This window comes from Ornithorhynchus anatinus, chromosome 3, assembly GCF_004115215.2.
Source record: "Ornithorhynchus anatinus isolate Pmale09 chromosome 3, mOrnAna1.pri.v4, whole genome shotgun sequence".
Taxonomy (NCBI): Eukaryota; Metazoa; Chordata; class Mammalia; order Monotremata; family Ornithorhynchidae; genus Ornithorhynchus; species Ornithorhynchus anatinus.
Window position 1 is genome coordinate 103,231,068 of NC_041730.1, and position 273,941 is coordinate 103,505,008.

A 273,941-nucleotide genomic window follows, 5' to 3' on the forward strand; every position below is an offset into this window, starting at 1 on the left:
TTTAATTCTTTGACCACTGCCTCTCTACTAATCCTTGATTCATATTAATGTCTTTCTCTCCCTGACCCTATGGGCAGGGAACGTGTCGACTAATTCTGTTGTACTGTGCTCTCCCAAGAGCTCAGTACAGGGCTCTGCACGTAGTAAGTGCTCAGTATGTACGATTGATTGATCGAACCCTCTGATAGTACAGCCTGAGGCAAGTGCCTCAGTTGCCTACTATCTGAAGTGGGGTCTGGGCCCAAGATTCTCAGGGTCTGCCCATTTGATAGCACAGCCTCCCTCCACTGTGGCACCATGGAGGGGTGAAGCTCTGAAGCACTGCCATCCACAGGTGCAGAGGAAAAGCAGAAACCATTCCTCTCCAAGTTTTAGAACATGGAAATGTGGCCGTTTTTAACCAGTTACTGATTGGATTAATGAAGGACTCAAAGATCATTTTTACCAAGAACTGCTGATCTTGCAGATTTTACTGTCGATATTTGTGATTGCAGAGAAGCAGTGTGGCTCAGTGGAAAGAGCACGGGCTTAGGAGTCAGGGGACATGGGTTCTAATCCCACCTCCGCCACCAGTCAGCTGTGTGACTTTGGGCCAGTCACTTAACTTCTCGGTGCCTCCGTTACCTCATCTGTAAAATGGGGATGAAGACTGTGAGCCTCACATGGGACAACCTGATTACCCTGTATCTACCCCAGCGTTTAGAACAGTGTTCAGCACATAGTAAGCGCTTAACAAATACCAACATTATAATTATTATTACAATTCTGAAGTTGAATATAACTTGTTTTCATTGTGTCTCAGATTATCTTCCTGAATTACAATTCTGTTCCTCCCCACTTTCACTGCCAGACAGTTGTGAGGCAAGCAGCAGGCTTTCGTTATCTTGCTTTGATCCCAGCACTCATTAGAGTGCTGTGAACACTGTAAATGCTTAATAAGTAGCAGTAATAATTAAGCAAGCAACTATTACATACCTAAAGAACAGTCATTTTTGCTTCAAATGAATGTCAGGACCTTGGCTTCAGTGACACTCTCCTCTCCTAGTTCTCCTTTCTCTGATACTAGCTCCTCTTCTGCCTCCCAACCACTAACTTGCGAGGATACCTCCAAGTTGAGTTTTATTCTCCATCCACACCCACTCCCCTAGAGAACTCATTCTCTCCCATAGCTTCAAGTACTATCTCTCTGCAGATAATTCTCCCCCTCTAGACTGTAGGCTCTTTGTAGGCAGGAAACATGTCTACCAACTCCCAAGTAATCTCTCAGGTGCTTAGTACCTCTACCAATCTATCTTTGCACACATTAAATGCTCAATAAATACCACTGATTGATGGATGATTCTTAAATCCACACCTCTCCAGCCCTGACTTCTCCCCTTCCCTGCAGTCTCGTATTTCCTCAAGCCTTCAGGACATTGCTATGTGAATGTCCTGCTGATTGTCTTGTCTTATGTTGTCAAGTCGTCTCTGACTCATAGCGATGCCATGGGTACCTCATACTTAACATGTCCAAAAAAGAACTCCTCATCTTTCCACCCAAATCTTGTCATCTCTCTGACTTTCCTATCACTGTAGACAGCACCACCATCCTCCCTGTCTCAGAAGCTCATAACCTTGGTATTATCCTGGACTCATCTCTGCTCTTTAACCCACACATTTAGTCTGTCATGAGATACTGTCGCTTCAACTTTATAATATCACTAGAATCCACCCTCTCCTCTCCATCCAAATGTCATTATTCTCATCTAACTACTTATTTCCCTTCTTGACTACTGCATCAGCCTCTTTGCTGACCTCCCTGCCTCCTGTATCTCCCCTCTCCAGTCTATATTTCACTCTGCTGTCCATAATATTTTTCTGGAAAACTGTTCAGGCTGTATCTTCCCCATTCCTCAAATCCTCTGTTGCCCATTTGCCTCTGTATCAAACAGAAACTCATTATCGTAGGCTAAGGCACTCAATCAGCTCTCTGCCTCCTACCTAAACTCACTGATCTCCTACTACAACCCAAACTGCACATTCTGCTTCTCTACCACCAACCTACTACTCCATCTTCATCTTGTCTAATCTGCCACCATCCCTTTGCCCATGTTCTCTCTTAGTTCCTTCCTTCCTAATCTTCCTTAAATCACATCTTTTCCAAGAGGCCTTCCCAGACTATGCCCTTTGTGTCCCCTTTCCAAACTCCCCTCTGCAATGACTATGAACTTGTCTGTGTCCCCCTTAATCGCTGTGATACTAACCTCAGCCCCACGGCACTTATATACATAACCTTAGTCTACTCTTTCCCCAACCTCTAATTTATTTTGATCCCTTTCTCCTTTGAGATTGTAAAGTCCTTGTGGACAGAGATCATGACTACCAAGTCTATTTTATTGTACTTTTCCAAGTGCTTAGAATAGTGTTCCGCACACAGTAAGTGCCATTGATTGATTAATTGATCAGTACCTCCTCCCTATTCCCAATTCCCTTCTAACCCTTTGCTTCTTTTCATCCCACAAATTCATTCTCATTTGATTTCCTGCTCAATGCTTCCAAGTGGAAAATTAACAAAAGCAGTGTGTTTTAATGGATAGAGCACAGGCCTGGGAGTCAGGAGGACCTACATTCTAATCCTGGCTCTACCAATAATTGCATGCTGGGTGTGTCCTTGAGCAAGTCACTTAACTTCTTTGCACCTCAGTTTCTTTAACTGTTAAATGGGGATACCTGTTCTCCCTCCTACTTAGACTGGGAACCCCATGTGGAACAGGGATTGTGACTGACCTAATTCTCATATCTAACCCAGCACTTTGAAAATGTTGGACATATAGTAAGTGCTTAACAAATACCATAAAAAATCAGAAAAATATGTATTACTAAGATGGGAAAAGTTTTGGCACAGCCTCTCATCTCATAGCTCTCCCTGCTTTCATTGTGCTTATTTTCAAGCACATATTTTAATATTTCAAGTGACACTTTGGCAGATATGAAATGTGAAAAATTACATGCAATAATCCTCTTGACCAGCATGAGGGGATGTCTTCATGTAATTGAAATCCACAGTGTTATCATTTCAGCTGGTACAATTATGGAATAGAGAGGGACTAGTGCTTGAAATGGTTGAAAAAAATCTCTTAGAGAATAAGTGAGAAATAATGAAAACATTATGAAGGTTACCAATCTTTGCTTTCCTAAGAGAACTGTAACCAATCTATAAAAATACTTTCCTTTGTGTTAAAATTGGATCAATCTGGCACCAATAAACAAATTAATTAATACTGAATAACATATACACTCAATCAATCAACCAACCAATCAGTGGTTTTTATTGAGTGCCTACTCTGTGTGGAACACAGCATTAAGTGCTTGGGAGAGTGCAGACACCAAAATTGGCAGACCCCAATCCCTGCCCACCAGTCTAGATGCTGAATAATATTACTAAGAATATACAGTCTAAAAAATATTAAATTCTCTTGAATCTATATAAAGATCAGGTACTTTGAGAATCTTTATAGTGTAAAGAAAATATGATTTAAAGTTGTGGCAATTTAGAGATTCCTGAATTTAGGGGGACGTAGCTAACGTTTGTACCAGGTTGCAACAACATGAGGGCATATGAGCTAGAAGACACCTTTTGTTGATCAGCTTCAATTTGTACTTGTTAATAATGTAAAATAAGCTAGGGTGGCTTCCTTTTATTCTGAGCCAAGGTGCACACTAACTTGCTTCACTAATGTAAACCATTTAGAATTTTAACATCAAAATGATCTTCGTGAATCTCTTCAATTATGTTAGTTTTGAGGGCTTGATTTTTCTGCAGCTGGGGAATTCTTTGTAGAACACAAGTACCACCCCTGGGTGGTCATTAAAAACAATGCTTGCAGTCTCCACAGGGCTATTTGCCCTATGATTGCTTTCAGCATGGAGTCTCTCATTAATCTACTGTCCAAACTATTTTTAAAAATGAGCAGCCCTCCTCAGCATCCTGTGTGGTTGGAATTCCTTGATTTATTAGAGGAATAGAATGTACAGACCAGACACATCATATTCTGAAGCTTGTTGCTGATCATGAAATTCAAGGATACTCATCTTGTGAAAGTTGTATAAAGGGCAGATAGGGATGACTGAAAGGTTTTTTGTTTATTTGTTTGTGGTGCTATACTAGTAGTTGTTCTTACAGTGATAGTAGTATCCCCTATCTGTAATTTACTTTAACGTCTGTCTCTCCATCTAAACTGTAAACTCCTTTTATTCACTCAATCATATTTACTGAGCACTTACTGTGTGTAAAGCACTGTACTAAGCACTTGGGAGAGTAGAGTACAACAATGAGCAGAAACATTCCTGGTCATGACTAGCTCACGGTCCTTATGAGCAGGGATCATGTCCACCGACTCTATTATGTTGTACTCCCCCAAGCACTTCCTACAGTGCTCTGCACACAGTAAGCATTCAATAAATACCATTGACTGACAAAAACAGTAATAGAGCATCATTTATTGAGTGCCCGATTGAGAGTTTGTACAGTTGACTGTACAAGGCACTTAGGAGGTACAGACTAATAATGTGACATTCTCTGCTCACAAGGAGTCTTTTAATAGAGGAGGCAAAAATAAAAATAGTTACAACTGTCGAAATAAATAGAGAAAATATTCATACGTAAGAAGGAGGATTTAAATAAGTTAATAAATGATAGAGATGGCTGAAAGGATGATATGATTGAGGGTGGCTGGAAAATTAATTGGGGAAAGTTAACCTTAGGTGGGATTTTAGGAAAGATCTGAATGTGGAGCAAACTAATTTATGATAGGAGAAGGGAGGGAGTTCAAAGACAGGGGAATAGCGTGAGCAAGGGGACAGAGGAGGGAAGGTTGGGAGTGAGGAAGGGCTAGAAAGTTGGCTTGGGAGGAATGAAGACAGCACGTTGGGGAAAGAGGATGAAAAGAGGTAAGATGGGGCCAGGTGGTGGAGAGCCTTGAAGCTGATGGTGAGGAGTTTTTGTTTGAAGCCAATAGTCAGAGGAGGCCAGTGGAGAGTTTTGAAGACAGGAGAGGTGTTGACTGAGCGTGTGTCACTAGACTGTGCCAGGAGACCACAAAACAGGAGGAAAAGGGAAAACAGGATTGGGAAATTGGGTCAAGGGCTTAAAAACATAAAAAGAAGAAGCTGCTAAGGATGAAGATAATCAGAACAATATATTCCACAGGTGCAGAGATGAGGCAGAAACAACCTTCTGTAGTTTTAGAGCACTGGAAGTATTGTGGCAGTTTTTCCCAGGAGCTGATTTGTCTGCTGGTAAATTGGTGGTAGTATGCAAAAGATCACATTCTCCAACAACCATTTTACTGACAGATTTTCTTATTGATATTTTTGATCAGTGAATTCTAACTCATTTTCATTGTGGCTCAGATTATATTCCTGTAATACAAATCTGCTCTCCTCTACTTTGATTGTGAACTCCTAATGGGGCAAAGATCAGGCCTTAATTGATTAATTTGTGTAATACTAATGATGTAAATGCCAGAGAGTAAAATGGTGAGAAACGAGCACCGGTCGTCTTGCATTTTTTTCTCTTCTAAATTAGCAACGATAGAGGTAACAATGAAGAGGCTAAATGGAGTGAATGAATTTCTAGTAATTGAAGGAAAATCACCCCCAGGATGATTATTTTGAGGAAAGAAGCCTCTCTTTATTATTATTTTTTTAAATGATGCCCATTTGAAGTCCTTCTCTCTGTAACCTTTTCAATGAGGAGAACTGTTTCCTCTTTCAGGGCTGCATGAGGTATGCAAGACATTTCTTGTTCTTTCTGAGAAACTTTCAGCAGTTTTGAGCCAGGCTTCCTTCCTTGGTCATGATGGGGGGATTTGTGTTTTCCTAGTAAATCTGGTCCTTGACTTTTCTAGTGACAATATCACCAGGAAACTCTCCACCGGCTTCCTGTGACTATTGGCATCAAACAAAAACTCCTCACCATCAAGGTTCTCCACCACCTGGCCCCATTTTACCTCTTTACTCTTTTCACCCTCTTTCCCCAACTTGCTGTCTTCATTCCTCCCAAGCCAAGTTTCTAGCTCTACCTCACTCCCAACCTTCCCTCCTCTGTCCCCTTGCTCACGCTATTCCCCTGGCTTTGAACTCCCTCCCTTCTGTGTGCTGGAAATCTGGGGGTTCTCTGTGCTGGAAAAATAGAGAAGGGAGGATAAAACCGGTCCCTGTGTTCCAGGAAGTTTCCTGGCTCCTGATACCAATCCATGGTATTTATAGGGTGCTTACAATGTGGAGAGCACTGTACTATGTGTTTGGGTGAGTATAATACAACGGAATTAGTGGACACATTCCCTGCCCATAACGAGCTTACGGCCTAGAGGGGGAGACCGAGATGGAGATAAAGAAATGAATAATGAGCGGGAGACGCCAGTCCAAGTAGGCTTAATCCTCCCGCAAGAAAATCAGTGTGGTTTAGCAGAACGAGCCAGGGCTTGGGAGTCAGAGGTCATGAGTTCTAATCCTAGTTCTACCACTTGTCAGCCGTGTGACTTTGGACAAGTCACTTAACTTCCCTGTGCCTCAGTTCCCTCCTCTGTAAAATGGGGATTAAGACTGGGACCCCCTTGTATCCACCCAACGCTTAGAACAGTGACACGCGAATTGGTGAAGCGTTCCCTATTTCTTGCCTGCTTGCTGGTGGTGATGTCCATCTCCCCCCTTCTAGACTGTGAGCCCGTTGTGGGGCTTGGATTGTCTCTGCTGCCGAATGGTACTTCCCAAGCGCTTAGTACAGCACTCTGCGCACACTAAGCGCTCAAGAAATACGATTAAGTGCATGAGTGAATGAATGCCCGGTGTGTGGTAAGCCCTTAACACATGCCATCGATGTGAAGTAACTTCTCCATGGCATGGAGTGACTTCTCGATGGCAGAGGCCTGGGGCACCAGCAAGTAGGGCTCATCGGAGAAAATAGCCCCTCGGAGGGGCTGCCAAGGCCCGGCTGCCGCTGACTCTCTGACAGCGGGGCCCTCCCCGCCCGGGGTGGCGGCGGCATGAGGAGGTCGCCTAAAATTAGCTGGAAGGCTCAGAGCAAGTAGGGAGTCCCAACACATGCCCCCAAAGAGGCACTGGCGACCGATTGGGGACGGGGACGGGGGGACTCTGGGTGCCACCCGGCCGAGGCCCCCTGCCCAGGTAAGGCCCCCGTCCCGAGGGGGAGGGGTGGGGCGGGGGTTCGTTTGGGAGCTCGGTTTGGGGTGGGACAGAGCGTGGGCGGCAGGGTTTGGCACCCAGTGGGGCTGTCCCCCGGCCTGGGCCTGCCCCCCGGCCTGGGCCTGCCCCCCGGCCTGGGCCTGCCCCCCGGCCTGGGCCTGCCCCCCGCCCCGGGCCTGCCCCCCGCCCCGGGCCTGCCCCCAGCCCCGTTCTCCTCCCGGCGAGCTCGACCTTGGGGGCCGCCGGACCCCTGGAGAAGTTGGGGATGGAGGGGTGCTCAGCCCGGTGGGACAGTTTAGGATTTGGGAGGGGGGCGCGGCGGGAGCGCGCAGGAGGGAACGCGCAGGAGGGAGCGCGCAGCAAGGACCGGCCAGCGCCGGAGGGCGCCGACTGATGGAGAGGGGAGGGCAGGAGAAATAATAACAACCATGATGCCATTTGGTAAGCGCTTACTATGTGCGAAGCACTGTTCTAAGCGCCGAAGAAGGCGAGGCTGGGCGACACCATCATCATTATTAATAAAGCGCCGTCGAGTCGTTTCCGATTCATAGCGACCCCGTGGATAGACTTTCTCCAGAACGTGCTGTCCCCTGCCATAATGATAATAATAACGAGGGTGGCATTTGGTAAGCGCTTACTATGTGTCAAGCACTGTTCTAAGCACTGGGGGAGATACAAGGTTATCAAGTTGTCCCATATGGGGCTCATAGTCTTCATCCCCGTTTTACAGATGAGGTCACTGAGGCCCAGTGAAGTGACTTGCCCAAAGTCACACAGCTGACAAGTGGCGCAGTCGGGATTAGAACCCATGACCTCCGACTCCCAAGCCTTACCACTGAGCCGATAATTCGACAGGGAGACTGTGAGCCCGTTGTTGGGCAGGGATGGTCTCTCTCTGTTGCCGAATTGTGCATTCCAAGCACTTCGTCCAGTGCTCGGCACAGAGTAAGCGCTCAATAAATTAAATCAATTAAATTCATTCAATAAATACGAATGGATGGATGGATGGATGAATGAACCAGCTCCGTAAAGCCGGGACCCCTGGCTGAGGGTGGGGTGGAGGTCGTCGGGCAGGACCAGCGGGCAGGCCACCGATCTTCCCTGCCCCTTGGGAAGGAGTGTCCTGGTGGTATCCGATGGTACCTTTCATTCTTACATTCATTCATTCCATAGTATTTATTGAGCACTTACTATGTGCAGAGCACTGGACTAAGCGCTCGGAATGTCCAACTCGGGACCTGATCCGGAGCCCCAGGTTGGCAAAGCCCTGCAGACGAGGGCCCGAGGAGGAGGATCCGACTCGATACCTCTAATTCAAGAAGGCAGCGTCGTCCCGGGGAAAGAACACTGGGTTCTAATCCTGCCTCGGCCACATGGCTCTTCCGTGACCTTGGCTAAGCCTCCTCTGGGACGCGGCTTCCTCATCTCTAAAATGGGGGTTGATTCCTCTTCCTCCCGATTCAGAGTGGGAGCCCCATGAGGGACAGGGACTTGGTCCAACCTGATCATTTTGTATTTACCCCACGGTTTAATATGGGGCCTGGCACGGAGAAACAGCGTTCCTTCTCAATGGAAAGAACACGGGTTTAGGAGTCCGAGTCATGGGTTCTAATCCCGACTCCACCGTCTGTCAGCTGGGCAAGTCACTTCACTTCTCTGTGCCTCAGTTACCTCATCTGTAAAATGGGGATTAAGACTGTGAGCCTCATGTAGGACAACCTGACTACCCTGTATCTACCCCAGCGCTTAGAACAGTGCTTGGCACATAGTAGGCGCTTAACAAATACCAACATTATTATTATGAAGCACTTCACAAGTACAGTCAATCAATCGATCAAATCACAGGGGAAGGAAACAGAAGGGAGAAAGTAGATTTGAGGTTTCTATTCCTTAACCCCTTTTTCAAAGCATTTTTGAATAAGTAGAGGGGTAGAGGGCATAGCGGTGTGACAGTACTAGACCAGAGGTTAGGAGTTTAGGGTTTGAATCCAGGTTCTGAGTTATTGAAACATTGTCATGGGCACAGAAACACATAATCCTGGCACCACTTCCCAGTTTCCTGGGCCCTTTCTCCGCCCAGTCCTCACTTTCCTACCAGGTTCTCGGTGTTTCTGCCCATTTTTCTTCAGAATCCAAAGCAAAGACTTCGGTGTTAGAGGGACGTTGAGTCTAAAAGTAATATCAGGAGGAAGAGAGGGAGAGCAGGTTGTGGAGGATTGGCTAGAAGAACGGCAAAGAGCCCAACAGTCACAAACCACAAAGCGGCAGAGTACCTCCTGTTGTACCCGAGATGGAAAAGGCAGGTGGCTAGACATCTCTCTTCACAGCTACATTCATATATCCTGGTCTGAACACGAGCTTGGCATCATCTTACAGAGCTCCTTGGCCATCTCAGAGGTGCCGACGATGTCCATGCTGGCGGCGATGACGGGAATCCCTGAGTAGTTTTTAGAGTTCCAGAACACAAAGGAAATCCTGTGGGATCCACCTCACTGCCAGACTTCAGGGTGCTGTCCTTGGGTCTCAACAAGACATCCCTGAAGTCGAGTTTCACATTGTTGTCCATGTGGGACATGGTGGGAAATTCTGGGTGATGTAGTCCCTGTGGAAAGATGGGGAAGGGGAAGGAGATGGTTGAAAAAAAAGCAGGTCAGAGTGGAGGATCTAGTCTGATCCCAAAGACCCTCATTTTTCTGACACCTTGGGGCCGAGGCAGGTCTATTCTCTTTCTCCAATGAGGTCACAGGCCAGCCATGCCAGAGGTCCTGGTGGTCTGTGCTTGGCTCCAAGAGATGCTCTCTCTCCTCCCTGTGCACTCTACCATTTTGGCTTGCCAAAGACCTGGGGCCCAGCCAAATTGTCACTCCTCAGCTGGCAAGAACTATGTGGCACTGCCAGACTTAACGCTTCAGCCTGCCCTGATAAGCCAGTGTGCTTGTGACAAGATTGCAACCTCCTTGGGGCCAGGGATCATGACTACTAATTCTAGTGCTATCCAGCACGCTCCCTTCTCTCCTCTAATACCTACCTATTCACAGTGCTTCCATCTTGTCTCTCTCACCGCTGACCCCTCGCCCAAATCCTGCTCTGGCCTTCATCTCTCTCATTCACTCATTCCTTCAGTCAAATTTATTGAGCACTTACTGTCTGCTGAGCATTGTACTAAGCACTTGGGAGAGTACAATGCAACAGTAAACAGACACATTCCCTGCCCACAGTGAGCTTAAAGTCTTTTCCCTTCATATCTGACAGACCCTCACTCTCCCCACCTTCAAAGCCTTATTAAAAGCCCATCTCCTCTAAGAGACCTTCCCTGACTAAGCCCTCATTTCCCCTACTCCCTCTCCTTTCTGTATTGTTTCTTATATTATACTCTCCCAAGTGTACAATCAACTTATCAATCAACAACTGGTTGAAAGTAAGACTTGTAGGTCCACCTCTTAATGCTCCACCCCTTAATAGCCCATCCCTCACTTCAGTAAGCTAAAATTCATCCACACTGCTCAGAGAGGTAAGTCACCTTTCTTCATTGTTTCAAAAAGAGTTGTGTATATGTCCATCGGGGGGATGTGATGTGGTGATTTAGTTGAATTCTGTGGCCAGAGCACTTTGTATTCTTTTCATCCTCTTTGTAATGTTTCTCTTGGGTTGCAGTTCAGTGCCAGCGACCTTTGTTCACAAAGTAGACTCATTCATTCATTCATTCAGTCAGTCAGTCAGTCAGTCAGTCAGTTGTAATTATTGAGCGCTTACTGTGTGCAGAGCACGCTACTAAGCACTTGGGTAATACAATTCAGCAAGAAATAGAGACAATCCCTGCCCACAGTGAGGTCACACTCAGTTTTAGAAGTGGGGCAGTTTGATTTGTAGGACTTCAACCCGAAACCCCATTTTCTGGTGGTCATGTAGAAGGACTGAACCAGTAAGATACTGGCAAATGGCAAGGAAGGAGGAGGGCATTTGACTTTTTTTATGCATCCAAATCCCTTGCCCTGTTTAATGAAAGATAGGAGATAAGCAAGAATAAATAGGCTGAGAGATGAGAAATGAGGCAACCATTGTGAAAAGAGTCATTGGAGTAGCACATTAATTTTAGGTATCGAAGAGCAATTCAGAGGTCAATATATACTGCAAACATACAAACCCAGGAAATCATCAAACCTCTTTCAGAAAAGTCTTCCCATAAAAAATCAATTCTTCTCATTGATTAAAAAAAAGTGGGATTTTTGTTTTTGCTTGACTGAATCCCTCAATTTTTTCTATCTTGTCTTGGGTGAGAAAAGCCTTAGATCTTTTCAGTTATACCCGTACTTTGCCCTGTGTTTGTCAGATGATGTAATGGCATGATGAAGTTCTTTGCTGAAGATGAGCCAAGAACTTGCAACAAAGCTTTCGCTATCTAATAATAATGTTGGTATTTGTTAAGCGCTTACAATGTACCGAGCACTGTTCTAAGCGCTGGGGTAGATACAGGGTAATTAGGTTGTCCCACGTGAGGCTCACAGTTAATTCCCATTTTACAGATGAGGTAACTGAGGCACAGAGAAGTGAAGTGACTTGCCCACAGTCACACAGCTGACAAGTGGCAGAGCTGGGATTCGAACTCATGACCTCTGACTCCCAAGCCCGGGCTCTTTCCACTGAGCCAACCTGCTTCTGGGTTGATCAGAAATGAGGAAGCCTTTCTTGCTATAAACAGTTGAACCTTTCATCTAGGTTAAGCCCAAACCCTTCTCTCACATTTCCTATTTTAGCCATGAACTAGGAAAACAAATGATTTGAAAGAAAGGAGATACATAGAGCCTTAATTTGCCAATGTCACTCATTCTATAGTTGCAAAATGGATAGAACCCTGGGTTGAGCAGATTTCAGTCTTAGTTTTAGCTCTGCCATTATTTAATTAACATGTTTGTATTGGGGAGATTAATTTTTTTCACTGAAAACATTGTTTTGACACTAGCTCTACATAGCGTAAGCGATCACTGAGTATTATGCAATAGTAAGAGATAAAACAAAAAACATGGACATATACAGCATCTTTCCCATTCAGAAGAAACCCTAATACATGTGCCTGAAGGAGAATAGTCACCTCAGCCCAGTTTAGTTGATGACATTTTCAAGATGTCCAATAAGGGATAATTCTGGTCTATAATTATTTAAGTGATTTGGAAGAGATTAATGAGCACACAGCTACAGAACTGAACAGCTATACCTCCTCAAGTTAGGAATAGCTTCACCCCAAGAACCCTAAAAAGGGAAGACTACTCCCCCAAGGAAAACCTCAAAACATAGTTACATGAGGCTTTTCTGCTCAACACTTACACTCCCACCTGACCTCTTTTTTGTGCTATTTGTTAAGCACTTTCTATGTGCCAGGCATTGTACTAAGCATTGGGGTAGATACAAGATAATCAGGTTGGGCTCAACCCACGTTCTGCATGGGGCTCAAAGTCTTAATTCCCATTTTACAGGTAAGGTAACTGAGTCACAGAGACGTTAATGACTTGCCCAGGTTCACACAGTAGATGAGTGGCAGATTCAGGATTAGAACTCAGGTCCTTCTGACTCCCAGGCCTATTCTTTATCCATTAGCCTCACTGCTTCTCTATCATTCTCTTCTAAGGTAATAATAATAATGATAAATGTGGTACTTGTTAACCTCTTATGATGTAACAAGCTCTGGATTAAGCGCTGAGGTTGATACAAAATATTCAGGTCTAACACAGCCCCTTTTCTACATGGGGCTCAAAATAGGAAGTGGGAGAACAGATATTTAATCCTCATTTTATAGATGAAGAAACTGAGGCACAGAAAAATTAAGTAATTTGCACAAGGTCATACAGCAGGCACATTGGTGGAGCCGGGATTAGAACCCATATCCTCTGACTCCCTTACCCATGCTTTTTCTATTAGGCCATGCTTATTATCCTAGCAGATTCCAGCTCTCTTTTCTCAGACAAGGATGACCAAGGAGCAACAGTTATCCCCCCCAGAGACTAATCTTGTCCTCTCAGAACAGCTTAGAGCCATCAAGTTCCTTTCCTTCTCTCTACTTGTTTTGTTACCTTGCCAACTCTCCTTTCTCCACCTTTAAACCCCACAATTTTCTAGGCAGGATATGTGGAGTGGCCATTTCTGCCACCACTGCTAGGCCTTAATTCTGGCATTTGTTAAGCACTTACTATGTGTCAAGCACTGTTCTGTGCTCTGGGGTACATACAAGTTAATCAGGCCTTCCTTGAAATGTTCTCTTTATTGCCTTCCTTAGCAGGAGACAGTCATCCCAAGGTAAAGTGGAGATTGTGAGGTGCTCATGATCCTATATTGGTCAACAGTCCAATCTTCGACAAAACCAGCCTTTGACAAGCCTGCCTAGATTCAAACCACAGCGTGGCTCAGTGGAAAGAGCCTGGGTTTGGGAGTCAGAGGTCATGGGTTCGAATCCCAGCTCTGCCACTTGTCAGCTGGGTGACTATGGGCAAGTCACTTAACTTCTCTGTGCCTCAGTTACCTCATCTGTAAAATGGGGATTAAGACTGTGAGCCTCATGTGGGAAAACCTAATTACCCTGTATCTACCCGAACAGTGCTCTGCACAAAGTAAGCACTTAACAAATACCAACATAATTAATTCTGAATCGATCAATGGTATTTATTGAGTGTTTACTTTGTACAGAGGAGTGGACTAAGCTCTTGGGAGAGTATGATACAACAGAATTTAGCAGACACATTCCCTGCCCATAACAAACTTACAGTCTAGAGGGGGAGACAAACATTAAATGAATAAATAATGTATAATATATTATTTAAAGATATGTGCATATGTGCTGTGAAGTTGGGGGTGGGGCACATATCAAGTATCCAATACAACAGAATTAGCAGACGTGTTCCCGACCCATAACAAGTTTACAGACTAGAGGGGGAGACAGACATTTACATGAATAAATCAGTTATGTAGAACATATAATTTAAAGCTATGTTCACAAGTTCTATATGGTTGGGGGTGGGGTGAACATCGAAATGTCCAAAGGTCACGTATCCAAGTTCATAGACTACACAGAAGGGAGAGTGAGCCGGGGAAAAGAGATCGTAATCGGGGAAGGCCTCTTGGAGATGTGACCTTAGTAATGCTTTGAAAGTGGAGAGAGTCACAGTCTGGCATATATGGAGGGGAAAGGAGTTCCAGGCTAGGGGGAGAATGTGGGAATGGGGTTAGCAGTGAGATAGATGAGATCAGGGCACGGTGAATAAGTTGGTGCTAAAGGAGTGGGGTGTGCAATCTGGGCTGTAGTAGGGGATTAGTGAGGTGAGGTAGGATGGGGCAAGATGAACGAGTGCTTTAAAGCTAATGGTAAGAAGTTTCTCTCTGATGCAAAGATGGATGGGCAGCCATTGGAGGTTCTTGAGGAGTGGGCCGACATACGGCCTAGTGAATATAGCATGGGCCTGGGAGTCAGAAGGTCATGGGTTCTAATGTCGGCTCTGTCACTTTGCTGCGTGACCTTGCGCCGGTCACTTTATTTCTCTGGGCCTCAGTTGTCTCATCTGTAAAATGGGGATTGAGACTGTGAGCCCCACTTGGGACAGGGACACTTCCTTCTAGGGTGCATTTGAAAGGAAGCCACAACTTCTGAAGAATTGTTTTACACATTTTTGCCGGGCTCTGGAGAGCAAGATGGGGACCAGGGGATCTGTAACATATCCAACAGTGAACATGGATGAACAATAAGACTTAACTCCAGTATCATCCACGCCATCGCCCCCAACCTTTGAAGGGCTGTTACTCATCATAGCAAATAGTGACTAAACTACAGGGCACCTCATTAAAGCCACATTAAGGCTCCATTGAGTCGAGGGCAGAGAAGCCTAGTGAACTCTTAAGGCCAATGTTAGCCCTCTCTCACCCACACCAGTCTCACCCGCACCAGAGGGCGTGAGAATCTGCTTCTAGGTGCGTGTTCCCTTGTCTCAATCTCTGGGTCTGTGTTCAGTTCAACAACAACTATGATAGAGCTCACAGGAGAAGGGCAGTAAGAGGTAAGAGGAAAAGAGATTATTATCATTCACATAATTTCTTGTCCAAAAACAAATACCTAAAGGATCAACATATATTGGAATATAATTGTCTAATCTTCAATAGTCTATTGATAAATTCACAGTATTTATTAAGCACTTATTGTGTGCAGAGCACTGTACTAAGCACTTGGAAGAGTAAAATAGAGTTAGAAGATATAATCCTTGCTTCAGATGCTTACAACCTGGTGGGGCCAAACGTACATAAAATAATTGTATTTAGAAGAAGAGAAAGGAAAAGTGGATATGTAGAACGTAAGTGCCAAAATACTATTATTACTACTAATAATAATAAAAATAACTGTGGCATTTGCCAAGCACTGTACTAAGCGCTGGGGTAGATGTAAGATGAGCATGGGCCTGGGAGTCTAATACCATCTCCACCACTTGTCTACTGTGTGACCTTGGACAAGTCACTTAATTTCTCTGGGCCTCAGTTACCTCAGCTGTAAAATTTGCAGATGAGATAACTGAGACCCAGAGAAATAAAGTGACTTGCCCAAGGTCACAGAGCAGTCAAGTGGCAGAGCCAGGATTAGAACCCAGTTCCCCTGATTCCCAAACCTGTGCTCTTTCCACCAGGCCACACTACTTTGGTGTGTTGTAGAGTATGTAAGTCGATATGTACAGAATTGTTGTGGTGGCTGTGAGTGCACAGGTGTGCAGTTGAAGTAGTTGTGCTGAAGTAGCAGTTGGGGGGAATATGAACCGGAAAAAAGAAAGCTGAATTAGGAAGATCCCCGGGAGGTGATATGATTTCAAAACGGCTTTAAAGATAGTCGCGTCTGTGGTCTGGGGAGTGTTCTGGGCATGAGGAAATATGCGAGCTGGGGTTCAGGGGTGGAAAGAATGAGAACAAGACACAGTGAGTAAGCTTATCTTGAGAGGAGTGAAAAATGCAAGCGGGGCACATAATGGGAGAAAAGAGTGGATAAGTAAGATGGAGAGATCTAATAAAGTTTCTTTAAGGTAATGGTTAGGAAATTCTGCTTGATGTAGAGAAGAATGGATAAGTCCCGATTGTTTTTGAGGAGTGGGGAGACGTGGGCAGAGCAGTGTTTTAGAAAAATGATTCAGGCTATGACGTGAAGTGTGAACTGGAGACAGGAGAGACTAGAAGCAGAGAAACCCGTGAGAAGTCATTTGACTGAGATATGACAAGGGTGTGGGCAAAGCTGTTGGCCTTTGGATGAAGAGGAAGTGGTGGATCTGGGAAATGTTGTAGAGGAAAAGCTAATAGGATGGAGCAGCAGATTGATTGTGAAAGTTGAAAGAGAGTAAGGAGTCAGGGATGATGCAAAGGTTATGAGCTTTAGAGCCTGGGAGGGGAAGCAGCGTGGCATAGTGGGTAAACCACAGGCCTAGGAGTCAGAAGGTCATAAGTTCTAATGCTGGCTCTGACACTTGTCTGCTGTGTGGCCTTGGGCAAGTCACTTAACTTCTCTGCACCTCAGTTACCTCATCTGTAAAATGGAGATTAAGACTCTCAGCCCCATGAGGGACAGGGACTATGTCAAACATGATTTGCTTGCATCTACCACAGCACTTAGTACAGTGCCTAGCACATAGTAAGTACTTTACAAATACCACAATTATTATTATTATTATTAATGTCAACTGGGTTAGAAAAACTGAGGAGAGGAGAGAATTTGGGAGTGAAGATGAGGCGTTCAGTGTTGGACATAATGAGTTTAAGGTGTTGGTGGAACATCCACAGTAGAAATATGCTGGATGCAGGATGAAATGAGAGATTGCAGAAAGAGAGGTCATGGAAAAGCAAGATAGATTGAAAGTCACCCTCATAGAAGTGAGATTTGAAACTGGGGGGGTCACCCTCCCTTCTCTATCAACCTTGTACTTTACTCACCCCTCTCTCAGCCCCACAGCACTTGTGTGGCTATCTGAAATTTATTTTTTCATATTAATGTCAATGTCCCCCTCTAGACTGTAAGCTCACTGTGGGCAGGGAATGCATCTACAAACTCTGTTGTCTTGTACTCTCCCAAGTCAGTCAGTCAATCATATTTATTGAGCAGTTACTATGTGCAGAGCACATAGCAAGTGCTTGAGAGAGTACAGTATAACAATATAGCAGGCATTCCCTGCCCACAATGAGTTTACAGTCTAGAGAGGGGGACACACAAAATAAATGAAATTACAGATATGTGCATATATCCTCTCTCAGTATCACATCTGGAGAGTTTCCAGTACTCTACCAGTCTCGGCTATGGGAGGAAGAGACAAACAGAGACATATCCATTCCATTCCTAGTTTGGGCAGTGGCTAGCGAGTGGAAGGCAATCTGCTACATGTCAAAACTCACCTGTGCTGGGCAGCAGCGGCATGGGAAAGAGTCGAGGGCAGGGACTCAAGTTTACTGCGCGGAAGGAGATAATGGTAAACAACTTCTGTGTTTTTACAAAGAACTTTATGGATATACTACAAGAACGATTGCAGATGAAGGTGGGGTGTTCTGGAAGAGATGTGTCCATGAAGTCACTATGGGTCGGAAATGACACGACAGTATAAGACAAGACAAGACTTAAATTACAGATATATACATAAATTACTGCCAAGTGCTTAGTACAGTGTGCTCTGCACACAGTAACACTCAGTAAGTATAATTGATTAATTGATGAGGGCTAAGAACATAACCTTGAGGGTCAACTACAATTGGAGGATAGAGAGCCAGGAAAATAGAAAAAAGAGAGATTAGAAAGGTAGCAGGAGGGCCAGGAGAAAATTGTGTCAAGAAAAAAAACAAGGTTAGACAGTATTTCCAGGAGAAAGGAATGGTCCACGGTGTAAATGGCAGCCAGGAGGTAGAGAGGATTAGGATAGAGTAGAGCCTATTCGATTTATCAAGGATGAGGTCATTGTTGACCTTGGCTAATGAGTCCATCCGAGTGGCAGCAACAGCAACTTGGATTCTAGAGAATCAACAAGGGAGTTAGCGGAGAGGAAGTAGAGGCAGTGGCTGTAATCATTCATTTGAGGAGTATGGACAGGAATAAGAGCAGGGGGATGGTGTGATATCTGGAGCATGCAGTGAGATCCAGACAAGACTTTTTGGTATAGGAGAGATATGAGGATGTGTGAAAGCGGAGGTAAAAGACCCATCGGAGAGTGAGTAATTAAAGATGGTGGTCAGGGAGGAAAGGAGAGTCAAAAAATGTGTTTGAAGGTGAGAGAGGTTGGGATCAGAGGCACAGGTAGAGGAGGTAGACTTTGAAAGCAGGCACATGATGGTTGGGAATGGTCAGAGTGGATGTAAAGGTGGGAGTAAGTTGGGAAAGGATGGGAGGGATTTTGGGGCCTTCAAGCTACAATCTTGGTCAACAGATTAATTCTTGACAAAACCAGCTTTTGACACGCTAGCCTGTAAGTGCTAGTAAGAGCTTAACAAATAGTATTATTATTGTTATTGTTATTAAAGAGGATCTAGAACCAAAAACAATCAACATCCGAGGCACTTGCCTTATGAGTAGTTTCCCCTTCTACTATTGAAATACACAGCCTCTTCTGACAAGACTACTTTTTATCCCTTTAGAGAAGTAGCATGGCCTAGTGGAAAGAGCCCGGGCTCGGGAGTCAGAGGTCATGGGTTCTAATCCTGGTTCTGCCACTTCTCAGCTATGTGACTTTGGGAAAGACAGTTAACTTTTCTGTGCCTTTACCTCATCTGTAAAGTGGGGATTAAGACTGTGAGCCCCAGGTGGGACAATCTGATTGTCTTGTGTCTACCTTAGCGCTTAGAACATTGCTTGGCACATAGTAAGTGCTTAGTAAATACCATCATCATCATCGTCATTATTATTATTATCACATTTTGTCTGAGATATTTTCCACATATCTCCACCTCTTGGAGTTCCTGATATAAAGAGAGCTCATATCAGAGAGTGCACGGGCAACACTGTGATTTGTTACTACTCGACTTATTTGGATAAAGTTGGTATGTTTGATCCTTGGGTTGTCAGATCAGATTATATTTTAGTACCTTTGGCTATGTTTAGCCCCCTGGCATTAGGTGAGTTGGGAGTTATGTATTTAGGGACCAGATGGCTCGGGGGTCTGGTAATGGGATATGCAACATTTTACTCCTAGGTCATTGGTTTAAATCTGGATTGGCTTAAATCTGGGCTGCTGTTGGCTAATTGGTGGTCTATATGAAATGGAATAGTGGCTTATTCTTGTCTGTAATCGACAAGACCCCAAGTTACAAAAGCTCATCACTCTTCATTCTAATTGGCATCCTTGTTATCAGCTTCATTAAGGAGGCCAAGGGCTGAATCGCTCTGGAAACCTGAACTCTATATCTGAATCATTAGTCTTTGGGGTCCATTCAGCCTTTGGCCCTTGTGTAGAGTCTACAAGTCAGTGGGCCATACCATCGCAGTCTCTGCCTGGTCTCACGCCACAAGGTGGGGAGCCAACTGAGCCATGACATGCCCCTATCCCTAACTTTCCAATCAGATTAGAAGATGGCCTACTTAGGCATCTTTCCAGAGATGGTGCTGTTGTTATTCTACCTGGTCATCAAATTATTAAGCTGATGATGGTGATATTGAGAAGCAGCCTGGCTCAGTGGAAAGAGCCCAGGCTTGGGAGTCAGAGGTCATGGGTTTGAATCCTAGCTCTGCCATTTGTCAGCTGTGTGACTTTGCACAAGTCACTTCACTTCTCTGCGCCTCAGTTACCTCATCTGGAAAATGGGGATTAACTGTGAGCCTCACGTGAGACAACCTGATGACCCTGTATCTACCCCAGCGCTTAGAACAGTGCTCTGTACACAGCAAGCACACAGTAAGCGCTTAACAAATACCAACATTATTATTAAGCTCTTTGTACTAAGATCTGAGGTAGATACAAGATAATAGGGTTGGACATATTCCCTGTCCCTCTCAGGGCTCACAATCTTATCCTCATTTTAGAGAAGAGAAAACTGAGGCCCAAAGAGGTTGAGTGACTTGCTAAAGCCAAGCTGCCAAAGATCACTGTAATCTACACCTTAGTGAGTGTTTTGTTCCCTTTGGTGTCACAGTGGAACTGGCTTTATCTAAAGTTCCAGGGCGTCCAGTAATCAGTCAATCAAATTTATTGAGTGCTTACCGTTTGCAGAGCACTGTACTAAGAGCTTGGGAGAATACAATATAACAGATTTGGGAGACCTATTCCCTGCTCACAAAGAACTCACAGTTGCATCTCAATGTTCCAGACACAAAATCTATTTTGGATTACTATAAAACTGCTTGGCTTCCTGAACTTGCTTTAGTGACTTCAAATTACTGACAGGGGTTAAGTCCTTTTCCTAAATTCAGACATAGCAAGAAACTATTGTATCAAGCCCTCAATTAAAGTGCATAGTATAGTATAATATAGTATATACTATATGTAGTGTAAAATACAGTTTATAGTATATATTATAATATAAACTATGCATAGTCCCATAGCACTTATGTATATATCTATAATATATTTATATTAATATCTGTCTCTCCGCTAGACTGTAAGGTCATTGTGGGCAGGGATTGTATCTGTTATATAGTTGGGTTGTACCTCCCACATGCTTAGTACATGCTCTGCACATAGTAAGCGCTCAATAAAAATGATTGATTGATATTCTGAGGACAGAAATTCCTTGATGTTTTATGTGCCTCACAAGAAAGTTTATACCGAAAGATATAAATTAACTCCTGAGTTATAAAGGACAGGGAAAACACCTTCATTCAATCACTACTGTAAGCTGAATTGTACTTTCCAAGCGCTTAGAACAGTGCTCTGCACACAATAGGCGCTTAGTAAATATGATTGAATTGATATTTTGAAGACTAGAAAGGCCTTGATGTTTTATGTGTCTCACAAGAAAGTTTATACCCAAAGATACCGATTAACGCCTGAGTTAAAATGGACAGGGAAATCGCCTTCATTCAATCACTACTGTAGGTTATTTTGCTTTAGACATTAAAGAGACCACCATTAAATATGGACTCTGGGTGTGCTTTTTAATAGACTTTAGGTTGTTAACTCAAGAGTCGAAAGTGACTGTGGGGCTGCGGGGGGGGTTAATGGTATTTGTTAATCGCTTACTATGTGCCAGGCACTGTACTAAGCACTGGGGGAGATATAAACTAATCAGGTTGGACACAGTCCATGTCCCATTTGAGGCTCACAGTATTAATCCCCATTTTACCGAAGAGGTAACTGAGGCACAGAGAAGTGCAGTGACTTGTCCAAGGTCTCAGAGCAGACAAGTAGCAGAGCCAGATTTAGAACCCAAGTCCTTCTGATTCCCAGATCTGTGCTGTATTCACTAGACCACCCTGGCTGGATATTTATTTTCCAAAGTTCTGAATGAATTTTTTTAAAAATTTTCTTCTCCCTCTCCCGATCCTCTTGATATCCTAAAGAGGGAATAGCCACTTACATCACAGAATGTCATTCATTCATTCATTCATTCATTCGTATTTATTGAGCACTTACTGTGTGCAGAGCACTGTATTAAGCGCTTGGAAAGTACAGTAGAGCAATAAAGAGAGACAATCCCTGCCCACAATGGGCTTTCAATCTAGAGGGGGGAGACAGACATCAAAACAAGTAAACAGGCTTCAATATAAATAAATAAAATTATACATATATACATAAGTGCTGTGGGGATATACAAGAGCTTTCCCTGCCAAAGTCAGTTCAGTTCTTTCTCATCTCTTTCTGTCCCATCATGAATGGACTAAATCTTACCTAATTGTGACTGAATATCCATGCACTGATTATTTTCTAATTTGAAATAGGGAAGAAAAAGAAGAAAAAAGAAGAAGAAAAAAATAGAAATACTTGCTGACTGGACTCTTTCAGCTTGCTCAATAAATATGCATGTAGTCATCATTTAGGTAAACATAGAGATGTGATTTTTGCAAATATCTCTTTTCTGTTAATACAAAAATAGGATTTTTCAACCCACCGTTTAGATAAAATGAAAAAAAAAGCACTCCCTTTAAATATGGGTCACTATTGGAGTCTGTTTCTTACTTCAGAAAAAAATGCTTAGTTTATTCACAATATCCCATAATGTCTGGGCCTTAAGAAATTTAACCTTTTAAGTAAGGACATGTAGGAATTATACAAGCTGTCCTGTCTTACCTGGTGAGGTTAACTACAAAGGACTCGCAAATATTATTTTCTAGTTTAGTAATCACACATTTGCTATGGTAATTGCCTAGAGAGGAAGACTCTTCAATACAGTAACTATCCCAGCTAAGTGTAAAATGCTACATGGATTTATAAAGCACTTTGTCATAAAGCTCTTTACAAACTTTGGGAGCAACTTGCTTTATTTTTTTTAGTTGTGAAAAAAGAACAAAGGTGGTTTTTCTGAATTCACCCTGTAAAAATGGTAACGAGGAAAGAGATGACGTCTCAGTCTAGTGACCCAACCACTAAACAAAAGAGAAGAACATAACTTAGCGGACTTAGTTAAGGAAACAAAATTTTCAAGGCTTTGATAAACTGTGTTTTCATGCCAACTCCCTTGACTTTCTTTGTGAGATTCTTCTCTGTTCCCCAATTCCCTCAAGCAAAGATCATAAAGACACACTTTATGGGAGTGAGTACTTTCAGTGGTCTGGGAATTTACAGGAGGAGAGAAGAGGGACCAAATCTTATTAGTATTGCCACACCAACTCTTTTAAAATGGCTTCTATGACCAGTCATAAACATTGATTCATTTAGCTCCAAGCTTTTTGAACAATTCAAAGTACAGAACTTGGAGCTCTTTGTAGCTCTTTGCATTGTACTCTTCCACTGCTTAGTACAGTGCTCTGCACACAGAGGCCAATAAATACCTTTGATTGATTGGAAAGCTCCTGTGGGCAGGGACCATCTATCCCTACTATTTTGTATTGTACTATCCCAACCGCTTAGTACAGTGGTCTGCCCACAGGCAAGGCTCAATAAATATCACTGATAGACTGATTGATTGAATAAGGAACTACGTCAATACAGAGCATGACTACTTTACTGCCCTTACACACCTTGCCACCACAACAAGGAGGCCGTCTGCTTTTCTCCAGAATGCTTTTGGAGTTTTAGTCCAATTTAGTTACAAAAGTGAAAAAAAAGAATCATTTGATATTTTTAAATTTAGGACATTGACTTTAAGAACTGGGGCTCCTTGAAAACAGATCGTAATAGGTTCTGTGAAAATAGAATGTTAAGCCGAAGATCAGATATACAGTTTCGAGTCCCATAGGAAATAATGTAAAGTGCATTAATACACTCCAAGATCCAAAAATCCATCACATCAATATTGACCAAGTCAACATTTGCTATATGTGTATGGAAATATCTGTGATTTTGATCCTGATCATCATTAATACTTAAACTCGATTCAGATGTCAACATTTGCTATATGTGTATGGAAATATCTGTGATTTTGATCCTGATCATCATTAATACTTAAACTCGATTCAGATGTGCATTGCACAATATTTTAACCTTTACTATTTACAAGAATTGTTATCATCTTCATGAATAAGTGTTTAGTACTAGGTTGATTTTCTCTCCACTTATTTCTGCCTGATGAAATATTGCCTTTGAATTCCTTCTAAGCTCCTCAAGGGCAGGAATTGTGTCTTACAATTTTATTGTACTCTCCCAAACATTTAGTACAGTGTTCTGTACAGAGTGAGTGATCAGTAAATATTACTGATGGATTGGTAGTATGATTTTTCCTGCCAGTTATTTCTGCCTAGTAGAATATTATCTTGGATTTCCATGGCTCCATTTTGGATCTATGCCTTTAACAGCAATCCCTAAACATTGGAATACACATAGAAGATTGAAATGATATCAATCAATGACATTTATTGAACGCTTATTGTGCGTAGAGCACTGTACTAAGTGCTTGGGCGAATACTGTAGAATGATAAAGAAGGATAATGAACAGCACACACTCATATAGAATCATTGGCAATTGCCACACACAAAATTACTATGTAATAGTCTACAAAGGAAGAGATAATTTTATGATTATATTGTTTGGAAACAGTCTCTGAGAAAACAACAACTGCCTGTTGAAACCAGTAACAACAACAATTTAATACCTCTCTAATTAGATCTGTAGTTTTTGTAAAACCAATTGCTACGGGAAAAACATTTTTTTGTTATCTTGGATCTTATTAGCTCAAGTGAGGAAGTTGAATAGGAAGTTGCTATTCATAGTTTGCTAAAATTTCTGATTTAATTAACTGAGGAATTTACTGCCTAATTGTGATTTGCGTAGTTAATGCTAGTGTGATTACTGGTTTGGAGTACAAAAACAGTTCTGACTTTTTCAGCCTCCTGATATGTCCACACGTTCTAAAAATAGAAACTGAGTGGAATCACCCAGTGCCTGGCATACTGGGATTGACTCACCACACAATGTTATGAATAGAAATTATTCAAACAGATATTATCTTACTAGTGCTTTGCAAATAGCTATTGACACATCTTCAGTGCTTCATGGAGGAAATGAAAACAAAGGAACAAAGATCTTAAAAGAGCTGAAGATATATGGAGTAAAATAAAATCAAACCTCCCTAATCATAATTAAATCTCCTATGCTTCAAATTTCCCAGCTCTGGTAATGATCACAGTAAAACCCCAGATTTAAGGAAGAAAGGATCCTTCAATTATCAATCCTAACCCCCACTTCCACCTCCTCTCCCCAGGTTTGCAAGGCATTTTTGAAAGAAGGATACTTTTCACTGCGACAGCTAACAGCAGTTACTTAGGGCAGGTTGGGGGAAAAGTGTGCTGCTCACTAGGACTAGCTGCTTTTCTATTTATTGCTATTGGCTTTAGAGCCATCACCCAATTTTCTTGTCCATTGTCTTGTAGATAAAGCACTACCCTAGGAGTTAGAGCATCTAGATTCTAATCCTGACTCTGTCACTTACTTGGTGTGTAACCTAGGGTAAATCCCTTAACTTCTCTGTGTCTGTTTCCTCATCTGTAAAATAGAAATTAACTGTCTTTTCTCCCTCCTATTTAGACTGTGAGCCCATGTGGGACAGGAACTGTGTCCAAACAGTTTATCATGTGTGTATCCCAGCATTTTTTTTTAATGTAAATGCTAAGTGCTGGGATAGATACAAATAAATCAGATAAGATACAGTCCATGTCCCACATGGGTTCTCAGCCTTAATTCCCATTTTACAAATGAGGTAACTGAGACACAGAGAAGTTAAGTAACTTGCCCAAGGTCACAAAGCAGATAAATGGTGGAGCGGATTTAGAACCCAGTTCCTTCTGACTTCCAGGCCTGTGCTCTTTCCATTAAGCCATGCTGCTTCCCAATACAGTGCTTGACACATAGTACGCATTTAACAAATAACACAGTTATTATTATGTTCTTTATTCATGGTAGATTTAAAGGGCATGAAAGTTTATAGGCAGGAAATGCAGGCTTTATCATTTTTAGAGTTAACCTAAAAGATAACCTAAAAAATACCATAGCTCTTCCAAGGTTTGGGTGCTTTGACTTAGCCAAATTTAAATTTCCTCTATTGATTTTCAAAGAAACAGGAATTTTAATATATACACAAGTGTTAAGGATGATGAAATAAATAATTTCAGGACCATCTAGTTGCTTTATGGTGTTTATGATGTGTTTTATTTTAAGACCCAAAGCTTTTTTAGTTCACCTTCATCCCCATATTCTACTTCTGATTCTTAAATTCAGGAGGTTACAGGACCTACCCCAATTAAGCCCTCATTTCCCCTACTCTTTCTCCCTCTGCATTGCCTGTGCACTTGAATCTGAACGCTTCAAGTGCTTGCTATTCACCCCATCCTCAGCCCCACACCATGTATGTATATATCTGTATTTTATTTTAATGTCTGTCTTCCCCTCTAGAATGAAAGCTCCTTGTGGGCAGGGAACGCATCTACCAACTCTGTTGTATTGTGCTCTCCCACCACTTAGTATAGTGCTCTGTGAGCCAGTTGTGGGCAGGAATTGTCTTGATTTGTTCCCAAGTGCTCAGTACAGTGCTCGGCACATAGTAAGCTCTCAATAAATACGATTGAATAAAGGAATGAATGCTCTGCACACAGTAAGTGCTCAAAAAATATCACTGATTGATTTTGCTATGTCAGAAAGGCAAATTGCAGTCTCTTGGTGTTCTTCCCAGAAATCACATGGGGATCCCTTTAAGTCATTTTAGATATGAGAAATGGATTTTGAGAAGGGTTATTAACATATATTCCCATATTTAATCAAGCACTGATAGTATAAACATATGAAGCTTGTATGCAACATGAAGACGCAGACTCAGTGTTGTCCTAGCCACAAATCTTGGTGTGGGTATCTCTTCCTTTTCTTATCAGTTCTTCTTTAGAATAAGTTCTTCTTGTAATATTGCAACTAGCCAAACAGTAGTCAGTGATAGACCTGTTTTCTTAGTCATTTCTCCTCTCCCCCATGCTTTTGTAGATCCGGCTGCTTAATACGTGGGTGTTCTTTACCTCCGTTTGCAACTTTGAAATAGCAATCTGTTCCAAATGACTGCGCCCTGGATCTGCAATGGAATCCTGTAAATATCCCTCATTACTTTCTCACAGTAGTATCAGATTGCTTTAATGTTCCTTTAGCTGTGGGACATGCAAGTTAAGGAGTGAGACTTATTCTGTCAGTGCTGCAGATAGAGAAAGGAATGACATTGCTGCCATCAATCAATTTTTTTTATTGAGTGCATACTATGTGCAGAGTACTGTACTAAGCGCCTGGGAGAGTACAAAGCAACAGAATTAGCAGACACATTCCCTGCCCATAACAAGCTTGCTGTGTTAACTCTAAATTTATCTGCATCTACTTGACATAGTACTGTTTTTAAGTTTTCTGCTGCTGTTTTTCAGTTTTCTTTCTTTCGGTTTTCCAAGCAAGTACTTGCAGGGCCATTTGAATCAGAAGGGAATCAGAATCTTGAGATTCTTTTGATCAATTTCTAAAAAAAGTGTGACTCTCTTATAAAACCACTGGTCAGTAGCCCATTAGAGAAGCAGTCTGTGATTTGGAATTTTCTCTTTTCAACTGGTTCAATATCAAGCAGTGTTCCATTAGAATATCAGGGCAACTAAAATCCTTCAACTGGTTTTGTTCACGGCAAAATACCTAACGTGTGCAATAGGTTAACCAGATGTCATTCATGTTTGGAAGGAGATTTGGGACAGACATTTTTGCTTTGCATTAGAGGAAGTGTGTGGGGGTTTCTGAACACCACCCACTTCGAAGTGCTATGAATAGGTCTAAGAAACTACACCCCCGCTAGACTAAACTTCAGTGGAATAAGTCCTTAGTAAATACTTTCACTACTACTACAAGAGAAAATCTTCTTTCTTCCTCTCAGCAATTACCCCATCTTCCAAGCCTTGACTCTTGGTGGTGCTCTGAAGAATAATGCAATACTGAAAGTGATGCTGTACTTGCAAAAAAAAAAAAGACTAATACTGTTTAGTTATGGACCCTGAGCAATAGAGTTCCCTAAGATTAAAAATTCCAGGCTTCTATTTAAAAACGCATCAGGGAACAATAATAATAACAATAATAATAATAATGATATTTGTTAAGCGCTTACTATGTGCCAAGCACTGTTCTGAGCAGTGGGGTGGATACAAGGTAATCAGGTTGTCCCATGTGGGGCTCACAGTCTTAATTCCTATTTTACAGATGAGGTAACTGAGGCCCAGAGAAGTGAAGTGACTTGCCCAAAGTCACACAGCTGATAAGTAGCAGAGCCAGGATTAGAACCCATGACCTCTGACTCCCAAGCCCGTGCTCTTTCTAAGAAGCCATGCTGCTTCTCGTAAGCCAAGCTGAGAATGTACCAACTCTGTTGCATTGTACTCTCCCAGATGCTAAGTACCGTACTCAGTACACAGTATGTGCTCAATCAGTACCACTGATTGATTGTGCAAGTCAGGATTTTAGAATGTTCATATTTCCAGATCTTTGGAAAAAAATAATAAATCCAGAAAACTCATTTTATTTTAATACCATATTAACTCCCAGTGTTAACATTCTGTTGAAGGCTTCCAGAAGCCTGGATCTTTCAGTTTCCCAGACAGTTCTGTGGATCATCCCCAAATAAATAAACCTTCTGTAGCTGAATGGCTGATTTGAAAAACACCTGAAAAGCATTTCCAAGATCAGATTCATTCTGTGTTCAACATCTCTGCAGGTTGACTCTCTTACCTTCCTGGGGCACTTTTAAATAGGAATCTGGAATTTTTAACTAAGAAACTGGATTGCCCAAGGTCTGAAACTAAACAGCATTCATCAGCTTTTTGGAGGGGAGTACAGTATCACTTTAAGTATCACATCATTCTTCAGAGCCACCACCAATACTTGAGGCTTGAACAATTGGATAATTGCAGAGAGGCTGAAGGGAGAAGATTTTCCTTTATAGTGGTAATAATAGTATTTATTAAAGGCTTCTGTGGGCACTGAACTAAGTACTGGGAAAGAATATACAGGTGGGAATTAGGCACAGTTCTTGTCCCTTGTGTGGCTCACAATCTGAAAATAAAAAGGGGGAGAGGGAACTGAAGATGGACACATATTCACTCTGCTCTCAACTCACTTCTTGAAACCAATAATGACTCTTCATGAGGGACTTCATAAGGAGCATGAAAACCCAGGAGGTGGCTCAAGTCATATTTTTCTCTTCCATTTTTGCCCCATCATCTGTGGGACCAGAATTCCAACATCAGATATATTCTGAATTAGCACTCACTGAAAAATATATATTTTTTTAAAGATCACAGTATTCCAGTGTCCAGGAGTAGAAAGCATTGAGCTAATTCCAGCTAATTTTCAGTACTGCTCTTTATACCTGTGAGACAGATAGGTTTGGAGGCAATAGTATTATGTTTAGATCTAAGGTGTGAAAAGAGACCGGTGGGAAATAGGGAGTCTTCAGTTTGTCAAGAAAGCTGTAGAAAGAACATTTTTCCATAGAAAAATTTTGCTTTTGATTAGAATTTGAGCAGGTGAGAAGCCAACCCATGTGGTAAGCACCATACAGACAGGACAACTTTCCTCGAACCACATGCTGCTAGCTTCATTTCTAAATCCACTCTTGGAATCATGGCATTAGCATGACTGGCTGATGATAGGTAATATTTCCAGGTTTCTCTGGCCCAGCTCTGGTCTACGTAACACTGGGAAGCTAGCAACTTTGTTCCCACAATGATGATGTTCTACAATTTGCCAGAAACCCAAGTAACTGTTTGTCATAAAGATGATTTTTTTTCCTCTATTCAGTAGGTATTTCAGTCTTGCATATAAATGCAGAAAACAATTATCCCACGGAAAAACAATTTTGACTAGTCTGCCATACCACAGAAGAGACAAAGGTAGGGTTTGTGTGTTTTTTTATGAGTATGGATTAGGTTTTTTTTAGACATTACATGTAATGAGTCCTCATATAAAAATATTTTTGCTGTGGCCATATCCTAAACATGGAGGTAATGCAACTAAAAGACCTATAGGCTATTTAACTATCGTTCCCACTCTGAGTGCATGTAAATATTGTTCTTTACCTCACTGATACGTTTGATATATTTGAAAAGTGCTTAATAGGTGTCAAACACTGTTCTAAGCAATGGGGTAGATTCAAGTTAATCAGGTCAGGCAGTCTTTGTCCCACATGGGGCTCCCATCTAAGTAGAGGGGAGAACAGGCATTGAATTCCCATTTTACACAAGAGGAAAGAGAGGCACAGAGATATTAAGTGACTTCCCCAAGGTCACACAACAGGCAAATGGCAGAGCCAGGATTAGAACCCAGGTGCTCTGACTCCCAGGACCATCCTCTTTCTACTTGGCCACGCTGCTGTTTTAATATGAAGGACACATTACCTGTAAGTCTATATAAATAACCTAACCCATATTAATCCCTTTAGACTGTAAGCTCCTTGTGGGCAGGGAACATGCCTACCAACTCCATTATATTGTATGCTCCCAAGAACTTAGTACAGTGCTCTGCAAACAGTAAGTGCTCAATAAATATGGTTGACTGATTGATTGACATACACCTGTCACTGCTTTTAAATCTATCTCTTGGGCTTCCAAATTTTTCAAAACTCTGCTCAGAGATTAATTTATTGGTATCACATTGTCTTATTTACTCTATCTTCCCAAAGTCCACCAAACAATCAGTCAATTGGTAGTCCTTATTGAATGCCTAACTCTGTGTACACTACTGTTTGGGAGAGTACAGTAGAATTAGTATACATGCTTAGAACAGTGCTTTGCACATAGTAAGCGGTTAACACATGCCATTATTATTATTATCGCCCTCAAGGACTCAAAGTCTAGTGAAGGAGACAGGGTCTAATAAAAATTACATAGAAGAGGAAGTAATAGAATATATGGAATATGTAAGTGTTATGGAAAAAATATTGGAGCCATGATGCGAGAAGCAGCATCACCTGGTGGAGAGACCACAGGCCTGGGAGTCAGAAGGACCTGGGTTCTAATTCTAGCCCTTACACTTGTCTTCTGTACGACCCTGGGCAAATCATGTCACTTCTCTATGCCTCAGTTATCTTTTATGTAAAATGGGGATTAAGACCGGGATCCCCAAGTGGCCCAGGGACTGAATCCCAAGCGATTATGGTGTATCTACCCCAGTAGAGTACAGTGCCTGGCACATAGTAAGTGCTTAACAAATACCATAAAAAAAATAATAATGTCCTTTTTTTTATGGCCTCCAAAGCACATTCATCAAATTAGGTCAGTGTCTGGATGACTGGCTTAAAAACTCTTCATGATGCTTATCGCTTGTAGAGTTGGAAGAGTTTCCCAGGGGATCAGAAGTGTATTTTGACGTGAGATTCCAGTTCCCTCATCATATCCTTAAGCAAGGCCACATAGAATGGATTGACGAGGACTAGACCTACCACACAGCCCTGATATATTTTAATGGTGGTGAAGAAAGACTGACCTTTAAATATGAACTTCTAAGAGCAAAGATGAGAAAAATTACACTGAAACACTATATTCCATTCTCTAAGAATCACGTTTAGCAAGACATATTTTTAGAAATTTTAAAATTAATTTTATCTACTATGCCCCTTCACTTTGACAAAGTAGATTTTGATCAGATGATGGTTTGCTTATGGATTCTCATTGCTAGGGAATGTGACAGGAGATACCTATCTTTATTTTCGAAGTGGTATATTTGAATTTAAGATTTCAATGGGCATGAATGGGAATTGGGTTAAATTCTTAGAGATTCATTCATCGCCAGCATTTATTGAGTGCTTACTTTTTATTAAGCACTGGGGGACTTGCACTGGAAGTAAATGACGTGACCCTGCTCTCAAGGAACCTCAGTGCATTACTTTGAAAATGTAACAAATAATATAGTGGTTTTGATATTGAAACAGGTTCTGTGTGTGACTTAGTAGAAAGAGCCTGGGCTTAGGAGTTAGAGGTTGTGGGTTCTAATCCTGGCTCTGCCACTTATCAGCTGTGTGACCTTGGGCAAGTGACTTTACTTCTCTGTGTCTCAGTTACCTCATTTGGAAAATGGGGATTAAAACTGTGAGCCCCACGTGGGACAACCTGATTACCTTTGCATCTACCTCAGCGTTTAGAACAGTGCTTAGCGCATAGTAAGCGCTCAACAAATACCATCATCATCATCATTCTAAAGGGGCTTGTTCATAGTGCTTTCTAGTTTTCTTTGTTGTTTTTTCTCCCCCCTTTGGGAAGATTTCTGATAGGGATCTTTCGTTATGAAGTCATGTTTGCATCTGTCTTGTAAAATTTGCACACCCCATATGTAATAAGGAGAGGCTTATGAACATTTGTAATGACATTGCAAAATTATGGTTTCCTTGGTCTTTTCAGTGTGCATTGTCTGTTTTAAAAAGCGTTAAGACCCTGGACAGAATAGGAAACAGCATGTCTTAGTGAACGAAGCATGGGCCTGGAAACCAGAGGACCTGAGTTCTATTCCCTCTTCTGCCACATGCCTGCTGTGTGACCCTAGGCAAATCACTTAAATTCTCAGTGCCTCAATTTCCTCAAAGTGGGGATTGAATATCTGTACCCCCTCCTATTTGACTGTGAGCCTCATTGGTACAGAGACTGTATCCAGCCTGATTAACTCGTATCTACCCCAGCACTTAGAACAGTACTTGACACATAGAAAGTGCTTAACAAATACCACTTTTAAAAAAAAGAATTAGCAGGGGAAAAAGGGCTAAATCCAGACATTTCTTTTTGAAACAGACAGTGCTCATTACTCAGAAAAAAATTAAGCATGTCAGTGAGTTTTTAGGTTCATCCCAAAGGTGAATCAGCAAACCTACCTGAGGATCTAGCTAAAGGTGAAATTCTATAGGTAGCAAAAGAGACTGGTTGCCTATAGGTGCTGTTCCTGCAGTGGAATCCCTTCGCTCAGTATTCTCCTGTCCAATCAGGTGGAATGTTTCCCAGGCACATGGTTTATACAGCTCAAAATAACTCGGGACCTGGGAACTGATAAATGCTCTAGCTCCGGTGGTGACAGGTTGTCCAGCTTCTCACAGCCATCTTCGCCGAAACGAAGGTTAACTCCTCACACCCAATGGACTGCTACTTTATCCCCAAGGAAGAGAAGAATCTCCACATTTCCTGTCTCCGTTCATCTTAAACTTCTCCTGGATAACTGTCATCGTTGAGAAGAACCAGAGTTGGACATCCCCAACTGGGTCAATTAAAAAAGTAAGGTAATGTCTGATCTTTCATTCACAAGTGTGTTTTGATAACTGCACCAAGGCGAACTAACTCTGTGAGAAAGAGTATTGAAGAATGCTACTTCAAGTTGATAAGACAGTCATGGAGGATGACTAACTTTCTAAATATGTGGCAATGTCTGATGTGTTACATAAAGTAGCAAGAAAGAGAAACAGAATGTTCTGCAGAGTAATAAAACTTGGAGGGGGTTGATGACACTATCAAAAGCTACTCCCTATTTGGGTCCTACAGCAGAATCAGCAGAAGGAAGCCGTGCCCTGTAATCTTTAGAGTTGGGATTTTTCTGATGCTCATTTTCCTGTGGGTCTGAGCAGATAGTGGATTGAACCTATAGCGTATGATTCCAGAGTAATGTATATTTCTTTCTTAAAGAAAAGCAAACCCAAGACAATATGACCCATAGAGATTTTCATTTTAATTTTTTTTAACATGTAAAAGGATACAGCTTGCTATATTTAGTGTTGGGAGATCTGCTCTCTGGATTAATGTACACAACAGCTGCAGAAACAGTCCTGCTCAAAGGGCACTGCTCTTTCTCTCCCTCTTTCTCTCTCTCTGCCTTTCCATCTCCATCAGAACGACGTTTGACTGTCAGTAGCAAGTGTTTGGCCCAATACATTGCAATATTAAGCAGTAATTAGAGGCACATCTAGAATTATATTTTTAAAGAGCAGCTAAACCTTTAAGAAGGGAGAACAGATGAATGCCAGTTATCCCAGGAATAGGGAATATTACACTAGTATTAAAGGAATTCAATACTTTCTTGACAGATTTTTTTTTTGTTTGGTTCTTTTTGTTTACAGATCCTATGTTCTTGAGTTAAAAACTTCATCAAAGTCCAATCACTAGTAAAGGATCCTGTTTTACAAACTTCAACACTACTGTGTAATAATTTTTTTAATAATTGTTTTTTGCTCCTCTTCTGCCTCAGACAAATACAAATTACAAAATACAGTTAATGATATTTAATATTTGTAAATTATCTGTAATACAAATTACAAAATACAGTTAATGGTATTTAATATTTGCAAATTATCTGTAAAATGGGGATTAAGACTGTGAGCCTCATGTGGGACAACCTGATTACCTTGTCTCTACCCCAGCTCTTAGAACAGTGCTCTGCACATAGTAAGCGCTTAACAAATACTAACAGTATTATATTTGTCTAACAGAATTAAAATGTAGTGATTTCATAGCTCTGCAAAAAAATATATATTTTACAGGAAATTGAAAATTTCCTAAATTACAGTAGTTCTGGAACAATTTTTTCAGATGTGACTGTGCTGTACAGTAATAGACCATGACATGAACAGTTGGGCGCTAGCTGAATTTTGGAGGTTTGCCCTTTTGCTTTTGCTTGCAGAAGTCTGACTAACACAATTTGGAACTCAAGATGTTGTTTGAAATCTCTAGACCTTCTTGTTAGCATTGACTATTTAGAAAAGGCGGGAGCGGGGGAGGGTGAGAGGAGGGAGGTCTTGATTGCCAAAGGCCTAGAGTGCCTATCAATGACTCTGTCACGATAGGGAATAAAACAGTACATTAAGAGGAACTGGATTCTCATTCATTACCTGGCGAAGATAAAATAATTGTTTCCACAACCCTAACCAATAGATGGAAAGAGCCATGGGTAGTGAGCTATTAGATGTAAGTTGGGTCCCCAGTGCAAGTGATTTTTGCAGATTTAGCAGTTTTGAAAGAGCTTAAATGGTTTCTAAGTTAGGTGCTGACTAGTCCAGTGGTGTTCTTAAAGGCAACATCTAGTATAAGAGGCAAAACGGGATAAGGATATGTTGAGATTAGATTTGAAGGTGACGGACACTCAAGATGTTTGACCAGTTACCACCATGATTATCGAAAGCATATTTTGAGTACATACAGTATATAGACAGCACTGTACTAAATTCCTGAGAATAGTAAAAGCTGTAAAAGAAAAAAAAAGATGCAGTCCCTGCCCTCAAGGATCTTACTCCTGAGGAGTTAATATCAGAAACCAGCAATTTTGATAATACTGCCCTCAGAGAAATACCAACTGTCTATACTAATTGGGATTGAGGGTCATTTTCATAATGGAAAATTGAACCAAGTAACCATGGTTTGCCAAGTACTGTCCTGGGGGACCCATGGCCATAATAATAACAGTGATATGTGTTAAGCACTGAGTAATAAGTGCTGAAGTGGACATAAGATAATCAGGTTAGACCTAGTCCTGGTCCCAATTTCGATCACAATCTAAGAAGGAGGAAGAACAGACATTTTAGTTTCCATTTTATAGATGAGGAAACTGAGAGACAGAAAAGCTCAGAAGCAGTGTGGCATAGTGGAAAGAGCATGGGCTTGGGAGTCAGAGGACACGGGTTCTAATCCCAGCTCCGCCACTTGTCTGCTGTGTGACCTTGGGCAAGCCATTTAACGTCTCTATGCCTCAGTTACCTCCTCTGTAAAATGGGGATTAAGACTCTGAGCCCCACGTGGGACAACCTGATTACCTTGTATCTATTCCAGTGCTTAGAACAGGGCTTGGCACATAGTAAGTACTTAACAAATGCCATAATAATAATAATAATTATTATTATTATTAATTATAGAAGCTCAGTGACTTGCTTAAGGTCACCTAGCAGGCCAATCCTCTGACTCCCAGCTCTTTACTCTTTTCACTAGGCCACACTGACACCTAAGAGAACAGTCAAGAAGCAGATCATTTCCTCACAGGGGCACCCGCCTGCATTGAATAGATGGAGACTCACCTATGGCCATCCTAATTATTAGTCAGAGAATGCCTCATAGTTATATTTAAGGAGGGCTTTGATTAGTGGGGAGGGGTGTGGTAGGCTGAACAGGGCCACATCCGTGCTTCTGCTTGGTCCTGTTAATTGGCGTTCTACTGACTGGTAAGTGGACTGAGATGCCAAAGGCATCTTAATCTTAAAGTCAACAATGATCTTCAAGTGCTGATTATATGGTCTAAATATAATGGAACATAATAATATGTAACGCACTACAAATTATACAGGGTATATAAATATGCATGCCATTAAAATAGGTTTGGTTTTTTTTAAAAGAGGGACGTATGCTTTATACTGTAGCAATGTTGGTGTGTAAGGAATATTGTCTAAGAAAAGAAAATAAGTACTGAGCAAATCCCAACTTTCAAGAAGCGTGTTGGAGACCAGCATACAGGGAATTTCCAGACAAAAACCCAACTGAGTAGAAAGTCTAGGACCCAGCATTGCCTAGTGGAAAGAGCATGTGACTGGGAATCAAGAGATCTGAATTCTAATCCCTGCTCTGCCACTGGTCTGCTGTGCCTCAGTTTCCTCATCTATATAATCAAGATATGATACCAGCTCTCCCTACCACTTAGATTGTGAACATCATGTGAGCAGGGACTGTGTTGTCTGATCTGTTTTCTTATATCCACCTCAGAGCTTAGCAAATTACTTGGCACATTGTAAGTGCTAACCAAATTTCTCCCCTTCTCCCCAAGAAAGACACCCCGCTTACAACCTCCAGATGTCAAGGGGTAATCAAGCTCAACAATTATCAGTGAGAAATTCTAAGTCAACATTTACCGTCAGAGTCACCTTGTCGTCCGGTGAACATGAGGACTCAAAACATTGAACACGGAGCTCCATGTTCAAGTTAATCAAATTAATCAATCAATCGATCAGTTATATTTACTGAGCTCTTGCTATGTGCAGAGCACCATACTAAGTGTTTGGGAAAGTACGGTAGAGTTGGTAGACATGATCCCTGCCCTCAAGGAGTTTACAACCTAGGGTGGGAAACGGACATTAAAATCAACTGCAGGTAGGAGAAGCAACAAAGTATGACATAAGTACTTAAGTGCCATGGGGATAGATGAGTATCAGAAAGTTTAGGGGTATGGATTTAAGTATACAGTTGATGCAGGAGGGAGGGAGAATAGGGTGGGGAGATGAGAGGTTAGTGAGGGAGGACCATGTTCAGAAAGGAAAACAAACAAGTCTTTGGTTGGTTGCTTGCTCGTATGCAGTTCGTTTCCTCCAATCAATCAGTGGTATTTGTTGAGCACTTAATGAGATCAGCAGCGTGGCTGAGTGGAAAGAGCACGGGCGTGGGAGTCTGAGGTCATGGGTTCGAATCCCAGCTCTGCCACTTGTCAACTTTGTGACTGTGGGTAAGTCACTTAACTTCTCTGGGCCTCAGTTACCTCATCTGTAAAATGGGGATTAAGACTGTGAGCCTCATGTGGGACAATCTGATTACCCTGTAATCTACCCCAGCACTTAGAGCAGCGCTCTGCACATAGTAAGCGCTTAACAAATACCAATATTATTATTATTATATCATTGTATGAAGCCCTTGGAAGAGTATAATACCATGGAGTTGGCAAACACAGTCACTGCCCTCAAGGCCCTTACAATATAGTGAGGAAGAAAACCTTTTCTCTATCCTCAAACCCAGGACTGGCTTTAGAGATTTGGGCACACTGAGGCAGGAAAGAATTTGCTACCCCTCCCATTATTTACCATATTTACTGCGAACATTGGCACCATTACAGATGACATGATGCTGCACTGCATGTGCACATGACAACATCTGTGGCATCATGTTATACTGCATGCAAATTCAGCAGAGTGTAATGATATCATATGCCCCGCTCTTATTCCAGAATTATTGTGTTCCCTGCCCGGGTTCACACAGGTCCTCCTTCCTATAGGTAAGATGACAAGCCCCAACAAGTCGCCTGCCCCCTGCCATGCTGCACCTTGAAGCAATTGCCTCATGTTCTGAAGCCAGTTTTCCTAAAAGCCCATAGAGTAGTTTGAGAATTTAATTATTCATTCATTCAATAGTATTTATTGAGCGCTTACTATGTGCAGAGCACTGTACTAAGCACTTGGAATGTACAATTCAGCAACAGATAGAGATAATCCCTGCCCACTGACGGGCTTACAGTCTCATTTTATTATCTGGAAAAGGACAGAAAGTAGCCATTTCACAAAGTACAGATCCATAACATCTGCTATATCTGTGATTCAAATTCAGTCATTCATTCAATCGTATTTATTGAGCACTTATTGTGTGCAGAGTACTGCGCCAAGTTCTTGGGACAGTAAAATATAACAATAAACAGACACATTCCCTGCCCGCAAGGTTTAGAAGAGGTTAGTGGGTGTTCCCTAAGCTTATTCTTCTTTCCAGTTTTGTGAATTCTGTTATCCATGAAGTTGAATGTTCTTTCAAGAACATTAGAAGCAGCATGGCCTAGTGGATAGAACATGGGCCCGGGAGTCAGAAGGATATGGGTTCTAATCCAGGGCTCTGCCACTTGTCCACTGTGTGACCTTGGGCAAGTCATTTCACTACTCTGTGCCTCAGTTACCTCATCTGTAAAATGGGGATTGAGACTGTGATCCCCATATGGGATAAGGACTGCATCCAACCCGATTTGCTTATATCCATCCCAATGCTTAGTACAGTGCCAGGCACAAAGTAAGTGCTTAATAAATACCACAATTATTATTATCATTATGAGGTTTTTTTAGGCACCAGTTATAGTTTTAATCGGCCCTGTTTCCCCATTTCTTATCACAGAGCCCTTTCTCATGTTCTGATCATCCTGCACATGATCGACTTTCTTACTTGTTCCCCATCGCCCAGTCTCCTTCTGCTCCAAATCATTTATTTGGATTAAAATGCACTAAAAATGTCTTCACTAAGATGCCTTCACCAGCACAAATGGGTACTGAATAAATTGAGCCATTACCGAGTGCCATTTTTCCGGCTTCAACAATGTCACTCCATTTTGGCAAGTTATCCAATGCTTTGCCTTAGAGAAGCAGCTTGGCTCAGTGGAAAGAGCAGGGGCTTGGGAGGCAGAGGTCATGGGTTCGAATCCCAGCTCTGCCACTTGTCAGCTGTGTGACTGTGGGCAAGTCACTAACTTCTCTGGGCCTCAGTTACCTCATCTGTAAAATGGGGATGAAGACTGTGAGCCTCAAGTGGAACAATCTGATTACCCTGTATACCCCAGCTCTTAGAACAGTGGTCTGCACATAGTAAGCACTTAACAAATACCAACATCATTATTATTATTTTTAGTATTATTATTGCCTTTACCCTCTCAAAGCACTCCATCAAAGAGAGAGAGAGAGAGTTTTCTCCTGCCCCACTTAATCTCCATCCTTTACCCTAGCTAAAACTGAATTTAGGTGCATGTGGGGCCCTCGACCTGTTAGCTGACTCAAGGCTGTCAATTCCAGGATGGGAGGGTTTTAAGAGTCAGACTGTCTCGCTGATGTGCTAGTTCTTCTCCTTAAACTTCTTCCTTCTAGGCCACGCCAATGAACTGCAGATTCCGAGGACTGATTTATTCTATTAGCGTGTCTTTCTTACCTTGTTTTTCTTTTACAATTTTAAGGTTTTGGGGAGCTTTGACAATGATTATGCCTAGTGTTCAGTCTGGATTCCAAAATAGGTGCTGCAGAGCTTTGGTTCCTGTGAATAATAAATTATTATGCCCAATAAATTCCTCTTGCTTAATGGACAGATCTTTAAAAAATGTATGTTGGAAATAGAGTAGGATTAGAAATCTCGATAGCATCATACTTTTTTTACTAGGTAAATGGAGGAAGTTTATCTGAAGTACACTATACGGAGTGACCTAGAGAGGCAGAGTGGCCTGTTTGAAAGGAACAGAGGCCTTGGACTCAAGGGACCTGGGTTTTAAATCCAGATCTGCCACTTGCCTGCCATGTGACCTTAGGCAAGTCACTTACCTTCTCTGAGCCTCACTTTTCTTATTGGTAAAATGGAGATGAAATAGCTATCAACCAGTTGTATTTGTTGAGCACTTACTATGTGCAGAGCACTTTACTAGGCGATTGGGAGAGTTCAGTACAACAGAATTAGTAGACATGTTGCCTGCCCATAACAAACTTTCAGTCTAGATAGGGAGCGACTGTGAGCCCCATGTGGAAGAGGAACTGTGTCTGGACTGATTACCTTGTATGTCCACAGTGCTTGGCACACAGTAAGTGCTTAACAAATACCTCAATCTGTATTACCATGGCCCATCAGACTTTCAATGTGCCTCTGAACTCTGCAGAGGGCCAGGACCATCTCTTATTGGCTGGGGCTCATTTCCTCAAATACTGGCATCCAAAACCAACCAGACCCCTGGGATCCTTCAAGATTAGCAAACTACGATCTCATACCACCAACCCACAACCCTGGATCACCTTCACACTATGCTTCCTCCGCTGCTGTGCCCGAGAGGCAGAGCGCCGCTGGAGGAAATCCAAACACCTGGCTGACCTCATCCATCTCAGATACAATCTCACCTGTTTGAATTTTGCCTTCTCCTCTGCCCAACAAAAATACTTCTCCATCTTTATTGACTCTCATACCTATTGTCCACACCAGCTGTTCCCAATGTTTAATTACCTCCTCAAACCTCCTGTCCCCTGCCTCACCCCCAATCTCTTTCCTTTAATGACCTGGCCACATATTTTATTGATATAATTGAAACCATCAGATGTGATCTCCTAAAATCTCCTCTACTCCTCTCCAGTCCTTCCCTCCTCGTGTACCCTCTTGGACTCTCCTAATTTTCCCAGCAGTATTTCAAGAGGTAATATCTCTCCTCCTCTCAAAATGTATTCTCTCCACCTGCAGCATTAGCCCATCCCTTCATACCTTATCAAAACACTTGCCCCCTCCCTTCATCCTTTCCTGGCTGCCATTTCCAACCGATCACGGCTTCTTATAGAAGATTAGAACTTCGATTCTAATCCCAGGTCTGCTGTGTGACCTTGGGCAAGTCACTTAATTTCTCTGTGCCTCAATTACCTCATCTATAAAATGGAGATTTAAAACCTGTACTCCTTCCTCTTAGATTGCAAGCCCTGTGTGTCCCACAGAGGGCAGGGAGTGTATCTTCCATGATTATTTTATAGCTTCCCCAGTGCTCAGAACACTGTTTGACACATAGTAAGCACTTAACAAATACCACATATAAAAGAAAACCTATTTTCATATATACCCTATTCTAAAAAATCCCTCCGTTGACCCCTTGGCTCCCTCCAGTTGTAGCCCGATCTCCCTCCAACCATTCCTCTCCAAACTCCTTGAGTAAGTTGTCTGCACCTGATGCCTCCACTTCCTGACCTCCAATTCTCTCCTTGATCCCCTTCACCCTGGTTTCTGCCCCCTTCACTCTATGGAAATGGCCCTTGCTAAAATCACCAATTACTTTCTTGCCAAATCTGACAGCCTCTACTCCAACCTAATCCTACTCAACATCTCAGCTGCCTTCGACATTATACGACTTCCCCCTTCTTGAAACATTATCCAACCTTTGGTATCACTGACACTGGTTCTTCTATCTCTGAACGCTAATTCTAATTCCCATTTTCAGGCTCCTTCTCTGCTTCCCACCCTCCAGCAGTGGAGGTTCCTCCGGGTTTAGTTCTGGGTCCCCTTCTGTTCTCCATTTACTCCTACTCCCTTGGAGAACTCGATCACTGTATTAATACGATGCAAATCATTCCCATCTCTCCAGCCCTGAGCTTTCTCCTTCTCTGCAATCTGGCATTTCCTCCTAACTTCAGGTCATCATTATCTGGATGTCCCACCAACCTTTCAAACTAACCATGTCCAAAATGAAACAGACTGTGAGCCCTGTGTGGGACAGGGACTATGTCTGACCTGGTTAACTTATATCTACCCAAACACTTAACGCATAGTAAGTGATTAACAAATACCATAAAAAACTCTGTCCTCTCCAAGCCCTTCCCATCACTGTAGACAACACCACTATCCGCCCTGTCCCACAAGCCCTTAACTTTGCATTATCCTCAACTCACCTCTCATTCTTGTCTGTCCGTCTCCCCCGATTAGACTGTAAGCCCGTCAAACGGCAGGGACTGTCTCTATCTGTTGCCGACTTGTTCATCCCAAGCGCTTAGTACAGTGCTCTGCACATAGTAAGCGCTCAATAAATACTATTGAATGAATGAATGAATTCAACCCACATATTTAGTCTGTCACTCCATCCAAACTGCTACTGTGCTGATCCAAGCATTTTATCATATCCCACTTTAAAAAATAACAATAATAATAATAATAATGTTGGTATTTGTTAAGTGCTTCCTATGTGCAGAACACTGTTCTAAGCGCTGGGGTAGATACAGGGTAATCAGGATGTCCCACGTGAGGCTCACAGTTAATCCCCATTTTACAGATGAGGTAACTGAGGCACAGAGAAGTTAAGTAAGTTGCCCACAGTCACACACCTGACAAGTGGCAGAGCCATGATTCGAACCCATGACCTAGTTATGTTATTTGCTAAGTGCTTACTACGTGCCAAGCACTCTTCTAAGGGCTAGGGTAGATACAAGGTAATCAGGTCATCCCAAATGGGGTTCACTGTCTTAGTCCCCATTTTACAGATGAGTTAACTGATGCATAGAGAAGTTAAGTGGCTTGTACAAAGTCACACAGCTGCCAAGTGGCAGAGCCGACCTTAGATCCCACAACCGCTGACTCCCAAGCCTGTGATCTTTCCACTAAGCCACACCGCTTCTCTACTTCATCACTTCACCGCTTCTCTACTCCACTGCTTTTACAGCTTCATTAGCCTCCTCATTAACCTCTCCCTGGTCTAGTCCTTAATTCATTCTGCTGCCCCATCATTTTCCTTAAAAAAAAAAACAGTTCAAGAACCTCCACATCAAACAGAAACTCCTTACCATCGATTTAAAAACTTAAATCAGCTTGGCCTCTCCTGCCTTACCTCACTAATCTCCTACTACAGCCCAGCCCACACACTTTACACCTTTAGCCCCAGCTTGCTCACTGGGCCTCAATCTCATGTAACTCACCACTGACTCCTTTCCCATGTCCTCACTCTGACCTGGAACTCCCTCCTCCTCCATCTGTGACAGACCACCACTCTCCCCATCGTCAAAACCTTATTAAAATGATATCTCCTCCAAGACACCTTTAATTACAACCTCTTTTTCTCTAAAACCTCTTTTTCTTTATGGTATTTGTTAAATGCTATGTGCCAGGCACTATATAATAATAATAACTGTGTAATTTGTTAAGTGCTTACTATGTTCCAGGGACTGTATTAAATGCTGCGGCGAATACAAGCAAGTCAGGTTGAACACAGTCCTGTCCCTCATGGGGCTCACAGTCTTCATCCCCATTTTATAGATAAGGAAACTGAGGCATGGGGAAGTAAAGTGACTTGCCGAAGGCCACATAGCAGACAAGTGGCAGAGATGGGATTAGAACACATGACCTCCTGACTCTCAGGCCCATGCTCTATCCATTATGCCATGTGCTTCTATATTAAACACTAGGGTAGATACAAGCTGATCCGGTTTGACATAGTCCATGTCCCACATGGGGGTCATGGTATTAATCCCTATTTTACAGATGAGGAAACTGAGGCACAGAGAAGTGACTTCTTGCCCAAGGTCATACAGCAAATAAGTGTCAGAGCTGGGATTAGAATCAGATCCTTCTGACTCCCAAGCCCATGCTCTGTCCTCTCCCTTTGTGTTGCCTATGCACTTAGATATGTACCCTTTAACCACTAGATGTTCACTCTACCCTCAGCACATATGCACATATCTGTAATTTATTTATTTATAGTAATGTCTGTCTCCCCCTCTAGACTGTAAATTCTCTGTGGGCTGGTAACATGTCTGCCAACTCTGTTGTAGTGTATTCTCCCAAGTGCTCAGTACAGTGTTCTGCATCCAGTAAGTGTTCAATAAATACTATACATCTATTAACCTCTCTTCATTTGAACAGTGGCGGTCAAGACCAATTTCCCCAGTTGTGTCTTTCTTAAAGGGTGTTCTACTAATAATAGAATATATAACAGAATGTTATATATTTTAAATATATGCATCTGTTATATATTCTATTGTATTTATAACAGAATGTGTCTGTTCTACTATTATATTATACTCTCCCAACCGCTGAGAAACAGCATGGCTTAGTGGAAAGAGCACGGGCTTGAGAGTCAGAGGACATGGGTTCTAATCCCAGCTCCGCCGCTTGTCTGCTGCGTGATCTTAGGCAAGCCGCTTAACTTCTCTGTGCCTCAGTTACCTCATCTTTAAAATCCATAAAACTGTGAGCCCCAAGTGGGACAACCTGATTATCTTGTATCTACCTCAGCACTTGGGACAGTGCTTGGCACATCGTAAGCATTTAACAAATACCATAATCATGAGTAGTAGTAGTACAGTGCAGAGTACTGACTGACTGACTAGTAATAGATGAAAACTGGTTGAAATGCTGACTCCAGGAATTGCAAATTCCAGCAATATTGTTATTAAACTGCCCTTTTCATCCTACCATTCTTTCAAGAAAGTGAGAGAAAGATCCATCTTTCCCTGACCACAGGTTCATTTTATAATGCCTCCAACCAAAACTGGCATCACATGACCTTTCAGGGTAATTTATCAAGTTTTAGTGCTTGGGTTTGGGCCTGCTGAATATAGAATATTTCCATGATAGAGGTCGAAGCCCTTGGAGAAATACAGCTTTAATCCATCATTCTTTTCTTGCAACACCATTCTATCAGGCTGATGGATCATGACTAAAATGAAAAAATAAAAATAAAACAGCTAATAATCCAAAGAAGACATCTATTGGGTTATAGCCGATATATTCTCCTCTAGTCTGTCTTCTAGAATCAAGTTCTTAATGGTTTAGCATCAACATAGGCGCATAATCCTTTCGTTCAATCCCACATCACACTGTATCCAGACAATTGGCTTCGTTGGAAGAACATTCCTTAATTCTATCTTCTGGTTACTGCCTGTGTCCACTGTCGAAAACATGTCATCTGCCTGACCTAACTGTAGTCCCTTCCCTGTCTCCTGACTACTACCTCCTAATGTGAGACTGAGCTGTCTAGCAGCTCTGGGAATTTTATAGTTTTAAAAAGGAAAAATAAAAGTCCCCAGTCTCTATCCCAACCAAGGGCCTATTTCATTGGTCTTAAAAAAAAAGTTATCTGGTCTGAGATCTTGTCAGATCCCATTTATTTTCATCCTGACCCATTTCCCTTCAAGTTTTGGGGTTTTTTAATAGTATTTGTTAAGTGCTTACTGTGTCTCAAACAACATTCAAGGCACTGGGTTAGATAAAAATTAATCGGGTTGAACACAATCCCTCACACATGGGGTTCACAGTCTAAGTAGAAGAGAGAACAAGTATTGAATACCTTTTATACATATGAGGAAACTGAGGTACTGAGAAGTTATGTGTCTTTCTAAAATCAGACATTAGGCAAGTGGCGGAGCTGGGATTAGGACCCAGGTTCTCTGACTCCCGGCCCCGTGCTCTTTCCTCTAGACAATCTGGAACATTTAAGAAAAAAAGAGACCTTATACAAATCTATTGAATAATTTATAAACTTACCCTAAGGCACCTTTTCTTCTGTCCCCCACCATCAGCTTGAGGAAATTTCACAGTAGTCCACCAGACTCTTTTTGACTGGGGTTTAGATTAAGATACAAAATATGCAGGAGGTTCATCCGTACAGTAGTACTTTTTTGTCAAAATTCAGCTGAGTGGGGCAGAAAAGCATTAGGTTGAGCTTGTGGAAAGGGTGTATTTTTTTTTTCCACTGGAGCTGCATTCCAGTGTATACCTGGGAGTTCTTCTGGTTGTTAGCAGCTGCTGTGAATGTGGGTGGTCCTGTTCTTCCTCCCGGAATTCTGAACTGAGGCCATTCAAATTGGCAATGGGAGAGGAGATACAGTGTGGAGATAGGGGGTCGTTAAATGTTGATGGTCAATTGGACATGCTGACACCAGGTTCCCATGGCAGGATGGGGAACTAAAATAAGGTATGTATATGGCACCAAAAGTGACTCCAAAATTGATAATGCTGTGTAATTCCTTCTGACACGTTCTCAGCACTTAACCTGAGTTTAGCACTGCAAGCTCAGCAGAACGAAAGGACTTTTCCAACACAATACTTACTTTAAAAGTTATATATGTCCTTTATAGACAAGGTTAAAGGGTTGAGTCAAACAATCAATGCTATTCACTGAGTACTTACTGTGAGCAGAACACTATACGAAGCTCTTGGGAGAGTACAGTCCAATAGAGTCAGTAGACATGTTCTCTGCCTACAGTCTAGAGGGGAGAAAGACATTAAAATAAATTACAGATATGTACATAAGTGCTCTGGGGCTAAGAGTGGGGTGGATATCAAGTGCTTAAGAGATACAGATCCAAGTGCATAGGTGATGCAGAAGAGAGAGGGAGAAGGGGAAATGAGGGCTCTCAGGAAAGGTGTTCTGAAGGAGATGTAATTTTAATGAAACTTTGAAGGTGGGGAGAGTTGTGGTTTGTCATACATGAAGCTGGAGGAAGTTCCAGACCAGAGGAAGGAAAAGGGCAAGGGATCAGTGGCAAGGTACAGCGAGATGGTTGTGATACAGGAGCAGAGGGTTGGATTGTGCTGCAGTGGGAGACCATCAAGGTAAAGTGTTACCTTGCAGTGTGGCCTAATGGTTACAGCACAGGCCTGGGAGTCAGAAGGACCTGGATTCTAATCCTAGCTCTGCCACTTGTCTGCTGTGTGACTTTAGGCAAGTTGCTTCACTTCTCTGTGCTTCAGTTCCCTCATCTGTAAAATGGGGATTAAGACTCTGAACCCCTCTTGGGACAGGGACTATGTCTAGTTTGATTAGCTTGTACCTACCCCAGAGCTTAGTAGGGTACCTGGAACATAGTAAACGTTTAACAAATAACACAATTATGAATATTAATAATTATTAATAATAATATTAATAATAAAGTAGGAAGAGGCAAACTGATTGAATGCTTTAAAGCCAATGATAAGAAGTTTCTGTTGCACATGAAGGTGTGTGGGCAACCACAGGAGGTCCCTAAAGAGGGGGGAGATGTGAATTGAATGGTGTTATGGAAAAATGATCCAGGGAACAGGGTAAAGTAAAGACTAGAATGGGGAGAGACAGGAGGCAGATAGGTCGATGAGAAGGCTGATGCAGTAGTCAAGATGGGACATAATGACTGCTTGGATCTGCACAGTAACAGTTTGATTGGAGAGGAAAGGGCAGATTTTAGCAATGTTGTGGAGGTAAGACTGCTAGGATTTAGTGACAGATTGAATATGTAGGTTGAATGAAAAAGACGAGTCGAGGATAATGCCAAGTTTACTGGGCTTATGAGACAGGAAGGATGGTAGTATTGTCTGAAGTGATGGGAAAGACAGAGGGAGGACAAGATTTTGGTGGGAAGGTGAGGAATTCTGTTTTAGACATGTTTTGTTGTGGTTTTGGCAGGAAATCAAAGTAGAGATGCCCTGAGGACAGGAGGAAGTATGAGACTTAGAGAAGGAGAAAAGTCAGGGTGGAAGAAGTCGATGTGAGAATCATCTGTGTAAAGATGGTAATTGAAGCCATAGGAGTGAATGAGTTCTCCAAAGGAGTTGGTATAGATGAAGAAAAGAAGGGGACCCAGAACGGAGTCTTGAGGGACTCCCACAGTTAGAGAGTCGGAGGCAGAGGAGGAGCCTGTGAAAGTGACCGACAATGGCGATGACAATTCCTTAGCCTATGCCTCCAAAATAAAATACAAATTTCTTGAGAACTGCTTATTTTATCATCTCTAAATTAATCCAGGAAAGAAATATGGTTGAACGTAATTCACCATGTGTGATGGAAACAGCAAAAGTTTATCTGCTTTGTGAGAGTGACTATAAATTATCTGGTTTAGATAGCTGAGTGAACAGAGTGCAGTCTCATAATGCTATGCTGTTTCTTAAACAGCAGAAACAGCAGCTTCTTGGTACTGCTTGTACCAAGCAGTGTGGCTCAGTGGAAAGAGCACAGGCTTGGGATTAAGAGGTTATGGGTTCTAATTCTGACTCTGCCACTTGTCAGCTGTGCGACTTTGGGCAAGTCACTTAACTTCTCTGTGCCTCAGTTACCTCATCTGAAAAATGGGCATTAAGACTGTGAGCCCCACGTGAGACAAAATGATTACCTTGTATCCCCCCAGCGCTTAGAACAGTTCTTGGCACATAGTAAGCACTTAACAAATACATTATTATCCCGGCTCTGCCACTTGTCAGCTCAGTGACTTTGGGCAAGTCACTTAACTTCTCTGTGGCTCAGCTACCTCATCTGTAAAATGGGGATTAAGACTCTGAGCCTCATGTGGGACAACCTGATTACCTTGTACCACCTCCCCCAGTGCTTAGAACAGTGCTTGGCACATAGTAAGGGCTTAACAAATGCCATTATTATTATTATTGTTATTATTAAGCACTTAGAATGTTCCAAGTACTGTGTTAAGAACAGACAGTCACAAGACAATCACATCAGGTATATCTCATCCCACACAGGGCTCAAGAACAAATCAATCATATTTATTGAACACAGTGTGTGCAGAGTACTGAGGTAAGCACATGGGAAAGTACAGTATAACAGAGTTGGTAGACACATTCCCTGCCCACGAGTTTACAGTCTAGAGAATGAGATAGGTATTAATATAAATAAATAAATTGCATATATGAACATAAGTACTGTGGGGTTGAGGGTTGGGTGAATTTAGGGTGCAAATCCAAGTGCACGGATGAATTAGAAGGGAGGGGGGAAGAGGAAATGAGGGCCTAGACGGTGAAGGTCTGCTGGAGGAGATACGCTTTAAAAAAGGATTTGAAGGAAGGGAGAGTTATTTTATGTTGGCTATGAAGGGGAAGGGAGTTCCAGGCAAGAGATAGGAGGTGGGCGCAGGATCCAAGATAGATTAGATCAAGGTACAGTGAATAGGTTGACATTAGAGGGGCAAAGAGTGTAGGCTGGGTTGTAATAGGAAATCAGAGAGGTAAGGTAGAAGGGGCAAAATGATTGAGTACCTTAAATCCATTGGTAAGGAGTTTCTGTTTGATGTAGAGGGGAATAGGCAACAACTAGAGGTTCTTCAGAGCAAGAAAACTTGGACTGAATGTTTTGTAGAAAAATGATCCATGCAGCAGAGTGAAATATGGACTGGAGGTGGTAGAGACAGGAGGCAGGGAAGTAATCAAAATGGAATAGGGTAAATCCTTCAGTTAACGTGGTAGCAGTTTGGATGGAGAGGAAAGGTTGGATTTTAGCGATGTTGTGAAGGTTGAACTGACAAGATTTGGTGACAGATTGAGTATGTAGGTTGAAAGAGAGAGATGAGTTGAGGATAATGCCAAGGTTATGGGCTTACAAGACAGGGAGGATGGGAAAGATGTGGGAGGACAGTGTTTGGGTGCGAAGATAAGTAGCTTTGTTTCAGATGTGTTAAGTTTGAGGTGTTGGCAGAAAATCCAAGTAAAGATGGCAGAAAATCCAAGTAAAGATGTGCTGAAGGCAGGAGGAAATATGAGATTCTAGAGAAGGAGAAAGAGCAGGGTTGGAGAAAGATTTGGGAATCATCCACATAGAAATGGTAGTTTGAGCCCGGAGCAAATGAGTTCTCCAAGGGAGTGGGTGTAGATAGAGAATAGAAGGGGCCCAGAACTGAGACTTGAGGGACCCGACTCTGCCACTTGTCATCTGTGTGACTGTGGGCAAGTCACTTATCTTCTCTGTGCCTCAGTTATCTCATCTGTTAAATGGGGATTAAGTGTGAGCCTCACGTGGGACAACCTGATTACCCTGTATCTACCCCAATGCTCAGAACAGTGCTCTGCACATAGTTAGCACTTAACAAATACCAAGGTTATTATTATTGTTAAGGTGTGGGAGACAAAGGAGAAGCCTGGGAAAAAGACTGAATGAGCAGCCAGAGAGGAAGGAGAAGAACAAGGAGAGGACAGTGTTAATGAAGATTAAAATTTTGTTGGACAGTACCCAGTTTTTCTTGTTCTGGTTGAAAAGATTTCAAAATAAAACAAAATCTATTAAACTGGTTATCAAAAAGAAAATAAAAAATGAAGTTACATATAATGCTTGATCCCCACATACAGGAAAAAGAAAGCATAACCGTTTGGTTTTTTTTTTTTTTACATTTTCCATGACAGAGATTTGTTGAAATAAGATTTTTAGAGAGAAGTCAAATTGATACCTGTCTCTTTCTATGTACCTCACAAGAGACACAGAAGCAGAGGCACAGAGGTAGAGAAGAAGTGTGGCCTAACGAAAAGAGCACGGAGGTGGGAGTCAGGGGACCTGGGTCCCAGCTCCACTTGTCTACTATGCAACCTTGGGCAACTCATTTAACTTCTCTGTGCCTCCATTCCCTCATCTGTAAAATGGAGATATAGACTGTGAGCCCTGTGTGGGACAGGGACTGTGTCCAACCCTATTATCTTTTATCTATTCCAGTGCTTACTACAGTGTTTGGTACCTAGTAAGTGTTTAACAAACATCACTAAAAAAACACCACAAACATTATAAGAATTACCAGATCAGGTCCATAGAAGATACTTCATATATATATCTATACATATATACACTGTGGTCTAGAGGAAAATGCATTTAGACTGTGAGCCCATCTTTGGGCAGGGATTGTCTCTATCTGTTGCTGAATTGTACGTTCCAAGCACTTAGTACAGTGGTCTGCACATAGTAAGCACTCAATAAATACTGTTGAATGCATGAATAAGATTGGGAGATAGGAGAAAGACTCTATACCCAGTGCTGTCAATTATCTGTTGTATGACCTTAAGCAAGTTACTGAACATGTCTTTTCTACTTTGAGGGGATGTTGTAAGGACATGTGGAAGTAATATGGAAGCACTTTGTAAAAGAAAAGCACTGAACAAATAGACTGTAAGCACCCCTAAGGTAGGGATTATTCATTCATTCAATTTTTTTTAAGTACTTACTATGTGCAGACCACTGTACTAAGTGCTTGGAAAATATAATACAGCAATAAAGAGTGATAATTCCAGCCCACAACGAGCTCACAGTCTCGAGTCTAACAACTCTATTGTATTGTACTCTTCCAAGCGCGTAGTACAGTGTTCTACAGCTAGTATGTGCTCAATAAATTCCACTGATTGATTGATGAAGACATCTCTGTTCTAATGTCACCTATGCCTGGGATTTATTCTGTCTTTATCTTTTTTTAATAACTATTTTAACCAGATATGTGTTTTCCATGAGTCTGCCTAGTCATTTTTTATCTACCTATCCTTTACCTTCATGTTTTTCAAAATATATATCTACTGAGCTACCTAATTACCAGGCCCTCCTTGTCCTACCAAGTTACCAAAGAACAGAGACACAGAGGTACAGGTACCTGAGCAACAACAGAATTACCATGACTTTACTAAAAGTGTGTTTGACACTATATCCACACAGGTAGTGATAAGCATAATCAACCATTGATTGATTCATTGACTGGTTTGTTACTACTGGTAGTTATGCAGGCAGAAGAATTTGGATCAATTTATGGGTAAAAATAAACTCCTTATAAGGTGCTAAATAGATTAATGAATGAAGCATTCATAATGGGTTGTTAGAAGGAAAACTTAAAGATATTAGGAAGTATATCCCTATCACTGAGAATGTACATCAAAGATGTCAAGAATGGACGTCAAAGAATGGACCAGTAGAGGATTGCTCATGTTCTTATGAAGGTGTTATAATTTTGGCTTTTCCACTAGCTGTGAGATCTTGAATAAATCATTTTCTTTCTTCAGAAACATTCAGGGCACATTACCCCCTTCCTCAAAAATCTCCAGTGGTTATCTATCCACCTCCATATCAAACAAAAACTCCTCACTATTGGCTTTAAAGCTCTCCATCACCTTGCCCCCTCCTACCTGACCTCCCTTCTCTCTTTCTACATCCCAGCCCGCACACTCCACTCCTCTGGTGCTAAACTTCTCACTGTGCCTCGACCTCTTCTGTCTCGCTGCCGATCCCTAGACCACGTCCTACCTCTGGCCCTCCCTCCTCATATCCACCAAACAATCACTCTTCCCCCTTCAAAGCCCTACTGAAGGCCCACTTTCTCCAAGAGGCCTTCCCAGACTAAGCCCCTCTTTTCCTCAGCTCCCCCTCCTTTCTGCATCACAACAACTTGCTCCCTTTACTCTTTCCCCATCTCTCCATCCCATGGCAATTATGTATGTAAGTATATATCTATAATTCTACTTATTTATATTGATGCCTATTTACTTGTATATTTGTATATTTACTATTTACTTGTCTGTCTCCCCCCCTTTAGACTTTAGACCCTCACTGTGGGCAAGGATTGTCTCTTTTTATTGCTCTATTGCACTTCCCAAGCACTTAGTACAGTGCTTTGCACACAGTAAGCACTCAATAAATACGATTGAATGAATGAATGAATTTATTCTTTGTGCCTCAGTTTTCTCTATTATAAAAAGTAGACTGTGACAATTCACCTGAGGAATACTTTGGGGAGATGAATAATTAAGGGTCATTCAACCCTTAAAATCATCATATGTGTTATACATTGGACATGGCTGACTTAAAACCAGAAGTTGCTTTCACAACCTCATGCCAAAGCTTTGTGAAAGAGCATGATTCTAAAGGAGTCTCAGAAAGACAAAAATTCCCAGCCTCCTTGCACGGCCTGAGTTTTATTAACGAATGCATGTTTTGGCAAGACTATGTTCTGCAATTTATCTTTTCTACCCTTCCCTGGGGTCACTTCAGCACCAAAACGTTTAATAATTTTCCTATCTGTAGCAGTGGTGAATATCAGCAGAGACTCAGATAGCACCTTAGGAATTTGGCTGTTGGCCTAAAAAATACAGATTGGGAAGAAACTGGGACAGAGAGAGCTGGGACAGAGAGGTTTCCAGGAAAGAGAGAGAAAAAGAATGAGCACTGAAACTTTCGTCTAAATGTAAACCCCATATTTATTATAAAAAAGACCAAATGGAAATTGTTTTCATCACATTTTAAGGAACCAAGAGAGAAAAAACATAAGAGAAATTGGGGCAAAAAAACTTTATGTAGTCATGGCTAGGATTTGCCATTCTGTTTACATTCATTATATTATTAGTAATAGTACTTCTTAATGTAGCCCAGTTATAATTAGTAGCATCAGTGAAAACAACAGTGTTAATTAAGTATCCACAGCGTGCTAGGCATACTATAAATCATTTAGAGAGAGGCACTGTTTGTGCATTCAGGGCTTCATGTTCTAATGCTGAAAAGGTGGTTGTGTATATAATAAGTAGCTAAAGTCACAAAAATTTTCTGTTTCGCTTTTTTGCCTACTCTTGTTATCATAGTTTGGAAAGTGAAGTCATCCCATGGTGTGGCTCTACTGAAAAACATTTATTTGTAATTTATTACTCATATGAGAGTACTTTATATATGTGAATAAATGAATCCCTCAGATCCCTGAAACCTTTCCATAAATCATTCAGTTGTATTTACTGAGTGCTTGCTGTGTGCAGGGCATTGTATTAAGTGCTTGTGAGAGTGTGACGCAACGATATAACAGACACATTCTCTGCCCACAATGAGCTTACAGTCTAGAAGAGGAGACAGACATTAATATAAATATATAAATTATAGATATGTCCAAAAGTGCTGTGGGGCTGGTTGAGGGCAGGGGTGAATAAAGGGAGCAAGTCAGGGTGTCACCCTTGCACTTGGGTTTTCACCCTTTATTCACCCTTCCCTCAGCCCCATTGGCACTTAAGTACATATTTATTCATTTATATCAATGTCTCTCCCACCTGCTGTGAGTTTATTACATGCAGAGAACATGTGTATGTATTCTGTTATATTGCTATAATGCACTCTCCAAAGCTCTTAGTACAGTCTTTGCAAGGGTGACACAAAAGGGAGTAGGAAAAGAGGAAATGAGAGCTTAATCAGGGAAGGCCTCTTGGAAGAGATAAGCCTTCAAAAAGGCTTGGCAGGTGGGGAGAGTAAATGTCTTTCAGGTATGAAAAAGGAGGGTGTTCCAGGCCAGAGGCAGGACATAGGTGAGAGGTCAGTGGTGAGATAGATGAGATTGAGGTACATTGAATAAATTGGCATTAGAGGAGTGAAGTTTGCAGGTTGGGTTGTAGTAGGAAAGTCGCGAAGTGAGGTGGGGGGGGGGGGGCAAGGTTATTGAGGCCTTCAAAACCAATGGTAAGGAATTTCTGTTTGATGCAGCGATGGATGGGCAACCACAGAAGGTTCTTGAGGAGTAGGAAAACATGTACTGAATGTTTTCATAGAAAAATGATCCAGGCAGCAGACAGAAATATGGACTGGAGTGGGGAGAGATAGGAGGCAGGGAGGTCAGAGAGGTGGCTGATACAGTAATCAAGGTGAGATAGGATTAGTGCTTGGATTAAAACAGTAGCAATTTGGATGGAGAGGAAAAGACAAATTTTAGCAAAGTTGTTAAGGTTTAACCAAGAGGATTTAGTGATAGATTGAATATTTGGGTTGAATAAGAGAGAGAAGTCAAGGATAATGCCAAGTTTATTGGCTTGTGAGACAGGAAGGGTGGTGGTGCCATCTACAATGATGGGAAAACGAGGGAGAGGACAGAGTTTGGTTGGGAAGATAAGGAGTTCATTCATTCATTCATTCAATCATATTTATTGAGCACTTACTGTGTGCAGAGCACTGTACTAAGTGCTTGGAATGTACAATTCGGCAACAGATAGAGACACTCCCTGCCCAATGATGGGCTCACAGTCTAAAAGGGGGAGACACACAACAAAACGAAACAAGCAGTCAGGCATCAATACCATCAAGATAAATAGAATCATAGCTCTATATACATCATTAATAAAATAAATAGAGTAATAAATAATATATACACATATGCACAACTGCTGTGGGAAGGAGAAGGAGGTAGAGCAGAGGGAAGGAGTAGGGGGAATGGGGAGGGGAGGAGGTGCAGAGGGAAAGGAAGGGCTCAGTCTAGAAAGGCCTCCTGGAGGAGGTGAGCTCTCAGTAGGGCTTTGAAGAGAGTTGGTTTGGCGGATGTGAGGAGGGAGAGCATTCCAGATCAGTGGTAGGACATGGGCCAGGGGTCGACGGCAGGACAGGCAAGAAGGAGGGACCGTGAGGAGGTGAGCGGCAGAGGAGCAGAGTGTACGGGGTGGGCTGTAGAACAAGAGAAGGGAGGTGAGGTAGGAGGGGATCAGGTGATGGAGAGCTTTGAAGCCAAGCGTGAGGGGCTTTTGCTTCATGCGAAGGTTGATAGGCAACCAATGGAGGTTTTTGAGGAGGGGAGTGATATGCCCAGAGCGTTTTTGTAGGAAGATGATCCAGGCAGCGGAATGAAGAATAGACTGGAGTGGGGAGAGACAGGAGGATGGGAGATCCAAAAGGAGGCTGACACAATAATCCAGTCAGGATATTATGAGAGCTTGTACCAGCACAACCATTTGGATGCAGAGGAAAGGGCGGACCTTGGCGATAATGTGAAGGTGAGACCGGCAGGTGTTGGTGACAGATTGGATGCATGGGGTGAATGAGAGAGCTGAGTCAAGGACGATACCAAGGTTGCAGGCCGGTGAGACGGGAAGGATGGTCGTGCTGTCCACAGTGACAGGGAAGTAGGGGAGAAGACAGCGTTTGAGAGGGAAGATAAGGAGCTCAGTTTTAGACATGTTGAATTTTAGGGGATGTGCAGACACCCAGTTGGAGACATCCTAGAGGCAGGAGGAGATACAAGCCTGAAGGGAGGGGGAGAGAACAGGAGAGGAGATGTAGATTTGGGTGTCATCTGCGTAGAGATGATAGTTGAAGCCGTGGGAGTGAATGAGTTCACCAAGGGAGTGAGTATAGATGGAGACCAGAAGAGGGCCAAGAACTGACTCTTGAGGAACCCCTACAGTTAGTGGATGGGAGGAGGAGCCCGTGAAGGAGACCGAGAATGAACAGCCAGAGAGATAAGATGAGAACCAGGAGAGGACAGAGTCCATGAAGCCAAGGTTGGTTAAAGTGTGGAGAAGGGGATGGTCGACAGTGTCAAAGGCAGCTGAGAGGTCGAGGAGGATTAGGACAGAGTAGGAGCCATTGGATTTGGCAAGAAGGAGGTCATTGGTGACCTTTGAGAGGGCAGTTTCGGTAGAGTGGAGTGGCCGGAAGCCAGATTGGAGGAGGTCCAGGATAGTTAGGAAGCAGCGTGGCGCAGTGGAAAGAGCACGGGCTTTGGAGTCAGGGCTCATGAGTTCGAATCCCAGCTCTGCCACTTGTCAGCTGTGTGACTGTGGGCAAGTCACTTAACTTCTCTGTGCCTCAGTTCCCTCATCTGTAAAATGGGGATTAAGACTGTGAGCCCCACGTGGGACAACCTGATTCCCCTGTGTCTACCCCAGCGCTTAGAACAGTGCTCTGCACATAGTAAGCGCTTAACAAATGCCAACATTATTATTATTATTAGTTGGAGTTGAAGAATTCAAGGCAACGAATGTAAACGACTCATTCTGGGAGTTCTGTTTTGGACATGTTAAGCTTGAGGTTACAGGAGGACATCCAAGTAGAGATGTCTTGAAGGCAGGAGGAAATGTGAAACTGAAGAGAGAGAGAGAGGGGGAGAGAGAGAGAGCAGGACTGGAGATGGAGATTTGGGAATTTTCTGCATAAAGGTGATAGTTGAAGCCATGGGAGTGAACAAGTTCTCCAAGGGAGTGAATATATATGGAGAATAGAAGGGGACCCAGAACTGAACTTTAAGGGACACCCAGCATTAGGGGGTGGGAGATAGAGGAGAAGCTCATGAGAGAGACCAAGAATGAGTGGCTAGAGAAAACCAGGGGAGGGCAGTGTCAGGGAAGCCAAGATTGGATAATGTTTCCAGGAGAAGGGGGTGCTCGACAGTGTCAAAGGCAGTTAAGAGGTTGAAGAGGTTTAGGATGGAGTAGAGGCCATTGGATTTGGCAAGAAGGAGATCATTTGTGACCTTTGAGAGGACGCTTTCTGTGAAGCGAAGGGGACAGAAGCCAGACTGGAGGGGGTAAAGGAGAGAATTGGAAGAGAGGAACTTGAGGCAGTGGGTATAAGCAACTTAAGGAGTTTGGAAAGGAATGGTAGAAGGGTGATGGGGTGATAACTGGAGGGAGCCGTGGGGTCAAGGGAGGGTTTTTTTTTTAGGATAGGGGAGTCATGAGTGTGTTTGAAAACAGTGGGGAAGAACCCATTGGAGAGTGCATAGTTGAAGTTGTCAGTCAGTGAGGGAAGAAGGGAGGGGGTAAGTGTTTTAATAAGGTGTGAAAGGATGGGATCATGTGTGCAGGTGGAGGGGGTGGATTTTGATTAAAAAAGTAGATCTCTTGAGACATTGCTGGGAAGGAAAGAGAGTTGAAGGGGCAGGAGGAGGTAGGTACCGGAGAGGAGAAAGGGAGAGTTTAGGAAGATTGCACCTGATAGTTTCAATTTCCTCAGTAAAGTAGGGAGCCTGGTCATTAGAGGCAAGGGATGGAGGAGATGGGGAGACAGGGGGTTTGAGAAGGGAGTTAAGTGTTGATTGATTGATGAGGAAACTGAAGTAAAGAGGTTTACCCATGATTATATAACAGTGGTAACATCTGGAAGCATAATCTCCTACAGTAAAGGGCTTCCCTGAGAAAAGAAAGAAAAGTGTCACATTGTTAGTAACCAAATTAGTTTTTTTTCTATCTTGAATGTTTATCAGTGCATTTTCTGTCAGAGGTGATTCTGTTCATTGACAAAGGATATTTTATTCTGTTGGTGTGTGTGCATGTGTTGTCTGTCTACTTGTTTTTGTTTTCTTTTATTGTCTGTCTCCCCCTTCTAGACTGTGAGCCCATTGTTGGGTAGGGATTGTCTCTGTTTGTTGCTGAATTGTGCTTTCCAAGCATTTAGTACAGTGCTCTGCACACAGTAAGCACTCAATAAATACAATTGAACGAGTGAATGAATGTGTAGTTGTTTTGTTTTTTCTCCAATGGTATTTGTTAAGCTGTTGCTATGAGCCAGGCACTGTACTGTGCTGGGGTAGATACAGGCTACTCAGGTAGGACACATTCCATGTCCCCCTTGGGGCTCACATTCTTAATCCCCATTTTACAGAAGAGGTAACTGCAGCACAGAGAAGTGAGGTGACTTGCCCAAGGTCACACAGCAGACAAGCGGTGGATCCAGAATTAGAACCCAGGTCCTCTGACTCCCAGACCCATGCTCTCTCCAATAGATCACACTGCTTGTCATATATAGTAGAAATTGCATTACTACTACCAGACTGTGATGGTCATAGTCTGTATTTAAGTCCTCCCTCTAGCTCACATTTTCATATTTTGAGAATAATCTCAGAGTCTGTGGAGTAAATGATGTATTACTAGTAGCTTACTTAGGGTCATATCTTGTTCTAAGTTTCCTGTTTTTAAGAAAAAGCAATAACAAATTGACCATTCCTGAGGAATGATCCTGTTCTTTGATTTTGTTGACAGCATGCAAGAAGACAGCATAGAAGCTTCCACTTCTATATCTCAGCTCCTCCGGGAAAGCTATTTGGCTGAAACCCGACATCGAGGAAACAGCGAGAGGAGCCGGGCAGAGCCGTCGGCCCACCCTTTCCATTTTGGCAGCGCTTCTGAAGCTGCTGAGGGAGGAAGAGGAGGAGGAAGAGGAGGAGGGGGGGGAGGGGGACAGGATGACCTTCCAGATCTCTCTGCCTTCCTGAGTCAAGAAGAATTAAATGAAAGTGTTAATCTAGCAAGGCGGGCTATCAATCAGGATCCCCTGGATAACAGAGTGGAGGAGACCCAGTCCCGTGTGTGTCGTCCTTCTGAGCAGGTGAAAAACTCTCCAAAATTGGGTTCGAACAGGCAAGTGGCCCAAACTATCCCAACTCGCTGTCAGGAGCTCTCGCGGGCTCCGGCCGACTCTAAAGACAACACCAAGGAGCCGAAGAAGTCTCAGTACGGTTCCGAAGCTCAGTCCAAAAAGGTCTTCTTGAACAAGGCCGCAGATTTCATTGAGGAACTGTCTTCCCTTTTCAAAGCCCACAGCTCCAAAAGAATCAGACCCCGAGCCTGCAAAAACCACAAGAGCAAATTGGAATCTCAAAACCGAGTGGCACAGGAAGCCAGTTCTGGAGTCTCCGATTTGTCAGAAAGGCGAGAGAGATCTTCAGTCCCCATCCCCATCCCCCGAGACACCCGAGATAATGAAGTGAATCACGCCCTTGAGCAACAGGAGGCCGAGCGGCTGGAAATCCAACGAGCTGCCAATGAAGTCGCCAGTGGGGAGGTCACCCCGGGATCGTCGCCTTCTTCTTTGTATTATGAGGAGCCCTTGGGACAGCCGCCTCGTTTTACTCAGAAATTAAGGAGCCGAGAAGTTCCCGAGGGAACCCGAGTGCAACTGGATTGCATAGTAGTAGGGATTCCTCCGCCTCAAGTCAGGTAAACCTATCCCACCAACTACCTTTGTAATTCTCTCAAGATCAGCAAGTTCATTGCCTTGATAAAAAACATTTCCTACTCCTGTTGGTTTGTTATCAAACCATTAGTAGCAGGGATCAGTGGATCCCTTTGAGAAAAGCAGGTGCAGGAGAGAGCCAACTGAATCGGCTCACTATTAAGCATGTTAACGGAGAGGGTCGATTTTAGAGGAGAACAGTGAAGTTGATACTCTGTATGAGATGATGTTTTCTGAAGAATACTAATTCTCAGGTTAAAAGCTTGATGTTTGACTATGTGAGGTCTATCGTCTGTGGTTATGAACTTGTTTTGAATCTGATTTAAAAGACACCAGTGCCTAAATCCCTCCTTGGGAGTAAATTAAGCCTCATGGAGTGCACATCATCTTATTTAGGCCAGTGGGGCTTATTTAGTTTATTTACTGCTGCACACAATGCATTAGTTCTTTTATTGCCACAGAGGCTGTTTTAACATCCTAGAATCCATAACAGAGGAGTTTTGGCTTTGTGTTGGGACACAGTTTATGTGGATAGAGTTTATGAAAACCACACAGGATTTTTTTTTAATCACAAAAGTTCTGAGCATTTGGGATTCAATTGATGTAAGGATACCATGAGCCATGAAGAAGACATCCTATAGACTTATTGAAGCAGTGTTTAAACTGAGATCCAGGGCTTTGATACCAAATGCCAGGCTAGTTGGAGGATAAGACTTCTGGAAAAGATGAGTTGTTCTCATGCCTGTGGGTACTTATGTAGTTTTTTTTTTAAAAAAATGGTATTTGTTAAACGCTTACTATGTGTCAGGCACTGTACTAAGCACTGGGATAAATACAAGCTAATCAGTTTGGACACAGTCCATATTCCACATGGGGCTCCCAGTCTTAATCCCCATTTTATAGATAAGGTAACAAACATAGAGAATTTAAGTGACTTACCCCAGGTCACACAGGAGAAGAGACAAGTGGCAGAGCAGGGATTAGAAACCAGGTCCTTCTAACTTCCAAGTCCAAGCTGTAGCCACTAGGCAATGTTGCTTTAAAGACAACTTCTAAAAATTGAGGAAATTCCTGAACAATGAAACCTTAGGAGTCAGGCCTGGGCTGAGCCATCTGGATACTGGAAAATCCTGCTGGGCCAATACCCATGTGGAACTGATCCACGGCGCCATCGGCCATCATGAGCAACTGTAGATGGCAGGAGCTGTCAGCTAAAGGCCATAAATGAGTAGCACCTGGAAGTTGAGAGATTTCTACTCCTCAGATCTCCCTCCCCACCCACTCTCAAATTTTCCTGCTGAGACACTTGAAGTTTTCCCAGTAATGCTATTTATTGAGTATCAGTTGCATTTACTGAGTTTACTGTATATAGAGCATTGTACTAAGTGTTCAGAAGAGTACACTATGAAAGAGTAGATCAACCCTGCCCACAAAGAGCCTAAAGATCAGAGGGGGAGACAGACAGTAAAATAAATTACTGATAGACATGTCCGTAAGTACTGAGGGCTAAGGGAGGGGTGAAAGCTTTTAGTATTCTAGACTTTAAGTTCATTGTGGGCAGTGAATGTGTCTTTATCATTATATTGTACTCTTCCAAGCGCTTAGTACAATTCTCTGCACACAGTAAGCACTCAATAAATATGATTGAATGAATGAATGGACAGTGGAGTTAATGAACTTGCTATTGACCAATTCTGATTCTTTGTTCTCTCTTACTGCTGTTATCCCAGTTGTTACTCAAGATGGATGTAGCACAATATAAAATCAGAGCCCTCTACGAGTTGCCATAATTTTAATTCAGTCTCCTACCGTTGTGCAGGTGCAAAAAATTTACCAGCCCACAAACATTTTTTCCCAGTAGTCCTTCCCCTATTATACCTCTTTATAGTGGGGAAAGTAAGAAAATCATTACTTTTTGGACAGACCTTCCATAAATCATCACTGACTCCTGTCACCTGTGGGTTTAATGGCTTGGTGAAAAGAGAACGGGCTTGGGAGTCAGAGGTTGTGGGTTTTAATCCCAGTTCTGCCATTTGTCTGCTGTGTGGCCTAGGGCAAGCCACTTAACTTCTCTGTGCCTGTTACCTCATCTGTAAAATGGGAATTAAGACTGTGAGCCCCACGTGGGACAACGGGATTACCTTGTACCTACCCAGAGGCTTAGAACAGTGTTTGACACATAGTAAGCAATTAACAAATACCATTCTTCTTGTTATTATTATTATATTTCCTGAGTGCTCCTATGTGCCAAGCCCTGTGGTAAACTCTAGGGAAGATATAGGATAATCAGGTAATAATAATGATAATACCTGAGGTATTTGTTACTATGTGCCAGGCACGTACTAAGTGCTGGGGTTAATACAAGATAATTGGGTTGGACACTGTCCTTGTCCCACATAAGGCTCACAGTCTTAATCCCCATTTTCAGATGATGTAACCGAGGCCCAGAGAAACAAAGTGACTTGCCCAAGGTCACAAAGCAGACAGGTGAGACGCAGCGTTAAGAGCCCGGGCTTGAGAGTCAGAGGTCATGTGTTCTAATCCCAGCTCCGCCGTTTGTCAGCTGTGTGACTTTAGGCAAGTCACTTAACTTTTCTGTGCCTCAGTTACCTCATCTGTAAAATAGGGGTTAAAACTGAGCCCCACGTGGGACAACCTGATCACCTTGTATTCCCCCAGCGCTTAGGACAGTGCTTTTCATATAGTAAGCGCTTAACAAATACCACCATTATTATTATTAGGTGGCGGAGCTGGAATTAGAACCCAGGTCCTTCTGACTCCCAGGCCCATGCTGCTTCTCCAGGTTAGACACCATTCCTGTCCCACAAGGAGTTCACAATCTAAGAGGGAGGGAGAGCAGGTATTTAAACCCCATTTTACAGATGAGGAAATTGGGGCCCAGAGAGGTTTAGTGACTTTCCTGGGATCACCTAGCCTGTGCTCTTCCACTTAGCCACACTGCTACCCCACAGTTATATCATAACATTATGGCTATTACCTCTTCACGTGTACCGTCTGATTCCTGGAAAGTCCACCAAATATGTCCTTAAAATTGATCTTTGTCAAAAGATCAGGGAAAATTTTATTTTGTTAATTTGAAAATGATTAATAATGACTAATAATAGTAATAATATTCTCTTCCTTTTAGACTGTGAGCCCATTGTTGGGTAGGGATTGTCTCTATCTGTTGCCGAATTGTACTTTCCAAGGACATAATACAGTGCTGTGCATACTGTAAGCACTCAATAAATATGATTGACTGACTGACTGAATGAATGAATAATAAGAATGGTATTCATTAAGTGCTTATTCTGCGCCAAGCACTGTTCTAATCACTGGGGTAGATACAGAGTAATCAGGTTGTCCCACGTGGGGGTCACACTTTTAATCCCATTTTACAGATGAGGTAACTGAAGCACAGAGAAGTTAAGTGACTTGCTCAAGGTCACACAGAAGAGAAGTGGCAGAACTGGGATTAGAACCCACATCCTCTGACTCCCAAGCCCGTGCTCTTTCCACTAAACCACACTGCTTCTCATAATAATAATTATGAGAAATAATATGTGAGAATGTATGAGAAATAATATTATAAGTAATATATGAGAAATGTAAATAATAATAAATAAAAATGTATCCAGGGGGAGTGGCACGGAATACAGAGTTAATTCATTTTACTCCCAGTGTAATTTTTAGGTGGAAGGCAGGATAGTAAAAAAAAGTTGGGGGTGATTTTGAACATACTGCAAGTCTGGTTCACTGTCATATTCAGGAAATAAATGCTGTGGAAATTAATCGGTCACATTTCACAATGTGAAATAGTTGGGTAATTGAGTCTATCCTTTTGGGAATTTTCCAATTAATCAATCTTATTTATTGAGTGCTTACTGTGTGCAGAGCACTGTTAGAAAACACTTGGGAGAGTACAGTATAACAGAATTGGTAGACATGTTCTCTGCCCCCAACAATCTTACAGTCTAGAAGACTTGATTTTCCAAGTGAAATTAATTTACTTAACCATTCTTATTGCAGTACTTTGCATACATAAAAAAACCTGTCTTATCAAAAAGAAAAGGTCTTTTCCTGCTAATGAATCCCATGTAGAAATGGATTTAAAACCCCTTAACAAAGGATTTGGGATTTCTGCTGGATTGTGTTTGGGGTTTGGTGAAAGCATACGAATCTTGGCTTTGTATTTTTTGGGATCACGGCGAATAAGTCCTTGAAAAGCAGAGAGTTTTGTGAGTATCCCATGATAGAAATTAGAGGAACGAGGAAAGGAATTTACAGGAAGTTGCTCTGATCCTCCTTCCGTATCTAAACTGCAGTGATTATCCAAGAATGTGCATCTGGGTGTCTTGGAAAGGTATTTATTCTCCCACTACTTCTGAAGCAATGTAAATAAGCTTTTACCAGATACTGGCTCTCTCAGCTGTAAAATTCTGCTGGTGGTGCTGCCTGCTAGTTCTTGCTGAAAGTAGTGCTGCTCAAGAAAGAGGGGGCTGGCATCATTACATCAGTGTTTCTTACACCCGACAGTTGAAATGGTCATTTAATTAATCAAGGAGTTCTGTCCACTAGGTTGTACCTCCAGTACCCTGAAAGTTCTACCCTGAAGTTTCTTCAATAAGGCTCTTTTGTTTTTCTCAAGAACTTTTAGCTCTCATTTTATAGTCGGGAGTTGAAACCCACATTCATTCATTCATTCATTCAATAGTATTTATTGAGTGCTTACTATGTGCAGAGCACTGTACTAAGAGCTTGGAATGTAAAATTCAGCAACAGATATAGACTATCCCTGCCCAATGACAGGCTCACAGTCTAATCGGGGGAGACAGACAGCAGAGCAAAACAGAACAAAACAAGAACAAGACAACATTATCACAATAAATAAAATCAAGGGCATGTACACCTCATTAACAAAATAAATAGGGTAATAAATAATATATACAAATGAGCACAGTGCTGAGGGGAGGAGAAGGGGGAAGGGGTAGGAGCAGAGGGCAGGGTGGGGAGGGGAGGGGGAGCAGAGGGAAAGGGGGCTCAGCTGAAGGGAGGGGAAGGGAGAAGGGGGAGGAACAGAAGGTGGAGGAGGAGCAGAGGGAAAAAGGGGGGACTCAGTGTGGGAAGGCCTCTTGGAGGAGGTGAGCTCTCAGTAGGGCTTTGAAGAGGGGAAGAGAGTTAGTTTGGCAGAGGTGAGGAGGGAGGGCATTCCAGGACAGTGGTAGGGCATGGGCCAGGGGTCGACGGTGGGAGAGGCGTGAACGGGGGAAAGTGAGGAGGTGAGCAGCAGAGGAGTGGAAAATACGGGGTGGGCAATAGAAAGAGAGAAGGGAGGTGAGGTAGAAGGGGGCAAGCTGAGAACAGGGTAAATAGTTTACTATCATTGTTATCATTATTTTAGTGAACATTATCATCATTTTTTGATTCTTTGGTCAATTTTTCCTGAACAACGGTTCTTACATCACTAGTGATCTCCATACACATTTGTCTCTCTGTGTAACATCCAGACTCGATGTGTATAAAAGAGGCATTCATTCATTCATTCAATCGTATTTATTGAGTGCTTACTATGTGCAGAGCACTGTACTAAGTGCTTGGAATGTACAATGGGGCAACAGATAGAGACAATCCCTGCCCAATTACGGGCTCACAGTCTAAACGGGGGAAACAGACAGCAAAGCAAAACAGAACAAAATAAAACAAGTAGTCTGGCATAGATATAATGTGATTTCTCAGCTGACTCCCAAAATGGTCACATTTGCATGTGGCCACTGTATTTTTGAAGTTAATTTTCCAGTAGAAAAACCCTGTCTGTTGGAGCCAAACCCCCATTTGCCAAATCTGTCATTTAATGGGGATTAAATAGTGCAGATAAAATTAACATTCTTGGAGACACTGACCACTAGACCTGCCTCCATGTCATGTCTGTGGCTTTCCTACTTTTCAAAGCCTGCCTCTGTGATGGAGCCCATCTATACTCAAAGACAGAGTCAGATGAGTTGTCCTCTAATTCAGAGGTCAGGAATGTCTCTATTTGTTGCTGAATTGTACTTCCCAGGCACTTAGTATGGTGCTCTGCACACAATAAGCGCTCAATAAATACGATTGAATGAATGAGTACCCTGCTGGTCTATATGTGCATATCCAGTAAACAGGCTAATCATAGCTTGCTTTCCCCTGGCAATTTTGGGCTGAATAGCAATACAATTCCTCAATCACTTTGGGGTTTCTGAGCATTCCCTGAACTCTTTGAATCCTGAGGTCATTGAAAAACATTGATCAGTAGTATCAGTGACCCCAGGACATCCTGGGATCTGTGTAGCCCCTATGTTGGGAAGGTGACAGGTTATATTTAGTCCAACTGGTTGAGGACAGCTTCATTAACAGAGCCCAGGGGTGGATCTTGAACCAGCAAAGGCATTCTCCAGCCAGTCAGGGTCCAGGCATAGAGGAAAGGGGCAAAACACAGAGCCAAGCCTGGTAAGAGAAACAGGGGAAGAAACACAGGGTCTTAGGTCACTGGTAGTAGTATTTAATTCATGCCTACTGTTTGCAAAACACTGCAGGAAAAAATACATCGAGAAGAAACAGGTCCACAAGGACAGAAATCCCAGCCTAGTCAGGAAGTGTATGTAAGGATGCAAAATTTACAGTGTTCTTTAGCTATCCCATAGCGGAACTATGGGAAGAAATTACTTTCAAATATTTGATTGTAAGTCTAGTTGATATGATGGGAAAGTTAGGTGGAGGGAGGAGAGGATTTGTGAGGGAAGATGAATTTTAGACATTTTTCTTGAGTTGCTTGTGGAACTTCCAGGTAGGGATGTCCTAGAGGCAGGAGAAAATGTAAGATTACAGAGAAGGAGAGATATCAGAACTGGTAAAGTAGTGGGGTAAGAAGAAGCATAAAGGTGATAGTTGAAGCTATAGGAGCAAATGAGCTCATAAAAGGAGCGAGTTTAGATTGAGAAGAGAAGAGAATACAGAATAGACCTTGAGGGACACCCCCCAGAGTTCAGGAATGGGGGTTAGGGGAACAGTGCTGGAGGAAGGGTCAGCAAAGGATACGATCAAAGGTTGGCCAGAAAGAGAGGTAAGAAGAGATCCGGGAAAGAACTGTGTTGGAAAAACCAACGTTGGATAGTGTTTCCGCAATGTCAAAAGCAGCCAAGATGTCAAGAAGGTTTAGAAAAAATAGAGTTCATTTAATTTGGCAAGAAGTAGGTCATCGGAGGCTTTGTAGAGTACCAACAGCCTCAGAGAAGTGAAAATTAGATTGAAGATGTCCAAAGACGGAGTTGGAAGAGAGGAAATGGAAGCAGCTTATATCTATAACCTATTGGAGGATTTTGGACGGGAATAGGTGTCAGAAGATGGGGGCGATAGTTGACACATGTAGTGGAGTGCAGATTGAATGAATGAATGAATGAATGAATAAGGATTTTTTAGGATAGAGGAGATGTGGCAGAGTGGCATACTGCTTGACTTTGGTCAAGTAACTTAAATTCTCTGTACCTCAGTTTCACTGTCTGTAAAATGGGGATTTAACACACTGTTCTCCTTCGTACGTGGACTCGGAGACCCACGTGGGACAGGGACAGGGTCCTATCTGATTATCTTGTATTCACCAGAGCACTTAGTACAATGCTTGGGACATAGTAAGTGTTTAATAAATACCATATTTATCAATGCTATTATTATTATTATTATTAGGAACCATCAGTGAATCTTAAGATGGCAGTCAGGGAGGGAAGGGAGTGGGAGCAGTTTTTTTAGAGGGTGAAAAGGGCTGGGGTCAAAGGCACAGGTAGAGGGGTTAGATTTGAAATGTTGCTAGTGATCACCTTTTGAGAAACATCGAGAAGGATGAGAGAGTGGATGTGTGGGTGGGAAGAAGCTGGGAAGGAGTGGGAGACATTTTGGGAGCCCTCACGCTGTTTCAATTTTGTTGCACCAAGTAGTTAGCAAAGTCATCAAGGGCTAGAGAAGAAGGAGATGATGGTCCTGGAGGTTTCAGGAGGGAGATGAGAGACTGGATTAGGGGCAGTGGGTGTGGCGGTCATGATATTTCCCCCAAGTTCTAAACAGAGAGAAGTAGCAGCCAGACAGCAGGCTAAAGTTATACAATTAAAGTGGACTGTGTGAGTGAACTGTAAGAATGCACAGCAGGCCCCTCTGCCTATTTCTCCCTCATCTTAGTTGGGGAATTTGGAAAAGTAGCAGCCCTGACAGGGATTTTGCTAGGTGATTGAAAGGTCATTTTTCTTATCATTTGGAAGTGCCCTCATTTTTTCCAAACTGATTGACTCATTTCTGCTGAGTTAATTTTACTCATGAATCACATCTGGCACAAGCTGCCATCCAGAAAGCGCCATGAGGATTTGAAGTTCTAAAACCAGGCAGCTTGTCATAGCATTTCTATGAACGCATTCCCTGTCAGACACTCAGTCAGATGTTTTTATTACCTTATCCTCAGAGGTTTTACCCTCCAGCTAGGTCATTTATAACAAAGTACCCAGATGATGTGTTCATTTGGAGTAGGTCATGAAAGCATTTTTATTGGTTTTACCACCACAGGGTGTATGCTCTTTGTGTTGGTTGTCTGCTTGACCCACATGGAAGCTATTGCAGACATCCATGGGACCAAAAAAAAATATAGGTGACAGAGGAGATTGGCATCCTATGTAACTTGGAGTCAAAACCTTTTTTTAATATGGACATTTCCACTCTGGCAAATGAGTTGGTTCCTTGGAAAGGAAAATAATAATAATAATAATGTTGGTATTTGTTAAGCGCTTACTATGTGCAGAGTACTGTTGTAAGTGCTGATGTAGATACGGGGTAATCAGGTTGTCTCACAAGAGGCTCACAGTTAACCCCCATTTTACAGATGAGGTAACTGAGGCACAGAGAAGTGAAGTGACTCACCCACAGTCACACAGCTGTCAAGTGACAGAGCTGGGATTCGAACCCATGACCTCTAGCTCCCAAGCCCGACCTCTTCCCATTGAGCCACTCTGCTTGGAAATCCAGCATAGCTTATGTTACTTTTTTAGACTACAAATAAGTTGTGAGTTCATGTTGTATGGTTAGCATCCTGACTGACTGATCTTCCTTTACTTATGCTTCTCTTTCTTCACAAATACATATCAACCTCAGCTATGTTTGTTCTCCACTCCCAGTGCCATACCATAATGCACTTCATAATAGCATATGGAAATAATACTGCCCTCATCTTCCTTTTTAAACGAAGTTTACATCCTTAAATTTTGAAATCATCATTTCATTACCAGAAGGTGGTTGGGGTTTTTTTATGGGTTTTTTTTAAATTTCACCTCTTTAAGGAAAAGGAAAACCAACTAGGAAGGGAATTCACATTAGTTAATAATAATAATGTTGGTATTTGTTAAGCGCTTACTATGTGCAGAGCACTGTTCTAAGCGCTGGGGTAGACACAAGGGAATCAGGTTGTCCCACGTGGGGCTCACAGTCTTCATCCCCATTTTACAGATGAGGTAACTGAGGCACAGAGAAGTTAAGTGACTTGCCCACAGTCACACAGCTGACAAGTGGCCGAGCCGGGATTCGAACCCATGACCTCTGACTCCAAAGCCCGTGCTCTTTCCACTGAACCACGCCCTTGGGAACATTTACTATATGTAGAAAAATAATGCTTTTAGGGATTTTAGTAACTTTAGTAGGGCTAGTGATATAGCCCCCGTAACGCCATACAGTATTTTTTAAAATCAGTATCACCTGGGTGAGAAAGCTTTCTCTGTGATCCCAGTCCTCCAAAAACAACAAAATGCAAGTTGCCAAGGACAGCATTAAGTAAACACAGTTTTAATACCTTCCCAGCATTTAATAAGAGTCTGGATTCTCATATAATGACCCGGGAATGCCCTTCTCCCTTGGATTTACATTAGAATTCTATTTTTAAATGGGGAAACTGAGACATTGGGCAGTGAGTTTTCTGAGATCAGAGAGCTAGGTAGAGCAGCAAATCCCAGGCTCTATATGACTCTCATACCACAATCAAATGGATAGAGCTAGAGCCTGGGAGTCAGCAGGACCTGGGTTCTAATGTTGGCTCTGCCACTTGCCTGCTGTAGGACCTTGGGCAAGTCACTTCACTTTTCTGTGCCTCAGTGCCCTCTTCTGTAAAATGAGGATTAGGATTGCAAGAACTTTGTGGGACAGGGACTCTGTCCAACCCGATGACCTTGTATCTGCCCCAGCACTTAGTTCAGTGTCTGGAACACATTAACTGCTTAACAAATACCATTATTATTAGTAGTAGTAATAATAATAATTGTTAATATTTCAAAAGCATGTACAGTGTGCAAAGGACTCTATTACAAGTAAGTTAATTGAGAAATGGCCACAAGGGGAGATGAAGAAAACAATAAGCCTATCATTCCAACAATGAATACAGTTAAAAGTTCAATTACACCACTAGTAAAATAAGCAAATTAAGCACTATTTAGTAGGGGCAGTTCTCAACTGCAGACACACAGTAAACTGCCACAACCTAACCAGCATTCTAAAAGGTGAGAAGATTGGCTGCACTCCAGTTGATGTCACCAGGTGAGTAATGGATATGTTATGTATTGCTCTTGGGAAGACTCTGAAGAGCAAGCAGAATGACTGTTCTAGAAATTTCCAGAAATAATAACTGTGGTATTCATTAAGCTCTTACTATATGCCAGGCACTGTTCGATGAGCTGAGGTTGATGCAAGATAATCTAGTTAGACGCAACCCCTGTTCCACATAGGGCTCACAGCCTTGATCCCCATTTTACAAAAGAGGGAACTGAGCCTCAGAGAAGTTAAGTGACTTGCCCAAGGTCACACAGCAGACAAGTGGGGGAGCCGAGGTTAGAACCCAGATCCTTCTGACTCCCAGGTATCTCCACCAATGTCTATGTTTGGGGCTTAGCTCAATGCCTTGGATTACAACCCCGGCAGTTTAACTATGAAAAGTTTGAAAAATGTAGAAATAATAGGAGTGAATGGTTCCTCTAAACTAAACCAAAGAATATTGGTAACATGCAGAGTTTTTGTTGTGGTTGGTTTGTTTCTTGCCTTAAAACACACTTCACTTTAAGAATGCTAGGTTGGAGCAGGGTAGAAAGTCCATGGACTAATTTTCTGGTGGGTGGTTGCATATGTTTTGCTTCTGTTGTATTTTCCTAAATGTTTAGGGCAGTGCATTGCACTTAGTAATTATTCAGGGATTCTTTTTGCTAAAACTCCTTGAAATGTCTGGGTCTGAACCATCTTGAGGGCCCCCCTCATTTATGCTCCACCAGACTCCCAAATCTCCAAACCCAACTCTTAGCAAAAATCAAAGACTACTGCCCTCAGCTCAAACAAGGGGCAGGGAGAAGGTGCAGCTGGTGATGATTGCTATTGGGGACCCAACACTTCTATCATGAAGCCAGAGGATGGGCTGACACACGCTGGGGGATGGCACGCAGGGGACAAGGACTCCATGTAAATGACAGCACCGCCCCACTTCTTCTGATATCGCTCATGTATAGTGACCATTTGGGGAAAGTGTAGTTTGGGCATCGTCTTCGTAATGTCTCAAGTGGCCATAATTTTAGTAGGGTTAGAAGGTTCGTGATGGGAGTAAACTTGTCTTTACTGCGTGTTTGGGACCACAGCAACAAACCCTGTGTTAATCTGACCTTGGATACGTGGGGAACGTATTGGGCTAGTGGCTCATGGCTTGCTAATATCTGCTGTGCGTATATGATTCACCAGTGCTTGTTAGGATGAGCAGATCGGGCCAGTTGCAAGAAACATAGCTAAAGGAGAACTTTCTACTGAAAACTTAAGTTAGGGGGATATCATGACTGCCTGTTCTCAATATGATCTGTGAGACTTTGTGATGGGCTTGTTACTTTTCCTCAACATTTAGTGGGTTTTCATTTACTAGGTAAAAAATTAAGATTTTATATATATATATATGTATATTTATATATGGAGAGAGAGAGATGCCCTTCAAGTTCAAAAAACACAACACTGATGGTGAAATTTACCTCTGAGTGCATTATGTGTGACTGTAAACGCATTACTCCCACAGTGCCAGCCACAGTGAATGCACATTAAAGCATACTGTTTCTATTAATTTTATATATTCCTGTACCTAATTGTGAATACTGTGATCAAAAAGCCCAAACTGCAAGTAAAAATGAAGGTGTTTGTATACCTTCAACACAAGGGTGAAAGGCCAGTATTCATAAGCATTGAAAGAGATGGATCCAATTGTGACCTGAATATTCTAATCATTTTTCTTTTGGCAAGCCTGGCTTCTTCCCACCTGACTTTTGTGGAAAAGAAATGACTTTCATGGCTAGGGACTGGAGCAATCAGAGTGAATAACAACATGTGTCCTTGGTAGTGTACTGGGGTTGAGGGGATTTATAGTTCATACATTCGACTCACTATTGGGCATGTGCATGGAAACTATTGGAAAGGAGCACGTTTCCAATTTACAATTGTATTTACAATTTTCAGTTGTTTAGGCAGCCTGCCACCATTCATCTTCCTTACCTATCTTATCATCCAGCATAGCTGTGTTGAGGTGATCACTGGTTTAATTAATTAATTCCTGACCTTAATTGTTTCATCAGCCGTAACTGATCTTGGTCCCTACTTCACCTGCCTCTCCCAGAGAGACTGATCCCCAATGAAAAATTCAGGCTTTGGCCTGCTGGAATTTCTAAAGATTTACCAGCACAACAAGGGCGATGCGGCAAGAGACACTGCCTCTTTAGTGGCCCCAGAGGGGTTCTGGAGGCTTAGGTAGCCAAGTCAGTGCTCCAGCAGGAGCAATGGCAGCAAGGGCTCACTGGGGAAAGTCAGTAGACATTTCCTTTTTCTTCTCCTGAACTCAATTAATTCATCAATCTTTCAGTCAGCCGCTTTTATTGAGGGCTTTTATTGTGTAGCATGCTGTACTAGGTACTTGAAGAGTTCAATAGAATCAGGATATTTGATCTCGAGGGCTTTACAGTCTAGTATGGAGGATAGAGGCCAAAGTAATTTACCGATTAAAAAGAAGAAGTAAAAAGGACTATGTACAAGAGTAGTAAGCTCATCTCCTAATAATAATAATAATAAGCACTTACTATGTGCCAATAACTTTTCTAAGCTCTGGGGTAGATATAGGATAATCAGGTTGTCCCATGTGGGGCTCACACTTTTAATCCCCATTTGATACATGAGGTAACTGAGGTCCAGAGAAGTGAAGTGACTTGCCCAAGGTCACACAGCAGACAAGTGGCAGAGGAGGGATTAGAACCCACATTCTCTGATTCCCAAGTCCATGCTCTTAGACTACAAACTCACTACAGGCAGGGAACATGACTGCTAATTCTTTTTTATTGTACTTTCCCAAATGTTTAGAACAGTGCTCTACACATAGTAAGTCTTCCATAAATACCATTGATTGATTAAGTATTAAGGCATATAAGATATGTACGTAAGTGCTTCATTTCTTGTTTGAAAAAAGTCTTGTCTGAATTCTAGGCTGAACTTCTCTAATTGCATTTTATCTTCACGGTGCCATAATCATTTCACTTTTTACTTTGGGATTTAATTATGGAAAATTGAGTATTTCTCCAAGAGCTACAAATAAATGTCTAATAATAGAGGGGAAACTTTGAATTTTAGCTTCTAGTGTTTATTAAGCCACTACCAGATTTTCTATCAATCATTTTTTTCCCCACAGAGTTTTTTTCACCCTTTGCAATCACTTTGCATACTGTTTCTATTAATTTTACATAGTACTGTACCTAATTGTGAATGTAGTAATCAAAAATCCCAAACTGCAAGTAAAACGAAGGAGTTTGGATACCTATAACACAAGTATGAAAGGCCAGTATTCATAAGCATTGAAAGAGATGGATCCAATTGTGACCTGAATATTCTAACCATTTTTCTTTTGGAAAGCCTGGTCTCTTCCCACCTTACTTTTGAGGAAAAGAAAGGACTTTCATGACTAGGGACTGGAGCAGTCAGAGTGAATAACAACACGTATACTTGGTAGTGTACTGGGATAGAGGGGATTTTAGTTCATACATTTGACTCACTACTGGGCATGTGCATGGGAACTATTGGAAAGGAGCACATTTCCAAGTCAGGACATACCTCCTGAGGTCCAGAGAGGACTGGCCATGAAAATCGTGAGCCATCCTCTATTCACCTGAGAACAGCTGGCACCTGAAGTACTAAGCAGCTACCCAGCCTGGGTGGCTGGTTTACAGATCAGATTGAGTTGAGGCCCTTAATCCAGGCCCAGTCAGTGCAGAGTTCACCCGATTCACACACACACACACACACACACAAAATCCATTCATTTTTCTAGTTTGCCAGGTCTAACATATTTCTTGAGGGAAAATTTGAAGTTTTGAAAGTTAAGGCAACAAGCACTTTAAATTTCCTCATCTGGTCTTACTACTCTTCCTTGTATTTACCCTTCAATCAAAAAATCACTAATCAATGATCTTTATTGAGCACCTGCTTGTGCAGAGAACTGTATTCAGAGTTTAGGAGAGGGCAGAAGGGTTGGTAGATATTATCCCTCCTCTCAAAAATCTTGCAATCTAATAGGGGAGATAGACACTAAAATAAATTACACATAGGAGGAAGAAATAGAGTGTAAAGTTAAAAGAACAAAAGAGCTACATGAATATGTGAGTATTTCAGTGCTTTGGTGATCCCAAAGTGGTGAAGAGGCTGTTGGGGGAATATAAAGTGGGTAGATTAGAAAATAATTGATGAAGACCTCCTGGAGGAGATTGACTTCAGAAGGACTTTGAAGAAGAGAATAGCAGTGGCCTGTCAGATGTGAAATGGGAGGGGGTCCGAGGAGGGATGATATGAGTACTAGGTCAGCAGTGGGAAAGACAAGAACAGGGCAGATTGAGTAGGTTAGTTTTGCAGGCAGAAAAGTGCAAGCTGGGGTGCAATGGGAGAAGAGAGTGAATAAGTAGGAGAGAGAAAATTGATTGAATACCTTAAAGTCAATGGTCAGGAGTTTCTGCTACACACAGAGAGGAATGGGCAACCGTGGGAGTTTTATGAAGAATGGGGAGACTTGGGCAAAACCTTTTAGAAAAATCAGTCGATCAATCGTATTGGAGTACTTTATGCAGAACATGGTACAGTGTAAGGGAGAATACAGTAGAGTTAATAGATATGATCCCTGCCTTCACTGGGCAGCAGAGTGAAATATGGTCTGCAGGGAGTTGAGACTGGAGGCAACTTTGTTACGACAAGTACCTTGACCAATGTGGTAGCCATTTTCTGGAATGTTCTGGAAATGTTGTAGAGGAAGTACTGATAATATCTGGTGAGTGACTGAGTATGGGGGTTGAAAGGAAGGGAGGGATCAAGGACAGTGCCAAAATTATGGACTTGAGAGACAGGGAGGATTGTGGTGTTGTCAACAGTGAAGAGAAACTGAAGAAGAAGAGAGGACTTGGGAGGGGAGATGAAGAGTTCAGTTTTGGATATTTTGAGCTTATGCTGCCGCTGTGACATCCTTGCTGGGATGACCTGGAGGTAAGAGGGAATGTGAGACTGCAGAGAAGAAGGGTAGTCAGGTCCAGTGAGGTAGATTTGGGAGTCATCCTCATAGAAGTGGGAATAGACTTTGTGGGAGCAAGTTGAACTTCCCAAGGAAATGAGTGTAAATCAAGAAATGAGGAGACCCAAAATAGAGCCTTGATTGTTGATAATTATATTTTTTAAAGTGTTTACTTGTTCAGTATTTACTTTCCTTTTAAAATATGAGCTCATTGAGAGCAGGGACTGTATCTAATTCTTTTCTTTATAATTTCCCCTGTCACTTGTCCCAAGTTTGCAACCAATCCATAAAACTCAGATAGCTTCTGTTTACTGCAGAAAGTTTAGCCCTTCAGAGAATCAGCAGAGAAGCAGTGTGGCTCAGTGGAAAGAGACCAGGCTTGGGAGTCAGAGGTCACGGGTTTGAATCCCGGCTCTGCCACTTGTCAGCTGCGTGACTGTGGGCAAGTCACTTCACTTCTCTGTGCCTCAGTTCCCTCATCTGTAAAATGGGGATTAACGTGGGACAGTTCCCTCAACTCCCTCATCTGTAAAATGGGGATTAACGTGTCCCACGTGGGACAACCTGATTACCCTGTATCTATCCCAGCGCTTAGAACAGTGCTCTGCACCTAGTAAGTGCTTAACAAATACCAACATTATTATTATTATTATTAAAATTTGGTAAAAAGCCAAGTCCCAGTAGATGGACCCTGAATACGTGCTGTAAAAGGCACCGGCCCCTTTCTTCCCAGCTTGTATCCCTGTATACAGTAGGGGAAGCTGTCGGTTTCCCGAAGAAGCACTATGATAACCTGTACCTATTTTATCCACTTCAATTAGATAGCGTAGCTATAAGCAGCTGTTTCATCTTTTGACTCCCCATTGAATTGGCCTCCGGTGTCTTCCTAGGGATTGGAGCCATCTGTTCAGCTGGTTGTCACGTTTTTGTCATGACGGGTTGTAATCTTGCCTTGCAGATGGTACTGTGAAGGGAAAGAGCTTGAAAACTCACCAGATATCCATATCGTCCAGGCAGGAAGCCTACACTCATTGACCATTGCAGAGGCTTTTGAAGAGGACACAGGACGCTACTCTTGCTTTGCTTCCAACATATACGGGACAGATTCAACTTCTGCAGAGATTTACATAGAAGGTAAAGTAAGGAACCCTCTCACCCTACCTATCTTTGAACATTAAACCCTAAATTTACCAGGTTGAAGAAGGAGATTAAGTTAATTCTCATTAGAATTGTTGATGGTTCAGTTTCTATTTAGTCACTAAGCCATGAGTTTTCCAGGAATGATGTTTCGACAAATAACCAGAGAAGGATGTTTGTTCCAGTTACTGTTTGGACAAATTGAAGAATATTAAAATGAATAGAAAACAGGGACATCCTACCAGCCAGATAGATTTTCCTGTCCTGGTCCAGATGTCAGACTAGATCCTTAGAGAATTAGGACTTTGAGGAGGCAAATGTTCCGAGATTGTTTCACTGCTACTTTTCCAAGTCTCTTCTGCCAAAGACAAGTAACCAAAAAAATTTAATGGGCTGTGGTTCATTAATATTGGGGCTGAACGGAAGGGCAGACTCCCACACTGACAGTGTTTGAAGTCCATCTTAATCCCTCTCTTCTTCAATCTGCATTGGCCAAGGGAATCATTGCCCCTGAAGAATGTCATCTATTTTCCAAGGAGCATAATCACTCCTCTAGGGTTTTTCTCACATTTCACCCAGTGATAGAAGAAAGAAAGCGAGACTGCTGTCCCAGGCATAGCTCTGGAAAGGAATCTAGAGCAAGTCTTCTTCCATCTGCTACCAGCTTGGCCTCTCTGCAGCTTCCTGCAGCCGGACCTCCCTCCACCCGTGCCTCATCCTGGGTGCACCACCCCCTCCCTTCACCCGCAGCCCCTGCAGACCTATTCCAGGGGTCAGGGACCTCCCACACGCTCCAAGGGCAGAAGCTGGGAGGAGCTGAAGTTTGACCGGAAAACTGGCCCTAGCTCTGGACAGATGATGGTCCTCCACAGCCTTCCCCTCCTTTCCCTGGACTACGGTCATTCCTGATTCACCTCTCTTCCATCTCCCTGTCTTGCTGCCTGTTTCATGGGCTTGGGGAGGGCCTTGGGGTATGGGCCTTTGTCCTGGCAGTGGCTCCCATCCTTGAGTTGTGTTTTAAGACAGCTGTAGCACCTTTGAAACCTCAGGGGTTGCCCAAAGAAGATAGTAGCCCGGGAGCTGCTCTCCCACCGTGGCCAGATACCAAACTTCCACTTACTGCCCCCTTTACCTCTGAGCTCTCCTGGGCTTCTGCTCTAGGCACAAAAATTGTACATCCGCCACTGACTATGCCCACTGAAGAAACTGGAATTTTTTATGCAGGAGAATGGGGGGAATTCAATCAATTTGTTTTTATCCCAAGATCCAGATTTTTGATATCTCTCAAATTGCTTAAAATAAGTGAGATTTGCCTGTCTGGGAAGCAACTTTAAATAACTCAGAGATGACAGTGCCTTGTTTTTATTCTTTTCTCCAGGTGCCTCTTCTTCAGATTCAGAAGGAGACGTTAGCAAGGAAGAAATGAATCGGTACTGCTAATTGCGCTGATTTCTATTAGCTTGCTTTGAGGGGGAGCATAAGCCTGATTCTTACTTTGACAGAGGTTGGAGACACTCTGACAGTTGATTGGGTCTTTGTTTTTTGTTTTAGCTAGAACTTGGAATCTCTTCTTCAGGGTTCAGGAGAGTGGTCCTCGGAGCTTGCAGCTAGTTGTCCGCAAAGGCCAGGTTGATAATGGATTATCGCCATCAGTGGTACTAACAGAGCACTTACAAAGTTCAAAGTATCATAGTAAGCCTTGTATTGTACTTGGGAGAGTACAGTACAACAGAGTTGGCAGACAAGTTCCCTGCCCACAGCAAGCTAGCTATACACAAATTTCCTATTCTTTTGTATGATTGTGGCCTAGTGGAAAGTGCACAGGCCTGGGAGTCAGGAACCCTGGGTTCCAATCTTGATTCTGCCACTTACCTGCTGTGGGATCTCAGGCAACTCATTTAACTTCTCTGTACCTCAGTTTCCCCATCTATCAATGTGGATTAAATATTGGTTCTCCCTCCCTCAAACTGTGAGCCCCATGTGGGACTCTCTCTGATCTCATCTTTCCACTTTATCTTTTATCTAGTTGCATAACTTGGCAGAAAGTAAGCACTTAATAAGTACCATTACTATTCTAAATTTGAAATGATTCCAATAGGTCTCTACCTCATAAAAAAATTATCACAGCAGCAAAGAAAAAAAACTGGTGATTCCTGTAACTCAACATTTTATATTTTCTTATTAGATTTGAAGTTTAAGCATTACAATAATGTAACAAACCTCATGGCCTTTGTAAATATTATCTCAGTCTTTTGTGTTGGATAAATTGAGTGCTCTAACCAAGAGGTAATTGGGTCCAGTTGTTAGAGCCCTGGACTAGAAATCAAGAGATGTTATTTGTGTTTCATTACTAAGCAATATTCATTTCTGCTGGACTCAGTTTTCCTCTCTTAAAAATAGAGCAATTTTCACCATCTATCACAGGATATGATTTGATAAGACCCAATCAGTGGTTGGAACACGTTGGATGAATAGGGCCAAAAAGGAGGAATGACTGACTATATTATTAATCTAAGATTTTCATCTTTATTGTCATCAGAAAGAAACCTGTGTTAAAAGGTTGCACTGAGTGCTGTCCAAAGTTAATGAAATAATTAATATGGAGCTTGTCTAAAATAGGCAGAACCAAGGCAAACCTATAAAGGGATATAAAAACACATATCGAGAGTTAAATATATCTAACATAAAGAATAGAAAAAGGTTACTTTAGTACCATGCATGACATTAGAGCTACTCCTCACTAAATAAAAGGGCAGGCAGTGGGCCTGTATTACAATCCATTGATAATATTTTTAAAATTTCAAAGGGTCCAAAAGAAAAATGAGGTTTCATCACCTCCAGCTACCTCTGCAACCAGCTTACCAGATGGACCACAAACGCAACCTACTGTGGTCCAGCCTACAGTGTCAACCATTCAGCAGGTAAAAGAGGCTAGGTGTAAAAAATACAAGAACAACTAATAATAATCTGGGGTGGCTTGCCTATGGCCATTGCAGTGACTGTGAATATGTGGGAGAGGGCAAAAGAAAGACCAACATCTCTGGTTTATCAGGGCAGCCCCTAGCTCGTCTAGCAGATGAGTCCTGTATGTAAATGAGCAAGTCTGCTCTTCTATCTTATGAGGGAGACACATAATATATATATATATATATATATAAAATCATAATATATATGTAAATTTATTACCACTTACCGCTGAAACTCAAGGATATATTATCTCTTGACCTTCAATTTGCTATTTCATGAAGCCTAAAATTCATTCAATCATTCAATCATATTTATTGAGCGCTTACTGTGTGCAGAGCACTGTACTAAGCACTTGGCAAGTACAGTTTGGCAACAAATAGCGATGAATAATTCTGCTTTCCAAGATGAAACTGTAACATTCTTTTTTGGAGATCATTGGTGTCTCCTGTCAGTTGTGGAGCTCTAATATTTGATTTCCTCAGCTATATTTCTTAAATATTAGTCCCGGGACATCATATTTGGAATTCATTCATATAGCCATTCTGTTCTATTGGAATATTTCCAGTGGAGTCTAGGTAACAGTAGGAAATAATGAATGTGAACTTTGCAAATGACCAAAAGGTAGAATTTGTTTGAAATTGTAAGAATCTTGGAAGTTCTCATCAATAACTTGGCACTGGATTTAATAGAAATCATCTAGAGGCCTTCAGGCGGATCAATGTTTTAATTCCAGGAAGTTTTGTAAGTTATCCTGGAAAAGAAGGCCATTCCAAAAGTGAGATCCTACAGGGCACATTCAGAGTCTGGGGTGGAGGGAAGGACTTGAATGTTATGTTTCAGGGCATTGTGATGTCTTATGCTTCAATTAGGAGTGTTTCATTACCTCACTGCTGTACCCCCTTCTTTTTTCTTTTTGATTTGCAGTGTCAGAGTCCCACCAACTATTTGCAAGGATTGGATGGAAAGCCTATCATAGCAGCTCCAGTGTTTACAAAGGTAATCAAAATCTAACTCCTTTTTGATGTTCCGGGACACAAATTCCATAGATAGATGTGCTTGCGGGATACCACCATTTAAAAAGGGCCCTACCTAACGGAAGACAACCTTATCAGAAATTAATTCTCTCAAATGACTGGGCCTTGGTAATTACAGTAACAATTAGGATCCTGATTTCCACCAGTGGCTTCTGGGGCTGTAAGCAGATGCTTGATCCAGTGACACATCACTCTTTCTACGCACTGGATTGTACCCCTAAATCTCCAGCTTGATTCTGTGATAGAGTGCAGTATGTGACTGGATCTAGCTTCTCAGGCTGTGGCAGCTCAGGGAGACAGGGTGAAAGGAAATCCGGATGCTTGAGGCCTAGAAAAACTGCCACTGTAGAAGCCGTTTTCATTTTACTCTCTGATTTTGGTTGTCGTGATCCCAGATTGAAACATTAAAAGCAATCATGCCAAAAGAGTCCTTCGAGACCTCTCAAAGCCATGCTACCAGAGAACTGTAAACTTGGCATGGACAGGGAAATGTGTCTGCTGATTCTATGGTATTGTACTCTCCCAAGTGCTTAGTACAGAGAAGCAGCATGGCCTAGTGGATAGAGCATAGTCCTGGGAGTCAGAAGGTCATGGGTTCGAATCCTGACTCCGCTACTTGTCTTCAGTGTGACCTTGGGCAAGTCACTTCACTTCTCTGGGCCTCAGTTCCCTTATCTGTAAAATGAGGATGAAGACTGTGAGCCCCACGTGGGACAACCTGATGACCTTGTATCTACACCAGCGATTAGAACATTGCTTGGCACATAGTAAGTGTTTAACAAATACCATAATTATTATTATCATTATTACAGTGCCCTGCACATAGTAAGTGCTCAATAGTGGCAAGAGCCTGGGCTTGAGAGTCAGAGGTCATGGGTTCAAATCCCAGTTCAGCCGCTTGCCAGCTGTGTGACTTTGGGCACTTCTCTGTGCCTCAATTACCTAATCTGTAAAATGGGGATGAAGACTGTGAGCCCCACGTGGGACAACCTCATTACCTTGTATCCCCCCCAGCGCTTAGAACAGTGCTTTGCACATAGTAAGCACTTAACAAATGCCATTGTTATTATTATTATCACTATCACAGTGAGATGGGGACGATGGATATGAAAAGAGGCATCTCCCCAACAATCGCTCATTTTTCAAGTAGAGTCAGCTTGATTCTTGAATGTTTGGGACCCAGAATGACCTGGGTTCTAATCCTGGCTCTGCCACTTGTCTGTTGTGTGACCTTGCGCAAGTCACTTCACTTCTCTATGCTTCAGTTACTTCATCTGTAAAATGGGGATTAAGACTGTGAGTCCCACGTGGGAAGGGACGGTGTCCAACCTGATTTGCTTGTTTCCACCCCAGAACTTAGTACAGTGCCTGGAACATAGTAAGCACTTAACAAATATCACAATTATTATTGTTATTCAAACCAACCTGTCTTTGAACCTTGAGGTAATTTATTTTTGACAGCAGGTAGTTTCCTATGATTGCCAGAAAAGACTGTGGAAACCTTGTTAGAGAATGCTTCTGGGACATTGTATATTGTATACACTCACACACACAAAAAACCCAAATACCAATTAATTAATTAATATTGAGTGTTTACTGTGTGCAGTGCATGCTACTAAGAGCATGGGAGAGAAAAATAAAATAGGGTTTTAGACACATTCTCTGCCCAAAAGTTTGGTGATGTGTGAAAAGACATCAGAAAAATGTTCACTGTATTTTTTTTTTAAGGTTCAGAAGAGAGAGGAGAGAGGCAGTGTATTAAGCTGAATGAAACATTAGGACTCTGCCAGTGACTCCTTCAACTTACCTCTTAACCTGGGCCTTAGTTCCAGGGGGCTAAAACCTGGCAGAACTTTGATATTTGGTGGGAAGGAAAGATGTAATATAAAAACATAGTATTAGTGTATATACAAACTCTGGGAGATTATTCTTTAGAAGAAAGCATGGACTGAGGGTTTTTAGCACTCAATACCTGAAAAAGTAACTGGAGGCCTTCTCCAGATCAAGCCTAGGAAGGAGGAAGGGTGAGAGGGAAGAAGGGGGAGAGGGGTGATTTTGTGTGTGTATGTGTATTTGTGTGCATGCAGCATGCTTTTGGCCCCTTAAATGGGATCAGGATTGCTCTTGCCTGGACACTAGGATAGGCCGTGGCTCAGATTCCACAGGGGCTTAGCAGCAGCAGCACACAACATTAGTTTCCATCAGTGAGGGCATCGCTGAGGTCATAACCACTGCCAAAGTCATTAGCCACAAATTTCTCTGAGTCAGAGCCCCTGGTGGCAGCTGTCATGTGTCGCTGAGCCATGATAACAGACTAATTTGTACAATTTTATACTCTCTCCTATTAATGTCCTTGACTGATACCTAGATTTCACAACCTCTCTCACTCCACAACAATAATCCTTTGCAATAATCATAAACAACCGTAAGTTGATTATAGTAACATTAGCCCAAATACACCAAACCTCTTTATAGGCATGTTCTCATTTAGCCTCCCAGAGCTGTTGGGAGGCTGGCGGGCACAGGTAATAATATCCGCATCATTTTAGAAAGAATCATGTCCAAGAGTGCTGAGATTGGAAACAGAAAAAATTTCTCTGCTCTCCCCACCAAAGCTCTGAAAGTAACTCTAGGTGGAGAGGGCGCTGCCTTATTTAACAAAGCACCCTCTGCTCCTCTATATATTACTGTGCTAAACACCCTTCATCTTCTCATAAGGGAAGAAAAAAATTGTTATTGCACGTCATGCATATGAGGAGAGGCAGCTGATCAAATTAGAACCTTACCCCAGTGCCATTCCCACTCTAACCGCAGCTGCTTTGGCAACTCTTCAAGGCTCCAGCATCGCTGGCTCCAGCTGCTTCAGCAGTAATTTGAAGAGTGCAGGGGTGGAGGGGGCAGGGGAAGTGGGGGATGGGGGATGGAGGGAGGAGAGCCCATCTACTACTTATATAACAGCAGAAGCATGAAGCCCTGAGCCAGCTGGGCTGTGAGCCTGACCTAAGGTTCTTGTGACTTCATGGAACCTTCCTCCTCTGAAGGGCTTTTCTGCCCCATTCCCCCTGATTCTCTCCTCCCTCCTCTCACCCAACCCCAACTTTTTCCCCATTTTCCCCAACTTTCCCTCCCTTAAAAATGTGGCATTAAAAGATTTATGTGCGTACGCACAACACACACACAACACACACATCCTTCTGTGTCCCCACCCACAAATTCACAGCTGCTGAAGGGTGGGCTATCCTGCCACCCGCCTCTACCTTCCTCACAGGAAGCCTTAGGGATGAGAGAGTGCTTTGAGCTACAGGATACAGAAAATGACTCTAAACAAACATGAGATATGAGAACTTAAATGGTTAAAAAAACCAAACAAGAACATATTTCTCAGTTTCTTCCCTATTTTGCAAAAGAAGGCTCTTATCTTAAAAAGTGTCCAATATTCTGGTCTAATAAAACCACTGAAAATAATGGTAATAAGAGGAATTTGGGTTTTTTAAATGTATTTTTGTATCTAGTACCAGGCTCGTGATTATTTTATGGTCATACAAAAACTTTGATATGCTGAGAATATGATTGATAATCAGATGTGATTTGAAGACTGAGAGAGTGGAAGATGACAGGGAAGTGTGAGATAGCAGAAGAGCAATTTATTTTCTAGCAGCAGAGGAGGAACAAGCGGCTATTCTCTAGATGCCCTATTGTTCTCTAATAAAATAATTGAATTATCAGAGTCCAGTTCATTTGATATCAATCTCTCAGTAGCATTTATGGAGCACTTATTGTGTACATAACACTCTATTAAGCACTTGAGAGAATAGATTTGAGATACTAAGTACATCCCTGCCCTTAAGAAGTTTAAAATCTGTCCTGTTCCTTACATTTTGAGTTAATGATGCTATGTTGTAGGATTCATTCGAACATTCAGTCTTATTGAGTGCTTACTGTATGCAGAGCACTGTACTAAGCCCTCGGAGGAGTACAATGCAACAATAAATAGACACATTCCCTGCCCATAACGAGCTTACAGTCTAGAGGAGGGAAGACAGACATCAGTACAAATAAATAAATTACAGAGATGTACAAAGTGCTGTGGTTCTGGGAGGGGGGAAGAATGATGCAGGGTCAGGGTGATGCAGAAGGGAGTGAGAGATGAGGAAAGTTGGGGCTTAGTCTGGGAATGCCTCTTGGAGGAGATATGCCTTCAATAATGCTTTGAAAGCGGGGAGACTAATTGTCTATCAGATTTGAGGAAAGAGGGTGTTCTAGGCCAGAGGCAGGAGTCGGTGACAAGATAGACAAGATTGGGGCACAGTGAGAAGGTTAGCACTAGAGGAGCAATGTGTGTAAGCTGGGGTGTAGAAGGAGAGAAGTGAGGTGAGGTAGGAGGGGGAAAGATGGTGGAGTCCTTTAAAGCCAATGGTGAGGAGTTTTTGTTTGGTGCCGAGGTGGATGGGCAACCACTGGAGTTTTTTGAGAAGTGGGGTGACAGGTCCTGAATGTTTCTGTAGAAAAATGATCCAACCAGCAGAGTGAAATATGGACTGGAGCAGGAAGAGACAGGAGGCTGGGAAGTCAGAAAGAAGGCTGATATGGTAATCCAGGCAGGATAGGATGAGTGATAGTATTAAGGATGCTCAAGTCACAGATTCGCTGCTCATTTGAATTACTTCCTACAAACTCCCCAAGAGCTTAATAGTGGCAGGAGAAAAGCTGCAGGAAGGAATGAGACTTTTTTATGAATGTGCAGGCTCAAGATCCATCAGCAACCCCCAATCTAGGCTCCTACTACTAGATTTCCACACAAAAAGACCCCGATTCCTCCTTTCCCCTCCACAGTTTGAGTGGGGAGGGAATGTGACATGGGGGAAAGCTTACAGGTTGGACTGGAGATGGGAGAATCCCAAGTTGGGTCACCAACATTAATGGAGATAGTCATATTTTGGGGGGTTGTCATATTTTGGGAGATAGTCATATTTTGGGGGGTTGTTTCACCACCCAACAGGCATCAGGGCCGTTTAGGGTCCTACTCTTGGCCAGGATGGAGGGACCGAATTCTACTGTGACCGATTCCAGGCCCAGGATTGGCTGGAGGGTCCCCACTGTTAGGTTCTGGGAGACAGGAGCAGAGCTTCCCTCTGTCCCCTGGCTCCTGCAAGATACCCTTTATAGATACATACATTTGATATTATAAAACTTGAAGTTTCTCATCTGGGAAGCCAAGGGCCCAGTCATCCTCCTTAGAACAGATACCAGAGAAATCAACAAAATGAAATGTTGTGCCCCATGAGTGACATCTCTCACTTTAGCAACCAAGTGAAGAAAACAAGGAATAAGATCCTTCAGGAAAAGAGAGCTCTATTAAGGCCAAACTAACTTTGTTTTCAAAGGAAATCAGAGAGATGAGAGCCTCTTGAGCCTGCTATACCCACTGAACAATCCAAGATTGATCTGACAGTGGGTGGGAGGAAGAAACTTCAAAATCAAGCTGAGCACTGGAATCAGGAAAATGTACTGTTTTATGTTCTTACGATATTATTTCCCACTACAGATGCTGCAAAATCTATCAGCCTCTGAAGGGCAGCTGGTTGTCTTTGAATGTCGAGTGAAAGGAGCCCCATCCCCAAAGGTGGAGTGGTACAGGGAAGGGACGCTGATAGAAGATTCTCCTGATTTTCGAATATTACAGAAAAGTAAGCTGACTTAGTGGAGTACTTTTCATATGCTAAGTTTTATACTGCCACATTTTAGAGATATAACTGTGCTGAAATATTACTGTTTTCATAAATCTAAAATCTGGAGCATTTTGGCCGGTACAGAAGAAAGCTGACTGTACAAAATAACTGGAATTGAGACTACAGGAAAGATTACATAACCAAACAAAAATGGATCTGGCTTGGATATCCAGACAGGAACAAACTTTGATATGCCTCGTTACTCAGACTTTCATTCAGATTCAGCTATCCAAAATAGCCTTGGTCTGTATAATAGTTTGGTTTGGTTTGGATAATCAGGTTTCTTTTGTGCTCTCTCCCAACCAGACCAAGATGTTCCTTGATATTTAGACTTCATCATTCCCCAAAGCATTTTAAAACTCCTATTTGTTTTGGCCTGAACTAGATGCCACGGAAAGCAAATGAAATAGAAAAGATTCCCTCCCTCTTGAAGCCTAAAGTGTAAGCACAAACAACAATGCCCAAGAAAGACCTGTTAGAGATAAACAAGCATAAGTACAATAAAGGACAATCTTTCATTCATTCTTTCATTCATTCATTCATGAATTTCATTCATTCATTCATTCAATAGTATTTATTGAGCGCTTACTATGTGCAGAGCACTGTACTAAGCGCTTGGAATGTACAAATTGGTAATAGATAGAGACAGTCCCTGCCCTTTGATGGGCTTACAGTCTAATCGGGGGAATCTTAATGAGCAGAAACATTAAATACACCTTTCCAGCCTCCCTTTCTAATTCAGTGCTCTGTACATAGTAGTCACTCACAAAAACTGAGTAAATGAGTAACTGGTAAGTAATATATAAGTAATATCTATAGTACTTCTAAAAGTAGCAAACTGAGTGTGAGGTTCCAAAGGAAGTTTTAGGGTAAAGACCCAGCATGTCAGTTAAATACATTAATGCAACCCAGCATGTCAGTTAAATAAATTAATGCAGCTTGCTAATTTTACTGTTTTGTCATTTTCTTTTAGAACCTCGGTCCATGGCTGAGCCAGGTAAGAGGCTTTTTGCAGTTTAATTTCTTCATATGGGACAATGGACATTGTGCTTTACTCATAGAAAACAATTAGAAGAACATTGGCATTAAGAATAAAATTAATTGTAGTAGCAGAAGTAGCATTTACTCAGTCCCCACTGGATGGAAAACCCTGTATTAAGTATTTGGGAAGTACAGTCCAGAGGAATAATCGGTCAGTCATATTTATTGAGCACCTACTGTGTCCAAAGCACTTTATTAAGCTCTTGGGAGAGTACAATGTAACAGAGTTAGCATACACATTCCCTGCCCACAGTGAGCTTGGAGTCTAGAGAAATAATGCCTTTCCTGTACACAAAGAGCTTACACTCTGATGGGAGAGGAAGGCATGAAGCATTTATAGAGAAAACAAAATGAAAAATTGAATGTACAACTGAATGAACATGTGTACATAAATTCTCAGGATGGATATAAACAAGTACATAAGTGCTACAGAGATTATCGGGAAAGGTATGTTGGAGGAGAAGGGATTTAAATATGGAGACCACTATAGTCTGTCAGATTTGGGGAGGGAGGGAGTTCCAAGCCAGAAAAAAGGTGAGTGAGGGGATACAAGCAGGAGAATCAAGAGCGAGGTACAGCTGGAAGGTTGGCTTGGGAGAAATGAAGAGAGTGATTTGGAGCCAATCCAGGTCTCTGCTGCTCCTCTGTTTTCCTTCTGGAAGCTACCTATTTAAAACTGGATTTTCCAGCATCACATGTGACAGAGGGTGAGCAAGGAAAGGGAGGTGTTGTGAAACTCAAATCATTAGTATGGCTTTATGTAAAGCTCTGGCTGAAGAAGAAGGCCATGAGCGCTTAACAAATGCCATACAAATGCATTTAAAAAGGAGGTGGATGAAATAAATGGCTAAAATCATAGTTTTAAATTATTTTAGGATTTCACTGATCCACACTGCTTACCCTTCAACACCAATAACTGAAATTTGCTGTATTTTATTTTAGCCCCAGATGCTGCTTCCATCAGCTTTTAAATTGCAGGAGCTCAGTATTTTGGAAAAGATACAAGAGTCAATTTTCTGTTGTGGGTAGGGATTGTGCCTACTAACTCAATTGTATTCTCCCAAGTTTTCAGTTCAGGGCTCTGCACAGAGTAAATTCTCAATAAATACTGCTGATTGATTGACTTACAGACTGAGAAGATGAGAAGGCAGTGCCCCCTCAGTGAGCCAGTGTGTTTAAAACAACTCATTATGCTCCTCTGGTCCAAAAATGTGACAGGAAAGGACTTCTCACTATCCTAGCTCCTTCCCCTCTCTATAGTATTCCTACATTCCAGTTCCTTTCCAGACTCTACCCCTTTGTCCTCCCTGAAATTTCCATACCACAAATGCTGTTCTCTTCATGTAGCCAGTTATTCATTTATAGACCTCCACTGTGATTGCAATTGTCTCCCTTAAAGAAAGGCCCACATTAGATCCTGTTTGATTTGGCAGCTGCACTCAACAGGTTGGCTAATTGAGGAAGGCAGAACCACACTCTTGGCCACTTCAGGCCTCCCCGCCTCACTCTGCTGAGTGAAATCAGAGCACGCCCATCCTCGGGAGCCCCCGTTACAGTGGTGAGGTTTGCCAACATCAGAGGCTTACAATTTTGGCCCCTTATGTCATGTTCCCCTCAAAGCCATGGAGCACCACTCTCTATCTCCATTTCATCACTCCATTATCACAGCCTCACAGTTCTTGTAGCCCAGTGATATTTCTACCAATTCCTCCACCTTAGAATAGAATTCCTCCTCTGCCCAGTAAGATCTTTTTGAGTCATACTGGTCATGTTTTCCCATCCAGTGTCCAAATACACTGTCAGTCTGTCAGCATGTGTGTTTTCAGTGTCCATGGGATACATAATATAACACTAGGATTTGGGTGTGCATAGTAAATATTAGACATGGTCCCTGCCCTCAATAATAATAATTATTTGCTAAGTGCTTACTATATGCCAAGCACTGTTCTAAGCACTGGAGAGGTACAAAGTGATGACCTTGGACACAGTCCCTGTCCCGCATGAGACTCACAGTCTAGGTAGGAGGCAGTAGTATTTAATCTCCACTTTATAGATGAGGAAAGTGAGGCAGAGAGAAGTTAAGTGACTTGCCCAAGATCACACAATAGGTAAAAAGGGGAGCTGGGATTAGAACCCAGGTCCCCTGACTCCCAGACCCATGCTCTTTCCACTAGGCCATGCTGTTTCTTGGCTCTTAAGGACCTTAATATCTAGTAAGAGGTAAAGTCCCCAAACTTCTGGCACTCTCAAATAATTTAGCTGTCACCCAACTCCGAGATGTCAAATCTCCCATGCTACTTTTCTCTTAGGGACATCTGTTTTCAATGTCCAGTCTTCCGGGGAAGGACTACAGAGAGTAGCGGGTCTATACTGTCCTGCTAATGGCTTAAATGTCTCTCCCATACAATGACAAATACACTTGTACTAAGCAACTGGAAGAGAAGAGTAGAGTGCAGTAGTGGTAAAGGACACTGTCTCTGTGCTTCCAGAACTTAGGATCTAATGGGACACACACAAAATCATTTAAGCAGGAGGGAAAATCCAACCATCAGTATCAATCAGTGGTATTTATTGAGCACTTTCTGAATGCAGAGCATTGTACTAAGTGCTTGGGAGAGTACAATACAAATATAATACAATACAATGCACGGGTCAAAACAAGATAATGGAAAGAGATAAGTGAATAAATAGGTGTTTAAATAGAAAAGTACATAAATTGCTGTGTACCTAAGTACTGAGGTGACTACTGGGAGAAAAGACCTAGAGAACTGCTTTCAGATAATAATGGTGATACTGACAAGGAGGATTGTCACTAGAAGTCACCGGGACAATTTTCCAGTAGTCTGTTGAAGGTAAACTATGTTCTGTCCTCTTCTAGAGAAGCAGTGTGGCTTGGTGGCAGGACCCCTGGGCTTGGGAGTCAGAGGTCATGGGTTCTAATCCCAGCTCCGCCACTTATCAGCTGTGTGACTTTGGGCAAGTCACTTATCTACATCTCTGCCCCTGTCCTCTCCCCCTCCCTTCAGGCTCGCATCTCCTCCTGCCTCCGGGATGTCTCCACCTGGATGTCGGCCCACCACCTAAAACTCAACATGCGCATGACTGAGCTCCTCATCTTCCCTCCCAAACCCGGTCCTCTCCCACACTTCCCTATCACCGTGGATGGCACGACCATCCTTCCCGTCTCTCAGGCCCGCAATCTCGGTGTCATCTTTGACTTGTCTCTCTCGTTCACCCCACACATCTGATCCATTACCGAGACCTGCTGGTCTCACCTCTACAATATCGCCAAGATCCGCCCTTTCCTCTCCACCCAAACGGCTACCTTACTGCTACGGGCTCTCGTTATATCCCGGCTAGACTACTGTGTCAGCCTTCTCTCTGATCTCCCTTCCTCCTCTCTCGCCCCGCTCCAGTCTATTCTTCACTCTGTTGCCCGGCTCATCTTCCTGCAGAAACGTTCTGGGCGTGTCACTCCCCTTCTTAAACAACTCCAGTGGTTGCCTATCAACCTCCGCACCAAACAAAAACTTCTCACTCTAGGCTTCAAGGCTCTACATCACCTTGCCCCTTCCTACCTTTCCTCCCTTCTCTCTTTCTACTGCCCACCCCGCACGCTCCGCTCCCCTGCCGCCCACCTCCTCACCATCCCTCGGTCTCGCCTATCCCGCCGTCGATCCCTGGGCCACGTCCTCCCGCGGCCCTGGAATGCCCTCCCTCCTCACCTCCACCAGGCTAATTCTCTTCCCCTCTTCAAAACCCTACTTAAAACTCACCTCCTCCAAGAGGCCTTACCAGACTGAGCTCCCCTTCTCCCTCTACTCCCTCTACCACCCCCCCTTCACCTCTCCGCAGCTTAACCCTCTTTTCCCCTCATCTCCCTCTGCTCCTCCCCCTCTCCCTTCCCATCCCCTCAGCACCGTACTCATCTGCTCAACTGTATATATTTATATTACCCTATTTATTTTGTTAATGAAATGTACATCGCCTTGATTCTATTTAGTTGCCATTGTTTTTATGAGATGTTCTTCCCCTTGACTCTATTTATTGCCATTGTTCTTGTCTGTCCGTCTCCCCCGATTAAAGACTGTAAGCCCGTCAAACGGCAGGCAACTGTCTCTATCTGTTGCCGACTTGTTCATTCCAAGCGCTTAGTACAGTGCTCTGCACATCGTAAGCGCTCAATAAATACTATTGAATGAATGAATGAATGAATTCTCTGTGCCTCAGTGACCTCATCTGTACAATGGGGATTAAGACTGTGAGCCCCACGTGGGACAACCTCCCTGGTATTTATCCCAGCACTTAGAACAGTGCTTTGCACATAGTAAGCGCTTAGCAAATGCTATCATTCCAGAAAAGGTCCTGTCCCTTGCCTCTTCCCACAACGATGTCACCCAGATCACCTCCAAGAAGGCCTGGCAGCTCCATTCTGGGGTCTAACATCCTAGGAATGTGCCTGGCCTGCTACTTGGAAGTAGCCCAACTCTGCTGGCATCTAATCCCTCTGGTGTATTTACTGGGCCCAAGTATCCTTATCCTATGTAGTTTAGGAGAACTGCCTTAAAGTAGCAAATGGAGAATTCGCTGAGAAAGAGGAACTAGGTCTCAGTTATTTATTTACTTGTTTTTTTCAACCACGCCACATACTCTACCAAGAAGTAGCATTTGTTCCCTTTTAAACAGTCAGAAAACCAAGGCATGGAGAACTAAACAATTTTTATTATTTTTCCACTGCCAATGCTTTCCCTGATGCCCCTTTGTGAAAACGTGCCTTGGGGCTTCTCCACAGTTATTCAGAGAGTTGATGAAAGAGTTAGGATTAGAAATCATCCCTCCCTCCTACCCACAGTCATTATTAGAGGTTAGTGAGCCTTTGCCACAGCACTGATTGCACACATAGAAACCCCAGCATAATTTTTAGTACCAAGGTAAACACCAGATCTTGCTCACTCCCTCTCCCCTCTTTGCCCAAATCGTCTATACCTTCCTGGAGTTTCCCAGTCTTCCTGTCTCCGGAACTGATTTTTAATTATCACTGCTTGGTTGGATGAGGGCATAGTCACTGAGGAGAGGAGACTGATGAGTGAGAAGGGCCTATCGCCCTGCCTCAAATGTCCATCTTCTCCCCTCCTCGCCCCAGGAACAGGGGTGTACTTTTTTTATGGTATTTCTTAAGCACTTACTATGAGCCAAGCACTGTACTAAGCCTACAAAGTACAAGTTAATCAGTTTGAACACAGTCCCTGTCCCAGGGCTCACAGTCTTGATCCCCATTTTACAGATGAGGTTACTAAGGCCCAGAGAAGTTAAGTAACTTGCTCTAGGTCACGTAGGAGACATGTTGCAGAGCTGGAATTAGAACCCAGGTCCTTCTGACTCCCAGGCCTGTGCTCTATCCATTAGGCCACCCTTATATTCCCCACATGTCTTGACTTGAGTGGTATCCCATAGCAGCACAAATCCTCCCATGGTACGGGGCCCAGGTCCAATCTGATGGGCACAGGGCTGCCAATTGTCACCCTCAGTGTGTGGGGACTTAGAACAGTGGAGGAGTTTAAAAACTCTAATACTGGTGGTCTAGTGGAAAGAGCACAGGACTGGAAATCTGAAAACCTGGCTCTTGGTTCTTAACCTGTGTGTCTTTGGGCAAGTCACTTAACCTCTCTGTGCCTCACTTTCTTCATCTATTCCTCATCTCCCTTAGACTGTGAACCCCACCTGGGACAGAGGCTGTACCTGACCTAATTGTATCTACTCCAGATTTTAGCACAACACTTGGCCCATAGGGAGCCCTTAACAAATGCCTTGATGATAATGATGTGGAAGTTCCATTTCTTAAACCTCCTTCCTCCTTCTTCTTACTGTACCTTTACCTTTCACCCAGGACAAAGCTGGTCAGGTATTCATTCCATAGAACCCACAGTGGCTGATTGAACAGGGGCCTCCTGACCAGTGCACTGAACCAGTCAGATATGGGAGGATTGTTCCTCATTCCCAAGGTCATTTTTTTTAATGGTGTTCGTTAAGCACTTTTGTGGTGCCATGCCCTGTACTAAGCTTTGGGGTAAATGCAAGCAATTCAAATTGGACACAGTCCATGTCCCACAGAGGGCTCACAATCTGAATCCCCATTTTACAGATGAGATAACTGAGGCAGAGAGGAGTTAAGTGACTTGTCCAAGGTCACACAGCAGACAAGTGGCGGAGCCGGGATTAGAACCCAGGTCCTTCTGATTCCCAGTTTCTTGCTAAATCCACTAGGCAATGTTACTTCACTAACTTCTTGATTTCCCAGCCTCCTGTTATGTTTCTGAGGTTTCAGTTTACCAGTTAGCCAATTACCAATTAACTGTGTCTGACCTGATTATCTTTTATCTGTCTACCCCAGCGCTTAGTATAGTGCTTGGCGTATTCATTCATTCATTCAGTCATATTTATTGAGTACTTACTGTGTGCAGAGCACTGTACTAAACACTTGGAATGTACAATTCGGCAACAGATAGAGACAATCACTGCCCAACAACAGGCTCACAGTCTAAAAGGGGAAGACAGACAACAAAACAAAACAAGTATTCAGGCATGAATACTATCAAGATAAATAAAATCATAGGTATATACATATCATTAATAAAATGATAAGTGCTTAGTAAATACAAGTGTGATTATTACCCATTCTTGTTCATCATACAGGCTTAATTCATTAAACCATAGGCTCTGGGACTGAAAATAATGCTGAGGGTCATCCCAATCTCCAAGGAAAGACCAAGAGTCAAAACTCTATCCAGAAACAAGAAGCCATACATATAATACATATAATATGTACATATAATTTTGAAGGCCTCCAAGATTTCCTTCAGTCACTCATTCTAGTGTGCAACAACACCATAACAATTGGAGTCTGGCAGCTTTGCAAGTCACTGAATGTATGAACATTGGCAGATGGTGTTCAATTGATAAATATTTCATTTTGCTTGTTTTGTAGAGGAAATTTGCACTTTGGTCATTGCGGAGGTGTTTTCAGAAGACTCGGGGAGTTTCACCTGCACTGCAAGCAATAAATATGGTACTGTGTCAAGCATTGCACAGCTGGCAGTGAGAGGTGAGAACTTATTCCAAGTTTCCTTATTTCAGAAAGTCAGGTCTTGTTGCTGCTTTTCTATCTTGAATGTATTAAATTACCCCTCTCTCTCCTTCTTAGGCATCAAATCTCCGGGGGAGATTTATTTTTTATTTATTTCCTTTACTGGGGTCCTTACTTTATTGTAACTGGAATCACAAACCAAATGAAATGAATGTAACATGTTTTTTGTTGTTGTTTTTTGCCAAGGCATCCTCACACTGTGGGCTCAGATTGAATTTCTTGTCTCTTTTATTTCCAAGATTTTCTGTGTGACTAGGCTCTCCATTTGTATATATACTGGACATAATTTCCCAGATCCATGGTCTATTATCTCACTTTGTCAACACTGACTCACACTGCCTTGCCTTCTATAGGACTAATTTTCTAGGAATCTCAGAACTTTTTGAGATTATACAGTACATCCATTCCTTTCCCCAATATAATCACTCATTCTTGACATACTTCAGCGGAGCTATATTGGTAAAATGTAATTTAAATAGATGCTATCGGCATTTCAAGAGAGAAGGGATAAGCATTAAAATGTTTGCTTAAAGGGTATCAGTAAAAAACCAGACCTAGTTTTTAGGTAAAGGCACTGGCTTCGCCTCTTCTTTGCAAATTGTTTTCAAAATTCATTTTGACCTCTGAATTTCTATTCAATTCTCTAAATTGGCACTGAATTAACCTACCCATGTGTATTAATGCCAAGCTTTTCCCCACCAAGCCATCTTCACTTCCATATCCAGCTCTTCATATCCCAAGGTCAGTTTCAAACTGGAATTTGGCCGCTCCAGACGGGTCATGGACCATTTAGGAAAGAGAGAAAAAAGGGACATCATGGAAGTAGTTTGGTGTTGGCAAATGGCAGATTATATGAACAAGGGTTGAGTTGTCCCCTTGGGCCTTTCTGTTGTACCTTCCTGCCCTCCCAGTCATCACAGCCAGTCATTGGGCAGGGATTGTCTCTGTTGCCAAATTGTATATTCCAGAAGCTTAGTACAGTGCTCTGCACATAGTAAGCACTCAATAAATACTATTGAATGAATGAATGCTGCAATTGAGGGAGGGAGAGAGAAACAGCAAAGCCCCCAACATGTATTTGTGCCTAGTGCTAGCAAGGCCAGCAGTGGATTTTTTTTTTCCCTTTTGTGGGGTATGTAGGTAGGGGATGAGGAACATGACTGGGATGGGGGAGGGGAGTCAGAGGGATCCTTGGGAAGAGTCACTAGTTGGACTGGTTTGAGAATCTTACCCAGGGCAAAATGATCACAGCAGTAGTTTTTCCATAAAGTCCCCTGAATACAGAAACTCCTTACCACTGGCTTTAAAGCAGTCACTCAATCAATTGCATTTACTGAACACTTATTGTGTGCAGGGTACTGTACCAAATACTTGGGAGAATACAATATAACAGAGATGGTAGACATGTTCCCTGCCTACAACAACTTACAGTCTAAAGCATTGAATCACTTTGCCCCCTCCCATTGTACCTTGCTGATTTCCTACTGCAACCCATCTCACTCACATTGCTCCTCTAATCCCAACCTACTCACTGTACCTCGATCTCATCTATCTCACCATCAGCCCCTCGCCTACATTCTGCCTCTGGCCTGGAACTTCCTCCCACTTTGTATCTGACGGACCATCACTCGGCCCATCTTCAAAGCCTTATTAAAATTAGAACTCCTCCAAAAGTCCTCCCAGACTAGGTCCTCATTTCCTCTTCTGCTCCTTTCTGCCTAGCCCTTGCACTTGGATTTTTACCATTTCTTCACCCCATCTTCAACCCCATAGCACTTATCCATAATTCATTTATGTATGGAAATGTCTGTCTGGGCACATGTGGGTCAGGATTTTATTGTCATTTCTGCCCTGTACCCAGAGAGCTCTCATTAGGCACAAAGGGAAGATGCACGTTAAGAGAATCTGGTCCATTAATTTTCATCCCACAGTGAGGTTCCTGGCTTCAGGTTTGAGGTTTGCTATACATTACTCAGTGTCTGTGATACTTCTAAGAGGATGGGTGTTTTTCTCTAGCCAAAGAAATCAGGAATTCTCTCTGGTTGATGTGTTGTTCGTTTTGGGCAGGGAATGTGTCTGCTAATTCATTCATTCATTCAATAGTATTTATTGAGCACTTACTATGTGCAGAGCACTGTACTAAGCGCTTGGAAAGTACAAATCGGTAACAGAGACAGTCCCCGCCCTTCGACGGGCTTACAGTCTAATGGGGGGAGACAGACAGACAAAAACAATAGCAATAAATATTCTGTTATAGTGTACTCTCCCAGTGTTCTGCACATAGTAAGTGCTCAATAAATATGATTGATTGATTGGTAATTTCACAGCATGAACCAATTACATCTAGTGATACCAGGCATGGTGGATGAGACAAACAGCCCAAGTCTCTTGCTTTTTCTTTCAGGGCCTGAGGACCAGAGCAATAATGTGACCCACCATACAGGTAGCTCCAACAGCAACTCAGCCCTGGCTGAGCCCCAGCCATCTCAACTCAACCCAGTAGCCCTTCCAGTGGAACAACCCCCCAAGCCCAAGCTGGAAGGAGTTCTGGTGAACCACAACGAGCCAAGGTCTAGTTCCCGGATTGGCCTCCGAGTGCACTTTAATCTTCCTGAAGATGACAAAGGCAGTGAAGCATCCTCTGAGGGCACAGCAGGAACTGCGAATCAGATCAGATCTGACTTTTTCCAGGATCGGATCAATGGACAGGCTGCCAAGATGCCTGAGCCTTCTTCACCCATCAAAGAGCCCCCTCCAGTACTGGCTAAGCCAAAACTGTGAGTAGAGAGCCAAATGTTTTGGTGAGTCTTTCCTACAGGTGGAAGAGAGCAGAGAAATGATCTTATTCAGCACTTTGTCTCCCACTGGACTGCATCGGAAGTATTCCATACCCTCCCCAGATAATCCCTTCTCCTGCCTTAAACAACCCTTACAGATAGGATCATCAGTGGTATTTATTGAGCACTTAGTGGGTACAGAACACTGTACTAAGTGCTGGGGAGAGTACAACAGAATCGGGGGACATTTTCCCTGCTTACAACAAGCTTCCAGTGTCTTAGAGAGGGAGGCAGATGTGACATGAACCACTGAGTAAGGCTGGGCTGTGGTGAATATAGTTTCAGGGCTAAAATAGAGGATGTGTTTGTGATCCTGTCTGATCACTTGATGTTGTGAACTATGGCACATAGGTGATGCTGACAGAATTCCCCAAGGAGTCAGAGGTGGCACTTGTGAATCCATACCTCAAAATCATTTAGAAGGTTGGACATTACCACAACTCTATACCTTCAGTTGGGTCTAAAGTTTGATGCCACTCTGACTCTTTCCATAGAATACGTGGCCTTAGTTTGTTTCCCTTCTTCCTTGTCTCTCATTCTATCATTGGACAGTGTCCTGCCTAGATAATGAGTTTCGCCATTTTGATTAAGAGGATATAGGCAGGTGGCTTTGGAAAATATTAATTAAAAATTTAAACTCTCACTTCATCTCTATCAGACTTGTTTAGGATGATTTCCTAATTTACCTCTTCCTGCAGTTCCAGGATTAATGCCTTCTTCTTTGCAATTTCTTTTTGGGCTGATTGAAGAAGCACCGAATAGCTTTTTAGAAGCCTCTGTTAGTTTGTTCAACTGCTCTGTGACATGGGGTAGATCTTCACACATCGTCTCCCTCTCTCAAATACCCTCCTTCTCTCTCTTCAGTCCCTCCTACTGTAGATAAAGGCCATTTTCTCCAATGCTGCCCCACTGAAAATTAAGAACAGCTGACCACCATTTATTCCTCATATAGTCGAAGATAAATACATCTTGCAACCTACTTTTCCCTAGACTAAATGAGTCCAAATTTGGCCTCCACATATTCTCGAAAGTCCTGGGTCACTTCACAAAAATCAATTACAATTGGCCTTTTTCCACTTGGTCTTAAGCAAAGCAGTTAAGTGCCACCTAGTATTTGGAATAATGAATTTAGGGAGTGGGTCTTAACATTATTGAAAGTGGACAGCTATCAAAGGAGGTTGCCTTTGGAGACTTTGGACATTTGAACCTAAAACTTGGTGTCAGGCCCCCAGAGTCTTGATGTTGAATAGCTGAGTAGTCCAAAGTTGTCAAAATAAACCTACTGTTTTTTTCTTTTTCTCCATTTCCCTCCCTGGGAGCAAAAAAGTTTGATCACTCTTCAAGTTATGTTGGTATTTGTTGGTATTTGTTAAGCGCTTACTATGTGCCGAGCACTGTTCTAAGCGCTGGGGTAGACATAGGGGAATCAGGTTGTCCCACGTGGGGCTCACAGTCTTAATCCCCATTTTACAGATGAGGGAACTGAGGCACAGAGAAGTTAAGTGACTTGCCCACAGTCACACAGCCGACAAGTGGCAGAGCTGGGATTCGAACTCATGAGCCCTGACTCCAAAGCCCGTGCTCTTTCCACTGAGCCACGCTGCTTCTCTAAAGTTGTACAAAGGGCAGTCCTGAGGAAGTGTGAGAACTAATGGCTGTCCAAGAAAATTGAATTTAGATCTAGTTTCCTTTAGGGGAAGAAAGAGGGATAAAGAGACAAACTTAGGGAGAGAGGAGACCTGGTGAATAGGCTTGAAAGAAAAGGTAGGTCACCTGTGCTGTTTCTGCTTACTTCCACTCACCCCTAGTCATACCTTGGGAAGAACCACCAGGCCTAAGATGTGGAGAGAAAGATTCAATACCTCTTGGTTTGCCATCAAGCTCTGTATTTCCATGTGGTAATTGGGTGGCCTAGTGGAAAGAACACAAAACTGGGAATCAGAAGACTTGTAATTAAGTAGTAGCTCTGCCCCTGGCCTGCTCTGTGACCTTGAGCAGGTCACTTAACCCCTCTGGGCCTGTTCTCCCTGCCTCTTTGCAGCTTGTGAGCCTTGTGAGGGCCAGAGACAGTGGCCAATCTGATTATCTACCCTGAAGCTTAGAAGAGTGCTTGGCATATAATAAGCATTTAATAAATACCATAAATTAATGGTAGGCTACAGAACCAATTGAAAGCTCAGCTAGACCCTGAACAGTGTAACTAAGGCCTGGGGCTCTCCCCAGGGAGGGTGTAATGAACCCATACTAGTGGACCCCAGCTGCAGGCGAAGTGAGCCGCTCTCAGAGGTGAGTAGACCTGGTTAAAGTAGCCCTGGTTGATTACCAAAAAAGCTGGCTTTTAACTTTCCAAAAGGAAGAGTGATTCCCTTTATAAAACCAATATGAATCTTGGGGAGCCAAGCTAAAGCAGGTATTTAAATTGACGTTGTAATCCATCTTATTTTGTGTTTGGTACATCTCAATTTCTCTTAGTCTCTGCCTGTTTCTCTATTGGTCTCTTTCTCCACCTCCCTCTCAGTATCTATCTTCTCTGCTGTCTCTGGTAGTAATGATATTTATCAAGCACCTACTATATGTAAGCACTTGGGAAAATACAGTAGAAGTCCAAGACTTGTTCTTTGCCTACAAGAAGCTCATGTGTGTGTCAGTGGCAGCACAGACAGTCTCTGACATCCATATTTGAGAAACACTGCTCTAGAATATGGAGTGTTATACTGAGCAGCAGGAATTAAAGTGCCTCTTGAAATTTAACAAGGACAAAAAGAATCCAGAAGAACAGAACCATTTATCACCAAATGATGGCCTAGCCCCTATTTGTCATCTCGGTTTCTCTCTCAAATGAGATAGCTTATTTCCCATATGCTACCTATTCTATTTCCATAACTGGTTCAATCTATCAGCAATAGCATGTCAACAATACAAACAAGGCCTAAAGATATTCTTCCACAGAAGCTTTCTTTATGGCATGACAATTACTGAATGGGATCTGCTGAGGCCTCCCTGCCTGCTAAAATAATGAAAACCATTAACAATTCAAAGGTTATATATTCTTCTACTTCAGGAAGCAGCAGTGCCATCAGCTTCAAAACTAATTGCAAGAGCTTTCCTAGGGTAAATTTCCCAACCAAATTTGGCATGTCTTGACATTTGCAAAACCCACAATTAGGCTGTGATGAAGAGGAATTAAAATCAGACTTCTGAATCTTCTTTAGATGCCTACCTCTCCACATCCTTCTGAAACAGTGGAAATGGAAAACTCCCACTCCAAGCAACTTATATTTAATTCTTTGTTTATTGACTCCTATAATGCTCCACAGCTACTTCAGTAGAAATCTTTTGACTTTGGTTTATTACATTGTAAACCCAAAGCTATCTCTTTGGTGATAGTTGTGGTATTCGTTAAGCACTTAGTATGTGCCAAGCATTGAACTAATGGTATTTGTTAAGTGCTTACTATGTGCCAGGCACTGTACTAAGCGCTGGGGTGGACACAAGCAAATCGGGTGTACACAGTCCCTGTCCCACGTGGGGCTCACAGTCTCAATCCCCATTTTACAGATGAGGTCACTGAGGCCCGGAGAAGTGAAGTGACTTGCCCAAGGCCACATAGCAGACAAGTTGTGGAGCCTAGGATTAGAACCCATGACCTTCTGACTCCCAGCCCCTTGCTCTATCTACTAAGCCAGGCTGCTTCTCAGCGAATAGAGACTCTAAGCTTGCCGTGGGCAGGGAATGTGTCTGTTTATTGTTATACTATACTCCCCCAAGAGCTTAGTACAGTGCTCTGCACAGAGTAAGCACTTAATAAATACGATTGAATGAATCAATCAATCAATAATCATTCTACCAATGATATTTAGTGAGTACTTACTGTGTGCAGAACACGGTCCTAAGCTCTAGATTCAAAATAACCAGGTTGGAGACACCCTTGTCCTACATGGTACTCACAGCCCCTGGGGAAGGGAGAAAAATTCCCCATTTTACACATGAGGAAATTGAAGCACAGAGAAGTTAAGTGACTTGCCCAAGGTCACAGAAGCCAAGTGATAGAGCCAAGAATAGAACCCAGATCCCTGACTCCTAGGTGATTTAGGTGATGATGATTTAGTGGGTAAACTGGTTCTTTGGGTAAGGAAGGGAGAGGCTTCTTGGACTCCTAGAATAAGAAAACAGAATGTTTGAAGACTCTTTGTGTTGAATATCAAAGTCTTACAGATAGGTTCAAAACATTTTCACCCACCTGTAAACACTCCTTCTACCCTTCCTACATCTGCAATATTATAGCCATGATGCAGCTGATGGCCAGATGTAATCAGTACCCTGGAGAAGTAACTAGCAGTGATAATGTGGGTCATATTTTCTGAGGTTTTAGTTTCACTGACGTCTTTCAGGCTCAACCTACTTGCTTTCAAATCCTAGGACTGTGGGCTTGTGTTAATATGCGTGGCTGTCATGTGCAGGAGTATGGGACGGGGATGCTTTTGCATAAAGGACATTCATTTGGATTACAGATGTGCCTGGGTGCCCCTATCTGACCTCCTTTCCCCCAGTTGAGGGGTTGATTTATGACCTGTTAATGACCCACGCTCCTCTGATTGGTTCCTTCAGACAGGATCTGATTTGCTTGAATCATCTGCCAGTGATATGCAGCAAGGAAACCATGGGGCTTGTAAAATATTGTGACCCTAACAAGCGTCACTGTGGCCTTCCTGTTGGAAAAAGACTTCTTTAAATACCTCCTGGCACGATTGAAACAGACTACCTCGTTTTTATGTCACTGCTCCTGCAAGGCAACAAGTAGCATCTATTCAAGTAGTGCTTTTAAAAGGGACTCTCCAGGAAACAGAATGAGGACCCCTCTGTTGGTATTGTCACTGAGCTACTTTATTTTGGGGTTATCATTGCACCCTGATAGTTGCTTGCTCTGATTTACTGACCAAGTAGGCTGTGTCAGGCAGAAAAGTTTGTTAATCAAAGGCTTTTATTGATTTGGATTACTTATGATCATATCGAGACCTTGACTTTCCTGCTTCCTTAAAAGCAAAATAGTTGTGAATAAGCCATCCAAGATAAACCCCCCAGTTGCCAAGCATTTTGACAAGACCAGGAGAGCCAAGCCAAGAGCTGCTTTACCCAAATAGGATTCAAAATTCTTCTGTGACATGGTGTTTGGAAGTTGTCATGGACTATTCTATTTAACTCTATTTATAACTCCAAGTAATGATCTCAGTATCCAAGATATTAGCCGTCAGAGAAGTTTGTGCCAGACTCTTAAAGGATTTGGGGCTCTAGTAAAATGAGCCAAACTCAAATAGTCAAGATCAGGGCTCCAACATATGATGCAATAAAAAAGACCGTGAATACTTTGGATCTGGGCAGAGCATTTAAGAATGAAAGTCATGGACCTAACAAATTGTCTGGAAATGTAACAGTATCTCCAAGGGCTTTTCCAAGGTCTGGGTGGACAGGAGATCCAGAAGTTCTCATTAGCTCCTAACTGCCCCAGTCTTCAAAATTGTCAATTGGTGGTGTTCATCTTGATTTTCTTCTGACTTGAGGGTCTCTTGCTACCCATCTTTCCTCAGAGGAATTCACCAAACGGGACTATGCAGACATTTCCAAACCTAAAATCCCCTAAATTGGGAAAATTCCAAACTTTCCAGCTAACATTCATGTTCACAATTTGGGCCCATGAGAAAACAGGAGGAGTTGGGTACCCTGTATTCGATCCAACTGACTTTCAAATAATGAGGGAAGTAGCATGGCCTAGTGTAATGAGTGTGGACCTGGGAGTCAGAGGACCTGGGTTCTAATCCAGGTTTTGCCACTGCTGTGTGACCCTAGACAAGTCACTTAACTTCTCTCTTCCCTCATCTGCAGAATGGGGATTCACTACCTGTTCTCCCTCCTACTTGGACTCTGAGCTCCATGTAGAACCTCATTATCTTGTATTTATCCCAGTGCTTAATACAGTGCTTGGTACATAGTAAGTGCTTAACAAATACAATTATCATTATTATTGTTAATGATTAGGTTTACAATGCTGAGGATTTCATGTCTGCAAAATTCTTGATTATTTCCCACAACAGCTCTAGGAAACAGGCTATTATTGTGTGCCTACCTAGAAAACAGGAAACTGAGGCACATAGAAGTCTTCCTTTGGCCACCCAGCATGCCTAGTGAAGGATTTATAATTTCACCCCTTGAGAAACTTGTCAGTTGGATGAGGTATTGGGTCTGTCTACGGGTCCTGGTTTATGAATCCCCGTGTGCTCCACTGTAAATTGTCTGATGACAAATGGACTGAAACTCTCAGTAACACATTTCTCCCTCCTCTCTTCCCTCCTTGTTTTATATATAGTGATTCCAGTCAGTTACAACAGCTCCACAACCAAGTCCTACTGGAACAGCAGCAGCTCCAGCACCCATCTCCCTCCTCTCCAAAGGAAGTTCCTTTTAACATGAGTGTACTGAACTCCACTTCCCCCCCAACACCTCAACCAGTGTCAGTAACCATCAGACCGATCAAGTCTTCGCCGTCACAGATATTCAGCTATGCCCGGCCTAAACAGTTCTTCCCATCTCAGAACACCACATCGAGTGCTGAGCCTCCATCTGGTTCTCCGGGTTTTACATTCAGCAGTACACTCCAAGCGACCCAGAGGACAATGAGCAAGGAAAATCTCTTGGGTTCCCACTCCTCGGTGTCAGTCAGACACCCAGGAGGGTTTTCCAGCCTAGGGGATCCACCTCTCCCTGGTCCAGCGGAATTGGCACGGCCTCCACTCACACTTCCCGTCTCCAGCGGGAACAACTTTCAGCCCCGCAGCTTGTCTCCATCTCCTGTCTCTCCTACCGGCCGGATCCAGAATCCCGTGGCCTTCCTCAGTGCTGTTCTTCCTTCTCTCCCAACCATCCCACCCACCAATGCCATGGGCCTTCCCAGGAGTGCACCGTCTGTGTAAGTGGGACAGGCCATTATGGGGATTTCTGGGGGATCTTGCTCAGAGGTGGGTTGGAGTTGAGTCAAGAACTGCTCACAACCATGGTTCTCTCATGGTTCTCAACTCCACCACCCAATTAAGGAGCAGTTTTTGTTGGGTTCCTCAGGAATCCTATGTTTCAAGCAGAATATAATGGAGATAAATAAAGGCTAGTACCTTAGGATAGAGTAGAGGAATTGAATTGGTGGTTACAGGAAAATGAGGATTCTGAAGACTCTTTGGAAAAACTAAATGCTATATAGGGCTTTTCATTCATTCATTCAGTGGTATTTATTGAGCACTTACTGTGTGCACAGCGCAGTGTGTACTAAGCGCTTGGGAAGATGCAATACAAAAATAAGCAGATGCATTCCCTGCCCATGACGCCCTTACAGTCTGAAGGGGGGAGAAGGCTTGGAGATAGCTCTTCCACTCCTGCTCGTTCCCTAACCAGTCACCCTCCCCACTAAGTCGCCTCCCCAGGGCAGGATGAGCCCTGCCCGGGCCTCTGACACAACTTAGGGCCTAGTCAAGGGCACTGGCCCTGGGCCCAGCACCCCTCTCCCCACCATTAGTCCAAAACCCCCATCCAGCTCCTGCCTTCTCAGTGGCCAGATGGGTTTCTAGATTGTAAAAAATATTGGATGTAATGTTTTAGAGACATAACAGCCAAATGTGGTAGGCAATGTGACTGCTTGTGGTGTGTCACTACAGTCGATAGATATTCATGATCTAAAAGGACTTAATGAGGATTTAGGTTTAGTTATGATAAACTGGAAGAGAAAACCATTTCGGTACAGTGCCAGCCAGGCACACTGTAATCACTCAGGAAATGTTTCATGATCATAGTGGTGTCTCACCTCATGAATTTAATAATAAGACCTCTAAAGATTGGTGATCCAAACCTAAGAGAGTTTGGAATGATGATTTAAATTTTCTGGAAAATTAGACAAGTTCTCTTAGTGTTCAATCAATCAGTCAATTAATGGTGTTTATTGAGTGCTGACTGTGTGCAGAGCTACCATCTAATCTGAGCCAAGCCTCCCTTAAGAGCTTGGTGTAGAGTAATAATAATGTTGGTATTTGTTAAGCGCTTACTATGTGCAGAGCACTGTTCTAAGCACTGGGGGAGATACAGGGTAATCAGGTTGTCCCACATGAGGCTCACAGTTAATCCCCATTTGACAGATGAGGTAACTGAGGCACAGAGAAGTGAAGTGACTTGCCCACAGTCACACAGCTGACAAGCGGCAGATCCGGGATTTGAACCCATGACCTCTGACTCCCAAGCCCGGGCTCTTTCCACTGAGCCACGCTGAGTACCATACAAGAGAGTTGGTTGACATGTTCTCTGCCCACAGGAATCTGTAGTCTAGAGGAGGATCTTAAAATGTTCACATTTTAACCTGACACCTTGTAATTTGACACCTAGTTTAGCAATTTGACACCTAGTAATTCACTGTACAGAAATGACCTACCACCAATTATTACTGGTTAATTGCTAAATCAGTCATGGTAATTTTAAAAAAAAACATTAAACTCATGAAAATTCCATTTGGCCTCCAAATTTATACTGGTTCTTCCCAAACAATATTGCCCATACTAAGGCCCTAACTCTTGCTAGTGTTTTTCATTTTCTATTGTTCCTTCAAATGCCAGTTTGCAGCAAATACAATACAGACTTTCCCTAGAGACAAAAATTTTCCTGAGACTAACATAGAAGAGTTTAATGATAATAATAATAATTCTGGCATTTGTTAAGCACTTACTATATGCCAAGCACTGTACTAAGTGCTGGGAGGATACAAGCAAATTGTGTTGTACACAGTAGGAAGGTAACATGGCCTAGTGGAAAGAGCACAGGCCTGGGAGTCAGAGGACCTGAGTTCTAATCCCAGTTCTGACAATTGCTTGCTGTGTGACCTTGGTCAAGTCGCTTAACTTCTCTGTGTCTCAGTTCTCCTGTTCTCCCTCCTACTTAGACTGCTAATCCCATGCAGGTTAGGAACTGTGTCCAACCTAATTAATTAATTTAATTAACCTAATTAATTTGTATCTATACCAGAACTTAGTATAGTGTTGGACACATAGTTGACACACAGTAAGTGCTTAGCAAATACCATTAAAAATAAAATAAAAATAATAATAATTAGAGGTTTCTTGAAAGGAAAAGTAGGAATGTTAATGTAGCATAGGGATAATGTAGCATAATCATAGGGATAGATGTAAAAAGGGACAACTATCAAAAGTTTCCTCCAAGTCATCTTTGTTGACCCAAATAGAGATTAAATACCGGGCCATGTGGACTGTGGGTTTGGCCCAGTAGTGGCACTGCTTATGGTCTTGTGTTCTTAATATTCTAAATTTCCCTTTAAGCTCACTGCCTAGTTCTTATTCAACCTTATTCAACGTATCCTGATTTCTTTTATTTTCCAGGCCCATGGGCCAGCTCTTACTTTCTTTCATGCTTGTGTCAGTAGTGGATTTCTCTTACAGACCATCCCAGGGCTTGATGAAGAAAAATCCAAAGACTACTCAGCTAGTGACCGATGATTTCATACGGGAAAATAAGGCCACGGTCATGCTAGACTTGGAAAGAAAACTGCATTTCAGTGATGCCAGATCAAACCAGCAGGTAAACCTCTCCTCACAGTTTTTCATTTTGCTCTCCAAGGTCACTAAGAGCAGGTCTTTGAGGATGCAGACTTGGGCAACATGTGATGGTCAGGTTGTTTTCACCCCTGGGCCCCCATTTCAGGGAACAGTTTACACTGTGGATCAAATTCTTCTGCTCCAAACTCAAGTGGGAAACCCATCTGCAGTTTTATCCAGGGTAAAACTTTGAGGTAAAGTAGAGAGCGATGTCTGTTTCAGCTCAAATATAGCTGTTTTAATAATTAATGGGACCAAATGACTGATTCTCCACTGAAACATATTGCCAAGAACACATATTAAACTGAATTCTTCACTCTGACACTATTCAAGACTCAGACTTATGAGAAAAACATACGGGTGTCTCACAAAACAGGATTTGGCAGTCTGAATGATTAAAGAGGCATTTTGTGTGTGTCTAGACATCTTATTTGGGTTAATGGGTAATTTCTTAACTTTTGAGACCATTCATTCAGGGACCCTGTTTTCAGGCATATGTTGGTCATTCCCAGCATAGATTATTAAATCAAGGAAGAAGAGAAAATAAACTTGTCAGATATTCCCACACACTTGAGCTCAGCTCCCTTCCCACATTAATCCCTCTTCCACAGTCTCCCATAATTGATCTCTCTGCTCTTTGTTGCATCACTGCTATTGTCCTTTTCTGAGAGGCAGTGAATTAAAGGCACTTGATTACAATATGAGACTGTGTTCTGCCCAAGCAGGGTCTATTTTGTGTAACGTATAGGAAGCAGAATTACAGGTCTGGTCTCCTAGGTGGAGAAGAACATCAGGAAGGGAACAGAGGAGAAATGTGAAGTTTGAGTTTTAAAAGATCAGGAATCTGGCCAGGCACTGTCAATGTGTAGATATCAACTGGGTTCCAGGTCTGATATCAATCAATCAATGGTAGTTTGTGAGAGTTTACTGCGTGAAGAGCTCTGTACTAAGTGCTTGGTACAATACAGTTATATGGTTGCTGGGCAAACGGGTATTAAAATAAATTACAATATTGGGCAAATAGTGGATATTTGCAGCTTTTTATCTTGGAAACTTACACCTCACAGAGTTGGGGAAGAGGGATATGGGTGCTGGTTTGAAGGGGAAAGTGGGAAGCTACCTATGATTTCCATGCAGTTAAAAAAAATGGGTTTTCCCTGCATATGAATTTGCATCACACCTCTCTTGGTGTGCCAGAAGGAAATATCAGTGCTGACACATACCTAAAACTGTATGCCTGTGGACTACATAGTGTTCTTATTCTGCTGGAATAAGTTTGTTCTCTTACCTACCACATAAAGACCCATAAAGCAAGTCAGGTTATCTCTTTCTTCCGTAATTGTGAAATTCTCTTTTTATTTTGTATGCTCATGCCTTAAAAGGAAAAGAATGTACTGTATTCTGTCTTCATTCCTAAATGTCTCCTCTCTGCCCTTTGATTCCAAGCAACCATTCAAGTGAAGTGACTAAGGACTTCCTCATTTAAACCATCATTATTTCTTTCATAGTGAGAAAAATGGTCTTTAAAGGGAAACCTCTTGGTTCATGTTCTAAGGAGGGTATTGAAGAACGTTTTAAAATGAATCCTGTATGTTTCTCCTAGAAGAGCAGCCCAAAGAGAGCAGTAAATTTCTCCTACATGCCAGTTATATTCCAAATAGTCTTAACCCTTTTTTCTTTCACAGATTCTCCTCTAATCACTCTGATGTATGATCTGGTTGTCAGGTCAGTTGTTTGGGGCCCATCCTTCTTTGAAAATTTGCTTTTTGATTTTAGTAGCAGGGCTGGACCCATCCACTGAGGTACCAGGAAAATCCTGAGATCTGTTGTCTGAGTGGGCTAATTTTGGTTGAATCTGTGGCCATAGGGGTTGAGTTAGAAATGGATCTAATGATGGCTCCTTGCGGGCTTCAGAGAGTTCCAGAGTGTGTCAAGAGTGGAGTCTGAGCACTAGCCAAAAGTAGAGGAGCTTTCCACTTTTCCCTTCCCCTATCCACACCCCCTCTTCACGCCCTCCTTGCCAAGGATATTTCAGTCAGTTTTTCAGAGCTGGGCAGTCTCTCTCAATTTCTTTAAACTGATGAAGTGCAACAGACAGCACCTTAATATTTTTGTCATCTTTCCTTCTGGATGTTGGTAAGAAAGGCTTATTCCTTTCCACTTTACAGCTAGTGAAACTGAGGCACGGATTTACTGTTATCTGTAGTAGACTCAGACATCTTTTTCCTTGTACTCTATTGTCTCCGCAGCTTCTAGTGCAGAGCACTGTATTAAGAGCTTGGGAGAGTACAGTAGAACAGAGTTGTTGAACATGGACCCTATCCCCTATTAGACTGTGAGCCCATCATTGGCCAGAGATTGTCTCTATCTGTGGCCAAATTGTACATTCCAAGCACTTAGTACAGTGCTCTGCACATAGTAAGCGCTCAATAAATACTACTGAATGAATGAATGAATCCACAAGAAGCTTACAGACTAGCGGGTGAGATGTTACATTACAGATGTGTACTTAGGTGCTGTGGCACTGGACTGAATATCAATTGCTTAGAGGGTGCAGATCCCCAAGGAAAGACTGTTTCTCCTAATCCAGAAGTATTTGCCCACCATACATCCACTATCTTTCCAAGGGCCACTGAAATCAGAGCTTTTAACTTAGTGAAGGGGAGAAAAAGAATCTTGTGAAAAAAAGAAACTTCAGACTACATTGTTAACACCCCGAAATGCTTTGTCTCATCTTTTGTCCAATAGCCCTTTTGCTCAGGTGACTGCTCAGAGTGGTCAGCTGTGTCCAGCCAGCTACCTCAGTTCAAAGCAAAGGCTGTGAATTAGCCAGATAATTTGCTACCATGCCAACGTGGCCTATTAGCCTTCAAAAGTGAAAAAGCCATCCAACCAGAATGATTTATTTCCTAACTCAAATCCCCTCAAAGTTGAAAACTGATCAGACCTAGGGTCTCAGACATAGCATTTGGTTTTCCTTATCAAAACCTTAAAATGCATGACTTCAATCTACTCTAGACCACCAGCAGGATATATTTTTTTAAAAAAATTGGCTTCAATTACAAATTGTTTAGCATCATCACTTGCTTGTAGAGGTAAATCACAAATCAAGAAGCCAAGGCTCCATTTCTTTATGCACTCTTTGTGAATCAAATACTTCAATTAATTTTCCAGTGGCTTTCTTTGACTGTCAAAAGGAAGTCTTTAAAGTCCATAAGCAGATCCCATGTGAAGTCTTACTTCCCGTTAAAGAAAGGTGCATTTTCTAAGTGGCTCCAGAACTTATGTCACCCAGAAAATAGTGTGGCCTTGCAGAAAGAGCCTGGGCCTGGAAGTCAGGGGACCTGGATTCTAAATTCCGGTTCCACTTGCCAGTTCTATGATTTGGGCAAGACACAACTTCTGTAAGCCTCCGTTTCCACATCTGTAAAATGGTGATGCAATACCTCTTGCTTAGACTCTGAACCCTATGGGAGACAGGGACTGTGCCTGCCCTAACCATCTTGCATCTACTCCAGTACAAAGGACAGTGCTTAGCACAGAGTCAGCACTTAACAGATACCATAATTTTTATTATTTTTTTTACTAAGCTTTAGCAATTACATGTCTTTGGTTTCTTACACTCTTCTTCAATCAGTGGGTGGTAAGAATAGAATGAATTCCTAATGAAATAGCATAGCTAATCACTCAGTGTCATTATTGAGTGCTGACTATGTGCAGAGCACTGTTCTATACACTTGGGAGATTACAATACAACAGAAGTAGTAGACACACTCCCTGCCCATAATGAGCTTGGAGTCTAGTGGGAGAGACAGATATTAACATGAATAAATAAATAAAATAAATAATTAATGTTAGTAAATAAGTAAAATACAATTTAAAGATATGTACATAAATGCTGTGGGGTTTGAGGTGGGGCAAATATTAACTGTCGAAAGGTCACAGATCAAAATGCATAGACATGAAGGGAGAGCGAGCAGGTGGAAAAGAGTAGCGAGCAGGTGGAAAAGAGTGCATAATCGGGGAAGGCCTCTAGGACAAGATGTGACCTTAATAATGCTTTGAAGGCAGAGAGAGTGGTGGTCTGGTGTATATGGCATAGTAGGGAGTTTCAGGCTTGGGGAGGATGTGGGAAAGGGCTCCGCTGCAAGATAGAGGAGATTGGGACACAGTGAGCAAGCTGGTGCTAGAGGAGGGAAGTGTGGGACTGGGCTGTAGTAGGGAATTAGTGAGGTGAAGTAGGATGGGACTAATTGATTGAGTCATTTAAAGTCAATGGTAAGGAGTTTGTGTTTGAGGAGGTATCCAAATGGACTGAACGTTTTTGTTGATAAATGATCCATGCAGCAGAGTGAAGTGTGAAATGGAGTGGGGAGAGACGGGAGGCAGGGAGGTCAGCGAGGAGGCAGATGCAGTGGTTAAGGTGGGATAAGACAAGTGCTTGGAGCTATATGGTAGCAGTTTGGATGGAGAGGAAAAGGAGGATTTTAGCAATGTCGTGAAGGTAAAGCCAACAGGATTTGATGACAGATTGAATCTGGGGGTGAAATGAGAAAGATGAGTCATCTCTTATAGAGATGAGGTAACAAGCTTGTGAGAGACGAAGCATAGGGGTGTTGCCTACAGTGATGGGAAAGACAGGAAGGACAGGGTTTGGGTGGAAAGATAAGGAGTTCAGTTTTGGACATGTTTAATTTGAAGTGTTGGCAGGACTACCAAACATATTAGTTGGTTCAAGAGGAATTGGAATGATTCACAGGCAAGTAGTTCTTAATGGGTTACGAGATGAAAAAGGTGGGATTTAACATTAGGGTTATGGAATTAATGTTAAGAAGGGCAACTATCTTACAGTTTCTTCCAACATTCTATCGTTCCTGTTCAGGACATAACACTGGGCTGGATGGATCGCTAGTCTGATTCAGTAATTGCATTGCTCATGATCTTATTTCTTGTGAAAGTAGAGCACAGCTCCCATTCAGCTGACTGACCAAAGCGGAGTATAAGTGTTTATAGCTCACAAATAACCCAAGGTTTTCCCTTTGTTAATGCTATATATTGACCTTGTAATACAGTACAATGCTAAATCATGTACCCTACTTGAGTTTACTTTGTTCCTTCTACCATTCTGTTATCTTTGTTTCTTCAACCCTTCGGATTATTCCCTCACCTAGGGGCTTTGATCACAGGCTTTGTTTATTCGGACAATGGCATATACTGAGTACCTGCTGAGAGCTAAGCACTCTACAACTCCACTGTCTTCTCTGTCTCTTAAACTCTTAAACCTCCTCACTCTCATTCAATCTGTATATTTGGTGTCACCAAATCCTGTTGTTTCTACCTTCATACCATCTTTAGAATCCTCTCCTTCCACTCCATCCAAACTGCTATCAGGATGATCTAAAGACTTATCATATCCCCCCTAGACTGCTGCATCAACCTCCTTGCTAACCTCCCTGTCTCCTGTCTCTCCACTTTCCAGTCCATACTTCTCTCTGCTGCCCAGATCATTTTTCTAAAAATAATTCAGTTCATGTCTTCCCACTTCTCAAAAACCTCAGAAGGTTATCCATCCACCTCTGTATCAAACAGAAACTCTTTAATATTGGCATTAAGACACTCAATCAGCTCACCCACCTCCTACCTAACCAAACCATTCTCCTAATACAACCTAGCCCAAAAACTTGGCTCCTCTCCAAACTGCCCACTATATGTGATCTCTTTGATCTCCCCTTCAACGCTTGCCCATGTCCTTCCTCTTGCTTGGAACTCCCACCCACTTTGTGTCCAACAGACCACCAATCTCCCCATCTCCAAAGCCCAACTAAAATCACACCTGCTCCAAAAGGCCTTGTACTCTCCCAAGCACTTAGTACAGTGCTCTGCACACAGTGAGCGCTCAATAAATACTATTGATTGATTGATTTTATTAAGTGCTTGAGATAGTACAACAGAATCCAGACCCACAAACCGTTCCTTCAAAGGGTTTATAATCTAATGGAGGAGACAGAGAAGCCAAAAATATTCACAGAAGGAAAAGCAAGAATATAATCCCAATAATCATGTTGTCACTACTGATAACACCCAGACTTATGTGAGAAATAACCCAGTGAGGACACTGTGAAAAGGCGGTGCTGAAGCCTCCTGGTACCCAGCTCAGCTTCTTGTTCCTCTAAAGTTCACTCCTGATCCCTAGAACATGTGATTGTCAATGTCAATTGTCAATTTCTTCTCACTCCATTACTTCCCTCTGCTAGAAAACAACATATGATGAGAATGTGGCCAGCAAGTCTCGGGAACCAAGCAATGCTCCCCCCATCTTCAGCTTTGGTGCAATTCCGGATGTGTCTAAGGTACAATGCTGTTCTGCCCTATTCCTCACCCTCTGTGATTACCACAAGATTGGCTACTGGATTTTTTGCATTGTCCCACTGATGCAAGGCATCATTTTTTCCCCACCTTAATTGTACTTGGGATGAGGGCGACTTTTGGTCAGGAAATGACATCCTTTTCTGTGTTTCGCCTACAGAAATATAGTAAGTGCTCAATAAATACAATTGAATGGATGAAGGAAGGAAGGAATGAGTTAAATCCAGTGGTCTTATCGTGAAAAATGCCAAACTGAGGCTCTCAGGATAATTTCCCCTAGGTCCTGTGTGGACTGACCATGCTTGAGAGTCTTGCCTGGGCCTCTGTGAGAGTTTAGAGTTTAGGCCCAAAGGGTTAGAAATCATTGCTGAATGATAATCCCCTTTAAACAGTTTCAAATCAGAAACCACCTAGAAAACTCTTAAAGGCCTCTCAGCTCCATTTTTTCATGAATGGTATTTATTTAACGCTTACTATGTGCTGAGCACTGTACTATCTGCCTACAGCGTTGGCAGACATATTCCCTACATCAACAAAGGCAACACCATGCAACTCAAGCTTAGTTTCCTGAGGAATTCAGATCTACTGCTTCTGGCATTTATTTACAAATATTTGAATTTTGGTGTTACATTTTTAGGATCATGATTCTGCCAGGCCAGAAAAGTGTAATGGTGGCTGCAGTTAGCTAATAATAGATTGTGCTTCTCCCATGTGGGACAGGTAATAATAATATTACTACTAATAATAATGTCTGATATGTTGTACCTACTCCAGCACTTAGAACAATGCTTGGCACATAGTATGCGCTTAGTAAATATCTTACTAATTCCCCTCACATCCACTCCCACTCAAGCAAAAACTCCATATCCCTGGAGTCTTCTAGTTTCTTGCTCCAAATCCCCAGTTTGGCCATCATACCATCACCCTGTTTCAGTGGTGACAGTGGGAAAATCTTACTCTCACTGTGCTACTTTCTCATTCACTTCCTCTATTTAAATGGCTACTAGAGTCTTTCCTTGCTGTCCTTTTGAAAAAAAAAAAACTACCTCATTAACTCTCCGTGGTGGATGGCCTATATAAGCATGTCATTTTTCTCTTGAACTGAGCATAAGTAGATGAGGAGGGAAGTTGGTGAGGGGGGAGGAAAGATGGATTCTTTATTATTAGATGTGTCTCTGTACAAATTAGATTTTGTCTCTGTTACAAATTAGATTTTAGGTGTATTAATCAAGTAAGCACTATCCATCAGCTACATCTCCTAGATGCTTTTCCATAGGCCAAGAGAAAGTCCTACCCTTAGGCTTCAGTAAACCAAGCATGGTTTGAGTCGCCTCTGCTTTGATCAACCTGTCCCTAACCACACAACTTCCGTTTTTCCTACATCAGGGCCCTAGTCACAAGTAATCCCACCTTTCTTTTCCCTCCTCTTCTCCTCCACTTTGGACTCCTCCTTAACTTTTATCTCCACTGGCTTACTCATCCCTGAAGACCAACATCCCTGAAGACCAACTTCCCTATCTCTTACGTCCTGTAACCTTGGCATTATCCTCAACTCATCTCTCTCATTCAACCCAAATATTCAGTCTATCACCAAATCCTGTCGGTTCAACCTTCACAACGTGGCTAAAATCCACCCTTTCCTCTCCATCCAAACTTCTACTACTCTGATCAGCATTTATCGAATCCCTCCTTGACTACTGCATCAAGCCTCCTTGCTGACCTCCCTGACTCCTGTCTTTCTGTATTCCAGTCCATATTTCACTCTGCTGCCCAGATCATTTTTCTGAAAAAACGTTCAGTCCATATCTCCCCACTCCTCGAGAACCTTCAGTGGTTGCCCACCACCTCCATATCAAACAGAAATTCCTTACCATTGACTTCAAATCAAACAACTCACCCCTCCTACCTTACTCTGGTGATGTACTGTAACCCAGCTTGCATTATGCTTCTCTAGCACTAGCTTGCTCACCGTGCCTCAACCTCGTCTCTCACACCATCAGTCTTTTCCCACATCCTCCCCATGACCTGAGACAACCTCACCCTCCACATACACCAGACCACCACTCTCCCTACCTTCAAAGCTTTATTAAAATCACATCTCCTCCAAGAGTCCTTCCCTGACTAAGTGCTCTTTTCCCCTACTCCCTCTCCCCTTCATATTTCCTGGGCACTTGGAGTACTCAATGAGTATTTGATATTCACCCCACCCTCAGCCCCACACCACCTATGTGCATATTGGTCATTTATTTTATATTATATCCTCAAAATTGTAAGTTTCTTGTGGACAGGGAGGATGTCTACCACATCGGTTGTATTGTATTCTCCCAAGTGCTTAGTACAGTGCTCTGCACTCGGTAAATGCTCAATAAATACCATTGATTGATTAACATCTCTCACAAAGGAAATCAAATTACTCCTCAATCCTGGTAGACAGTCTCGAAGAAGATACCTATATTGTGTCCTGGTGATGCCTGGTGAGCCAAGCCCCAGCCCTTCTGCATTACATAATCTCATCGAGTAGCAGAAGGTTTCCAAACTTTCTCTGCCAGCCTTAAGAGGCTCCTTTCCATCAGCTCCAAGGAGATTTTCATTCCAAACTGAGAAGTTGGCCATATAATACAATAATCTCAACTGAAATATTCCTCTCTTGAGTTTGCATTTTTCCTCGTAAAGCAACCACAATGCTTGGGAACTCCCGTAACTCTCTTGAGATGCTTGGCTTCAATATGTGCATCATTGGAGCCGATTCCCAATAGCGTCCCATTGTAAAATAGAAATATTGACATCGATGCATGTTAAACAGGGAAGGTTGACATGCATCGTTGTGGCATTAGGATCAGACCTCCCAGAAGGCATTTAGGCATGGGCTTGGGAGTCAGAGGCCATGGGTTCGAATCCCAGCTCTGCCACTTGTCAGCTGTGTGACTGTGGGCAAGTTACTTAACTTCTCTGTGCCTCAGTTACCTCATCTGTAAAATGGGGATTAAAGCTGTGAGCCCCATGTGGGACAACCCGATCACCCTGTATCTACCCCAGTGCTTAGAACAGTGCTCTGCACATAGTAAGCACTTAACAAATACCAACGTTATTATTATTATTATTATTAATTAGCATGTGAGGCAGTTTACACTTTTGCAGGGACATATTAAATGGGGGCAGTGGTGACAAGCTGTTCCACCCCTTCACATGATGCAAAAAAGTGGCCATCCCTGAAAGCTTTGCCCCCAGTAATGCCACCCATTAAAAATTTCTGAGGGTTTTCCTAGTTTGTTGGGTAAAGGAAAACTAACCTTGGAATCAATGACTTCTAGTTGGACAAGGCAATGAAAACACAGATTCTTTAAAAATAATAAACAGTGTACCTATCCTCGGAGGTGGTACTGTTCCCAATTGAATTTTCAAGCAGGAATTTCTTTTCTAATCTGACCCCCAGTGCTAAACCCACATTGGGTATCCCTGTGTTGCTGGCACAACTTTCTGCTAGGAAGGAATGTATCTCAACCCTCATTCATTCGTTCATTCATTCATTCACTCATATTTATTGAGTCCTGACTGTGTTGAGAGCTCTGTCCTACTGCTTGGAAAGTACAATTCAGCAATAATTCAGCCTCTGACTCTGACAACCACCCCAGCAACCCTGTCAGATTTTCAGTTCAATTGACAGAATAATTTCGTGCTTTTCAAGCCCCTCTTTGTTTCCCTCATGCCCACTTCTGCTTTAGGTGGCTTTAAAACAGGTCCCAGGGTTCAGGAAGGCTGCAAGAGTGTGTATGGAAGAATTTGGAGGAAAGATATGAGAATGCTAACCACTTATATGGGCTCTACCTCAGCGCATAATTCAGTGCTTTAACAGAGAAAGCACATAACAAATATCATTATTATAATTATTAATAACCCCCAAACGTCATCTAACAACCCCCCCTTTTAGACTGTAAGCTCACTGTGGGAAGGGAATGGGTCTGTTGTACTGTTGTGTTGTACTCTCCCAAGCTGTTAGTACAGTGACCTGCACACAGTAAGGGCTCAATAAATATGATTGATTGATTGATGTGGACTCCCCGACCAATCTGGAGGCACATATAAGGAAGCATGCACTGCTGCTTTGTCTCCTGAAACCCAGTCCAGTACTAGCATAGGAAATGTTGAACTACAACAAAAAAAGCACCAAGTTCCTTTACCAACGAGTTGAAATGTGAGCAGGGAATATGTCCATTTGCAGTACAACAATAAACAGACACATTCCCTGCCCACTTTTCAACAATACTCTCCCAAGCGCTCAGTACAAGATTCTGCACACAGTAAGCGCTCAATAAGTGCAACTGAATTGAATGAATGAAATGAAACTGGAAGGGCAACAGCCATAAAAACCAAGCAATATCTGCTCGGTCTAGTTTTCTTCTCAAGAAAATTAAGAAGCTTTTATATATGCATCCATATCTATATATTTTATTGCATCACCCTGCCTGTAATTTATTTTATTGTCTGTCTTCCCCTCCAGTGTGTAAGCTACTTGAGTGCAGGGATCTTGTCTACTAATTCTATTGTACTCCCCCTTGCATTTAGTTCAGAGCTCTGCTCAAGTAAGTGCTCAATAAATGCTGCTGATTGAGTAGTGATGAGCTATTAGAAGGTAATATGCAGGACGTTAGATGATCCATTTCATAATCATGAAAATGGTTGTTAAGATGGACAACATCACCTTTTTCCTCTAAGTATGCTTTGGTCCTTTTGTTGGAAAAGGAATTTTGACTACTTGTTCAACTATGACATTTCTGATGGTTTTATATTCCCTGGTTTGGGGTTCATTTGAAATATCTAGATTTTGGTAGATGTATGTTTCAGTGTTGGAAACACATACATAAATGGAAAGCTCCTGAATATTGGATCTGTAACAATCACTGGGCTCACAGTCTAAGCAGGAAGGGGAACAGTCAATATGCCCTCATTTTACAGATAAAGAAACTGAGGCACTGATTCTTTTCTTTTGTGTGTGTGTGGTATTTGTTAAATGCTTACTATGTTCCAGGCCCTCGTGGCTCAGTGGAAAGAGCATGGGCTTGGGAGTTAGAGGTCATGGGTTCGAATTCAGGCTCTGCCACTTGTCAGCTGTGTAGGCAAGTAACTTCACTTCTCTGGGCCTCAGTTACCTCATCTGGAAATTGGGGATGAAGACTGTGAGCCTCACATGGGACAACCTGATTACCCTGTATCTACCCCAGTGCTTAGAACAGTGTTCTGCACATAGTAAGCGCTTAACAAATACAAACACTATGATTATTATTACTAAGGGATAGCAACAAGATAATCAGATTTGACAGCCTCTTTCCCACATAGGGCTCACAGTCTTAATTCCCAGTTTACAGATGCGGTAACTGAGATATAGAGAAGTTAACCGACTTGACCAAAGTTACGCAGCAGGGAAGTGGCAGAGCAGGAATTAGAACCCAGATCATCTGACTCCCAGGCCCAGGCTCTTTCTACTATGCCATGTTGCTTCTTTTATCTCTCTGGCTTCTCCTCCTCAGTTTCTTTCACTGGCTCTTTTCCCTCCTCTCATCATGTAACTGTGAGCTTCAAGGTTGTGTTCTGAGGCCCCTAATGTTAACACTCTACATCCACTCACTGAGGGAGTTCATCCACTAACATGGCTTCAGCTACCACTTCTATGCAGGCAAATCCCAAATCAATCTCCCTAGCCCCAACCTCTGCGATCTTTCTCCTTGCCTCTGGAACAAATCCACATGGAGTTGATATCTATATCTGAAAGCATACATGGAGCTCAACACGGCAAGAAATGTGTTTCAGGCATGTTGGTACTAAATTAGAGACCGCACTCTAGGGAAATGTTTCATATTTCATGTATATTTGGAAAACATGGTAAGTTTGGCTTTATAGAATTATAGTGTGACCTTAAATTAGAAGTCAGTGCTGCTGGTGGCTAGACTCAATCGATGACTGTGACTTTGACTAAATCTTTTTCTATTTTGTCCAAGAAAGTCAGTCAGCCAATCATATTTATTGAGCACTTTCTTTGTGCAGAGCACTTTAGTAAGTGCCTGGGAAAGTACAGTATAACAAAGTTGGTAGACATGTTTTTTGCCCTCAAGGTGCTTCCAGTCTAGAGGGGAGAAAATATAAACAATAAAGAAAATACTGAAGTGCATCTTTTCTGGCCCCTTGTCATTCAGGGTATACATTGTTTAGACAGCAATGTGTAAGAAAGGAAAGCTATGGTCTACTACCAGTAGGACATAGATTTGGGTTGTTTTTGCCAGAGTGCTAACAATAATAATAGTGTTGGTATTTGTTAAGCACTTACTATGGGCAGAGCACTGTTCTAAGCGCTGTGATAGATAAAGGGTAATCAGGTTGTCCCAAGTGAGGCTCACAGTTAATCCCCATTTTACAAATGAGGTAACTGAGGCACAGAGAAGTTAAGTGACTTGCCCACAGTCACACAGCTGACAAGTAGCAGAGCTGGGATTCGAACCCATGACATCTGACTCCCAAGCCCAGGCTCTTTCCACTGAGCCACACTGCTTCTCTAATGGTTTCTTCTGAGTCATTCACACACTCTCATCTGTCTCCATACTGCCCAGCCGCACACATTTCAAGGTGCTGGTGAAGAAGGACAACTGCGGTCCATTGTCATCAGCAGCAGACCTCTGTTCCCTTATCCATTTGGGAAGTCAAATATGACACTGAGAGTGGCTTAGTAAAGGGCAAGCAGTCATTTCCGCTTTCTTGCTGTTGCTGAGTGGCTGAAAACTAATTGGTTTAATGTCTCCCACATTCCATCTTGCATACTATTATATAGAATTGCATTGGTGCCTTCAAGGTTTTATTTGATGAAGGCAAGCAATCCTGGTGCGTTATATTTCTCATAATGGGATGAGGGTTCTTTTGGCAATAGCTGTTGGGACTGTTGGATTGTGAACTGCCTTTGGGTGGTGAGGATCATTAAAGTCAACTCGTGTGGTATTTATTCTCATCTTTGTCCTTTTCTGTTATTTGTTGTTTCATCTCTCCTTGAATATCTTTGGCCAACTTTCCCCTCCACCCCCTTCCCACCCCCTACCCCCATTCTTGTTCTTAGATTGTGAGCACCTTGGAGGGCCAGGCACCTTATCTATTTTAATCTTTGCATTTAGTACAGTTCTTTGCGAGTAATAGGTGCTTGATAACTATTATTACTACTTCTATGAAACTAAGACATACTTTAGTTTAAGATCCCTGCCTCAAATCTGCTACCTCAGGATAGAAAAATAATTCTATCCTTCATCCACTTTTATCCCTTATCTTTATGTCACTTGTCTGCCGTCTTTGTAAATCAATCACCTCTTTCTTTTGCAAGTCTTACCTTTACCTTGATGGAGTTTTTCCCACAGGCACCCCGGAGAAGCCTCGGTCCTTAGATTGAAGGACCGAGAACCTCTACAAAGGAATTGGTTAGAGTGCTACCCATTTGCACAGTGCCATGTGCTTTCTCTCATCTCTGCTAATCATGTTCCTGCTGGAGCCTGGAGTACAGAGAGCAAAGAAGTGGGCAGGCATACAGCTCATTGTGAAGTAGGTGTGCAGCTTTCACACGGGATGTTCAGCAGCAGCAGCAGAAAAATATACATAGAGCCGTGTTACGGCTGTAGTGGGCCCAGGGCCCTGAAAGCCTGGGGATGCTTCAGGTTAAAGTTCACCTCCTGCTATCTCCCTATATGGCTTGGGCTTGAAACAAATTAGTGGTCCAAGGCCATCACTTTCAGAGACCAGTGAAGGGAGAGGAGAGTCCTCCCTCCTAGCCCAGGGCCCTGGCCTGTATTCTCTAAAATCCCTGCAGTAATTCAGCCCTTCTGGAAATAAATTTTTATGGTACTTATTAAACACAATCTAAACACATAGATTGCTATTTTAAGATGACCCTTTATTAGTGCTAAAAATTGCAAAAATACTTTGGTTTGGAGGCAGTATAGAAATTAGTTTTAGTCCTGAAAAATCAAAGGTCTTTGATTTTTGGCCTGATAGGACTTTGGATAGGATTGAAGAGAGGGGTTTTAACCTGCTGTCACTTAGAATCTCAGGTTCTCATGTTTCTATCCCACTGCATGAGACACTGGCTAGAATAAGGACTAAAGTGGGTGAGTGATGCAAAGAAATGATTTGAGGACACAGACCCTGCCACCTCACTTCCTGGATTCCTTACCCATGATTAAGGCCATTTAGCAGTGAGGAAGAGAGAAAGATATAGGGGGAGGGTCTTGCAACCATTCATCCAAAAGCCAACCACCTGACTTCTGCAGAGGCAAACTGGAGAATTCCCAAAGTTCAGGACCACCAAACATCTCTAGAAACAGAGCCTCCCACTGCTTTAAGGAGGTTTTACCAAGCTCTGCTGCCCTTCTGAAGCAGGAGAAAAATCCTCATCCACGCCTCCACCTCTAAGGAGTCTGTTTGAGCCCCACACAAAAAAGGCAGGAACTGGAATTACGCAGGGTGACCCAAAGATGCAAGAATTGAGTCAGACAGTGACTCCACAGCTCCAAGGAGTGTTGATGTCATGGGCAGAGCTGCAGCTTCCTTCCCGCAAATGAGATAAGAGAGCAGGCACCTCTGGTTACCAGCAGGTAAGGAAGGGCTCCAGTTGTGGCGAGAGTAATTTGGGATGAGGACAACAGTCCTGAATGCTCAGGTCATGTCCCCAGGCAGTCCTGAGAGCCCTTGTTTCCTGTCCTCCTACTGAAACCTATTCGACCTTTTTGACAGGAGTACAAGATTTCCAGCTTTGAGCAGAGACTGATGAATGAAATAGAGTTCCGCCTGGAACGCACCCCCGTGGACGAATCGGATGATGAAATCCAGCACGATGAGATCCCGACGGGCAAGTGCATTGCTCCCATCTTCGACAAGAGACTCAAGCACTTCCGGGTCATGGAAGGGTCTCCCATCACATTCACCTGCAAAATTGTTGGGATACCCATCCCAAAGGTAGGAAATTCCACACAGAAACACCATTTCCCCAAGATGAAATAAACAGGGGGGACTGGAGAAATGGTCTCTACATCTCAGACCAAACTCATAATCTAGTGCAGTATTTCTAGTGGGATGGTATGTGGGGTCTTTACCAACTCTGTTGTACTCTACCTTCCCAAGTGCTTAGTACAGTTCTCTGCATACAATAAGTGCTCAATAAATAGCATTGATGGATTGATTGACTGATTTACTTTTCAGATGAAATGCAACTCCAGACAATTTGGCTAGGGTGGTGTTAGCAGGACTAGTAAAGATAAATAGGCATTCACCTTCATTCATTCATTCATTCAATCTTATTTAAGTGCTTATTGTGTGCTGAACACTGTACTAAGTGCTTGGGAAAGTACAATACAGCAATAAAAAGTGACAATCCCCGCCCACAATGAACTCAAAGTCTGGGGATGGCAGGGGGGTGGGGTGGGGAGTGGACACATTAGTACTGGCCTATAGGCCCCATGTTTGGAGGAAATTAGGCCAGGCCAAAAAATAAATCAGGCTGGGGACACAGAAGAATTGAATGAGAACTGAAAAAGAAAACAGTAGCCAGCCCTGGACCTGTACTTCTTTAAGCCACTGATACACATCATAGTCATCCGTCTTTATTTGATATTTTTCTATTCACTGAGTGTGTTTCTAAACTAAACTCTCAGTATGCTGGCCCTCACTAGCTCTATAGCTGGACCACTGCTTTGACAGTGGTAGAGGGAGGAAAAGTTGGAAAACTGTATAGGTTAGAAAACCCTAGTGAGGTGGTACATCTGAAAAGCATCTGGGATGGGTTGTAGCGGAGACATTTCTGCTTGATTGTTACAAGCAAAGCATAATAGGGTATTGAGATTGCTTCTCTCTAAGCTGGAAGGCCAGCCGCCAGAGCTTCAGACCCTCTGGTCCTCTGTCTCTGGAGACCTGATTTGAAAAGGTCAGTTTCTGTTGCAGAGGAGATGCAGGGGTAGGGAGGGTCACCACCAAAACACTTCAACTACAAATAAAAACAGATTTTATTTAAACTGAAACCTAAATAAATAGAAATGGGACTGTGACTTCTGAAAACTTGGCTTGGATTTAGAGGTAATGTGGGGCAAGGGAGCCAATTCACCAATCAGAGTTCATATCTGGGAGTGAGGTTGGGTGGGAAGATGGGAAGGGAGTAATACTGCTTTAGAACCCAAAACCTTGACATTTTGCACAGATGATAATGGGATTTATGGTTTATAGTATCCTTGTTGTGGGTTCAGCACCTTTATCTTTATCCAGTAAGTCCTAGGTATTAATAATTAATAATTATGGTAATAATCATGGTATTTTGTTGGCGCTTCCTATGAACAAAGCACTATACTAAACACGGGTAGATACAGTTAATTAGGTCAGGTATAATCCCAGTCTAACAGTAGGGCACACAGTCTAAGCAGAAGGGAATAAGTCATGGTCTACTTAGTCAGGGAGTCATCAAATATTTTTTATTTATCATCCCTAAGCATGAGTAGTTGCTTTGAGGACAGACAAAAGAATAGATATAAGGAGCTTTCAGACTCAACGTAATCATATGAAAATAGTGAATTGTAGCCATTCAGGTGACTCCTCCTTCCCCTTCCCACAATATATAGAGTCATCTTCTCCTCTTTGATGTCCTTCAGGTTTACTGGTTCAAAGATGGCAAGCAGATTTCTAAGAAAAATGAACACTGCAAGATGAAGAGAGAGGGGGATGGAACATGTTCTCTGCACATTGAAGCTACCACCAATGATGATGATGGAAATTACACCATCATGGCTGCCAACCCACAGGTAAGGGAGTGTACTATAAATGACCTCCCTCGTCAGTCCCTTGAGGACAAAAATTTTTTTGCATTCTCAAATGAACTGAATCTTGGTTTTGGATGAAATCTTCTGCCAGGGGAGGTTGTCAAAATTTAGGCAGATATTATCATGAACAGAGCACAGACCACACTTCAAAGATGAAGTATCTAATTCCAGAGCCTCCACTGATGCATTGAGTGATCTTGGGAGTGTTATTCAATCCCTATGTTTCCTTTTTCCCATGTGAAAGGTGGGGGCGCAGGAGGGAGTCAAATTTGGTAACTCCTAGGAATATTGGGGGATTATGACTCTGTGTATCTTAGAGAAGACTTATTCCTTAATCATGGCATTTTCTTATCATTGAATGATTCCTTTTTACTCTTCATATAAGAGGCTATCTGGCCAGAAAATGGTGCTCAAATATTCCCAAAATTCAAATTGAACCTGAACTGAACTTTCTTTATGGTTTGGAAATTCTGGAAAACCATGACTTTTCATTTTCAATTACTAGAATTCCCCCAAAATAGACACAAATGAATACCAGCTCCCTTGCAGTTCACTACAAAGAGAAAAAAGCAAAAGTCTCACAAGAATGCTAATTCTATGTAGGGGGAACAAAAGATTAGGCTGTGCCTTCCACATGACCTCCCCATTCTAGGTATCTCAGTGGGCAAAAATCTGTTCACTTTGCATTACACTTGGAAGTGATCATTAATGTACAGTGAGGGATTAAGAACTTGGCCATTCTTGGTAGAATCTCTTGTAATGATGGTTGGCTCTCAGTCAATCATTGGCATGTTTTGAGCCCATACCGAGTGTGGAGCAATGCATTAAGTACTTGAGAGAGTCCTCAGAAGCAAGGCATGCCTTTCCTTCCCTCAAGGAGTTTACAAGCTATTGGTTAGAATCAAAGGCAAATATTATTTACAAATGGTGTGGGCTAGAAGAAGGAGAAGGATGTAATGGGAGTAGTAGAAAGAAAGAGGAGGAAAGAGGTGAGGATGAGAGAGGTGAATAAATAATTGGTTTACAAATAAATATATGAATAAATAAAACTATACGTGTATATAAGTGGTGATTAAGATACATCAGTTCTGGGGTGAGTTGTGGGGTTGATGTGACTGGGGTGTCAAGATTTAATTGGAGAACACTTGCTGGAGGAGATGCTATTTTAGGAGGACTTTGGAGATGGAAACAGCTGTGCTCTGGCAGATTTATGGGTGGAGGGACCTCCAGGCTGTGGGAAGCAATATGAGAGAGGGATCAGAGGTGGGAGAGTTGAGATTGAGAGTGAGAAGATGAGTTTGGAGCAAAGAATATAAGCAAGGGGAGTAGCAGATAAAAAGAGCTGACATGTAAATTGGAGGACGTTGATGGAGAGCCTTCAAGTCAAAGGTAAGAAGTTTAGGCTTGATGTGAAAGGAGGGAAGGTTTTTGAGGAGTGGAGAGGTGTGCAGAATGACATTTTAGAAAAATGATATAGACAGCAGAATGAAGTATAGAATGGAGAGGGGAGAGGCTGGAGGCAGAAAGATCAGTGAGGAGGCTGATAATGTAGTCTAACTGAGATATGTAAGTGGTAGAACCAGGAATGAAGCTATTTTAATAGAGAGAAAGGGGTGAATCCAGGATGCTCCCCAAATACTAATAGGTCATGATTCCCAGTTCCCTCAGGAAGTCAATTATCCCTTGTTATGTCTTCATTTCCCAGTTAAGGGAACTAAACCTAAAGTAAAGGACATATTGCCTGTTGTGGTGGAAAAATGAAGGTGAAATGCATCTACATATTCCTTTTCTGTTTCCTAGGGGAGAATAAGTTGTTCCGGTCACTTGATGGTTCAGAATGGGCCCATGCGTGGTCGATTAACAACTGCTCAATCTCACAGGTAAAGCCAAACCAAGAAGTTTTAATAGGGTAGTGTTGGAATACAGGATAGAAAGAACGTTGACTCTTTTGAAATGTGGTGCTGGGGAAGGCTTTTGCGAATATCCTGGACTGCCCAAAAGACAAATGGATTTTAGAGCAAATTAAACCAAAGAAGGTCAAATGACTCGACTTAGATTAGCATATTTTGGACACATAATCAGGAGGACTAATTCTCTGGAGAAGACAGTAGTGCTAGGAAAAGTCATGGGAAAACTTGGAAAAGGCATTCATTCATTCATTCAATAGTATTTATTGAGCGCTTACTATGTGCAGAGCACTGTACTAAGCGCTTGGAATGTACAAGTCGGCAACAGATAGAGACAGTCCCTGCCCTTTGACAGACTTACAGTCTAATCGGGGGAGACAGGCAGACAATAACAATGGCAATAAAAAGAGTCAAGGGGAAGAACATCTCATAAAAACAATGGCAAATAAATAGAATCAGGGTGATGTACATCTCATTAAACAAAATAAAATAAATAGGGTGATGAAGATATATACAGTTGAGCGGACGAGTACAGTGCTGAGGGGGTGGGACGGGAGAGGGGGAGGAGGAGAGGGAAAGTGGGGAGAAGAGGGTTTAGCTGCGGAGAGGTGAAGGGGGGGGTAGAGGGAGCAGAGGGAAAAAGTGGGGAGCTCAGTCTGGTAAGGCCTCTTGGAGGAGGTGAGCTGTAAGTAGGAATTTGAACAGGGGAAGAGAATTAGATTGTCAGAGGTGAGTAGGGACATTCCAGGACCGCAGGAGGCCGTGGCCCAGGGGTCGACGGCGGGATAGGCGAGACCAAGGGACGGTGAGGAGGTGGGCGGCAGAGGAGCGGAGCGTGCGAGGTGGGCAGAAGAAAGACACAAGGGAGGAGAGGTAGGAAGGGGCAAGGTGATGCAGAGCCTTGAAGCCTAGAGTGAGGAGTTTTTGTTTGGAGCGGAGGTTGATAGGCGACCACTGGAGGTATTTAAGAAGGGGAGTGACATGCCCATAACGTTTCTGCAGGCAGATGAGCCGGGCAGCAGAGTGAAGAACAGACTGGAGCGGGGCGAGAGAGGAGGAAGGGAGATCAGAGAGAAGGCTGACACAGTAGTCTAGCCGGGATGTAACGAGAGCCCGTAGCAGTAAGGTAGCCGTTTGGGTGGAGAGGAAAGGGCGGATCTTGGCGATATTGTAAAGGTGAGACCGGCAGGTCTCAGTAACGGATCGGATGTGTGGGGTGAACAAGAGAGCCGAGTCAAAGATGACACCGAGGTTGCGGGCCCGAGAGACGGGATGGAAGAATGGTTGTACCATCCACGGTGATAGGGAAGTCTGGGAGAGGACTGGGCTTGGGAGGGAAGATGAGGAGCTCAGCCTTGCTCATGTTGAGTTTTAGGTGGCGGGCAGACATCCAGGTGGAGACATCCTGAGGCAGGAGGAGATGCGAGCCTGACGGGAGGGGGAGAGGACAGGGGCGGAGATGTAGATCTGCGTGTCATCTGCATAGAGATGGTAGTCAAAGCCATGAGAGCGAATGAGTTCACCAAGGGAGTGAGTGTAAATGGAGAACAGAAGAGGGCCAAGAACTGACCCCTGAGGAACTCCAACAGTTAAAGGATGGGAGGGGGAGGAGGCGCCTGCGAAGGAGACTGAGAATGACCGGCCAGAGAGATAAGAGGAGAACCAGGAAAGGACAGAGTCCGTGAAGCCAAGGTGTGATAAGGTGTGGAGGAGGAGGGGATGGTCGACAGTGTCAAAAGCAGCTGAGAGGTCAAGAAGGATTAGAATGGAGTAGGAGCCATTGGATTTGGCAAGAAGGAGGTCATGGGTGACCAGATCAGCAGCCAGGTGGATAGAGACCATAACAATGATAACAGAAGAACCATTAGAAAGGTTGCGGATTATGGCAAAGGACAGGATGTTCTGGAGAAAGTATATCCATGGAGCCGCTATGAATCAGAAACGACTCAATGGCACTTAATAATAAATAATAAGTATTGGAATGCCATGCCTAATTTCACACTACTACTCTTAGTATTACTAGTAATACTACACACCCTGAGATGGGCTTCATCTATAAAATATAGACCAGAATATGAAACCAGGCTTTGGAGTGACTCAGAATGAGCTGGAGCCTTTTACAAGCACAGGCTGTGCCTTAGGAAATTGCTTCTTCTGGGGCAGAAAAGAGTAGCCTCCCTCTAGGGTAGCTATGAACTGGGGGAGGCTAGAGTTTGAGGCAGAGAGAGCAGGGTGCAGATTCTGGCTGGGGTCAGCTAATTATGCACTAAAAAGAGGATAAAATGAGGGCCAGTCCATAAGCACTAAAATACCCAGATACAGGCCTACATGCACTTTGTTTCTGATTCCGACTTCCAAGATGGTAGTTTGGCACAACAACAGTCGTTCCCTAAACTCTGCGACCAATAGCTATTCAACTAAATGAGGAAAATTTATCTTTCTCTGGAACATTTGAACAAACATTTTATTGCAGGGGGAGGTCTCGAATTCAAGAAGGAGATAAAGAACCGTTACAAGAACGCTTTTTCCGGCCTCATTTCCTTCAGGCTCCCGGGGATATGGTGGCTCACGAGGGACGACTTTGTAGACTGGACTGTAAGGTACTAAATAAGTCATTGCATTCTCCCCTATATCGTACACTGCAAAGTTACTTATCCTCCACATCCACAGTAGATGGAAATATTCCACCACATCTACAAGACTCTTTGACCAGAGCCATACCAAGGAAATAATTCTAATATAATTCAGGTCCCTTGGAAATCCCTTGGAAACCCACAAATCTGATTGTGTTATTCAGTGTGTAAGTAATTCTAGCAAACAATTGAGTTCAGTATCCATCAGGTAGTTACTGCCTAAAGGCAGACCCAAACTTTGAAAGAAGGCAGCCAAGCTGCCTTAAGGCTAATGCCAACATATTCCTTTCTTCATTCATTAATTAATCGTATTTATTGAGCACTTACTGTGTGCAAAGCACTGTAATAAACACTTGGGAAAGTACACTGTAGCAATAAACAGACACATTCTCTGCCTATGAAAACAAGACGGCTTCCTGCCCTAATGACTTCTAATGATCAGCCATGCTGGGTCAAACCAGTTTAATCTTGACAGTGGTCCCCAGAAGAACTGTTTTGGGAAAATTCACCCCAAAAACAAGAATGCTCCACCGTGGAAATGCAACTGAGCCAGTCAAGGTGGAAAAGGAGATGATGACATGGCATTTAAGTGACAGAGAGTTAGGATGGCATGAATTCTTAGCCTTTGGGCATAGGGGACTCTTTGATCATCTGGTGATTACGTGAGTAATATTTAGTGCCCTGTAGAATGATTGTTCATGTCTCTCTCCTCCTCATTCTTTCCCTTAAACCAATATCCTCTGAGGTCACATCTCTCCCTACCCTGTCTAACTACCGCCCACAGATTCACATTTCAGACTTTTATCTGATGCTGTAGAAACTCAAGTAACAGTAGGACTTGGGTCATTCATTCAATAGTATTTATTGAGTGCTTACTATGTGCAGAGCACTGTACTAAGCGCTTGGAATGTACAAATCGGTAACAGATAGAGACAGTGCCTGCCCTTTGACGGGCTTACAGTCTAAGCGGGGGAGACGGACAGACAAGAACAATAGCAATAAATAGAATCAAGAGACAGAAGAACCTGGGTTCTAATCCCAAGTCTGCTACTTATCTGCTGTGCAATGTAAACCTGGGCAAGTCACTTTACTTCTCTGTGCCCCAGTGTACCTCATCTGGGTCCATTTACCTAGAATAAGGTAGTTAAAGGCATATTCTCCTTTCTCATCAGGACCCCAAATTCCTCTGGAGAACCTTATGTTTTGGAGGTGTAGAATGTCCATAGCTCAGTACAGTGCATTGAAATCTCTGAAAAACAAGGATTTGTTAGCTCAGTCCACCATTTAAAAAACAGACAAAATCTGCCAGGTGATGGGGATCTCAAAACAATTCAAAGTTTCAACCCATTCAAGTTTCAAGTGAATCTCTTAAAGCTCAGTCAGAGTGGCTATTTTCTAAAAGCATCCCCAGATGGAAATGAAATACTGTTTCCAGGTGCAAAGAGCCAGTGCATACTTGGTGACTAGATCCCCACTTTGAGGCCCTCACCCTATTTCTGAAACATATTGCAATTATATTCAAACCTGGGACTCATCACAACTCATAACATCCACGTCAATCAATCGATCAATTCATTTCATCCCATCCTGGGTGAGGAGAGACATGATTACTGCTGAGGTGACACCCTGAAAATCCTGACCACTGATAGGCATGTTCTCCCAGGTGTACTCTGCTCCCTTCTACTCCAGACTCCAGCCCTGACCCAGCAGGTTCCCTGAGGTCTACCTCCTATCTCGCGTGGGCATGGATAGAGACTGTTGCCAGGGGAACCAGATGGTCACTTGGCTCAGCCACCATGTTGTTGACTAGGTGAGTGGCCTGCCGCCCCCGGAGTTGACGTGGCTACTCAACGGCCAACCTGTCCTACCAGACACTACTCACAAGATGCTGATCAGAGAAACAGGAGTCCACTCTCTGCTCATTGACCCTCTCACCCAGAATGACGCAGGGACCTACACATGCATGGCCACCAACAAAACAGGACAGAATTCCTTCAGCCTGGAGCTCACGGTAGTAGGTAAGACTTCTCATCAGCATAGTCCCTCTCACTGATACGGAGTTTCATGGAATGGATTCATAACTCTTTTATTCCGGTAAGCCTCACCCCACCACCAGCTCAACCCAGAGGGCTTGAGCAAAGCAGCTGGCCACCACCTTCAGCTGACAATGAAGCAAGATAGTGGTGTGGGCAAGACCGGAGTTCCGAACTCCTTCCTGATCCTAGTGGTTCTTACACGCTTCTCAGGAAATAAAATACATCAGCTTTGGGCCTCTGGTTCTTGCTTTTGTCTTAACTGGCTGCTGCTAGGATTTCCCTTTCCTCCTTGATCTCTTCTCAGTGAATAAACTTATGGGGAGGAGTTTATACTGAGGAAATGCTTGGATTGATAGGATCTCCCTTTCATCAGTCTGCTGACAAAATCTTGGCCTGGGCACCTGTAGCTCCCTACTACAAAGTGACTTTATCAGAAGTTCTGCCTGTGTTTGCCTTCGTTCTAGGAAGCACATTTTTGTGTGTGTTTAAAAAAGACTTCCTACAGAGAAGCACTCTCCAAAGGGCAAACCAAACTGCGCTGGGAAAGCAGGCACAGCCTGTACATCATTAATGAATTAATTTATGCATGTTACAGTCAACACAGACCAACTATCTGCCCAAGGCAGGACTGTTTCTCAGAACCACAGTGCCACCACTGAAAGAGTTACCATGGCCAAGTGGGCACGTGGCCTAGTGGAAAGAGCATAAGACTTGGAGTCAGAGGACCTGGGTTCTAATCCCAGTTCTGTCACTTGACTTTAGACAAATCACTTAACTTCTCTGTGCCTCAGTTTTCTGAACTGTAAAATGGGCATTCAGTACCATTTTTCCCTCCTACTTAGACTGTGAGCCCCATGCGGGACAGGGACTCTGTCCAACCTAGTTAACTTGCATTTACCCCCAGCACTTATGAACAGATCTTGACACATAGTAAGTGTTCCACTTATGATGATGATGATGATTTTTATTACCTGGAATGGTCTTCCTCTAATGTTCAGCCCATGAGTAAGGTGCACCCCTCAATATGGTAGTTATTTAGCAATTAATTAATCAATCAGTGGTATTTATTTAGCACTTATTTTCCATACAGCACTGTACTAAGCACGTCGGTGAGCACAGTAGACTTTGTAGATGTGATCCCTGCCCTTGAGAAGCTTACAGTCTAGTGGAGGAGACAGACTACAAAATAAATTACAGATTGGAAAAGCAACAAAATATATGAATATATACATAAGTGGTGGGGTGGGTGAGAGATTACAATTTTGTGGATATTTGAGGCAGAAGTACCCCTTGAGAGACAGATGAATGATTTATACCCCAGTTGTTTGTCCTCGCTTTCTTTTTAGATGGGAAAATGTAGTAAACAGAAAATGTAAGAAGTCATGGAAACATGTTTGGGGTGGAGTTTGGGGAGAGGCAATTGAGAATATGAACAAAGAGATAGGTGTCCAGTTACTTTAAAATCCCTATGATGCCACTGGCTTGAAGTGCAAGCCCAAAGCATTTGGTAACCAAGACCTAACTGTCCTTTTCTCCCCAAGCCAAAGAAGTGAAGAAAGCACCCGTGTTCCTGGAGAAGCTGCAGAACTGTGGCATCCCAGAGGGACACCCTGTCAGATTAGAGTGCCGCGTGGTGGGCATGCCCCCTCCTGTGTTCTTCTGGAAGAAGGACAACGAAACCATCCCTTTCACCAGAGACAGGATCAGGTATTGTGCCCATCCCTGGTGCCCACCGTCCCTGCCTAATCTGACTGGATCAGCCATTTACATGGGTTCAAACCTCCCACAGTTTGAACCTGCCCATCAACTGGCTAATGAATAATTCTCAGGCAATTTCTTGGGCACTGAATGATGATGAATTTCATGCGCTATAAGGAGGATATCATTCCTAGCCAAGAGCTCACAGACCAGTTGAGAGACAAAAACTGGAAAGGCAGATTGAACTGAATTGCTAGTAACATCAGCCAAATTCTTTGGAAGAGAATACCGGTCATGTACCACTCATGCAGTTCAAACTCATCATCAGCTGTATCAACTTTGAACCCAAGGACAGCTGAATCACTGCGTTGGTCAGCCTGTGACCAACCTAATTATCTTATAGTTACCTACCGCTTGGCACATAGTAAGCACTTAACAAATACCCCAAGTACTAGTAGTAGTAATATTTTTGCACTGGGACTTGATTGCTCTTGTGAGTAGATTAGGGATGAGTCTAGACCATAAAGATAAGCAGGAAGAGAATCCAGATAATCAGCCCAATCCTCAAGCAGATGGCTTGTGAACAACTGTTGGGGCCAGATTTCCTGAAGAGTTGTTTAAAGTTAAGATCTTGCTGTTGCAGGGTCTCATTTCTCCCCTTTGGAATTCTTAGTCACAGGGGGGCAAGAAAGCAGGTGTCGATGACTTCAGTTGGAGTTGTTTTCCATGTAGTAAGGAATGCTATGATACATCCACTTCTACTTTGAGAATGGGAGCAGAAAAGGGAGACCTTTAGGGAAAGAGGTGGAATGGAGAGGCTGAAGCCATTTCTTGATTCAGTGTAAACCAAAGGTGAGATTAGAGAAAGAAATCACTAACCTAGATAAAGGAAAATTGGCTTTTTCATTGTAATCATAGCTTTCTAGCAATGTGATTAGGGAGAAATATGCCCTTTCATACTATCTGGATCACATCATTAGTTTAAGTGGTTTAGTGTAACAACAATCATGAAGTACAAACCCCACTAAAAATTCACGGTGTTTTTCTCCTCCCTCCAGCATGCACCAGGACACAACTGGCTACGTCTGTCTCTTTATTCAACCAGCCAAGAAATCGGATGCCGGATGGTACACACTGTCTGCTAAGAATGAAGTTGGCATCGTTTCCTGTACTGCCAGGTTGGACATATATGGTAAGTGTAATGTGGCTGGTTTGACTCAGTCAGTGGTATTTACTGAGTACTTACTCTGTGCAGAGCATTGTAGTGAGCCTTTGGGAGAGTACAGTACAACAGGGTCGGTAGACATGATCCCTGCCTGCAAGGAGCTTATAGTCTAGAGGGGGAGGACTCAATTTTAGACTCAATCTACAGCCGCCTTTAACTGAAATCAGACAGCTTGGACTGTTTTCAGCCGTAAACAAATTGATCCGCTAATGCTGGTGCCATTAGGGTTTAGGTGTTCAAAATGGTCAACTGAAGAGTTGCAAACATCTTTCACCATCTGGTGTTGGTTCACTCTTCATTCACATGCTTGAGCCTTCTTGATCCAGTTTGTCAGGGTGCAGTAGGAAAGCCTCCTGGCCAGAAGAGGAAATCACTTTCAGTAACTGATTATGGTTCCACAACCACCTAGTGAATTTCATTTCTTGATGAAGTGGTTTTCGGAAGGCATTTGATTTTACTGGCTGTGTCTGCCAGCATCTCCACCTGAACTCTTCTTACCATCCCCCCACCTGGGTTCTGTTTCACCCTCCACCCTCCTTGGACTCATGGCCCCCTTGCTCTGCAACACCCACAATTTGTCTTTTCTTCACTGTGACTTTTGTCTTTTCACCTTTTTTTTAATTTAGTGCCGGCACTTACCTCGCACCTGTCAGAAGGCGGCTCCTCGGCCTGCCAAGCTTGGGGCTGGGGGGTGGTGAGGCCGGATTGAGTCCAGACAAGGGCAGGACATGGAGGAAAGTCCTGGGGAGTTGCTTGCCTCCCCATCTCGGCCTAGCCTGTCCCCAGCCCCCAGCTTTACCATCTGGAGACACAGGAGCTGCAGACTGGGAACAAGTCGGGGGTGGGAGCTTGGGGAAACCACAGAGAAGGTAGGGGCAGGAAAGTGGTGCCTAAAGCCAGTGGGGGAGAGAGGACAAAAAGGGGGGGAAGAGAGTGGGAAGAAAATCATGTGCAGCCTGCTTTGTCTGCATTGCAACAACTGCATTGCCAAGGTATCAGCCACAGCTGATGATCCAATTTGTTGATTATCCAGCTCCTCGATTATTCTATTTTCTCCCTACTGCCTTTGAGCCATTTCCCAGACTGTTAGCACCAGTCAGTCAATCGTATTTATTGAGCACTTACTGTGTGCAGAGCACTGTACTGATTCCCTGCCCACAACAAACTTACAGTCTAGAGGGGGAGACAGACATTAATATGAAGAAATTACAGATGATACACATAAATGCTTTGGGCTGGGAGGGGGGAATGAATAAAGGGAGCTAGTCAGGGTGATGCAGAAGGGAGTTGAAGATAAGGAAAAGAGGGCTTAGGCGGGGAAGGCCTCTTGGAGGAGATGTGCCTTCAATAATGCTTTGAATCCGGGGAGAGTAATTGTCGAATATGAGGAGGGAGGGCGTTCCAGGCCTGAGGCAGGACTTGGATGAGAGGTCAGCGGCGAGATAGACAAGAAGCACCCGACCAAGCACCCCTCCAATGGAGGGATGGAGGAAGGGAAAGCAGAGTAGAAATGAAAGCATTGCACTTAGAATAAATGCCAAGGGCAGGGCTTTTCAGAAGGGCTGGGGGTGGAGTGAGGAACGGTTAACCTGGTGTGGGGTCATTAGTCATATGACATTAGTTCCTTATGCTCTACTCCTCCTTATACTGCATTTCCCCATTTGTAATTTATTTTAATGTCTGTCTCCCCTGAAGACTGTAAACTCACCCAGGCAGTTAGTAAAGTTCATTCATTCATTCAATAGTATTTATTGAGCGCTTACTATGTGCAGAGCACTGTACTAAGCGCTTGGAATGAACAAGTTGGCAACAGATAGAGACAGTCCCTGCCGTTTGACGGGCTTACAGTCTAATCGGGGGAGACGGACAGACAAGAACAATGGCAATAAATAGAGTCAAGGGGAAGAACATCTCGTAAAAACAGTGGCAACTAAATAGAATCAAAGCAATGTACAATTCATTAACAAAATAAATAGGGTAATGGAAATATATACAGTTGAGCGGACGAGTACAGTGCTGAGGGGATGGGAAGGGAGAGGGGGAGTCAATCACTGAATGCTTACAATATGAAGAACAATGTACTAAGTGCTGGGAAGAGCACAATACAACAGAATTAGTGAACACATTTCCTGCCCGTAATGAGTTTACAGTCTAGAGGGAAGGATTTTAAAATACCATGAATGTTTCATGGATTTCTGCTATTTTTCATTATTAGCCTAATTTTAAAAGAGGGTGTTTCTCCCAGAAAATGTGGTGGTTGCCTATCCAAGCCAAGTAAATTTTTTTGCAAAGCACTCCTCTCTAGCCGGACTATTTATTCCCTTGTACTACTCTGTATTGTGAGTGCCCAAATTTTTGGCTACCTACTAGTCTCACAAGAACTGCAATTTTGAATTTACTGTAGTAGGGCATATATTTTACTGTTAGGCAGGAGAGGTGTACAAGCAGAGATGGCAAGGGAAATCATTGATCCTTATCATATGACTGGTAGACCCTTTGCAAAAATTTGCATGTGTTTTTGGTTACTCAGTAATATTTATTGAGCACTATACCCCAAGCTTGGAAGAGTACAGTAGAGTTAGTAAACACAGTCCCAGTCTTATAGGTGTTCACCATCCAAACGGGGAGACGGACACTAAAATATATTACAGGTTGGGAGAAGCAACAGAGTATGACAATATATGCATAAGTGCTAAAAGGTAGTGGGTGAGTATACTGCTTAAGGGACATAGAAGTGTTAAAGTGGCAGTGAAGTCAGGGTGAGAAATGGGGTGGGAAGGTAAGAGATTAAGCAGAGAAGGCTTCCTGGAAGGGTGTGATTTCATAAGGACCTTGAAGATCGGGAGAGCAGTGGTCTGCCTGATGTGAAAGGGGTGGAAGTTTCAGGTAGAAGGAAGGGTGTAAGCAAGAGGTTGTAGGGGAGAAAGATAGGATTGGGGCACAGTGAGTAAATTGGCTTGAGAGAAATGAAATGTGTGAGCCGGGTGTAGTAGAAAAGTGAGGATAAGTAGGTTGGAGAGGGCTGGTTGAATTCCTCAAAGCCAGTGGTCCGAAATTTCTGCCTCATGTGGAGAAGACTGGGCAATCATTGGAAATTTCTGAGGATGGAGAGACAGGCGCAGAACAACATTTTAGAAAAATGATCTGGGCGGCAGGGCCAACGACAGACTGGAGAGGGGAAAAACTGGAGGCAGACAGCTTTGGGATTATTGCTGATGCAGCAATCAAATTGAGATATGGTAAATGCTTGGACCAACGTGGTGGCAGTTTGGATGGAGAGGAAGGGGTGGAATCTGGAGATTTTATAGAAGAAAAACCGACCGGTTGGTGACTGACTGAATATGGGTGTTGAAAGAGACAGAGGAAATACACGAAGGGAAAGAGGAAAACTGTAAATATTTTCATGTTTCATATTTTCATATCCATATTTTCATATTTTCAATCACGATATCCACTTAGACTTCATCAAATGATTCTTCCTTTATGACTGGCTGGTGCTAAATAAAACTGGCTATCAGGTGGGGGAAGTCCCCTGGGGACTGATGTTTTCTGCTCTTGATCTTCCAGCCCAGTGGCACCAGCAGATCCCACATCCGATACCGGTGCGGCCCAGCAGCAGCCGCTTCGCATCCCTCCCCAGCAAAGGACTTGACATTTTTTCTGCTTTCTCCTCGGAGAGCACCATGGTGTACTCGTGCTCCTCCCGGACCGTGGTGGAGAGCGAAGAACTTTAGGACGGTCTGAGGGGTTCCTGCCGTGGAGGTGGCAGGACCGCTGGGGGAGGAGACAAGCACCCCACCCGTGCCTCGAAGAGATGAGATGAGGAGCCAGGGGGTACCCAGGCCCTGGTTTTTCGTCAGCGTAGCCATGGCTGGAGCATTTCACACTGAAATGAGTGAACTGGGGAAGGGTTTGACTCCATCGTGACAGAAGGAGAGAGAGAGGGCGGGAGTGTCCGTTCAGGGTTGACCTCTTGGTTTTTAATCTCCAGCCACTGCACCCAGTGTCATCCAGCGTCACCCCAGGCCGGGCTTCACTCTGCCTCCTGCCAGCCCTGTGAAAGGCTGGTCCTGCCCGATTGGACTCTCTGAAGTTCTGAAGTTCACGCTCTCAGACTTACCCTACAAGAGCTCCAAGCCATCACCAATTTACAGGCTAAAACTCGGAGAGGAAGGGGAGAGTTGGGGGGAATAAAGGCCATCTCTGACTTGCCGGCAGAATTGGGAAGCTCACCACTGCACCAGCAGAGCATTTAGTGAGGTTGTAGGCAGTAGACAACTGCACTAGGCAGTAAACCCAGCTGGAGGAGCAGGCCGAGAGTCTGTTCCAGCCCTTGTATATCCTGGAGGCGCTGAACCATACAATACAGTGTCAGGTGTGTGCTTAAGCTGAGGAATGAAATGCAGCATCTTAGATTGGTGCCCTTGTGCTGTGGCCAAAATAAGAGCCCCACTATCCCGTCACCTTCCAATACTCCCTTTTTGAGTTTGATCATGAAACTCCCTAATTTTCACAAATTTGCTCAAACTATGTGCTAACTCCCATTTTCTTCCTGTGTGTACCAAAATTTCATTTGCTGAATTAAAGAGAGATTGATAAAATGTTATGAAATTTGCCACAGAAAACATAAAGTAAATCTTCAAAAACAACTGCCACATCCTAGAGAGAGAGGAGCCATTATCTGCCCTAGCAAGGATAGGTCAAAGCAAGAACTCAGAAAAGCCCTAAAGTTGGAATGTCAGTGAAGAAAGTCATCAAATTAAAAATGAAAGCAAAGAAAATGCATTCACATGTTTGTCCCAGAGGTATTTTGTAAATAGAGACTAGGTTTAACAAGAATAGGGGGACAAACATATAGGCAAGAGAGCAAAAGGTTTCCTCCTCTGAATCCCAATTTCAAAACCAAGACAGTTTGCCTGTGGAGTGTGATATTATTGTCATTACCAGTGATGATTATGCTGCCACAGATGCAGTCACCCAAAAGGGTATTTGAAAGGGCCTTCTACTGGAAGAGTCCTGAACATTTTAGATTTTTTTCCTAACACCTGTTTATAAATCCAAAATATAAATTTTATTTTTACTCTCCTGACTGAAATGGAGGTTCCTGGGCTAAGCTTTGGCAAGTCTCAACACCAATTAAACACTCCAGGTTGCCCATAAAGCTGGTTAAAACTCAGGAGGGAAATGAGCCATCAAGTTTCTGGTCGATCGGGGGAACCCTGCCTCCGGCACAGTCCAGGACAGGGACTGTAAACTCTCCCATGTTACCACGGTCTCTTTGGCAACTCCAGTATACCCTGAGATTCAGTCGTACATTGGAGGCTGTCCCCTTAGACTGTGCATGACACCCCAGCGTAAGGACATGAGAATCATGGCTTCTCTAGGTAGCAGGTTCTCTATAGAAGCAGTGTGGTCTAGTGGATAGAGCACGGGCCTGGGAGTCAGGTAGTTGTGGGTTCTAATCCCGGTTCTGCCACTTATCTGCTGTGTGACCTTGGGTAAGTCACTTTACTTCTCTGTGCCTCAGTTATCTCAACTGTAAAATGGGGATTGCATCTGTGAGCCCAATGTGGGACAGGGACTGTGTTCAACAAGATTTGCTTGTATCTACCCCAGTACTTAGTACAGTGCCTGACACCCAGTAAATGCTTAACAAATGCCACATTTATTATTATTAGCACTCTGCTATTTGGTTCAATCAATTAATCCATCATAAGCACTTACTGGGTGCACAGCATTGAACTAAGCGCTTGGGGGAGTACAATATAAAAAGTGTTATATTGACCACGACAAGTTTACAGTCTAGGGTTCTAGGGGTCTAGAGGCTCAGTGGAGGATTCCCTTTCTCAACTCCCCACCTGCCTTTCATCACCCCAGAATTCACCTGAGCTATTTTCTTTTCCTTTTGGAAGACTAATAAAATGCCCCAAGTCCAGTACAGAAGAAATAAGGGCTCCAGTTAATTTTCACAGCCTCCACCTTTGGGGAGCTTATTTTGCATATGTTGGCCCATGACTAAAGATTATATTTTTGGCATCACTGCCATGGATTTGCCATCTTTATACTAACAAATTTATATAAAAGTCTAATGTGAAAAATACATATTTATGGTATTTTGCTCACCCCTCATTTTCTTCCAGATTATCAGCACAAGAAGATTTCTTGTTTATATGCAACCTTTTCTTAATATGGAAATCGTGGCTATTTCAAACTAAGAACAATGGCCATGAACCTGAAAGAAACAGAGTTTTCACTCCTCTGAAAATTGTAGATGCTAACATAGTTAAGTCTGAAGAAGTAATTCAGGGTAAAAACTCTAGCAGGTAGTAAGACAATAAGCACTGAACTATTGAAACATTTTACCTAGAAGTGATTTGCTGTAGGCTTGTTTCTAATGTCTAAATAATTGAATCCATCCCCCCAAATTAGGATCATAATTCATTCAGTATTTTTTCAGCTGAACAAAATTCTGCTTATTTCCAGATCTAAAAGTTTTGTTTTGATTCTTCCTGCATGTGATCATAGATTTTTTTGAACACATATGAAATGGCTTAAATTTTTCTTTTAAATCTTTCTTCTTCTCTAAAATGTGACCATAAATAGACACAATAATTACAGACTATGGAAAGCAACTATGACATACCTCAACAGCAGATCATATTCAGTTGCTTGCAGCTTTCGATGGCAGGCCTTTTATCAGATAGGGATTAGCTGAGTGTTTCCTGCACAGGAGAAAAGAACAAACAGAAGGCTCTCTGGAATCGAACCAGTTGACTGTCTAAAGGATCAAATCTGCTGGGTCTACTGAAAACCTGATGAAGAGATTAAAAGAACATGACTTTGTGCCAGCCACACAGACATTTTGAGTGTGGAGTGGAAAAGAGGGTGATGATTTTAGTGAATCAGTCAATCAACTAATAATGTTGGTAGTTGTTAAGCGCTTACTATGTGCCGAGCACTATTCTAAGTGCTGGGGTAGATACAGGGTAATCAGGTTGTCCCACTTGAGGCTCACAGTCTTAATCCACATTTTACAGATGAGGTAACTGAGGCACACAGAAGTGAAGTGACTTGCCCAAAGTCACCAAGCTGACAGGTGGCATGAAGAGAGATAGTAGAACTAGGCTGGGAGAGGCAGGCTTCAAAGAGCTGACGCGACAGAGAGACCCATATGGGGACATCTTCAGCCGTGCTTGAAAAGTCTTAGCTCTTCTCAGTCCTGCTTAGAAGCTTTCAGATCTCGTGGGGGATCTGGGGTGGGTACGGCTGAAAATCTAGTCTAAAATAAAAAGCAGGGGAACTAAAACAATGTCTTTGCACTGACTGCTGGAAATCCCCTGGGTTAGAGACAACCCTTCCCACTTACGGAGTCAGAGGCACTGGATTGCCAGGTGAAGCTCACAATGGAAAATAACTCAATCTCCATTGTCATATGTAATCTGTTAATTCCCATCAAAATCTGCTCAGCCACTTGGTTTTCTGGAAAAATAACAATGTATTCTTGGTGATTTCCCCAAAATTCTTGAAACAACAAATCACTGTACTATGTATTAGTGCAGGACATTGCATAATTATTCTGATTACTAAATAGTTGATGAATTTTACTGTCTCTATTGAGCAAAGCATTTTAATGGGCCAAAGACATGGAACCTGATTCAAAGCAATAGAATCATTTGAATGTTATTCAATACTTACTACAGTTGAAAATCTTCCATACAACTCCCCATATAACCTTATCTTCCTGAATCCATCTAAATGTGGAGCACTCCTCAAGTTCCTCATCTGTAAAAAATAAACTGCCTGCAGTTTTCCCACTTAGCAAGAATTCAAGAATTTGGGGAGGCAAAATGAGTTCATTCTTTCTGGAGCATAGAGAGTCACACAGGTAAGAGACCCTGGAAAAATAGGAATAGTTTTTGCAAAGGGGATAATAGTCACAGCCACAAGCAATACATTATCTGATTTCTAGAATGCTGATGTCTTTAAAAATTTTATTTTTCAAATTAAAAACACATTAGTGGAGTTTTCTATGGTAAAGCCATGTCCAGGAAATTGTTTGGAAAGAACTTAAGTTGTTGGGAACCTAAGAGTTGTTTGGAAGAACTCTAAAACCATCCCTAGACAAGGAAACCGCCTTCTAGCAGGCAGATTTCAATTTTTTTTCAAACACCCCAAGATATTTAAAAACCAGCCAGCCTTTTGCAAGAAAGAGCACCTCCTCTCCCTGGCTCTGCTTCTTGGAGGCGCTAACTAAGGATTTTATCCCAAGCTATAAAGAAATGGCATGTCAAACAGCTCAGGTCATCCCCAGTGAAAGATCCAGGTCAAATGATCTGAACGTAAACGAGGCTGCCCCTTCCCATGTTTCCAGTACACCAACAGAGATGGTTGGGTCAGATCTACGGGCCGCTCTTGAAATGGGAGTCCATTACAGTGAACTCCAGTGTGCCGCTTGGCCTTCTCTCTTTGTGAAATATTTTCTCTGCTTCTTGATAGCTGTTGCCTCGTCCGAATTTAACCTTGGCTAGTCTTTGATCCGAAAGACACTATTCTCTTAGAATCACAATAAATACCAATGTTAGAGTTCCAGGAGCTGAAAGTTGAAGCCTTTCTTGAATGTTGCAGGAATCCGGGGGACCGATACCACCCTTACCACGTGAATACACTCCAATTCCCAGAAGGTTCAAAATGAAAGTTTGCATCCATTGTAGGAGGCTTGTCTGGTTATTTTCTGAAGGTGGCTGTTGAAATCTTGAAGGAAAAAAATGAAGGGAATCATCTGAGAGTGGTGGAAATGAGAGTCTGAGCTGTATATTTTGCTGACATTACTGGAAAACAACCAAGGGTGATTTCTATAGTCATCACTTTACATTTTGCATGCTAGTTTTACTGTAGAATTTGCAAGGAATGACAAGTTGGGTCAAAACGTTTGTGAACACCAAATGTTGCATGCAGCTTCTCTCAGATCTTTTTAGGGGGGTATGTTAGTTGACAGTGTAATTAACAATGAATCCTGTGGCCGTTTTCTAGAACTGCTTTCTTGAAGTTTTGTTGTGTTTTTGTTTTTTTCCTTTGGAACTTTTCAAACTATCAGTGAGCTTCTAGAAATAAAAGTACTAGGATCTGTGTTTGACTCCACCTGAGTGTTTTTAAAAAGTCACAATATTTAGAAGACATATCGGACTGTTGCTTCATTAAATAAAGTTTTATTCCTTAAATAAAGTTTCACTATCCCGGATTTTATGTATGCTGAATAACATCACATATGGATAGCTGTGTTTTCTCCTGTTGTGAAGGAGTTTTCTTATATTTTTTGCTCTCCAGTGTTGCCAGTTGAAAGCAATAGCACTGTAGTGATTCAGTAGAATACTAGCTAAAGCTTTTCCATGGCCCACTGTCGCTCTCCTCTGAAAACTCATATTCAGACACCAAAACGTGCTCTGTGTACACCTTCACCCTAGCAGCTGCAAATTGACTTCAGGGCTGTTATATGGGAGGCAGACATTTGAGGGACTATCCACTAACATTTGTGATGCCTGAACATTTAGACCCATTCTGCTAATCTCACACAATGGAATGGAGTAATGTCCAAGCCTCGGTAATAATAGTTAATGATAGTTGTGGCTTTTGTTAAGTGTTTACTATGTGCCAAGCAGCGGGGTAGGTACAAGAGAATCAGGTAAGACACAATTCCTATCCCACAAGGGGCTCACGGTCTAAGGGGGAAAGGGGGCAGGTATTGAATCCACAGTTTACAGATGAGGAAGCTGAGGAACACTGAAATTAGGTGACTTGCCCAAGGTTACAGAGCAGGCAACTGCTGTCTGAAGCAGTGTGGCCTAGTGGATAGAGCATGGACCTAGATGTCAGAAGGACCTGGGTTCTAATCCTGGCTCTGCCATTTGTCTGTTGTGTGACCTTGGGCAAGTCACATAATAATGTTAATAATGTCTGTATTTGTTAAATGCTTACACTGTGCAGAGCACTGTTCTAAGCGCTGGGGGAGATACAAGGTAATCAGGTTGTCCCACATGAGGCTCACAGTCTTAATCCCCACTTTACAGATGAGGTAACTGAGGCCAGAGAAGTTAAGTGACTTTCCCACAGTCACACAGCTGACAAGTGGCAGAGCCGGCATTTGAACTTATGACCTCTGACTCCCAAGCCCAGGCTCTTTCCACTGCGCCACGCTGTGGATAATTTACCTGTGCCTGTTACCTAGTTTGTAAAATGGGAATTATTATTATTATTATGGTATTTGTTAAGTGCTTACTATGTGCTGAGCACTGTTCTAAGTGCTGGGGTAGCTACATGGTAATAAGATCGTCCCAGGTGGGGCTCACATCTTTTTTTTTTAATCCCCATTTTTACAGATGAGGTAACTGAGGCACAGAGAAGTTAAGTGACTTGCCCAAGGTCACACAGCAGACCGGTGGCGGAGCCGGGATTAGAACCCATGACCTCTGACTCCCAAGCCCGGGCTCTTTCCACTAAGCCCCACATGGGACATGGACTGTGTCCAACCTGATTAGTTGGTATCCACCCCAGCACTTAGTATTCATTCAACAATTCAATTGTTTTTATTGAGCACTTACTGCATGAAAAGCACTTTACTAAGCGCTTGGAAAGTACAATTCAGCAATAGATAGAGACAATCCCTACCCAACAACAGGCTCACAGTCTAGAAGGGGAAGACGAACAACAAAACAAAACAAGTAGACAGGCATCAATACCATCAAAATAGATAAATAGAATCTTAGATATATACACATCATTAATAAAATAGAGTAATAAATATGTACAAATATACACATGTGCTGTGAGGAGGGGAAGGGGGTAGAGCAGAGGGAGGGAGTAGGGGCAATGGGGAGGGGAGGAGGAGCAGAGGAAAAGGGAGGGCTCAATCTGGGAAGGCCTCCTGGAGGAGGTGAACCCTCAGGAGGTGTTTTTAGTTTGGTGGATGTGAGGATGGAGGTCATTCCAGGTCAGAGGTAGTATGTGGGCCAGGGGTTGACGGTGGAACAGGCGAGAATGAGGCACAGTGAGGAGGTGAGCGGCAGAGGAGTGGAGTGTACGGTGGGCTGTAGACGGAGAGAAGGGAGGTGAGGTAGGAGGGGGCCAGGTGATGGAGAGCTTCGAAGCCAACAGTGAGGAGTTTTTGCTTCATGTGAAGGTTGATAGGCAACCACTACAGGGCGGCACATAGTAAGCACTTGATAAATGTTATAAAACAAAACAAAAAACCCAACAACTGCAGAGGCAGATAAGAATCCAGATCCTTTAATCATCATCGTCATCATCATCATCATGGCATTTGTTAAGTACTTACTATGTGCCAAGCCCTGTTCTAAGCACTGGGTAGATATTAGCTAATCATGTTGTCCCACGTGGGGCTCCCAGTCTCAATTCCCATTTTATAGATGAGGGAACTGAGGCACAGAGAAGTTAAGTGATCTGCCCAAGGTCACACAGCAGACAAGTGGCAGAGCCGGGATTAGAACCCCAGCCTCTGACTCCCAAGCCCATACTCTTGTCAATGGGCGACACTGTTTCTGCTGCGTGGTGATACCTGGTGATGGAGAAAGGCTCTTTTTCCAACTAAGGAGGGTCTGTGAACCACCAGGAGCTTCAGAGGCCACTTTTATGCCCCTGCAAACTGATTCATCCTGATGTAAAATGATTTGGGAACCACCAGACTGGCACAAAGTCAGGGTTTCCATGCATACCTAATTCCATCCAACTCCAGGAATTTACTGACAAGTATCAATTTTTATCCCCATTAAGCGCTAGTGATTGATTCCTACGTTTCTCTTGACGACCACCTGGCCCTTCCAACCTAGGCAGCTCAGGGAACTATATTCCAAGGAGTGGACTGAATGCTTTCTTGCTGGGGATGGAGCCTAGAGTGAAACTGGGCTCTGAACAACAGTTTCCCTACCTCCCCCACTCTTCAACTCATTCAGCTTCTCCCCAGAGTTAGTTGCTGTGCTTCCCATTTTCAGTAAGTGAAACTTCATTCATTCATTCAATAGCATTTATTGAGCGCTTACTAAGTGCAGAGCACTGTACTAAGCGCTTGGAATGTACAATTTGGCAAATTGTAATAATAATAATAATAATGTTGGTATTTGTTAAGCGCTTACTATGTGCAGAGCACTGTTCTAAGCTCTGGGGGAGATACAGGGTAATCAGGTTGTCCCACATGAGGCTCAAAGTTAATCCCCATTTTACAGATGAGGTAACTGAGGCACAGAGAAGTTAAGTGACTTGCCCACAGTCACACAGCTGACAAGTGGCAGAGCTGGGAGTCGAACTCATGACCTCTGACTCCGAAGCCCAGGCTCTTTCCACTGAGCCACGCTGCTTCCCAAATTGTACATTAGTTAGGTCTCCAAACATAGGCTTGGAGACCTAACTAAGCCTCTAGTTAATGGGCCTCTCTCTGAGGCAGCTTTCCATACTCCAACCACGTGTTTCATTCATCCAGTTCTGGAGGAAGGGATGGATGTGCCCAAGAGGAACTAACAGTCCCATTCCTGGAAGTCCATCTATCATTATTATTATCATTATTGTCAATCAGTGATATTTATTGAGTGCTTACTGTGCGCAGAGCACTGGAGAGTACAATACAACAGAATTATTGGACACATTCCCTGCCCATAATGCACTTACAGCTTAGAGGGGGAGACAGACATTAATATAAATGAATGAATAATTTATAGAATATAATTTAAAGATAAGTACAGCAGTGCTGTGGGGTACTATATTAATTATAAAAATAAAAACAGTATGTGTAGTGTAAAGAGCACGAGTTGGGAGTCAGAGGACTTGGATTCTAATTTTGACACTGCCAGTTGCCTGCTCTGTGTCCTTGGGCAAATTACTTAACTTCTCTGTGCCTCAGTTTCTTCATCTGTAAAATGGGGATTTAATGCCTGGTCTCCCTCATACTTAGATTGTAAGCCCCATATATGAAAGGAACTGTGCCAAACCTGATTAACTTGTATCTATCCCAGCACTGAGAACTATGCTGGACACATAGTAAACGCTTAACAAATACCATCATCATCATCATCATGTAAACTAACAACTGTTGTGTTTGTTCCATCCTTACTGTGTGCCAAGCATTGTACTAAGGGCTGGAGTAGATAACATATAGGATTATGAGATATAGTCCCGTCCTACTTGGGGGTCAGTCTTTTAGACTTCTCCCCCAACACACACACAGATAAATCCTCAGGACTGTGTCAAGGTCTATAGAGAAGTTCAAGATGACCTCTTGTTCCAACCAGCAGGCCACAATACTATTTCTCTTGCATCCTGGAGGATGTTGCCTCCCTGAAAGGATGGAAATCAAGCCTGTTTGAAAGCAAAGAGAAATCCAGGCTACTGTTGTTCCAAGTTCTGAACTCACATAGTCAAAATCCTTGGTCCTAGGAAGTGAGGATTTTGTGTTCCCGATGCCTTTATTTGGCATGGGTAAGTACCAGGCTCATTCCCCCTCTGCTAATTGATTGTTGACTTGAAGGCTGAGAGGGATTCTAGATGCAGTTACGAGCTCCAGAGATTGAACCTAGGTAAAATCAAGCACGCTGCATTGTGTAAGAAACTCATGAAAAAGAAAGGAGAAGGAAAGTAAGCAAAAAATAAAATGAAATCATTTTCTGAATCAAATGCTGCCCCTGGAGAGACATTTCTAAAGAAAGTCTACAGTTCCGTTTTTATTTCAGTTGCAGTAATTTTTGTTTTCAAGTCAGCTGGTGAGAATGATTTTTGTCTTTTTTAATGGTATTTGTTAAACATTTACTATGTGCCAAGCACTGTGACTAAGTACTGGGGTTGATAATCAGTTTGGACTCAGTACTTGTCCCAAATAGGGCTCACAGGCTTAATCCCCATTTTACACATGAAGAGATGGATGGACATTCATTCATTCATTCAATAGTATTTATTGAGCGCTTACTATGTGCACAGCACTGTACTAAGCACTTGGAATGTACAATTGGGCAACAGATAGAGACAGTCCCTGCCCAATGACAGGCTCACAGTCTAAATGGAGGAGACAGACAGCAAAGCAAAACAGAACAAAACAAAAACAAGACAATATCATCAAGATAAATAGAATCAAGGAGATGTACACCTCATTAACAAAATAAAGAGGGGTAATAAATAATATATACAAATGAGCACAGTGCTGAGGGGAGGGGAAGGGGGAAGAGCAGAGGGACAGAGAAATTAAGTGGCTTGCCCAAGGTCATACAGCAGACAAGCAGTGGACACAGGATTAGAACCCAGGTACTTCTGACTCTCAGGCTTTTGCTCTACTCACTTGGCTCCATGCTGCTTCCTTGTCTGGCTTCCTCATTGGATTGTAAGCCTCTTGCTTGGAGGACTGTAGCCTCCCAAGCATTTTGTCCCTTATCTTGATTTATTTCCCTTTTCCTTCTCCTTTTATCACTTGAGGATCATTTTCCCTGTGGCTAGAACCCATTTCCCTTCTCTCCGGCTCTGCAGCCTGGCCCCTCTTCCTCCTCCTAATAATTATGTTATTTGTCAAACACTCACCATATATTATGCACTTTACTAAGCACTGGACTAGATACAAAATAATCGGGTCAATCACAGAACCTGTCTTAGATGGGGCTCACATTCTAAGTAGGAAGGAGAACAGGTATTGAATTCCAGTTTTATTAAGAAACTGAGGCACAGAGAAGTTAAATGACTTGCCCAGAGTCACAAAGCAGGCAGTAGCAGAGCCAGGATTTAAATCCAAGTCCCCTGACTCCCAGGCCCATTATCATTCCACTAGGCCATGCTACTTCTCCTCTTTCCTTCTCTGCTTTCCAACACTCTCCTTCCCTCTTCTTTCCCCATCTCTCTTTTTTCTAAGTTTCTCCCCCCCACCCCACCCCTTTCCCTATTTCACAGACTTTCCTCTTCTCTCTTTCTCTACCTATCTCCACATTGTGGCTCATATCTCCTCCTGCCTTCAGGACATCTCCACCTGGATGTCTGCCCACCACCTAAAACTCAACATGTTCAAGACTGAGCTCCTAATCTTCCCTCCCAAACTCTGTCCTCTCCCTGACTTCCCCATCACTGTGAACGGCACAACCATCCTTCCCGTCTCACAGCCCTGCAACCTCGGCATCATCCTCAACTCTGCTCTCTCATTCACCCCACCCATCCAATCCGTCACCAACACCTGCCGGTCTCACCTGCACAATATCGCCAAAATCTGCCCTTTCCTCCCCATCCAAACTGCTACCTTGCTTGTACAAGCTCTCGTAATATCCTGACTGGATTATTGTGTCAGCCCCCTCGCTGAACTCTCATCATCCTGTCTCTCCTCACTCCAGTCTATTCTTCATTCCACTGCCCAGATCATCTTCCTACAGAAACGCTCTGGGCATGTCACCCTCCTCCTCAAAAACCTCCAGTGGTTGCCTATCCACCTTTGCACGAAACAAAAACTCCTCACTCTTGGCTTCAAAGCTCTCCATCACCTTGTCCCCTCCTACCTCACCTCCCTTCTCTCCTTCTACAGTCCACCCCGTACACTCCTCACCTCTGCCGCTTACCTCCTCACACTCATTCACGCCTGTCTCGCTGTTGACCCCTGGCCCACGTCCTATCTCCAACCCAGAATGCCCTCCCTCCTCATGTCCACCAAACTAACTCTCTTCAACCCTCTTCAAAGCCCTACTGAGAGCTCACCTCCTCCAGGAGGCCTTCCCAGACTGAGCCTTCCCTTTCCCTCTGCTTCTCCCCTCCCCATCTCCCCTTCTCCCACCCTCTGCTCTTCCCCTCACAGCACTGTGCATATTTGTATTTATTTATTACCCTATTTTGTTAATGATGTGTATATATCTATGATTCTATTTATCTTGATGATATTGAGGCCAGACTACTTGTTCTGTTTTGTTGTCTGTCTCCCCCGTTTAGGCTGTGAGCCCATTATTGGGCAGGGATCGTCTCTATCTGTTGCCGAATTGTATATTCCAATTGCTTAGTGCAGTGCTCTGCACATAGTAAGCACTCAGTAAATACGATTGAAGGGATTGTGGTGGAAGCCCGGTAGATCTGTGGGAAGGCAATGGAAGAGAGGACTGGGAATTCGGCTCTTCCGGACAGCTCTTGCCGGAGATAAGGCTCAGGGCGCAGCTGGCCGGGAGAGAGGATGGAAAGTCTGGATGGCCCCCCTTCATGAATTTGGAGAAGTTCTGCGCTGGGGCAGCAGTGGCAGCCAGTGGCCTGATGAACGGAGGGAAGGGATAAAGAATGCGGGGGGACCGATGGGCGCCATCTCCTCAAAAGGTTAGTCTGTTGTTCCCCTCCTCTGGGAAAGAGGGGAAGCTGAGCTGAGGGAGGCAACTGGCAGCAGCAGTGAAATCAGAAGTTGCAAGGCCCAAACAGCAACACTAGGACAGCTTCCAATGAGACCACATATGCATCTGAAACAGTGTTTTTCAGGGGGGTCTTGTTGTCACCTACTGTCTGAACTGAGATCCCAGATCTGATTTACCAACACGCCCACGGCTTTGATAGTAGTGGGGGTTAATATTTATTAAGCTCATACTCTGTGCCAAGAACTATGCTAAGCCTAGGGCAAATGCAAGATAATCAAATCAGACATGGTTCCCTCCTGCAATGGACTCATAATCTAAGCAGAGCAAGGTGGATTTAGAGCACAAAGAAAACAAGGTTAAGAATAGAAACAGTGTGGCACAGGCCTGGGGGTCAGAAAGACCTGGATTCTAGAGAAGCAGCATGGCTTAGTGGCAAGAGCCCGGGCTTGGGAGTCAGAGGTCACGGGTTCTAATCCCAACTCTGCCACTTGTCAGCTGTGTGACCTTGGGCAAGTCACTTCAATTCTCTGGGCCTCGGTTACCTCATCTGTAAAATGGGGATGAAGATGGGATGAAGACCTACGTGGGAAACCCTGATTACCTTGTATCTCTCCCAGTGCTTAGAACAGTGCTTGGCATGTAGTAAGCACTTAACAAATACCAACATTATTATTATTATAATTAATACCGGCTCTGCCATTTGTCTGTGTGACCATGGGCAAGCCACTTAACTTCTCTGTGCCTCAGTTACCTCATCTATAAAATGGGGATTAAGACTGTGAGCCTCATTTGGGACATGGACTGTGTCCAACCCGATCAGCTTGTATCTACCCCAGAGTTTAGTACAGTGCCTTGCACAATGTAAGCTCTTAACAAATATTTTTTAAAAAAGGTAAATTACCGATGAAACCAGTCAAGATAACAATAGCTGCAAAAAGTAAAGAATTCTTTGAGGGACTTTGCTGACTTGTTTTGTTTTGTTGTCTGTCTCCCCCTTTTAGACTGTGAGCCCGTTGTTGGGCAGACACATTGTCTCCATTTGTTGCCGAATTGTACATTCCAAGCACTTAGTACAGTGCTCTGCACACAGTAAGCACTCAATAAATATGATTGAATAAATGAATGAAAGGGAGAATCTTCTGACTCCTCACTGCTCCTGGAAAGAGTCTTTAGTTATGCAGGCTGCTGCTCCCCACAGTTCTAATGGTTCTGACTGTAGATTGTAAACTTCTTGTGTGTGGGGAATGTGTCCACAAACTGTTGTACTCTCTTGAAAGACTGATCGAAGCCTTCAGGTGACAATCGGTGGCAATGGAGTGGCTGGTCTGAGTCTGGATGGTTGCCCATCTTATAAGGGTGAGCCTGCGGTTGGCAGGCAGGCACGAAGATGGGCAGGCAGGCAGGTACATTACGCAAGAGAAGCAGCATGGTGTAGTGGATAGAGAATGGGCTTGGGAGTCAAAAGGTCATGGGTTCTAATTCGGGCTCTGCCACTTGTCTGCTGTATGAACTTGGACAAGTCACTTCACTTCTCTGTGCCTTGATTGAGAGCATGAGAGCCCCATGGGAGACAGGGACTATGTCCAACCTGATTTGCTTGTATCCACCCCAGCGCTTAGTAGATTGCCTGGAACATAGTAAGCACTTAACAAATACCATTATTATTATTGTTGTTGTTGTTAGGCAGGAGGGTAGATGGGCCAGCGGGCAGACAGGCGGAAGGGGCAGACAGGCAGAAGGGGCAGACAGGTGGATAAGAGGAGAGACAAGGAGTGGTGACATTCGGGATACAGGAGCCTGGAGTTGGAATCTGAAGGGTACGAGGAGCAGGGAACAGGGGGCCGGGAACCCGGAGCAGAAAACTGGGAGCCGGAAACCAAGGACAGGGATCTGAGGGAGCGTGGTGCTAGGGAGCAGGGATTTGGGATGAGGGAGCAGAGAGGGGCATGATGTTCGGGATCCTGGAGCCGGTTGCGCGCTTGGAAGAGGTGGCTCAGGCCAGGGAGGAACCATAGTCCCCATCCCGACCAGCCTCGGGAAGGAAGAGGCGGGGGAAGGCCCCGGTGGGAGTGGGGATGGGGGTGGCCTCCCCCCTACCCCGCGGCCTAGCACCTCCACCTCGAAGACAGTCATTACAAAATGAAATATGTAATTCTGATTGTATTTAATTGAATTAGCTGAGCAATTCAAGTGAATAATAATCAGTGATCATCCATGTACTGACTATCTTTTGTATCATCTCCTCTATTTCCTTATTCGTTTGGGCAGTTTTCTCCAAAGGATATAGGCTGAAGAGCTCCAGGACTGTGAGCCCATTGTTGGGCAGGGATGGTCTCTATCTGTTGCCGAATTGTCCATTCCAAGTGCTTAGTACAGTGGTCTGCACATAGTAAGCGCTCAATAAATACGATTGAATGAATGAACCCTGTGTCCTGAGCCCTGGGAGCAGGAGGATCAGGAGCAGGAGGAGGAGGGAGGGAAGAGGAAAAGAGAAGGGCAGAAGGGAAGGAGGGCAAAAGGTCTCCCTGAGCAGTCTCCCTGAACGCCAGGTCTGGAATAGACTGTAAGCCCATCACTGGGCAGGGATTGTCTCTATCTGTTGCCAAATTATCCATTCCAAGTGCTTAGTACAGTGTTCTGTACATTGTAAGCACTCAATAAATACTACTGAATGAATAGGCCTGGAGCTTGGGATCCTCCACTGCCTGGGTCCTGCCCACGGAAAACTGCTTGTAACCCCAATTCAGGCAGAGTCGCCTCAACTGCAACTCTGGGAGTCAGAGGTCATGGGTTCTAATTCTGACTCCGCCACTTGTCAGCTGTGTGACTTTGGGCAAATCACTTAACTTCTCTGTACCTCAGTTCCCTCATCTGGAAAATGGGGATTAAGACTGTGAGCCCCACGTGGGACAACCTAATCACCTTGTATCCCCCCAGCGCTTAGAACAGTGTCTTGCACATAGTAAGCGCTTAACAAATACCATCATTGTTACCCCTCTCATTAATTCTTATTAATGGTAACAATAACGCCTTGACTGTGTAGCACGCTTTTAATTTTCCAATGCTTTCATTTCACCAATCTCCTTTTACAACACATCACTGTGAAATAGGGAGGAGGAATTTTCCCATTTTACAATTGAAGAAACTTGAGGCACCAAGGTCTCAAGCAATGTGACCAAGGACTGTGGCCAACCTGACAAACCCATACCTACCCCAGCGTTGAGAACACTGCTTAACACCTCGTAAGCGTTCAACAACTATCATAAAAAGGACATAAAGCAGGCCATTGGCCAAGATTGAAAAAGAGCTCAGTTCTCCTGACTTCTAAACCTACACCCTTTCCCCTATTCCACAATGACCCTCTTCTTTCCTTCTTTTCCTCAGTTTCTCTATTTCTTTTCTTTCCCTCTCTCTGTCCATCTCTGGCTCTCAGCCATTCCTGCCTTTAATTGATTCAGTCAGTCATATTTATTGAGTGCCTAGTCTGTGCAAGGCACTATATTAAGCACTTGGAAAGTACAATACAGCAATAAAGAGAGACAATCCCTGCCCACACAGGCTCACAGTCTGGGGGGGGGAGGGGTGTAGTTTAGAGGTTTGACTTTAATTATTTAATTAAATTTAATTCATTCATTCAATCATTGAGCACTTTCTGTGTGCAGAGCACTGTACTAAGCGCTTAAGTATTAATAATTGAATAATAAATATAATTATTAATAATGATACTAATGATATTTGTTAAATGCTCTCTATGTGTTAAGTGCTGGGGTAGATATGAGCTAATGAGGTTGGAAATGGTCTGTGTCCTGCACACGGGGTTCACAGTCTTAATTCCAGATTTACAGATGAGGAAACTGTGGTACAGAGAAATTAAGTGATTTGCCCAATGTCTTACAGATAAATAATAATAATAATAATAATAATGTTGGTATTTGTTAAGCGCTTACTATGTGCCGAGCGCTGTTCTAAGCGCTGGGGTAGACACAGGGGATTCAGGTTATCCCACGTGGGGCTCACAGTCTTAGTCCCCATTTTACAGATGAGGTAACTGAGGCACAGAGAAGTTAAGTGACTTGCCCACAGTCACACAGTTGACAAATGGAAGAGCTGGGATTCAAACTCATGACCTCTGACTCCAAAGCCCATGCTCTTTCCACTGAGCCACAAATGGGATTAGGACTCAGTACCCCCGTCTCCCAGGCTGTGCACCTTCCAATAGGCAAACACATTTGGCCCCATCCCTCCTGACTTTGCTCCTTGGGGCACCTGAAACCTTTCCCAGCACACATTTGCCCATAAGGAAGGCAGAAACAGAGACCGAAAAGCACACCCAAAACATAGATATAGATTTTGTGGACTCTTCATAAATACCTCAAAATACTATTTATATGGAAAAATCATACTTACTGATTCAGTGACTCATAAGTCTTAGTTTTACACAATACGGTGCTTCCAAAAACACAACCACAGTGCCACATGAGGCTTAGCTGGATTTAAGAGTGAAGAGAAAAAGACCCAAGGAAGTGAGAAGCAACGTGCCTAGTGGATAGAGCCTGAGCCTGGGAGTCAGAGGACCTGTATTCTAATCCTGTCTCCACCTCTTATTCCTTGTTTGACCTTGGTCAAGTCACACTTCTCAATGGCTCAGTTAACTACATCTCTAACGTGGGGATTAAGGCCGTGAGCCCCATATGGGACATGGACTGTGTCAAACCTGATTAATTAGTATCTACCCCAATGGTTAGGTACAGTGTTTTGCACATGGTAAGCGCTTAACAACTACCATTAAAAAAAAAAAAGTGGTCGGGTCCAGATGAAGGCGATTTTCCGATTAGAAAGGCCCTAGGGGGAGCGCAGTAGATTTGCGAACAACTAAAAAAGGCTGGCCGCGGTCCAAACTACCCTTTCTGAGAATAACAGGAAACCAAGGAGAAATCAGGTGACGACAACCGGATAATGACTTTGGTAACACGCTCTCCGGGAAACATTAGATTTTGATTTTTATTCACCAATAGTATTTATTGAGCGCTTACTATGTGCAGAACACTGTACTGAGCGCTTGGAATGTACAATTCAGATAGAGACAATCCCTGCCCAATGACGGGCTCACAGTCTAAACGGGGGAGACGGACAGCAAAGCAAAATAGAACAAAACAAAAACAAGACAGCATCATCAAGATAAATAGAAGGAGATTTATACCTTATTAACAAAATAAATAGGGTAATATATATGTACAAATGAGCACAGTGCTGAGGAGGGGGAAGGGAAAGGGGGAGCAGAGGGAACGGGGGCTTAGTCTGGGTAGGCCTCCTGGAGGAGGTGAGCTCTCACTTCTTAGTGCTGCCAAAGAGCAAGGATATTGATCCCCCCAAAAAAAAAAAATTCCCCCCAAACAAAGCCCTCAAAGTGTGCAAAAGGGGAATCGAAAGGCTCATCTGATTCTTACACTGCAGATTCGGGGGAGTCAGTTGTCTCCCGTTACCTTTCTCCTGTTTCTGAGTCTCGATGAACCTAAAAATAAATGGTCCCCAGAGGTACAGAGTGGTTCCTTACCACTTACAATTTATCCGACTATTTCAATTGCTACACTGAAGAAAGCAAAATCTGGAGATGACACCATATACCTGCAAAGCCGCTCAAATGCTGGGTCGCGGAGCGCTTAGCCGGGGACCAGGCTCCATCCGGTGGAATGAAGTCTAAACTGCAGGACCGGAGAACGAGGCGAGACCCAGAGCGGCCTACGCCGCCTTAATAATAACTCTAGTAATAATGATGATGGCATTTATTAATGCTTCCTATGTGCCAAGCACTGTTCTAAGCGCTGGGGTGCATTCAAGATAATCAGCTCGTCCCAAGTGGAGCTCACAGGCTTAATGAAGCAGCCTGGCTTAATGGAAAGAGCCTGGCTGGGGAGTTGGAGGTCATGGGTTCTAATCCCAGCTCCGCCACTTGTCTGCTCTGCGAGCTTGGGCAAGCCACTTAACTTCTCTGAGCTTCACTTACCTCACCTGTAAAACGGGGATGAAGACTGAGATCCCCACCTGAGATAACCTGATAACCTTCTACCTCCCCCAGCGCTTAGAACAGTGCTTGGCACAATAGTAAATGCTTTATAAATACCTTCATTATTATTAATTACCATTTTACAGATGAGATAACTGAGGCACAGAGAAATTAGGTCACTTGCCGAAGGTCACACAGTTGATAATTAATAATAACAATAATAATGTTGGTATTTGTTAAGCGTTTACTAATTGCAGAGCACTGTTCTAAGCGCTGGGGGAGATCCAGGGTCATGAGGTTGTCCCACGGGAGGCTCACAGTCTTCATCCCCATTTTCCAGCTGAGGTCACTGAGACCCAAAGAAGTTAAGTGACTTGCCCACAATCACACAGCTGCCAAGTGGCAGAGCCGGGATTCGAACCTATGACCTCTGACTCCCAAGCCCGGGCTCTTTCCACTGAGCCACGTGGCTAACCCATGACCACTGACTCCAAACTCGTGCTCTTTCCACTACGTCACGCCTTATGGGAACATTCCCCTCAGTTCCGTTGGGCCAGCGGGGCCATTGTCCCACGTGTTTCCAGCTGTGCTAAATACTGCGCTGAGCACTTCAGAGAGAACAACAGAATTAGTAGACGTGATCCCTGCCTTAATAATGGTGGTATTTGTTAAGCACTTACTATGTGTGCCAAGCACTGTTCTAAGTTCTGGGGTAGATACAAGGTAATCAGGTTGTCCCACTTAGGGCTCACAGTCTTCATCCCCATTTTACAGATGAGGTAACTGAGGCCCAGAGAAGTTAAGTGACTTCCCCAAGTTCACACAGCTGACAAGCGGCAGAGCCAACATTAGAACCCATGACCTCTGACTCCCAAGCCCGGGCTCTTTCATTCATTCACTCAATCGTATTTATTGAGTGCTTACTGTGTGCAGGGAACTGTACTAAACGCTTGGAATATACAATCCAGCAACAGACAGAGACAATCCCTGCCCAACAACGGGCTCACAGTCTAGAAGGGGGAGACATACAACAGAACAAAACTTTCCACCAAGCCACACTGCTTCTCAAGGATCTGACATTCTAGCTGGGGGAAACAGACTTTAAAATAAGAGCACTGTTCTAAGCGCTGGGGGAGATACAGGGTCATGAGGTTGTCCCACGGGAGGCTCACAGTCTTCATCCCCATTTTCCAGATGAGGTCACTGAGGCCCAAAGAAGTTAAGTGACTGGCCCACAATCACACAGCTGCCAAGTGGTGGAGCCGGGATTCGAACCTATGACCTCTGACTCCCAAGCCCGGGCTCTTTCCACTGAGGCACTCAGTCCAGGGCACTGTACTAAACATTTGGAATATACAATCCAGCAACAGACAGAGACAATCCCTGCCCAACAACGGGCTCACAGTCTAGAAGGGAGAGACATACAACAGAACAAAACTTTCCACCAAGCCACACTGCTTCTCAAGGATCTGACATTCTAGCTGGGGGAAACAGACTTTAAAATAAATGACAGAGAGGTCAAAGCAACCGAGTACTAAGAAAGGTACCTAAATGCTCTGTGGTGAGGGAAGACCAAGTCAGTCAGTCAGTCAGTTGCATTTATCCAGCACTTACTGTGTGCAGAGCAATAATAAGTGCTTGGAACAATAATAATAATAATAATAATTTTGGTATCTGACTCCCAAGCCCATGCTCTTTCCACTAAGCCACGCTGTTTCCCAAATACCTGAGAATACAATACAGCAATAAACAGACACATTCCCTGCCCAGGAAGAAGTTAGGTGAGGCCAAAGGGCTGAAGTGGAAGTCGAGCTTCATCGGAACAATGAAATACCAGGGATTCAGAGCCAAGGGCCAACTTTATTTCCTTATCAAGCAACACATATCGAACATCCCCTGGCCCATGCGATCGCCTCTGAGGGACTTCACAGGAACTTTCCCAAGCTGACTGGATTTGTCACTGGAGACCCAACAAGTTCAATAAGCTTCTCCAGACGCAAAGTCCACAGCCTGCTGCCACCTCATCCAGCTGGGTGAGGAAGAGCTGCCCAGCCCTTCAAAAAACCCATAATTCTTCTTCAGAAGAATCCTTCTCCATGGCCGACAGCAGGAACACCTCCGTCTGGGAGATCGAGTCTTCCAAGCAGCTGTCAAACGAACTCCCGGAGCTGGAGGAACCGTCCTCCTCCAGGAGGCCATCTTGGTGGTCGGCGACCCGGTACATCGTCTCCCTCCAGCAGTGACAGCAGCACCCATTGGGGTCGTGACAAGGCCTCAGGCCTTCGGTCCAGAGGTCCGGCTGGCTTCCTCCACAGAGCCGGTGCCTCCTGCAATACCATCGCAGAAGCCCACACCGGCAGTAGAACTTCAGGCAAAAATCAAATTCGTTGCAGCAGCATCGTTGCTCGCAACAGTGCCTCTGGTTCCGGAAGCAGGCCCGGGGTATCCTTGGCGCCTGCAAGGGTTGGACAGCATCTTGGTTTAACGATCCATCCTCTTCGGCTGGAACTGCTCTTTCCACACTACTGCCCAGTTGGTTTCCCATGGCAGCAAGTGGCTCCTTGGCAAGGCCCTCAGAAGTCAGGCGTATTTAGCCTCGCTTAGATGTGATCACCAAGCAAACGTGATCACGAAACTAACTGGAGGCAGCTCCAGTGGATGCCTATTTGACAGAAGTTACCAAGAGAACCCCGGAGGCCTAAAATGTGCCTTCCCCTCTTCAAAGCAGCAGAGACCAGAATATCTGTGAAATGAATTTCCTATTTGAACTCCCAGACAACGTTAGTGTAAACTATTGGAGGGTGTGGCTTCTTTCTATTCAGCCCTGACAAACTGGGGACGTTCCCCTGATATTGATTAATCACAACAGGTTTCCTAGCTTTACAGAAAGAACAGGAGCCTAGGAACCAGATGATTCCAAAATCAAAATGAGTGAAATCCCATTAAGAGTGCTTTTGAAAACACACTGAAGTGTACTTTGGGGGCAAGTGAACTACCCTCCAGGGGAAACCAGTTTAAACAAACATGTTATCTGTTACTTAAGGTCCAAAGAGGTGAGGATATTTTTGACAGTGTGTTAACTTTTTTTTTTTTGGTATTTGTTAAACATTTACCATGTATCAAGCACTGTTCTAAGCCCTAGGGAAGATACAAGATAATCAGGTCCGACACAGTCCCTTGTCCCATATGGGGTTTACAATCTAAGTAGGAAGAACAGGTATTGAATCTCCATTTTAGAGATGAGGTAACTAAGGCACAGAGAAGTTAAGTGATTTGCCCACAGTCACGCCATGCACATTCATTCATTCAATAGTATTTGTTGAGCACTTACTATGTGCAGAGCACTGTACTAAACGCTTGGAATGTACAGTTGGGCAACAGATAGAGACAATCCCTGCCCATTGACGGGTTTACAGTCTAATCGGGGGAGGCAGACGGACAAAAACAAGACAAATTAATCGCAATAAGTAGAATCAAGGGGATGTACACCTCATTAACAGAATAGGGTAATAACAAATATACACAAATGAGCACAGTGCTGAGGGGAGGGGAAGGAAGAGGGGGAGGAGCAGTGACAAAGGGGGCTTAGCTGAGGGGAGGTGAAGTGGGGGCAGAGAGGGAGAAGAGGGAGCAGAGGGAAAAGGGGAGCTCAGTCTGGGAAAGCCTCTTGGAGGAGGTGAGCTCTCAGTAGGGTTTTGAAGAGGGGAAGAGAGTTAGTTTGGCAGAAGTGAGGGAGGGCATTCCAGGACAGCAGGAGGACGTGGCCCAGGGGTCGACGGTGGGATAGGCGTGAACAGGGGATGGTGAGGAGGTGGGTGGCAGAGGAGCGGAGTGTGCTGGGTGGGCAGTAGAAAGAGAGAAGGGAGGTGAGGTAGGAGGGGGCAAGGGGATGGAGAGCCTTGAAGCCCAAAGTGAGAAGGTTTTGTTTTGTGTGGAGGTTGAGAGTCACATGGCACAGCTGGAATTAAAATCAGGTACTCCGACTCCAAGCCTGTGCCCTTTCCACTAAACCTCACTGCTACTCAGTGTGCCTATTTTTAGATGTGAGGAAAGGAGGCACTTAATAATCACATCTTAGATTTTCATAGCACTTTTATTTTTCCATGTCAGTTGTCTCATTTTGTCCTCCCCTAATCTTGGTGGGAAGCAGCATGGCTCAGTCGAAAGAGCCTGGGCTTCGGAGTCAGAGGTCATGGGTTTGACTCCCAGCTCTAGCACTTGTCAGCTGTGTGACTGTGGGCAAGTCACTTAACTTCTCTGTGTGCCTCAGTTACCTCATCTGTAAAATGGGGATTAACTGTGAGCCTCATATGGGACGACCTGATTACCCTGTATCTCCCCCAGCGCTTAGAACAGTGCTCTGCACATAATAAACGCTTAACAAATACCAACATTGTTATTATCATTATTATTATTATTATTGGTGAGGTAGAAAGAAATTAACGGATTATTATCCCATTTTACAGTTGAGGAAACTGAGGACCAAGAGAGCTTTAAAGGGACCTTCATAACCTGAGGCCACACTACAGGCCAATGTGCAGTCCAGGGACTAGAATCCAGTGTTGATTGATCCAGGCCCTACAAAAGAGATGCTAGCACTCGCAATATAGATCTTTATTCTGTTCTGGGAAACTGCCATGATTAAATTAGAATCTGTCATAATAATAATATTGTATTTATTAAGCGGCTTACTATGTGCAGAGCACCGTTCAAAGTACTGGGGTAGTTTCTTAGTGAAGTTCACCAGTTTAATCCCCATTTTAACAGATGAAGTAACTGAGGCACAGAAAAGTCATCATCAGCCTTGGCCTTCACTTAACACCTAGTTTTTTATAGAGTTATACACAGATCTGGGAAAATTAACCAAAACCAAGACTTCCCTTCCCTTGAGAACACAGAGCCACCTACAGAATAGCCAAGACATATAGAAAATCAAAGGGATTCTGGTCTTATTCATGTCATCCTTTCATTCATCGAACTCCTGGTCCACCCTACCTCACCCACTCACCAATTTGGACACACACTGGATCTATACGTTGTACAATCTCCAGTCTCACCAACTCAGCAATTCCGCTCTCCAACCCCAACCTCCTTACCTGCCTGCTCTCCCACTCACCTCTTCCCCACTGAAGGCAAGAAAAATCTAAATGATGGAACAATGAGGTGATTTGAGCCCTCCCTTCTGCCTAGAGCAAAAACTCACCATTGGCTTTAGAGTAATCGACCACCATGCCCCCTCTTACCTCACCTCACTTCTCTCCTTCTACAACCCAGCCCGCACATTTCGCTCCTCTAGTGCTAACCTTCCCACTGTGCCTCTATCTTGTCTATCTCACCACTGACGCCTCGCCCATGCCCTGTCTGTGGCCTAGAACACCCTCCCTCCTCAAATCCAACAGACAATTACTCTTCCCCTCTTCAAAGCCTTATTAAAGGCACATCTCCTTCAAGAGGCCTTCCCAGACTAAGTCCCACTTTTCCTCATCTCCCACTCCCTTTCGCATTGCCCTGACTTGTTCTCTTTGCTCTTCCCCCCTCCCAGCCCCACAGCACTTATGTACATATCTGTCATTTTATTTATTTGTATTCATGTCTGTCTCCCCCAACCTAGACTGTAAATCCTTTTAAATCCTGTAAATCCTCCTAAATCACATTTTCTCCAAAAGGCCATCCCAGGTTAACTTTTATTTTCCCATCTGCTAGTGTCATTTCAGCACTTCCTTGTCACTTTGGACTGGAGTACTCATCCCTTAAAATTGGGGTGCTCTCTCCTCCTCCCCACCCCTCAGGTAGCATGTATGTACATATTAAACCTCTGTTGGTTCCCCCTAGTTGACATTTATTTTAGTGTCTGTCCTCCCAGATAGATTGTAAATTCCCCCAGAGAAGGGATACATGTCTACTAACCCTACTGTACTCTCCCAGGCACTAAGTGTGGGCTCTACACACTTCAGACAAGCAATACATTCATTTTGCTGATCGATTGATGTTCTGTCCTCGATGACCAAGCCTTGCCGCTGAAGAAATGGGATTAGGTCTTGACATCATCTCACATCTCTGACATCATTGACACCATCAGAATCAGGTGATATTCAAACTGGAATGTACCTTCCAAATCCTTGCATTGGGGCCAACTTAAAGAATGCTTTCCTACTATTATGGGAAACCAGATGGCTCAACAAATGGCATATGTCTCCCTCTTTATCCTGTGGAACCAAAAGCCCCACCTACTTTTAAATTAATGAGCCTTTTTGCAACAGATAGTAAATTCCTCCCTAAAGGCCTTGAGGGTGAGAATTACATCTAGTATTCTCCCAGTGCTCTCCACCAAGGGCACTGAGCACAACTGTCTGCACATGATGCTTGATCAGCACAGTGCCCCTTCAGAGAATAAACATTTGAGAGTGTTGCTCCTGGAGCTACTTGCAACTTGCCCTCAGTGCTACAAACTCATACTCCCGAACCACCCTCTCCTGGTCGTTTTATCGTCAGGCTTCCTGTCCCATTGCCTTCTCTTTCTACTACAATTAAAAAGATAAAGCAAAATGCAAAAATCCAGCAAAAATGAATTTTTTATTCCCAACACCAGCTAGGTTCTCAGCATCGTACAGCCTGGAGTGTTCCCTGAAGAACGCTGCAGGGTGTATCAGCCAAGAGGCCCGTCATCTGCAGCTCTCTCTTCTGAGCTGTGTTGGAGCCTTTGCCGGGGTCCATGCTGGCACCCCAGGGTTTCTGCGGGGGTACTGGAGCTCTGTGGGCTTTGTGGACATCGTCACCAGATCTTCCAGACAGTAGACTGAGAGTCCCATCTCCAGGGTTGGATGATTTTACTTCTCCTCAAACACAGAATGCTTGGGTAGGATGCTGGAGTGCCAGTCCCCCTGGGGATGGAGGGAGTGGCTGTATGGGTGGCACCCCCAACACTTCAGCCTACGGGCATATTACTGCTTACCCCAGCAGGACCCCGGCAGTATGATGCCCCCCCTGGAATGCCCAGCAATGATCTATCACCTACGCCCGGTCCTCTGGCGAGAAGACTTGGAGCGCACTGGGAAGCATCGGTGAGGCTGGGGTTTGGAGCTCTGTTGCGGCCCAGCTCTCCTTTCGGCCTGCGTGGGTTTCAGGAGCCAAATGGGACTGACCCGGCTGCAGCCTGGGTGTCAGAAGCATGAGGCTCATGGCTGGGTATCCAGGCTGGTTCTCCAGGAGCAGCTGGGGGATGACTGGGCCATGGCAGCGATCCAGTACTGGAGATGCTCTGGCTCCTGAGCACATCTTCCCCAAGTCTTCCACCTCTGCAGATTGGCTTCCCTCCTGCTCTCCAGGGTGGGACCACTCCAGCTCTCCCCAGCCATTTGAGCTCCAGGACCCTCGACTAGAAGGCCTATCCCCCTGGAAGTGGGGGAAATGGCTGGGTGGGGAGCAGTCCCTCCGCCTCAGCCCACAGACACAGTACTGACCCCCCCAGAGGGACCCCGGCAGCGCGGTGTCCTCCAGAGGTGCCCAGCAGTGATCCATCACCCATGCCCAAACCCAGGCCTTCCTTAGGGAAACAGAGAACAGATGAGGCAGAATCTGTGAGTCCAGGGCTGGAAGCATCATTAGTGGCCGGCTCTCCTTCGGGCTAACGTGGGAGTCAGAGACCAAGTGCGGCTTGGCTCCCCGGAGTCCCCGACTCAGCAGTCTTGGTCTGCGGCCAGAGGCTGGAGATCTGCTAGGCAATGGGCAGGAGCCCGACAGGCCGTGGCAGAGATCCAACGCTAAAGGTACATGAGCTCCTGAGACCCTCGGCCCCATTTTCTTTTCCCCAAAAGGCCTCTCTCGCACTCTAGGTCCTGAGCATTCCAGCTCACCACGGCCTTGCCGTCTTTCACTTGGGCTTCGGGGTCTTCCGCTGGGGGTACCAGTCTCCCTGGGAGTTGGGGAGTGGCTGGTGCGAGGGGCAGTCCCACTGCCTCAGCCCACAGACACAGTACTGCCATCCCCAGAGGGACTCCGGCAGCACGATGTAATCCCGGGGTGACTGATAGTGATCCATCTCCCACGCCTAGCTCTGGTGGGGAGGCTTGGCACACATTCATCTTTGGAATATCTCGACAGGTTCTTCAATTCCCGATAGTTCTTCTTCAGCAACCAGCTGGAGCCAGCCAGGATATGGCAGGGATCCAGCTCTGGGCACCTAGGCTCCTGAAGATATCTTCTCAAACCTTTCAAATGACAGAACTTGTTTTCTGTCTCTGCAGAGCCTTCTCTCCTGTCCTCCGCCGGCTTGGTGATTCCAGCTCTGTAAGACCAACGGCAATTTCCAGCAAGGGTCCTGCAATCCTTGATTCGGTGCCAGTCCTTCTGGGAGGTGGGAGAATCCTACCTCCCCAAACCACAGACCCAGCCTCCCAGTAGCGATCCAGCTCCCACACCCGGGCCCAAGCCTCAGACAGAACGGAACTTGTCACCCTGAGTAGGAGCTGTGGGCCACAGACGCTGGGAACTGAACGTTCCCCACCACAGTGAATGTTCAGCGGCTTCTTCTCAGAATATGGCAAAGGTTCCCCCGTCATTTGGAGTAGGAAAAATCAGGTTCTGGGTAAAGCAGAGATGTCAGGAGCAGGCCTAGAATATAATCCCTAGAGTAATTCGAGGCTTCCCCGCCCTTGCTGATACATTAAATTCTTCCTGGGGACAAGGTGGCAGTGACTGTGTTTAGATGGTAGAGTCTTATAAACCCACAGAGTGTGAGGGCTGCTCACAAGATGACAAACAAGGTAAAAAATACTTTTCAGTTTAATGGAAGTGTAAACATGTCCCCCCCCCCCCCCCCGCCCGGTCTGAGTTTCCGTGAATATGGGATGAGTTTGTCTGGTGAGTTTTCCCTGGGTATTGTCTCAAAAGTAGACGGAACAAACCTTCATCAGGATCAAAAGCGGGGAACCGGATCAATCAATTAATAGTATTTATTGAGGCTTACTGTTTACCAGATGCCAACAGAGCTGTTTTCATATTTCCATCTCCTAATATCCCAAGGCCAGCTACTTTTGATAAAGCCCGCCTCATGTCTTGTTTTTGAGGTGAGGAGGACCAAGAAGAGAAGGAAGATAGCAACTTCCCAGTAGTATAACCGAGTCATTTTGAACAAAGAACTCAGGAATCAATCAACCCATCGGTGTACTCGTGTCTCTTTATTGTTATAATTACTCCTCCAAAGGGCTTAGTACAGTGTTCTGCAATACAGTAAGCACTCAGTAAATGTGATCGACTTACTGACTACACTAAGTGCTTTGGGAGGGTACAAACAGAGGAGACATGTCCCTGACCACAATGGGATTACTTGTCTAGAGGGTAAGACCGACATTAATATAAATGAATAAATTTATAATATATAATTTACAGATATGTACACAATTGCCATGGTGCCTGGGTTGGGAAAATACCAAATGTTCAAAGGTTCACAAATCCAAGTGCATAGTTGACACAGAAGGGAGAGGGAGTCGGGGAAAAGAAGGCCTAATCGTGGAGGCCTCTTGGAGGAAATGTGACCTTAATAAGGTTTTGAAGGTGGGGAGAGTGGGGGGCTGGGGAGTCTGGCCGACAAGGGGAGGAAGTTCCAGATCTAGTATATAAGGGCATAGGGATAGGAGTCAGGAGACTTGGGCTCTAATCCCCACTCTGCCTGCTTTGTGACCTTGGATAGATCATTTAACTTAGTACAGGTGCCTGGGCACAGCATTAAGTGTTTTAACCAATGTGGCAATATAATAGGTCATTTTAAGCTCTTTGTGTCTCAGTTTCCTCATGTGCAAAGCTGGGGACTATATACCTGTTATTGCCCTCGTCGTCCTTAAGCAGCTGGTCTGATTTGCTTAATAATTTTTCTTACCAACAGTCTTGGCATATGTAAGTGATGTGAGCAAATTAGCCAAATGTGATTTTTAGACACCATCGCCTGTGCAGTCACCTGCAATTTCACTATTCCTGTCAGGCAGAAATGGGATAAAATGGAATTAGGTGTGGGGCTGTATTATTAGGGAGCGAGATATTGGGGTAAGAAGGTGGAATGTGAAAGGCAGGATGGCCTAGAGAAAAGAGCATGGGACTAGAGAAGTCGGCCATTGTCTAGAAGAAAGAGCTCGGGCCTGGGAGTCAGAAGGACTCTGGTTCTAATGCTAGCTCTGCCACTTTATCTGGCTGTGTGACCTTGGGCAACTCACTTAACTTCTCCTCTGCTTCAAGAGCAGAGTATGCAGGTTAGGTTGTTGTAGGAGATGATGAAGTGAGATAGGAAGGGGAGAGCTAATGGAGTGCCTTAAAGCCAGTGTTAAGGAGTTATGTTTGGTTAGGAGATGGATAGACACCACCGGAGGTTTTTGAGTGGGAACATTTGGACTGCCCATTTTTTTTGAAAAATGATCAAGGCAGCAGAGTAAAGCTTAGACTAGAGAGAAGTAGAGACAGGAGGCAAGAAGCAGCAGTGTGGTCTAGTAGATAGAGCATAGGTCTGGGAGTCGAAAGGACCTGGGTTCTAATCCAGACTCTGCCACCTGTCTGCTGTGTGACCTTGGGAAAGTCAACTAACATCTCTGTGCCTCAGTTCTTGTCTTATTCTGTCGATTTGTCTCCAACCCATAGCAATGCCGTGGACACATCTCTCCCAGAATGTCCCACCTCCATCTGCAATCGTTGTGGTAGTGTAGCTATAGAGTTTTCTTTGGTAAAAATACAGAAGTGGTTTACCACTGCCATCCTCTCCACGCAGAAACTTGAGTCTCCGCTCTTAACTCTCTCCCATGCCCGCTACTGCCAGCGCACTGTGAGTAGCACTTGTAGCAGTTTGCCTTCCACTCGCCTAACCACTGCCCAAGCTAGGAATCGAATGGGGAAGGCCTTTGCTTGACTCTTCCTCCTGTAGTCAAGACTAATAAAGTACTGGAAGCTCTCTCGGTGTGACCCTGAGAGGGGGGTGCTCAGTTTCCTCATCTGTAAAATGGGGATTAAGACTGCAGCCCCATTTAGGACACATACTGTGTCCAACCTGATGACTTCGTACCTATCCCAGGGCTTAGTACAGTGCCTGGCACATAGTACGTGCTTCACAAATACCACAAAAAAAAAAAAAAGAGGAGGAGGTCAGAAAGGAGGCTGATTCAGTAGTTAAGCTGGGATTCAGTAGTTAAGTAGTTAATGGAGATTTGTGTCTTGGCAATTTCAGTAGTTAAGGTGAGAAGCAACGTGGCTCAGTGGAAAGAGCATGACTTGGGAGTCAAAGGTCATGGGTTCGACTCGCAGCTCTGCACTTGTCAGTTGTAGGACTTTGGGCAAGTCCACTTAACTTCTCTGTGCCTCAGTTACCTCATCTGAAAATGGGGATTAAGACTGTGAGCCCCACATGGGACAACCTGATCTTGTAGCCCCCCAGATCTTAGAACAGTGCTTTGCACATAGTAAGCGCAACAAATGATGTTAACAAATACCATCATTATTATATGATAAGGTCTTAGATCAGTGTGATAGCAATTTGGGTGGAAGGGAAAGGGTGGATTCCAGAGCTGCTGTGAAAGTAGAACCAACAGAAGTGAATATGGGCAGAGGTGGGTGGTGGGGTTATGGGTACTTGTTAAGTGATTACTTTGTGCCATGCACTGATCTAAAGCAACAGGTTGGACCCAGTTCCTGTCATACATGGTGTTCGCACATCTAAATCCCCATTTTACAGATGAGGTACCTGAAGCTCAGAGAAGTGAAGTGCCTGCCCAAGATCACATAGTAGACCATGGCAGATCTGGATTAGAACCAGGTCCCTCTGACTCCTAGGCCCCTTGCTCTGTCCCTTAGGCAAGCTGCTCCTGGGTTCAATGTTAGCAAACAGTTGAGGATATGCAAGGTTATGGTCTTACAACACAGGAGGGATAGTGGTGTTGTTTACAATAATGACAAAGTCAGAGGGAGTTCAGTATTTGGGTGGGAAGATAATAATAAAAATAATAATAATGATGTTGGTATTTGTTAAGCACCTTACTATGTGCAGAGCAGTGTTCTAAGCACTGGGGTAGATCAGGGTAATCAGGTTGTTCCACGTGAGGCTCACAGTTATCCCCACTTAACAGATGAGGTCAACTGGAGGTGCAGAGAAGTGAAGTGACTTGCCCACAGTCACCCAGCTGACAAGTGGCAGAGCCAGGATTCAAACCCATGACCTCTGACTCCCAAGCCCGGGCTCTTTCCACTGAGCCACGCTGCTTCTCCTATGAGTCCTGTTTAGGATATGTTAAGTTTGAGATGTCGCGTGACCACCCAAATAGAGATGTTCTGAAAGCAAGAGGAAATATGAAATTTCTGAAGAAGGAAAGAGGTCAGGGCTGGGAGAAGCAGATTTGGGAATCAAGTGTGTGGAGCTGGTAGTTGAAGGAGTGGGAGTGAATCGGTTCTCCAAGGGAGTGGGTGTAGATGGAGAATAGAAGGGAGAACCAGAACTGAATCTTGAGGGACTCCCACAGTTAGAGGATAGGAGGCAGAGGAGAAGCCTGCAGAAGAGACTGAGAAGGAGCAGCCAGAGAGATAGGTAAATGAATAAATGAATTCCACAGATACCACTATTATTATTATTATCAAGCAGAAGTGCACGAAAAGGCATAGCTGTTCTCTGCTGGGCTGCCCACAGTCCCATCCTCCATTTCCTGTGACTGCCATCACCAGAGCCTTCTGTGAGAAGGGAGCCCTGGAGAAGAAACAGAGGTGTTTTACTTCAACACAATGCAAATGATGCCGTTAAACTGAGATCAAATTAACAACCTTGACCCCAGGGGTTAAGGCCAAGCCTAAATGTGGAGCACCAACCTTGAACTAGGCATTATTCAGAAAGTTCCCAAGGTCCTTCTGCTCTCCCGATACAGTCCTGGCAAAGGCACACAGGCTGGAATGTGGCCTCTGACATCACACTCAAAGCCCCAACTTCCCCACTGACCTTCTTAACTATTAGACCAAATTTTCCTTAATCTTCTTTCACTGTACTATAAGGAGGTCACTGCTTCCTGCTGCTAATTTGAATAGATCCAATTCCCACACACAGATTTGAGTTTTCTCCTCCAAGTCACTTGCTTTCTGAACATGAAGTATACGACGAATATTGTTAATTGATTGATCGACTGAAGTTCTGTTAGCCCCTCCAGAAGAGCCAAGCACTCTGTCTAAGGGCAATGTGATTAAGCTGCTATGTCATCCCACATCTGCGACATCATGATGCCATCACGATATCAGGTGAAATATAAGGCTAGGAGGCTCCCTTCCAGATTTTTGCATCTGGGCCAACCAAAAGACATCGTCCTACTGCAATGGAGAACCAGATGGTTCAAATTAAAAGTGTGCTGAAGAAGCCGTTGCCACGCTGTCGAGGTCGATGAGAGGACTGAACTGCTGAAGGCCCAATCCAGACAACTGCTAGGCCTAGACTCCAGCCTTAAGTCTTCAAGCCTCTACAGATGCCCGAGGGAGGGGTGTCAGCCTTGTTAAAGCAAAGAACTGATTCTCAAGGCCAAATCTCTGATGTCTCCCCACTTTCTGAGAAAAAAGCTCAAAGGAAGTGATGCATGAACTAGTAGCAGCAAACAGTTGTTCCAGAGGAGGGAACTCTGATGACTTTGACACCTCATTTGGTTTGGAAGAACCATCCTGGCGTTCTGTGGTATTGAAGGGCAAGAAGGATATTTGTTCTACTACCAAAATCATAACAACAAGATGGACTACTGAAACCTTATCCCTCTGGGGGATCGTCCTTTCCCACTGAAGAGCTGCACGCCTGCGATTTGGTCTCCTCTTGGCTGGACTCGGGCAATCAGACTCTCTCATCCAGATGGGACTCAAACTTCTTCTTTAGGACACAGAGTTAGCTGGGTTTACCTCTTCTTCCCACTGGGAATGGATCCTTTCGGAGCATCAATAAAGATACGATGTCTTCAATCGAAATCTGCTGTGGTGTTACATTCCTTTGAGGAGAAGTGTATGGTATTGCCCCAGCTTCAGGAAGAGGGTGCTTGTGTTCCTCCCTCTGAGTCTGGGCGATGTAGCGATGATGGGCTTGAGCAGGGTTTCTGCACTGGAGACACTTCAGGCCTGAAGGGCCAAGGGTTCCTGGGAGCATCTTCCCTGAGTTTTTTACATCTGCAATCCTGCTTCTTCTCTTGATTCTGAGAGTTTGGCCTGCTCACTGATTTCCCGGCCGGGGAAATCCCCTTAGCCTGGGCTTTCTCATCTGGCCACCGCGTAAGCCCCTCTGCAGCATGGCTATTCTAGGAGAAGTGGCTTAGTGGAATAGAGCACGGTCCTAGGAGTCAGACGGACCTGGGTTCAAATCCTGGTTCCACCAAATAATAATAATTATGGTATTTGTTAAGTGCTTACTACGTGCAAAGCATTGTCCTAAGCGCTGGGGTTGATACAAGGTGATCAGGTTGTCCCACGTGGGGCTCACAGTGTAATCCCCCATTTTCCAGATGAGGGAACTGAGGCACAGAGAAGCTAAGTGACTTGCCCAAAGTCAGCTGATAATAATAATAATAATAATGTTTGATATTTGTTAAGCGCTTACTATGTGCAGAGCACCTGTTCTAAGCGTGGGGTAGACACAAGGGAATCAGGTTGTCCCATGTGGGCTCACAGTCTCATCCCCATTTTACAGATGAGGTAACTGAGGCACAGAGAAGTGAAGTGACTTGCCCACAGTCACACAGCTGACCAAGTGGCGGAGCTGGGATTCCTCTGACTTCCAAGCCTGTATGACCTTGGGAAAGTCACTTAACTTCCCTGGCCCTCGGTTACGCCTTATCTGTAAAATGGGGGTAGAGAATGTGAGCCCGATGTGGGACAGGGACTGCGTCCAACCCTGGTTATCTAGCCCAGTGCTTGGCACAGAATAAGCCCTTAACGAATACATAATTGTTATTATTTTTCCTCGGAGAACACAGACACCAGGAGGCAGCAGGACTGAGGGGGAAGCGTTTCGGTCTGCAGATGTGACCGCATGAACTCAGCCTTCGCTCAGAGTTCCTCCACTATTGCCCGTGGAAGTTGGAAGCCCCACCACCTGCTTCCCCATCTCAACGCTTCAGTTCCCGATGCTGCCCACAGGCCCTGGGAGCCTCTGCTCTGTAGTTTCTTGAAGACTCCAAGTTTTGCACCTATTTCTGCTTGCCAGCTAGGATTGCACCCTGCTTTCGGCCCTGAAAGACTCCCCGACAGCAGGAGCCCATATTTACTTATTCCTCCTAGCCCCAGCTCTATCAGAAATAATAAATTTATGGTATTTGTTAAGTGCTTACTATGTGCAGAGCCACTGTTCTAAGTGCTGCGGTATCTACAGGGTAGTCAGATTGTCCCCCGTGGGGCTCACATTTCTTAATCCCGTTTTTACAGATGAGGTAACCAAAGGCCCAGAGAAGTGAAGTGACTTGCCCAAGGTCACACAGCAGGCAAGTGGGAGGGTCGGAATTAGAACCCACGACCTCTGACTCCTAAGCCAGTGCTCTTTCCACTAAGCCACGCTACTTCTCTAATAATGTTGGTATTTGTTAAGCTGTTACTATGGGGCAGAAGCACCGTTCTAAGCGCTTGGGGTAGATACAGGGTCATCCAGGTTGTCCCCCGTGGGGCTCGCAGCCACTTGTCAGCTGTGTGACTGTGTGCAAGTCACTTCACTTCTCTGTGCCTCAGTCACCTCATCTGTAAAATGGGGATTAACTGTGAACCTCACATGGGACAACCTGATGACCCTGTATCTCCACCAGCGCTTAGAACAGTGCTCTGCACATAGTAAGTGCTTAACAAACACCAACATGATTATTATTATTATTAGTTAATCCCCATTTTCCAGATGAGGTAACCGAGGCCCAGAGAAGTGACTTGCCCACAGTCACACAGCTGCCAAGTGGCCGAGCTGGGATTCGAACCCATGACCTCTGACTCCCAAGCCCGGCCTCTTTCCACTGAGCCACGCGGCTTCTCATATCCTTCGTGTTTTCTTTGGAAGAAGAAAGAAAACTGGACAAGGGGAGGCAGATCCAAGACCTGAACCCTGGCTCCCTCTCTGACTCCCTCATGCCCCTGGGAACCCCCAGTGAGTCTCCTTGTCCTAGGTCAGGGGAGGAGGAGAGAGGAGGAGGGGACTCTCCCAGAACAAACCTCTGCAGTTTAGAATGACTTCAGTGGCTATTCTATAATGTTTTACCCTTCTTCCCCCTGGGGGGAAAAAGAATGGAGATTTGTATCTTTGCAATTTCATGTTTTCCATGGCAAAATAGGTTTTGAATGGAATTAAGGATAGCTAAGGAAGGAGTTAGGAAGAGGAAGGGAATTAGATGTCCAGGAAAAAGGAAAATCCTAAAGTTGCACTATGGCCTGGTTCAGTCTAACCAGCATGAGCAGTTAAAGGAGGATAGAGGGCGTAGAAGTAGCGTGGCCTAGTGAAAAGAGCTCGTCTGTCAGGAAACTCTGGGCTCTAATTCCTGCTCCACCACTTGCCTGCTGCGTGACCTTGGGCAAGCCGCTAAACTTCTCTGTGCTTCAGTTTCCTCATCTCTTAAATGGACCTGCTCTCCCTCTCCCTTACACTGTGAACCAGAGGGGGGGGGTGGCCAGCTGTACCTAGACCCCCTCCAATCTGGCTTCCGTCCCCTCCACTCTACCGAGACTGCTCTCTCTAAGGTCACCCATGACCTCCTTCTTGCCAAATCCAATGGCTCCTACTCCATTCTGATCCTCCTTGCCTCTCTGCTGCCTTTGACACTGTCGACCATTCCCTCCTCCTCCATACTTATCTCACCTCGCTTCACGGACCTCCGTCCTCTCCTGGTTCTCCTCTTACCTCTCTGGCCGGTCATTCTCGGTCTCCTTCGCTGGAGCCTCTTCCCCCTCCCATCCTTTAACTGTTGGAGTTCCTCAAGGGTCAGTTCTTGGCCCTCTTCTGTTCTTCCATTTACACTCACTCCCTCTGGTGAACTCATTCGCTCTTATGGCTTTGACTACCATCTCTACGCAGATGACCATGCAGATCTACATCTCTGCCCCTGTCCTCTCCCCCTCCCTTCAGGCTCGCATCTCCTCCTGCCTCCGGGAATGTCTCCACCTGGATGTCGGCGCCGCCACCTAAAACTCAACATGAGCAAGACTGAGCTCCTCATCTTCCCTCCCAAACCCGGTCCTCTCCCAGACTTCTCTATCACCGTGGATGGCATGACCATCCTTCCGTCTCTCCGGGCCCGCAATCTCGGTGTCATCCTTGACTCGTCTCTCTCGTTCACCCCACGCATCCTATCCCTTACCAAGACCTGCCGTTTCAACCTATACGATATCGCCAAGATCCACCCTTTCCTCTCCACCCAAATGGCTACCTTACTGCTACAGGCTCTCGTTATATCCCAGCTAGACTACTGTGTCAGCCTTCTCTCTGACCTCCCTTCTCCTCTCTCGCCCCTCTCCCGGTCTATTCTTCACTCCGCTGCCCGGCTCATCTTCCTGCAGAAACGATCTGGGCATGTCACTCCCCTTCTTAAACAACTCCAGTGGTTGCCTATCGACCTCCGCTCCAAACAAAAACTCCTCACTCTAGGCTTCAAGGCTCTCCATCACCTTGCCCTCCTCCCTTCCTTCTTTCTACCACCCACCCGCACGCTCCGCTCCTCTGCCGCCACCTCCTCACCGTCCCTCGGTCTCGCCTATCCGCCGTCGACCCCCGGGTCACGTCCTCCCCGCGGTCCTGGAACGCCCTCCCTCCTCACCTCCGCCAAACTGATTCTCTTTCCTCTTCAAAACCCTACTTAAAACTCACCTTCTCCAAGAGGTCTTCCCAGACTGAGCTCCCTTCTCCCTCTACTCCCTCTACCACCTCCCTTCACCTCTCCGCAGCTAAACCCTCTTTTCCCCCTTTCCCTCTGCTCTCCCCCTCTCCCTTCCCATCCCCACAGCACTGTACTCGTACCGCTCAACTGTATATATTTCATTACCCCTATTTATTTTGTTAATGAACTTGTATCATCGCCTTGATTCTATTTAGTTGCCCATTGTTTTTACGAGATGTTCTTCCCCTCGACTCTATTTATTGCCATTGTTCTTGTCTGTCCATCTCCCCCGATTAGACTGTAAGCCCGTCAAATGGCAGGGACTGACTCTATCTGTTGCCGACCTGTTCATCCCAAGCGCTTAGTACAGTGCTCTGCACTTAGTAAGCGCTCAATAAATACTATTGAATGAATGAATGAATTCATGGGGTATCTACACCAGACTTAGCTCTAGACCGTAAGCTTCCTTGTGGGCCGGGAGCAAGTCTACCATCTCTGTTGAAATAATAATAATAATAATGGTATTTGTTAATCGCTTACTATGTGCCAAGCATTGTTCTATGCGCTGAGATAGATACAAGGAACTCCTGTTGTCCCATGTGTGGTTCACAGTCTTCATCCCCCTTTTACAGATGAGGTAACTGAGGCACAGAGAATAACAATAATAATAACGTTGGTATTTGTTAAGCGCTTACTATGTGCAGAGCACTGTTCTAGGCGCTGGTGTAGATACAGAGTAATCAGGTTGGCCCACGTGAGGCTCACAGTCTTCATCCCCATTTTACAGATGAGGTAACTGAGACCCAGAGAAAGAAGTGACTTGCTGACAGTCATGCAGCTGACAAGTGGCAAAGTTGGGATTCGAACCCATGACCTCTGACTCCCAAGCCCAAGCTCTTTCCACTGAGCCATGCTGCTTCCCAAACCCGTGTTCTTTCCTATTGCTGCTGTTGTATTTTCCCAAGCCCTGAGTACAGTGCTCTGCACACAGTAGGTGCTCAATAAATAAATAAATTGACTGATATATAATAATAATTGTAGCATTTGTTAAGCACTTACTATGTGCCAGGCACTGTACTAACCGCTGGGGTGGACATCAGTAAATTGGGTTGGACACAGTCCCTGTCCCACATGGGGCTCAGTCTCAATCCCCATTTTACAGATGAGATCACTGAGGCTCAGCGAAGGGAAGTGACCTACCCAAGGCCACAAAGCATTGTGGCTTAGTGGAAACTTGGGAGTAGGAAGACTTGGATTCCAATCCTGGCTCCGCCACTTGTCTGCGGCTTGACCTTGGGCAACTCACTTAACTTCACTCTCTGCTTCAGTTCCCTCATCTGTAAAATGGAGATTAAGACTTTCAGCCCCAAGGGGGACAATTTGATTACTTTGTATCTACCCCAGACCTTAGAACAGTGCTCAGCACATAGTAAGAGCTTCACAAATCCCATTATTATTGTTATTACGGGGCAGAGCAGGATGAGAACGCATGACTCCCAGGCCGGTGCTCTATCTGCTAATAATAATAATAATAATGATATTTGTTAATAATAATAATATTTAAGTGCTTACTATGTGCCGAGCACTGTTCTAAGCGCTGGGGGAGACACAGGGTAATCAGCTCGTCCCACGTGGGGCTCACAGTCTTCATCCCCATTTTACAGATGAGGTGACTGAGACAATGAGAAGTGAAGTGACTTGCCCAAAGTCACATAGCTGACAAGTGGCCGAGCCGGGATTCGAACCCCTGACCACCGACTCTAAAGCCCATGCTCCTTGCCACTGAGCCACGCTGCTTCTCTAAGTGCTTCATGCTGCTTGTTAAGTGCTTATTATGTGCCGAGCACTGTTCTAAGCACTGGGGCAGATACAAGGTAATCAGCTTGTTCCCACGTGGGGCTCACAGTCCTTCATCCCCATTTTACAGCTGAAGTAATTGTGGCTCAGTGGAAAGAGCCCGGGCTTGGGAGTCAGAGGTCGTGGGTTCTAATCCCGGCTCCGCCACTTGTCAGCTGTGTGACTTTGGGCAAGTCATTTACCTTCTCATCTGGAAAATGGGAATGAAGACTGTGAGCCCCACATGGGACAACCTGATCACATGGTATCCCTCCTACTGCTTAGAACAGTGCTTTGCACATAGTAAGGATGAAGACTGTGAGCCCCACGTGGGACAAGCTGATGACCTTGTATCCACCTCCTCCCCAGGGCTTAGAGCAGCGCTCTGCGCAGTGTGGCTCAGTGGAAAGAGCCCGGGCTTGGGAGTCAGAGGTCATGGGTTCGAATCCCAACTCCACCACTTGTCAGCTGGGTGACTGTGGGCAAGTCATTTCACTTCTCTGGGCCTCAGTTCCCTCATCTGGAAAATGGGGATGAAGACCGAGACCCTCACGTGGGACACCCTGATTACCCTGTGTCTACCCCAGCACTTAGAACAGTGCTCGGCACCTAGTAAGCACTTCATAAATACCGGCATTATTCATTATTATTGTAGTAAGAGCTGAACAAATGCGGTCATTATTAAAGAGCCCGGGCTTGGGAGTCAGAGGTCATGGGTTCGAATCCTGACTCTGCCGCTTCTCCGCTGTGTGACTGTGGGCAAGTCACTGCACTTCTCTGGGCCTCAGTTCCTTCATCTGTAAAATGGGGATTAAGCCTGTGAGCCTCACGTGGGACAACCTGATGACCCTGTAACAGTGGTCAGCACATAGTAAGCGCTTAACAAATACCAACATTATTATTTTTATGATTATTGAGGAAGGGAGGGAAGGTCAGCCAGCGGCGGCCACAAAACAAATGCCAACATTATTATTATCATTATGATAATAATAATGTTGGTATTTGTTAAGTGCTTACTATGTGCAGAGCTCTGTTCTAAGCGCTGGGGTAGAGACAGGAGAATATTACTATTAAGAAAAGGAGGGAAGGTCAGCCGGGGCCGGCCCCAAAACCCATACCAACATTATTATTATGATTATTGAGAAAGGTAGGGAATGTCAGCCGGCGGCGGCCACAAAACAAATACCAACATTATTATTAGTAGTAGTATTATTATTGAGAAAGGAAGGGACGGTCAGCCGGCGGCGGCCAAAAAACAAATACCAACATTATTATTATTATCATTATTATTGTTATAATTATTATTATTCTTGAAAAAGGGAGGGAACGGCGGGAACAAAACAAATACCAACATTATTATTATTATTACTATTATTGTTATTGAGAAAGGGTGGAAGGTCAGCCGGCAGCGGCCACAAAACAAATACCAACATTATTATTATTGTCATTATTGAAAAAGGGAGGGAAGGTCAGCCGGCGGCGGCCACAAAACAAATCCCAACATCATTATTATTATCACTATTATTATTGAGAAAGGGATGGAAGGCCAGCCGGCGGCGGCCACAAAACAAATCCCAACCTTATCATGATTAGCGTGGCGCAGTGGAAAGCGCACGGGCCTTGGAGTCAGGGCTCATGAGTTCGAATCCCGGCTCTGCCACTTGTCGGCTGTGTGACTGTGGGCAAGTCACTTCACTTCTCTGGGCCTCAGTTCCCTCATTTGTAAAATGGGGATGAAGACGGGGAGCCCCACGTGGGACCACCTGATTCCCCTGTGTCTCCCCCAGCGCTTAGAACAGTGCTCGGCACATAGTAAGCGCTTAACAAATACCAACATCATTATTATTACTATCATTAGTGTTGAGAAAGGGAGGGAAGGTCAGCCGGCGGCGGCCACAAAACAAATCCCATCATCGTTATCATTATCACTATTATTATTGTCGAGAAAGGAAGGGACGGCGAGGCGGCGGCGGCCACGAGGGGTCGCCCTGGGGCCCCGCCCCCTAGCGGAGGAAGGGAGGGGCGGGGGGCGAGAGGGGGCGGGGGCGAGAGGGGGCGGGCGCGCGCACGTACACGTACGCACGCACGCGCACGCGGGGACGTTGACGGCGGAACGTGCCGGCCCCGGCCCCGGCCCGCTTCTTCTCCTCCTCTTGGCCTGGGGAAGTGCCGGCCCGCCGAGGAGGCGGGGGGGGGGGGGGGAGGAAAGGGGGGAGGCGCCGGCCGGTCCTGAAGAGAGGAAGGAAGGAAGGAAGGAAGGGAGGAAGGAAGGAAGGAAAGGAAGGAAAGGAGGGAGGGAGGACGCACCGCCCCCGCCCCCGCCCCCGCCTCCGCCTCTGCTCTGCCCTGCTCTGGGTGGGGTCGGGCCCGGCCATGGAGGCCGAGGAGACGATGGACTGCGTCCAAGAATTCCCCGACCACCACAAAGTCATCCTGGACCGCCTCAATGAGCAGCGCGAGCAGGACCAGTTCACCGACATCACCCTCATCGTCGACGGTGGGTAGCGGGGCCCTCAGCCCTCACCTCCGACCCCCGACCCCCGACCCCCGACCCTGCCGCCCTAACGGGGAAAGACGAAAGAAAAAAACAAACCATCCCAACGGCCGGGCCGCAGCGGCCTCTTCCCTCCCTCCCTCCCTCCCTCCCTCCCTCCTCCTCCTCCCCCACGCCCGCCGGGCTTGTGTGGAGGCAGGAGGGCCAAGCGGCGCCGATAACAATAAGAATAATAACGTTGGTGTTGGGGAAGCGCTTCCTCTGGGCAGAGCACCGTTCTTAGCGCTGGGGGAGATCCGGGCTCATCAGGTGGTCCCACGTGGGGCGCACAGTCTTCCTCCCCATTTTCCAGAGGAGGTCACTGAGGCCCGGAGAAGTGAAGTGACCGGCCCACAGTCACACAGCCGACAAGATCAGTGGCCAGAGCCCGGGTCGGGGAGGCCGAGGTCAGGGGTTCCGATCCCGCCTCCGCCCTGGTCTGGCTGGGTGACTGTGGGACCTCAGTGACCTCCTCTGGAAAATGGGGAGGAAGACTGGGAGCCTCACGGGACAGCCTCATGACTCGGTGTCCACCTCAGCGCTTAGAACAGCGCTCTGCACGTAGTAAGCGCTTAACAGCGGGGCTCGGTGGAAAGAGCCCGGGCTTGGGAGTCAGAGGTCATGGGTTCCAATCCCGCCTCTGCCCCCTGTCAGCCGGGAGACTGTGGGCCGGTCACTTCCCTTCTGGGCCTCAGCGACCTCCTCTGGGAAATGGGGATGAAGACTGGGAGCCTCACGTGGGACAACCTGATGACTCTGTATCCACCCCAGCGCTTAGAACAGTGCTCTGCACATAGTAAGCGCTTAACAGCGGGGCTCAGTGGAAAGAGCCCGGGCTTGGGAGTCAGAGGTCATGGGTTCCAATCCTGGCTCCTCCGCTTGTCAGCTGTGTGACTGTGGGCCAGTCACTTCACTTCTCAGGGCTCACTTCCCTCATCTGAAAATGGGGATGTGAGCCCCACGGGGGACAACCTGATCACCTTGTTCCCCCCCCCCCCCCAGCACTTAGAACAGTGCTTTGCACATAGTAAGCACTTAACAAATACCATTATTATTATATGCGCTCATAGCACCTACCAAGTAGCGTGGCCTAGGGGAAGAGCACGGGCTTGAGAGTCACAGGTCCTGGGTTCTAATCCCAGATTCGCCACTCATTCATTCGATTATATTCATTGAGTGCTTACCATGTGCAGAGTACTGTACTAAGCGCTTGGAGTGTATAGTTTGGCAACAGATAGCTTATCAGCTGGGTGATTTGGGTTGTCACTTAACCTTTCTGTGTGCCTCAGTTACCTCCTCTGTAAAATGGGGATGAAGACTGTGAGCCTCACATGGGACAACCTGAGGACCTTGCATCCACCCAGCGCTTGGAACAGTGCTTGGCATATAGTAAGCACTTAAATGCCATCATTATTGTTATCATTAGGTTGTGTGGGGCGAGGGGATGTGCCCCTTGGCGTTACCACCTGGACCAGGCTCCATGGCACCAAAAGAGGATTCGGCAAGAAGGGGTAGAGCAGATACAGTGCTCTAAACGCTCAGTCAATTCTGCTGATTTTCTTGATCCTCATTCTCCCCGACACTCGGGTTCGATACATTTGCATTAATGGAAAAGTAGTCGTATAAGCTACTCCAACTATTGTTTGGTCGTGTTAAGCCTCTTTAGCTGAAGCATGAATTTGATGTACTAAATTAAAGGGTGCCAGTTAAACAGAACTTTCCCCATTTAGATCACACCTGTAAGTCATCATTATACTTTATTCTTTCAGGAAAAAACCAACAAACTTCCCAGCAGTAGTGATAGTGTGTATTGAGTGCTCCCCCCCCTCCCCCCGGTTGCAGTGTATTATACTAAGCGCTGTGGGGTATTTCCAGCTATTTTAACTGGTTATGATAGGGTCTTCGTCTCTTCATCGACTAACCTGATATGCCAGCTACTAAATGTTCTTCACCTTAGGGACTGTTTTCTTTCAGTGGTGGATGAAGAACCTTCTGTCACTCCGTAGTATAGTGTTGTGAAGAATTTAACATCTGTAAATCATCCGTGAAACCTAGAGAATAAAGATGGGGACTTCTTTTTTTTCATTCGAGAACCAAATTTTTTAGTGCTTGGTATTGTGTGATTCTGAAGCGCACTGTTAACCTCTAGAATTCTTTTCTGAACCTTTTCATACGTACCAGGTTTGTGCATTCCGAGTTATGGCTGAACTTTGCTTTTGTCATTTTCAGGTCATCATTTCAAGGCCCACAAGGCTGTTCTGGCTGCATGCAGTCAGTTCTTTTACAAATTCTTTCAAGATTTCACTCAGGAACCTTTGGTGGAGATAGAAGGTAAATACTCGTTTTTGACAGCTCTATTTTTGATGCATTGTCAACTGGTAAGTCTGACCGCCGTTGCGTTTAAAAGTGAACATGGGGAAAAGGCGACAGTTATTTGATGACTGGATAAATTGCTATTTTGTCTCGCGTTTTCCTCGAGAAGGTTCAAGTTGGGTAGAGTACTTCTCCCTGAGTAGTAACTGCTACGGAGTGAACACCTACTGGATACCACAGTCCCTTTAGGAGACGCTGAAACATTTAACAGACTCCTGTTGTAAAAGATTGCCTCTGAAAAGTGGTACGGAAAACTAGGCCCCAGCGAGAATCCGTACATTTATGCAGCTGAAGTGAGTAGTCTAGACTGTAAGCTCATTGTAGGCGGAGAATGTCAGTTGTATTGTAGTCAGTCCAGTGTATTTGAACGCTAACTGTGTGCAGAGCAATACTGTACTAAGAAGTGTTGGTACAGTGCCCTGCAGTCAGTAAGCATTCAGTAAATATGATTGATTGGGGACTAGTAATGCTGCTGATTGCTCTCCAGCATTTGAGAGAAGAGCCACTTTTCTGGTGATATTTGCACTGACCCTGCAAAAACAACAGTAATAACCCTATATTTGGAAGGGGAGTTTGGTTGCACAGTGGGATAGTGGACGGTGGCAGCTTTTGGGAAGTATTTAGTGTCTTGAACAAAGAAATGTTACTGATAAGGAGCTCAGGGAAAAGAAGAAAACTTTATGCCTCAAGGCAATTTTAGGGATTTGGGGATGTAGGCTTTAAATTCTCTCTGCCCACTCTGATCCTCGGAGACTTCAATATCCACGTGGATGTACCCAGTGACCCCTCTGCCACCCGCCTGCTATCACTCCTTGACTCTGCCAACCTCCTGCTCCACCACACCTCGACCACTCACCAACTTGGTCACACCCTCGATCTCATCATCTCTCACCGCTGTACTATCTCCACCCTCACCAACCCTGAAATCCGTCTCTTGGACCATAACCTTCTCACCTGCCTCCTCTCTCACACTCTCCCCCTGCAATTCTGTACTACTCCCCCACGCTCTCGATCCCATCCTTCTCTCCCAAAGCCTTTCACCCCACCTCGCCTTCTTATCCTCTCTTCCCACTCTTGATGATCAGGTTACCGCTCTCAACTCCACCCTCTGTACTCATCTCAACTCACTCGCCCCCCTTTCCCTCCGCCGCTCTCGCTCCAGTAACCCGCAGCCGTGGAGCTCTGCCTCTGTCCGCCTCCTTCGTTCTTATGCTCGAGCTGCTGAGGGCTGCTGGCGAAAGTCTAAGCACCAGGCCAACCTTATTCACTTCAAATTTATCCTTTCCTGCCTTAACTCTGCCCTCTCCTCTGCCGGGCAAAACTACATTTCTTCCCTCATTGACCCCCATGCCCGTCACCCCCACCAATTTTCCGGATTTATAACTCACTCCTCAGGCCGCCTGTTCCTTCCCCCACCCCATCCCTCACCCCCGACGATCTGGCCACCTACTTCATCATGAAAGCTAACACAATCAGGTCTGAGCTCCCCAAAGTCATCCCTCCACCATCTCTATCCCCCCAACTCCCAACCCTCTCCCCTACTTTCCCATCCTTCCCTGCAGTATCCTCAGAGGAGCTCTCCTCCCTCCTCGCAAGTGCCACCCCCTCCACCTCTGCTTCGGACCCCATTCCCACTCACCTTATAAAAACTATCACCCCTTCCCTCTTCCCCTCCTTAACTTCTATCTTTAACCACTCACTCTCCAATGGCTTCTTCCCCTCTGCCTTCAAATATGCCCGTGTCTCCCCCATCCTAAAAAAGCCCTCTCTCGACCCCACTTCCCCCTCCAGTTATCGTCCTATCTCCCTCCTACCCTTTCTTTCCAAACTCCTGGAACGAGCTGTCTACACTTGCTGCCTTGAATTCCTCAACTCCGACTCTCTCCTGGACCCCCTCCAATCTGGCTTCCGTCCACTCCACTGAGACTGCTCTCTCAAAGGTCACCCATGACCTCTTTCTTGCCAAATCCGACGGCTCCTACTCTGTCCTAATCCTCCTCGACCACTCAGCTGCCTTCGGCACTGTCGACCGTCCCCTTCTCATCAACACGTTATCCAACCCTTGCTTCACGGACTCCGTCCTCTCCTGGTTCTCCTCTTATCTTTCTGGCCGTTCATTCTCGGTCTCCTTCACGGGCTCCTCCTACCCCTCCCATCCCCTAACTGTAAGGGTTCCTCAAGGGTCAGTTCTTGGCCCTCTTCTGTTCTCCATCTGCACTCACTCCCTTGGTGAATTCATTCGCTCCCACGGCTTCAACTATCATCTCTACGCAGATGACACCCAAATCTACATCTCCTCCCCTGTTCTCTCCCCCTCCCTCCAGGCTCGTATCTCCTCCTGCCTCCGGGACGTCTCCACCTGGATGTCTGCCCGCCACCTAAAATTCAACATGTGTAAAACTGAGCTCCTTATCTTCCCTCCCAAACCCTGTCCTCTTCCTGACTTCCCTGTCACTGTGGACGATATGACCATCCTTCCCGTCTCACAGGCCCGCAACCTCTGTGTCATTCTTGACTCAGCTCTCTCACCCACACATCCAATCCGTCACCAACACCTGCCGGTCTCACCTTCACAATATCACCAAGATCCACCCTTTCCTCTCCATCCAAACGGCTATCTTGCTGGTACAGGCTCTAATAATATCCCAGCTGGATTACTGTTTCAGCCTCCTCTCTGAGCTCCCTTCCTCCTGTCTCTCCCCACTCCAGTCTATTCTTCATTCCGGTGCCCGGATCATCTTCCTACAGAAACGCTCTGGGCATGTCACTCCCCTCCTCAAAAACCTCCAGTGGTTGCCTATCAACCTTCGCACGAAACAAAATCTCTTCACTCTTGGCTTCAAAGCTGTCCATCACCTGGCCCCCTCCTTCCTCCCCTCCCTTCTCTCTTTCTACTGCCCACCGCGTACACTCCGCTCCTCTGCCGCCACTCACCTCACTGTCCCCAGGTCACGCCTCTCCCACCATCGACCCCTGGCCCATGTTCTCCCGCTGTCCTGGAATGCTCTTCCTCCTCACATCTACCAAACTCTCTTCCCCTCTTCAAAGCCCTACTGAGGGCTCACTTCCTCCAAGAGGCCTTCCCAGATTGAGCCCTCCCTTTACCTCTGCTTCCCCTCCCCTATCCACCACCCTCTGTTCCTTCCCCTCAGCACTGTGCTCATTTGTATATATTATTACCCTATTTATTTTGTTAATGAGATGTACATCCCCTTGATTCTATTCATCTTGATGATGTTGTCTTGCTTTTGTTTTGTTCTGTTTTGCTTTGCTGTCTGTCTCCCCCGTTTAGACTGTGAACCCGTCATTGGGCAGGGATGGTTTCTATCTGTTGCCAAATTGTACATGCCAAGCGCTTAGTACAGTGCTCTGCACCTAGTAAGCACTCAAATACTATTGAATGAATATTAGGTTTAAAATTAAAATATCTGAGCATCCTTGGGCTCTTGTTCTGTGAATATCAGAGACTATCCCATTAAATGTTTTGTTACTAGATTTGAATTCATCTTATAAAACAGCTGGATGGTAGAATAAGGGGCTACTGAACTGATGATTCCATTTTGAATAAGTAAAATAATACTCATTAGCCACAGCATCTATTTGAACCACTGAGCGTCAGAGGAATTGAGCAGCTTACCCCAGTTACAGAAAGACCAGTGAGTTGCTCTCCTTGCTGAGTCAATCCATTCCCCCTTCTCTTCACTCTCCCCGCCCCCCACACCCTACCCTTGAACTGTAAGCTCGTTGTGGTCAGGGACTGTGTCCATTTACCATTTTAGTGTACTCTCCTAAGCTCTTAGTACAGTACTCTGCACACAGTAAGCGCTCAATACGATTAAATGACTGTCATATTTATCGAGCACTTACTGTGTGCAGAGCAATGTATTGAGTGCTTGGGGAGAGTACACTGTTACACATTACCTGCCCACATGGAGCCATAGAAGGAGCTATGGTGAGAGCATGATAGTTCCTTCGAAGTTAGACTGTCAGAGTTTGGTCCCTGCCTTTCTGGAGCTTATCCAAGCTGAAAATAGTTGGCCACCAAGGTGATCTAAAAAGTCGGCTTGATGTTTAAAAATGCTTCTGGGTTGATTATAATAGGAGAGAAGGAAATGGGAATCGGGGAAAGAATTAATAGAGGTGGGCTACAAAAGTCTGACGGTAGCTTAAGAGAAAGAGGGATTTAAGTGATGTTAGACTGTGAGGTATCTGTATCTTAGACTTTGAGTCCTGTTTGGGAAAAGGACTGTATCCAACTTGAATATTCTGTGTCTATCCTAGTGCTTGGCATGTAATTAATACTAATGCTAAATACTCCAGGTAGTATTTCTGTGAATGGGGTTTAAGATCAGAGAGAAAGAAAAAGGATAAACAGGTGGGAAACACACCTTTCCAAGGAAACACCTTTCCTTTGTGAAAGAAGGCCTGTATTAATTGGCTACTTCCTATTATTTGGTGGTGTCTGGAGAAGACCCATGAAAAAAGTGTCTTCCAGCTACTTGGACATAGAGGCTTCCACATGGGGACAACGGGGACTGGAGAGATTGAAATGAACCTCAGTAAGTTTGCTGATCTAGTGACCCAAGGAGAATAGTCAATCGCCAGGGGTCACATAGTAACTATACACATTTGATCGGAGCTTGAAAATCAAAGCCCTGGGACCCATATTCTTCTTATTCTTTGGTAATCTCATTACTTGGAAAGAGCACAGGCTTGGGAATCAGAGCCGTAAATTCTAATGCCAGCTCCGCCACTTATCAGCTGTGTGACTATGGCAAGTCACTTAACTTATCGGTGCCTCAGTTCCCTCATCTGTAAAATGAAGACTGTGAGTCTCACGTGGGACTGATTATCCTGTATCTACCCCAGCGCTTAGAACAGTGCTCGGCACTTAGTAAACATTTAACAAATGTCAACATAATTATTATTATTATTATTATTATTCTCTGTGCCTCAGTTACCTCACCTGTAAAATGGGAATTAAGACTGAGCCCCACATGGCACAACCTGATTACCTTGTATCTACCCAGCGCTTAGAACAATGCTTGGCACATAGTAAGCACTTAACAAATACTATTATTGTTATCATCATCATTGTTATGACTACTTTGGCAGCCTGAAATCAAGAATTGGCTCTAGGTTACTCACCTGACACGTTGCAGATTGGTGTTTAAGAATGGCTTTGAGGCCTTTAGAAGAAAGGTTGCCTCTCTGAGGGTCATCCAGTGGGCACATCCAGGGTCTATAAAAAAAAAAAATGGACCATGCTACTTAGAACATGCTCTTTATTTTAACTTTCCAATTAGGATTTTTTTTCATTTTTCCATTCCTTGTTGTTCACTGGACATATCCCCAGTTTCCCAGAATTTTTGTTGAGACGTTAGTGGCTTGGGTTGGACCATTGGAGTCTTCTTTACCACACTACAATCCTTCATTATTTTGATTATTGGCCAGCTGGCCCTCTTGAAAGCATTCAGATCCTTCAGTTATAATAATGTTGGTATTTATTAAGCGCTTACTACGTGCCGAGCACTGTTCTAAGCACTGGGGTAGATACAAGGCAATCAGGTTGTCCCATGCAGGGCTCACAGACTTCATCCTCATTTTACAGATGAGGGAACTGAGGCACAGAGAAATTAAGTGACTTGCCCAAGGTCACACAGCTGACAAGTGGCAGAGCCGGGATTAGAACCCATCACCTCTGACTCCCAAGCCCATGCTCTTTCCACTGAGCCACGCACAGTGTAGCCTCTCAGAGATAAATCTTTTAAGAACACTTGTGGGTTTTTGTGTATGTTATGGCATCGACACAGGCTGCTTTTGCCCACCCGCACCGTGCTTTTCTAGTACTGCATTAATGATTGTGTCTCTAGGAAGTGATCTTTGAAAAGTCAGTTACGAGGACGAGTTGAGAGGTAAACTTGGAGAGGGAGGAAGAGGAATTTTTCATTTGAGAAATCTAACAATGTCTTTAAACTGCGAGCAGTGCTAATCCTAGTTTCCTTGCAGGTGTAAGTAACATGGCTTTCCGTCATTTAATTGAGTTCACGTATACAGCAAAGCTAATGATACAAGGGGAAGAAGAAGCCAATGATGTGTGGAAAGCTGCCGAATATCTCCAGATGCTAGAAGCTATCAAAGCACTTGAAGTCAGGTATTTGTTTTGATTTCAATAGCAAAACCGAATATTGCAGTACTTGCTTTCCAAGTATTTGTAACTATAGAGTCCACTGGGACTTATCAAAAATACTTATTAAGGACCATTGCCCTGTACTAGAGACGTTAGCGTTCGTACTCACACTGTGTAGTTAGAACACTGGAAGTGTTGCACTGGTACTTTCACTCAATCGATCAATCAGTAGTATTAAGTGCTTACTCTGTGCAGAGCACTGTACTCTACTCTCGGGAGAGTAGACTGCAACGAAATTGTCTAGACATGCTTCTTGGCCTCAAGGGGCTGATGGTGTAGTGGGGTCTCATTAAGCCCCAGAAGTAGAGAACTTACGCAACTTCAACTGGCAGTGAGTTCCCCAGAACCTCTCCGCGTTCAAAATAAAGTTTGGAAGTGGGGGTGAGGGCTAAGAGTTCTAGAATCCTCTCTGGCTTGACCTAGATTCAGAAATGTTTGGATCCCCCAAAGGGACTTGAATTGCCTTGAAGTTCCCTGGGCAGATTAAGCGATTCCTAAGTAATCGGATCCCAAGTCACATAGGCCAATGTAGGTTAAAATCAATATATTAACCCTTGGAAGTAGATTTAAAAAACACCCTTCAATGCTCTGCTGCAATTTGCTCTGTGATAACATTTAGAAGTAGGAAGATTGCTGCGTTTTTGTGCTAGCTGGCGCTTCCAGTGGTTTTCAACAGTTCATAAGTGGTGTGGTCTCACACAGGAACACTGCTAAACATCAATATTGACTATTAATACCTGGTACCCAAACTCTGAGCTCATTCTTCATCTTTATGAAAATACTAAGTAGCTCTATTATTACCATTAAAAAGTTCAATATAAAATTGAAGTGTAATGTTCAGCCTGATTCTTGAAATTACAGTGTACAACATATTAAATTAATACACTTTTTGAACTCGACACAATTTCGGTGTGGTCGTGTACATTAGTAGAAGCCAGTATTATAGTCACATTTTACACCCGCCCCCTTGATCATTTTTCATGGAACAGTTTGTCTCTCGAAAAAGCCACATAAAAGCACAAAAAGTGTGTCTTTGTTATTCTATTCTTCTGAAGTGCCTAGTTCAGGGCACCACGTCAAGAAGGCACTCAGTAAATGCTATTACCACCACTACACCATGTTTTCCTTATTGTGGGGCTTTGCGAGAACACCATCCTTGTATTGTACACCTGGATTTCACAGTTTGAATGCTTTGTGCAAGCCAAGTTTACTGTTGCTTATGTAGCCTGTACCTTCATGCCACTTAGATAAGAGGACCAACTTTATATACCATTCATTTGTTTGTCACACTGGCTTTCTTTCTAACAGTCCAAATGAATTGGAGAGCCATGCATTTGCCCATTGATTTTTGGAAGTCCTCTTTGTAGCCAATCCCAATAAATCAGACAAGGGTGGACTTTTTTGTGGAGGGAGGTAGGGAGGCAGGGGGGCTAAATAGCTCCAAATTTGATGTATTTGTTGTTCACCCTTCCGTTCCACTTCAGCTGTGAAAACCCATTCTTAAAAGGGATGAGAAATGTAGAACAAAACCCGGGACCCAGCCTTAGCTGAATCCCCAGGAGCGTGAGATCCAGACCGAGCGTCTCTTCTGGTGAGGTGGTGGAGGCCAGGCAGCCAGGAGAGTCTCTTGGCTTTGCTACAATTTAAAGCTATGGACCTGCAAAGGGACGTCGGCGCTTATCTGCCCTATCGCAGACCAACACGGTTGCCGCCCTCATCCGAGATCGTGGTCCCCCACTGCGACACTGAGGCCCCAGATGGAGGAGGAGTTTGTGCCCTCTGGCCCAAGCCTGACACAGCCTTTTCGGGCATTGCCCCTGTAGCTCTCGCTAGGAAACTCTTGGATTTGTAGTCTAAATGGGTGGATGGTAATGTCCAGCTCTTTCCGTGTCCTTCTCTAGAACTTTTTGGAGACGCGGGGCCCGTATCCGGGGGTGTCAACAACTCAAGTTTAGGGCTGTCTTTCGTACTGCTAGGACTTCCCCTTGTCGCTTGGCATTTGGTGTCTGTGTTTGTTTGTTTAGTTGCCTTAAGGGTGATAAATAACCCTTACCCTCTTGGTGTGCAAATATTTCAGGAACAAAGAAAATGCCTCACCCATAGAGGAAAATACGACATCAGAAAAAGCGAAAGCAAAAAAGAGGAAGATTGCCGAAACGTCAAACGTGATAACGGAGACTTTGCCGTGTGCGGAATCGGAGCCCGTTGAAATTGAGGTGGAGATCGCCGAAGGGACAACTGAAGTGGAAGAAGATAGCATGGAAACCCTAGAAGTAGCTTCAGCGGGACGGTCTATAAAGTATATTCAAAGCACAGGTTCCTCTGATGACTCTGCTTTAGCTTTGTTGGCTGATATTACCAGCAAGTACCGCCAAGGGGATAGGAAGGGGCAGATTCAAGAAGATGATGGCACAGCAACTTATCCCACAAGCAAACAGGTAGTAGGTATTGAAATTGTGGAGCTTCAGCTGTCACATGTGAACAACTTGTTCCACTGTGAGAAATGTAACCGTTCATTTAAATTGTTTTACCATTTTAAGGAACACATGAAATCACACTCTACTGAGAGTTTCAAGTGTGACATATGCAATAAAAGGTATCTGCGGGAAAGCGCATGGAAACAACACCTCACCTGCTACCACCTTGAAGAAGGTGGAGCCAGCAAGAAGCCAAGGCCTGGGAAAAAAATACACGTGTGTCAGTACTGTGACAAACAGTTTGACCATTTTGGACATTTTAAAGAGCACCTTCGCAAACACACAGGTAACCTAAGTCTGTTGCCGTTTTTTACTTCAAATGAGCTGGCTCAGTGGCAGAGCGTATGTATCTTGGTTTTTGAAAGTTTATTTTGAACTCTTAGAAATCTCCTGTCACCTCGATTGTCCTCCCTCAGAGTAATGGTTTCCAGTGAAACCCACAGTCCAGAATAAGAGCAGGCTGCTTTGTGATGTCATTACTATAAGTTAAAAACAACCATCAACATCATTAGGAAATTTGACATGGCGATTTTTACTTCTCTCTAATATTTCCAATTTCATAACTGTCATACATAAAATCTAGAGGGATCGCAGTCATAGAATGTGCGTTGTTTCCATTTCAGGAGAGCATAAATCATTCATTTGGCTTGATGAAATACATTAGAAAATCCTAATTAAACTGGAACTTTATTAGGCATTTGTTAATTAATTTTAACGTTACTTTTGTCCAACCACCCTGTTAGTATCTTGCCTGTGAAAGTTCTCACTCGTATAGCTCCAAGTTGTGCATCTTTTTTTCTAGCACTGTAATTGTCTCACTTTCTCCTCACAAGTTGGGGGGAAACTGACTCTGAGAGATTAAACAATATGCCCAAAGCCACAGTCAATAGTAGAAACGGGGCTACAGCTCTTGATTACGAATCTGGCACCGCAAACATGAAGATTCTACCCAAGAGGCCAGATGAAGGTTCCGCTGGGCATAGTCTTTTGCGCGCGCGCGCGCGCGTGTGTGTGTATGTAGGTGTAAATATATATATTTTAATCTTAGTCTGTGCTAATATCTTTTTGTATTCCAGAAGTTAGGAGAGGGAGCAAGCCCTTTAAGGGCAGTGACACACCAAAATCACAGTAGATAGGAAAATATGAATCTTAGCTATTCATATAATTCTTGTCTCTTTATGACTACATTGCTGAACCTTCCCATACCCTTTTAATTGTTTTTGCGGTCTATGACAAAACCAGAGTTGGAGGTTTAAAAATAAGTTAAATTATTTAGTATTTGGAGAATAACCAGTAAGAGGGTTTTTTTTCCCCTTCTTGAGTTTATTGAGCACTTAATGCTATATCAATAATTATCAAGGACAAGATAATTGCATGTTTGGTCCTCTGGTAAATTGAATTCAGGCACTGCATAAACAGATTAATGTTCTAACTCTGTGGGCCGGGAATGTGTACTTTGTTGTTCGGTATCTCTCAAGAGCCTAATATAGTGCACCGCACCAAGTGGGTGCTCAGTAAATGCTGCTTCAATTACGAAAGAATAAGGTAGTTCTGGGGAAGAAGGGCAAATTTTCTAGTTTGGCAAATGAAAGGGATGAATGTAAACCATTATTCTGAGAGGGTTTTTTTCCTCCACAGTTCCTGGCAAGGGCTTTTCATTGGGCTAATGATTCTCTTTCTAGAATGTCTGTTAAGCGCTCACTCAGGAATTATAACATCGTACTGTATTGTGCTTTTTAAACTCAAGGGCAAAATTCCACCATTGAAATTTCATGTGTTCCTCTGTGATAATTTAACTACCTTTTACATTCGGTGTAGCAGTCTTTTTCTTTGTGTGGCAGTAAATGGTGTTTGTGACTAGATGAAACTCTTAAGCATCTTTTTCGTAGAGATTAGAGTCCAGGTGTAAATATAGCCAAGTCCCCTAGACTATAAACTCATTATGGGTGGGGCATGTTCACTAATCCTGTTGTACTCTCCCAAGTGTTTATAGCACAATGTTCTGCGCATCTTAAGTTCTCAGTAAATATCATTGGTTGAAGTCAATTTTTCAGGGCCTGATTGTTTAGTATGTGGCTCACTCTGGCCCTGCCCTTGCCTTTTTAAATCAATCAAAGGTTTATCTGTTGAGCTTTTTACTTGGGAAAGTTCAACACAGTAGCATTAGTCGATGAGATCTCTGCCCACAAGGAGTTTACAGTTTTAAAAGGAGGAAGCAGACATTAAATTACAGATAGGGGATGGCATACTGGATAAGAGCAAGGGCCTGAGAGTGAGAAGGCCAAGAGTTCTAATACCGGCTCCACCCCTTGTCTGCTGTGTGGCCTTGGGCAAGTCACTTCTCTGGGCTCAATTACCCCATCTGTAAAATGGGGATTAAGACTGTGAGCCTCAAGAGGGACAGGGACTGTCCCCAACCCGATTTGCTTGTATCCACCCCAGTGTTTGGTACAATGCTTGGCACATAGAAAGCTTGTAGCAAATACTGCAGTTATCATTACTATTATTATTACTTAAGTCCTGTAGGGATTGAGTGCATATCAAGAGTACATAGCCAACCACGTTGGTGATGCAGCTGCGGGGAGGGCAGATTGGATAATTTAGGGCTTAGTCAGGGAAGGCCTCTTGGAGGAGATGAAATTTTTAGGAAGGTTTTTAAAATGGGGAGAGTGGTGGGCTGTTGGCTGTGGAGGGGGAGGGAGTTCTAGGCCCGAGGGAGGACCTGGGCAAAGGGGTCGGCAATGGGATAGACAAAATTGAGGTACTTGGTTGGCATTAGAGGAGTGGTGTGTACAGATAGGGTTATAATGGGAGATAAGCAAGGTTAGGAGGCGGGAGAGAGGTGTGTGCCTTAAAGCCGATGGTAGGGCGTTTGATTCAGAGGTGGGTTGTTCAACCATTGGAGGTTTTTGAGGAGTGGGGAGATAAGGAAATATGAATTGGAGAGGAAAGAGGCAGGGAGGAGGCTGACATTGGATTCAAAGCACAATACAGCAATTTTGTTGTAATTCTTTAGTGAGCGCTTAACAGACATTCTAGGAAGAGAATCATTAGCCCATTGAAACATGGACTGAATGGTTTTGTAGAAAAGTGATCCTGGCAGAAGACTGAAGTATGGACTGGAGGCAGGGAGAGCTGCAAGGAGGCTGATGCAGTAATCAAGATGGATGTACAGGGTAGCAGTTTGGCTGGTGAGGAAAGGCCAGGTTCAAGAGATGGAAGGTAATGGGAGAATCAGCGTAAACTAGTGGAAAGAGCCAAGACTTGGATCAGAATCAGAAGACCTGGGTTCTAATCCTGGATCTGCCAATTGTTTGCTGTGTGAGCTTGGGCAAGTCACTTCTCTGTGCCTTAGTTTTCCCGTTCTCCCTCCTACTCAGACTATTAGCCCCATGCAGGGCAGGGACTTTGTCCAACCTAATTAACTTGTACCTATTCCAGCACTTAGAACAGTGTTTGACACACAGTAAGTGCTTAACAACTACCTCCAAAAAAATGCAGCTGTCAGTGGTATTTTCTGAGTGCTTACTTGGTGCAGAGCATTGTACTAAGGCCTTGGGAGAGGACAGTATAGTAGAGTTGGGTAGACATGCTTCCTGTCCACAGTGAGTGGAATAGTGAAAGAACTGCGCCCTTGAAGTCGGCAGTCCCGTGTTCTTGACCTGACTCCGCTACCTGGCTATTGCATGACCTTGGGGAGGTGTTTCCTTTCTGCACCTATAAAATGGGGATAATAATAATGCCTGATCCTAATTCACAGGGGTGTTGTGATCACTAAATTAAAGTAAGTAATGTAAGATGCTTTGGTAATGAAGCACTAAATAGAACTCAGTTATAATGCCTAGAGCAGTGCTTGACACAGAGTAAGAGCTTAAATATATTAATAATGTTGTGAAAGTAGAACTCTTGGTCCCTCCCATTCCTCCCTGACACTATCTTCAACTGTTCACTCTCCAATGGCTTCTTCCCACCTGCTTTCAAACACGCTCGTGTCTCCCTTATCTTAAAAAACTCACTCCCTGGCTCCCTCCTTTTTTCGCCCCATTTCCCTCCTACCATTCCTCTCCAACCACCTTGATTGAGTTTACACCCGCTATCTCCACTTTCTTCCTCTCCTCCAATTCTCTCCTTTGACCCTTTCCAATCTGGTTTCCACCACCTTCACTCCCTGAAAACTGCCCTCTCAAAGATCACCCCCAGTGCTTTCTTTGCCAAATCCAATGGGCTGTATTCTGTCCTAATCCTCCTCGACCTCTTAGCTGCCTTTGACATTGTGGACCACTCTTTTATCTTAGAAAAATTACCTTGGTTTAGTGACACCGTAACCCCTCCTGGTTCTTCTCTTAGCTGTCTGGCCGTTCATTCTCCGTCTCTGCCCCCGACCCCCTAACTTTAGAAAGGCCCAGTTTTGGGTCGCCATCTATTCTCCATTTATACCTGCTCCCTTGGAGAAGTCATTCGCCCCCATAACTTCGATTACCATTTCTAACTATGTGATTTCCAAATCTACCTCTCCAGCCCTGATCTCCTTCTCGGCAGTTTTGCATTTCCTCCTGCCTTCAGGACATCTCCTGTAAACACTTCAAACTTGTCCAAAACAGAATTCATGTTTTCCCCTTAAACCCTGCCCTTCCTGTGACTTTCCCATGACAGCACCACCATCCTCACTGCCTCACAAGCCCATAATCTCGGCATTATCCTCGACTCATCTCTCTCATTCAACCCACATATTCAATCTGTCACCAATTCCCATCAGTTCTGCCTTCACAACCTTGCTAAAATCTGCCCTTCTGCATCCAAATGCTACCACTTTGATCCAAGCACTTATCCTGTACCACCTTGACTACTGCATCAGCCTCCTTGCAACTCTCCCTGCCTCCAGTCCATACTTCAGTTTTCTGCCAGGATCACTTTTCTACAAAACTGTTCAGTCCTTGTTTCCCTACTCCTCAAGAACCTCCAGTGGTTGCCCATCCACCTCTGCATCAAACTCCTTACACTTGGCCTTAAAATACTTCATCACCTTGCTCCCTTCTATCTTCGCTGATTTCCTGATTTCCTCGCTGACATCAGTGGCACATTCAAGTAGAGATGTCCCGAAGACAGGAGGAAATTTGAGACTGCAGAGGAGAAAGATGGAGCTGGAGAAGTACACTTGGGAATCATCTGTGTAAAGATTAACCCGTGAGAGTGAATGGGTTCTCCGGTGGAACTGGTATAGATGGGGAGTAAAAAGAAATTCGAACTGAGACTTGACGTGTCCCCCTCAGTGGGTGGGAGGTAGTGGAGTCGCCAGTGAAAGACTGAAAAGGAGTGGTCAGAGAGGTAGGAGGAGAACCGGGAGGACGGTGTCCATGAAACCAAGATTAGATAATGTTTCCAGGAGAAGGGGGTGGTCCACAGTGTTGAAGGCAGCAGAAAGATGGAGGATAAGTAAGATGGAGTAAAGCATTTGACCAGGAGGTCATGGGCAACCTTAGGGCCGTGTCTGTGGAGCGAAGAGCAGAAGCCAGATTTCAGTGGGCAGAGGGGAAGTAGAAGCAGCCAGTGTAGGTAACGTGCCCAGGGAGATTGGAGAGGAATAGTAGGAGGGAGATGGGGCAGTAACTGGAGGGAGCCGGGAGGCTCAAGGAAGGGTTTCTTTTATTTTTAGGGTAGGGGATACGTTAGCATGTTTGAAAGCAGTGAGGAAGGAGTCCTGAATATGGTGATGAAGAAGGGAATATTTGTTTTTGATAGGGATGGGGTGAGAGAAGCACAGGTGGAGAAAGTAGAATTTTAGTGGAAGCCCGAGGTTTCTTGAGATGCTGCTGGGTAGAATGGGAGAGTCCAAGAGGGGACAGGAAGGGGAACTGGAGAAATCTAGGGGAGATTTTCCTTTCCAGTGGTTGATGAGTAGTGTTGCCCTCTGTTTGAAGATGATCTTTGGTTGCCTACTCTCTGACAATTTACCGTTCATTTGAATCTCCTTTGAAGATGATCTTTGGTTGCCTACTCTCTGACAATTTACCGTTCATTTGAATCTCCACCAGAGGGTAGCAGAGAAATATTGGGAAGTGAAACCCACGCTTTTATTTTTTGTTAGTAGTTCTAGAAGGCATTGTCAGGAGGGACTGAACTAAAATGTGACTGTCAGTGGATTTTTTTTTTACATATTTACATCTTGCCACCTGTTAACATAATAGTTGAGAGTTGGTTGCAGAGACTGACCAAGAACATTTACTGGAGAATAGATTGGAAAACAGGAATGGACCTTCCGTAGATAAACTGAGGAACTGGTGAAATAGTGCAGACTCCAGTATTTACCAGAAATAGTAAGGCACAAGTGGAGGATGGGCCCTTGTTACCTACTTGGCTCAAATATTTCTCGGCAGTGAAAGTTCTGGCCAGAGACTTCGAAGCTACAGAGGTTTCATTTTCCCTTAGTAAGAGTTGGTTTGAAGTGTTGAATCTGATTCTCTCAGTGTTAAGTTTAACTCTTGTAATAAACAAACTGGTTATTGGAGACCCCTGGATAACCACTGAATGCATTGTCTTGTCTTATGCTGTCAAGTCGACACCATGGACACATCTCTCCCAGAGCACCCAGATAATGAGTGCATTATCTGAATTTAATTAGTGCCCTTCCAAAAGTGCTTAATTTAAAGTAAGCTTGGTTACTGGGAGAATTGGACTTTGCCTTTCACACCCTTTTGATTTGTCATATTTTCTCCACAGAAAACCTCTTTTTAAAGTCTCGGGTGTGCTCCCTGCAACTTTAGTTGTTCGGGCTTGAAAAATAATTTCCTACCAATTTTAGTGGCCCCTGTATGGCTGTGTCCCTAATGGTTTGAGAAGGAGATTTTCTAATCAGTAATTTCTAATGGAATTTATCATCTTATCCTTTGATGTTCCAAGTAGCTTATCTTGATTCTTTCCTACCTCTTGCCAGGTGTCACAAATTCTGGTGGGTTTTTTTTGGTTTTTGGTTTTTGTTTTGTTTTTTTGAGATACACTCTTTATTTGGATTTGGATTCTGTTTCATGCCTTCAATTTCTTCACTTGCTGTATTTAGTACAGTAAAACTAATTAGAAGTCTACTACTTGGCAATTTGTAGAAATTTAGGTCAATTCCCCCTTTTTTCTGTCTGTTATATTGTCTTTGCTCTTAAAGGCAAATCAAGTTTTGGAAGAAGATTTTATCTTCATGGTTTCTCAAACTCAAGTTTGTTTCTGCATGTTGTATGTATTATTATTATTGCTAGCAGTCCAGACTTATGTAGCTAAACAACAAAACTGTAACTAAGACAAGGAAAAAAGGGAATTAGTGAAATGTTAATTATTCAAATTGAAGGGATTTTTTTAATACAGTTTTCTTTGCCAGACTCAATTATGGGCTCAGGTCACCTGCCATGCAAAATTATCTGCTTGTTTGTGTTTGTATTTTAGTACTTCATTTGGATATGCCCAAGCTGTTCATAAAACTAAGTACCATTATTATTATTAATAGAGGCTTTTGGTTTTCTTAATGGTCTTCAAGTGCTTACTCTGTGCCACGCACTGTACTGAGTACTGGAGTAGATACAATCTAAGCAGATTGGACACAGTCCTTGTCCCACATAGGGCTCACCGTCATCACCCCCATTTTACAGGTGAGGTAACTGAGGTATAGAGAAGGGAAGTGACTTGCCCAAAGTCACAGAGCAGACATGGAGCTGAGATTAGAACCCAGGTCCTTCTGACACCCAGGCCTGTGCTCAATTCATTAGGCTGGCTGCTTTAGGATGGCGGGTTCACTATTCCACCATCAATAGGACATATATCTGTTAATCTTTCAGGAACAGTGTTGGTTTATGCAGAGCCACCCAGGCAGGTAGGCAGCTGAGTTTATTAATTATGTGATCAGTGATAAGGTGGCAGCAGTGCCCAGTGACACCTAGATTCTCCGAGCCTCTCTATTTAGGGATGCATTGTTTACCTTATTCATTTAGTCTTATTTATTGAGGGTTTATTGTGTGCAGAGCGCACTACTAAGCATTTGGGAAAGTACAGTACAAGAAGAAACAATGACATTCCCTGCCCATAATGAGCTAACAGTCTAGAAGTGGGGAGACAGATATCAGTACAAATAAATAAAATTGCCGATCTCTACATAAGTGCTGTGGGGCTGAGAGGTGGGGGGTAGCAAAGGGAGCAAGTCAGGGTCACATGGAAAGGAGTGGGAGATGAGGAAAAGCGGGGCTTAGTCTGGGAAGGCCTTTTGGAGGGGACATGCCTTCAACAAGTCCTTGAAGGGGAGGAAAGTGATTAATTGTCTGTGGGATCTGAGGAGGGAGGGCATTCCAGGCCAGAGGCAGGGGTCGGTGGTGAGACAGGTGAGGCATCATCATTATTATTATTATCAGTAATTATTGTGTATTCGCTAAGCACTTACTATGTGCTAAGTATTGGGTTAGACAAAATACATTCAAATTAGACATAGTCCTTGTCCCTTATGAGGCTCACAGCCTGACAATATATTTAATCCCTATTTTACACGTAAGGATACAGTCCCTTTAGACTGCTCGTTGTGGGCAAGGTATATGCCTTCCAGCTCTGCTACATTGTACTCTCCCAAGTGCTTAGTGATAGTAAAGGCTCAATAAATACAATTGTTTGATAAAGGAACCTTAGACACAGAGAAGTTAAATCATTTGCTCAAGATTACACAATCAGCAAAAAGTGGAGAGGGGATTAAATTTAGGTTTCCTGACTCCTAAAGTTTTTTTATATGGTTTTCATTAAGCGCTTACTGAATGACAAACACTTTACTAAGTGCTGGGCTACATACATGATAATCAGTCTGGACACATTCCCTGGTCCTTTTGGTTTCAGACTAAGTAGGAGAGAGTAGGATTTAACCTCCATTTTACAGATGAGAAACTGAGGCACAGAGAAGTTGCCCAAGGTCACACAGCTAGGAAGTGGCAGAGCCAGGTCCTCTGACTCCCAGGGCTGGGCTATTCTCTATCCAGGGGGCCCTGCTGCTCTTATATCTTTGGCTGGGGAAGGAGTTTGAAAATATTCTTTAAACATTATGTGCCTGTTCTCCCAAACTCAAAGCTGGGTGACCAGAGGACTATGTCAGTGAACCTTTATCATGAGGTTCACTCCCATATTAAGTGGTAGAACTCTATGCATTTATGCTTATGCATCCATCTTTTCAGCCCCTTATACATACATGGATAGTGTCGTACTGTCAGTAGTGTCATCTTCAGAAGTGAAAGACTGTTATAGTACAGGCCGCTTGGCATTTTGAGAAGCGATAAATGTTTTCGGTTTCTGAAGAGATGATTCAAGTAGGTTTTCGAAAGGTTTTTATTGTTAGGTGGGACAGTAGCGATAAAAGTAGGAGTGGACATTTAATACAACTTTGCCATTACAAAAACTGAAGGAACACCCGAGTGTGCTTCCTCCAGGCTTCAAAGCCTTTTTGGCCTAGAAAGTAAAATCATTATATTTATTGAGTGCATATTGGGTATAGAGCTTGGGAGAGTACAGAAGAACAGAGTTGGTAGACAGGTAAAATGAATCAGAGCCACATTTCCCACTTCCAGAATTGTAACTACTTATGTGGCAATCACTGGTATTTATTGAATGCTTTTTTTCTGTGCAGAACTGCTTGGAGAGTGCAATAAACAGATATATTCCCTGCCCACAGCAAGTTTACAGAGGAAAGGGCTGGTGCAAATAATCTCATTAAAAATGTAGAGGAAATCACTTTGTCAATTTGGTGTTTTGGTTTCTGTCTATAAAATCAGAGTGGTAATTCTTCCCATACCTATTCCCTTGTTTTAAGGACTAATTTGTAAAGAGCTTTAAGGTTCTCCAAGGAAGGAAGCATTTTGAATGAAAAGGAGGAAGTGACGTGGACAAACCTTGTGAGCATTCAGTTTCTAGGTTTGCTCTTGTTTATTGAGATTGGTAGGCCTTTTCTGCTAAATTATTCATAATCAAGGAATTGACCTGAGTAAAACCTTACAATTGATGTAGCTGGAACCAAAATAGAATAAAAGTATGTTCGTGCCTCATTTGTGATGGATTTCTGGCCTGCTTTTGAATGTGAAGACCTTACCAGTTGTATTTATTGAGCACTTACTGTGTGCAGAGCTTTGTACTAAGTGCTTGGGAGAGTACAGTATAACAGTTGATAGACATGTTCCCACAATGAGCTTACAGTCTAGAAGGGGAAAAAGACATTAATATAAATAAATTACGGCTATATGCATAGGTGTAGTGGGACTGAGGGAGTGGTGAGTAAAGGGAGAAAATTCAGATGCAAAGGTGACACAGAAGTGAGTGGGAGAAGAGGAAATGAGGGCCTAGTCAGGGATGGCCTCTCGGAGGAGCTGTGTCTTCAGTAAGGCTTTGAAGGTGAGTCTGTAGGATATGAAGAGAGAGTAGTTTGGCAGTAGTGGAGCACAGTGTGCAGGCTGGTTGTAGTAGGAAATCCGGGAGATATGACAGGAGGGGGCAAGGTAATTAAGTACTTTGAAGGTGGTGGTAAGGAATTTCTGTTTGATGTGGAGGGAGATGGGCAATCACCAGAGGTTCTTGAGGATTGGAAAAACATGGACCGAATTTTTTTGTAGGAAAAATGATCCAGGGCTCAGAGTAAAATGTGGACTATAGTAGGGAGAGATAGGAGATGGGGAGGTTAGCTGGGATGCTAGCCAGGAGTCTGCAGTAATCAAGATGGGATAGAATAAGTGCTTGGATTAAAGGAGTAGTAGTTTGGATGGAGAGGCCATGTTTTAGCAATGCTGTGAAGGTTGAACCAGCAGGATCTAGTGACAGATTGAATATGTGGGTTGAGTGGGAGAGATGAGTTGAGGATAATGCCAAGGCTATGGTCTTGTGAGATAGGGAGAATGGGGGTGCTGTCTACAGTGAAAGCAAAGTCACTGGACAGCAAAGGAGGACAGGGTTTGGGTGGGAAGATGAGTTCTGTTTTGAACATGTCAAGTTTGAGGTGTGGGATGGACATCCAGGTACAGCTGTCTTGAAGGCAAAACTGCAGAGAAGGAGAGAGATCAGGGCTGGAGATGTAAATTTGGGAATCATCCACATAGAGACAGTAGTTGAAGCCATGGAGGTGAATGAGTTTTCCAAGGGAGTGGGCGTAGATGGAGACGGAAGGGGAACCAGAACTGAGCCTTGAGGGATTCCCACAATTAAGCGGTGGGATGCAGAGAAGGAACCTGTGAAAGAGACTGGGTGACCAGAGAGATAGGAGGAGAACCAGAAGAAGATACTGGCAGTGAAGCCAAGGTGTAGGAGAAAGGGGTGGTCGACAGTGTCGAAGGCAGCTAAGCAGGAAGGTATAGGATGGGATAGAGGTTTGTGGATTTGTCAAGAAAGAGAACATCGGTGATCTTGTGGATTTGTCAAGAAAGAGAACATCGGTGATCTTTGAAAGGACAATTTCTGTTGAGTGAAGGGGGAAGAAGCCAGATTGGTGAGGGTCAGGGAGAATTGTTTTTGTTTTTTTTTAATAGTATTTGTTAAGTGCTTACATTGTGCCAGCTACTGATCTAAGCACTGGGGAAGATGCAAGCTTATCAGGTTGGACGTAGTCCATGTCCCACATGGGGCTTGAAGACACAGACAAGTGGTGGAGCCAGGATTAGAACCCAGGTCCTTCTGACTGCTAGGTCCTTGCTCTTTCCTTTAGGCCATGCTGCTTCTCATGGAAGGAACTGGAGACCACAGGTATAGACAACTTGCCCAAGGAGTTTGGAGAGGAATGGTAGGAGGAAGATGGGATGATAATTGGAGGGAGCCATGGGATCAAGGGAGACCTGCACATGTTTGAAATGGGGAGGACCCATTGAAGAGTGAACAATTGAAGATGGCAAAGAGGGAAGAACAGAGGAGGAAAGTCCTTTGTTAAAGTGCTAAGGGATGGAGTAAAGGTGGAGGGGATGGATTTGGGGAGAAGGCAGGAGATCTCTTGGGATATTGCTGGGAAAGATAAGAGCCTTGAAGAAGGGGCAGGAGAACGCAGAGGAGACTGGAGAGGAGCAGGGGAGATTTGGGGAGATCACGGCTGATGGTTTCAGTTATCTCAAAATGGGTGGCCAGGTCATTAATAATAATAATGATGGGATTTGTTAAGTGTTTACTATGTGCCAAGCACTGTTCTAAGTCCTGGGGGGATGCAAGGTGATCAAGTTGTCCCACGTGGGGCTCACAGTCTTCATCCCCATTTTACAGATGAGGTAACTAAAGCTCAGAGAAGTTAAGTGACTTTCCCAAGGTCACACAGCTGACAAGTGGCAGAGCCGGGATTAGAACCCATGACCTCTGACTCCCAAGCCTGTGCTCTTTCCACTGAGCCACGCTGCTTCTCTAGGGGCAAGAGATGTGGGGGGCAGGAGACAGGGATTTTGAGAAGGGAATTAAATGCCTGAAACAACTGGCAAGGGCAACGGGCATGGGAGTCAATAAGGATGGTGTAATACTGATGCTGGGCAGAGTTAAAGCAGGCAAGAATGAACTTGAGTTGGACTAGGTGGGCCTGTTATCTGGATTTCCACCAGCAGTACTCTGTGACTTATGCACAGGAGCAAAGGAAACAGACTGTGGAGTTGATCCAGGGCTGTGGGTTAGTGGTATGAGATCGAAGGGTTAGGGGAATGAGTGATTTGGGGTCAGTAGAGAGGGTGGTGCTGAGAACATCAATTTTGTTGTTCAGGGAAGGTAGTTTTAGTTATGGAGATTAAATGGGGCATGATGACTTGAGAAAACTGGATGGATTCAAAAGTTTTGAGGTCTCAGTGGAGGGACAGGACAGATTTGTGGGGAGAGGAAGCAGCCTGGTGTAGTGGATAGAGCAGGGGCCTGGGAGTCAGCAGGATCTGGGTTTTAATCCCAGCGCCGCAACTTTGCTGGGTGACCGTGGCCAAGTCACTTAACTTGTGCGCTTCAGTTGCTTCATCTGGAAAAAGGGTATTAAGATGATGAAGGTACTTGTTAAGCGCTTGCTATGTGTCAGGCACTGTTTTAAGTGCTGGAGTAGATACAAGGTAATTAGGTTGTCCTATGTGGGGCTCACAGTCTTAATCCCCATTTTACAGATGAGGAAACTGAGGCACCGAGAAGTGACTTGCCCAAAGTCACAGCTGATAAGTGGCGGAGCCAGGATTAGAGCCCAGAACCTCTGACTCCCAAGCCTCTGCTCTTCCCACTAAGCCATGCTCCTTCTAAGATTAAGATTGTGAACCCCATGTGAGATAGGGACTGTGTCCAACCTGATTAGCTTTTGACTACCCTAATGCTTAATACAATGCCTGGCACATAGTAAGCACTTAATAATACCATAAAAAGGGTGAGGGGGGGTGTGTGGGATAGAAGGCGGGTGAGAAGGTTGTGGTTGGATGGGGGGATTTCATAGTTGGTGAGGGTAGAGATTTTATAGTGACTTCTGTAGTTTACACAAGCAGTGTGAAAAGCTAATCTGTGAAAAGCAGCGTGGCTCAGTGGAAAGAGCACAGGCTTTGGAGTCAGAGATCATGGGTTCGAATCCTGGCTCTGCCACTTGTCAGCTGTGTGACTTTGGGCAAGTCACTTAACTTCTCTGTGCCTCAGTTACCTCATCTGTAAAATGGGAATTAAGACCGTGAGCCCCACGTGGGACAACCTGATTCCCTTGTGTCTACCCCATCGCTTAGAACAGTGCTCTGCACATAGTAAGCGCTTAACAAATACCAACATTATTATTAGTTTACGGTGATTGTGGAAATCAAGTGTGTCTCCAAGTTAGTGAATGGGTGGGGTGGAGGAGGTCAGTGGAGGAATTGAGTAATAGAAAGCGGGCAGCAGAAGGCTCCATCATTGTAGGATTGAAGAAAGATCATTGTAGGGTTGGAGGAAGAGAGGAATGTGAGTAAGAGATCAAAATGGTTCAAAAAGTTGGAGGTGGGGCCTTGGGGTGGTGGAGAGCTGTGAAGAGTATTTGGAGTGGGTGGTAGAGGCGGATGATATGGGCTTCAAAGCAAGGGAAAGAGAGGGATGGGGGAGGTGGAATGGAGTGAAAGCAGGCATTGGGGACTGAGAAGGAAGCTGACTCCTTCCCCTTTACCAATGAGTCTGGGGGAATGGGAGATGAGGAGGCCCCTTCTAGAGGGAGTGTGTCATCTGGGGAGAGCCAGGTTTCAGTGCTGGAAGAAAAACAGTGTTTGGGTCAGGAACAGGTCAAGACTCACTTGGTTGAGGCTGTCTGGGGGGTAAGAGAGGTGGGAAGGGGTTGGATGGGAGTGAGCTGACTGGGGCCGGAGGGGTATGTGGAATTGTCCTGGGAGGAGATAACAGGCATGGGGTGGGGAGAGGCTGGATGGAGGGAGATGTGGTTCTGCAAAGGGAAGACAGGGATGGACTGATGGGTAGGAGGGAGCTGAGGAGACACAAGTTGTAGATGAGGTCTTCAAAAGCAGTAATCGCTTCATCTGGTGGCTCTTTGATTAAGTGACTGCGTTGTACGTGGGACCTCAGAGAGGCAAATGTTTAGGAAAAAACAGAGGGCTTGCTGTTATATAAAGCAGGCAGGTGTTAATATGTAAAAATCTGGTATCAGATAGCCACTCTTGTGGTGTCCTATGTGTAATAATAATAATGTTGGTATTTAAGTGCTTACTATTGTGCAGAACACTGTTCTAAGCGCTGGGGTAGATACAAGGTAATCAGGTTGTCCCACGTGAGGCTCACAGTTAATCCCCATTTTACAGCTGAGGTAACTGAGGCACAGAGAAGTTAAGTGACTTGCCCACAGTCACATAGCTGACAAATGTCAGAGCTGGGATTCGAACTCATGACCTCTGACTCCCAAGCCCGTGCTCTTTCCACTGAGTCATGCTGCTGGCAGCAGCACTTCAGGAGGAAGTGTGATGTCCTTAATTCTGAAAGTAAGACTATGGAGATAATCTGGGAGATACCAGACTAAAAGATCCTCAGCTTGAATCAGATATTTTGGCTTTCCTGATGCAGAATACAGATGCCTATGATACTGCATTAAGGTGAACACACAGCAAAACTTAGGCCATATAGAATGTTTGTGGAAGTCCACCCAAACCCACATCAAGAATATCATAATAAAAATAAATGACTGCAACCTAGTAACAATTTTAACATTACAATTATCTCAGTTGTTTTGACTCGGAAATCCTTGAAGATAACCAGAGTTGGAAATTGTTCAAATCTTAAGCTGCTGTCCCTCTGGCAATGCCCCCTGATGTGGCTGCCTTTCTTGCAGCATGGCTTTGTCAGGTAGTCACTCAGTGACTCCTTTGAGTTTCTTTCAAATAACAGCACCCAACATCTACTAAGAGTAATCTGACCAAAAACATTATAGTTCGTGAATTTAAGATGCTTTTATTTATTTAGCAAAGACTTCAGGTGTTCTGATACTTAATGTTTTTAAGTTATTCGGGTGAAATTAAATTTTAACAAACTCAGTTCCCCTTCAATTTAGGGGTTTTTTTGTTTGTTGGGTTTTTTTTTGCAAAATCCCATATTAGGAAAAACTCAAGTTTTAGTACTCATGGTGGCCAGTTCCCTTCACCTCCATCACCACATCCGGCTGTATCCAGTCTGGCTTGTGTTGTCAGTGGTCTGTTTCCTAATTCTCCTAGCAATGTTCCAGCTCAAACAGGTAGTGAGAATTCATCATGGTGGAATATATTTTAGGTACCATTAGCCCAAACCGTAAAACTTGGTTTAAGGAAAGCTATTGTTCAGTCGTATTTATTGAGCGCTTACTGTGTGCAGAACACTGTACTAAGCACTTGGGATGAACAGTTTCACACTCGGTTTAGTGGAATCAGAAATGTAAGGTAAGGACTCAAAGCTAAAGTCCAAGTCGCTGGGCCAACCTGCAGCCGCTGTCGGCCAGAAGCAACCTTTTTTTTTCCTGCAGAAAAGCCTCCTGGATGTCTGTTTTTCAGGATTATAATGGCTTCTCCTGCTTTCTCAGGCTCTTGAGGTCACAGAGACAAGACTATAGGAGAAGTGGTTCCAGGTTCCCTTACAGTGACATCAAAAATTAGTTGGCAGTACCTGGGAATTAAAGTAAGATTTTTTTGCCTGTAAAACTTGACTTTATATCTAGTCTGTTCAGAGTTCTCTGTGTGTGGCTAAAAGGCCTTCATTAGTGAAGGCAGAAACACAGATCACGCTTCTGCTCCAGCCTGCAATTTTTGTGGTACCGTGCGCCCTGACAGAACATGGTGGAACTCTTTATAGTATGCTGGGTGAAACCCGCTGCAACACACTAGGCCAGCTATGAACTGTGCTGTGAAATGTCTTTGTGATCCAAGTTTCTGCTCTCATGAAAACAATGTTACAATCATATGACCCGTTTCAAACAGGTTTGTCTTCAGTTTGTGAGTATTTGAGAGAGTTTACTACATTGTTCTTCAGGGAATATAGAACCTGTTTAAAAACCTGAGCCACCACCACCCTCCCACTCCCAGTTTTTCCTTAATTCCATCTGTTTATCCTGTGAATTTGAGTAATTAGCCTTATACAAGCCAAGTTTTCTGAAGATATGGCTTCTGGGAGACTTGGAGGAGATGAGTGACCATGCTGGTTACATCACTTGCATCTAAAAATTGTCCCTCTAAAGATTAGAAGTTAGGACAAAGGGGAAAGAAACATGGTTTAAAACACTACAGGAGTGGTACTTTAGACAAATTGAGTCTTGTGCTTGTTCTTGTCATATTTTTTAAAATGGTAGGACTTTTGCATCATTTGACTTCACATTTTTCTCATTGTAATTAATTATATCTATGCAGATACTAATATTTAGAATCTGAATCCTGGGTAAATTCATAACTACTCCATGTGACTATAATGAACTTAATTTCATTTAAGATATTCTACATGAGCAGTGAAGTACTGTTTACAATATTTGATTTAGGGTATAAAGAATTCCCTTGTTGATTTTATATGGTTATAATTCAACCCTTCTGAGCCATATATTAATCTATTTATGTGCTAAACAGAATTGTCAGCTGCAACTTTCTGATCTGTTTTTAGCTTTCAGCCTAAACAGCTATTCTTTTGAACTGGGAATAAAGAGGAAAGACAGTTGAATAATTCAGTTCTAACTCCATTTCAATTTTAGACTCAAAAAGCCTAACTCTTTGTTAGAAAGTGCTGTTTATAATACAGGGATGCTTGATTTGCACAAAATGTTTACTGCTGGTGAAAACACTGGCATTGTATAGTTAGCTGAGAAACTAAGCAGTTGCTCTTTAACTGCTCTGCATTGCAGTACCTCATTTCCCATCTGACTTGCATCATCTGACTTAATCATGTATATGATAAAATTATAATTTATTATTAGAATTGATCACATTATTAAGTGCGAGCCACTGAACTAAGTCCTTAGATTTACAAAAAATCTAATTTAGTCATGGTCTGTGGTTCACAGGGCTCCTGATCCAAATAGTAGATACAGTCAAGTTTTCTAAGAACACCTGCTGGTGTAACAAATTCAAAAGGGTCAGAAAGCATATCAGGTAACTAGCTATATTTCTTCTCCCTGTCCAGTAGCTCCATTGTCATGGGCAAAGAAAACATGGCTTGAGGATCTATAAAGATGGATGATAATGCTTATTGTTTTATTCTTCCTAGTGTCAGTCACCTCATTCCTCTTTCCTCTGACATTGGTTCACATTACATTGCTTACCTTGTCATTTCAGCAGTTATGAAACAAACCTAACGAATGAGTTTCCTGATATAAGTCCCAGCTGAACTCCTTTGATTCCTTTCTCTTTCAGTATTCTACTCTGTTCATTTTGAAATGTGTTTCCCAGTTGAGTTCCTAGAAAGTTTTTGGGGAACACCTAAATTTCTCCCTGGGAGGTTTTTTGTCTAATGTTCTCTCTCAAAATTTCCCCTCTGAAAATATCTATTGTCCCTATTTGTGGTGTTCTCTCCTTAGAAGGACTTTCTTCCCTCATTCCTCCCTCTCTTTGGTTTGTATATTTTTAAAGTGATTGATTTGGTTCTGTTTATTGGCTCTCTACCCACAATCAGTTTGGCTCAGTTAAGATTTCTCATTTGCTCCTTTGATAAACCCACCACCCATTCCACCATCTACCTGTTTGGGGGTTTTCTTCCCATTTCCAGTATTTTAGGAACTGTTAACAACCAGCTCAGGACCTTCCTAGGCTTGTCTTCTGGTTTCTGCCCTGGTCTCTTAGTTTTCTTGATGGTTGGCTTTGGGGAGTATTTAGAGGAAAGGTAAGTCATTTATCAACAATATCTGTTGAGCCCCTACTGTGTGGGAGGCACTGTATTAAGCCCTTGAAGGTGGGTTGCTCTCTTTTAAGTATTCAATGTTTACTAAGCCATGAATGTCACCAAATCAGCTCACCAAGTATTTTCTTTGCTGACTTTTGATTTATTTCATTCTTTCTAAAGTACCTCTCTTTTTTGTTGATGTTAAATACATTTTTAATTAGGAGCAGGGGAAAATTAGAGACAAACTCAAACTAGTCTATTCTATTTCTCGGGGCTACTATAGACTAAAATAAGGCTTAGGGATTATTTTAGCATTTCAGTTCACACTTTCCTTAACTCCTGTTGCTAAGGATAATCAAGATTTGATATACTTCCTTCTAGCCTTTCTCACTAATTAGGTTCTGTAATTCCCTTGTGCAATGCTGAACCTGTTATCTGGTCGCATTCTAGTAATGTCTTTGGCCAAAGACTTGAGAGTTTATACATCTTGGAGACCTTGACTCTTCTCTTGGTTTTTCACACTATCAGGCTTCCCCTACCATTTGACTCCTGTGGTTAGGATTACTTTTCCCAAGCCTGGTAGTGGAAACATAAATATAGTACACAATACATTTAGGATTACTTTAGAAGGGTTGTATGTTTTCCAAAAGAATCAGAAAGACTGGGTAATCAGAACAAGCAAACAACCTGCAAATGCAAGCAGAAATAAAATGTTTCAATAAACACTAGTCCATAGAGAAGTACATTAGAGAAGCAGCGTGGCTCAGTGGAAAGAGCCCGGGCTTGGGAGTCAGAGGTCATGGGTTTGAATCCCGGCTCCGCTGTTTGTCAGCTGTGTGACTTTGGGCAAGTCACCTAACTTCTCTGTGCCTCAGTTACCTCATCTGTAAAATGGGAATTAAGAATGTGAGCCCCACGTGGGACAACCTGATAACCTTGTATTCTCCCCAGTGCTTAGTGCTTTGCACATAGTAAGCGCTTAACAAATGCCATCATTATTATTACCTAGGCAGAAGGCTGCAAAGTAAAATCTGATTATAAATTCAAGCCTCTCCGTCCTCAGGACTTTGCTTGCCCAGGTTTCAGCAGTCCTAGGATTATTGCAGAAATACTTATCAACCATGGCACCACTTCTCTCTTGGTTTGCATTAACTCTTGGCCTGATCCTCACAGGGAATTCTTTTCCCCCCCTCATTCCTTCATCCCAGTTCTCTTGGAATGAAAATTCTTCCTTCCTGCCCTTTCCTTTTCCCGCTCCCTTCCCTCTCATTGCCAGTTATTTCTCATTGCCCAGTCTCTTTAGACACCTGATGACATCTCAATGATCCCTTGATCCTTAGTGCCATGGAGGAGGAAATTTTCCTCCTCAGCAGTCATGGGGCTGCTGAGGATTTCTTAAATACAGACTGTTCGTCAGCAGAGATCATGATCATTTGTCAGAATATGTTAGGTTAAACCCATTTTCTCACCATTGCCAAAGAAATGGAAAGTGTCTTTTTAATTAATTGTTTGGGAACTTCAAACCCTTTTGGACTTCTATTCTAGATGGGTTAGGCTGGCATTGCCTCCTATTTCATTTTCCCAATAGATAATACTTAAAGATAATTGCTCTAGTCTATTTTAACCTACTCATTCTCTTCTTTTTGCTTTAGGGGAAGGAGAGAAAACAGGAGATGTGGGACTGATATCTCCTTTCTCTCTCTTCCCTCCATAGCCTACACCTCCTTGTGCTCTTTCATAAAAGATGATCTTTTCAAAATACTCTAAATGACCCATGTGAGATTAAAGAAACCAAATAGGAAGTCTTTGTCTCTAAAAAGCTTTAATTCACTGCTCTTCTGTCTCCTTTTGTTCTTGTTTGGAGATGTAATTTCCAAAGAAGCTTAGGACATTGAAGAGGAGCATAATATGTGATGATTCAGAGAACTGTAGCAATAAGGACAATTTGACTATCATTCTAGTTTACCTCTACTATCAATCAGTGGTATTTACTTAATGCCTGCTGTGTGCAGAGCACTGTACTAAACACTTGGGAGAGTACAGATATGTCACTTTTTTATTTTGAGCAGGGAAGTGATTCTGGGGTGGGGCTCTGTTGGGTTGGGACTGGCATCTTGGTGTTGCAGAGCCTTGAGAGAAGAAAGTGTGGCCAAGCCTCCAGTGTGGCACCCCAAAAGCCCCAGGGTTCTCTCTGGAGCCAAGGAAGGAGGGCATATGTAAAGTCCCTGCCCAGTGGACTCCTGAGAGCCACTACCAGGCTCCTTGTTCTGACTGACACAGCAGGAGCCTCCAGCCCAGCTCCAGAGCCCACCATGGTTGAGGTAACCCCCAAATTCTTATCTAGTTCCTGGTTCAGACTCGAAGTCTGTGGCCTGCCATAGAGGCTACCATCTTTCTAGTAGCTTCACCTCCAGTTGACCCCTAAATGACTCCCTAGTGGGCTGCTCCAAGAAGCACTGTCAATTCCACTGGGAGTGGGGTGGCATTCCTTCCTCCCCTCTCCTCTGTGGAATTAACGCCTCTGCATTTGGCCGACCCTTCTACTTTGTAAGTCTTAAATTTTTCCCCAGAGACTTTATTCTTCATGCCAGAAGCATTTCCAGAAATCTTAGCCCTAATACCATTAAGAGTATTTATTGAGTGCTAACCACATATAAAGTGGTGGTGAGGGAGTTTTTAAGAGGAAGAAAAGGAGCTAGTCTACAGGGGGTGACAATGAGCAAAAAAGTCACAAGACGATGCATTGAGTGAAGTACAAGGACGTAGACAAGGTGTGTGATTAATTTATGCGTGAGTGCCAACGTAGCTGATTGTGGTGGGTAAGGAAAGATTTCATGTACAAAGTGAATTTTCAGTGGGGCTTTGAAGAAGAACCATGACATCCATAATTTGGCAAAGCAGGGGAAGGGGATGATCCATGAATGGGAAGTGGGAGAATGAGTGCGGGGAAGAGCCAGAAGGCTGGTCTGGAGGATGTATCAGCTGTTACGTAGTGGGAGGAGACATCACCTAGACAGTCAACTGTCTAAGAGAGCGTAAAAACTGATGGCCAAGAGATTTAATGGTTTTTTGTTTTGTTTTTTCTTCCAAGGGTGAGAGCCTTTAAGCTTGTTTTTTGAGGAGAGAGAAACGGTGCTGCTGGGCCTAAGATAGATGCAGTGAATGGCGGTAGGGACATGAACCATCAAAAGGGACTATTGCAATAATCCGGTCCAGGGGCAATCAAGGTTTATGGTAGTATGGGGCAAGAAGGGTAGAGAGGAGGAGGTATCTATGAAATTTGCTCTTGGTGCTTTCCTTTGTTCACCCATCCTTTCCCCTCTCTCCATAGGTGAAAAACCTTTTGAATGTCCAAACTGCCATGAACGCTTTTCTAGAAATAGCACCCTCAAATGTCACCTGACAGCCTGCCATTCTGGCGAGGGAGCTAAAAAGGGAAGAAAGAAGCTTTATGAATGTCAGGTATGTCGGATTTGGGGATTCCTCTCCAAAGAAAACCTAATTTTAAAACCTATTTGGAAGGGGGGTGGGGAGGTGAGTGGGATGTGTGTGTGTGTGTGTGTGTTTGTGTGTGTTTCTCCTCCCTCGTAGGTCATTCAGTGGAGTAGTGACATATCAGGTCAGGAGGTTTGCAGTGGATGAGAGGGTTAGAAGCATCATCATTAGTACGTCTCTCCACTCAAAACCCTCCAATGGTTGTCCATCCATCTCTGCCCCATCATCATCATCATTGGTATTCATTGAGTGCTTACTGTGTGCAGAGTGCTGTACTAAGTGCTTGGGAGAGCATCAAGCAGAGTCTCTTCACCATTTGCTTTCAAGTTTACAGTCAGCTCCCTTCTCCCCTACCTCTCCTTGCTCCTCTCCCACTTCCACCTAACCCACACACTTCATTCCTTTCATCAATCTTGCAGTCCACCCCCTTGTCTCCCCCCACCTCCCGGCCTGTAACGCCCTCTCCCCTTCATATCGGACAGATCAACACTCCCCTTCAGAATCCTAGTAAAATCACAGAAGCACTACTAAAATCACATCGTTTCCTCCCTTCTGTGTCTCTTTGAATCCATGTCCCCACTGCATTTATGTTTATAACTTATATATGTCCTTGTGCTTGGTTGCCTTCCTTGCCTACTGTTTATTCTAATATATGTCTCACCCACTGTATTGTAAATGCTTTGAGAGCAGGGGTTGTGCCTGGATACTCTATTGTACTCTCCCAAACACCTAAATGCAGTGCTGTGCACACAGTAAACGCTCAATAAATGCTGTTGGTTGATTACTGTGTGTGGACTACTTACTTCGTAAGTAAGCACTTGTTAGAATAGAACGAAATTCCTTCCCTCAAGGAACATACATTCTAATGGGGGAGACAGAGAGAGGCAAATTGATACAAACTCTAGAAGCAGGAGAAAAGAGAGGACTTCAGTTTGTTACACTTACGCTGCTGCCCCTGGGGAACTTTTCTCTTCAATCCTGGCCATTGTTTCACACCCTTTATACTATGGCAACCCTAGTTAATGCTGTCAAGATTCATTCATCAACTGCTTGAACTACTTTAATAACAATAATAATAATTATGGTATGTGTTAAGCACTTATTATGTGCCAAGCACTGCTCTAAGCACTGGGATAGATATAAGGTAATCAGGTTGTCTCATGTGGGTCTCATTGATTTAATCCCCATTTTACAGATGAGGTAACTGAGGCACTGAGAAGTGTAGTGGTTTGCCCAAGGGCACAAAGCAGACAAGTGGCAGAGTTGGGATTAGAACTCCAAGCCGCTAAGCCATTCTGCCTCCTTTATCCGCTAAGCCATTCTGCCTCCTTTATCATATTGTGGTCTAGGTGGACAGCCTTGCATAACTGGGATGTTCACTTGTAGCTGGAAGCACAGTAAACAATTGTATTATTTTTCTGTATTAGCAATTTTACCACTTGATAGCCTTCAAATTCCTTAGGTTTTTAGTTTTTTGCATAAAGGTTAGAATAATTTTCTACATGTTATTTATGGAAGATGTAATCTGTGGAAACGTAAAAGGCTTACCCAGCAGATTACTGCAGTAAAGTTGCTCATTTGCTACTCAGCCCTCTAGCCTTTTCTTTTCCCCTTCAGGTTTTACAAAATGGGATTGGTATTTATTATCCCGAGTCTCTATAACTGCTTAATTGCCGAAACTGTTTTAAAACAAGTCATCTTTTTCTTCTTTTTAAATATGGTATTTAAGCGCTTACTATGCATTAAGCACCGAGGCAGATACAAGCTAATCAGGTTGGACACAGTTCATGATCCCACATGGGACTCACAGTCTTCATCCCCATGAAGGAACCGAGGCCCAGAGAAGTTAAGTGATTTGTCCAAGGACACACAACAGAAAAGCGGCAGAGCCAGAATTAGAAACTAGGTCCTTCGGACCCCCAGGCCTGTGCTCTATCCACTAGGTCATGCTGTTACATTTTTGACATAATAAACAAACTTTAGAATTATAAACAAGTTGAAAAGAGTATAGCTTTCTATGAAGGACTGCCACACACATAGTGGGTGTAGAAATATGGAGACTTTTAAAATTAGCTTTGCTTGGATCATTTGTCAAGGTTGACTACATAGTATAACCTGTATGTGTGTTCTTTGATCTTGTTGATTTCTTTTAACTGGAAACAGTGGGGGTGGGGGCAGTTATTGCTGTTTTCTAAAAAAAAAAAAAATAATAATAATGGTACTTGTTAAGCACTTTCTGTGTTGCTGGTGCTATACTAAGTGCTGGAGTAGTTGCAAGATAGGCACGTTGAAATACAGTCCCTGTCCCACATAGGACTCTGTCTAAGATCGCTGAAAAGCCCTTCATCGTTTTCTGAGGCAGATTACTAGAAGCATCAACATTTTATTAACTGAGCGCTTACTGCCTAGGGAATGTAAAAGGAGGAACCCTGCTCTTGAGGAACTTTGAATCTGATGGACATAAATCCTATATAGTTATTGAGAAAATAGTTAAAAGCAATTGACATGTGAATCAATAAGAAATGTCAGTACTTTTTCCATAAGTTTATTCAGGATGAGCGGCATTAGTGGTATTTTCTTTGCCTTAAAATATTTTTAACTACAAAGTGTACTTTACTTTTTTCAAGTTGTTTTGATATTAGAATTTTGTAAATGAATTATGTAATCTGTTCCTACTCTAGGGTAGTAATAAGAATTGTAATCAATAGATATTAATTCATAGGCTTCACAAGCTGGTTTAATATGTGTTGTGTTTACGGAAGTGGGTATCAGATAGTTACCTGTGTTCTTGCAGAAATAAAATCACATTCTTCTGTCTGTCCAATTGGCCATGTGCATCGTTTAACTGCAGGCATTTTGATCATATTTTAGGTCTGCAACAGTGTGTTCGACAGCTGGGACCAGTTCAAAGATCACTTGGTGATCCACACAGGAGAAAAACCCAACCATTGTACCTTATGTGACTTATGGTTTATGCAAGGAAATGAATTGAGCAGGCACCTCAAAGAAATTCACAACATTTCGGAACGGATAGTGACCGAGGAAGTCCTTCCCGTCGAAACGGTGGAACCGGAGCCCGTGACATCAATGACTATTATAGAACAGGTGGGGAGAGTCCACGTGTTGCCGTTGCTTCAGGTACAGGTGGACTCCGCACAGGTAACTGTAGAACAGGTCCATCCGGATCTGTTACAGGACAATCAAGTGCAAGGAACACAAATGGAGGAACTCTCAGAAGAGGTCCAAGTCAGTTACTTGGAGGTGGGGCACATTCAGACGGAAGAAGGTACGGAGGTGCACGTGGAGGAGCTGCATGTGGAACGTATAAATCAGCTGCAGATGGAGGTGCAGGCCGAACTTCTCGAAGAGGCTGAGCTCCAGCAAGTGGACCCTGAAATCCTGGACCAGGGAGCTCTAGGAGATGCTCAACTAGAACAGACAGCTGCTGCCCCGCCTGGCGAGGAACATCAGGAAGATGCCGAAAGTTTAAATACTGAACCGTTAGTCGATACGCAGCCTGTAAAGGCCGTGAACTAAGAGCGAACAGTTGTGCTGGTTTTAGAACAAAATACCAAATGAATATTTTTTTAATTTACGTCAGGGGTGGGCAGAAGGAGGCTGGTGCGGACCACAGTCAGCTCTCCTGTAAAAGACTGTCCTTAGGGAATCAGGCAGGTGGACCAAAGCTCAAATGTTTCCTACACTGCTGAACTGCTCATTTTTGTACTGAACAGAATTTTTTCTAAATGGATAGCCTGAAGAAGTCAATAGAAGCTTAAATGGATTGCAGCCGTGCCCTACTTTGGGGTATGAATGTAGCTACTTTCATTGTGCTGAGATTTTTCAGTTTCCTATTCCCCAGAGCAGGCTCTTTTTAAAGCAATCATCATAGAAACTGCATACTGACGTGTCATTAAAATGCGTTTTCCCATTCATGTATTCTAATGCATGTTTGGAAATGTATGATCTGGATGGATAAAAGCACATTTGTTCCTGTGCAGGTAGAAATTTAGCTTCTGGCTTTTTTCAGTTGGAACAGCATTTCCACCCAACCCCCCCCCCCCGCACCCTCCCCCAAATGCTTGCAAATGCAGATTCTGGATCAGAAAAAGAGAGAAATAGGTGCTGATAAAGATTTCAGAGTGCAGTCCCTCTCCAGCCCCCCAACCCGTGTGCCTTCTCATAATTGACTAACGACATTTCTACAAAGCAAAGCTCCTTTAGTTCTTTAAAATTTTTGTGATTAAAAAGCAGAGTAGATAGTGTTATAGTGCTTTATATTTTTGCTTATAATTATCAGTTACCGATTCTTTTTTATTTAAATTTAGATTGAAATAGATTCTATGCGATGGCATTTTTTTTTTCCAAGAATCCATTTACCACAATTGGAAAAATTCAGCTCTTACCTGTGGTGAATCTTACGTGGATAAAAATTGCACTAGTATTTTACTATCACATGGAAACAAAAATGGGAAAGAGCATAAAAATTAACGTATTTAAAAGCAATTACAAAGAAAATACTGTGTGTATATAATATACCAGGCTTTTGGTTTTTGAAATGGACTTTTCCCCTCCTCCCCCAATCCAGTATGTAAAGATCCTTGTGCTAAAAATTTTAAAGCCATATATGAGTGCTAAACTGTGGATTTAAAAAAGAAAATAGGAGTGTAAATATTTTAAATCAGTATTACTTGGAAAATAAACAACCAACTACAGAAAATAAATCACTGTGCTGCCATTGACTTTATCTCTTGAACAACTTGAGACAAAGGACAGCACAAATTTTAAAGTAGTCAGTTCTCCCAAAACGTGATATAGAATGATGTTGAGGAACTAGGTCATGTTCTGACAGCATGAGGCAGTTCAGAAGAAATGGTTTTGGTGCAGAGTTGATCAAGACCTGAATGTTATAATATGATTTCTCTGAACATGTTTTTCATGAACACAGCTCCCACGTTATAGGAGAACTGACTGAAATAGACTGTTGTGGATCTAACCATGTTATTTATCAGAATTCATTTGATTGAAGTTGATTTTCAGTTAATGTACATGGTGTAAAAAGCGGGCAGGGCAGAACATTTAAATCCAAGCCTAAAATGAATGCCATCAGGAAAAGGTAAAGCCAATGAGAATTGGTACGGGTGTATCAGATTTGAAGGAAAATGTTTACATTTCATCCCAATCATTGATGGACTAAAGGATTTATCAGGTGGTAATAGTGGTATTTAGGGCTTACTAAACTCCTGGGAAAGGAATACCTAGGTGAAGTGTAGACAGGGTCTTTGGCCCCCAAGGGGCTCACAATCGAAGAAGGTGGAGGGGGTTGACTACAGACATGTCAGGAAAGAACAAAAACAGGAAGGGAAAGGGAATTCTAAAGAAGGATATCCTGTTATCCTTATTATTTTCATGTTAAAAGCACTTGATGTGGAGAGAAACCTTTTGGAAATATTTAAAGTGTCCGTGATAGGAATGGTACTCGTGGAATATACCTGAAAAATAAATTCAGAATAAATCAACTTTCCAGAAATTCTAGCTCTGAGAGGTTGAGGAGCGAGAGAACCGTAGAAGAGGAAGACCTGAAAGATAATTTGCTTGTTAAGCATTTTCCTACGTGGACTGTGCCGTATGGATCTTTCTGTCATAAGGGGGTGGTTTGTATTTCAAGCCTATTGTAGAAGGGAAATTGCATTCCTAGCAACCATTGATTGAGCAGGAGTTAATGGGCAAGGGGGTGGCTAGGTCAAAGAAACCTCCATGGCCGTCGTGAGAAGTACCAAATTGCTTTATCAATGAATGATACCTCGTACCTTTGCCACTGATTATTTTATTGTATTAAATACTGTAAAGTTGAAAAATGCCGAGACAAGGCAGAGTGTAGGAAAATTGGCCGCTTCATTCCTTGATCCATACCAAATACAATCATTTCCCCTTAATCCGGATCTACTTGCATCATTAGGGATCGTGTTACACCAGAACAGAGTCTTGTGGGAAGAACATTCCATCAGTCTGCCAGTGTATTTTATCCAAATTGCGAAGTGGAAGCACGTGTTACAGAGAACTGATTCTACGTGCTGCTAAATAATTCCTCTAGTTTATGTAGCACTGGTCATCTTCAAGATCTCTGCTTGGCTCAAAGCGGGTTCTAAAGCTGCCCGCCTGCTACCGTCCTTCTCTGACGACGACGACAACTGTTCAGTTGGCCTCGGGTTAATTCCCGCTCCCCCCAGACTCTAGGGACTGCTGCTATTGCTCCATCCCACCTCCCGCACAGATGGGATCAGCCAAACAGAACCCTTTGACAACCTGCATTTGGCCCAGGTGAGCCAGATGGGGACAGCAGTGACACCATCAAGGGACAGAGCAGATCCTAGCGGAGAATACCGCTCTTTGTGTCACCTCCGTTGTGTCTCCGAACCACAGGATTTTGCCTGTCACTCAATTGCATGCAGTGGACTCTGGCACTTTTGATTGTATGTGCGTGCGCACGTGTGCCTGCATTATATACTCAGTTGTTCCGGAGGCCCTTGAAATAGACTGTGACACGTAGGGAACCTCTTGGGTGCCGGGTAAAAGCGTTTGTTATAGTCTAGTGACTTTGAAACCTGAAATAGCTCAGGTTGCACCAACAGAGCAGAAGTCTGGAGCCAATTTATTTTTAAACGTAATCTCCTTTGCCATAAGAGCTTCACACACACATGCACACACACACCCCCCCAAGATACAGATCAGCTTCAAAGGCACATTGAGACCGTCATACATTGCTACTGGGTTCAGACTGCCGGGCCTTCAGTGGGGCAGGCTTCTTGCTGGAAGGGCATTAGGAGGTAGGCGATGCTGCTTCTTGCTGGCACTTCATACTATTGCTATCGTTTTGGGACCCTAAAATCCAGGTATTTCACTGGATAGAATTCCTATGGAGATGAATGTGTTCTTTAAGGAAAATGGAGATGATCTTAAAAAGCAACATGCAATATTTCCATTAGCTGTAGTAGGCAGTAGCTACGAATGTATGTTATTGTGTTGTTTTTATACCAAAATGTTTCTTAAGAGATGCTTAAGGCACTATCTAGATAACTGATGGTCTTTTGCTTACCTTCCGGTGATGAGAGGGATAATCCAACCTCACAAGGGCCCTTTGTTTTACTCCAAAAAGTCCTCTACTTGGAAGTAAAAGGCATTCTGTCCTGAGAATGGCTGGGCTGGTGGCTGTGGGGGAATGATGGTGTTTAAGTGTTTACCATATACCAAGTACTGGACTAAGTGTTGAGGTAGTTTTAAAATTATCAGGTTGGACACAGTCCCTGTACCGCATGGAGCTCACAGACTAAAGAAGAAGAAGATGATCAGGTACTGAATCCCCATATTGCGGATGAGGAAACCGAGATACACAGAATTGAAGTGACTTGCCCAAGGTCAAACAACAGGCAAGTGGCAGGGCCGGGATTAGAACCTAGCTCCTCTGACTCCCGGGCCTGTGCCCTTTCCAGTAGGCCATGCTGTTTTCCAGGGAAAGTGGCCTTTGTAAGCTGCTGGTCCCATCTCTGTTGCTGGACTGGTGGGGAAGGACTTGCCTACCTGGTGGGTAGAAAGTGGATGAGGCATTTCAATTGGAGTCAGATATATTGGGATTTTATTCCACATGGAAGGGGGTAGTGGGAGATACAGAAGTAGAATGTGAAGGCTAGAATTAGTGTTAATAATAATAATAATGTTGGTATTTGTTAAGCGCTTACTATGTGCCGAGCACTGTTCTAAGCGCTGGGGTAGACACAGGGGAATCAGATTGTCCCACATGGGGCTCACAGTCTTAATCCCCATTTTACAGATGAGGGAACTGAGGCCCAGAGAAGTGAAGTGACTTGCCCACAGTCACACAGCCAACAAGTGGCAGTGCCGGGATTTGAACTCATGAGCCCTGACTCCAAAGCCCGTGCTCTTTCCACTGAGCCACGCTGCTTCTCTGTTGAAAATGTGGTCCCTGTTGTCCCACCCTGGGATTGTACTTGGAGCCATTACTTCTGACTGTCCCTCTGTTCCCATGAGTCCCGTTGTCAGAGGCTGGACTCCTGGGCTAGGTGACCTTTTGGTCTGACCCAGGACTGGCATTTCTTATATATCTTTATATTCCTATTGGGTGCTTCGTTTCCGTGATAGTAGTGTGAGCTGTAAAGGCAAAGACTTTACAGGCCAATGAGTTCAAAAATCTTTCTAAACGGCTGTTAATTCCTCAATTCTGTTGCTGACTGGGTGAGGCCTGGAACGCATAGATTCCTGCTCAGTGCCTTACTCCCTAGCCTACAGTGATTGTGTGTGCGGAAGAGGATGGTGAGCTAAAAACTTAACCAGGAACCTTTTCCCCCCACCTGCAGCACCCAGGATCCACTCTCACAGTTATAAAAAAGAATATTTTCAAAGAATATTCTCAAACATTTTAGCCAGAGTACAATATAGTTTCTCAGGAACAACTTTGAAAGTCTTACTTTTTTAACCAATAATTTTAAAGCTTGGATTAATAATGGTATTAAGTGCTTACTGTATGTTAAGCACTGTGCTGAAGTGCCAAGATTGAATAGACCAAGGTATTTGATTCAGATACTCTCCCTATTCCCCAAGGTATTTTTATCTCCATTTTCAAAGGGAAAGTGAGGCATGGGGAAATAGTATTTGAGTGCCAACTTGGTGTGGTACACTATTCTAGGCATTTGAAAAGTATAAAATAACCAATTGACACGTTCCCGTCCCACAAGAAGCATACACTTTAGAAGAGGTAAACAAAAACATTTACTCCTGGAGAGGTAAAAAGTAATGGGTACACATACCTCAGTGCTAAGGAGAGTGTAAAATTCATAAATTGTAGAGGTGGCTGCAGGGATGATTCGACTCAAGGGTGTTACAAAATTAAGTAGAAAAATTTTGTTGGAGGAGATGGGATTGGAGCAGGGATTTGAAGGTGGAACGAGCTGAGATCTGTCTGGGGAGACGGGGGAGGCAAGGCAGGAGATTCGATAACTAGAAGCCTTGCTTTCGAGGAGTGAAGATAGTTGGGGAGTAATGGGAAAAAGCAGGTACGAAAAATGAGGCCAGGTGTTGGAGAAAGCCTTGAAGTGGATCGTGAGAAGGTTTTGTTTGACTTGCCCAAGATCACACGAGCAGGAAAGCGGCAGAGCCAGGACTCCCTTGCTCTTTCCAGAGGCCCCACTGCCTCCCAAAATTGTGTTATCTGTTTCTGCAGTGGGTTTTGTGAACTTCAGCAGAAATTTGTACCTTTGTTGCAATAGGTGTAACTAGCAAGAGGTGCTCAGCATTTTGAAAGGTTGTCTCACCTGACTTAATAGGTTGGGTGAGAGTCTCTTGGAGAAACTTGTTTTTCATTTCTTTCTCTTTGTGGTCTCTATTATCAACCTGGTCTGTCCCTTTGATTTCTGCTGTTTGTTCCTAGTACCACAAAGGAGAACTTTTTGTTAATTTCGAATTACTCCCCAGCCACCAACTTGTTTACCTTCTCCGCCAACGTGTATCTGAGTGAGTGGGCTGAAAAATGGCTGGTGAGCGTCGGTATGAACACGAGCAAAGTAGCACACCCAGGGAAAAAATCATCCAAATTATAGCTACTTGGTGATGGGCTCAGAGCCAGCAGTCACGACTCAAAGAGATCTGAGCCACTGTTGACTGTTTTTGAAATCATCAGTCCTTTGTGTGGCAGCAGCCAGCAAGGCCAACTGCATGCCAGAATCAGGAAGGCGATAAAAAAACAAAAGGCCATGATTTGCTATGCTGTAAACCATCGTATACCTGTACCCGGAATAGTATGTTCAGTTCTAAACCTCATCCCTGGCCCCCCTGTTTTAGAAGGGATATAATGGAAGCGAAGAAGGGCAGTAAGGGCAATCATGATAAAGGACAGGATTTGAAGTTTACAGAACCATGGAAGGACTGCACGAGGCTAGAGAAGGAGCGTGGCTCAGTGGAAAGAGCATAGACTTGGGAGTCAGAGGTCATGGGTTCTAATCCCACCTCCTTCACTTGTCAGCTGTGTGACTTTGAGCAAGTCACTTGACTTCTCTGGGCTTCAGCTACCTCATCTGCAAAATGGGCATTAAGACTGTGAGCCCCACGTGGGGCAGGGACTGCGTTCAATATGTTTAGTGGAAAGAGCACGATCTTGGGAGTCAGAGGTTACGGGTTCTCATCCCGGCTCTGCCACTTAGCTGTGTGACTTTGGGCCAGTCACTTGACTTCTCTGGGTCTCAGTTACCTCATCTGTAAAATGGGGATTAAGACTGTGATCCCCATGTGGGACAACCTGATTATTTTGTATCTACTGCAGTGCTTAGAACAGTGCTTGGCCAAGCACATAGTAAGCGCTTAACAAATAACATCATTATTATTATTATTATTAGCTCATCTCTACCCCAGTGCTTAGTACAGTACCTGGTACATAAAAGTAAGCATTTAACAAAGACTAGATTAACAAAGATAGTGCAGGTATTAAGTATCATGGTCCTTCCTGCTGGAAATCGCTAGTCAGGAAATAGGTACCAAAGGGTTTACTAGAGGAAATTGGGTTGGAAGGGGAAAAGCTGTGGGCATTGAGTGGTCCAACCCTAACCATAAGTGTGGGTAATCAGGACGGCAATTATCACTCAGTTCCTCCATGCATCCTGGAGCCCCTGTACAAGGACCCTGTGCCCCACCCTAGACTGTGAGTTCGTTTTGGGCAGGGATTGTCACTCTTTATTGTTGTACTTTCCCAAGAGCTTAGTACAACACTGCACACAGTAAGTGTTAAATAAATATGATTGAATGAATGACTGAAAGGCAGAGTCTGGGCTGGAATATTTTAGTTTGGGCATTGCTTAGGGTTTTTTCACATAAATTCAATTCAATTCAATCATATGTATTGAATGCTTACTGTATTCAGAGCACTGTACTAAGCGTTTGGAAAGTACAATACAGCAAATAGACAATCCCTGCCTGCAACGAGCTCACAGTCTATAGTGGGGGAGACAGACATCAATACAAGTAAATGGGCATCTATATAAATAGAATTATAGATATATTAAATAGAATTATAGATACATACAAGTGCTGTGAGGGGAGAAGAGCAAAGGGAGAAAGTCAGGGTGACAGAAGGGAGTGGGAGCCAAGGGAAAGTGTGGCTTAGTCTGGGAAGGCCTCTTGGAGGAGATGTGCCTTCTGTAAGGCTTTGAAGGCGGGGAGAGTAATCTTCTGCCAGATTTGAGGAGGCAGGGTGTGGGCTAGGGGTCAGCAGGCGAGACAGGCAAGATCAAGGCACAGTGAGAAGGTTAGCACCAGAGAAGCGAAGTGTATGGGCTGGGTTGTAGGAGAGAAATGAGGTGAGATAGGAGGGGACAAGGGGATGGAGTTCTTTCAAGCCAATGGTGAGGAGGTTTTGTTTGCTATGGAGGGGGCTTGACAACCACTGGAGATTTTTGAGGAGGAGGAGGAGTGATATGTCCTGAACAATTTTGTAGAAAGATGATCTGGGCAGCAGTGAGGGGTGGACTGGAGTGGGGAGAGGAAGGAGTTTGGGAGGTCAGCAAAGAGGCTGATGCAGTAATCTCGGTGGGATAGAATGATTGTATTAATATTTATGGTATTTGTTAAGCGCTTACTATGTGCCAAGCACTGTTCTAAGCACTGGAGTAGATACAAGGTAGTGAGGTTGTCCCATGTGGGGTTCACAGCCTTCATCCCCATTTTCCAGATGCATTAACTGAAGCACAGAGAAGTTAAGTGACTTGCCCAAGGTCACAGCAGACAAATGGCAGAGTCGGGTTTAGAACCCACATCCTCTGACTCCCATGTCTGTGCTCTCTGCACTAAGCCACGCTGCTTCTCGTGGTAGTTTGGATGGAGCGGAAAGGTTGGATTTTAGAGAGGTTGTGAAGGTGGGACCGACAGGATTTGGTGACAATGAATATGTGGGTTGAATGAGAGAGTCGAGTCAAGGATAACGCCAAGGTTATGGGCTTGTGAGGAAGGATGATGGTGTCATCTATAATAGAGTGCCTGGCATATAATAAGCGCTTAACAAATACTGTATTACAGTGATGGGAAAGTCAGAAAGAGGACAGAGTTTGGGTGGGAAAATAAGGAGCTCTGTTTCGGACATGTTAAATTTGAGGTGATGGAAGGACATTCAAGTAGAGATGTCTTGAAAGCAGGAGATGCGAGCCTGGAGAGAGGGAGAGAGATCAGATCTGGAGAGATAGAATTGGGCGTCATCTGCACAGAAATGGTAGTTGAAGCCATGGGGGCGAATGAGTTCTCCAAGGAAGTGAGTGTCGATGGAAAATAGGAGGGGATGGAGAACTGAACCTTGAGGGACCCCCCCACAGGGGGTTGGAGCCAGAGGAGGAGCCCGCGAAGGACACTGAGAATGAATGGCCAAAGAGATAGAACCAGGACAGGATGGTCAGTGAAGCTAAGTTTAGATGAAGAAGCATTGTGGTTTAGTGGAAAGAGCGCGGGCTTGGGAATCAGAGGATGCGGGTTCTAATTCCGACTCTGCCACTGTCTGCAGTGTGACCTTGGGCAAACCGCTTAACTTCTCTGTGCTTCAATTACCTCATCTGTAAAATGGGGATTGACTGTGAGCCCCACATGGGACAACCTGATTACTTTGTATCTACCCCAGGGGTAGAAGCTTAGAACGGTGCTTGGCACATAGTAAGCACTGAACAAATACCATAATCATTATTATTATCATTGTTATAACGTTTCCAGGAGACGGGGGTAGTCTACAGTGTCGTCAGCAGCTAAGAGGTCGAGGAGGATTAGAATGTAGTAGAGGCCGTTGGGTTTGGCAAGAAAGAGGTCGTTGGTGACCTTTGAGAGGGTAGTTCGTGGAGTGAAGGGGGCGGAAGCCAGATTGGAGGCAGTCCAGGAGAGAACTGGAGGAGAGGAATTTGAGACAGTGGGTGTAGACGACTCACTCAAGGAGTTTGGAGAGGAATGGTGAGAGGGAGATGGTGGGACAACTGGAGGAAACTGTGTGGGCAAAGGAGGGCTTTTTCAGGATGGGGAGATGGAGACATATTTGAAGCGCTTAGTACAGTACTCTGCACATAGTAAGCGCTCAATAACTACCATTGAATTTGAAGGCAGTGGGGAAGAAGCCATCGGAGAGTGAACGGTTGGAGATGGCTGTTAGGGAGGGAGAGAAGGAAGGAGGGGGCAAGAGTTTTGACAAGGTGTGAAGAAGGAATGGGGTCAGATGCGCAGGTGGAGGGGGTGCCATTTGAAAGGATGCAGTCTCCTCCTCATGCCCCATTTAGCCTCCACATCCAAACCACCTTCCCTTGATAACCAAGTCGACATCTTCAACTCCATCTTCTCTACTAAGCTCAACTCTCTCACTCCCCTCCCCTTCATCGATCTCGTACCACCAACCCACAGCCCTGGATCACCTCCACAGTCCGCTTCCTTTGCTCCTGTGCACGAGCTGGTGGAAATTTAGATAACAGGCCAACTTTGTCCACCTCCATTTCATCTTTGGGCACTTTAACTCTGTCCTCTCCTCTGCCTGGCAAAATTATTTCTCCATCCTTACTGACACCCGTGCTCACTGCCTTCACCAGTTGTTTCAGATGTTTAACTACCTCCTCAAATGCCCTAATCCCTGCCTCCCCCATCTTTCCGTTCATTCAGTGTTATTTATTGAGAGTTTACTGTGTGCAGAGCACTGTACTAAGTGCTTAGGATGTCCAATTCGGCAACAGATAGAGACAATCCCTGCCCAACAACGGGCTCACACTCTAAAAGGGGGAGAAAGACAACAAAAAAAGTTTGTTTTGCTTTCCCCCTAATGACCTGGCCCCAGTGTTAGTGAGAAAATTTAAATCATCAGATTGTCCTAAAATCTCAGTTGAAGATGATGGTTAGGGAGAGAAGAAGGGTGTGGACAGGTGTGCTGATAAAGTGTGAAGGGATGGGGTCAGATGCGCAGGTGGAGAGGTTGGATTTTGAGAGAAAGCAGGAGATCTCTCGAGATACTGCTGGGAAAGATGAGAATATTGAAGAAGAGGCAGGAGAGATTTTAGGGAGATCACACCTGATAGTTTCAATTTTCTCAATGAAGGAGGTGGCCAGGTCGTTAGGGGCAAGGGATGGGGAAGTGGAGGGGCGGGGAGCTTGAGGGAGTTAAACGTCAGGAACAACTGTTGAGGGCAACGGGCAAGGGCGTCAATAAGGAAGGAGAAATCATTTTGCAGGGCAGAGGGGAGGGCAGATTTAGAGCATTTAAGGAAAAGCTGGAATAATAATAATATTTGTAAAGCGCTTACTATGCGTAAAGCGTTGTTCTAAGCGCTGGAGGGATACAAGGTGATCAGGCTGTCCCACGTGTCCCTCATTTTACAGATGCGGCAACTGAGGCACAGAGAAGTGACTTGCCTAAAGTCACACAGCTGACGAGCGGCGGAGCAGGATTTGAACCTATGACCTCTGAATCCCCAGGCCGTGCTCTTTCCACCGAGCCATACTGCTTCTTCTCCCAAGTGGAGGAGGTTGTCCTGATACCTAGATTTCCCGCCAGTAGGGCTCTGTGGCTCATGCACGAGGGCCAAGTAATAGTAAAGTAGTAGACTGGCCCGTGAGAGGCTCAAAAATAAGAGTCACATTAGCGGGCCACAAGAAGTGTACACGCCAGTGGGGGAGACAAAGATGAAAACATTCATTCAATAGTGTTTATTGAGCGCTTACTATGTGCAGAGCACTGTACTAAGCGTTTGAAATGGATAATTGGGCAACGGATAGAGACCATCCCTGCCTAGTGACGGGCTCACAGTCTAAACGGGGGAGACAGACGGACAAAAACAAGACAACTTAATCGCAATAAATAGAATCAAGGGGATGGACACCACATCAACAAAATAAATAGGATAATAAAAATATATACAAATGAGCACAGTGCGGAGGGGAGGGGAAGGGAGAGGGGGAGGAGCGGGGGGAAAGGAGGCTTTAGCTGAGGGAAGGTGGCGGGGGCAGAGAGGGAGCAGAGGGCAGTACTCGCAGGAGTCGTCTAAAGGGTTGGACGTACAATTGGGTAGACACCTAGAGCAGAGGAGAGAGGAGGGGTAGAAGTCAGTCGCTGGCCCGTGAACAACAGCGGTAGCCCGGGAAGAAGAAGAATTATGGTATTGAACGCTCACTATGTGCCAAGCACTGTTCTAAGCGCTGGGGTAGATACGAGGTATTGAGGTTGTCCCACGTGGGGGTCACAGTCTTTCATCTCCGTTTGCCAGAGGAGGGAACTGAGGCCCAGAGAGGTGAAGTGGCTTTCCCAAGGTCACACAGCGGACGAGTGGGGGAGCGGGATTAGAACCCACGTGTGGGTTTTACCCCCCGCCGCTCCCGTCCTTTATTCATTCATTCAGTGGTATTTATTGAGCGCTGACTGAGTGCAGAGCACTGTCCCAAGCGCTCAGAAAGTACAATTAGGTAAGGGAGAGGTGCAATCCCTCCCGAAGGACGGGCCTAGCAAGCCGCGGGGTGTGACCTGGGCGCCCTGTGGCGAGGAGCTCCCCTGGGCCGCACGTCCCGCCGAGGCTGGGGGGGGGGGGGGGGGGGGGGGGGGAGGGGGGGGCCCATCTTCCCACGTGGCCTCCGGGAGCCGCCGGGACCGGCCCCTGCCCATCCTCTGCCCGGCCCCTGCCCGCCCCCTGCCCATCCCCTGCCCGGCCCCTGCCCGCCCCCGGCCCGGCCCCGGCCCATCCTCTGCCCGCCCCCTGCCCGCCCCCTGCCCATCCTCTGCCCGCCCCCTCCCGCCCCCTGCCCATCCCCTGCCCGCCCCCCTCCCGCCTGTGCCCGCCGCTGTCCAGAGCGGCAAAAGCTGTTGGCCCTGGGGGCTGCGGAACGGCCGGAGGCAGAGGTAGGAGGGGAGCCGGGGATCGGGGGGCGGGGGGGGGGACAGAGGAGCCGGCAGCGCTGCGGGGCTCGGGGGGCAGGACGGGGCGCGGGGGGCAAGACGGGGCGCGGGGGGCAAGACGGGGCGCGGGGGGGCAGGGGGCTCCCCTCCTTTGTCTCCCGCGGGGAGGGGACCGGGAGGAGGGGGGCGGCGAGACAGTCCCCTCCCTCCCTCCCTCCCTCCCTCCCTCTGCTCTACCCCCTTCCCCCTCCTCACAGCCCTTGTGTCGATCTGTATATATCGCCTCTCACTCTATTTTATTAATGATGTGTCTATAGCTATGATTCCATCGATCTATTGTAATGGTCTTGACGCCCGTCTACTTGTTTTGTTTTGCTGTCTCTCTTCCCCCTTTGAAACTGTGAGCCCGTCCGTCGTCGGGCAGGGAGGGTCTCTGTCGGTTGCTCAATTGTCCATTCCAGGCGCTTCGTAGCGTGCGCTGCGCACAGCAAGCGCTCAGGAAATAGGATGGAGTGAACGAATGAATGAGAGACAAAGTAGTGTGTGTGTGTGTGTGTGTGTGTGTGTGTGTGAGTGAGACTGTGGGGAAAGCAGCGGGGCTCAGTGGAAAGAGGCTTGGGAGTCAGAGGTCATGGGTTCGAATCCCCGCTCTGCCACTTGCCACTTGTGTGACTGTGGGCAAGTCACTTCACTTCTCTGGGCCTCAGTTCCCTCATCTGGAAATGGGAATGAAGACTGTGAGCCTCAGGTGGGACAACCTGATGACCCTCTAATAATAATGTTGGTATCGGTGAAGCGCTTACTATGTGCAGCGCCTAAGCGCTGGGGCAGATACTGGGTGATCAGGTTGTCCCACGTGAGGCTCACAGTCTTCATCCCCATTTTACAGATGAGGGAACTGAGGCACAGAGAACTCAAGTGATCTGTCCAAAGTCACCCAGCTGACAAGTGGCAGAGGGGGATTCGAACCCATGACCTCTGACTCCCAAGCCCGGCCTCTTTCCACTGAGCCACGCTGCTTCCATCTCGCTTAGAACAGTGCTCTGCATATAGTAAGCGCTTAACAAATACCAACATTATTATTATTATTGTCAAAGGGGATGGTGGGCGGTCTGGGCGTCGAGGTGCGCTGAGATGGAGGCGTTCAGGGCTGGGCGGGATTGGGGGGCGGGGAGCTAGGGGGGCTGGAATTGGGGGGTGGTGTCTCTCCCGGAGGCTCTGGTTTGGTGGGAGAGGGAGGAAGGGGGGAGCCCCTCGGGGGGAGCTCCCCATCAGCCCCCGACGTGGGAGGGAGCGGCCCGCCAGGGATGCCCGGGGCTCCGACGGCTCCGAGGACCGGCCGCCGCGTCCCACTGGCTGCCTGGACGGGGTCACATGCCCTGGCACAAACACCGTGTGTCACACACTGTCACACTGTCCCCCACACACCGGGTCACACACACCGTCAGTCACACACACCCTGTCGCACACACCGTCAGTCACACACCCACACACCGTGTCGCACACACTGTCACATACTGTCACCCAGTCGCACACACCGTGTCGCTCACACCGTGTCACTCACGCCATGTCACACACCATGTCGCACACAGTCACCCTGTCACCCACACACCGTGCCACCCACACCGTCAGTCAGTCACACCCACACCCACAGAGAGCCGTCGGTCCCCACTCCCTGGGCCAACGACCCGTTGAGGAGGGGTCGTGGCGCTCCTGGAAGCCGGGCCGGGGCTGCCGGCTGTCGGTTTCCATGGCAACTTCCAGTCCTCCTTCCTTCCTTCATTCACTCACTTATTCATTCATTCATTCATTCATTCGTACCTATGGAGCGCTTACTGTGTGCGGAGCTCTTGGAAAGGACAATTCGGCAATAGAGAGAGATCATCCCTTCCCAATGACGGGCTCACTTGGGACGAGTCTTGGGGAAGGAAAGGGACCCCTTTGTGCCCGTGAAACTCAAGGCCGTGTTGGGGTTTTCTTTTTAATGATGATTCTCATCACTGTGATTTTTGTGGTCTCTGAATTCCACGCGCGGCGGCCTTAGCAGCGGTCCCGGGCTCGGTCCTGATCTTCCTAGAGAGAGGCAGCGTGGCTCAGTGGAAAGAGCCCGGGTTTAGGAGTCAGAGGTCGTGGCTTCTAATCCCGCCTCCGCCACCTGGCAGCTGTGTGACTCTGGGCGAGTCACTTAACTTCTCGGTGCCTCAGTGACCTCATCTGTAAAATGGGGATGAAGACTGTGAGCCTCACGTGGGACAACCTGATGACCCTGTATCTACCCCAGTGCTTAGAACAGTGCTTGGGACAGAGTAAGCACTTAAATACCAACATTATCATTATTATTATTATTGTTATCATCCCCCTGCCATGAGCGGCTCAGGAGGCCGTCCCTCCCCCCGCTCCCCAGGGTCCCAGGCTTCCAAGGCGAGCCCCGGCCCAGGACCAGCACCCTGTCCAGCGGTTGGCCAAGATGAGTGTCCTCCCGGGGGGCTCCCTCCCTGCCCGACAAACCTGCGGGGGAGGGGGCGGCCCCAGGGGCTCAGCCCAGGATAAAGGGCTCCCCTGGACGGGAGGAGTTGAGTTTGGGATGCTGTCCAGGATCATGGCTTTTCTCCCACAGAGAAGCCCTGAGGTCTGTCTAGACCAGCCTAGACAGAAAACTGCTTCTCTGTTGGGGAAACCTGTGGATATATTATTATCATTATTATTATTATTATTATTATTAATGATGGTATTTGTTAAGTGTTTACTATGTGCCAAGCACTGTTCTAAGCACTGGAGTAGATACTAGGTTATCAGCTTCTAATCACTGGGGTAGATCCCAGGTTAACAGGTTGACCCACGTGGGCCTCAGTCTTAATTCCCATTTTAGAGATGAGGTAACTGAGACACAGACCTGAAATGATTTGCCCAAGCACCTTTGACAAGTGTTGTTTTCACATCTCTGAAAGGCAAATGAAGGGCCCTGTGACAAGCACTGTGGCCTAATGGGAAGAACACAGCGCTGGGAATGAGGGGAGATCCAGGTTTTAATTCTGGCTTTGTCACTTGCCTATTATGGAACCTTGAGCAAGATGCTAAACTTCTCTGGACCTTTGTCTCTTTGTCACATATCTGACAAGTGGCAGAGCCGGGACTAAGAACCCACGACCTCCGGCTTCCAAGCCCGTGCTCTTTCCACTAAGCCACACTATTATTATTACCAATAATAGTAATGATAGTGGTACTTGCTAAGCACTTACTATGAAATAATGATTGTGGTATTTGTTAAGCCTTACTATGTGCCAACCACTGTTCTAAGCTCTGGGTAATCAGGTAATCAGGTAATCAGGTTGGACTCAGTCCATTTGCCTCATGGGGCTCACAATCTTGATCCCCATTTTACAGAAGAGGTAACTGAGGCACGGAGAAGTGAAATGACTTGCCCCAAGTCATACAACAGACATGTAGCAGACCCGAGATTAGAACCCACGAACTCTGACTCTCAGGCCCATGCTATTTCCACTAGGCTGGGTGCTCACAGTCTTAAGAGAAAAACAGCATGGAGTAGTGGATAGAGCCTGGGCCTGGGAGTCAGAAGGTCATGGGTTCTAATGCCGGCTCTGCCACTTGTCTGCTGTGTGACCATGGGCAAGTCACTTCACTTCTCTGTGCTTCTGTTACCCTCATCTGCAAAATGGGGATTCAAACTGTGAGCCCCCCTTGGGACAGGGACTGTGTCCAACTTGATTTGCTTGTATTCATCCCAGTGCTTAGTATAGTGCCTGGCACAAAGTAAACACTTAGCAAGTACCATTATTATTAGTATTAATCTCCTTTTTACAGATGAGGAGACGGAGGCACCGAGAAGTTAAGTAACTTGCCCAAGGTCAGCCGAGATTAGGGCCCAGGTCCTCTGACTCCCAGTCGTGTGATCATTCCACTAGGCCATAGAAGGTCTTTTTAAAACTTGAAAGATTGTTTCTTTAGCATTGGTTGGTTGCATCTACCTGTTGGTCTGCAATCAGTTTCTCAGTAATCAGTGCTATAATTTTGAAAGAACTCGTTTCTCATCAGAAACGTTATTTAATAAATACAGCTGGGTGCAAGCTCCCTTCCCCTTTCCCTGCCAATTCCTAATCTTTGAGTTCTGTGGATCCGTTCTGGTGACATCTGTCAGACATGAATTATGGAACAGATTTCAAGCTTTTAATAACCCCTCCCCTTCCAAATTTTGAATTCATGCCTCGGTTTTTTCTTTCTAAAGTCTGTCTTCACCCTAACTTTTAAAAAAGGTGTGTAGTTCAGAAATAATGTACACCTATTTTTTTTGAGTGCTAACAAGGGTATGAATAAATTCATAAATGCTAGAGTTGGCTGGTATTATTGATTAATGTGACTCCGGGTGGTGGGAAATTAATCAGAGACAGTTTGTCGAAAGAGGTGGGCTTTGAGGAGGCGCCATGGGGAGAGTTGTGGTCTGTCTGATGTGGAGAGAGAGAGAGTTCCAAGTCAGCGTGAGCTAGGGGACAGATACGAAAGTCGGGAATGAGTACAGCCGGAAGGTTGGCTGGGGAAGGGCAAAGTCATTAAGTTGAGGAATAGCTGGTGAAGAGATAAGGCCCAAGGTGTTAGACTATGACTGGTGAATTGAACATTTATAGTGTGAAATAATGGGGGGAAAAGTGTATAGTAAGAAAGAAGACATTGCGTCATTGACCTACAGCACACCATGTGCCAATGAAAAGCCATTGGCCTATAAAATGAAGTCTACTTATGCATCAGCTGACCAGGTTCGGAGTAGAGTCCAGCTGGGTGACCGGATATAGAACAGTTCACTTGGTCCTGATGGGTGATGGGATGTAAGACAGCTCCCCTGGCTCTGCTGGACAACCAGATGTAGGACAACCCACCTGGGCCAGGACATACCTCATTTTAGGGGAGGCTCTCCATCTTCAGAACAATAGCTATAGGAGCTGGATTTACAATCAGACAGCCACCGATATACCTCAGGGCAGATCTGGAAGGCCAGAGAAGTGACATCTCTGGAACAAAAGTGCTTTACCACCATCGTGAGCATATAGGCTTCACAATGATGATAGTGAAATATTAATAGTAATAATTGTTCTATGCGCTGGGATATATGTGAGGTGTTCATGTTAGACCCAGGCCCTGTTCCTCATGAAATCACAGAAGTCTAAGGGGGAGAGAGAACAGTATTCTCCATTTTAAAGATGAGGAAACTGAGGCACAGAGAAGTCAAAGCGACTTACCCAAGGTCACACAGCAGGCAAGTGGCAGAGGCAGGATTAGAACCCAGGTCCCCGACTCCATGAGCCCATGCTCTTTCCAGTAGGCCTTGCTGTTTCCCAGTGATGAACTGCAATGAAGAAAAAGCATGTCTATGAAAATTCAAGCAAACTCATCTCAGGAGTGCCAACCTCAGATAACTTAATGATAATGGGCAATTTTAACAACACAGCTAGTAGCGATGCCACTGTAAGGAAGAAAGTCATCAGGTTTAGTGGTGTTGGCAAGTTTAATATCACTTGCCTATCTTACCTGAGCGAATGTGCTCAAACACCATCCTCCACCTACCAAGCAAAAGAAAAATATCCACAATCTAAACCAGACTAGAACAGAGTGCAGCAGCAGATCTCAAAAGGATCACAACTGCCTTGCATGGAGCAGAGGGCTGAATGGTCCACTGTCTGAGGCGCTTGTGAGAAGCAGCGTGGCTTAGTGGCAAGAACCTGGACTTGGGAGTCAAAGGTCGTGGGTTCTAATCCCACCTCCACCACTCGTCTGCTGTGTGACTTTGGGCAAGTCACTTGATGTCTCGGTGCCTCAGTTCCCTCGTCTGTAAAAATGGGGATTAAAAAATGTAAGCCCCACGTGGGACAATCTGAGTGCTAACAGTGCTCGGCACATAGTAAGCGCTTAACAAATACCCTCTATCTGTTGCCAAATTGTACATTCCAAGCGCTTAGTCCAGTGCTCTGCACATAGTAAGTGCTCAATAAACACTATTGAATGAATGAATACGCTCATGCTGATTCTACAGCCATTACATCAAAAAGGAGCCTCCAAACTGTCAAGACAACTAAATGTTCAAACAGCTCTTCCCTTTCTATCTCACCTCACCTTGCTGAACTCTTAATACAGTCCAGTCCCCAAACTTCACCTCTTAGAACAGTGCTTTTTCCTGACAGAGGTGTTATATGGCTAGAGTTGTATAGTTACCTACTTTGACAAAAGCAAAAACTGAGTCGCTGAAAGCCACTTGCATTGTTCATAATTACTAACTGTGGTATTTGTAAAGCGCTCGCTTTGCACTAAGCACTGGGGAAGATACAAGATATTCAGTTCAGACCCACCCTGCCCTAAATAGGAAGGAGAACAGGTATTGAATCCCATTTCACAGTTGAGGTAAGTGACGCACAAAGAAGAGAAGTAACTTGCTCAAGATCACACAGCAGATACTGGCAGATCCGGGATTTGAACCCATGTCTTCTGACTCCCAGGCCTGTGCTCTTTCCCCTGGACCTCACTGCCCTTCATGCTGTTCACTTCTGGGTGTCTCGTTTTTAATAGTTTAGAGTGAAGCAGAAGTGAGCTAATTTTGGCAATTGATGGCTTGACCCTGAGATGGTAAAGGCTGGCTTCTGCAGGCAGATGCCCAAATGCAGAGCTCAGAGCATGTGCCCTAAATCTGGTTAGAAATATTCTCGTTTGCTATTAAGGGTGCAAATATCAGAATTCCATAAGCAGCTGCTTTCAGTTGAAATGTTTTTAGAAAAACTCAGGGGCTCATAAGGGGTAAATTGCCTGGAAAATGGACATTGCCTTTTAAAATCCAGTGTTTCCAGTTGGCTGTGATGAATGATTCATGAAACGTTTAGGCACAGATAGTGCTGAGCCCCCTCATTTCCTTTCCCGTCTCAGTAATGCAGGTTCCTTCTATTTAAAATCTCAGCTTCCTGAAATACAATCCACCGTGTTTATGCTCTCCCTGTTGCCTCTTGACCTCTGGAATAGGGAAGGTGCAGGGTAAGGTCGGAGAGAGCCCCTCGAGGGTGACTAATTGCCTGGGCGATTGTGTGTTGGGACACCACTTAGTATCAATTAGCCCCATGGAGCCCAGCAAAGCACTACATGGCCATCCTAGGGCAGCCATCAGCCAGGAGAACAGGCCATGTTACCAGGCGCTGAGCGCCCCAGGGAGTTAGGAAAAAGGGTCCATCCCTCTAGTCTGAAAAACACTTTGTTCACCTCTAAAAGGTTTACTTTCACTTTAAAAACAATGTCCTCTGTACCTTCAAACCCCTTCTGGACAGCCACTTTCTCTAGTAGGATCTCCTTGATCGGGCCATCCCATTAGCACTTGGGGTGTGTGTTCGTGTGTGTGTTCATTCATTCAATCATATTTTTTGAGTGCTTACTGTATGCGGAACACTGTACTAAGAGCTTGGGAGAGTACAATATAACAGTAATTACATTCCCTGCTCACAGTGAGCTTACAGTCTAGAGGGGGAGACTGACATTCAGAGAAATAAATAAATTACAGATATGTACATAAGTGCTGTGGGGTTTGGGAGTGGTGGTGAATAAAGGAAGCAAGTCAGGGTGACAGAGGGAATGAAAGAAGAGAAAAGGAGTGTTTAGAGTGTGTGTGTGTATGTAATTCAGTTATCTTCAAGTATTTAGTCACGCTTTTGCTGTCAAGTGTATATATCTTCTTACTTGAAGCCGTCATATGAATATGATCTTTGTCTACCCCTCGTCCCCATTCCACTGCAAGTTTCTTGAGGAAAGAGACAGTGGCTTCTATGTTTATCATACCCTCCCAGGTGCCTAAGAACAGGCCCCAGTATGGACCCAACAAATACTGATGAAGAAAGAGAGCAAGATTTCTCCAGACGCTGATGACAAGACTTCACGAACTGTGGTTTAGAGATTGAGAACTGCTAAAGAATGGCAACTTCTTTTTTTTCAAGTTCAGGTCTATCTGGCAGCATCCCATGATCCTTTCCTTCATGAGCTGCCAGAAGCCCTTTCCAAAACCCTGCTCCCTTGCTAGTATAAAGGGCTAATGCAGAAGCTGGGGCTGGCAGGGGCATGGAGAGAGAGACAGACAGACTCGCCCACAGCCCCCTCTGTTTAACTAAAAGTGATGCTTATTAAGTGCTCTGTGTGTGCCAAGCACTGTACTAAGGCTGGAGTACATACAGTATAATCAGATTGGACACAGTCCCTGCCCCAAGTGGGGCTCACAGTCTAAGGGGGAGAGAGAATGGGTATTTAATCCCAATTTTACAGATGAGGCACAGAGAGGTTATGTTCTCTAGACTGCAAACTCCTTGTGGGCAGGTAATGTGCATTCCACCTCGATTATAAATTACTCTCCCCAGCACTTTGCACAGTGCTCACGTGGTAAGCTCTCAATAAATACCATTCATTGATTGAAATGATGCAAATGGCATAGCAGAGATTAGAACCCAGGTCCTCCCAGCCCTGTGCTCTTTCCACTAGATCGCACTGCTTCTCCTGCTGTCTTCCAGTTCCCCTGATGCCAAGATCTAATGCCTACCGACAAGAAGAGTTCTCCCTGACCAGCCTCATCGGGAACATAGAAAGGAAACCCATCCTTGAGAACCTTCCCCATGATGGCGACATAGCACTTAGAAGCCCTGGCCTTGGAGAATCTGAAAGCCCCTGCGAACAGCAGCGCTTCTAGAAAGGACAAGTACGATGATCTGCCGGTAACACAGGTGGGTGGACAGAGGCAGGGCTGATAAAGTGATTCAATTGGGGCGGTAGCATTGGAATCGGATTGGAAGGTAAAATGCCAGCCTGCTCTATGGGACCATCAAAGTGTGCGGGGGAGGAAGGAGTAAGGAGAAGGAAGGAAGAGGGAGGTTTGCGCTTGTCAGCAGCAAGGTTTAATTTCTGAGTTCATTCCCAGGCTTTTATAACTGAGGGGGAGGAGTCTTCAGGCAATGCAGGGTATCCAGAAAACTGTCAGTCATTTAAAAACTGTTTTTAAGAGCTGAGTGGAGAGTGCTGATTTTGTGGCTGAAGGATTCCTTTCCTCCATTCCCCTTTTCAACCCCAACACGGGCCTAGTGAATTGTTTTAAACCCTGCCGTTCCCTCCAGCTCCTACTCAAGTTTAAAAAGTAGACCAAAAGTAACCCTCTTCCTAGCATCAGGGAACAAGCCTTCTAGGCACTAGGCTTACTGTATGCAGGACACAGCATGAAGTGCTTGGGTGAAACATTAGAGTAGGAAGACAAAATCCCTGCCCTCCTGAGTACCAAGCCTGGGACCTGGCTAGGCCACCACTGGCTCTGGAGTAGCTAGAGATGCCCTTAACCCAAGCAGGCTTTTCCATTCCTTGAAGCAGGGGTGGACGGTGGGGGGATAGTGTGGATAACATGTACTAAACCGTCCCGGTGGCAGAAGAGAGTTGATGCTTCTTTCCAAGTGCCCGACTAATTGAGCAATCTTAGGGACTGCTGATGGTGCATTTCCATCTTTCCACGCTCTCCCTTAGTCTATCTTCTTTATTCTGTGTCCATCTCCCCTACTACAGCATTAGGTATTTTAACTCTTTAGAGTGCCCTCAGCACACACTCAATAAATTCCACTGACTGATAGATATACTGTTTTGCAGGGCTTGGTGGCTACTTTTGATGCTTCAATCAGTGGCATTTGAGTGCTTACTGTGAGCAGAGCACTGAACTAAATGCTTGGGAGAGTGCAGCATAGCAGAGTTGATAGACATGTTTCCCTGCTCAGAAGGAGCTTACAGTCTAGAGAAGGAGCCTAAACTTCCTTTTAATCGCATCCCTCTAATGATAATAATAATAATAATAATAATAATAATAATGTTGGTATTTAAGTGCTTACTATGTGCCAAGCACTGTTCTAAGCACTGGGGGGATAAAGGTGATCGGGTTGTCTCTCATGGGACTCACGGTCTTAATCCCCATTTTACAGATGAGGTAACTGAGGCCCAGAGAAGTTAAGTGACTTGCCCAAAGTCACACAGCTGACAAGTGGCATAGCTGGCATTAGAACCCAGGACCTCTGACTCCCAAGCCCGGGCTCTTTCCACTGAGCCACGATGCTTCTCTAGACTGTAAGCTCACTGTGGGCAGGGAATGTGTCTGCTAATTCTACCGTACTTTCCCAAGTGCTTAGTAGAGAGCTCTGCACACAGAAACCGCTCAATAAAATACAATTGATTGATGACCTTATAGAAAATCCCTGCTCCCAGAGAGTTGCTTCATTTTTGATCACTGTGTGCCAACCTAATCCGCCTGCTCCTGGGGTGGGCCAGGTGCCCTGCGGCATTCTATTTCTTTCAGCCTGGCTGAGACCTGCCTCGAACCGAGTTTTGGTTTGTTGATGATAGCCTTAGTAGCTGGATTCCCCCCCAATGCCTCCCGCCCTCGCTGTTGCTCTAAGCCCGGAGCTACGAGCTGCTGAACTCTCAACAGCTCTTCTATTCATAGTTGCTCTGAGCTGTGGTCTCTGTTACCCCCAGCCTGAGCTTCAGCTCGTGCTTCTTGCTTTCCTGTTTCTAATTTAGCACTGCTGAGAGGGGCAGTTGTGTTTAGGTGTGTGCATATGTGTGTGTGCCTTTCCAGCCGTTGTCTCTAGTTATTTATTACCTCAACTCGATGTCAATGTCCCTCTTGTGTCTGACGGAAAAATAGCCAGTCTGTCACTGACGTCAGTCCCAGAGGTTAGGGATTGGGGCGGCTCTTTAAAAGAACCTCCTGTTCCGGTTTCCATGGCAGATTGCCACACCATCTCTAGTTTAACTATTAATAATAATTATTGTATTATTATGGTATTTGTTAAGCACTTACTATGTGCCAAGCACTGTTCTAAGCACTGGGGTAGACTCGAGGTAATCAGGTAGTCCTACGTGAGGCTCACAGTCTCAATCCCCATTTTACAGATGAGGTAACTGAGTCACTGAGAAGTGAAATGACTTGCCCAAGGTCACACAACAGACACGTGACAGAGCCTGGATTGGAACCCACACCTCTGACTCCCAAGTCCATGCGCTTGCCACTAGGCCATTTTGGCCTCCCTTGTTTAACAACGGCTCTAGAACGCTACCTGTCTGTATCCCTGCAGAATCAAGAACTTGGCCAAAGATGAGCTCATTCATTCATTCGATAGTATTTATTGAGTGCTTACTATGTGCAGAGCACTGCACTAAGCGCTTGGAATGTACAATTCGCCAACAGATAGAGTCACTCCCTGCCCAGTGACGGGCTCATCCGATTCAATCATTTCGAAGTCGGAAATTTGAGGGCCCCAGTCTCTGACTTTCCTCACCTCTCACTGCAGCCTTCACCCCATTCCCTGTCCAAGCTGCAATATCCCCAGCCTGCTGAGCGGGAACGAAACTTTAGCACAAACTAGGGCTTGGGCTGGCTGGGTGCTCCCACCGATGAAAATACGGGTCTGTCCGAAGAGCCGTCTTCACGTTTGCTCCGGAACTCGCGGCATAGGACAGCAGTGAATTTCCAGTCTGAGATAGATTCTGTTTTTTGGAGATCTTTGAGAGAAGGATTCAGCGTGGTGTGAGATGTTTGTGTAAACCCCAACTTACCCACACCTTCTGCCCAGGGTGGCTGGAATCCTAGAGGCTCCATCTCACCACTAACCAGTGTTGGCTTGGCTTCCTCCCTCCACTGTCAACATGAGGAAGAAAGGTCTCTGGGTGGGTGTGTTTGCCTGGCCATTTAGGGAAGGGAAAAGCTCAGTAAAGGTCACAAAAACAGGACCTTGTAAGTTTCTCAAACCTTCAAATAAGGTGCCTAGTGTTTGTGGAGCAAATGCTGACCACCTAAAAATAAAGGCACCAGCAAAGTGTAGGCTTTATGCTCTCGGAGAGGGAGCACTTCAACTAAGCAACCCATCCAGGCTGAAACTGTCATTTGATGGCTTTTATTGTCTATGGGGTGGTAAACACCAGAGGAGATGCCAACTCAAACAGCTGCTTTCTGAATGTTTGCCCGCGTTCGTGGTGTTTCGCTGGAAACTTGTCCTTGAGTTCCGGGAAACAGAAATGGTTCATGTTCTCCCGAATGAGAGCCCCCAGTCTTCAGAAATGTTCCAACCAGAGTCTCTCCAGGGGTGGACCCTCACTGCCAACCGAAATCCATCCCTATGTCAGGAGAAGGCAGTGGAAAGTTTTGCTGCCATATTCCTCCCTGATGTCGTTTCCCTGGGAACTGATTGAATTGGAATAAAATTGTGCAGGGGTGTTGAGGTACACAGATTTGGGGACTTGTGTAACAGGACAACCAGATGTAGTTTTATAATACATTTGATGAAATCAAACGACTGAAGTTCAAAATGTGCAAAATTTTTGGTGTTTGATATAAAAAAAACTATATACATTTTTGGACTTCATTATTAACCATAGTAAATATGTATTATATCATAAATGTTCACACACATGATTCAGCGCACTGGTACATTAGTGTTAAGCAGGGTGGCCTGGTGGAAAGGGTGCAGGCTTGAGAGTCAGAGGACCTGGTTCTAAACCTGGCTCCGCCACTTGTCTGCTGTGTGGCCCTAGGCAAGTCACAACTTCTCTGTGCCTCAGTTCCCTCATCTGCAAAGTGGGAATTCAATACTTGTTAATAATGTTGGTATATGTTAAGCGCTTACTATGAGCAGAGCCTTACTGTTCTAAACGCTGGGGTAAATACAGGGTAATCAGGTTGTCCCACATGAGGCTCACAGTTAATCCCCATTTTACAGATGAGGGAACTGAGGCTCTGAGAAGTGAAGTGACTTGCCCACAGTCACACAGCTGACAAGTGGCAGAGCCAGGAGTCGAACTCATGACCTCTGACTCCAAAGCCCAGGCTCTTTTCCACTGAGCCATGTTGTTCTCCTACCTACTTAAACTGTGAGCCCCATGTGGGACCTGATTATTTTGTATCCATCCCAGTGCTTAGTACAGTGCTCGGCGCATAGTAAGTACTTAAAAAAATACCACAATTATTATTACAATTATCATTCATTCATTCATTCAATTCATGAAAAAACAATGGCAACTAAATAGAACCAGGATGATGTACATCTCATTAAACAAAATTAATAGGGTGGTGTCCCAAGTGACCCTGGGGTACCGACCATCTCAAGGTCAAATGCTACCTCGTGACCTCCTGAGCCAGCAGGTGGAACTCGGAAGTGAGGGTGGGACACTGCCCCCACAACCCAAACTGCCAGATTGACAGCCCAAGCTGAGAATACAGAAGGTGGCCCTCGCCTCCGTGCCAATCAAATTAGGAATGGAGGAGGGGGGAGGGCAGAGATTGGATAAATTGAGGCCGGAAGCTGGAATGGCCTAAGGGCACAGGTGATAAATACCTGCCGCCTCTAACCTTCTGTGCAGAGGAATGGGACTTGCAGCAGCCGGCTGTGGGTCGCCTCTGTCCAGAGCGTGAGAAGGCCGCTCTGCCTGCACCAAGCGAGGAGCCGTGGGATGGGTGAGTGTCCTCTCCTGCTGAGAACTTGTGGGGTTGGAAGCCAGATGCTTCACCATGGGTATGTAACGTTTAAAATGGATTTTATGTCTAAGTGGGTGCCTCCCCAGGGGGACGTGAACAGGGTGGGAGCTAGCCACCTCACCAAGTGCCAGTAACCATAAGTGGATAATGCATAACTGGGTTTAACGCATAAGTGTATGTAACTCATTAGTGTTTAACGCATAAGTGTATTTAATGCAAAGGTGGATTCCTCCTGGGTGGGGTGAGCACATGGTGGGAGCCAGCCGCCTCACCACGTTATGAGTAAATCATAAGTGGGCTCGAGTGTCCGCCCACACGCGAGTAGCATACCAGTGTATTCCTCCCATTAGGGAAGCTCTAACCCCATATTCCTCCCAAAGGGGAAGCTTTAACCCCATGTTTCCCCCAAAAGGGAAGGCCGATTGTCGCGTCTAAATAATTAAATTCAATCCGCCTCGCGGAATAAATTCTATACAAAACTCAGGTTTTTCCATCCCCGGCCTCTCTCTCTCTCTCTCTCTCTCTCGCCGCGCCAATTCCGAAAGAACCTGTCCCCGGCGACAGGTGACAGGTGGTAAAGATATATACAGTCAAGCGGACGAGTACAGTGCTCAGGGGGTGGGATGGGAGAGGGGGAGGAGGAGACGGAAGGGGGGAGAAGAGGGTTTAGCTGCGGAGAGGTGAAGGGGGGGGTAGAGGGAGCAGAGGGAAAAGGGGAGCTCAGCCTGGGAAGGCCTCTTGGAGGAGGTGAGTTTTAAGTAGGGATTTGAAGAGGGGAAGAGAATTAGATTGTCTGAGGTGAGGAGGGCGGGCATTCCAGGACGGCGGGAGGACGTGGCCCAGGGGTCGACGGCGGGATAGGGGAGACCGAGAGACGGTGAGGAGGTGGGCGGCGGAGGAGCGGAGCATGTGGGGTGGGCAGTAGAAAGAGAGAAGGGAGGAGAGGTAGGAAGGGGCAAGGTGATGGAGAGCCTTGAAGCCTAGAGTGAGGAGTTTTTGTTTGGAGCAGAGGTGTTTAAGAAGGGGAGTGACATGCCCAGATTGTTTCTGCAGGAAGATGAGCCGGGCAGCGGAGTGAAGAATAGACTTGAGCAGGGCGAGAGAGGAGGAAGGGAGATCAGAGATCATTATTAGTATGTGCAGATTAGGTACTGTCTTTTAAGGGATGATTATGCCTCCTTGATTTAGATGGGACCGGCATGAATTTTTCTTTGCTTTTTGGTTGATTTTATAAAAATGTGCCACTTCCTAATCTCTACCATTAGCACTTGTGTGCACACTGGTTTATGTGAGTCTTTTATTGGCTAATTTTTGTTTTTATCAGTTATATATGTTTTTGTCCTTATTTCAATGTTTGCAATTTGTGTCTGCCTGACATCCCCATTAGATTATCACCTCCTTGTCTTCTGCTTTTATTGTTCTCCAAAATTTAAGCTCCCTGAGGGGAGGGATCACATCTATTAATTCTACTGCACTCTCCCAAGGGCTTAGTATAGTGTACTGCACAGAATGAGCGCTAAGTAAATATCACTGATGGGTTCCTAAACATCTAGCTCAGGGCTCTGGTGGCAGCCAGCACTATGTGGATCTTGGGTGGATCTTGTCAATCCTCCAAATAGAACAACAGTGTGTAAATTAATCAATCGTATTTATTGTCTCAACTTCTCTGTGCCTCAGTTACCTTATGTGTACAATGGAGATTAAAGATGTGAGCCCCATTTGGGACATGGACTCTGTCCAACCCCAAGATCTTGTATCTATCCCAGTGATTAGTACTGTACTTGACATATAGTATGTGCTTAACAAATACCTTAAAAAATTAAGGCTTTGAAGGTGGGCAAAGTAATGATCTGTCATACATGAAGGAGGAGGAAGTTCTGTATCAGAGGTAGGACATGGGCAAGGGGTCGCTGGTGAGGTAGATGAGATCGAGGTATAGTGAGTAGGTTGGCATTAGTGGAGCAAAGTTCCCCAAGGTCACACAGCAGGGAATCAATCCCTGGTATTTATTGTGTTTACTGTGTGCAGAGCACTGTTCTAAGCATTTGGCAGAGTGAAATACAAGAGTATAGACATGGATCCTTGTCCAAAAGGAACTTACAGTCTAAAGGGGAAGACAGACGTTTAAATATATTACAGATAGGGAAAATAATAATGATAAATGTTAGGCACTCTCTATAAGCCAAGCAGTATACTAAGTGCTTGGAGAATCAAGTCAGTTAATTCATTCAGTGGTATTTACTGAGCGTTTACTGTGTGCACAGCACTCTACTGAGCACTTGGAATGTACAATTTGACAACAGATAGAGACAATCCCTGCCCAACAATGGGCTCACAGTCTAAATGGGGAAGACAGGCACCAAAACAAGACAAGTAGTCAGGCATCAATACCATGAAAATAAATAAAATCATAGATATATGCACATCAGTAATCAAGTGCTGTGGGGAGGTGAAGGGGATAGAGCAGAGGGAGGAAGTAGGGGGAATGGGGAAGGGAGGAAGGACAGAGGGAAGGGGAGGGTTCGGTCTGGGAAGGCCTCCTGGAGGAAATGAGCTCTCATTAGGGCTTTGAAGAGGGGAAGAGAGTTAGTTTAGCGGAGGTGAGGAGGGAGGGCATTCCAGGACAGCGGGAGGACGTGGCCGGGGTCGACTGTGGGATAGGTGTGAACGGGGGACGGTGAGGAGGTGAGCGGCAGAGGAGCGGAATGTGCGGGGTGGGCAGTAGGAAGAGAGAAGAGAGGAGAGGTAGGAAGGGGCCAGGTGAAGGAAAGCTCTGAAGCCAAGAGTGAGGAGTTTTTGTTTCATGCGACGGTTGATAGGCAACCACTGGAGGTGTTTTGAGGAGGGGAGTGAGATGCCCAGAGCGTTTCTGTAGAAAGACAATCTGGGCAGTGGAGTAAAGTATAGCCTGGAGCAGGAAGAGACAGGAGGATGGGAGATCAAAGAGGAGGCCGATGTAGTTAACCAAGTCAGACACAGTCCCTGTCCCTCATGAGGCTTATGTTGTATTTACACTTAGATTTATATTTTTATACACCCCACCTTCAGCCTCACAGCACTTATGTCCATAGCCATAATTTATTTTAATGTCTGCCTCCCCCTCTAGACTGTAAGCTCCTTGTGTGCGGGGAACATGCCTACCAACCTTTTTATATTGTACCCTTCCAAGTACTTAGTACAGTTGGGGCTTTGCACACAGTAAGTGTTCAATAAATACCATTGATTCATTCATTCAGTCATATTTATTGAGTGCTTATTGTGTGCACTGTACTAAACGCTTGGAAAGTACAATTCAGCAATCCCTGCCCACAGTGGGCTTACAGTCTAGAAGGGGGGAGACAGACATCAAAGCGAGTAAACAGGCATCAATAGCATCAACATAAATAGAATTATAGATATATACGTATCAAAACAAGTAAACAGGTATTAATATAAATAGAATTATATATATGTAAATATATGATTGATTGAGGCTCCGAAGAATAAGGATGTGTATGTAAGTGTTGTGGAGCTGGGATGTGGGATGAGTATCAAAGTGCTTCATGGTGTAGTGGATAGAGCGCAGGCCTAGGAGTCGGAAGGTCATGAGTTCTAATCCCAGTTTTGCCCCATGTGTGCTATGTGATCTGGGGAAGTCACTTCTCTGTGCCTCAGTTGGCACAGAGAATGGAGGTTGAGACTGTGTGCTTAACATAGGACAGGAACTGTGTCCAACTCAATTTGCTTGTGCCTACCCAGCACTTAGTACTGTGTCTGGCATCTAGTAAGCGCTTAACAAATACCATCGTTATTAAAGGATAAAGACCCAACTGTATAGGGCGATACAGAGTGGAGGGTGAATAGCATGGGGAAATGAGGGATCAGGTCTCTTGGAAGAAATATGATTTTAGAAGGACTTTGAAGATGAGGAGAGTGGTAGTCTGTCTGATATGAAGGCGGAAAGAGTTCCAGGCCAGAGACAGGAGAAGAGTAAGGAGTAAGAAGCAAAATAGTTGATACTGAAGTACAGAAAGTAGGCTGGCTTTAGGGAAGCAAAGTGTGAGGGCTGGGTCATAGTAGGAGATAAAGTGAAGGGGAAGGGTGGAGTCCGAATTAAAACCTAGGTCTCCAGACTCCCTGGCCCATGGTCTTCTAGGCCATGCGCCTTCTGAAATCTTTATCGTAACCTTTTAAACCAAAATTTTTAACATCTCCAAAGGCTTTACTTTGCATGTCGGTTCCTGGGCACCTTCGAGGAGTAAACCCAATTTGAAGGTTGACCAACTCAAAGTGAAACATCACACGGGCGGGTGTGGACTGCAGCAGAGAGGTTTCTGTTCTTCTAAAATAAAATGAATGTGAGTGCACGTCTGAGGACGAGAAGGGGGGTTGGGGCGGGGTCCAGAACAAAGAAAGGCTGAGGCAGGAAGATCATTTCTAATGTAAATGTGGGAGCCATTCAGAACACTCATTAAAGGATGTTCCCGGTTGGTTTTATCATGTAAAATAGCAGCATCCTGAAAGATTCTTTTTGTTCCTTCCCATTGACTGCTTTGAAAGATTTAGCAAACCTTTGTGTGCCTTCCTTTTGTGGCCAACCAATGGAAAGCTAAGGCCCCAAACTAGGATCTCCTCTTCGGTTTTTAGAAGTCTCCATTGCAACCCAAGGTTATTAAGCCCACGGGAAGGGCGCCCGAACATGCCAGACCCAGAGAGTGAGTGGCCTGGCCCTCAACGGCCAACCCAACCTGCATAAACAAGCAGTGTCCAATCACACATCAAACACCTCCTCCACAGGGCCCTCGGGGCATAGTAATTTAGAATATTGTAATTACCCTATTGATGCTGGCGGATGATGAGTCAAAGTCAGTTGTTCGGATCTCTTCTTCCATTTTCTCCCATTTCCTTCCTTTGTGAGCCATTTTCTCATTACTATCTCTGTTCAGCTCCTAGCCCCTGTTCAGTTCTCCCTCCCCCTTCATACCACAGACCATTCTCCCGATCTTCAAAGTCTTATTAAATTCAAAAGGCCTTCCCTGATTATATCTTCATTTCCTCTACTCCCTCTCCCTTTTATGTCACCTGCCCTTGGATCTCTAATCTTTTAAGATGTTACTATTCACCACACTCTCAGCCCCACAGTATTTATATACGTACCCAAAATTTATTTTAACATCTGACTCCTCCTCTAGACTGTAAGCTCCTTATGGATAGGAATGTGTCTACCAAGTTGGCTGAATTGTACTCTCCCAAGTTCTTAGAACAGCGCTCTGCACTCGGTGAGTGCTCAGTAAATACCATTAATTGATTTTAGGTCATAAGTAATGTGATTATGGTGCTGGATTCAGAGCAGAGCAATTCAAACGATTAAAGGGATGGAGAAAAGGAATTTAGAAGGATGGTTAAAGAACTGAGATGGTTTAGTCTGGAGAAAAGTGGTTAGTAAGTGAACTGAATTGGTCTCAAGTGTAAACAGGTTATTGCAGAGCCATTCCTTTCTGCTGGGCAGATAGAGGACACCACAGGAAGTGGCCTAGTGGAAAGAATACAGACCTGGGAGTAGGAGGACCTTGGTTCTAATCCTAACTCTGCCCCTTGGTTCTAATCCTAACTCTGACATTTGCCTGCTATGTGACCCTGGGCAAGTCGTCACTTCACCTTTCGGTGCCTCAATTTTCTCACCTATAAAATGGGGAGTCAATATCTATTCTCCCTCCCACTTAGATTGTGAGGACCCATGCAGGACAGGACAGTGCTTGGGACATGGTAAGCGCTTAACAAATACCACATTTATTTATTATTGCCACTTATGATGAAGTTCACCCATGAGTGCCTGTGTGGCTGGAAAGGCAAATGCTGAATCTGAAAATCCGGGCCACACACATGGATTTTCCTGTGGTGTTGTGTGGGTTTGCGGCTCCAGGTGTTGTTTCCACTCTTTCGTGATCCTTGTTAAGCTGCTGCTCACAAAGAACCTCGCCTTCCTTGCTGGCAGTATACCGTACTTCATCTGTCCTTGGCTGAGGTTTTGTTTTACTGCTCTCTTCAATCGTTTCCTTGGGGTTCTTTGCTTTTATTTCCCCAGTTTCAGCTGTTTGGGTATACATGTGTTATGATAATGGCGATATCCCCTCAGTGCTTACTGCATGTCTGGCACATTACTAAGCAGCATCACACACCTCCTCAGAAAACTCCAGTGGTTGCTCATCCACCTCCATATCAAAAAAAACTCCTCACCATTGGCTTTAAAGCACTCCACCTCCCAAATGCCCTCCTACCTCATCTCCTTCTCTCCTTTTACAACCCAGCCCACGCAGTTTGCTCTAGTGCTTACCTTCTCACTGTGCCTCGATCTCATCTATTTCACTGCCAACCCCTAGCCCATGTCCTTCTTCAGGACTGGAGTGCCCTCCCTCCTCAAACCTGACAGATACTTACTCTCCCCCTCTTCAAAGCCTTATTGAAGGCACATCTCCTCCAAGAGGCCTTCCGAGACTAAGCCCCATTTTTCCTCATCTCCCACTCCCTTCTGCCTTGCCCTTTTCTCTTCCTCCCTCCCAGCCCCACAGCATTTATGTACATATCTGTAATTTTATTTATTCGTATTGATGTCTGTCTCCCCTGCTCTAGACTGTGAGCTCATTGTGGTCAGGGAATGCCACTGTTTATTGTTGCACTGTACTTTCCCAAGCGCTTAATACAGTGTTCTGCACATAGTAAGAACTTCATAAATATGATTGACAGAATGAATGATTAGATAACCAGATCAGACACAGTACCTGTTCACTCAGTGGTATTTATTGAGCTCTTACTGTGTGCACAGCACTGTCTGCTGTGTGACCTTGGGCAAGTCCCTTAACTTCTCTGTGCCTCAGTTACCTCATCTGTAAAATGGGGATTGAGACTGTGAGCCCCACATGGGACACACATGGGACAATATGATCACCTTGTATCTACTCCAGTGCTTAGAACAGTGCTTGGCACGTAGTAAATACCATAATTATTATTATTACTAAGTGCTTGAGAAAGTACAACAGAATTGGTAGATGTGACCCCTGCCCACAAGGAGCTTACAGTCTACGGGGGAGACAGACATTAAAATAAATAATAGGGGATAAGGAAATGGTAGAGTATAGGAGTATTTACATAAGTGCCATGGGGCTGCAATGAGTAGCAAAGTGGTTAAGGGGTGCACAGTCACACAAAGGACTTAGTGAGGGAAGGCCTCTGGGAGTCAATCTGTTTTCAACATGCTGAGTTTGAGGTGCCTTTTCAGACAAAGAAAGATATGCTGGAGGAAAGAGGAGATGTAGGTTTATATGAGAGGTCACAGCTAAGGGGTCATCCAGGTAGAGGTGGTAGCTGAAGCCACGAGAGCTGGATAAATGCTCCAGGAGCCAGACGGGAGCGGGCCCAGAACAGAACCTTGCAGAATGCCCGTAGAGGATGAAAGGCAGTGAGCAAAACTGAGAAGGAACAGTCAGGTGGAGTAATCCTGTATATTAAGTGCTTACTGTGTGCTAAACACTGTACTAAGTGCTAGGAGAGAATCCACCTGTCTGCTCTGTAGCCTTGGGCAAACTACTTAACTTCTCTGTGTCTCAGTTACCCCATCTGTAAAATGGGGATCAAGACTGTGAGCCCCACGTGGGACAACCTGATTACCTTGTATCTACCCCAGCGCTTAGAACAGTGTGGATGTTCAAAGGGTGGACTATGATTCTATTTATCTTGATTACATTGACGCGAGACTATTTGTTTTGTTTTGTTGTCTGTCTCCCCGCCGTGGACCCTTTGTTGGGCAGGGATTGTCTCTATCTGTTGCCGAATTTTACATTCCAAGCTCTTAGTACAGCGCTCTGCACATAGCGCTCAATAAATACGATTGAATGAATGAATGAAAGTTTGTGGGAGACCTCCTCTTGGGGAAACACCTGGACCCCACAGCTCAGAGGATGTGGGATTAACGTGACCAGGTCCCACATGGGACTCACAGCCTAAGTAGGAGGGAGAACAGGGAGCAATTAGCCAGGAAGCCAGCTTTGAGGGGATTAGTGTACTGAATTATCTTTCTGCTTCTGGTTGATTAATAGGAAGCAGCGGTTGGTGGATGGATTGGCCTGGGGATAAAAGGATTAGTGAGTTTTCTCCCTGCCTTTACCTCCGGAAATAGCTGTCCTGCTCCCAGCAGTTTTGCCAGTCATCTTCCCCAACCAAAACCCACTCCAGACACCAACACCTTCCTCTCCCCACCTTGGTGTTATCCACTAGATGGTAAAATCCTTGAGGGCATAGATCACATCTACCACCTCCATTGTACTCTCCCAAGATTTTGAGAAGCAGCACGGTCTAGTGGATAGAGCACGGGCCTGGGTCCTAATCCTGGCTCTGCTGTATTGACCTCGTGCAAGGCTTGACCTCGTGCAAGGCACTTCACTTCTCTGTGCCTCAGTTATCTCATCTGTAAAATGAGGATTAAGACTGTGAGCACTAAGCCAGACAGGGACTGTGTCCAACCTGATTAGCTTGTATAGTGCCTGGCACATAGTAAGGACTAAGCAAATACCATAAAAAAAGAGCTTAGAACTCTACTCTGTACACAGTTAAATGCTCAGTAAATACCACTGATTGGTTATCTTGAACTCCCTAACTGTCTTTTAATTCTTACATTGAATTTACCACCAGAGCTCACTGGTTCTTCCTCTACAACATCTTCTGAATCTGCCCTTTCCTCTCCACCCAAGCAGTTGTTCCTCTGGTTCAATCTCTAGTCATACTGCAGCTGGACTTTGTTGCATTGTACTTTCCCAAGTGCTTAGTACGGTGTTTGGCAAACAGTAAGCGCTCAATAAATACAATTGAATGAATGGATTATTGTGTCAGATGCCTTACTGGTCTCCCTGACTCAGCCTCTCCCCATTCCAATCTTTATATGATGATGCTCCATGGATCATCTTGGAGCACTGCTCAGCCCGTCTCAACTCTCCTCAAAACTCTCCACTGACTTCCTTTTCTCTCCACATCAAACAAAATCTCCTCAATCTTGGCTTTAAGGCTTTCAATCAACTGGTCCACTGAGAAGGCAGTCATTTGAAGGTGAGTCCTGTTGTGTCCTGTTGGATTTATCGAGGGAGAGTTCCAGAGTCGAGAAGCTGCACTGGCGACAGGTTGAAGTGGGGAGAAGCGAGAGAAAGATGTTCAGTTGGAAGGTTTCGCTTCAGGAAGGCAGAGAGAGCAAGTTGGAAAGAGGTGGATGAAAAATGCTGTTATGTTAAATGGGAATGATGGGAACAAGAGAAAAGCCATGGAACCAACTGGTAACAACAGAAGGAAATATAAAAATGATTACCTTCCTCTCTATTCATATTCATATGAACACTAAGGGTGACTGATGAGGTGATCTGATCAGGGAGGTAGGAATTATTTAGGAAGGGCTCCTCTCCAGGAGGAGGGTTTTAGGGGGTGTTTGATTATGGGGAGTTGTTGGACCCTTGTCCAGCAACTTTGAGCAAGCTGTTAGAGTATCTCTGATTCTCTCTTCACCTAAATGAGAATCTGTTTTGAGAGGAGAGTATGGGGGTTGGTAAGGAAAGGCGTGGTATTGGTGAGGGGTTTGAATCTTTCACACTAAGCCCCCTCCCAGCCCTTGGCTGCCTGATGTTGAAGCAGAAACAAACCCAGCAGGGGGCATGGGCTAGTTGGCCCACTAGGCCTTTTCTGTTTTGGATTCTCTTCTGGCGGGGCTTGGCAAGTGGAAACTGCATGGACCCAGACCAGGTCCGGCCCATCTCAGCCCAGTACCATCCTGGGGTTTGAGTTAGATAGCAGGAGAGCATTCGTTCATTCAATCGTATTTATTGAGCACTTACTGTGTGCAAAGAAAGTGCTTGGGAGAGTACAGTATAACAACAGACACATTCCTGCCCACAATGAGCTCACAGTCTAGAGGGGGAGACAGACAATATAAATAAATAGATAAATAAATAGATAAATTATACATATATATATATATTTATAGACACACATATGTGCTGTGTGGATGGGAGGGGGGATCAATGAAGGAGCAAGTAAGAGTGGCACAGAATGGAATGGGAGAAGAGAGGAGGGCTTAGTCAGGAAAGGCTTCTTGGAAGAGTTTTGCCTTCAATTAGGTTTTGAAATGGGGGAGAGCAATTATCTGTCTGATATGAGGAGGGAGGGTGTTCCAGGCCAAAAGTAGCATGTGGGCAAGAGGTTGGCAGCAAGATAGAAGAGATGGAGGAATAATGAGAAGGTTAGCATTAGAGGAATGAAGTCTGGGGGCTGGGATGTAGTAGGAGAGTAATGAGGTGAGGTAGGAGGGGACAAGGTGATTAAGTGCTTTAAAGCCAATGGTGAGGAGTGTTTGTTGGATGTAGAGGTGAATGGGCAGCCACTGGAGTTTCTTGAGGAGCGGAGAAATATGTGGGGAGAGCATGTGTGAGGTATCTTGTCCCCCTCCTTATCCCCCTACTTGCCAGGGGGAAAGACTGCCCAGAAGCTGCTCAGAGCTCAGCTTAGCCTGAGCTAGGGGCCAGGATAGAATAGGATGGCCAGACCCAAGGCTCTCTAATGGACAGTCCCACTTTCAAATCCCTTTGTCATGTTTTGGATTTTGGGCCCCAAGCCTCCCCCTGCTGCCGCTGCATACTTCACACTGGCCCAGGAGGGGCTGCAAGGACTCTGGAGCAAGTAGGATCCCCAACAACTAGAGATAAACTTGTGGATGGGGAAGGAAGTCTGTCTTCTGCAAAATGATATGAATGACATTGTCATGTTATGCCTTGTGCCCGGTGAAACACACGTGACTATGTGGGTCTCTCCTTGTCAGGGCACAGAGGGGCCATCTACACATCCTAGGCCCAGGTTTGGACCCATTCAGAGTCTTATTTGATCATAGAGACCCCTTCCTGCCCCCCATCCCCAGCCCGCCCTGGAGGAAACTCTGTTCAGCGGAAGCAGGACCGACACCCCAGAACACCTTTCCGACCTTGGGGAAAGTTCTGACTGTTCTGGCCAGAGCAGACCCACAGCAGCCTCACAGCACTTATGTCCATATCCATAATTTATTTATGTTGATGTCTGTCTCCCCCTCTAGACTGGAGCTCTTGGGCAGGGAACATGTCTGCTAACTCTGTCGTATTGTACTCTCCCAAGCGCTTAGTGCTGCTTCTCTTGCTGCCACTCTTATCGACGAATGATTTTTACCAAATTCTCCTAGTTGTTTGTTGTCTCTCCTCCCCCACTTTGAGACCGTGATCCCCCTTTGGGACAGAGTCCCTGTCCGATCCTGTGCCCCTTTTCCCTCCCAAATACTCAAGGGGCTGGCCCATATTAAATTCAACCAATGTCGGCTACAGTAACAATAACGGTGATGAGAATGCTGCCATGGAAGTATAGAAAGAGGGATTTTGGCCACTGTGGCCTCATCCAGCTCCCAATATTCGTCATTGTTACCAATGAGAAGGGAAAACCTATTTACATGTCCAGGGAGGTCAAGCCCTGGTGATCTTGCATTATTGAGGTTGAGACATTGTTTCCTATAAACACGAGTGCTGTGTTTATGCCCCACTCCAGATTTTAAGGTCCTTGGGAACAAGGCTCATGTCTTCTCCTAGTATTCATTTCCAATGCTCAGTACAGTGCTCTGCACACAGTGGGTGCTCAATAAATACCACTGATTGATTGACTGCCTGGCAGAATCCTGGATTTGCCATATGCATTTTCCTTTAGGATTTATTCATTTATGTATATGAATGTCTCCTCCTCTAGACTGTAAGCTCCTTAAGGGCATAGAACATGTCTCTTTATTGTTGTATTGTACTCTCCCAAGTGCTTAGTTCAGTGTTCTGTACACAGTAAGCTCTCAATAAATACAGTTGATTGACTGACTGACTTCTGGATGCCCAATTATGGTCAGCACCTGTAGTTACTGTTGCATTTTGCTCTTGGCTAAAGTACAGTGATAGTCGATTCCTATTACTATACAGTAGAGTAAATGGACATAATTCCTGTCCAAGGAGTTTACAGTCTAATGGTACTATTGTTCATTCTCCTCACATTCATTAAATATATCTACACCTATATATATATTTGTATATGTATGTATATATATACATATGCATATATAAATGCAGAGGCCAGACGTAAATAAATGCATAATATCAGGATAGCCGCCAACTGGGGCTACTTTCATTCATTCATTCATTCAATAGCATTTATTGAGCGCTTACTATGTGCAGAGCACTGTACTAAGCGCTTGGGATGAACAAGTCGGCAACAGATAGAGACAGTCCCTGCCGTTTGACGGGCTTACAGTCTAATCTGAGAAGCAGCGTGGCTCAGTGGAAAGAGCACGGGCTTTGGAGTCAGGGCTCATGAGTTCGAATCCCAGCTCTGCCACTTGGCGGCTGTGTGACTGTGGGCAAGTCACTTCACTTCTCTGCGCCTCAGTTCCCTCATCTGTAAAATGGGGATTAAGACTGTGAGCCCCACGTGGGACAACCTGATTCCCCTATGTCTACCCCAGCGCTTAGAACAGTGCTCGGCACATAGTAAGCGCTTAACAAATACCAACATTATTATTATTATTAATCGGGGGAGACGGACAGACAAGAACAATGGCAATAAACAGCGTCAAGGGGAAGAACATCTCGTAAAAACAATGGCAACTAAATAGAATCAAGGCGATGTACAATTCATTAACAAAATAAATAGGGTAACGAAAATATATACAGTTGAGCGGACGAGTACAGTGCTGTGGGGAAGGGAAGGGAGAGGTGGAGGAGCAGAGGGAAAAGGGGAAAATGAGGCTTTAGCTGCGGAGAGGTAAAGGGGAGATGGCAGAGGGAGTAGAGGGAGAAGAGGAGCTCAGTCTGGGAACGCCTCTTGGAGGAGGTGATTTTTAAGTAGGGTTTTGAAGAGGGAAAGAGAATCAGTTTGGCGGAGGTGAGGAGGGAGGGCGTTCCAGGACCGCGGGAGGACGTGACCCAGGGGTCGACGGCGAGATAGGCGAGACCGAGGGACGGTGAGGAGGTGGGCGGCAGAGGAGCGGAATGTGCGGGGTGGGCAGTAGGAAGAGAGAAGAGAGGAGAGGTAGGAAGGGGCAAGGTGATGGAGAGCCTTGAAGCCTAGAGTGAGGAGTTTTTGTTTGGAGCGGAGGTCGATAGGCAACCACTGGAGTTGTTTAAGAGTGACACGCCCAGATCGTTTCTGCAGGAAGATGAGCCGGGCAGCGGAGTGAAGAATAGACTGGAGCGGGGCGAGAGAGGAGGAAGGGAGGTCAGAGAGAAGGCTGACACAGTAGTCTAGCCGGGATATAACGAGAGCCCGTAATAGTAAGGTAGCCGTTTGGGTGGAGAGGAAAGGGCGGATCTTGGCGATATTGTAGAGGTGAAACCGGCAGGTCTTGGTAACGGATAGGATGTGTGAGGTGAACGAGAGGGACGAGTCAAGGATGACACCGAGATTGCGGGCCTGAGGGACGGGAAGGATGGTCGTGCCATCCACGGTGATAGAGAAGTCTGGGAGAGGACCGGGTTTGGGAGGGAAGATGAGGAGCTCAGTCTTGCTCATGTTGAGTTTTAGGTGGCGGGCCGACATCCAGGTGGAGACGTCCCGGAGGCAGGAGGAGATGCGAGCCTGAAGGGAGGGGGAGAGGACGGGGCGGAGATGTAGATCTGCGTGTCATCTGCGTAGAGATGGTAGTCAAAGCCGTGAGAGCGGATGAGTTCACCGAGGGAGTGAGTGTAAATGGAGAACAGAAGAGGGCCAAGAACTAACCCTTGAGGAACTCCAACAGTTAAAGGATGGGAGGGGGAGGAGGCTCCAGCGAAGGAGACCGAGAATGACCGGCCAGAGAGGTAAGAGGAGAACCAGGAGAGGACAGAGTCCGTGAAGCCAAGGTGAGATAAGGTATGGAGGAGGAGGGGATGGTCGACAGTGTCAAAGGCAGCAGAGAGGTCAAGGAGGATCAGAATGGAGTAGGAGCCATTGGATTTGGCAAGAAGGAGGTCATGGGTGACCTTAGAGAGAGCAGTCTCGGTAGAGTGGAGGGGACGGAAGCCAGATTGGAGGGGGTCTAGGAGAGAATGGGAGTTAAGGAATTCTAGGCATCGATTGTAGACGACTCGTTCTAGGATTTTGGAAAGGAAGGGTAGTAGGGAGATAGGACGATAACTGGAGGGGGAAGTGGGGTCAAGAGCGGGTTTTTTTAGGATGGGGGAGACGTGGGCATGTTTGAAGGCAGAGGGGAAGGAGCCCTTGGAGATTGAGTGGTTAAAAATAGAAGTTAAGGAAGGGAGGAGGGCAGGGGCGATGGTTTTAAGAACTCTATGTTTGTGTAGGCCCATACAAAAGTCTGGAAAGTAAGTCCTCAATCAAATGTATCTCAATAGCATTCTCTTCTAATAAAATTGTTTTCCAAATAATCAATCAATGGTATTTAGCATTTACTATATACAGAGCATAATACTAAGGGCTTGGGAGAGTACAATACAAATGAGTTGAAGATCCGATTATGATGAATAGGTTAATGTTAATTTTTTCTCTCTGCCTATAGGAAGACCTGCCAAAAGTTTGAGAAGGCTGAAGGCTTAGAAGACATCAGGTATAGAAGACGACTCATATAAATGAAGACAGATTAAAAGGGTCAGGCAGTGGCCTAAATCACCTCTATCGGCTGCCCCGTGAGAAGGGATATGGCCTATTTTAAGTGGCCCCACTTAATCAATCAGTGGGTTTATTGAGTGCTTACTCTGTGCAGAGAACTGTACTAAGAGCTTGGGAGAGAACAATTCAATAGAGTTGGTAAACACGATTCCTGTCTTTGAGGAGTTTGCACTCTGGCTCTGGGCTCCCTCGGTGTGGACACCTGGGGTGAAGAACCAACAGAACAGAGGCGGAGAGTGTGGGGGTTGGGGGTGACCAGAGTGAATGGGGTGAGGGGAATCCCAGACCACGAGCAGCAGTGGGCAGCCCCCGGTGGCTTCTGGCCCTAACTGGACCAGACCAGACTGGCCCAAAGGAGTGTGGCATCCATCCCAGGGCATTAAGTGGTTCCCTGGACCCCATCCAGGGTGCGCTCAGGGAATTTTTGAAAGCGCGGGAGCCAGGGGACAGAGGGGCAGCGGAGGGCACTGGCCCGCGGGAGAGGAGGGGGTGTGTGTCTTCCACCCGGCCAGGAAAGCCTGCGCCATCCTCCGACTCCCGTCCCCATCTGAAAGTTGCCCATTGGCTCTGGGCTGAGCGCCACCTGCATCTGGACCTCCTGCGGACCCCGGTTTCCTCCAGGCTTTGAATCGACACCTGGTCCGCTCCTCTCTGCCCCAACCACCCTGGGCACCGCCGGTCCTGACCCACAACATGGAGCCTTGAGCGGCCGGGATGATGACCACAGTCCACGTGAATGGGAGGGGCGAGGGCCCCCCCCGCCACCCACAGTGGCCACACCGGGACAGTGCCAAGGACCGTGGCCAGGCCTCGCTCCCCGCAGAGGAGTCCGAGGGGCGGCAGCCTCGGCTGACCCCGTTGGAGAAGCTCACGCAGGACATGTCTCAGGACGAGAAGGTGGTGAGGGAGATCACCCTGGGAAAACAGATTGGCTTCTACCGGATCCGGGGCCAGATTGGCAGCGGGAACTTCTCTCAGGTGAAGCTCGGAATTCACTCCCTAACCAAAGGTAAAATTCGACTTTTAGTGGTCTGGTACCTATGGAGTCAATCCATAGTTTCTACTGAGTGTCCACTGTATGCAGAGGCTGGATCAGGCACCTGCCTTGTGCAGAGCACTGTGTCGGGTGCCTGTCATGCAGAGCAGTGTGGCAGGTGCCTGTCATGTGCAGAACATTATGCTGGTTGCTTATCAAATGCAGAGCACTGTGCCGGATGCCTATCAGGTTCAGTATCACTATGCCGGGCACTTGCCGTGTGAGAGTCACTGTGTTGGCCATCTGCTATCATCATCATCATCATCATCATCAATGGTATTAATTGAATGCTTACTGTGTGCAGAGCACTCTAAGTGCTTGGCAGAGTACTGTACAACAGAGCTGGAGACATGTTCCCTGCCCAAATCGAGCTTCATGTCTGTCTGCCCCTCTAGACCATAAACTCATCGTGTTGAATTGCACCAAGAAGTGCTTGTGATGTTAGCCCTATCAAAATCATCTCTCCTCTAGACTGTAAACTCACTGTGGGCAGGGAACATGTCTACCAGCTCTGTTGTACTCTCCCAATCGCTTAGTACAGTTCTCTGAACATTCAATAGATCTCATTGATGATTTACAATACGTAATTCGTAGATATGTACCTGAGTGTCATGGAGTTGAGGGTGGTGATTTATCAAATGCCCAGAGGTCTCAGATTCAAGTGCATAGATGAAACTGAAGGGAGAGGGAGCTGGGGAAAAGAGAGCATAATTGGAGAAGGCCTGCTAGAGGAGATGCGATATTAGTAAGGCAATAAGGTTGTGTGCCAGGCACCTGGTGTGTACAGAATTCTCAACTCAGTGCTGTGTCACACATAATAGAAGTTTTATCTGGGCGGATTTAGGACAGAGATATGAGATGGGATTGTGTCACTGTCCCAGGGGCAAGAATGTCCCAAGAATGGAGGTGAGTATCTTTATAGAGATTTTTTCCCCTACAAATATCCTCTCCTTTTGTCCATAGGGGACCATCCATTCAAATCTGGTAGCGGGGAACGCTTTCACCTAGCAGGGAGGAGTGGTTGGAATTAGTTACTGTGTCATTGTTCAGGCAGAAAACACCAACAGATTTAAGCAAGGATCGGATGTGTTTGTGGATGACTATGATGGAAAAATTGTTAAGCACTTGCTTTGTGCCAAGCACTGTACTAAGCCCGGGGGATATATAAGATAATCATGGCACCGTCTTAGAGCTCAGTTTAAGTAAGAGGAAGAGCAAATATAGAATCCCTATTTTATAGATGAGGAAATGGGTGCTGAGAAGTTAAGTGATTTGCCCAAGGTCACACAGCAGGCAAGTGGCAGAGCTGGGATTAGAACCCAGATCTTCTGACTCCCAGACCTGTACTCTTTCTACTAGACCATGTTGCTTCTCCTAAGAGAGGAGGTCTGTCTTGGGTTAGAAATAGCAGTGATGAAGTTTATTAAGAGCTTCCTGTGTACAGAGCACTGTACTGCACTCTGGGAGAGAATACACAGGTGGGAAGTAGACACTGTCTAATACTGCTGGGCCCTGTAGCAGCTGTCCAGAACAGCCCCTCTCCAGCGGAAACCTCGAGCCTCTGGGGTCGCTATCACAGATGGAGTCCACTCGCTGAGCTGCATGGAACCTCCTTCCTGAGCTCTGATGGACATGGAGAGGTGAGGGTGAGGGATCTTGAGCTGGGCCACTAGCCTCCCCAGACTCATGGGGCGAACAGGGAGAAGGAAAGACAGAGGGCAAGGAGAGGGAAGGGGAATGGGGGTGGGCCTGGACGCTGCAGTAGGCTGCCAGGACCTTGGCAGGCTGCCGGCCCTGGGCTGCTTTCATCTTGTTGGCCACCTCGGACAGAGGCTGACCACCACCCCACCCTACCCCCAGCTTCCCTGAGCCCCTACCCCCTGACTGCCTCACTGCCGGCTACCCGAGTCCATTCGCATCAGGCCAGATGGGACCGAGCCTTGGCCTCTTGTTGGGGGAATGGGGGCAGAGTTGCAGTCCAGGCTCCAGAGGAGGAGCAGGAGCAGGCCTGGCAGCCCCACCCCAATCCATGGCCACATGGTGAGTGGAGGTTCCCTCATGTCCACATCTGGCTGCGTCACCTGGAGGAGTGACCGGGAAGAATTTGGGAGCATTTAGCATCCGACCTCCCCGAGGTTTGCCGGGATGCTGCACGCCATTGGCTCTCCCAGGGAAAAGATTCACCTTTCCTCTAACCTTGTCATTTGCCACTGTCCATGTTCCCACCCAGTTTAAGTTCCTTAGGGGGCAAAAACTGGGTCTTTTACTTTTTATTGCCTAAGTGTATTGGAAAAATTACCTAACTTCTCCTTGCCTCAGTTTTCTCATCTGTAAAATGGGGATTCACTATCTGTTCTCCATCCTGCTTAGATTGAGAGAACCATGTGTGACAGGGACTATGTCTGGCCAGATTATATTGCAACAATTTTATTATTATTATTATTACTGCATTTCTCAAGCTCTAGCTCTATGCAAAGCACTGTTCAAAGAGCTGGGGAAGTCTACAGGATGTAGCATCAGGGACGGTGAGTGACCCCAGGGGGCTCACCCTGCTTAGGGCAGAAGGGATATTGGGAATAATTTAACCAGGCAGATTCAGTAAAAATGATTCAATCAATGGAAGGAAGGATGTAGGGAAGGATGGATTTTAACCATGTTGTGAAGATTGAACTGACAGGATTTAGTGACAGGTTGAATGAGAAAGATGAGCCAAGGATAACACCAAGGTTATGGGATTGTGAGACAGAAAGGAAGGTGGTGCTGTCTACAGGGACGGGAAAGTCAGTCGCAGGAAGGATGACATTTCCAGGTGGCAGTGGGGGCGGCCCAGGGAGCGACAATCCCGGAGTCTCTCTGAACAGTTGCCTGCTGTGATCCTCCAGTGGACTCCAGTGGACTCATGTCCTCCCCAACTCCCCTACTCCACCCCCATCCCTGTCCAGCTCTCTGCTCTGCCCAGGGGCTTTCCTTGCATTCACTCCTGGGAACTTGGGAAAGGCTGGGGCTCAGCTGAACTTCAAAAAGGTCTGGGAGGCAGGTTTCAGCCAGGCCCAGCTCTGCCGCTGGTCTGTCAGCTGACCTGGGGCCAGCTGAGAACCCCCGTGGGCCTCCACCTCCTCGTTTGTGAGATGAAGAGAATAAGAACAATAATAATGGCACCTGTTAAATGCTTACTCTGTGCCAAGCACTCTACTAAGCACTGGAGTAGATAGAAGGTAATCAGGTTGGATGCAGTCCCTGTCCCACATGGGGCTCGCCGTCTAACTAATACCAGCTCCTCTCTACCTCGCTGGGCTGGTGTGAAGAGAAAATGAAGTCATTGTGCTTTGGAAAAATAAATTGCTGGGCAAAGTCAAGGTCTTATTGTTGCTGTTCAGAGGAGGAGGAGGAAGAGGAGGAGAGTGGGTTAGCGCTTATTACAGTGAAGCTGAGAAGCAGCATGGCTTAGTGGAAAAACATGGGCTTAGGAGTCAGAGAGGTTGTGGGTTCTAATCCAGGCTCCAGTACTTGTCACCTGTGTGACTTTGGGGAAGTCACTTAACTTCTGGGTGACTCAGGTACCTTATCTGTAAAATGGGGATTAAGACTGTTAGCCCCACGTGGGACAACCTGATTACCATGTTCTACCCCTGGCGCTTAGAACAGTGCTTGGCACATAGTAAGTGCTTAAAAAATACCAACATTATTATTATTATCACAGAGCTCTGCACACAGTAAGTGCCCAATAAATGTGATTGAATGAATGAATGAATCTAATAGCCACCCCATGGGCTTAGAATTGGACTAGGGGTCATCTCTTTAAGGACTAGCCATGAAAGACCTCCCACCACCACCACCACCCGCTCCACTCTCTCAGCCCAGGACAGTCCTGGTTGGGCTGTTGGGCATCCTAAGCAGACCAACCTGATTCCCAAGTCTCCTTGCAGACCCCCCAGGAAGGTTGTACTATGCTTCCCTGAGGCACCATTCATTCATTCAATAGTATTTATTGAGTGCTTACTATGTGCAGAGCACTGTGCTAAGCGCTTGGAATGTACAATTCAGCAACAGAGACAATCCCTGCCCAATGACGAGCTTACAGTCTAATCGGGGGAGACGGATGGACAAAAACAAGATAACATAATCACGATAAATAGAATCAAGACGAGTCCTTGGCCTGCACTCTTTTCTCCACAGTGGCCTCAGGGCCGTGAATAGAAGCCCCAAAGCCTGCGGTACCTACTGGCCAGGGATCACTTGAAATCAGTTTGGCCTCAGGGGGGCTCCCCCTGAACCCATGGATTTCAGACCAACAGGTACTGTTGGAGCAGGAAGGAGGGGAAGCCACAGTCAGAGGTTCCCAGGGCTTCTGTTTCCAGTTCCAGGCTGGGCAGGTGATCCTTTCTTTATGGCACTGAACAAAAAGCAGTTGAAACAGAGTATCTCCTGCCGCTGCCTTGGCTGGTTCAGGTCTGCCCTGGAGCACTTGCTCCCTCCAACGATGGCATTTTCAGCACCAACAATAATTACTGAGCATCTTCTGTGTGCAGTTTGCTGTTCTGGGTACCTACACTATGTGGAGTCTTGATCTGAGGCCTCTATTATGTGCAGGGTACTGTACTGCACCCCTGCAGTGTGCCCACCACTGTACTGGGCTCCTTCTATGTGTAGAGTGCCATCCTGGGCCCCTTCTTTGTGCACTTTGCTGTACCGCCTCCCCCACCTCCCACCCCACACACATACACACCGTATACAGACCACTGTACTAGGTCCCTTCTATGTGCAGGGCACTGTGCTTGACCCCTTCTATGTACAAAGAGCAGTACTGGACCCCCCTCTCTGTGCACAACACTGTAATGGGCCCCCTCCTGTTTGCAGAGAACTGTACTGGGCCATTACTACCAGCAGTGTGTTGTGCAGAGCTCTTGGAGAATATACAAAAGCAGTAAAGGAGTCAGTCCTTGCCCTAGAGGAACTTATGATTTACTGCAGGTGACAGGAGACATCAATTGGTGAATATCCCAGAGGTGTAATTGAGACCAAATATATCAGTAGTAGACACAAGGTAAATAAGTAAATGAACTCTAGGAAGAGCAGAGTTTCTGAATCCAGGCAGGGCTCTTGAGGGGGGATGAGCTGTGAGGAAGGTTTGGCAGGAGGGGGCGGGTGGGCATGGAGAAGCCTCTCCCCGAAGGCCCGTGAGGTGAGCAGTGCCAAGGTCTTGGTCAGGGTGGGCTGAATTCCAGCTGCTGGAAGCAGCACAGGGCATCCAGGCACCCAGTTTCCCGAACTTCCACAACTGGGGCCCATCTCTGGGAATGCCAGGAGAGAGCTGCCCTCAAAGCTGGCACCTGGCAGCCGGGGCAGGGGCAGCAGGGAGGCGGTGGCTGATGCTCGCTCCTGTCTGTCTTCAGCCAGTTAATAGTGCTGTCTGTGAGTGTGCGTGTGTTTGTGTAAGCAGGAGGAGAGAACATCCGCTTGTGTGCCCCTGTGGGTGTGTCCACGAGTTATCCTAACTCATCTGTGATCCAATTTTATTTTTTTATGGTTTTTTAATTCTTTTTATAGTATCTGTTAAGCACTTACTATGTTCCAAACACCGTTTGAAGCGCTAGGGAAGGTACAATAACAGTAATAATAATGATGGTCTTTGTTAAGTGCTTACTATGTGCCAAGCACTGTTCTAAGTGCTGGGGTAGGTAGAAGGTAATCAGGTTGTCCCATGTGGGACTCACAGTTTTAATCCCCATTTTACAGATGAGGTAACTGGGCACAAAGAACTTAAGTGACTTACCCAAAGACGCACAGCAGACAAGTAGCAGAGCCGAGATTAGAACCCACAATCTCTGACTCCCAAACTCGTGCTCTTTCTGCTAAGCCACACTGCTTCTCTGTAAATTAATTAGGTTGGACGCAGTCCCTGTCCCTCAGGGAGCTCACAGTCTAAGTATGAGGAAGAAAAGGTATTTAGTCCCCATTTTACAGTTGAGGAAACTAGAGCACAGAGAAATTAAGTGACTTGCTCAAGGTCACACAGCAGAAAAGTGGCAGAGTTGGGATGACAATCCAGGTCCTCGGGAATCCCAGACCCATGTTCTGTCTACTAGGCCCCTCTGCTTCCAATTGCACCACCAGTCCCAGATTGCTCTGTTTGGCGTTTGCCCTGGCCAAGTGCCCCCAGTGTTATCTAGAGCCGCCCCCTTGGCCTGGCCCCAGCACCATGGGCAGCCGCTGGCCCGGCATCTCACGTCACTCATTTCCAGGTTCTTGGCTAGAGGAATCAAACACTTGAGGAATCAAGGAAAAGAATTTTTGACAAAAGAGTAGCACAATCCCAGAAGACTGATCCCTTTCCCTAAATTAGCACAATCCCAGATTACTGATTCCTTTCCCTAAATTCTTGATCATGCTTAAAGTGGACCCCTGAGAAAAGAAAGGCAGAGGTTTGGTGGATTTTTTTTTAGGTACGGTACTTAAAATTAATTCCACTAAAGTTCCTTAAGGGATCCATCATCAGTGTTTATTGAGCACCTATTGTCAGCAGAGTACTATACTGGGACTTCCTGTGAACAGAGCACTGTATTAGGACCTTGGGAGCATTCAATAAAAATAGAAGACTTGGTTCTTGATCTTTCAGTTTAGTGTAGGAGGTGGGCAGACAGACACAGATAATACATATGAAATTCAGTGGGAACAAGGAAAACATACCTACTACTGGTAACGACCAAAGTAAACCAAAGCTGGACAAATGGATCAATGTAGAATAAATAATGTAATTTCTACATGTGCGTTTGGGAGGTTGAGAGGATGTGGCCTCACCAGAGATGTTGGGTTAGTTGGAGGGTGCTTTCTTGGGGAGATGACTGTTTGGGAGGATCTGGAGAGAGGGAGGAAAGTGGTTGACAGACTTGAAAGGGAGGGGAGCTCCAGGAACAGGGAGAGGCCTAAACAAAGAATAGAAGACGGGTTTGTCAAGAGCAAGGAAAGCTATATGTTAGATTGGGCGGGTTGTGAACTAGGGGATAGTAGGAGAAGAGAGTGGAAAGCTAAGGTGGCACCTGGTGGATTATAATAATAATTACTGTTATTATAGTAGTCATTGACCACGTACTACATGTCAAGAACTCTCCTAAACCCTGGAGCAGATACACAATAATCGTAGCAGATATGGTCCCTGCCCGACATGAGGTTTAGAATAGTACCGTGAGGTTACCGAAGTTTGTGTAGCACTCGATAAATCCCAGGCTCCTTTTGGATTTTCAGAAAAAGTGGCTATTAAGATCCTGGACAAGACCAAATTAGACCAGAAAACACAAAGGCTGCTCTCCCGGGAGATTTCCAGCATGGAGAAGCTGCACCACCCCAACCTCATCCGCCTCTACGAGGTGGTGGAGACGCTGTCCAAGGTGCACCTGGTCACGGAGTATGCCGGCGGCGGGGAGCTCTTCGGGAAGATCAGCACCGAGGGGAAGCTCTCCGAGGCGGAAAGCAAGCTCATCTTCTCCCAGATCGTGTCTGCGGTGAAGCACATGGTGAGAGCGAGAGTCATGAATAGTGGGGCTGTTGGTTAAACGTTTACTATGTGCCAAGCATTGGGATAGAGATAAACTAATCAGGATAGAGTCCCTGCCCCATGAAGTGCTCATGCCCACGAGGGTTTCCGATTTTCATTCCCTCCTCAAATCCTGTGTCCCCCCACCCTCCCTATCAATTGCCCCTAATGATCTCACCACCTATTTCATCGAAAAAATTGAAACCATCAGGCGTGATCAGCCCCAAATCTCCACCTGCACTTCTCCACTCCCATCCTCCTCCTGCTTCCTCTTAGATTCTGTCAATCTAACAATCAATTCCAACCTACCCAGTGGGATTGCAAGAGATCTCAGTCAGTCAATCGTAATTATTGAACGCTTGCCGTGTGCAGAGCACTATATTAAGCGCTTGGGAGAGTACAGTATAACAATATAACAGACACATTCCCTGCCCACAGTGAGCTTCACCTGTACATTCAACCCAGCTCTTTGCACTTTATTAAAACACTTGTCCCCTCTCGTCTTCCCTCCCTGACAGCCATCTTCAATGGCTCCTTCCCTACTGTTTTCAAACATGCTCATTTCCCCCTATCCTAAAATACCTTCCCTCAACCCCATGACACCCTCCAACTACCTCCCCCTCATAACTCCCTCCTAACAATTCCTTTCTAAACTCTTCAAGCAAGTGGTCTGCACCTGCTGCCTCTACTTCCTCTCCTCCACTTCTCTTCTTGATCCCCTCCTACCTGGCTGCTGCCCCAACTGCTCCATGGAAACTATCCTCTGTAAAGTCACCAGTGGCCTTCTTCTGGTCAAATCCAGTAGTCTTTATTGCATCCTAATCCTCCTTGACCTCTTAAGCACTCCCTTCTCCTTGGGAGAAGCCAACCTTGGCTTCACTGACACTATCTTCTCCTGGTTTTCCTATCTCTCTGGCCACTCCTTCTTGATCTCTTTCACAGGTTCCTTCTCTGCCTCCCACCGTCTAACTGTGAGGTGTCCTTCAAGGCTCAGGTCTGGGTCCCTTTCTATTCCCCAGCCCAGTTCTGGGTCTCCTCCTATTCTCCATCTACACCTGATTCCTTGGATAACTCACTCGCTCCCATGGCTTCAACTACCCTGATAAGTCATCAGTCAAAGCTGATGATTCCCAAATGTACCTCTCCATCCCTGATCTGTCTCCGCTGCAGTGTCACATTTCTTCCTGCTTTCGTGACATCTCTATTTGGGTGTCCCACCAATACCTCAAACTCAACATGACAGAAACAGAACTCCTCATCATCCTATCCAAACCCCAGCTGCCTTTCCCATCACTGAGGACAATTCTGCTATCTTCCCTGTCTCATAAACCCATAACCTTGGCATTATCTCCCATTCATCTGTTTCATTCAATCCACATATTCAACCTGTCACTAAAATCCACTCTTTCCTGTCCACCAACTGCTACCGTGCTGATCTAAATACTTATATCCCACCTTGACTACTCTGCATCAAGCTGCTCACCGGCCTCTATGCCTTCTGTCACTGCCCACTTCAGTCTTTTCTTCATTATGCTCCCTGGGTCATTTTTCTTAAAAAGAAAAATGCTCAATCTATGTCTGCCCCCTCCTCAAGAACCTCCAGTTGTTGTTCTTCCATCTCCACATAGAATAGAAGCTCTTTACTGTTGACTTTACTTTTGGCATTTAATCGCTTCTCCCCCTCTTCCCCTACTTCCCTGGTCTCCTAGTACAACCCCGTCCACACACTTTGCTCCTCTAACAGCAACCCACTCACTTGTATCTCAATCTCATTTATCTCACTGCCAGCTCCTTGCCCAGGTCCCCCCTCTGGCCTGGAATTCCCTTCACCTTCATATTGAATAGACTACCAATCTTCCCCTCTTCAAAACCCTCCTAAAATCATATCTCCTATCATGTGGTCGCCCCTATCCAAACCCTCCCTACCCTGTCTCAGCCCTCCCTCCTACATCACCTATACATTTGGGTCTGTACCCCTTAAGGACTATGATATTCACCTCTTCCCCAGCCCCATAGCACTTTAGTACTTAACATCATTGTCACCATCGTCAGTGATATTTACTGAGAGCTTACTATGTGCAGAGCACTGTACTAAGTGCTGGAGAGTGTTATACAACAGACTGAGCAGACACGTGCCCTGCTCACAATGAGATTGCAGTCTAAAGGGAGAGACAGACATTAATATAAATAAATAATTATATGTAATTAAAGATAGGTACATAGAAGTGCTGTGGGGTGGAGAGTGGGGCAAGTATCAAATGCTCAAAGGTCACAGATCCAAGTGCATAGATGATGCAGAAGGAAGAGGGAGCCAGGGAGCCGGGCTTAATCAGGAAAGCCACTTGTATGAGCCATGACCGGTGACCATCTTTAATTTATTTTAATGTCTCTCTATCTCCCTCTCTAGTCTGTAAACTCCTGTGGGCTGAGGTTGTCTACCTATTCTATTCTATTTTCCCAAGCACTTAGTGAAGTGCTCTGCACACAGAGCAAGCTTAATAAATACCATTGATTGAGGGAGAACAGGTATTACATCCCCATTTTAAGATGAGGAAACTGAGGCACAGAGCACCTAAATGACCCACCCACGTTCACACAGCAGGCAAGTGGCCAAGTTGAGATTAGGACCCGCTCTTCTGACTCCCAAGTCCGTGCTCTTTTCACTAGACTGTGCTGCTTGCTTCTCAGTGCTGTTCAGGGCCCTTGGCCTGTCGCATCCCAAGTCCAAGACTTAGCCTCAGGAGGTGAGGAAGGCTACGCAAGTGGTGGGTTTGCATTTCGAGGGGCCATTTTGCTGTTGCTGCTGCAGTTCTCTGAGCTGAGGGCAGCCTTTCCTTCCTTTACAAACTTCACAAACTGGCCAAAGCAGGCGCACAGACAGGCTTCCTCAGGACGGACCCAGCTTTGTCCACTCGCTGTGACACCACTCCGTGGTAGATTCTAAAATCTTCTCAAAATCTCAGACCCACACTCCGGGCCCCAGGATTCTATAGGAAAGGAGGTTGACTGGAGTCACGTAGAGGCACCGGTGGGGAATTCTTGCTGGCTGCAGTCATTCCTAAACCAAGCAAGAAGGCTCAGCCACAGGAGCTTAGATTGAATACAGAGAGGAGACAAAGAGAGAAGTGGGTTGGAAGGCAAAAAGAGAGAGGTGGGTTGGAAGGAAATAAGAAAGAGGTGGGTTGGACCCCAATTCTTACCCTTCAGCCCACTTACAAATAACTATAAATTCTTTTTAGAGAGGGGAGGGGGAAGAGAATGTGTGAAAGCCCCATGGTCATGAGAGGCTGTGAGACAGAGATGAAAGGAGAGGTGATTGTGTGGGGACCTGGGTGTGCATATGTGTGCGTGGACTGCTAACTCCTCTTTGTTTTCTCCTCACTCTGTGGTCTCTGCAGAGAAGGAAAGGGAATTGGAGAGGAGAGAAGCTGAACTCAATCTCCTCGAGTGTACTAGCTGCCCTCGGGGAAGAACTAGCAATAACTATAGGCATTTTTGTTTGGGAAAGTGGAGGGTCCAACTTTTGTGACTGGATGGTCAATATCTCAGTCTCCCTGTCCCCTTCCCCACACGGGTTATTGCAAAATTAGAGGAAGGAACAGAGTTTGAAGAGGATGAAAATCAATCAATCGTTTTTATTGCTCACTTACTGTGTGCAGAGCACTGTACTAAGTGTTTGGGAGAGTACACTACAACAGAGTTGGTAGACATGTTCCCTGACCGCAATAAGCTTACAGTCTAAAGCGGGAAGTGGGCAGATCCTGTTCCTTTTCTGTTGCCCTTTCTAGAGGAATCAGCCAGTGGGATTTATTGAGCATTTATTCAGTACAGAGCAATGAAGTAAGTGCTTATGAGAATACAGTACATTTCTAGAATGGCACAAAGAGCAATCAAATAGAAATAATTCCCCACAGAGGGACGTCCTGGCTCTCTGTAAGCTTGTTGTGGGTGGGGAATATATCTACTATACTGTTATACTGCGCTCTCCCAATCGCTTAATACTATGCTCTTCAAACATTAAGCACTCAATATATATGATTGATTGACTGACTGACACTCTCATGCTCTGGGAATTAAAGAGTAGCATGAGACCCACTTTGGAAGACAACTTGGGAATGGAAGTTTGGTTCCCTTCACTCCCAGGCCAAATAAAGCAACCCTGACTACCTAGCTGTCAAAGGATAGGTCTACAATAGCAGATTCCTGGATAATTTGGCCCCCAAGATATACTCTGGCCTGGAATATCTGAAAATTTCAGGCTGAAATAACCTTCTCCTGAAATATCCAGATGATTGAGATCCACGTTCTTATTGGGGCCTTCGTTTCTTCTCGGGCTCAGCATAAACTTCACCCCCTTCTTATTCTCAGCCTGAAGTTGAAAGTAAAGACATTTTCTCCTTCCTCATCCCTCAGCACGAAAACCAAATTATCCACCGAGACCTGAAGGCGGAAAACGTGTTCTACACCAGCAACACCTGTGTGAAGGTAGGGGATTTTGGGTTCAGCACGGTGAGCCACCGAGGGGAGATGCTGAACACTTTCTGCGGGTCTCCCCCCTACGCGGCCCCCGAACTCTTCCGCGACGAGCGCTACGTGGGGACATCCGTGGACGTCTGGGCTCTGGGGGTGCTCCTGTACTTCATGGTGACGGGCACCATGCCGTTCCGGGCCGACACGGTGGCCAAGCTGAAGAAGTGCATCCTGGAAGGCGCCTTCGGCCTGCCCGCCCACGTCTCCCTCTCCTGTCAGAGGCTGATCCGTGGCGTGCTCCAGCCGGCACCCGCCGAGCGACTGGGCATCGACGCCATCATGAGCGATGCCTGGATGCGAGGGATGCGGTACCCTCTGCCCCTGGAGCCTTTCCGACTGGATCCCCGCCATCTGGCAGAGGCTGGCGGGCTCCGGGAGGAGGAGTGCGAGGTCAAGGCCGCGTTGGAAGCGCTGGGGATTACTGAAGAGCACATTCGGAATAACCAGGGGCGAGACGCCCGGAGTCCTATCACCGGGGCCTACAGAATCGTTTTGCACCGAGTCCAGAGGAAGCGGGCTCTGGACAGCGACCCGATCGTCACCCGCCCGGACTCTGGGGCAGGAAACGCAAAGAGAGGGCCCAGGTTCTGCCGGGGCATGAGACACACCTCCAAATTCTGTGCAATCCTATAAATGGGCGTCGGGTGGCTGGGGCCATTCCCCCAGCTTATTTTTCACAGGTTTTTCATTTTTCCTAGTCATCTGGGAGAGACTTTTCTAATTTTTAAATAAATTTAACGTGCCACCTCTTAGTGTGGAAAATGCATTTCTGCCCCGCGGAAGTCTGGCATAATGGGAGAACCAGCAGCTCTCCAGAAGCTGGCCTGTGAGGGAGACCGAACCTGCCGCTAATAACTGGGCCTGTCCACTCTTCTTCCCCGACTCGAAACTCAGCCACGTAGAACTCAGCAGTGGGAGAGCTGCTTACGAGGTAGGGCAAGTACTCTCGACCCTGCAACCCCATCCAGCTATCACCCCCACCCCACCCCCATCTTCTCTGCTCCCATTCCTGTCCCAACTCCTGGAATGGATCACTTATACCCTCTGCCTTCACACTTTCTCCAGGGACTCTCTTGACCCACCACGATCAGGCTTTAGACCCCTTCACGCTACCGAGTCTACTCTCTTCAACATCACCAATAACTTCCTTATATCCAAATCCAACAGGCTCTACTCTGTCCTAATGCTCCTGGATCTCACAGCCGCCTCTGACCCCATTTTTTTATTCTCCCACCCCTCTTGAAACACTTCCAGGCTTGTTTTCCGTTGGGTTGGTTTTTTTTTTCATGGTATTTGTTTAATGCTTACTCTGTGCCAAGCACTGTATTGAGCACTAGGGTAGCTACAAGCTAATCAGGTTGAACACAGTCCATGTCCCACCTGGGGCTCACAGTCTTAATCCCCATTTTACAGATGAGGTAACTGAGGCACAAAGGAACGAAGTGACTTGCCCAAGGTCACACAGCAGACAAGTGGCAGAGCCGGGATTAAAATCTAGGGTCCCTGACTCACACCTCTAGACTCTTTCCAGAGAAGCAGCATGGCTCAATGGTGCCTGGGCTTGGGAGCCAGAGGTCATGGGTTCGAATCCCAGCTCTGCCACTTGTCAACTGTGTGACTGTGGGCACGTCACTTCACTTCTCTGTGCCTCTGAGCCTCACGTGGGACAACCTGATTACTCTATATCTCCTCCAGCGCTTAGAACAGTGCTCTGCACCAAATAAGGGCTTAACAAATACCAACATTATTATTATTTCCACTAGATCATGCTTCTTCTGGGTTGTGCTGACACGGTGCTAACGTAGCTCTCCTACCCCTGAGCAGTCTTGGGGGCTGGGTCCCCTTCCGTCTCTCAGCCTGTGACTGTGGATGTCCTCGTAGGCTGGATTTCTGGACTCCTCCTGGTCCCTATCTACACCCTCTCTCAGGAAGCTCATCTGCTCACATGGCTTCAGCTCCTATCTCTATGTGGACGACTCCCTTATCTACCTCTCTAGCCTCCACCTCTCCTCTAAACTCAGTCCTGGAGTTTCTCTTGCCCCCAGGACACCGCCAGTCGAAATATTCCACCAGCAATGGTTGATACTTAACTATTCATCTTCCCTCCTGCATCTTCTCCTCCTCCCTTTCCTCAGTTAATAACACCACCATCCTCCATAGCCCAGCAGTCTGCCACCTTGATGTCACCCTCAACTCCTTGCTGTCTTTTGATCCTCATGTTCAATTGAGAAGCAGCGTGGCCTAGTGGTAAGAGGATGGGCCTGGGATTTGGGGGATCTGAGTTCTGACTTCTGCTCTGCCTCTTGCCTGTTTTGTGACCTCCTCTCTGCTTCAGTTTCTTTAATCTGTAAACTGAGAATTAGGTACCTGTTCTCCTTCTTTGACTGTAAGCTCCCTGTGGGACACTGGATATGTGGTAAGCACTTAACAAAGAGCAATTATATTTTACAAGCGCTTAGTACAGTGTTCTGCATACAGTAAGCGCTCAATAAATACAATGAAATGAATCCATTTTTATTAAAGGCCAACCCAAAACCCTACTTCCTCCCCCAACCTTTCCTGATTAATTCTCCTCAGAACACATATCAAGCCATCAGCCATCTCTAACCGTGATGTACTTATGCATTCTCATCTCTTACGTACGTATGCTTGTTCAATTGCATATTTGATTACACATTTTGACTACTCTGTAAATAACTTGTGTCTGTCTTCCCCTTGGTGTGTTAAACTCCTTGGGGGCAGGAAGTGGGTCATATGACTGCTTTGTACTTCAAGTGCTTAGTACAGTGTTTTGCACCTAGAAAGTGCTCAATAAATTCTAGTATTACTGGAAAGGAGTGTGGACCTCACATCGGTCTTAGCCCCTTTTGCTGCTGCCGATAGAACTCAGAGTTAATAGCTTAGTCTTTAAGCTCAAAGACCAGCTGTGACCATTTAAAAGTGAGTTTCCCTAAATGTTTCTTCAAATATGTTTTCATTCGGTAGTTGTGCCTTTCAAATCACAAGATACTTTCTGGTAGAAGGTTGATGGTTTGAGTCTGTATGGAGCACCTTTCAGCTACAGTTAAGGGAGCTGGAATTACCTCTGGAATCAATGAATTATGCCCTTTATATTGAGTTCAGGGAAAGCTCTTGGTAAAGTATACCAGCAACATAAGGCACAGTCCCTGCCCTCTAAGAGTTTACAATCTGGTGGGGGGTGGGAAAGAGCAGGGATGGGGACACATTTTTAAAGAGAGGGTGCAGAAGGATTGAGGCAGTACTGTAAGTGTATCAAAACTAAATGGCTTAGTCACTGAATGTACAACTGAATATACCTAGACATAGTACTGAGAATAGATAAAAATACTCAAGTACTACAGCTGTCTGTAATAATAATGTTGGTATTTGTTAAGTACTTACTATGTGCAGAGCACTGTTCTAAGCGCTGGGGGAGATACAGGGTAATTAGGTTGTCCCACATGAGGCTCAGTCTTCATCCCCATTTTACAGATGAGGGAACTGAGGCCCAGAGAAGTGAAGTGACTTGCCCACAGTCACACAGCTGCCAAGTGGCAGAGCTGGGATTTGAACCCATGACCTCTGGGTCCCAAGCCCGGGCTCTTTCCACAGAGCCACACTGCTTCTCACTGTATTGGGTGAGAGAAGCTATCGGGGAAGGTTTTTGGAGGTGGTGGGATTTTAGGAGGGCTTTGAAGATGCAAAGACCTGTGGCATGGCGGATTGGAAGCAGGAGTTCCAGGCAGGAGGAAGAACAAGCGGTTTGTGGGTGAGGTCTCTGTACTGGGTACCCACCATATGCAGATTAAAAAACTCCTCAGCCACCAATATTGCCCCTCCACCACTTGGCAGGTGTCAGATATGGTTCAGAAATGTTGATTGCCTCTTCAGGAGGAACCCATGCTTCAGGAACCAGCAGCTTTACAATGAGACCCCCCCCTCCCACCCACATACACAAGACCACCACCTGCTCACCCTCTCACCTTGACATTTACCCTTTCGGTCAGCCTTGTTATACTCCAGATCCATTCATTCGATTGTATTGAGTGCTTACTGTGTGCGGAGCACTGTACTAAGCACTTGGGAAAGTACAATAATCTGTGACATTCCCTGCCCACAGTGAGCTCAGTCTCGAGTGGGTGGATTCCCAGTTTAATTTCTCCACTCAGTAGACAACTCAGGGCCCTGAAAGGGCCTCAGCCTCTCTCTACGTTGGCCCAGAGGTAAATGTCATCGACTTCAGTGTAGTTGAGTAATTTTTTTGATTTTTAGGCTTGGCATTCCTCATGCTATGTTTTGGAATCCCTTCTCAGACTCCTTTGCTCTGCCTTATTCCCTGTTTATATGGGATCCGCCGTGTTCCGCTTTTCCTCACTTTGGAAGGGTTACCTGACCCACTCAGGGGACAGCCAAACCAAAAAAAAGAGAGGAAAAGAAAGAGCTTGATGGTTAGGATACTGCACACAAGCTTCAACTGCTTTTAGTCAATGGTATTTATTAATAATAATAATGATGGTGCTTGTTAAACACTTACTATGTGCAAAGCACTGTTCTAAGCACTGGGTGGGATACAAGGTAATCAGGTTGTCCCACATGGGGCTCACAAGTCTTAATCACCATCTTACAGATGAGGTAACTAAAGCACAGAGAAGTTAAGTGACTTGCCCAAAGTCACATAGCTGACAAGTGGCAGAGCCGGGATTAGAACCCATGACCTCCGACTCCCAGGCCTGTGGTCTTTCCACTTAGTACAGTGCTCTGCACATAAGCACTTGGGAGAGAACAAAAGAACAGACACTTTCCCACCCCATAACAGTCTAGAAGAGACAGATGTGATTGGAATAATTTACAGTTACATTATAATTATAAAATATAATTTAAAGATATGTACAATATGTACATAATGTTGGCCCCAAGACTTTCATCTCAGTCTTTTCTTTCTTCTCCAGAGGGTTGGTTGTTTTACCCTATCTACACCAAAATACTGTTTTAAGTCTGCAAAACCCAAATGAAGCAGCATAGATAGGGTCCAACCTGATTTGGGGGTAGGGAGGTAAGGAGAAGTCATCATGGGCCTGCAGTATTCCTCTGAGGTGTGTACATTTAGCAGATCAACCTGATAATTGCTCTCTTCTCCACTCGGGCAGTGTGACAACCATCTGTAGCAGAGCTGTTGGGAGAGGCACCTTTAACCATTATTTATATATAATGGATGATCAAGTGCAGGCCACATAAGGAATCTACTGCCCCAGGAGTTGTGTGGGCCAAACACCATAGTCCAAGAAATCAGGTTGAACGGTAAGTGACCAGAGGGAAAGTTAGGGGGGTTAGAAGGCTTGAGAAAGGTTATCTATTTAACCTATCATCAGTATATTAGAGTGAAGAGGAGGGGATATTAGACAGCGGGCTCTTGTTATATCCTGGCTAGACTACTGTGTCGGCCTTCTCTCTGACCTCCCTTCCTCCTCTCTCGCCCCGCTCTGGTCTATTCTTCACTCCGCTGCCCAGCTCATCTTCCTGCAAAAACGATCTGGGCGTGTCACTCCCCTTCTTAAACAACTCCAGTGGTTGCCTATCAACCTCCGCTCCAAACAAAAACTCCTCACTCTAGGCTTCAAGGCTCTCCATCACCTTGCCCCTTCCTACCTCTCCTCCCTTCTCTCTTTCTACCACCCACCCCGCACGCTCTGCTCCTCTGCCGCCCACCTCCTCAACGTCCCTCGGTCTCGCCTATCCCGCCGTCGACCCCTGGGTCACGTCCTCCCGCGGTCCCGGAACGCCCTCCCTCCTCACCTCCGCCAAACTGATTCTCTTTCCCTCTTCAAAACCCTACTTAAAACTCACCTCCTCCAAGAGGCGTTCCCAGACTGAGCTCCTCTTCTCCCTCTACTCCCTCTGCCATCCCCCCTTTACCTCTCCGCAGATTAACCCTCATTTTCCCCTTTTCCCTCTGCTCCTCCACCTCTCCCTTCCCATCCCCACAGCACTGTACTCGTCCGCTCAACTGTATATATTTTCGTTACCCTATTTATTTTGTTAATGAATTGTACATCGCCTCGATTCTATTTAGTTGCCATTGTTTTTACAAGATGTTCTTCCCCTTGACTCTATTTATTGCCATTGTTCTTGTCTGTCCATCTCCCCCGATTAGACCGTAAGCCCGTCAAACGGCAGGGACTGTCTCTATCTGTTGCCGACTTGTTCATC

At 44.7% G+C, this 273,941-nt stretch overlaps 3 protein-coding genes and 1 non-coding gene across 9 annotated transcripts; all 4 read left to right on the forward strand.

Annotated features, from left to right (window-relative positions):
- Nucleotides 1–6,968: 6,968 nt before the first annotated feature.
- On the forward strand, nucleotides 6,969–138,232 carry MYPN (myopalladin). Of its 3 annotated transcripts, none has more exons than XM_029061428.2 (22): nucleotides 6,969–7,167; nucleotides 32,726–33,013; nucleotides 58,422–59,378; nucleotides 75,954–76,129; nucleotides 77,511–77,562; nucleotides 78,939–79,053; nucleotides 80,024–80,095; nucleotides 85,679–85,820; nucleotides 86,836–86,859; nucleotides 93,889–94,005; nucleotides 96,452–96,824; nucleotides 103,246–103,845; nucleotides 106,364–106,502; nucleotides 112,774–112,869; nucleotides 121,643–121,864; nucleotides 123,544–123,693; nucleotides 125,512–125,591; nucleotides 128,092–128,218; nucleotides 130,062–130,269; nucleotides 131,829–131,994; nucleotides 133,044–133,177; nucleotides 136,778–138,232. In XM_029061428.2, the coding sequence occupies exons 3-22, from the start codon at nucleotides 58,423–58,425 to the stop codon at nucleotides 136,942–136,944; spliced, it is 4,116 nt and encodes a 1,371-aa protein (XP_028917261.1). In that variant the 5' UTR covers nucleotides 6,969–7,167; nucleotides 32,726–33,013; nucleotide 58,422; the 3' UTR covers nucleotides 136,945–138,232. The 3 variants fall into 3 exon arrangements, with proteins under 3 accessions (XP_028917261.1, XP_028917262.1, XP_028917263.1); XM_029061429.2 differs by having other exon boundaries at nucleotides 32,726–33,008; XM_029061430.2 differs by lacking the exon at nucleotides 112,774–112,869.
- Nucleotides 17,433–17,570, forward strand: LOC114810695. The gene has a single exon (XR_003758390.1). It is a non-coding gene; the product is annotated as a small nucleolar RNA SNORA7 (small nucleolar RNA).
- Nucleotides 138,233–177,529: 39,297 nt separating the features above from the next.
- On the forward strand, nucleotides 177,530–216,486 carry ZNF131 (zinc finger protein 131). 3 transcript variants are annotated; one of them, XM_029060529.2, is made up of 7 exons: nucleotides 177,530–177,715; nucleotides 179,981–180,082; nucleotides 186,134–186,278; nucleotides 188,392–188,755; nucleotides 188,855–189,077; nucleotides 210,387–210,517; nucleotides 213,422–216,486. In XM_029060529.2, exons 1-7 carry the CDS (start codon nucleotides 177,592–177,594, stop codon nucleotides 214,085–214,087), a joined length of 1,755 nt encoding a protein of 584 aa, XP_028916362.1. In that variant the 5' UTR covers nucleotides 177,530–177,591; the 3' UTR covers nucleotides 214,088–216,486. The 3 variants fall into 3 exon arrangements, with proteins under 3 accessions (XP_028916362.1, XP_028916363.1, XP_028916361.1); XM_029060530.2 differs by having other exon boundaries at nucleotides 188,392–188,752; XM_029060528.2 differs by having other exon boundaries at nucleotides 188,392–189,077.
- An 18,451-nt stretch (nucleotides 216,487–234,937) lies between these two features.
- NIM1K (NIM1 serine/threonine protein kinase) lies at nucleotides 234,938–268,661 on the forward strand. 2 transcript variants are annotated; one of them, XM_039911549.1, is made up of 5 exons: nucleotides 234,938–235,192; nucleotides 254,528–254,575; nucleotides 255,259–255,646; nucleotides 262,916–263,184; nucleotides 267,618–268,661. In XM_039911549.1, exons 3-5 carry the CDS (start codon nucleotides 255,352–255,354, stop codon nucleotides 268,365–268,367), a joined length of 1,314 nt encoding a protein of 437 aa, XP_039767483.1. In that variant the 5' UTR covers nucleotides 234,938–235,192; nucleotides 254,528–254,575; nucleotides 255,259–255,351; the 3' UTR covers nucleotides 268,368–268,661. The 2 variants fall into 2 exon arrangements, with proteins under 2 accessions (XP_039767483.1, XP_028915322.1); XM_029059489.2 differs by having other exon boundaries at nucleotides 254,528–255,646.
- The last annotated feature ends 5,280 nt before the right edge of the window (nucleotides 268,662–273,941 follow it).

Excerpts from the sequence above, each read along its gene's own strand:
- MYPN (XM_029061428.2), top strand. The coding sequence starts at position 58,423 with ATGCAAGAAGACAGCATAGAAGCTTCCACTTCTATATCTCAGCTCCTC. Across the intron at positions 85,821-86,835 it reads TTTTCGAATATTACAGAAAA|AACCTCGGTCCATGGCTGAG; the intron begins GTAAGCTGACTT and ends ATTTTCTTTTAG. Across the intron at positions 121,865-123,543 it reads TTGGGATACCCATCCCAAAG|GTTTACTGGTTCAAAGATGG; the intron begins GTAGGAAATTCC and ends GATGTCCTTCAG.
- ZNF131 (XM_029060528.2), top strand. The coding sequence starts at position 177,592 with ATGGAGGCCGAGGAGACGATGGACTGCGTCCAAGAATTCCCCGACCAC. Across the intron at positions 186,279-188,391 it reads ATCAAAGCACTTGAAGTCAG|GAACAAAGAAAATGCCTCAC; the intron begins GTATTTGTTTTG and ends CAAATATTTCAG. Across the intron at positions 210,518-213,421 it reads AGAAGCTTTATGAATGTCAG|GTCTGCAACAGTGTGTTCGA; the intron begins GTATGTCGGATT and ends ATCATATTTTAG.
- NIM1K (XM_029059489.2), top strand. The coding sequence starts at position 255,352 with ATGATGACCACAGTCCACGTGAATGGGAGGGGCGAGGGCCCCCCCCGC. Across the intron at positions 255,647-262,915 it reads AATTCACTCCCTAACCAAAG|AAAAAGTGGCTATTAAGATC; the intron begins GTAAAATTCGAC and ends TTGGATTTTCAG. Across the intron at positions 263,185-267,617 it reads TGTCTGCGGTGAAGCACATG|CACGAAAACCAAATTATCCA; the intron begins GTGAGAGCGAGA and ends CTCATCCCTCAG.